Source organism: Falco cherrug, chromosome Z, assembly GCF_023634085.1.
Source record: "Falco cherrug isolate bFalChe1 chromosome Z, bFalChe1.pri, whole genome shotgun sequence".
Taxonomy (NCBI): domain Eukaryota; kingdom Metazoa; phylum Chordata; class Aves; order Falconiformes; family Falconidae; genus Falco; species Falco cherrug.
Genome location: NC_073720.1, coordinates 41,252,939 through 41,541,296, shown reverse-complemented (window position 1 = coordinate 41,541,296; position 288,358 = coordinate 41,252,939). Strand labels below are relative to the sequence as shown.

The 288,358-nt window shown below is 39.4% G+C and overlaps 3 protein-coding genes across 10 annotated transcripts; 1 reads left to right on the top strand and 2 right to left on the bottom strand.

Moving 5' to 3' along the window:
* Positions 1-50,613: 50,613 nt before the first annotated feature.
* PSAT1 (phosphoserine aminotransferase 1) lies at positions 50,614-66,981 on the bottom strand. The gene is made up of 9 exons (XM_055699107.1): positions 66,869-66,981; positions 64,618-64,678; positions 63,442-63,511; positions 62,158-62,363; positions 60,371-60,543; positions 59,153-59,322; positions 55,522-55,650; positions 52,888-53,025; positions 50,614-52,286 (listed from the first exon to the last, which is right to left on the bottom strand). The coding sequence occupies exons 1-9, from the start codon at positions 66,926-66,928 to the stop codon at positions 52,181-52,183; spliced, it is 1,113 nt and encodes a 370-aa protein (XP_055555082.1). The 5' UTR covers positions 66,929-66,981; the 3' UTR covers positions 50,614-52,180.
* A 7,077-nt stretch (positions 66,982-74,058) lies between these two features.
* On the bottom strand, positions 74,059-104,746 carry CEP78 (centrosomal protein 78). Of its 8 annotated transcripts, none has more exons than XM_055699105.1 (16): positions 104,684-104,746; positions 102,000-102,274; positions 101,677-101,852; positions 101,004-101,076; positions 100,382-100,485; positions 99,440-99,614; positions 97,445-97,558; positions 97,134-97,198; positions 92,734-92,842; positions 91,077-91,212; positions 90,080-90,125; positions 88,763-88,906; positions 79,821-79,898; positions 77,885-78,051; positions 76,131-76,284; positions 74,059-74,650 (listed from the first exon to the last, which is right to left on the bottom strand). In XM_055699105.1, exons 2-16 carry the CDS (start codon positions 102,250-102,252, stop codon positions 74,126-74,128), a joined length of 2,319 nt encoding a protein of 772 aa, XP_055555080.1. In that variant the 5' UTR covers positions 102,253-102,274; positions 104,684-104,746; the 3' UTR covers positions 74,059-74,125. The 8 variants fall into 8 exon arrangements, with proteins under 8 accessions (XP_055555080.1, XP_055555076.1, XP_055555075.1 ...); XM_055699101.1 differs by lacking the exon at positions 104,684-104,746 and adding an exon at positions 104,452-104,671; XM_055699100.1 differs by lacking the exon at positions 104,684-104,746 and adding an exon at positions 104,456-104,668.
* Positions 104,747-134,022: 29,276 nt separating this feature from the next.
* On the top strand, positions 134,023-270,265 carry LOC102046812 (guanine nucleotide-binding protein G(q) subunit alpha). The gene is made up of 7 exons (XM_055699108.1): positions 134,023-134,589; positions 178,290-178,474; positions 228,917-229,071; positions 241,458-241,586; positions 242,554-242,683; positions 260,007-260,160; positions 262,734-270,265. Exons 1-7 carry the CDS (start codon positions 134,454-134,456, stop codon positions 262,922-262,924), a joined length of 1,080 nt encoding a protein of 359 aa, XP_055555083.1. The 5' UTR covers positions 134,023-134,453; the 3' UTR covers positions 262,925-270,265.
* Positions 270,266-288,358: the final 18,093 nt, after the last annotated feature.

Here is a 288,358-nt window from a genome sequence, read left to right as displayed (position 1 = left end):
CAATATCTTTCAAGAAAACTCAATCCTAAACATGCAAAAGTACAAACTTCTTTACATGGGGTGTGAATAGTCCCATGAAGTCAACAGGACCAATAAAAGCATGCAAAGATATACATCATTACATCTCTCACACTAGTGCATTACATAGTATTATTTAGTTTTTACCGTATGCCTTGAGTTTTATGGGCATTAGCCATGTAACTTTTTAAGAAAAACAGGTAGTTCACCACCAAAAGTCATTTCTGGTTACGTACCAAGGCATTTTAGTTGCAGCAATTTTTTATCAGTATTGTACAACTGTCATTATTTGCCACTTTAATAATCTAGTATGTTGTCCATCTGATTGGGAAAATATTCATTAAGAGTGTCTACAGGTATTATATCCAAGTGTGAAAAATAGATCTGAATTTACATTCCCTGTGTGCTGGTTTCTTGCATACCACCTAACAAATAGACCTAGCTCTATTCTCCATTATATTTTATCTTGGTGTAACTCAGCTAATTTAATTAGTTAATGTAATATCTGTTAGCATGTGTATAGCGTTGAATATTAATTTTTCCTCAGAGGTACAGAAAGAGTTTGGACAAGAGAGCAGACTCACTGAAACAGTAAGACCCTGGGGACATATATGATGATACCTGCAAAAAGTTACAGATTTCTAGTTCCTGCTAGATCCCTAAATCCCAATGGTTTCAGTTAAAGTTGGCCATTTAAACACTTTCATGATCTGGGGCCACATCAGCTTCAAGAACATGCAGACTTTCACTACTCAAACAAGAAGTCTTAGCCCACCATCTGTAAAACCTGTCCCAATAGCTGCTTTTAAATATGCATGATGAAATAAACTTTGCGCACATGCATACCTGCATACACACAAAGACTTTTGTGTATATACATGTGTGTGTGTGTGTGTGTACATATATATATAAACACACAGAAATGTCTAAATATGGATTAATGTGCCCGCCTTACACTAATTGCTTTTCATAGTCTTGGCCTATAATATGCAGTATGCATGTGAGACACAGGACTGACATGAACAGATGAAAGTAAGGTTTAATTTTAAAAAAGTTCCACCCGTGATTAATATTGCAGCCAAAATGATAAAAGTCTGCATGGTTCATCTATCTAGTGAAGTTATTGGCAGCACTATTCATAGAGCAGCATATTTTAAGAAAATAATGCAAATAATGCAGTGAACTTGCAGTGAGCTGCCTCAAAACTTGCAGAGAAAGCCCTGTTCCAAGAACTGTGTCATCCTCCCAGCCATATCACCATTTTTCACAGTAAGCCATGAGATCTTGCAGGTGCTTCAAATACATCCTGCATTAACAAAAAAAAAAAGAAAAGGAAAACAGCTGTCATTAACATACGATTGACCATGAATCTGCAGCAAAATGTTGAAACCATAAGGTGATTCTGTATATCTGTAGTATATGGCAGAAGAAGTTTGACAGGCAACCCCTGCAACTGTCAGGCCCCCAAAGCAACGAAGCAGAAAATAAAAGTGCTCCCAAACACGTTTAAAATGATTCATCTCACTGTTTCACTTTGAAACGAGGAACAAAAATGGAAGCATTCCTATTCCCTATTGAAAGTAATCACAGTTTTATATCCCGCAGTATTTACATAGAGAGAGCTGTTTATTTAGAATCCTTGGTGATAAGGACACGGCAAGCTCATAACTTATTATATATTCTCTTTTCATTTTGTCTTTTTTGGGGCGAGAATTATGTATATTTTATGATAACCCAAAATGACTTATACATAAAAAATACAGACTTTAAAGATAAAAAGGATTAGTAGCAGGTAATGCATTTTCCATGAGTGGCTATAGGGCTCTCAGTTCCAGAATGTACAGGCTGCATACAAATGAATTGATAAAAGTCTGAGGCTGCGGATGGGTAGAAAGGCTCATGCTTTGCTGGAGATGATTCTTAAAGTTACAATAAATCAGACAGACAGTGTCGGCCTTTGAGGATAAACCTGTGATGGCTTGTTGTGCTTCTTTGAATCGCCTCAGAGGCCCAGGGACTAAAAAGTGCCTAGATGTCACATTAAATCTGCCGGGAGGATGGAGCACTTCAAAGAGGAACGCAATCAGATCTGATGGAAAATACATTTTCTGAAAGCTACTGACAAAAAAGTAATCTTTGATGTGGATGTTGAATAACAATTGATATTGTCTTTCCTGACATTTTTCATTATTGCTGTCTTATACAGCCTACTTCATGTATTAAAGCAATATTAACTGTTTGACAGGGACAAATCCTCAAACTATCACATAAGCAATTGTTTCTGAATTGTCTTAGCCCACTGCCTGTAAAACCTGTCCCAATAACTGCTTTTAAATATGATGGTATACTCTTTTCCTTGACTAGCTAGACAGTGTCTGAGCCTTGGCATAATACAATAGAGTCTAGGGGATATTAAAAATGGTTAGGTGGTTATGAGGTGTCATTTGATTATAAGCAAGGTGCAGCAGTGTTTTCTGAAGGTGACTTTTAATGAGAGAGATCTATAAAAAGTTAGTCCTTATTATTCCAAATCTACAATACACATTTATAGCAAGTATATCTACCCAGAAATTTCTAATCTCCTGCAATTCTTCCAGGTTAAAAGAAGAAAAAAGAAACATATGGGAGATCTTTGTTATTTATGCAAAGAAATAAAGCAATCTGAAGCTGTATGAAATGCTATAAAATATCCTGTAGATAAATCCCCCAGTTGTTACTGGAGAGAAATTCATGCAGATCTAAAACCTACATGGCATCTCAAAGGACTGGATCCCTCCCGAGGTTTGATGCCTTAACCACCTACTATAACAATGTGCCGCTTTACCAAAGATCTTTGTAAATCCAGAACCCCTGATTCCTAGATGACCTTGAACTACTGAGTGGGTAGGTGGAAAGGCAACTGTATCTTGATTCAGGTTGTTATATAGGGGTTAACTGCACTAGCACCAGGGAAAGGCACATGTACAGAAACCCCAAGCCTGAGTAAATTGCAACAGTGAGATAATCTACTGCTCTCAGGCTGTCACAAGTTACCAGCATTTCTGTTGTACTATAAAACAGTGAAGCTGTGGCTGTCCCTGTTTACTTCCAATTTCCTTGACAGCCTTCAGTTTTTCACACTCCTGGAAGATGGTTTAACCAGCTTTTTCTCCCTTATCATGACTACCACTACCACAGCCACCACCAGAAGCCTTCTGCAATCAGTCATTTGTTTCAGAAAATTGCTTCTTTTTAGGGAAGAGTCCCTCAGTAAGGTTTTCTGTGGAGTACCTCCCCAGGGAAAATGTTTAATGGTCTACAGTTAGCCTGTTGCGCAGCATAAACTGAGAATAGTTCACTTAAGAGGCTCAGAGTAACTGAGAGAGTATCTCTAGCAGGAAAGAGTAAGCAGCATCGCCGTCCGACTGCATAATGAGCAACTGCAATGTAATAGATATTTTTGTTAACAAGCAGAAGAATTTGAAAGAGAGCATTTGACTACACCTCTCTCCACTACACAGAAACACACGTCTGTTGCCCTCCAGCAGGGAGGAAAAGCTGTCCTTTGCCACTGTTCCATACCACCCTTTCCCCCAGCTGTGTGTGCTCTGGATGGCAGCCGTGCCCCAGAGGACGAGGGTAAGTCACACTGCCACTACCACCTCTGCCAGACTCAGCCTCACACCTGCATCTGGTTAGTACCAAGGTGGTTCTCTGCAGGACCTGACATTCAGAGATACTTTGTTTCAGCCAGGAAGTCAGTTGCTGTCTTCTCATGAAGCTGAGCCAATGAAACCACCTTCTCTTGGATGACTTGCAATTGATAATGACTCTATCTGTACCTTAAAAAAAAAAAAAAAAAAAAAAAGACGGCAGCAACATTCTCAGCAGCTTCAAAGGTTATTCCTTCTTATCTCCCAACCCTGACTGTTGCTTTATGATTTCAGATTTAGCTGAGGCCTAATACATCATGTGTATACTTCAGCCTGAAGTTCACACTAGCCCCTTTAGGACTCCAGCTCCTTGACACCTCAAGTCCAGTTCCACCAGGAGAGATTTATTTCCCTTCATGCTCTCCATTGCTCTATCCCTGGTGGGAACTCATCCACTCCCAGGTTTCCCAACACTTCCCTTCTGAGTTATTGAAATAAGGCTGCTTGGCCAGCTGAAACTTCTTTGAAGTCTGGGAATATTTCAGATGTCAAGTCATGAGATTTCCTCTCTCTTTATTTTAGTCTGCTGCCTGTGCTCCTAAAAATCTATGAACTACTAAGCATTAAAACCTCACATACAGTGAACTCCTGGCACTGATTTTGCAATCCTACAGTAAATGGAGGAAAGGAAAACCACAGAAATTACCATAATGCATCCTCTGTGGAATTATTAGAAGGATTATTGTTGTTGAGGGACAGGGAAATAAGGATCCATCAGTAGGCAAAAGATGTGTAAAAAGCTTTTAGTTCTGTTTTTTTGCCACTGAGGTCAAACTAACGATCCTCTCTCTGCAGAGGTCATTGTTTGACAATAGAGGAAGTCTAGCAAGCACTGCATCAGAAACATCTGAGCCCCATGATGCAAAGTAGCCAACTAGTACAAACTCACACCACTGCTTCATGTTTCTCCAAAGTTTTCTGATGGGTTAATATTGTGCATGCAGGTTTTATGACAGATCTGCCGTTGCCTGTCTTCCTACAGCCCGCAAAAATTTCATCCCATGCCTTCTGACTTTGACAGAAGTATTAGCACATGCCCTCACATGGCTTGTGCTGCTGCTCGGTCTGGTGGGGTTCTGACATTAAACACAAAGCAGCTGACACTTCCCTCGCTGGTTTAGGGCTTAATTATATAAAGCACAGAGGTGGAGTATGCAACTCCTAAATTCAAGAAATCGAAGAAAGAAGCCATTAGCAGGCTGGTGCACAAAAGAAAGGCAGTCTTGCATTAATCAGAACAAAGGAATTGTGAGAAAGCTGATTTTCAAGGGGAGCAGCCTGAGTGATTGCCCAGGGCTTCAGGCTCATGGTGACCCTTGCAAGCTGAAGTTTGCCAGCAGTGAAGGATCATAATTTGGTACACAGGAGAAACGAGGAGGAGGAAAAAGGCCAAGCTTTGACTCATTCCCATGGTTCTCACGCGTACAGACTTGCTGCAGAAGCAGCCAGGTCGCACCTACCAGTTAGCCAAGGTCCCATACAACACTAGTACAGCAACTACCATGGCTCAGCCCAACTCCCTCTGAAAGCCACAGCCCTCTACTACAGCTGATCGTTTTCATATGCACAAAGCAAGGGAGGTCCATGACATCTTACAGGCTTTGAATCACTGCTGCCAGAGAGGAGGAGCCCAAATTTAGCACTTAATTTTGCTCATGCCCCTTTGTAGCCTCTGCACACACCTCTGCACATCAAGCTGGTCTTACAGATTCACAGCTTTCCTGAGCAAATCTGTGAAAGGATGCAAATTGCTCCATAATTACTCAGATGCCTTACAGAGACCTGTGCTACTCAATGTCCAATTTATAACTAATCAGCCCTGTACAACAAGCAGCTCCATGTACAATAACAGCTGATTCTGGCTGGCTTTAGGCTCTTAGAAGTTACATCCCTGCAGGATGTAACAAGACAGTTTTATAAAGCTGTGCAGGTAAAAAGAATAATCAAGGTCACCATTTTCAAAAGCACCTAGAGCTGAAATGAAAGACTAAGCAGATGGTGTGTGGCAGAGTCAAACCTTTCCTAACTATAGTCCTTTTTTCCCAGCTTCTCTGACAAAAGCTTGTGTGAGAGTTTTCTACATAATATCAGCTCTGATTTTCAATATTTTATCTTAAGATTATTAAACAGATGTCTATTAGGATTATGATATTTTCAGCGACCATCTTATGAACATAAAATTCTATCTTTGAACACATAAGCGCTTATAGGTATGTAGAATTTGTATGGTAGCAAGTACTCCAAGTCCTAGTATGCAAGATTCTGCATTCCCCATTTATTTTTTTAAATATACTGATTTACAGAGCAGAGCTACTACAAGAACACAGACTACCTTCTTCACACTGCTTACAGCAGGATCTTATGGATTAGTATTCTTGAGCTCTGTTTCCATTTTCATCACTTACTCCTTGTCATCTTTGTTGTTCTGTTTTGTTGGGGTTTATTCATACACTAAACACAAATATTTGTGCTATTAGCAGTTAATTAATTCCAGGGTAATAGATCTATGACATTAATCTGGTGAGATGACTCCAGCCAGCAGCCAAGCACCCCCACAGCCACTCTCTCACTCCCCTCTCCTGTGGGGTGGTGAGAAGGTTTGTGAATGAAGACACAGACAGTTGAACAGGCGAAGCAAAAGCTGCACTTGCAGGCAAAGCAGAGCGAGGAATTCATTCACCACTTCCCAGGGCCAGGCAGATGTCCAGCCGCTCCCTGGAAAGCCTGGCCTCAGCACACCTGACACCGACCTGGGAACCCAAACACCATAACCCCAAATGTCCCCCCTGTCCTGCTCCTGCCCTTGAGCTCTTCTTGCTGTGCATGATGTCATATGTCATGGGACATCTCCTTGCCCAGGTGGGGTCAGCTGTGTCCCCTCCCAGTGTCTGGCCCGCACCCAGCCTGGCCGCTTGCTCGGGCACGGGGGTGTAAGAAACAGAGGAAGCCTTGGCACTGTGCAGGCACCATTCCCCAACAGCCAAAACACGGGCGCGTTACCGGGACCGATTTTGGCACAAATGCCAAACACAGCACTTCGTGGGCTGCTCTGAGGAAAATGGATTCCAACCCAGCCAGAGCCAGTACAATGAAATGGAAATAGAGGTAGAACCTGGGCTTTATACTCCTCAGGCTGAATGGTGCAGTCATGTTCTGGGAGAGACGCACCAGCCCCCAGCTGAAAGTGGAGAACCTGGTGCTGTTATTCTTCTCATTGGCATCCAGAAGTGGCATACTCTTTTTTTAATCCCCCCAGAGACTAAGGCAACCATTTCTCCATTGCTGGTACATCTCAAAGGTTGTTGCCCTCAGCAGATTTTCTTGATGGCATTGTCTTCTCCATATGCCCTTTCTCCTAACTGTTATCTCATCAGGGAGTACTCCTCCTGCCTGAGAAGGGCTCCAGAAAACTCCCATTTTTGGCCTTCAGGGCCAATCCAAATGGGCTACAGAAGGTGCTACCTGGTTGTATAAAAAGCTGTTTCTTTTCCCCTCCAAGGGCAGATAGACTGAGACTTGTGCCCCAACAACATCCTGACATCTGTCAGCTGGGGGAATGTAAGACCCAGCTTTATTTTTTTATTTGCGATTCATGTGAATGGATCTTCTGCCCTGTAATTTATTTGCTTCTAATTACACAATTACTCTCATTTATAGTATCGTTTAAAAATGAATTGATGTTAGCCCAGCCTAATTTGCAAAATAAATTAAGCAAATTGTTACTTGATTTTAACTCAAGTAAATCAGCCCCTCCATTCAGTTTGCCTGCATGGTGGCACAGCCAGCTGTGACACTGCTGGACGTTGCCACTGTTTGTGTGGCCAGTGCAGTTGTCTGAGTTAGTTGCCCTCACTCTAATGAAGCAAGGGGTAGATTAGGGGCTGTCACTGCCTCTGGTTGTGTGGCATTTTGCTTTTCCTGGACGCCTGTTTAAATTGCCCGCTTTGGTCTTGCTCATTATGAAGATTTATACCATCATCTAGTGGAACTCCCCTTAAACTACAACCCATTAACTCCTAGTCTGCACTTTACATGCAGCCTGAGATGGAGACAGTAGGCAATGAGGTTCTCGTATTCAGGTTACTAAATATAGGAGGATTTTTGACATCTTCCAGAGCAGGAAAATTTGCCATAACCACTGTAATTAAAATCTTGCTCAGTATTTGTCTAATGTCGCATTAAATCCATGCAATGTGCTGCTGCTTTTCTCCCCTTTCCCACCCATCCCTCAATGTTATTTTTCAGGATCTAGAGACACGACTGCAGCAGCAGCCACAGCCAAGTTGTATATAACAGAGGGAAAAAAATCTTACTTAGAAAAGCACATTATAGACCAAGAGGATAAACATGCAACCTATGCTTTCCACAAAGGATTATAAAACATGCCTGAATAAAAATGGGTTTTCATATGAATTTCTTATCACAGTGCAATAGACAGCATTTGCTCTTGTCTTGTTACAATCACTCTTGTCTAGTAATACACGTATGTTTTTATCAAGCACAGAGATGAGTTACAGTTCTCACAGTTATTCTCTCCACTCTGACAAACAGCATGAAAGTTCTTTCCTTGCTTAATCCATGAGTCTCTCCAGACATCTTCCAAGCCATTTTTTTCTTCTTAATCTAGAAAAAAATTGGGAAATCACCTGTAGTCCCACACTACATCAGAACATCCAGAGGAGCTGCACAAAACTCTCTGAATCAGCAGAAGGAGCTCACAGTAATTCCATGCCATGCTGCTGATAAAGAAACTAAGTTAGAGGCAGTGTGGGTTTACATGAGCACGTCATCAGTCAGGAAGAGTATTTCCTATTCGGGGCTCGCTGCTCACACACTGGCTCCTGGCTCTGTGCCTGCCTCTGCAGGCACTGATCGAAGGCAGTGGCCACCTCTCACCAAACCTGTGCGAGCTGGGGAAAAAGCCACGCACCCCCCGAGCCTTCTCAGTAAGTGCACAGAGTGACGTGCACACGGTCCCCCACAATACTGCTCATTTCTGATTTAGGCGTGGATGTTGGACCACCAGGGACCCAAGGAGCAATTGCAGTGACTATCCCAGTGCCAGTGGCCTGTGAGGTCAGTGTACTCCCTCGTACCTGGGATCCATACCAGGTGCCCCCCTCCTGGTTCCATTTTGTGACGGTACCCAGTGCACAGCTGACATCAATACTAACAACACTACCCCAGAGCTGGAACAGCACCTTCTGCTTCTCTCCAATACGTACAGTTATTTTCCCACAAATGTTTTTTCTCCCTTCTACCACCATGGCAGTAATCAGCTCATGCTGTGAGGAGCCCTTCTGGGAAAAAGTGCTGACCATGCATTCGCATTGTGGATTAGTTTGCTTTTACTCTGATTTAACACTAACATAATTTTCTGTGACCAAATGGCTGATGCCTCCCTGCCCCCAAGGGCACAATTGTACCCCTTCAAGCCCCAGCATACGAATTTCGCAACAGTCAAAAGACAATGTACAGAATAGTAATCCAGTATAACAACACTTGGTTTATAATAAAGCGTACTACAGAGCTACAGTGCAGCTGTTCCATCCAATCTGAAGCATGTGCAGTCCATATTAATAGTTAATTTAGTCGGCTTTTAAATCACAGCAACCTGAACAACAACAAAAAGGCGTGACCTGTCTTTCCTGGAGGAGCCCAGTCACATTCCTCTCCAACTTCTCCATGTGACAGAGCGGTGCTACAATTAAAGCACAGTAATGTGCTTGTTATTCAAGTCAGGCATTAGTTCTAGTAATGGGGTGCTTGGTGGTGAGATGGATTTCCTTGTTAGGAGCTAAGCACAGGATTAGCTGAATTCTCCATGGAGAAATCTTGATTTGTTCAAGGTCTTTCATGTTTTCTACAGAGAAGGGATTATGTCTACTTAAAGAGGGGGCTTGCTTAAAAAGCTACAAAGTATAAGAAAAGGATTTAGGGCAGTCGGGCCTGTGGTTAAGTAGCTGAGGGGTAGAGGGAGTTTTAGAGCAGAGGATTATTTAAAGCCATAAAGTTCAAAAAATAATTGGTTTAGCACTATTGGGTCAATGCAGAGTAACATGCTGGAAAGGCAGTTAAGCATAAGCTAATATTCATTTTACTTTGGCTAATTATTGCAAGGATTCAGAGTAGAGGGTGAAAGAAGAAATGTTCTAGCTCTTTCCTTTCGGGTCCAACCATACCACACATTTCTTTTCTGTCATTTCTGTGCTCCCTTGCTTACATATATAGATATAGAGATAGAGATAGATAGATAGATAGATAGATAGATAGATATGCTGTGACATATGTCACCAGCCCAGTGCAAGACTTGCAGAGGTCTCTTTTTTAAAGCTCTGACATTGTTCACTTAATGAGGCCATGAAGTAGACCATTAAAAGCCCTTCAGAAGAGTTGTAGAAATCACAGTCCTTCTGCGGAATCCTATCTCACAGGCAGCTTGGCTTAATCTCCCCCTCCTTCTTTCAAGGCACTAACAGTATTATTAGTCCAGTTTGACTCCAAGCAGACTCTCCTCATCATTAGTGCCTGTGACAAACCTAAACAGATACATCCCACCCTCTGGTCCGTGCAGGGGAATCACACAGTGCATAGGGGCCATGCTGAAAGCCTGCTGACTCAGGAAGCATGAGGACAACCACACCTCAGCACCGAACAGCCCTTGGTGTGGAGGAAGGAGGTCCAGACTGCATTTTACCCTGTACTTTCACCGTAGTCACCTGTGAATTAATGGCATACATCTGAGGACATCAGAAGCAAATCACCCCACTGCAGCTGGTAGACCAAGCAGCGGTTTCTCCTAGACAGATTTGGCAAGCCCAATGGATGAAGAGGCTACGGGCGCACAGGCCAGATACTCCCACAGCTGGAAGAGCAGGATCAATCATTACACCCTGGGCACAACATGCACAAACGAAGGAAGTGTCAGGCGGACATTCAGGCTGGACAATAGCTTAGCAATCAGAGTGTGTTTGTTTCTTTAGTAATTCACTGAGAATGGTTCAGTGGGTTTGGTGAACACTAATAAAGAGAAATAATATTGATTAGGGTGGTAGGAGATACACTCTCCAGGCAGAAATGCACAAGTGTGAGAAAGGAGTAAACCTTTGTGTCTGATGTGCACAATATGAGTCAAGGTATATGGGAACCTGGACAGAGTAGGTGAGATACTCTAGTAAAACACATGCAGTGCTTAGTGCTGCAGATTCAACCAAGCACCTGAACCCATTAAGACCTGTATATTCATCCTTGCAGGGTCTCTGGAAGGTAAGAGGATACATTTATTCCCATTCTGTGGGTCTCAAACTGACACAGAGACTAAGAACTCAATCCCCAATGAGATGTGGTATGGCCACACTCAGAGTTACAAACCTGACCTACTTTAAGCTGTGAGCAGAGGAGTATGCTTACCAGTAAAGTTCACACCTGTTTACCTTTATTCTGCTCTCACTGCAGAAACACCTGAAGTCAGCTGGTGGTTTTTCATCCTCTGCCATGGCCAGTAGACTGGGTTCTTCACAGATCTGTCCTCTGCATGATTTAATTTCCCAAATGCAGTAAGCAGGACATCTGTCTTGTGATAATCCAGGCACTATTGCTGACTCTTAACACAGGTTACCTGTGTTGGACTTTGGAAAAACCACTGTTGCTCATTTTTTCCTGACCTACTCCACCTTGAAACTGAAATATCAACATTTGCAAACACCATACTATGAAAGGAAACTAATTTATTCATTTTTTTTGCAAAGTACTTTGGATAAAAGGCACTATAAAATTCAAAATATTGTTTTTGTCTTGCAAGATTCATGCTACTGAATAGGTGAAAAGGTTCCTTTGAATAAAAGCTGATGATTTATCTACCTTTTAGCGGCTTCCTTTGTTCCCTGAAGCTGCATATTTAAACTTTGCTAGGCAGGAATTTATTATAGGTACAGGAGAATGGAGCAGTCTTTTTAAAACTCAGCTGCTCTGCTCAGACCAAAGTTCTGGGATGAAGTAAAATTGAATCCACTGTCATTATAGACGTTAGCTTTTACCATTTCAAGATTTTTTATGGATGTAAAAAAAAAAAAAAAAAGCAAGTGCCAACTACAGTCAAAGTCATTAAGGCTGAGGTAAGAGTATCTAGCTCCCATTTATTACCTTTTCCCAGATTAGAGTAATTTGTAAGTATTTGATGACACTCTAAATTCTGACTTTGCTAGCCTAACACAATAATTTGCCATCACCACCTTCTAGCATCACACATGGCATCTGTTCTGCATGAATACCCAGCAGCCATACCAGAGATGCCAGTGAACTGTCTTTACTGGCAGGACAAAGAAGCATTTGGCTGAGTCATAACTCCCAGTTCACAAACCAGGCACCCATTTTTCACATCCTGATTCCTCTTCAGAAGTGGAAGTGACTGTGTAAGGGACTGCAAACAAGCAAAAGCATCCATACTGGTAATGACTTACAACTACTCTGACAGATGGGTAGTTTTGTGATACATTGAAAATTGTGCGGTGGTGTTGTTTATTAATAACTTCACTTCTTCATTTTTCTAACTTCAAATCAAAATAGGACTGGAAGGAACAAATTGGGTCATATAGTAGATATTTAATGTACAGAATTACCCACTCTGCACAGTGCAAGTCACAAAGCACTTTCAGAATCCTTTAACAAACCAATGCACACTGATACAGGATACAAAGAGCCCCCCCAAAAGAAAGGGTGGTGGCACAGGATGCCAAGGAAATAAAACCAGCCTTGTTTTCATGCACAGTCTTTCCTCAAGGCAGGGGGTGTCTGAACAAGAAAATGCCTGTAACCTCCTTATCAGGTGCCTGGATGTGTTGCTGCCAGCCTGTCTCAGGAGCAGTGTGATGCCCACCCCACAGAAACCACAGCCCTGCAGTTCTTCTCACTGGAAAAACAGCTTAAAGGGACATGCACAACAAATAATGTGTAGCCGTGGTGACTAAATCCAGCTGGTATCTATCAGAGGGTTCATCCCCTTTTCCCTACACATATAAGCACACAGCCCGGGTAATACATTTGACACCCCTTGGTATTCCTGTCCTTATGATTTTATCCTTCCATTTGCCTTGGTCCTCATGTAGGTTTTTGTTACTTAATTAACATCTAGAGTTTCTAGAGGAGTGTCTCCATCATCCCTGGTCCATGGAGAGGGATGGGAAAGGAACAGGACAGTAGAAGGATGTTCAAAGCAGGAAGACAAAATTTAAGTCTAAATGCCATTCAGCCGAGTTAAAGAAATAAAAGCAAACAAAATTCACTCTACTAGAGATCTGTGGTTTCCTATACCTGTGGAGAACAGGTTCCATCTAAATAATAAAAAGAAAATAAGCTTCCTTATTTGAAGGAATTAATTTAATTTTACCATACCATGTAGGTAATGTCTGCGTTTCATAAGATATCCAGTGAGAGATCGATCCCAAATCTCTGTCCCATCATTTCAAATATTCCCATGTTGAAACTGTCTTCATTTTTAAGTAATTTTTTGTGCCAGATTTATATGTTTTAACTGGACTTGAATGGCACAGTAGAGACATCCAGTGGTTTGTTAGACTATTAAACTCATGACTGTCACTGAAGATATAGTACAGAGCTACTTCCATTAGATAATGGTAATTTTAATTTGACCTCATATGCAAATTTAAGATTTGATATGAAGCAACACTAATTCAGGAACCTATAGTAATTTGACATCAGATATTTAATTTAATTTGCCATACATCTAACTACTTTCTTGTGATTTATATGAAACACAGCTCCATTTCAACTGTAGGGTAATTCTTCTGTTGCCATAAGTCAAAGTAACTTTGCTGAAGCCAATGGAGTTTTGTCAAGTTACTGTCAGAGGACATGGCCCTATCTATTCTCAGAATTGGGAAAGTATGTCTATTAGGAGTTTCAGATTCCTCAGCAGAAAATGCTGTTTTGGCTTGTATTTATCATGCTATCCATTTAAGGATGCTGGGAGAGAGAACGAGACTGTCAGTTCACCCATCTTGGGCATCTCATTAAATAGCAGCAAATATATTATGGCACTTGAGGTGAGAAAGAAGATTGCTAGGAGCAAGAAAAGATCTGGCAGTTGAAAGGAACAAGGAGGCAGCCCAAGTGAGAGATAGAGATAGAGCCAGAAATAGAGATAGAGATAGAGATTTAGCAGCTGAGTGATGGGACCAGGGCTCTGGAAACACAGAAATAAGAGAGAAAGGGTGTGGGGGTGAGGGGGTGGTGGTGTGTGAGGGCAGGACTGGGGCTGGGTGGGGAACACACAAGCTAGTATGACAGTGAACCCTGGATCAGAAAAAGACAACATCAGAGAATCAGACTCAGTTCTGACTTACAGTCTGTAAAACTCTATTTACGTTCAGTGGGGCTGTACAGAATATAAGTCAGGGTTGCTTGGGTAGAATAAAATCCTTAAAAAGACAAAGAAAATCCTCAAGCTAGCAGGCCATAGAGAACCACAAAGGTATGCAGCCAGTCAAAGAGGTTGCAAGGCTGTGATTTATTAAAGTGCTGCCTTTGCTAAGAGCTTGATCTAAAACACGTTTAACCCAGCAGGAGTCTTTCCATGGACTTTGACTCAGGCTTTGAAACAGCAATGCTCAACCGACTGATAAAGTGAATAAAAGCACATATCTATTCTATTCACAAAACTGAGGAGGAGATGTTAAATTGCTTTGTTTCAGACAGGCTATTTACAAACAAAAAGGAAAGCTGATGCATGCACAGTGCCTTGTTAGAAGGAGGTTGAGGGGCGTTGACACTAATCAGTGTTAATTAGTAGTTGGCATGAATGCCACAGAAAAGTTTAAATGAAACACTGAATATATTCACTAGTCTCAGTGGGTTTTCACCCTCTTAATAGATACACATGCCTGCGAGGAGAAGTGAATACTGGTTTAAACCAAGGGTCTATCTGGCCTAGTGTCCTGTTTCCAGTGGTGACTGCAAGCATACAGTCAGGGAGTAGTAAGAAAAGGACAACTATGTCCTTACGTCCTGCTCTACCACACATTTGCTGGTCACTACATATCTTCACATGAAACAGTTTCTGAATGTGCTGGCCAAATACAAATGGAAAAAAGCAGCACGGTACAGGAAAGCATAAAGCAGTATACCTCATTATGCCAGGAGCATTTCCAGTCTGACCCTTTTCTGGCATTCTACCTACACGTAGATCACTCAAGACCCTCTTACTCTGCAGATTAAGCAAAATTACAATGCTTTTTCATCTCATGTGCTTTGGAAAGCTATATATTAGGGGGAAGCTGTAAAGCACCCCCACAATGAAAGAAGTCGGCTTCACTCTTGGCTTTGATTTGGTACTGTGCAATCACTTAGAAGTCCTTCATGTCTGCACCACACTGGATTCCTTAACCCCAGTGTTTTTCATTCAGACTTCTTAGCATAAGCCAAGAATTTTTCCACCCCCTAACATAACTGCATTCGTAGTCCCAGTTTTGAGGGCAGGAAAATGGAGGGATACTTCTTCCAATTGAACAAAAGACGTCTGTCTGCAGTAATACTTTTGGAAGTCTTCAGAGTAAGATCCTAGGCTGAACTTCAGTAGCCGACAGAGTGTTCCATTGACAGAGATGACAGAGCAACGATTTCATTTTTTATTGAACTGTGTCTCAAACTTTCAGTAAGGGCACAAATGATAAGCAAACATTCACAGTGAAATAGATCACCAGGTTTCCAGGACAATTAGCACACAACACATTCTTCTCAGGAGACAACTGAAATATTACAAGTGACATTCAGCACTAGTTTTACTTTAGTGTCTAGTGTCTGGTGAAAATTGCTGGCTTGACACAGGTCAAGAGTCTACAGCATTTTTTTTAACCTCTCATCAGACAAGAAACAAAACAAAACAAAAATACAACAGCCTTCCCCCAGCCACCTACTGTCCCTCTGCATCAGCTTGGCAAAGTGAGACCAGCTCTAGGGACAAACTAATATTCACTCTCCATGCTTATTCACACACTGCCTTTCTGTTGATCCCATGATCACGTTGCAAACTATTCTCTTTTCTGACAGTGTCATTTTTGTGCACAACAGAATTGCCTCGTGTCCGCTAGCTCATTTCACATTGACATCAAACAAAATAGTGTTCAAGTAGATACTGCTGAAGAAATCATTTACACCTTTATTAGAAGTTATCAGAACCTGCCAGCACAGGAATGTGAAGCTAGCTTTGTAGATGGTCAGTAAAAACAAGTATTTGGACCCTTCACAGCTCACAGAGTTTCATTACAATATGTATTTGTGTGAAGATGAAAGCTCAGAAATTATTTTTTTTTTTAAGACTACTTCTTCTTGTAGGCTGTTGACCAGAACAGATAAATCAGTTCACTTCACAGGCTGGACCTTTAGTCCACTGTCCTGCTTTTAGCTGGGGCAGAGTTACTTTTCCTCCTAGTTGCTGGTACAGTTCTGCATTCTGGATTTCGTATGTAACATGCTGAAGATTTTAGTTTTTGCTAGGTCATGTTTGTACTAAGTCAAGGACTTTTCAGCTTCTCAAGCCCTGCCAGCCAGAGGGTTGGAGGGGCACAAGAAGCTGAGAGGCTCCAAACTGTCCAAAGGGATATTCTATACCATATAACATTATGCTCAGTATATAAACTGGGGAAAGCTGGCTGGTGGGCACAGATCGCTGCTGGTGGACTGGCTGGGCACTGGTCAGCAGGAAGCAAGCAATTGTGTTGTGCATCACTTGTTTGGGTTTTCTCCTTGAGTTTTATTTCTCTTTCTCTTTTCATTATCCCTTTTTTCATTACAGTTATTACTAGTATAATTATTACTTTTATATTTTACTTTATTTCAATCATTAAACTGTTCTCATCTCAACCCACAGGTTTTAACTTTTTTCCCAATGGGGAGTGTGAGGTGGGGGTGGGGGAGTGGCAAGTGGCTGCATGGTACTTAGTTGCCAGCTAGAGTGAAACCACATCCACACATGGATTTTTTTGGTTTTCATTTCTCTTCTCTTATATTTCCACATATGCCATTCAAAAACTCCTCTGAATTCAATAATAAAAATAGGTATCAAAAGCTGACTTTAATGTGAATATATTCAATTATTCTGATCTCTTGGTAACTGAAAATCTATCACTCATGACATGAATCAGAAGATTTAAGATGTAATTGTATTCCTGATGGGCTTTAACCCACAAAACCAAAGACAGAGAAACAGTGGCTTGACCAGAGACACCTCCACCTCAGGCTGACCTGAGCAGCACTTATTTTAGCCCAGCTTTCACAGCATCTCTTTCATTTAACATTTTTAAGAGATTTCTGTTAGAGCTTCTGAGAAAAAAATATTTTGGACACCTTTTCTTTATTTTGATGGCTGAGCAAAAAGACAAGCTCTATGACTATTGTTATACTACTAGGGTTTATAAAGACTTTATTAACACTAAAGTCCATTTAAAAGTAAAATTTCATGTTACAGAGAATAGAAAATTTGCCATAATCTGTGCATTTCTCATTAAAATCTCAGAAGGGAAATATAATGCATTTGAGTAGATGTCCTTTCGTCATATACCAACTACAGAAGACAGGAACAAAAGGAAAACAACAGTTGAATACATACAAAATACCATTCCCTTCCCACACTCAGACTGCAGGGCAGCCCATGATACGGCCAAGGCAGGAGGAGATTGCAACTGGCCTCTCTTCTGAACTCATGGGTAGCTTTCAAATACCCAGAGCTTTGAACCCAATTGTTCTATCTCTTGAAAGACCACCTTTAACCATGTCCATTCTTCATGACTGTCAGTTGTCACATGCTATGATTCTCCAGATATTTATTTAGATCCTGTAAATTATATGTAGCATGGTAGGTGGTATAGGAAAATTGTATTCTTCGCACATTGGACCCCAAAAGGCACAAAGCAGGTTAAAGATGACCAGCATGTATCTGACTGCCTTTCATCAGCTCAGAAGCTGAACACTCACTGCTATTAGTGGTGCAGGACCCTTAAAGCAAAGAGAAATTATTCTTCTTTTGCAAATGAGGACCCTTGAGCAGAAGGAAGCATAAGTGATTTCCCCAGGTCATGGGGAAGTGTGACACTCTGCCAAGAGGTCTCTGTGGGTCTCCTTAGGTTTCAGTTCAGGGCACTAGGGTCGTCCCAGCTATCCTCTTAATAGCCACCTCTCTGGGACACCTGCAGTCTTTCTGGGTTTTGCTCTATATGTGGCTAGTTAAGGAAAAGGCTAAGGGATTTTTCAGCAAAGTAAATCTGCAACATACCCAGTCCTTTTAAAAAGCCTGCTTTGAGTGGACTGGACAGCTACATTAGAAGAGCTGTGATATGATGAATACAAAAATGCAGGGCTCAAATGAAGCCTTGATTAACTTGTCATCCTAATCGCCTCTGGAAACAGAGGGAAGAGGATATTTTATTTTTAAATTTTCATTGGGTGACATCTAGTGCAGAAGAACATTTGCATTGTTTTCCACTAAACGTGTGAGTGGGAGAATATGAATGTGAGAATTCTTAGTGTTTTCTGTATGACAGGAAAAGACAGAATCGGAAAAGTGGTTTTTGAATCTGTGTGCAGGAGATCAGGCGTTTATCGCAAGACTTATGTTTTGAAATTGATTTAGAAGAACAAGCGCTGACTGGAACCTTTTCCTAAAACCAAACCTAATTTTGAGATTTGGAAGAATCCTGTCTACTTCAGAAAGATAGAGAAGAAACAAGAGGCTTCCCTGTTGCCTTCTGCTCCTGAGTTGGTCTATATTAGCAATTATTTCCATTTTGCCAGCTTGCACAGAAGTTTCAGGCCCATGTTTCATAATCAAGAATTTCACATAGTTATGTGAAACTTAAAATCCAAAGCTTAAAATCCAGATATAGGTGGGGAAACTCAGTAAGTGTTGCAGAGCACTAAATAAATAAGTCTTAAAAGGAAAGTTAAAAAATAATAGTGTTGAATAGGGGAGAGACCTGGAATACTTAAAGATCTTTACCAAAATTATTTATCCCTGCCTTTACCTAAAAATAACCAAGAGCTCAGGCCTACGTTGGCTACATAACTTGCTACTTATTGCACAGTAAAGTAGTGTCAAGTAATACAATTCATTTTGAATTCAAGCTGTATCAAAGCAATAGTACTGACAGAAGAAGCAGTTACACAATAAACACTTCCTTGATGCTGGAATGATGATGATTTTATTGCATAGCTAGATTGCTAAATTTGTACTCTTGCTCAATGATACTGCCTATAAAAAACTGAAAGAAATATGCCTATATCATTAGCAAGTTATACCCAACTTTGCTGCCTCACTGCACCCATTGCATCCTTCTGCCATGGTCTGAGCCCTTTCATGATACCTTTAAGCCAGTTATGCTTCTGTATACATCCACCACCATTTGAGTCTGGTACTTCTCAAAATCCCTGTCTGCAAGATAGAAATCAATTTACACCCATCCCAGGTGCCGAATAGCTATCACTTGAAGGGAGCTTTGTGCCCTGCTTCCCTGCACACCAATGTGAAGACATCTGCCCTCCTCTGTCTGTATTCATTCCCACCAGCTAGCCCCAGCTGCCAGAGAAAACCTGTCCACATTGGGAACAGAAAGGGAAACCATTCTTCAGCCAACCACTCTGCCACTGTGTTAATAACCATGTCTGTCCCCATCTGTCCTCCATATCCATCTGCTGTCTTACACTGGGCTTGGAAGGTCCTTGATGAATGCATAGCCCTTGGTGACTATACTGTTGTACTTCACAGAAACTAATTAGATTAAGAACACTACCCTTGCCTAATAGATAATTTAAGAGGAGGAGAAGGTGAGGTATCATTACACAAAACCACTGGTCACCTGCACACCACAGTACAGTTCGGGAGAGGTCACCACCTGTCTGCTGCTGTTCTGTTTTGAGGAGTGAGCAGGAAATGAAGGATCTCACCCACATTCCTCCAGCTGAGGGCTGGGCTAAAGAACCATAACTCACGTGAGGGCACTAAGTCCAATGGATTTCAGGGGCCCTAAAGCCAGCCAAAGGGTACCGTGAAATGGTAGGGATAGCTGGCCAAACACATGACTGAGAATCAAACACAGAGAGAATCTTTTGACAGAAACCAGCATGGAACCCATAGAGGATTTGCATGTTTTCCCTGAAAAAAAAGAGGTTGTGACTGATAATTTCTAGGAAACAGTGAGTGTGGAAAAAGCAGGAAGTATGTTTTACCTATAGCAAATATCCTTAGTACCAAGTATCAGCGCGCTTAAGTGTTTAGATCCAGGGGTATTCACTGTGCCCACTTCACTAATGGTGTACAAGCCCTGAGGCAAATAACACTTACAACAAACTAGTACCACAGTTTTAACAACACTTTGCATTGCAGCTCTTTCAGCATAGCTATAGGACAGAGTGACTTTTGCATGGCACTGACTGTCAACCACTGGAAATTCTCAGGATGGCACCCTAATTTCCATTACTCCAAATTAATCATTTTTGTCATTCAAAAAATACACACCAGAGAAAGGAAAATACTTTTTTCCTCTCTATGACTATTCTGACAAAGTGGTCAAGTTGTAATGTTCTCTTACTACTTCTGAAACCTGGAAATGCCACAAAATATGCAAAGGCAATCACATGAAATACAAAAGCCACAGGCGTGTATTTGTCTTGCTCTATCCATAGGAATCTGTCACTGAACAAAGGAATTGGGGGGAAAAAAAACCAAAAAAACCACTATTTGGAAGAAAAAATGTTGATGCATACACACAAACCAATAAAAGGAAAGAAGTTCTGAATCCAGATCACTGCAGAGTCCTAAACGCAGGCCTATTGTGTTTTGATGCAGCAGCAGCCCATATGGTCTTCCATTAGAGGGTCTCAAAGCAGTGGGCAATGTTACCATACCATATGTGCTGATTGGAACAACTGTGATGATTTATGTTAGCATGCATAAGGATTTTTTCTCTTCCCTTTTTGTTTCTTATTCTTCTGTTAGTAGAAGCCTTGTTGCTGTGGGTTTCCAGCATTAATACTAAATTAGTCTCTGAAAAAAAAAATGAGTAAAATGATTCTAAGGCTAACAGTGCAGGAATACATGCTTAAAAGTGAAGTGTCTAACCTGGAACTACATGTTTCCACCAAATAAAAGATCCCAGTTCCTACTTTGGCTTCACACCGCTTCTAATCAATTCCCTGCTAGGAAGCAACAAAAAGGCAGTGGCCAAAAATGAACCTGACAGAAATCTACTTCTCAGAAACTGAGCTTCACAAGGCACATTTGTTCCTCAATTTCCCCATTTAAAAGAAAGCAACTGAAAAGAAAATCAAACAGCCATGAAAAACTGTATCTGTGTGTAATTAATCTTGCTTTCTGCAAGCAAGAAACAGTAATGTGGCTAACTAAACAGAAAAAAGGCAGCATCATTTCTCATTTCCTCAGGAGTACAAACCAGAGTTATCCACGACTTTGCTGCCATGGATCAGTCCTGTGTGTAAACATCGCCACACAACAACCAGCAAATGTGCCATTGAGTCCTGCATGCTGTTCTGGTGAGTACTGCACAGTTCAGGGAAACACCATAAAAAAGACAAAACATCCCAGTCACAGAGGAGCAGATTTCTTTTTCCTTCCCATGGTGCTACAGCTCTACTACCCCACCTCACCAAATGTCTTTGTCAAGTGTAAGAACTGCAAGGTGAGGATGCAGGTTGTTATTTACAGACTAAACCAGTTGAATAATTAATTCAGCTGCGAATTCTTAAGTTTCCATATTTATAAAATGTGAAGAAAAAGATTATTTAGAAGGAGATTGCTACAGCACAAAGCCAGGAGGTGCGCAATCCCTTATAGAGTCTTGGGCAGCTGCCAACCAGCAGCAGCAATCACTCTCTTTCAACTCAGTATAATCCTCTAACTCAATTTTCCCTACACTTTTTTCTGAATCTCAGAGGAAAACTAGGCACTCTGATCTCAGATGGTGTTCTAAGCTCTTGACCTAGAACACACACAAAAAAATTTTTTACTGGTAATTTCACAGATTACTTCTTTGTCATCAGCACATTTTGAGATTGCCCATTCCCTGCTGACGGAAACTAAACCAGTAATGCAATAAGCTGTTCAGATCTTTTATGCAACTGGTTAGCTAAAGCAATAGAAGTCCTTGCCTAAAAGCCAACAGCAGACAGGACCCACACAATTAACACAAGGAAAATTGTGGGGGTTTCTGATAGAAGCAGGTGAACTGAAGCTGGGCAAAGCAGAACAGACAGCAATTGAAGAAAGAGGATAAAGTTGGAAAAGAACTGGTTGACCAGGAATGTATGAAGAAGTGCTTGGGGCAAAGCACTGGCTAGAAAGTCAACCTGCTTATCACTAGCAAAGAAACAGACTCACCTCATCCAGCTAAATAATTTCATATGCCCTCCATGTAAATAATGTCACTTCACCACATAACACTGGACCTACCAATACTGATCACAGCAGAAACATTAAGAAGTTGTGTTTTGAAGTTGTTTAAATCTTAACCATACAGTCTTCAAAGTGTCAGACCTCAAGAAGCATGGGGCTCTGTTTTGGGATAGTGGAGGACAGGGCCAAACAAATGCAATGAACACAACAGAAATAGTGGAGCACAGCTCCATGACTCATTGAGCAAGTCTGTGATTTAGCTACCAAATAGGTATGGTGTGGTGGGTTGACCTTGGCTGGGTGCCAGCTGTCCCCCAAGCTGCTCAGCCACTCTCTTCGTCAGCAGGACAGGGCAGGGAGAAAACAAGATGGAAAAAAACCTCATGGGTCAGGATAAAGGCAGTTTAATAAAGCAAAAGTAAAGGCAGCTCACAGTAGCAAAGAAAATCAAATTATTTATTCTCTACTTTCCATCAGCGCAGGTGATGTCCAGACACTTCCTGGGAAGCTGGACTTCAATAGACAGCGGTTACTCCAGAAGACAAACATCATAGTAACAATGCCTCGCTGCCTCCTCCACCTTCCTCTTAGCTTTTATTGCTGAGCAGACATCACATGGTATGGAATATCCCTCTGGTCGCTTTGGGTCAGCTGTCCTGGCTGTCCCCTCCCAAGATCTTGCCCACCCCAGGCTACTGGGTAGAGGGTGACAACATTGGAGAGACAGCCCTGATGCAAGCACTGCACAGCTGTAGCCATAGCACTGGTGTGCTAAAACACCTTTCCAGATACCGACACAAAGCACAGCACTGTGAGGGCTGCTGGGGGGGAAATCATCTCCATCTCAGCCAGACCCAACATATGGGGTCAGCCCCGCCACAAAATACCTGTTTCATCCATTTTCATGTTATGATTGAATGCCTCACAGAGAGGTCTAAATAACTCCATTTTATCACTTCTTAAAATACAGTCATTTGCCATGCAGAAGTTGATGAACTTGGAAAAGAACAGTAGTAATCAACCTGCAAAATATTTTTTTTTAAATCCCTTTTTATTTGATCCTAATCACTCTGTGCTATGGTCGGTCAGTAAACACAGGATTGGAAGATAAATAAATGCACCGTGGCAGTTGCCTCAGCTGCCACTGTGGTTCTTTCTGACACATAATTAGAAAACAAATGGCAGATTAGCTTAATAATATTCATTAGCATCTAATGAAACTGAGAGTGTTTCCTGTTCAAAGCATGTTGGGCTGTTAGCTGAATTTAAGTAAATTCTGTATTTCCACCCTTTAGCTATGAGAAGAAGAATGGGGGATGGGGCAGAGACAGTGTGCAGTTAACCCTTTCGCTGTTGGCCATGTTATGAATTGATGTTTTTTCCCCAAGCCTTTCTCCTAGTCCTCAGGGAAGGAATGGTTAACAGAAAAGCAGGGCCTCCTCTCAGGCGTTGTTGTTCTTCTGTGCCCCCTCCCTTCTTTTCTTTTCTTTTTTTTTTTTTTTCAAATTATCCTAAGTAAGGATTTTAATGATATTCAGAAATCATAGCTGTCTTGCTGAATTGCTGTAGGACTGACCTCCCTTGACAGTTCTTAAATTATTCAGCTATCAAGGGCCTGCTAAACATTAAATTAAGCATCCTCTCTCCCCTGTCCTAAACCATTAAGTTATGCAAATGCACAGATAATGGGGCATATGACAGCTGGAGGCATTAATCAGGCAGCTCTGTCTCTGGGCTGTTGTTATGTAGAAACCGCATCTGCCAACAGACAGAAGAGACACAATTAGATCTCACTTAATGGAATGAGAAGAAACTACCGAGCTCTCTACAATCCTGTTAGGTTGTAGACCTGGGAGGGAATAAGACACTTGGGAAATCTCACTCTCTCTCTCTCTCTGTTTCTCTCACTCTTCTTTTTTTTTTTATACCTGTTCTTCCAATTGAAATGAAAAATTACCTGTAATTGTTATCATTTGCAAACAAAGGCTGTCAGAAGACCCACCCGCTGTTTACAATGGATGTTTTTCTTGTTCCCTCCTAAGGTTCTTTGGGGAATTTTCCTTCATTTGTTTTTTTAACTAATGTTCTGTCTTTGGAGGAGGGGAGGAAACAAACAAATCGATCTCCCTTTACACCATTCAAATTACTGCTTTAAAAATGAACTTGCATGCTCAATAATAGCAAAGAAGCACATTGCTGAGGCATAAGTCGGTTTGCTATTTGTGTATATGTGATGATTTCTTTCCTATTACTTGCTAATTATCAGACAAGTGTTTGCACGCAGACAGTTCTCTCCTGTCACTTATAGCACATTTGTCCCTTCTAGTGGGGGGTGTGGGATATGTGGCCAGAAATCGTGGGGTGTCCTGTGAATTTTCTAAAGAGGTTTAGAAAACAGTCTGAATAATTTAATGTAGGTTACTTCAAGAGTGGCTTTAAAAATCCTTGTGTTCAGAGTTTGGGTGGTGATGGAAGATGGAGAAAAAAGACTAAGCCTTGGGTAAGTATGCAAACATGAGGCATGGAGAGGACCCTTTCTCCTGTACAGACTGATCTCACATCCTCTGCTGAAATTTCTGAAAACCTTCATTAATTACCAAAATACCTGATAGAATTTTCTTATCACAGAGTTCTTCCACCCATGGTAAACATTCCCCTTCTTCCTGAAAGAATACCTACTAAAATGACTTCATCAAACCCTTTAGACAAAAACTTTAATATAGGTGTTTTCCTGTGGCAAGGCTGGGCTTTTAATTCAGATGATGCATTGACTGTTTAATAAAAGCAAAGAAAGTCAATCTCATCTGGTACCAAATTTGATTTTTGGAAAGCAGTGACTTTTTTTCCTGGTCCTTATGCTAAGATGAAAATGTTTGTGAAGTAGTGGAGCAGATTAGTGAGTGTACACCAGTTCGTACACTGCTATTCAAATAAGCCAAATATGTGCTACACACAGTCAGCAGTACAGACCTTTTTTTTGCCCAGCTGCTGTAATCAGAACCTCTGCCAAAGGTTTCACAATCCAAACTGTCATCTAAACATATTGGTTGAACATTTAAAATTGAACTCTACACCAACACACAAAATAGTCACCACTTCTTTCAGCACTGAAAGTCTAAGACCTGATGACCTTAACCACCACTTACAGGTGAGCAAAACTAGAACCCAATGTCTGGGGGGCAGAACAAATCCCAGAGTCCCCAAATAATAGGTCTTCCACAGCCATCCACATTGGAAAAAAGTAAGTACTAGGACAAACATCCTAGAGGCTCACACAGCCGCCAGATTTCCACATTTAGAGGAAGCAGGAATGATAGGAAATACAAGCTGCTTCTATTACTTCTGTGACAGGCAGCTGGAGATCTAAGACTGTAGATCACAAAGAAATATTGAAGTAATGACATAGGTTTTTTAATGACTTTCAGTTCATTTTGCCTTTCTCTGATCATATTACCTCAGGTGTACTGGGAATTTGGCCCAATGGGTGTACTTCATCCCCCTCTCCACCTTTCAGGCAAAGGACAACTTTTTCTATTGGTCCAACAGTCTGTGAGGAAAATTGAAGCCAGGCATAATATACCTCCAAATCTTCTTAATTTCATTTTAATTTTTAACAAGCATGATGTTTCAGATATTACTGCAACTGCATGGATTTGGTAGTGTGTTTATTCCCAGTGATCATATTGACACAGCTATAATTTCTCTTGTTTCCAAGGTGCTCCTAGAGCTCTGGAATATGAAGCTCTTCAAAAACTTCTTGACACCAAACTTCATGGGCAAGATATATACTGCTTTCTTAATTGTGGAGGTATTAGAGTGTTTCTGATTTGGGTTGACAAATCTTCACTGGCATATTTTACTTTAAAAACAATTGATATCTGACTAACATCTTGGCTTTTCTGTGAATCTACAAGTACTGTGGCAAATCAGCAAAATATTCTATACGTATAAATAGCAGAAATTCCTGAAACCTGCACTGGAGAGGATGGAACAGATGCAGATAATCAAACCCACTGTTTGTTCCATATTGTATGCTTTGTGACGCTCGACTGCTTTCTAGTGCCAATACTGAAATTGCGCTGACTTTGAAGCAGCCATCCATTAACAGTAAATGCATTTATTTGTCAAGTTCCTCCATGCCAATGCATACTAGGGTTTTATAAGCCTTCACTGGTTTTTCAGTTGTATTTTTCAGAAAAAGCTATACAGAAGGATCTGGCCAATCTGAGCCCTTGTTCTGAGCTAGAACAAGACAGACCTGGCACTGTAATTAAATATCTCTATGAAAATGCCTAAATAAGGCATGCGTAGAGGGCAATTGCAATGATTCAGAAATTTGTCTACAATAATCTTGGCCTATGGTACTACTCACAGTCTGACATGATATTTAAACCACAAACATATAATAAGGTATTCTTTTCTAGTCACTAATTATATGTTACTTAATATTTTGGCCAATATATGTGGGAATAATTTCCTCAGTGAACTCTGTGTAGAAGATGAACTGCACAAAGATGTATCTATATTGGATCCTATCAGCAAATTATTAAGCAGATCAAGAGATAAAATATTTCATGTAAGTAACTTTTCATGCACACTGGTGCCATATAGAAGCTAGAGATCACAGCATACATCTGTGTTTTAAATACAAAAGTGCATGGACATTATTATTGTTGCTGTTCAAAACGGTAATTATAAATTTTAAACAATATAAAATATTTAAAAGGAGTTAAGGTTGCAGTAGTTGAAGACAGATATTCAAGTAATCATCTTGGTGTTCATTTGTCCCTTACAGATCTGTAACCATGCAGTGCTCTCAGACTGCTTTAAAAGGGAGTGTGATAGTGCTATTTTTAGTCTCTCTTAGGGAAGGGTATGTGTTCACCAAGACTTCCCTAAGTCAGACTAGACAGTGAAGACACTAACACCGAAATTGCTGATTTGTGGAGCAGCTATCTCATTCTTGTTCAAGAAAACTTGTCCTCAAAGATTATTTTAAATCATTTTCTAATAATAAGCACAAGTATAATAAAGTATTCTGCCAACATCCATGAACATTTGGCATTTTTAGTGTTTGATATTCAAAAGAAAGATGTACTGCTGTCTTCATATGTTTTACACTGCATATGTAGGCACATTTATTTCTAGAAGAATTAGAAGTGTAAAATGCTTAAAATGTGCAAGTGCATATAGTTCTACACTGAGTTTCTAAATCTGAATTTGCAAGTGATTTTTCATATATGCTGAGTGGTGATGTATATCAAGCTAGGACTGAATATGTAGATTACTTGTTGAATGTAATTTTATTAGAGAGAAAGGGAGGGAGGGGGAAAGACAGAACACAATTCCTATCATGCAGTACAGATATACTATTTGTGTTTCCCTATTACAGTGTAATGACTGGGATGTTGTTTATATTTGCCTCTCTTTCATATACATTTTCTTGCTTATTTATTGCCTGTGGCAGAGTTCAGGTTGGGGTGGTTCTCTGAGATTTAATGCTTTACAGAAATTCAAACTTATCTCTAAATAACCTTCTCTTGCAGCTTTGCCACTAATTTTCATGACATCAGGACTGGACCCGGTGTAGTAATTTACAACAAAATTGCATTTGTTTAGCCTACTAAGGCAGTAAACAATTTATTTTGCTACCATACGGTAAGAAACAGTCACAAACGTGGAACAATTAAGGTTTTCTTTGTAATTTATGTCATCTGTATCAGCAGAATTACTATTTTGGTCTTCCATGATAACCTTATTTCTGATTCCAGCTGGTTTTTACTCGCTGGCTCCTAAGCATAACCTGATACTGCCTTCTCTGATGCTTTCCTTGATTTCTTTGGCTGATTACCTTCTTCACTGTTCAGTACAACTTTTTTCTCAAAATACAAGAACTGTCTCTGACTCCACTCATTTCATATGCTTTCAGACCTGGAACATGATGCTTGTCAAGCTAAACTCATTTTCTACTGCAGAATTATTTGATAAATGTCAGCATTTCATACAGGTTCCTATCTCTATTAGTAATCACTGGTGTATTTGTTTTTATTGTTCTGCAAGGAAATACATGTTTTTGCCAGTTTTGCTCACATCATCTGTCTGTGGCTATTGTTAGAATTATTTCATGTTTCCAAGATACTGTATTTTCTTTTCAGGTCTGTTTTTAGCTTGGTCTTACAAAAACTCCGTGGTTGAAATCCTGGTCCCTGAACACTTTTGTCTACATTTTGATAAAAGGTTTTCTCACTGTCACTTAACAGTTTCTCTGAATTTACCTTGCCACAGGTCCACTCTGTCCCTCGTTACACCTTCTGTCAAGGAGCATATTTCCAAAGCAGGACGGACTGTTCCTGCTCTGTTCACTCTCCTTTGGGACTCAGCCCTCACCTGAGTACTCATGACCCACCTGCTCCCAAATGCTTCTGAAGACCAAGTAGATCCAGAGTTCATTATCCAACACAAAGCAATACTGGACAGTCCCCAGTTTAGACAGGAAGAACAACAATGTCACTTGTGCCCAGGTCTGTGCACACAGGCAATCATCGCCCACAGATTTGCTTCAAGACTTTCACAGTGTGAGTGCTTCCTGGGTGCCCACTGGCAGAATTACCATCACATCAACAGCCGCATCCTTCTCAAACCTGTGCCATGTTGTTTCTGACCCTTCTGCTTTCCCCATTCATCAGTCAACAGAAATGAATGCCAATCCATTGGTCTTCTGCGTACTGGCAATCATCCATCAGTCATTTAGATCAAACCCAACAGACTGAGCAAGACCAACCATTTTTTTCTACCTCTAATCAGGGAAGAAATTTGGCCATGTAATTAACAAAGCTTCACCATACCTAATTGCTACAGTTACAAGTGAGTTCTTCACATCTTCTGCATAGTATCACTACTTTGTGTCTTTGGTACCATTCCTCATGCTGCACTGCGGCGAGAGCTCATCCCCTGCTCATCCAGGACTGCAGGGGATTTCTAACACAGTCTGTTGGTCTACTCATGTATGTAAGGATAACTTACACAAGTGTCATTTTCTAGGATGTGACCCGCATATCATTTTGCAGTTGGCGTGTGAACTTATTCAGGGTCATTTTCAGGGTCTCCAGGTTTTCTGTGAAACTTTTACAAATTTGTTAAACCATCCAGTGGTTGTTCACTTTCTATCTTCACCTGTGTGATTGATTTTTATAACGCCCCAGGCAACAGAAGATTTCCAGTAAAAGCAGACTGGGTCACATCATTTATTACACTCACTTCCTCAAGACAACTCACTGGATTCCTTCCGCAGATTGTTTTATTTCTGGTCATATTAGAGGTTGGGATTTCCCCCCTCCCCTCTTTTTTTAGCCTGTGTTCTGTAATGACAGAAATCTATGTATCTATATATCTATGCGTTTTATATACAGAGAAAGAGAGAGAATATATTCATATAATAAGACATACAACATATTTGAGACAAAATATATCTTATTTATATTTTGGCATTATGTATCTCAGATATATATATATATACTTACATATATAAGATGCATTTTGTATCTTGACACCCAAAATAATTATAGATATCAGCACTTTTTGCGGAGAGAAGTTGAACTCTAAGCCCTCAGGCCTCCCTAAGTCCTGAGGCATACTGAAAATGATAATAACCCACGGTTTGTTTTGCCATATTACTTAATTAATCCAGCTGCTCTAGAACTGCATTCTCTCTTCTTTCACTGGATATTAAACCAACTTGTCAATCGTAATTGCAGAGCTCTTTTTTCCCTTTTTGTCTTGTTCTGACCAGTTCTACTGAGTCTATCTTTTTTTTGCATTGAATCTCTTTTATTTCAGTCATTTTTAGTCTAAATGAAATGCACAGTATAAAGGGCTGATTAAAAAAAATAGCTAGGAAGTTTATGAAATAAGAATCATAACTCATATAGAAACTTAATATTTTAAAATATTTTAATTATAAATATTGAAGAAGTTATATCTGGCAAAATGCAATAAGTGCTGTCCACTTACACAACAGTGTATAGGCTGCTGCGTTATATGGATAGTTCTAACACATCAGCAATAAATAACTTCAGGTTTTAAATAAATTCCCACTCTGTTGTTTACAGATGTGTCAGTTTGTTAAAATGGGCTCACAGGGCGACTGCCACATGCAGAGGAACAAGAGTACTTCTGAGGAATATCAGGCAATGTTCTGTACTTGCAAAATTGCTTCTTCTTCCGTGCACAAGCACACACAGCTTCTTTTTAAAAAGCAGGTGGATAGCGTTCTTGTCTTTAATTTTGGCATCCCTCTTTCTATGGACAGTGAACAGGAAAATACATGCTGAAGGTGATACAAAGAGAACATGAGCAACGTAATGAAACAAGGCAAATGAGTAACATTTCCCCCTCAGCACTTAAACCACAGGGAGAAGAACTATCTGACTTCTATATTCCTGCCCTTCTGAGAGACACCACCTTTTTGCCACCAGCTCTGTTGTTTTGCCCACCAAATATTCCAGAATCGAGGGCTGTGAGCAGCTCCCTTATAGTCCATAGAAGTTCAGCCTTTATCCTAAATGGGAGTGAAACCAGGCCCAAATGAACAAGCGGACCTATAACCACACCATTTTGCCAGTGAGAGACCCTACATGAGCCACAGCTTTTCCTGTTGTTTTCCCAAAACAGTCCCCATTTTCATTTCTTCTTGAAATATCTGGTTTTCATGTGACTTCTCTCTTCAACTCTCTATATGTCTGAAATTTTACACCAGTACATTTGTGTTCATTTCCTAGGGAGCTGGAACCTCAAAACTACTGAATCAATGTTAACACATGTGACCTGCTCTTCTTTATCTCTCTGCACATTTGTTTTTATTATTTCCTCGGGCATATTTAGTGCTGCAGTCTCTGTGTGAAGTATTATATTTTTAAAATAATGCAATATTGCTGACAGTGTTTGCATGACGGAATCATTGATATTGATGTGACAGCCTTGATGTCTCTCTGCTTATTATTATGAAGTAGTATGTCTGCTGTGATGCAGAAAGCAGTGTTCTTGAGCTCCTCTTCATTCTACGTGATTAGTTGTGCTGCCCTAAAACAAAATCTTAATTCACTCTGAATAGTGACAGTGATCTTGCCAATCATTAACACTCATCCTCAGCATGAAATTAATTCACAGTCTTTTCCCTTCATTCCCATTTTTATGAGGCAATAATCCAGCCCAGGTGGATGCCTCCAGCACTCACTTGCATCATCCCTCACCCAGACAAAGTGCTGGCAGCCAGGGTACCCCACCAGCACAGAGTCAGCATGCCTCCATAAGGCACCAGGGGATGCCAGCAGGGATGAGAAACAGAGGCTTAAGCATCAGAAAAAAAGCATTGTAAACTGAAGTGCTAGCATGATCCAAAGTGATCTTTCTTAACATTTCTCAGGTGCTGTGTCTCAACTACAGCTCAGAGCTTATCACACCTAGTGAGAGAAATTTCCTTCTGTCTGAGGCCAGGTCCTCTGGGAGTAGTACAGCTGTCTTTTTGGAGCAGTTCTGATCTTGACCCCTGTGAAAGAGCCTCCTGCCCAGGAAAGAGCGTGAGAAGGCAGTGGATGCTAACCAGGAGAAAGTGGCAGGTGCTGAACTAATAGTCCAGAGTAAAGGGTTCTGCATCCTCTTACCCATCTTCTGAGCCATCTAGTCCCACCATCTCCTCCAACAGCACCAGTCTTCATTTAATACTTTCATTTCTGCCAACTCAGCCTTTAAGTACTATTGATTTCCTTGGGTGTGGAAATAGGATGAAGTTCTTAAGAGACTTACGCAGTTGGAATCCCCACAACTGTCTTGACAACTGCTTAAAGAACAAACAGAAAGAGTCCAAGGCTGTCCTTGCCAGCTTCCAAAAATTATGAACTATGCCATATGCACAGTTCCTGTGCAAGAAGTTATAATAAATCAGACTAGTAGCCTCATGTCTGAAGAAGCCTTAAAGCACAAATATCATTTTGATGCCAAGTTTTTAAGCTATGTTTCAAAGTTACTGCAGTGAATAAGCTGCTGCACTCCATTCCCAACCTCCCCATTCAAAAAATAAATTATGAATGCATGCACTTAACTGAAGTTTAGAACAAATTAAAACAAGTTTACAGCAGAATTCTCTTTTTGCATCTGAGAGAAGGATCACCTTCCACTCTGCTGACTGCTAAGGCACATCATACACCCAGAACACAGGAACACAGATTCTAAAAATGAACCTCAGCACATTCCTCTTCCACATACTGAGAAGTTCATGCTCCTGAAACAAATTTAGCCTGTTTTGGTAAAACCCTTCTTTTCCGCTTCAGGGTATGGGATTAGTGGTCACAGAAACACAGAGCTAGGAAGGAAGGCCACGTTGTCATAGTTAGAGACTTGCAGTGAAGAGCCTAAGAACAGCTACTAGCTGTGTCTACAATTACGTTTTCTTAAAATTTCCCACTGGTGCAATGGTTGTCTTGTAGTTCTGCCTGCTTGTCAGTGGCTAGGTTTTTTGAGCTGCTCAGAACTACCCAAATGACTAAACTCCAGCCGCTCATGCTGTGCCAATCACTATTACCAGCAAAGACCCATTGCACAGCTGGCATGGCAGTAACATAATTTTAGAAAAGGGACAGTAGCGTGGAGAGCACTGCCTCTGCCACACAACCCAGGTGGCTCTGCCCAGACTGCCCGAGAGCTGGTTTTGGTACCTGTTTTAAAGCTCTGGCTACGCACTGTTCCAGCAACAGCAGTTACCAAATAGCTCAGCAGACCCACCTGGTTTGTGCCTACCCATCTACAGCCAAAATTGTTCTTATTTAAGGAACAATTCCTGATGCTGCTAGATTACAATGAATTTCTCTACACTACAAGAAATTACTTTCAGTTGTTTCGCCAATCTAAAAGTCACGCAGGTGCTGCATCTGTGTATTCTAAACACATACTTCCATTACATCCACTTCGAGGTATCAATCCAGAATTGGATTGGTATCTGAAGTGCAGAGCAGAACTGACCAATTTACTCAACTCATCAGCCCCTGAGCTTAATTGCACTTTGAAGTATTAATTCCTAATCACATAGAATTGCTTTTGCACATTCTTAGTTTACCAAAAACTAAGCATTAATTGGTGGTTTAATTTTAAATTGTTGCAAGCCAGTATAAAACACAAAAGCAATGTTACAATGACAGGTTAGCCAAGTTGGTAAAAACTTCATGGCTAGGTACTCCTACTACACAGTCCATCCATAGTCCAGCTCAGTTCATCCACATTATCACTTTGTTGCCTTATCATATCCAGCTCTTTTCTGCTATCTTTAAGTCAGACGATAGCATACATTTTTAGAAGTTTTAATCTCTTTATGGTTGCCACACGAAGTTGGTCCTATGGCTCTGTGATGGCCAGCGTAAGCAGCCTCAGTTCACCTCTCAGCAAGCAGGAAACCCTATCAGCAATCAGTAAAATGAGCAGATTTTCAACCTCAGCAGACAGACCCCAAGTGTACAAGGAAAATTAATTCTGCAGAGGCTTCTTCAGAGCTATGGCTGACTCACATTGGCAAGGCCAAGCCCATTGTTGTACTTCTGCTGAAGAGGGTTTCAGTCTCCCAGCTATCGACTAGCCAGCAGGATTTCTCCGCTCTGCTTTCACAGTGAACTACAAAAGACTGTAAAGATGGTGCAGTCATGGTTTGATATTTTTTTATGCCAAGAAACTTTGGAAGAAAACAGTTTTAAAAATCAATCTCTAGCACGTCTGTTTGCTAAGAGTTCCCAAATGAGAGAAAGCACTGCAAAACACTATAAGCACATGCCAAATGGTGTTATATTTAAAAAACAAGAGAATTAAGATTAAGTGCATCCAACTCCAAACATCAGTGGTACGATCTGCAGTAAGAGACAATATAACTCTCATAAGATTGAATGTATTATTTCTAACTGCAAAAATACCTCAATGTCAGATACAGGCACAGGCAGCAAGGGAAGACTGTCCATGACACCACTTACAGAAACAGGCTAAGAAATTATCACACTAGCAGTAATTAATAAAGGAAAAAGAAAAAGGAGGAAACTTTTTCCGTAACTTAACTGAGTAATGTTAGGTGGCAAGTTAGAAAGCAATATGGCTTATGATAAAAATATTATTTGTAATCATATGTAATACTTGTAAATCACCAGCTGTATTCATTTTATGCATTTCTTTTCTGAAGCTTAATTTTTAAACAGTTCTCTGCTTCTAACTGTCTTATTAACCAAGTCTTTGTCTCCCTCCTGTGTTCACAGCCTACAGTTAACATGAATTTGAGAAAAACACGAATGATCTCTTTCAAATATTTACAGGCACTGCTTTAAACTCTTTTTTCCAAGTCATATGGAAAGCAACATTAATATTTCTCAGATAAATGCCTCCTAGATAAAGGGTAGTTCACATTTGATAAAAGCAGGTCAGAAAAAATTGCTAACTAGACTGAACAAAATCAGTGCAGTCCCTTGGTGACTCAGGATTGATTTTTTTCCCCTGCTAAAATACTGCATCTAACATTTCTTGGTAACCTGTAATATAGCATTTTACAAAAACTTATCCAAGACCTGTAAACCTTTCTCTTAACTGCTAGACTGCTGAATTTACATGATCTCATAAAGAAGGAATGACTTTCAAAAGCATTAACCTCAGAGAAGGGGGAGAAATTATTAATGCACAGATGAAACAGACCATTAAATCTTAAACTAATCAATTATTAAATTCTGCAATATCTTGGTAAAGTTCCCTGTTTCTATTTCCAAAGGGAATATATGGAGCTAAGGTGGATATATCATACACTTTTGATGCACACACACACATCTACACCTCAACTCATTAAGCAGAGTGAGACTCCTTTACAAAAAAGATATCAGTACATGGGAAAGACCCTTAAACACATCATATAAAATCTACCATTTTATTTTTCATTTATTTTCCTTTTTCTCATATTCACAATGACTAAGACAACTGTCTTTGTGAAACACCTGGTATGTGGTTTGTTGCTATATTTTGAAGTTTTCTAGCACTGAATGTGTTCCCCTTTTTAAAGCAATATGTGGAGCAGAGCCTTTCTCTTTCTCTGCAAGGGGACAAATCTGTTTAAATCAAGTCACATTCCTTGGAAGGCACAGCATCTGACGCATTTGAACTTTCAGGATAGGAGAAAAAGTGTTCCCAAAGAATATGTAACTTTTTGTATGAACTCTTAGAAATTTGTAGAAGAATGTTCCTAATATAAAAAAAAAAAAAAAAAGACGCACACAGGCAGCAACTATGCATTCATTTGGGGGGGGGGGGGGGGCAGTGATGGCCATCATTTTAATCAAATGGAAGTCTAGAATAAACCCACAACCTTTCAGCTGTTAAGTTACTTGTCTCTTACTGTAGGTAGGTAGGTAGGTAAGTCACACACAAGTGACAGCTTGTGATCTTCCATTTCTCTTTGCTGGTAGCTATCTGTACCTTTCCCAAAGGAGACTGAAGACCTTAGGTCAAATCCTTGTCTCATATATGCTTTAGCCACATACACCTGGAAGTCAGGCCTAGTAGATTCCTTTCAATAAACTGAGATAGATGATCCAATCCTAGCAGTATTCAGAGCATAAAAAAGTACCTTTTTTTAATGAAAAGAATGTCTTTTGTAGCCCTTTTGTAGAGCTTGGATATTTTTGCTATCATTTCTTTTCTCATTTCCTGCCTCTCCAAAAGGTCACAAGAATCTTCCAGCTAATTCTTGCTTGGATTTGGTAAAATAAGTAGGAACTGACCAACAAGATCTTTAGGCAATGAATCTATCAATTTAACCAACAGTCTGCAAATTATTTGATATTACATAGCCAATAATTATGTAAAACAATGTACAGACTCTTACTATTATTGTGAGTGACTTGGAGGACATTAAATGATTCTAAATTCTTCTGAGGCTTACAACCCCTTTGAGGATTGTACCCTAAAATGCTGCCTAATGCTTATGTGTTAGACACAATGGAGGGGTCAAAATTTTTCTTATTTTTCTAACTCTCAGTTGCTCTAATAGAAAATACTAGCAGTTATCAAACCCTTCCATGCTTCCAGTTACCGGAATTCCCTCTTACCCAGCAGTTTGTGATCTGATTTTCCATAAACCTCCCTCCACTGACTTCAGCAGGATGGCACACAGCTCTCTGAAGTTGTAACCCATCCCCCTGTTATGTTCTCACTATTCCTATTCAAAGGAGAAATGAAGTAGTGTTGCTAGTTTTATGGCTTTGAAAATCCATCTAGCAGGTGGGGTAGGGAGGACACTGAAGTATTTCTCACAATAACCTTTTCTTACCTAGCTAAAGAGAAAGGCAGTATAGCAGAGCTAGCATGAAGCTCTTCACACAGCTTCTTCAGCAGTAACCCTCTTTGCCATACCCACATTTCAATGTTTTCTGTCTCCCTAACTCTGCTTTCCTGCTTCTCCATCTTCTTTTATTCAGACAGCAACTGCAACCAGCATGAGATGCAAGCAGGATTTGTAAGCCATCCTGAGGGGGCTGACCAACAGGCAGGTCACAGGAAGACAGATAGTGATTGATAGGGAGATTCGTCTGTGGGATGAGGAACTGATCCCACACTTCTGTCACATTTCTAATGCAATGTGATAGAATGATCTTGGGCCAAAATGTAAAGTCAAGCCAAATTCTCTTCAACTTTCAGTGAGGATTTTGCTTAAGTGTTGAAGTACTTAGACCACAACTCAGTAGTCTCCAGTAGGGACATTACTGAAAATGTGTTTTGAAATAGCAGTAATATTGGTGCTTTGTTTGGCATTAGATGCTGCAGGAATTCAGCTGCAGTTAGACAAGCCAAGCTTTCAATTACTGCAGACACTATAGTGGAAACAGGACCAGCATGTGGGCAGTAATTTTCATTGTTTGTTTTACTCCTGTATCCTTTGATAGCCAGCTGGTGATGGATGGGAAGCAGTGGAATGATGCAGCCTCCTTCCTGAAAGCTGTTTTGTACAGCAATCCAGATACTAATAAAACCCTGTGAAATACCACATTTTTACAAACTGCTAAAGTGATATGACTGCTATATACTGATAATGATAAACTGAAGGAGTAATTGGCGATAATTTATTACCCTTTACCTTGAAAGAAAATTACTCATGTGGCTAGATGCTACCAGTATATTACAAAAATGAAGTAATTCTCTTCCCAGGCCATTTTTCTTACACCTAGAAGCCAAGTCTGCTATTTTTGCATCTTTCACTGCAGTCCAGTTCTGAACTCTGCATGAAAAAGACTGTTCTTCCTCTTCTTTTTGTGGCAATACAGAATGCCATGATCCACACAAGGATCACAAGATTTAAATCTTATAATGGAAATAATAGCACCAAAACATTTTTGCAACCTAAGAAGATTGAAAGGAAGCATTACTTTATACAGCACATAATGATTTAGTATAATTGCCTGAACAGATCACTGATCCAAAATTGTAATGCAACAAACATCTTACTGAGAAAAAGAATATTCTAAATTAATTGAAGTGGTAGAAAGAGAGTCATCTGAATAATTAAAAGGTCCTTCTTAATTATCTGAAGCAAGGTTAGCACACAAGAGCAGATTTTTAGCCCTGATCTCTGAAAACACATCAAAGATTACCTGCTTGGGATAAGAAGGAAATTCATTAGATCACTAGTCATCCAGTGGAACCATTCACCCCCAGAAAATCTGGCTTCTGTTAGTCTTGTGATTGCAGGGGTGAAATAAATACACAAATAGCATGGAATATCCTTCAAAGAGCCAAAGGAAAGTCTTTCAGAGCCACATGTCTATTGACAGTGGCATGAATTCCTGAGAATTCTTTTTTATAGGGAATGTTTAATTGTCCTTTATTGAGCAGAACCTTTCCTTCTGCTTGTAAAAGAAATTATTGCTTTCCCCTCTGGTTCAGTCAGAGGAAGTTAATAGTCCCAGTTTCCTCTGGCAGCAGAGACAGTTAATGACTGGGAGGCTATCATAAACCGGGTTTATTGCCCAAATTACAATCCAGTTCTTAACCAGCCTTCTCTGTTCAGATTGCCCTCCTGGCATTTAGGTGATTTTCTGACTTATTTTGTGGCTCACAAAGACAGTTCTCTGATATTTAAAAATTTAATATGCTTTTTTTTATAGTATTCACAGGATATTGCTGCAAATTCTTAAGTGGATTGTGGTATGTGTATTTATTAACTTCATGACACCAAAGTGCTTCTCAGCAAAGGTGATTCTTCAGAGTGCAGCAAAACCTATGTTGTTCACATACACAAAATAAACTAGTTCCTTCTCTGCCCTCATGTTGCTCCTCCTGTAATGTCCAAGGGCTATTATTAAGACATACGTATTAAAAAAAAATTATATACATTCACATACTTGCAGATTTTTTAAGTTAAAATTAATACAGTCCTGTATATGTGATAATCATTTTTACGACACCATAAATGCACATAGAGATTTGCTGTAAAAAGAGTAAGATTCCTACTTCACAGTACTAACAAGTCTAATGTAATGACCAGGTGTAGCTGGTATTACGGTTGGAACACACCATGGAATGAGAGACTTGCAGAAGTTTTAAGACAGATCTTCTCTATTTAGCACTTTAGAAACAAGAGAAGTATTATAGACAAAAGAAAATTAAAATTTGGGGGTTTCTGAAGGGAGATTTCAGGAAGGAAGATTTTGGAACTACATACTTGAGAACTTCTTTGCTATTATGCTTCATAGGTCCCAGATTTTCTAAACAGGTAGATATGAAGCAGACACTAACTCAGAGTGAAATACAGCAGCAAAAAGCATAAAAGCCAAATTCTTACCAGGACAAGGAAGTCAATACAAACACTGTATAAACTCAACCAGTAAGTTATATTGTCATAGATGGTCAACAGTAATGAAATGTGACCAAGTCTTACCATGAATTCAAAATGCCATTATTGCCTTTGTATTCTTCAAATTTTTTCCATCATTTTAAAAATCCAGAATATGCAGAAAATTATCTCAAATTAATTAGAAGTGAGGGAAAACATTTTATTTTTTTTTACATGTAGACCCACTCTCTAAGCCTCTGTAGCAACTAAATACTACCAGATCTGTCAGGCCACCTCCCTGATGCTGTATGCAATAGTTTAGATCTGTGGTCTTTTAAATTTAAGAGTGTTGTACAAGCATGAGTATTGCAATTCTGAAAACATTTACTATTGCTTCATTAAGATTTTTACATTGCATGTTGATATTTTTATACTCTAAATATAAATAGCTTGGGATATATTGTGTCTTTTAATTTCTCCTTGAACATAATTAAGCTTCTAAAAAGCACGCAGATGTTGAAGGAAGAATGAAAACTCTTCGGTGTAGAAATAACCTCTAGTTTGGTTATGGTTAAGGATTCTTACAAGAGTATACATATACAAAATCATCCATGTCTTTATAAGAGGTGTTGCAACAGGCACAATAAAAACATTGTGAACCATCAGGATGATTTATTGGAATGTTTAATTAATATTTATAGAGCATCTCAGTATCATTGGCTACAGCATGCTGCAGGAATGAATTAGAAATTGACAGCAGCAAGTGACAGAGGATTGTATAACCAGGAGATGAAAAACGAGTCTTCCAATGGTTGTTTGCTTTCAGCTATTATGATGAGTAGAGATTTAAAAAATAAATATTTCTAAAAGGCATAGAGTGCTTTGAAGTGCAGAATTTTGCTTATGTCTAGTTTTAGCCTGTGTCAGTATTCTCTTCATCTCAAAAACTCATTTCTTACAGGGTGAGATACAGAATAATAATGTAAAGACTGCAGCTGATGACAAATCCCTTAACATTTTTATTTCATGTTATTACTATGATATACAACAGGTTATTTCCTGAGTCTGGTACCACATTATTTAGGGACCATAGTACATGTACAGATTCTCCAGAAGAGCTGCCCCACTCCCTGATTTCTGCCTGGGAACTGGGAGTTGTTCCACAACTTCAACAACAGCTGCACCCCAAACACTCTACAACAGTTACATCAGTCTGTGAGAGAAAAAGCACTTTAAATTAGCCCTGCTGAGCAGCACCACTTTCAAGGGAGCTCTCCTTCTCATAAAAGCCATCAGACATTAAATGTGTTGCTCTGTGTGTTTAGCAATGAAGTGCCATCATTTCACGTTGACAGCAGGGAAAGGGATTAGTAGCCTCTTTAAAGAAAATCAAACAGACATCCCTTGAACAGTAGGTGAAAGTAAAATTGAGGGCTGGGTTGTTGTCTGCAGTAGCTGCTTATTTCAACAATTCCAGCAATGGGAACAAAAAAAAAAAAAAAGGGAATCTGAGCCCAAACCAGAGCCTTATAACAGCAACAGAACAGCTGCTTCAGTATTCCTACTCCAACATGTCATCTTGAGACCTTCTATCTTTATTTCAACCTGACTAAATCCTGAGTGTCTTCTCCAAGTGACAGGGAGATGATAGGATGACTTGCAAATCAGAGCCTAACATGGCAAGGAGCACAGTACAAAGTGGGCACCAGCAGAGCACCCCTTAGGACAAAAATGCACCCCGATTTTTCAGATCCCACTGTCTGAGTATAACACTAATTCAGACCCATCTTATGCCTCCCCTACTCCTGAAAAAATATACTGGCACTCCATGCACATGCAATGCAAGCGTCTGGTAATTCTGTCAGGGCACAAGCTTGCAAAACAGAAAAAAGATAACCTGAGGTTGCGGGGCTCACCTCTGCTTAAGGGGAAACATCCCCTGGAGCAGCCCACTGCCTTGCTACCTGCTCTGGCACCCAAGTTCCCTGCTCTGGTCTGGGAGCTGACAGACTGGCATTATAGTAAACTCAGTAGCCTATAGTTCTGTTCATAGGTTTTAGAAAGGCAGACTACATGCCAAAAGCCCTACTTACTTGTTAACGGCACCTTTATTTTTTAAGTGAAACAAGTCCAAAACAGATTAATTTGATCCCTCAGCCTCATAGGTACTACGTGTCAGATGAGGAGATAACTGGCTTTGAGTTCCAAGAGCCAGATAAATTCAATTTATTTTTTCTTATTCCCAAACCAAAAGAAGGTGCACACTTTAAAAAATAAGATATTACAAAGTATGCTTTAATGGACTATTAACAGAAACAGTATAACTGTATGGCAGACAGCCTTTACTTTATATCACTAAGCAGTGTATTAATGACCAATTAAATAATCCCCTGAACTAGTTCATTTACTGAGAGAGGTAAACTCTTAAACCATATTTTAGAAAACTAAATTGTTATCTTGCAACATATTGGAGAATGCCATGCAGCAGTAACTATGCCAGCAGTAACAAGAAGACAGTAAAGCCCACAGCCATTCACTTAGTTACACTTCAAGCAGTACTTAACACCACCTCAGGAAAATTGGACCTGGAGATTTAAACACTCCCTTTAAAGCAACTGACCAAAGCTGTGCAGCTGTGGATAACAGGTGCACCACAGAGCAGGCTGCTGGGGGGCACTGCCTGTTACAAGGAAGGAACTGAAATGACATTCAGCAAGTGCGATGAAAGACACTGCCTTTTCCAAGGCCTTGCTTCACTGAAATAATTATGGATATCGTTTACACCGATGCCCATATGCTTAGTCTCAAGAGTTTGTGTGAACCCATGGTACATTGTCAATTATTGCCCAAGTGGAAGGGCACAAGATGGGCATCACAGTTTAGATGTAGGATGTGGAAACGCATTCACCACCTCTCCACAAAACCATTTGGCAGCCTCAGCCATAAAAGGCTCTAATCTGGGAAGCTGAGCTACCTCCCCTTTGGCCAATTTATCTCCAGTTGTCAGAGAATAACAAAGAAAGAGGAAAGCAAAAAGAAAAATGTATTCTTCAGTCCGTTTCTCATTTGCTCCGCACGTCTTGTCAAAAGTCCCACCACTAAGGGTGCAGGGCTACAGACTTCTGCAGACCATGTTTCTTACACAAGGGCCCTTAGCCTACTGCTGTGTGAGCCCTGGCAGGGGTGGTGGGAAGCACTCAGGCTGGAGTTTGTCCTGCTCTCACATAACCTGACTGTTGGGGGACACTTGCTGACTCAGTGCAGCTCTGCAAAGAAAGATACTTCAGTTTTTGTCCTTTTAACACAGAGCATCACCATCTCAGCCAGCTCATCAGCATTCAGCTTGTGAGCACCCAGCCCACCAGACAGCAGCTGTGATGGTATTTGATGACATCAGTGCCCAAGCCCTGACTTCTCACCCACCCCTCGTCCCTCCTCCTTGGCACCCGTTAGTCCTTCTGTTCCCCCACCACAGCCACCTGCCCTTTAATATCCCACATTGTTGTCATCTGTCTCCCTGCGAAGGGCAGGCTCTATGGGAACCTAAGCCACCAAACCCAACTGCCAACTACACATGCGCAGGTGTAATTTCTGGAAGATGTACTGCATGGCCAAATTCATGTAGGGAGCTTGAGCATTTCGTTGCAAGGACTCTTCAAACTTCTGCTCCAGATATGGGAACTGGCCAGTGAAGTAACTGGTCATCTCTTACTCACTGCTGACAGATCTACCTTCTGTCTGTAACTCTGAAACAGCTGAACTATTTCCCTGGATTTTTCTTCCCTGGAAGATCAGCTTGAGGCAGGTATTTAAGAAGAATATCTGCTACAAATTTTAGCAAAAGTACAATGATAGTGAATGTGAGTTCTTAAAAAGTTTCAGGCAAGCTTGGTACCAGCACTGTAACCATTTCAATCGTAATTACCACTTTTTTGTGTGGTGGTGGGAATGACTTCAGAGGAGCTTTAAAAATATGTTTTCCTGTCAATGGCTTTGTTATTTATCAGTGGATACAGACACGGAAAGTAGAACCACCCCGTCCATGGGATGTTTTCTCTACAAGGATCCCTTTCTGAGTAGGTTAGAAAAGCAGACACCTAGTACTGGAATCAGCGGTTTGCTTGTGCTCTTCATAGCAATGGGAGTTTGTGTAGCCATTAACCAACACTGCAAAAGGAGTACCACACCGGCTACATGATGCACAGTGCTCTCCCTGCCAAGGGCCTGAGTGCCTGTGTTTTGCAACATGCCCAACTTCAGCCAACCAAAAGGCAATGACTGAAAAGGCAAACACTTTATTCTTGTGTTCCCCTTGTCTCTGCTACTATTCCCAGCTCCATTACTGACTCCCTGAACTTCGCTTGCCCAGAACATTGTCAGTGTGAATCCAAACTACCTCTACCTTCAGTATCTCTTATTGAATAGTATTTTCATAATAGGATGATAAACTAGTGCACTATATTTTGTTATAAGCAGCACAGCTGGAATTTATCATGTGCTTCACGTTATTTGTCTTTCAACTAATGGAAATGACTTTTCATTCTCCCTTACACTAGAATGGGACACAGGTGATCAGCCAAGATTTGACTGAGTTACCTTCCCTTCATTAATCCTTATGAACCCCACTTGATAGACAAAACAATGCCATCAGTAGTGTTAAGAGCAGGTGCACGGTCTCTGGGAGCATTGTCATCTCTGTGATGAACTGTAGAGTATCCTGCAATATACTTTCAGTTACAGTATATCACCTTCAATCAGCTAACCCAGATGACTGAAGGTTTGGATGGGGAAACAGATTCAAGAAGTGCCATGACTCAGAATATGCCTGGAGTAGCACACAGGAAGGCCCACTGCCAACGAGGTCTCTAGCTTAACTACTGTAACTTTACATCTTGTTGCTATAACTAACATCAGTTCTCCTTAATAGCAGTGTAAAACAGAAGTAATTCCAATCACTTAAATGAGAGTAGTAATGGAATGAGGGTCATAAAACCCCTTTTTAGCCTAGATTTTAAGAGTAATTGTATTCTTTTCAGAGAATAATCACTACTTTCTAGAAGTGAGCTTTTAATACTATTGCAAGATTAGTATTAAAGGTAATCTAGGGACTGGAATTTTTGAGATTTCATTTTAGACTACAGAATACCCCTTGAAGATAAAAAAATAAATCATAAGGTAAGCATCGCTTCAAAAATAAACTTGAAGCAGCCTCCACACCCAGTAGCCTGGGACATTTCAATCCCTAAGCTACCTTAGATCACAGGTTTTTCAGGTGGGCTACGTGATGTTTATAGTCTGTAAAACAGACTGAAGATACATGTCTAACTGACTATGTTCAGAGTAACAGCCTATTCATTGCTCTTTAAGTCCTTCAATTAAATGATTTTCTCTTTCACAGATCCATGCTGCGATATCAGGAACTCATGATTTCTCAGAGATGTACTACACCCTCTCCCCAGCGGCCTGTGGGGACTGGAAACTTCACCATTTGTGAGCCAGAACGGTAAGCTGAGGCAGGAGATTTATGCCTTGCAAGTCACATCAGAGCTGTGGCCATCTCTTATGATGACCTTGTTCAAGTAAACTACTGCTCATCTGGCTTTTCACTCTTGTGCAATTTAACTGTTTGTTTTGCATGCTTAGACCTCATCTCTACATAGAGCTTAACCGTGCTAAGCTCTTATTAGTCCACAGAATAGACTTCTTCCTGATCTGGACTACAATTAGCTCTGTGAAGTGAGTTTGCTAAGCCTTGTAACATGCTAGCATTACTGACCTTTTATGACCTTTGCCTGGAGCTGAACTTTCTAGATTTACTCACACCTAAGTACTGATCATTTGCTTTTACACTGAACAGGGTCCTGTCCTAATGTCTTTTGCACACACAGGCAGAATGCTAGCAAGCATTGTGAGACACTTCAGCACAGTGAGGAGAAGCACAATACTGTGAACTGCTGATCCCCTTCTGCCCTTGTTGATCTTTCCCATCAGTACCTCCTTAGACCAGGGCTCCTCCAACTTTTTAACCAGGGGGCCGGCGCGCAGATGCAGTGGCAGGCAGCCATCTGCGGCTGCTTGGTTTCCCCCCCCAGCCCCCGGCAGGGGGGTCTGTAAATACCAGGGGCCGGATTGAGGACCCTGGGGGGCCGTATCCAGCCCGTAGTTTGAGGACCCCTGCCTTAGACACAGAGAATTTACCAACTTTTCACATTTTCTAAATGGCTACCCTGTTTGCTTGGCTTAATCTGAAATAAGACATCTGATTGAAATACAAGGTTATTCTTTGTGCACAAGAGACATAACAAGGGGCCTTCCATATTATGCGGAGATTAACAGGATAATGGGTATCAGCACTCCAGATTGTTTATGCTCTCTTTGGAGCATCTTCCTCTGTGGATACAGTTTTATTACTCTACAAAGACATATACTTCCCATCTACTTCTGACTCAGCCTTATTCCACAACTAAACCTCTTAACAAGATGCCTTTGTGCAAAAACATCCTCCATTTCACAGAGATGGGGAGCACCACACAAAGCACGCGCTGCTTTGTATTGCATACCCAGACATCTGATCCTTTAAGTAAATTCCTCAATGCCTTTCACTCTGCATGAGCATTCCTAATAGAATAAGCTCCACGTTTTCTACAATCAGGAATGAGAATCTTAATTTAAATAAATTGCCTAAATACACACAACTATGAAAAAACTGGAAGCAAGTATTCTGGGCCCAACAGTCTTCTGATACTTTTCATTTTGCTTCAGTAAGGATTTAGCAATGCTCAGCACCATTTTGGCTCAGTATTTGCAGATGTTTCAGTATTGTAGAGTCAAGGATATTTTGATCTGTGAAGTGCAACGGTTATTCATTAATCCCATTCTCAGCACAGATTGTTAATCATGTTAAGCTTCTACCATTTTGCAATGTGCAGAATTCAATGGTGGTACAAATCTTGAACCAAGATTTACACTAGCCTTACTCCAAAATAATAACTTGTTTCACCATAGAATCAGAGTGGTTTGGGTTGGAAAGGACCTTCAATGATCATCTAGTTCCACCTCCCCTGCCATGGGCAGGGGCGTCTTTCACTAGATCAGGTTGCTCAGATCCCCATCCAACCTGCCCTTCAACATTTCCATGGATGAGGCATCCACAACTTCTCCGGGCAACCTGTTCCCTCAAACTCACAATCCTCAACATAAGTTTCTTCATTACGTGCAGTCTAAACCTACCCTTTTCCATTTAAAACAGTTGCCCCTTGTCCTGTCACTACAGGTCCCCATAAAAAGTGTCTCCACCTTTCTTACGAGGCCCCTTTGTATACTGAAAGGCCACAACAAGGTCTCCCCAGAGCTTTCTTATCTCCAGGCTGATCAACCCCACCTCCCTCAGCCTTTTTTTCATAGGAGGGGTGCTCCAGCCCTCTGATAACTTTTGTGGCCCTCCCCTGAGCTCACTCCAACAGGTCCATGTCTGCCTTGTCCAGAGCAGGGAGGAGTACTCCAGGTAGGGTCTCACTAGGATGTCATTTCATACACCAACGTAGAGGGTTGATGGTGTTTTTTTCTTTGCAGGGAGTGGGATGTGGAGGGTGGGTGTTAATTTGTCAGAGTTTAACATCTTGAAAGCAATATCCGCGGAAGATATCCACTGCAGAATTGTATCCATTAAGTCACATTTCAGCGTATATGTAAAATCATGGGAACTAATATGATCAGAACACATTAAAACTCTATAAAAACAAAAAGGTACCCAGTACTAGTATCTTTTAAATCTTGAAGTATCTGTGGCTAATTTTGGGGGTGCATTCCCTCCTCACATGTGTAGAGAATGGGAAAAAAAACCAAACCAACCCTATCCAGGTGCAATTCAGAGCATTTACCAACCAGTAGATATCAACCTAAACAAAAAACTTGGCAGAAAACCAGTGCCAGAGTCTCAGACATGTGGTTGCCTTCTCCGTGCCAAATTTGGTAGGGATAGTAGTAGTATTCTGGCTTATTGTACACACATAAATTTGTTTTGCATGAAAAATCTAAAGCTTTTCTGGTAATACACTGTTTTACCTTTCACTTACTGAAATGTACACTCAGCTGCCAGTTACAGATTCTGGCTAGTACTGTCAGACAAGCAATTTGCTTTCAAAGTAATGATGTAATTAAAACTAGTGCTAGAGGGCATTTGGAACACAATGGGACTGCTGCTCCAATTATAACAGAGATGTAAAGAAGTAATCAAATGGAGAATTTTGTTACAATATGGATCAAGTAAATTACACATTGGGGGTGCAATGTGTGACCACATGCAAGGTCAGAGTGTAGTTCTACCCTCACATTTAACTGACATGTTAAAGCTTCCCCCTCTAGCCACATTTTTGCTACATCCCTTATGGTGACATTAGTACTCATTGAGCCACAAAATAAAGAGTACCCCTCCCAGGATGAGGAGGGCAGGCAAGCAAGGCAGAGGGCTACCTCTTAGAGTGATCCCAACTTGTATACCAATAGGTAAAATGGCTACTTCAAAATAAAAACTTCATCTTGTATTATGTTCTTAATGGTTTTTCTGCTTCTATTCCTTTCCTTTAGTTTTACACAGCTTAATTCCAAAGCTTTGCAATATATCCTCCTATTCACCAGCTGTCATCCAGCATTTACCTTGCACATACTTCACCACTAATTTGGTCCAGCACTTCCTACAGAAGTCACAGAGTACATAGCTCTGCTGTCAATGTCTATCACCCTTTCTCTTGCCACACCACAGGGTTCCTCACTGTCTTACATCAAACTGCTTCATACCACCAGACAGATTTAGGGACTTTAAGACAAGTTTCCATGCCATACCAAGAAGGAAGAGTTACAGTTTAGGCAGCTGACTAAAATACCTCCACAGCCAAAACCTTTAATTTCAGCCCTGAAAGAGGGACCAGACCTGACATACAATTCAGAACTGGGACATAAGGTGAAGCACAATCACAACTGAAGCAAGCATTAACACTTGCCTAGGGCTAAGGCAGGAGGTCTGTTTTCACAATAAAAATGTGCCCAAAAGCCAGCCTCATTGGGGCTGCCCTAGTAGGGAAGAAAAGCCACAAGCCAGTGTGACCCCGCACTGGCAGGGCAATTCCAACCCCAAATTAAGTCTTCCAGCTTTTACAGGTCTTTAGTTCTGGTTGGCCCCGCTACAAAACCTAGCACCAGAGTTTGAAAGTTTCATCCAGTTTGTTTAAAGTCCAAAAGGTACTACTCATGCTCTGGAGGAATATTCAGTTACACAGCAAGAAGTGTTTGTTACTACCATCCCTAGTTTTAGCAAAACATCTCAAATATCTTCAGTTTATATCATGGAACTGAAAGAATCACACTCAGATTTGTTCATTATGTTATAAAAATCTAAGCAGTTTAACAGTAATTACTCTTATAGTTTAGCAAATTTCAACCTCACATGATTTCTTCATTTTTCTGTAATTAATCCATTTACTAAAATACTCCATTTTTGCTTTTCATGCATAGTGCAAAGGTAGGAGATTGAACTGAATTTTCTGGGATTTCAAAAACTGTATAGCTTTTGTTTTTGTCACATCAAATACACTTTTATTCCTTAACTATTTAATAAATACATCTTCACAAGCTACCAGTTCTTGCATGTATCTCCTTGCATCTCTTTGATCATGCTCCTCCAACCGTTCAGTAATCCGTCAGTAATTACAACTTCTTAGCTTCTTTAGCCTAAAAGGGACCAACTTATCACAGACTGCCATGAATCCTGGTCTTAAATTATCAAGAGCCCAATTATCAACAGGAATGGGGATATCTCTTTCCAATTAAAGTGACTGATTTCATGTAAAACCTTGTAACATCTCACTTTTTAATTAGGTACATCCCTATCAAATACAAAGAGGTTCACCCTCATTTTCTTTTCTACCCCAAGAATGAAATACAGCAAATATTAATCATACACCAATACATTGCAGACCTAGTAACACTTTCAGCATACTTTGACAACTTGTAATCCATCAGTGTATGATGCCTTTCATTCCTGTTCCATTCCAAACATTTACTTGAGAGGCAAGAATAGGCTTAAACTTTTTACATCCAAACATCTCTAGGTACATCTAAAGATATTAAGCCTGTTACAAGTTGAAAAGAAAGGATTAATTTAAATAGGAGAAAAATATGAAAATATGGTGTCAGCTGACACAGGGGCAAGACTGTCCACACTGCTGTCCATATAAATAATTTATCCCCACTAGAATTACTAGTTACATAAGGATGTGGCAATACAGACTTCTAGTTCTTATTTAATTCTTCTGCGCCAGGCTTGGAGACAGTACCACAACTGCCATGGAAAGACCCTATTGTTGACAACTGACAGGAGCCCCCTGGAACAGGGTATCTTCCTGATGTACCTACAGTTCTCACCTGGGCTAAAGCATTCCTCACCACGCAGAGCAGGAACAGAGGGAATGCACAACCTCCTTGGCAGCTTTCTCTTCTTTGGCCAGGCCTGGGAAAGATACAGACAGGGACTTTTCTACTACAAACTAAAGAGCAACTGCTTTTGTCAAGTCAAACACAAAAACTAGGAGATGCAATAGAGACAACTCACTAAAAAATGAACTAGAAGCACTGTTTGTTGAGGAGAGCTCATCTCATCTTACAATTTGCTCTCTACATGTGCAAAGTCAGATGAGACCAGTGTTTTACTCCTGTTTTTTCCTCACCTCTGAATGGCCCAGAAGGAGTCATATTACACCAAAAAAAACCCCTACTTCCAAACACTGCAATTATTGACACAGCTTGGAAATACTGACATAAGGGAAACAGACCAGGAACCAGGACTCTCAGCAACCCTTGCTGAAATTCCTCCTGCTAATCTGATGAGTGGAAGTGGACCAGGGCTCAATACCCTGATTGCATCTTTCAGGGATGCAGCTTGGAAGGGTAGAACTGTTACACAGATTAGTCTGAAACAAATCTCAAGTAACTAATTCATTCAGCATATTCTCCACTCTTCCCAGCATTCATGGATCTTCCTCACATGATATTCAGTCAATCGCTGCTTGCTAATGTAGTCTTCACTCTGCATTTTGCTTTTACACGATTTTTGCCTTTCTGGGTACAACAAAAAAATAAGTCTTTAATTGACAAGAAGTTAGGCACAATTCAGAAACAGGAAAAAAAATGTCCCTGTTGGGCTCATGAATCAGCTGCATATGGCAGTGCCACCTTTTTCGTAGTCACATATAAAAGAATGCCTGCTAAGAGGCATGCAAGGCTATTATAAATAGAAATGTTTACTAGCTTTTAGAAAGAGGTAAGTCACAACTACTGTTGAAAATAAGGACACCAAATTCAGAGGAAGCAGAATTTTAGAAAGGTAGAAAGCTTAATATGGAACCTGAATTAGATCTTCATGACTGACTGGGCAAGAAAGGGTTCTCTAAACATTCTCACAGTAATACTCTTGTTTCCATGCTAGTTGTAGGAACAGCTATTTTCAGAAAGAAAAAAAACATAAATGAGGGAAGCTTGCTTTTTAGGAAAAAGGATGATACTGGAATCTTAAATTCTAACACACGTTATGCATGACTCATCCTTCCAAAGTGACAAAAACAAAAGCTTCAGACACACCAATACTTCACAGCATGCTGTGATAAAGTTTTTTCTTCACCAATTTCTTTAATTAGAGTTACACTGAGCTGACAAAAATTTCAAAACAGTAGTCAAAGTGACAACTTTTCAAATAGGAATGTAACTCAACCCTATCACAACTGCACTGACTTGCTGTGAGGTTCCACCAAGAAACAGACAGTCCATCATTACCATTATTAATCTGTTACCACTGTACTGGAGTTACATAAAAATAATAAAAAAAAAACCCAGTCCCGTACCAGAGCTTACAGCCTGAAACCATCTGCAGTAATGCTAAACACTATGATACTAGCATATAGCTTCTAGGCAAGTTAAAACCAGAGGCTAGTGTCAATATACGGTCATTGGTAGTACATTCCCAAGCTAAGGAAGAAAAATAACTCTAAGGGTACTATAATAAATCTTCTGAAGGTATTTGCATAACCACAGTTCCTTCTCTAGCCCAGAGCATCAAAGGCTGGAATAAGGCAGAAGGATCAATTGAGAAAGTTGTACCAAAAGTGTGATGTCGCGTCAGGAGAAAGCAAGGAAGTCAAGGCTTGTATTCACTGCAGCCAGGCAAAGCCCCACATACAAAAGGCTACAGAACTAAAGCAATGAAAGGGTAGAGAACACACTGGCATAGTTAGAGGGAAAACATTTAAGAAACACCAGACAAAAAGAAAAAAAAAAAGTCTGCTGCACTTTGGTCTAGGAAGTCAGAGCACAGAAAGTCACAGATCCATTCAGTGGCATACAGCCATCCAGTTTGGCACAAGATTAAGAAATTATAAAGAAGATTTTAGCAGAAGCATATACGCACACTCCAGAATAAGAATATAAAATTAACAACCTGAAGAATTTTAATATACAAAAAGCATAGAGAAATAAACAACATCTAAATTGGTGCAATTACAGACTCATTCATCTTAGCTTTGAACCAATAAATGGTTACATGAAAAAAGGCCCAGTCCCACAGACTTGAATGACAATGGGTACTGCTATATGGAACTTACGATAGTACTTCAAGCATGGGAGCAGAAGTCTGAAAGACAAGGTGCTCAGGTTAGGAACACAGATATTAACTCTTAAATACTACTGGTGGGGTATACTGTTGCAATATATCAAATAAACCAACTAGATATCCTCCGAGAACACCTACTATCAGTTCTAGCTTCAGTGTGCAGTCACAGATTTGTAAAGTATTACAGAAAGCTTATGACAAATTTTGTCTCCTGAAGTTTACTAAAAACAATTCATTGGTGATGAAGTCATCTGTGACTAGAAGCAAGAAACAGGCTCAGATCCATAGCATCTTACAGTGCTACTCATGTTTTAACCACACTTTGAAAATACTGTTTTGCAAGTCTCAGAACAAATCTTTATCAGCCTGGGGATCCTGACCTTCAGTGAAGCCAAGGCTGCCAAGTCATTGTAAGATTGGGCCTCAATTCCACGCAGTTAACTAAAACAGCTAGAGAAACTAAAAGAAAATAACTTGTGTGCTACAGCTGTTCAGTACCACAGTAACTTTCAAACCCTTTAGCTTTTATTCCACAGATGTGCAGCATGGCTTTAACCCATGAGCATTTATGATTGATGCATCTGCATGAAGCTTCTCATGAATGTTGCAAGCTTCTGAACATCTTCTACCGTCACTGCATTATATAAAGAGGCACGGATTCCTCCCACAGATCTGAATTGAAGAGAGGGAAGAAAACAAATAGAAAGATTTTGTATATTCTAGAAGAGATACAACATTCACAGATATTCAAACCTACTCCAAAGGGATAACAGTCACATTTCATGTAAACGAGAAGCAACATTTAATTCTTCAAGGCAAGCTTGCCATTAGAGAAACTCTATTAGTTGTTTACAGTTCCAATGCTGTAGCCCTGCAACATAAAAGCTACTTTTAATCCCACAAGCACCAGTGAACGCGGTAAGGAACTCTTGCAACCAGGTCAACAAGCTGTGTAATGAAAGGCTTTATACAATGACAGAACCTGACCTCAAGAGTCATCTTTTGTATTTGCACAGACAGATGTATCAAATTGGAGTAGAAAGCAGACTTAAGCAGAAAGTTCTCTGAACCCCACCACACATAAGCAGTAGTTGAATCACCATCAGTCTCTGATTACAGTCTCTATCTAGACTGCTATTCCCAAGTGATGCCAAACCAATGAGTAGCAGTCCAAGAGTGAAAAAGGCCAAGTCAATGCATAAAGCCCGCTGCCGTACCACTGTAGTAACAGTTCATTCTGCACAGGAAAGGGATTCATCTGACAAGTACTTACCGATGCCCTTTCAGAGATATCATGTTAAGTTCCACAGCTTTCTCAAGAAATTTCTTTTCCAGTGCTTCATCACCCTTGATACTGCCAATACGGAAAGGGACATTCATTCTGCTTCGGTTCTTTTTCTCAACTGGACATCTAGAAAAGTTGTAGAATGTAATGATTAACCCATTTTGTGCTAAATTTACATTTCAACTATATACAACTTCAGAAAGTGAATAATTCCATCTGTTTAGCACCAGTCATTCCTCCATAATTGAAAAGGTCGTTACTTTCTATGAAAGAAACCAACCTTCCTTTTTCAACAGAGTATAAAAACAGAAAAAGTGGAAGGCTTATTGGCTGTTCCTGACATACTTAAAATTGTCCCCAGGGAATGCACAGGAGGCCTGTAGACAGGCCTAATTTAAAATACTTAATGAAAACCACCACCCCACCCACAACAGTCTCAGTTACATTCCCTCGGGTAAGTGAGGTTACAGCAAACTTTGACTAAGTCTTAAGCAGTTTCTTCTCTTTATCTTCAAAGACTGACACACTTATTTTCACTCATCATAAATACTGCCAGAACTGAGCTTGACTCAGCTAAACGGAACTAAAGGAAGTGTAAGAACACAGCATAAGGAAATTTCCCTGGACATTAGTGACTTCTGTCAGTGGTTTCAGTCCACCTTCTACCTTTAGTATTTTTCATGAACATCTTAAGTACAGAAGAGGTATCTAGAACAAGTCTTGCATCACATACATAGCCACAACATACAAGGAACATCACAGCTCCTTAATACTTAAAAATCCCTTTAATCTGAAGTAGAGAATTCAAGACACATTTAAAGCAAAATTTTTCTTCAATTATTTTGTGAGAGTAAGAACATGGGGAACAAAAAAAAGATTTAAGTATTTTTCTTTAGTGATTCTAGCTAAATGAATCATGAAGCCTCCTGATTTTTTCTGTCCTAAGGCTGTGACATGCCTAATGAATCCATGTAAGAATCTATAAGTTTTCTCACATTGCATGTAAGTTTCATACCTATTATTATTCTATTTGACAAAAATTAATAGAATTCTTTATTTCCTCCTTTGTATAGATGTCTTCATTATGAAGAGGAAAAGTCAATCACAACAGCTGTGTATACAAATTTTCTGCTTCAGATGCAACTAGGAAAACACTTCACAAATGCCTATGCATTCCCATGTCAGAACTGTAGCTACACTATAGTGTTAAGAAGATCCAGTTGCTATCAGGCAATCTGAAGTAACTCAGTTTGTGCACAGCCTATGGAAAGCAAATTGCAAAATGGCACAGCACTTTGTGGAAGAAAAATCTCCGTTTCCTAAATGGTTTGTCACAATGCTTACCCAGTGAAGAATGCCACAGATTAGGAGATACCTAAAGCTGCCTTCTCAGCTGTAAAGTAAGTCTCCCTTGTAGTCATTAGGTACAATAAAATCCATTCTTAGCAGTATTGCTTAGTAAGATACATATAGCTCAGTTCATGAAGCTTGCTTTGCCTTCCCAGCTGACTACCTGCCATCCCATCTGCATTGCACTTCCCACCCACAGCCTTAGAGACCAGCCTACCAGAAACAAATTTGTATTTGTCGAAATATTTTTTTCAAGGCTTCATTTGCTTACTGAGGTTTATAAAAAAACCCTCAGGATTTCCGTAGAGTAGGATCACAATCTGATCATGGCAATGATAAAGGCAAAGCTGTTCTCGTTAACTAAATGGATAAGCAGAATGTATTAAATATTATGATGAAACTATATCCCTGCCAATTAAGGTTGTAGCCAGCTTTAATTTAAAATCCAAATTTAATTTGCCCTATCTAAACTCTGACTTGAAAGTTAATTGGCTCCTAAAACTGTTGATTTTATACTGAAGATTAAGGAAAATATTTTGCTGTTTCATAGTCAATTACTAGTTTGAGCTTGGTGAGTATTAGAATTATTCCAAATTACAACATCAGCTTTTAAGTATACATGTTTTGGGTCCTGTGAGCTCAAAACCACCTTGCATTAATATGTAAAAATCAGAGGGTTAGATCTGTTTGGAAAACCAGCAAAAATAACTGAAGAAAATAAACTATATGTAAAGAAAATGTATTAAATTTTGACTACGCTTACGTCTGCTTTTCCTGTTTCAGAACTTAGCACTGTTAGCTAATAAGAACACTATGCTTGACAGAGAGAAAGCAGAATCTTTGACTACTGAAGACAGATGGCAGGAAGAATAAAATGCAAAAGTGGTCTCTAAAATTTCTTACAAGCCACTTTCTCTGTTTTGGCCTGTATTTACCCAAGAGATTCAGTGAGCGTAAAAAAAACGGATATGCAGATCCTGGCTTGTATATGCTTCTCCTAGACTCCTGTATTTTAAGTTTAACATACATGTTATTAATATGTTTCACAACTGATCTATATAAACTTGAGATAATTTCCTACTGAAATAAGACTCAGTCTTGGATAGTTATCAAGTAAATGGTTTGCACAAGTAATTCCTGCAGGATCCCTCACAACTTATATATAAACTGAAAAGGTAACTTTAAAAATATGCTGCAATCAGACTCCTTAAATTACGAACGTTTGGCTCTGCAATAAATATTGAAACCAAGGGCAAGAGCATAGCAACTTACACATAGAATCCATTAGATTTGTCTATAATATCATAAATCATTCGTGACTTGATTAAACTAAGTTTATCCATAGCTGCAGCCCCGCCATTATTCTTTATCCATTCCAGTACCAATCCCATGATATAAATACTGCAAGAGGAAAAAACATGTTTCAGTCAGATTATTTAAAAAAAAAAAAGCAGAAAAATAACAGTCCTATTTAATAGTTAAAATGTTTCAGCAACAAAATGTTCTGTTTGGTTTTATGGTGCCTACAATTAACAACTCAGAATCTAGGCTATTTTAGTAATTATGACAATTCTAAGCAGGCCATGTTTTTTGGACACAGATGAAGTAACCCAAAATTCAAAACCTAAACAAATCTGTCGGACCAAACTTAATCCTTTGTACCACAGGACAAGTCCTGCAGGTTTCCTGCAACCCTGCAGGGCTCCCAAGGACATCCCCAGAACACACTGCATGGACTGCCATTTCATTGACTACACAACTGCCTGCTGAGTCCTAGAAAGAGCCAGAATTAGTGCAAAGTTAGTAGCATCCACCCTATACAGCTGCTCTGGCAAAAATACAGGGGTGCATCTCAAGCGCATGTACATTAATAAAGCCAGAAATCTAATCACATTTTCACAAATGTTAAATAAAAACTATAATCCTATTTCTGTCTAAAAAGACCTTTTGCCCACACGAAAAGTGAAGTCTGGCAAAACAAATAATGATGTATCACACCTAATTATTCATTACCATTCAAGTTCTAAGCAGAGATCTGGAAGCCTGTTGGCATCATGTGGCTTGGGACCAAGTATTTCAATGCTAGTTACTAAGTGCAACATAAAAAAATCCCTGAGGCCTTTTGCCTTTGTGCTTTTGCTACAAAGCTCAGCTTGTTCAAGTTCAGGCACTTCCCACGACTACAACACTTCACATAAAAAATCCAAAACTGTTCACAGGTTTTTATGGCATATTTTCAATAAGTTCACTTTTATTAATCCCTTCATTACAGATTCCAAGGGAGTGCTCAGAGAACATTACCCTATGAGTCTCCCTAACACAAATCTATCAGAAGGCTGTTTTAAACTTTGCTACTTCTAATTTCTCAGGGGATGCCAGCATCAAATCTTTGAACACTGCAGAATGAGGGAGGTTACAGACCATTTTATACAAAGCACCTTATAGCTTTGAGAGCACAATCTTGCTACATTTATGACAGCACACTCAACTACACCAGTGTAAAGAACTTCAGCGAAGGATAGCCTATGCCCTTGCCAAATATACAAGGCCACATTCCCTCTTACCCTCACTCCTTTGAGTGAAACTTCTTGGACAAGTCAAGTCAGCTTCAGAGTCACCCACAAGACCCAGCCAGCTGAAGTCTTTTATCCTTCTTTCATGTCAGTCAAAATAACATTTTTGGAGCAATTTTAAATGCAAAATGCATTCTGGAGCTTGGAAAAGAGATTTTTATAGCAAATTCATTGTTAATTTTAGCAAAGCAGATTACGGTCGAAGAGTCAAACTCTGTAGCACTGAGAGGTTAAAGCCATTAGCATCAACTTAATTTAATATCCTGCTGAAGTAGCTTTTGCAAATTCAGTTAATATTTCCTGCTTGTTTGCCAGCAAACCATTAGCGTGTGCAAGGAAGAGAGCAAAGAAAAAGAACTAAGCAGCTTTGCCAGCTCTTTACAAAAACTGGAATAGGCTTTTAGCACCAAGCCAAAAAGACGTGCACCCTGCCAACATTTCAGTCTGTTACATTCTGGATTCTGGAGTATACTCCAATGCAGGTCTGTAGCATGAAGTGAGATCTGGCACGACAGCGATCAGAAAGGAGAAAAGTCTGCTAGTTCAGCTTTATTTTCAGCCCCTTTAATCTTCCACTACCCTGTTAATGTTATTGACAGATACCGAGTTACAAATAAAGCAGCACTTCCTTTTCAAGCAGCTCTTTGCAGTGGCTAAAATAAAGTTACAGAATTTCATTCATTTTCCTTTTCAAACCAGAGGAGCAACACTGTGTTCAAGTGCTGAGATTAAGTAGAACTTCGGATTTTCAAATGGAAATAGCTTTGTACTTGGAAAACATGAATGGCTGGATTTAAGACCTGGCATATGCAAGTACACAGTGTCCGAAACTGTATGCGTGACTTGGCAGTCAGGAAGACAACTGATCATGAAATAGAGGCTTTATCAATTACTGGGAAAAACACACATACTGCCCATGTTACAAAGCCACATTCAGAAAGATGATAAAAACCTGGAAACATTGTAAGGCTAATTTTTGTTTTAACAGCAGCCCTAAGGATACTGGGTGTATACAGCTAATAGGGCAGACAGGCTGATAGCAAAGACTACGTTGCTGCAGCACTACATACTCTACGGTATGCATACCGCTTGTAAAATCTGGAACATACACCCACAAGATTTACTGCTCTTCTGATAAATTAAGATAACTGCTTCTATGTCATTGCAATAGTACACCCAACAGTGAGAATCAGCAGATTCAGAGTTGCAATTAGTATCAGTTAAAATTCTACTAAATTAAAGTAAGCAATGGTATTAAGGTAGGTTTTATATGTAGGAATCCCTGTACTTCATGGCTATACAGTGCCTTTAATAACTATTGGACATCATTAAGCAACTTAACTTTACAAATTCTGGCATGTACGAAAAAGCTGTAAGAGCTGAGATTAAACATGAATGTAAGATTGCATTATGAAATTATCCAAATGAAAATGAAATCTTATCTTCAAAAGCAGAAACCACTATTAGCAAAATAATTTTTAAAACCTGGTTTGAAGATCTTTTTTAAAATAATCATTTTAGTGGACACTGTTATGAAAATGCTCCAGATGAAGAATGAGTAGATATTACTGGCTCAACACCTAAATATTCAGTAGCAAAGCATCATTTCACTAGTCATCAGAAGCTAGGAAATAGTAATTTCAGAAGAACAAGCTGTAGTCTGTTCTGTTTCTTGCATACATGAAATCATCAGGTACATGCCAGTTTTATGATCTTGGTTGCTAGCAGTAACTATGAAGCCGGATCAATTTTATTTGTGGTTGTCAAGTCAAAGAACTATGCAAAGTTGTAGTAGAGAATAAAGCAAACTAATCACTAAAATGCCTTTAAAAAAATACTAGTTTCATTTCAAAATTGACAGTAGTAAATATGTAGCTAGAATGAGATACTAAAAAATAAAAGAATGTTTTAATTAAAAGTTTTAATAATATAAAACATAACAATAATATTTACTATTTTCCAAAGAAAAATCAATAGGGATCTGGAGGTTCAATTTCTGAGAACAAGCTCAGGAAGAAATTAAATCACATCTGTACTGAGTATTCAAGAAGCAAGACTACCTGACAAGTTACCTACTTGCAACAATAGAAGCATCACCACTGAGTTTGAGTGGTGTTCGTGTAAGTCACAACTGGATCTTGAAACTTCTACAATGGAATTATGACAGACAATATTTACTTCCAAAAAACCCATGTCCTTTATGGCTGAGTCCCACTAGGCAACAGTGACTTGAAGATAAATACTCAACTTCTGAAACTTTTCTCGGTAAAAGCAGCAGATGGCAGCGCAGTAGCTTTCCGAGGGAGAGACTAAATAGCAGGGCAAGTTACCTGTAGCATGGTGGAGTGTTATACAAAGAGCCATTCGTCGCTTGCGTTTTGTAATCCAGTACTACAGGGCATTCTTTCAGAGCAAATCCCAGCAAGTCCTCACGTACTATTACAACAGTAACTCCAGCACAACCAACATTCTTCTGAGCACCAGCAAAAATGACGCCAAACTAATAGGAAGAGGGAGAGAAGGACTTACTACATGCATTTGCTAGTAGATGTTATAATGGACTCATACACCAATATCATTATACAATAGGTATACAACTCAGCTCAATAGCTTGGAGAATGTGTTGAAAATGAGCAAGTTATAGGTCAACGAGTTAAAAGTTCTGAATTCAAACTGCACTTACAGCTATAATTATCCCTTGTATGTCTATAATTAGAACCATGTATCTTCATTCAACTGAGGAATAAAATCACAATAAGTTTCCCAGTAATTTGCTAGATGTTCATTTAGTAGCTACAAAAAATTCTCAAGGTAGCCTGTCCCAATTTTACACTACTCCAAGCAAACCTACTAAGAATAAATTCATACATAGATCACAGTATTTTCAACCAATATGGTATTTCAGAACAGGTATCATATAACCAACCTGTTCAAAGAAGGCAGATTAAGAAAGGCCAAGATGAATGCAGTAACAATTGCCCCTTCTTTTTGCTACACACAGATAAGAAAGATCAAACATGCTACTTCACTAGTCAGTAACACTTCCCACTCCTAACACACTTTACAAATGTAAGTACTATGTTCTACCTCTGTATTACCTAAGAAAGACGCAGTAATTGTGAAGCACAAGAAGCTTTAGCAGCTTGAAAGGGGCTACAGATTTTTCCATGAAAGAAGCAGGATCAAAAATTCTGATTCACTGTACCCTGCTAGAGCCATACACACTATCTACAGAGTAAATATGATTCAGAATATATCTCGCTCAGCTACAGCATCAGATAAGACCACAGAGTCAACAAATAATCTTGGACAGCTATTAACAGGAACAATTTCAACATGGTTCAGTATGTTTTTACTGAAAAAAGGACACCACAAATCTCAAACTTCAAATTTCCATTTGTGTCCATCATCAGCTATCCAAATAACAAAATATTATTTCCTTAATTTCACTGTTCAGCATCTCTGGCCATCCAGACATTTCTAAGTGGCTAATTATATGCATTGAAGTTTGAAAATATTTTGTGCAGCCACTGTGTCCAATACTGTACCTTGGAAACATCCACAGGTCTGGAGAGGAAATTTGATGACATATCACAAACCAAGACTGCTCCTTTGACATCAGGTACAAAGTCAAACTCCACACCATGAACAGTCTCATTAGCACAGTAATAGACATAAGATGCATCAGGATTAAGATTCCAAGTGCTTGGGTCAGGAATGTCTGAGACAAAAAAAATAAAAAACAAAGGTCACTGGAGACAAATAATCTTCCTGGTGTGTAATTTTACTTGAACACAGGACTTAAGTGTAAACCCAGAACGATTTTGCAGTATGAAGTATTAATTATATTGTTAACAGAAAATATTTTATCTGCAAAGGAAATACCAATGCATTCCCAAAATTCTACGGTGAGCCATCAATAAACTTGCAAACATCCTTCTGGTTGTCAGCCCTTATTCCTCAAGGGATTTTCGCCAGGTTTGTAATCCCAAACTACTGCCCCAGGGGTCCAAACCGGCATTTCAGAGGAATTCAGGCACTGGGTCTAAGAATCCTCTTGGTGCTTTTGGAACTACTGTGGCATTCAAATTCTCACTGGCAAAGTTCTCTAAAGCTGTGCTTCTGTGCATTCCCAGAAGTACTTCAGTCTTTCCCAAGGTGAACACAGGGTTACCTCCCTCCCTCCCATTTAGGCTTTGCCACAGACTTACAAAACCAAGATTTCTTCTGCCAACAGGCAATATACAGGCATGCCCTAACAGCACAGAACAGGTTTGCATAGAACCAGCGGTTGCTCTTCCTTTCTTCTCTTCTCCAAAACATGAGGGGGAAAAAGCACTGCTGTTTTCTCCACCATTATTTACTGCCTCTCCCCTTACTACAGCTGCCAAATGCTGAATACACTCCCCTAGACGGGTAGGCTGCAGGTTCAATTCCTTCCTGTGCCTCACAGGTTATGAGCTTATCTTCCAAGTCAGTATACTAACTGATCATTAGGGCACTAACTCATATGGGGATACTCTGTCTTTCCTGTTGCCTCTAAACCCAGTTCAAATACTGTAATTTGAATCAGAGGGAAGGAAAGTAAGCATGACTGGCAGGAGCAGAAACCAAAACTCAGTTGTCCATGGTCCAAGAATCATTTATGTATATCCAGTGACAAAATTATACACTCAAAATATCCTTGAAACAGATTCTTACAAAAAATCCCAATGCCTCAATTACAGTTAAACTTTTTCTTCCTTCTACACTGTGGTTGTTAGATTACGTTATGTCCAGTAAGTAGCTCCAAGAGAAAGAGCTGAAAATGCTTCTTCCATTCCAGAGCCAACTTGCCTGTTACAACACACCTACTTTCAAGGGTTCCCAGATACCTATCTTTGCCACCCGTAACAGAACACAGGTCTCCCGTCTCCTGGAACAAAAAGGTTAAGCTCCCAGACATGCTTCTAAGTGTCAGATCAATCTCATCTTGACAGCACCTGGAACTGAAATATCTCAAAATATCCCTGCATATAGCTTAAGAACTCAGTTCAACAACAACAAAAAAAAGAAAAAAGATAAAAAGAAATGGACAGCCCAGACCATTCCCCTACCATTTTCCGGGATCTGCTTAACCCTAGTTTCAGAATTATTTTCTGGTGGAGACTGTTAAGCCATCTAACAGATCTCCCCATGATGAACATGGAGAGATGTAGCAGGCAATCTTCTGAGTGATGGGCAGTCAGCTCTGTAAGTAGTTAACATTCAGTAATGCAATAGCTGAGTTGGACTGGTTTTCAGAGCCATTCAAAAAGCTAAGCGGTAACATGGATGGATATAATCATCAACTTACTTGTATAGGTTCCTAGTTTTGGATGAACAATATTCACTTTGGCATACTTCTCTGCCTCTTTAGCTGCTTTTGCCGACCAAGCTCCGGTAACCACATAATCCGCATGCCTTCCCTCCTTCAAACCAATAAGATTAAGTGGGACTGCACTAAACTGACCAGATCCACCTCCTTGGAGGAAAATCACTTTGTAGTTTTCTGGTATATTTCTGCATGCAAGAAATAATCATTTATATTATTCCCAGAAGACACAGAATGCATAAAACTTGATACTATGCGTTTAATGGTAACTGAGAAATAACGCTGTCATTTTAGAAGACTCTGCCAAGAGGTTAGACCAAATCCCACTAACTTACCTCAGCACTGGTCCCATGTAAAAACTTAAGAATAATGCTATACATTCTACTAACAATTATTTGCTGAAAACAAATGCCTCCCCTTGGACAGCATTAAACAAATTCACTGAGAAGCTCTACTATCATAGCACACACAAGCCTGAAAGATATTTCTACAGAATTACTGCTCACTTTTAATTTTATTGCTAATTTCACAGCTTTTCCGTCAGACTAAGAACTTCAAACTGAAGTGCTCACAGCAGAATTCAGCTTCGAGACCCTTCAATTTGAAAGTGCAACTGTAAATTGTACATGCAGAGCAAGTGCCTTAAGTTGTTCACACTGTCACAAAAATAACTTGTTCAAATTATTAAGACTCTGTCCATAATTCTGGCTGTGACCGAGAGTCAAGCTTTTATATGACATGACCAACATCTACTACTACGAGAACATTAATTCTAATACACAGTATATTTATTTCAAACTTTAAAATATTAGTCGCACTACAAATAGGAAAAGGGCTCCTGATCAGTGATTCTAAAACACATCCACAGAGCTTATGTTAGTAAAATCAGACTGTTGAGTAATGCATAGATCACCTCTATACCATTAGAGAAATGAGTTGTTGTTTCTACTTATTTCTTGAAGTTGATGCCCTTTGTGAATTCCATGAAAGTGACAAAAATTAAAATTTCAGAAAAGTCAACCAGTCAGTGTTTAGTAGACACATAAAAAACATCTTAACCTAATAAAAACGTAAAAACCCTTTGTTACATTCAAATAAATCAGCATCAGACAAACAGAAAACCAAGGTACTCTCCACTCAGACACAGCACCTTAAAAAAAAAACCCAAACACCAAAACAGGTGCTTTCAATGAAAGGTCCCAATATTAATCATTATTGGTGCAACTAGCACAAGCATGAAATAAAAATGAGGAATAATTCACTTACAGCAATTCTCGCATAAGACTTTCAGCTGTATTTAGAATTTTCATGAAATCTGAAGTTCGATGGCTCATTTCTTTGGTGGATAGGAAAAACGAAATAACAAGAAACAAAATTATAATACATCAATGCAATTTAAAATTGTGTTAAGTTTTAACCATTCTATACCACAGACCCAAAATGCCTGAAGGCTCCCATTCCCAGTCCCAACTCCTATGTATTTTTGCTTAGCCCTCCTAAATATCCACACAAGACTTATACCTCCAGTTCAGGCAAATCCAGTCCATTCACATTCAGCATCCACATGACCTTACCACCCCCAGGAACAACTACATTTGCATGAAAAAAACTCCCTAGAAAGGTGTAAGTTTTTCTCACTCTGAGAACCTTCTCTGCTACTAATGCTGTAGCAAGCATGGAGAAAGGCACAGGGGGTTGTTTTAGTCTCTTACTTTTAAGAAGTAATCCTAATTAAACATTAAGGTCACTTAATTCCTTTTATTAAGCCTCCACACTTTCTTTCATCTGTAAGAGTGTACAATTTAAATGTGAAACCAAATCCTGCAGAGAATTCAGCAACCAAAGCTTCACAGGACTAGTAAAATGCTGACTATCATCTTGCATGAAAATTTTGTGCAACTGGGGCCGAAAAGCCAGTCAGCTACTCACATAGCACAGAAGACACTTTCCTCCTTACGACAGGACAGCATGGCCTTCCTAACAGGAAGGATGCTATATATCCAATACATCTGAAATGTTTTGTCACACAGCATACAAGATATTCTATATGGTATCTATGTACACACATATACACATATAGTGGTGTATACATATATAGTATTTTACAGGCATACATAAAATATTTTTTCCTGTATTGCCTCTATATACATACACACACATACATACACATTCCTGCCCCAAGATTCAAAAGTACTGATGTTTTACATATTAGTTATCTTTTCTGTCCAGTCCTTTGTTTTAGATCACTAAATATCTGGCTACGTATCATTTTACGGTCTCCTGATACATGGTGGAAAACCAGTATGAAAAAGCATTCTCTGGACATACATGTTACCAGAATAAGGTATTAGAAAAGGAGCTGAAATACCAAGATCAAAAACCCTTATTACAATTTGGTTAAACATCTACATTCTGAAAAATACAGAATTTTTGAAGTCTTACCGAGAACACTTATACCAAGCCCTTTGTAGTCCACCAATTCCTTCTGTGCTTCTAATAATACCTAACAAAAGAAAAAATCCAAAAAGAAATTAAGGGAATTTCCCACTATCTGGAGTCACTGATGCATCATGCATATGCCAGCTGCTCTATCGTATTGCAGTAACATGACATTTGTCAAGTGAAATTACCAGAAGTATATTCAGCAATATAATTTCATTGTCTCTAGTAGCTGAGGGCTTTCCACAACATCGCACAATTAAATCATATGCTTGTTGTGAAAACTGTGTTTTAAATTATTATTTCAAGAGTTAGATTTCCACATTTCAGAATGATTTCTAGGAGTTGTATGAACTCCCAACCTTTTACAGAACACAGTATTTGTATATGTACTCTTTCTAATCAAGTATCTTAAATATCCACCTCCAGCCCTCCGCCCTATGTTCTTTTGCTTGACTTGTGCGAATAAGACAACCAAGATACTGAGGAAAACAAAGAAAAGTCATCTTGGGGAATATGATACCTCAAACTGACCCAACAAGACAAGGCCTGGTTTTACAGAATTAAGTCCCACACTTTTTGAAGATGAGCCTAGAGAAGTTATCGAAAGTTAAGAAAGAAATGAAGCAACATTTTGAGATAACCAAAAAATGCAGGTCACTCCTGGGAGCCCTAGCCAGGTAATCTGCTGCTTCAACCTTCCATTTTTCTTTCTTCTCCCATACCTCTCAAATATCAGCGAAGTGGACTTAGATTCTAACCGTTGGATCTGCAGCTTCTGATTTCAGTAAATTCTTGTTTGATACAACATTCTTAATTCTTCCTAAGGGAAGTACAGGAGGGAGCCCCAGCAGAAAAGCCACCAAAACACACACTGCATGCTTGCATCCCAGGGAGATGGCAAGAAACCACACACTCAGGACAGCTACAGGAGCAAGAAGTCTACCTTGCTGACAAGGTATCCACATGGCCTTGTCACCTGTAACAGCAGAAGTCAACCAGAAACAACTGCTGCTTTTGATGTTGAGAGATTTCTAAATTTTAACCACTGTGCTTCACATGCAAATTTATCAATGCCAGAGGAGGGGGCAGAAAGGTCAAGGGGAACACACAGACTATTAAAAAGTGCTTGGTAAAATCCAATTCTGTTAGGAACATTCTTTATCTGACAATCTGCACACGCCTTACAATAGCCATTTATCATATGCCTTGTAATAGCCATGAAGAGCTTTGTCTACCTTCTTGCTTCAATGAGTCTACCGCACTTCATACATGGTATCAGCCCACAAAGTGGAACAATTGAGGTGATACAGTAGTCCATATAGAAGTACTGCATTTTCAAGAGGGGAAAACAGATTAATAATATGGAGTTCAGCTATGCTCGCCTCAAACCCTAACGCCAGTTTTCAGTACTGTCCATTACAGAGTTGGATACTGCAGCAGTTCTATTAAAAGTCCCTGTAAGAACCAAGGGCTCATGACAAAACAACAAATTTCTTTGCATCATAATCTGCACAGGGCATTTCCATTTGGGCCGGGGGGAGGACAAGAAGCTGCTCTACAGCAAATTTGTTTGCCCCAAGAAAACTGTTAAATAAGTAACACATAAAACAATGAAGGAAACTAAGAAAAGAATAAAAAACTTCCACAATAAACAACTCTGAAGATGGAAGTCAGATGCGCGCAATTTGGCAGAAACCGCCCCCTCTCCATATGTAACTGGATAATCACTGGCTGCTGATGCAACTTTCCAAAAGGTTGAGTCTACACTATACTCATTGTAATTTCTTAAATAAAGACTTCTCATGGAATTACCATGTTATTTATCAGCTGACAAACAATACACGCAACACGATTGCCTCTGTGCACCTGAGGAGTTACTTCCCACCTCAAAGCTGATAATACCCCTTGGTGAACGATCGGATTCAGGAAAAAAAACAGGAGAGCCTTCCTAAAGCCACATTACGGCGCGTTTCCAAAACGCTGAACTTAGCAGGGCGTTTACTTGGGTGGCGAGAGGGAGAAGAAACGAGGTCTCGTTGTTAGGCGGCTAAGCCTTTTTATTACTATTCACCAGAGTCTCCGCAGCCCTCGCTCCGCGCCCGCGGAAGCCCCCGGGAAGCGAGGGGCCCCCCCCAGCGTGCGGGCAAAGCCACGGCTGCCCCCTGCAGCGCCGGCAGAGCGCGGACACCCACACCCCAGCCCTCCGCGATGCCCTAGCCCGCGCCGGGAAGGGCCCCCCGCCCCTACTCACGGAGCGCGGCAGCTTCGCCGGCCCGGCCCCGAAGTTCGCCACCTGCCGCCCGCACTCCATGCCCGCTCCGCTCCGCTGCCGCCGCCGCTGCCCCGCTCAGCCGCCAGCCCCCGCCGATATAAACCCGCCGCCGCCGGGCCGCCGATTGGCTCCTGTCACACACACCCAGGAGGCGGGGCGGTAGCCTTTCCGGCCCGCCCATTGGCCCCCCGCGGCAGCGCCCCAGCCGCCTATTGGCAGTGCGGCCACGAGGAAACAGCGTGATCAGGCTGGCGGCGGCGTTGGGCGAGGCACGCGGGGCGCCGCGAGGGGCTCGCCACGCGCGAGGCAGCCCCGCCCCCGCCGCGCTGCCGCCTCCTCAGGGAGCGTCCCCTTGGCGAACGGGGGAGTTCGGCCCCGGCCCCGGGGCGGGCTGGCGGCCTGTGTCACCCGAAGAAACCTAAAGTGGGTTCCGGGGGAGGACCGAAAGGGGTGGCAGGGGCTGAAATGTGCCCTGCCTTTGGAAAGCCTCGGCAAAGCTCGCCTCAGCCGTCACTGCGCGCAGGGCCGCAGGCAGGCGGTAACGCACCCGTGTCCTGCGGCAGCTTCACAATGCTGCTGCAGAGCTGGGACACTGGCTCCAAAAGCGATCTGTATGCATGCGTGAGAAACGAAAAACAGCAATCCACAGTTACAATGCATTTCAGGTGATAGTTCACTTGAAAGAGGTGGTTTCACAGTACCCAAATTCTGTGTGAATTTGTTCCTCGAGGAGCAGGATACCCACCTTCCCTAATCCAAGAAGGACTGCATTGCTGTGCACTGTTTGCCCTAGCAGCCCAGTGCATGCAAATTGTTGTTTGGATTTCACAGAAAGGGAATGAAATCAAAAGAGGTGTGAAACTTAATTTCAGGGAGTGGATAGCAGGGCTGGGACTTGCCTTGAGGCCTGCCAGATCCTGGGCTGATATCCCTGAGTGTTAACCTATTCTTTCCACAGATACCTTGGTGTAAATTCATTGAAAACAGAGTTTGCATTTCAATTTAAGTCTTGTAACTGAAGGAGAGACCTTAGCTCATCCAATTTCTTCTAATTGTTTTAGTGAGAAACATAGTGCTTTACAGCCAGTTTTCAGACATCATTTTGAAAGCAGTAGCAGTACATCAGTTCTGACAAAACAAGCCAGTAGGGTATGATTGAAAACAGATGGGCTTTACTGAGTCCCATGATTTTCTAGTATCTTGCATGAGATTCATGATGCTTATATGGAGCTGCATAAAGCACAGCTCTTGAACACCTTAGCCTGCCCAGTTTTGCCCATAATGCTGGGTCTACTTTAGTCCTGTGCATGTTCACCATGTTAATCATCAAAATTAATTACCTGTATACCAAATTACTTTTTTTTTTTCCCTCCAGAAAAGTAAGCGTTGATACCCATAATTTTGTGAATACTGAGATTTCTGCAAAAGGCCATTTTTCATTACAAATTATTTCACTGCAGACATACTGACTACTTGATAAAATAATAAGAATTTACAGATTACAGCTTGATGTGGTATTTAGCAAACAGTAGTTATTTTGTTTAAAAGATTGTCAACAGAGACAGTGGTTTTAGAGCAAAGATAACCTTCATTTCAATAATAGCTATAGCTTAAGAAAAAACTGTCAAACTCACTTTCAGATACCAGAACCCTCCTCAGTTCTACAGAGATAATAGCAGACCTCACAGACATTACAGGCTGGGTACATCCTCTTCAAAATACCAAGGTATTTCTAAAGTATGTCTCAGGCTGCAACAGCCAGAACAACTACATTACTTCTAAATATTAAAATTAGTTCTAATTAAATAGAAGCCTATGCTGAACTGCTCAGTAACAATGTAGATGCGACTACAATATAATTATGTTTACTAGTGTCTTGAATAGAAACAGGCTTAGCTGATAGGGGCTCCTTGTATGGGCTTTTCCTGATCTTAAACCCAGACTATCTACTTCTGCCTGGAGAGGCAACTTCAAACTCCAGCTTGTTTGGGAAAAGGTATCCTAGGGGAAAAGCAGTCAGAAATAGGTTAGGTGGGCGATTCGGGTCGGGAAGCCTGGCCACTACTACAGGAAGTGCTTCAGCATTTGAGCAGGATCAGTCTTGAATGCTAGCTGCATGGCACAAAGTGCAAGGTAAATTAAAACTTCGGAATTAAAAGTGTAATTCAAACGTCTGGCACAAAGAGCTAGAACACAAAAATAGAAACTCGGCAAGCTGGTGCTGGTATCGGCTCAGAGCACAGGGAGCAAATATCAGCTATTGTAGTTTTTCAGTTCAGGGAAGTCCCATCCTGACTAGAGGGGTCAAAAATAGCAGCTTCCATGAGATCAGAGGACAACTGTACTGTAAGCCTTGCCACCCAGATCTTTAGAAAATTAATTTCATATTGTGCATTGATGGTGAGTAAAAATTGATAGGGATGTATAAACCAGAAAGTTTTCTCAACATGGAATAGTCCATTTCTGCTACACGGAAGGGATAATTATGTTTTTGCAGTTGGAGAGAATGAAGAGGAATAGTAAAGGTCACATCAGAGTTTTGTTTCTATTAAATTGAGATTTCTCCTATTTTAATATTTTGCTACCAGCAATTATGATTTAATATTTTTATTACCTCAAAATCCATACTCAATATGCATAGTCACACAATATAAAAGGGAAGCTTTCAAAACCATGACTTCCAGGAATTCTAGCATTTGACAGAAAATCTGACCCTTCAAGTGCCACAAATCCCTGCAGATGAAGGTGAATTTGCATAATTAACACAAAAGCAGAGAGAGCAGTATTTACTATGAAGCATAACTGGAAAAACAGAACAAAATAAAAAAAAACCAGAAAAAGTGTAATATTTAAATAAAGTTTCAGTTTTCAGTGAACTTTTATTGGGTTCATCGTGATTTCATGCTATGCTGGACAGAAAAACCTTCATCAGCTACTGCTGGAAAAGAATCAGCTCACACAAGGAGAGCACATGCACATGAGTTCTCTCTCTGGTACAACAACAGACAATCTGACATAATTTTTAAAAGACACATAATGCATAGCAACTTGGCAGCTGTTTCAGGAGGCAGCTGGGACGTCTGGTCCACCAAACTAGTGAGACTAGTAAATTTTGATGGGACTTAAAAACCAAGATGCAGGTAGCTCAGACAAGTGTTTGGAGTTATTTTGTTTTCCAGAGATTTGGCTACAAATACTTAATTAGGAAATGTGAAAAGTACACCTTTTGGAAGCCCAGATGAAGAGAAAAAAAATGCTTACATTTTGTAAGTAAACAGTAACATGTTCTCTAGCAAACACCTGGCCTATTGATTTCAGGCTTTTATGTCAAACAAGAACATAGACAAATACGTAAAACATTAACTAATAGCAAGGGGTTGAAACAGTTTCTATCCAAACTCTGGGTAAAATGGTTGCATAATCATTTGAAATGTATATATGTGTATATATACACACAATTTTTTAGAACTTTTTCATTAATATACATTATTCTTACATCTATATGTGCAACATACGTTTTCTTTATATATCGATAATATTTTTTGAAAATTATTTTTAAATCATTAGAAATCTCTTGAAACTTCTAAAATACTCATGAGAGCCTTAAAAATTCTTCTTCCCAGGTAACTCACATCCATTATCTCTATTGACTTCAGATCCATTGTCCAACTATGTATAACATACGTACTCCAGATTCTCACCATGATACACAACAGCACCAGTGATGAGAGGAAGAATCCTTCATGTTTCTGATTTAAAAAAAGAAAAACTTATTAAGTACTAATCCCAATGAAAAAAATATGCCCACCTAAGTTACGTACTGCCTGGTCAATTTTGCTTTAAATGATAATGTTTGACATAATTGATGTTTTTAAAGCAAATACTAATAGTATTTAACACAAAAGGTATTTATGCCACCTCCTTATATGCATACAATACATAAACTGTTTTAGGTTCTTTATGGTATTTTCAGGAAGAAATAACAGATTCATAATCCCTAACATCACAAATCTGAATACTTTTGAATTCATAATTTTATCCACGGTTTCACAGTGATTAGCTTTAGAGTATTAGCTTTAAAAAGGGAACATGAAGCATTTCGACGGTGAAGAAACCGACTGCATGTAATTCTTCAGTCAAACCAAAATCACAAGCAAAGACGCATGATGAAGCAATAGACCTCAAATATTTGGGACAATATCTAAGAAAGTGCACAGATTAATATATTACCTGCTATTATTCTGAAGTGACAAAGTCTGTATAAATAATGTACTTTCATTGTGCAATTACTTGTGCAATATTGCAATAGCTAAGGTAATGTCATCCTGCTTGCTCAGCAGAAAATTCTATTTGAGGATTCATGAGTTTCTTCATAATTGTCAACCAATTGCAGTCAGGAATTTCTATAGATCTTGTCTTCCAGAACTCTCACAATAGATGAAAAAGAAAGCTACACGGTTACACATTATTTTTTCACCCCTAGTTCAGACCAAATCATTTTGCCTAATTCTGTATATGAAAAATATCTTCCATTGCTCCATCACACTCTGTCCCCTTCACTCTGCAAATGAAATACACATTGCCAAAGAAAAAAAAGAGTTAATGTGAAACAGGTTAAAATGTGATGATCATTCAAAATCTCAGCCAACACTGTAAATCACAGAATCGCAGAATGGTCAGGGTTAGAGGGGACCTCTGGAGATCTTCTAGGCCAACCCCTGTTAAAGCAGCTTCACTCAGAGCGGGTTGCACAGAGTTGCCTGCAGGTGGGTTTTGAATGTCTCCAGAGAAGGAGACTGCACAGCCTCTCTGGGCAGCCTGTGCCAGGGCTCTGTCACCCTCGAGGTAAACAAGTTCTTCCTCATATTCAGATGGAACTTCCTAAAAAGGCTGCACCGGCCCATCTCTCTCGGCCTTCCCTCATGAGGGAGATGCTCCAGCCCCCTCACCCCCTTGGCAGCCCCCCGCCGGCCCCTCTCCAGTCGCTCCCTGTCTCTCCTGAACTGGGGAGCCCAGCGCTGGGCACAGCACTCCAGGTGCGGCCTCAGCAGGGCAGAGCAGAGGGGCAGGACACCCCCCGCACCCGCTGGCCACGCTCCTCCTGATGCAGCCCGCGCTGGCAGCGGCCTTCTTGCCCACCAGGGCACACTGCTGGCCCACGGGCCGCTCGGTGTCCTCCAGGCCTCCCAGGCCCTTCCCCGCAGAGCTGCCTGCCAGCAGGTCAGCCCCAGCCCGTGCTGGTGCGTGGGGTCGCTCCCCCCCGGCGCAGGACCCTACCCCTGCCTTTGCTGAGCTTCATGACGCCCCCCCTGCCCCACTGCCCAGCCTGCCCGGGCCCCGCCGAACGGCAGCGCAGCCCCCGGGGTATCAGCCGCCCTCCCAGCGCTGTACCACCAGCAAACTCGCTGCGGGCACGCTCTGCCCCTTCACCCAGGGCGCTGGGGGGTGGGCTGAGCAGGACGGGACCCGGTGCTGAGCCCCGGGGCACAGCGCTGGCTGCGGGCCCCCAGCTGGGCTGCGCCGCTGGTCACAGCCCTCTGGGCTCTGCCATCAGCCAGGTCTCAGCCCACCTCCCTGCCCACGCGCCCAGCCCACCCGGCCTGCGCTCACCTGGGGCGGCTGTGGGAGACAGGGGCAAGAGCCTTGCTGAGGGCAGGGCAGACAACACCCACTGCTCTCCCCTCATCCACCCGGCCAGGCGTTCCAGCACAGAAGGCTATCAGGTTGGTCAGGCGTGATTTCCCCTTGGTCAATCCATGTTGATTACACCCAATTAATCTTTTCCATGCTTTGAGGTGACCTCCAGCATGAGCAGTTCCATCACCTTGCCAGGGATGGAGGAGAGGCTGACTGGCCTGTAGTTTCCCTGAGTCCTCCTTCTTGCCCTTTTCAAAGACTGAAGTGACACTGGCTTTCCTCCAGTCCTCAGGCACCTCTCATAAAAAGTGAAATAAAGGCAAAATACTTAAATTTGATCAGTTTTTTAAAAAGACAGCTTTTCATGACCACTGCACAATGTGCTGACTTTTCAGCATTTGAACTTTCTCATGAAGATGAGCACTGCATGTCAGATTCTACTTATCCAATCTCACAGAGTTCGCATGTGAAAAAGTCATAGAAATAAGTTATTTTAAGGAAATAAAATTGAATGGCTCATTCAAAAGCAAAATTCACTCCCATTGTTGAACCAAATGACCGAGACTTAAACCCTGAACTAAAACAGCCTAGATTGTTTCATTCTTCCAAATGCAAATTTTATGTTGCTTAAAAACACTTTTCCTAAAGCTTGCTTAAATGTTTAGCATCTTCCTCATCTCTGCATCCCTTCCTAGTAACTTATATTCTACAGAACTCCCATTTACATACAAAATAGTAGTTAGTGAAGGAAACAATTATTGTATTAAGCTCTTGACTGATTGCCTTCTCATGGCCCTCAGGCAACTGTACAAATAGATACTACTTTATTTTTCAGGGCCATACTGAAATGTATCTTATTATTCCTGGTGCAAAGCAAAATGATTTTCCATGCCACACGAGCCACACCAAACTCTGTTACTGTGTGCTATAGTTCAGAAGCTGCAAATCAGTTGCCTGTGCAAAACAATTATATTATTTTAGTTTTGTATTCTTACATTTCTCTAGGTCCTGACAGCAATGTACTTAGTTGGACTAGGCATCCTCTAGAGGACCCTTCCAACACAATTCTATGATCTGCAGTCACAGCAATAAGGAAGAATGTCTGCATTTAGATATTTCTTGTAGAGATGTTTCTGGGCTGTTTTGAATCTGTAACTTCCACTACCCTTGGGAATGTCATACCCACATGCTGTTAGGCATGAATTTACGTTTGCTCTAAAACAAATTTTTCCACTTCCATTGCAATCCACTGGAAATAAATACTGGGGAAAAAACTGTGCTCAAATTCATTTTATTAGCTCAAAACTGTTTACACTATAATGAGATCTGTGACACATAATGAAACCCATACACCAGAAACCTTTTGTACGTAGTACAAACTGACGGGTACCATTCTACCAGTGCATCACTTCTCCAAATACAAAAATCTAGTGACAAGCGATGCATAAATGAAAAAGGAATACTGAAGAGCATGCAATAATTACAAAGGTTACAAAGTCTACATTACTTTACAAAAACTTCATAAACTATACTGAGGTATCCAAAATTTATTTTTAATCTGGCAAGTGTAAAGAACAGACCAAACATTGTGGAACCATTTCAAATGCTGGTAACACTTTGGATACTTTCTTGTATTTCAGAGCCAGATCCTACAGTATCAGTTCCAGAGCGGTTTACTGTCTGCTGTCTATTTTGGTCTCCTCTTGCTCCATCATTTGGAATTGCCATTTCATTTGCTCTAGGGATGTACTTCTTTGAGGAACAACTTTTGTCTTTTTCACTAGAAGCACCACTGGATACTCTGCTACCATTACTTCTAATATGTACACTTGAATCAGAAACTGAATGCAGACTGGTAACCAACTGTCTTGCTGAGTGATGCCCTTTTGCTTGTTCATGTTGTTTGACTCTCTTCTCAGAGAATGTAGAAGTACTATTTCGAGGCTTATCTTCTTTATTTTGGGTAAATGTTTGAGCTTCGCTTTCCTTCCATGAGCTTGGCTGGTACTGCTGCCCGGCAGTCTGAAGTTCCTGTATTTCTCTACGACCAGAGAAGGCATTATTCACAACGATCCCGGATTGAAATGTACCAGGAAGAGAACCTTGGATGTCCCCAGCTCTGTTCTGAAATAAGAGATTCCAATGAAGATACCGATGTGACTAGAGAAAAAAAATCCAGTATTGCAACTGCCACATACTAAATCTGAACAGCAAAATAAATACACAACCTTTATTACCTTTCAAAGCAAGCAAGTTTCAGAAGAAGATTGCTACAGTGATAATGACACAGAGTAGGCATATTACAGTTTCACATCTAGCTTGAACTTTATACTACAAAAATATGTCTGTTACACTGAAGCAGCAAGTGTCTAATCATGTCTACCATTCTGAAATACCTGCAATTCATTATGTTTGCTCACAGTTCACAGTGGTCCCAATAGTCTATCCCACAATATCTAACTGCTACAAGAATCTGAACTAACCAATACTAGGAGGTAAGTATGAGAGCAGTGTGTTAGTTGAAGCTTTTTGTAGTCATCTTTTGTCTTGTATACTTAAAACACACTTCAAACTCAGGCTTCTAAATGTAGCTGAATTAGAAAAATAATGACTCACATGACCTGCACGAACAAGTTAACGTCACAGTGCAGAAAATCAGCTGAAAACACTGTGGCAAGCCAAACTACAACAAATGTCAAAGAACCTATGATCAGAATTGCTCTATTACTTCAAATAACTTTTAGCAGATTCAAACTGCAAAACTGGAAATTGCTTTCCACACCATTAAAAAACCCCAACACCTTTTACCATCATGTTTTAGATGGTCATGGTGTTCTTGAGGAATTTGGAATAATTAATGGAGAAGACATTTGGTATAAGAAACCCACTGGAATGCAGAATGGTTCTTACCATGACAGTTTGATCCAATTTGGGCAAAGCTGTAAGCTACCAGAATCTTAATTTTTAATCACTTTAAAAACTTAAGCCTGGTCGTTGTCTTTTTTTTTTTAAGGGAACTTGGTATCTCCCTTGAAAAATCCAGCAGGTTTTCTATTTATGACTTCAGAGTAGAAAGTAAAACATTATATTGTTAATATTGCGAATGTGTAGTTCCCTGAAATTCATGGCATGGTCCACGTAGAATCTAACAGGACTCGAGATATACACTGCAATTACTTAAAAGAAAATTTGTGCTTTTCAACATATTGTACTACCCCCTACTATCAGACTAAGTTTTTAAAACCACTATACATCACCATTAACGTTTCTAACAAACGTAGTCATGGTATTTTCCATTTTCAATGGGTGCATACCACCGCTGGAACTTCATATTTCAGAATAAGAAATGCATAATTACCACCAACACATTCTTTAGTACATTACAAAATACTATGGTTTCTGTTCCAAATGGTATTTACTTTAAAAATTGACATTAATGACTGAATTATTATGATTTGTATAAATACAGCTACAGCAAAAGACTGTAATAACAACCACATGGATCATTTGGTAATCATTACTTTCAGTCAGAGGGCATAACAGCTGAGAAGTACATTAAACAGCATCATGTACATTGCCACTAGCATTCTCTCTATAGACTTACTTTGCTATTCTGGGTATGCTCCTGTCTGTCTTCTTCAAAAGACTTCTCCTTTAGCACGTTAGCAGGCTTACTGAGAGTAGAATTCATTTGTGGGTGCCCCAAAAGACCAAAATCTGACTGGTCTATCCCAGCTAATACTGCAAGTTGTCCAAGTCTGTAGAATAAAGTTTAATAGAAAATGACACACACAAAAATAAATATCTTACCCTGTGAAAAGCCTCAACATTCAAAATCAGAAGCAGAAACAGAATGTAAAGTTTTGAAGATATGTTTTTTTCATCATTTTTTGAGGCATCCAAAATAGCTTAATAAAGATGAAAACAAGTAGCTAAAGTTATTTTCCTATCTTTGCACAAATTAGCCTGCACATTCATAACTGTCAGGCTTCACTCAGTGTTATGAAGCTAAGAATGAAGTTCTCCCAGTTTGCACTGATCTCAGAGCAGGATCCTGGCAAGCAGATTCCCTGTCAAGCAGAACAAAGAGTGAAACTATCATTCAAGCAGAAGATTGGTGCACATCTCCCAAACTAGCATAATCTCTAAGAGCCAAATCCAATTACATGCTTCACAAATACAGTCATGTTATTTCACCTGCCAGCTTACAAGCTGGCCAAACCTACCACTTGGGGTGTTTTAAGCCTTAGTAAGAAGTAGGAAGTTGCAGCCATCAATTGACAGCACAGCATATTACATATAGAAACTTACTGAGAACAGCAGTCTTTGTGATTAGGATTCTGTAACTCTCAGAACAGCTCCCAATTATCACAAATAGACACAGAGCCCATCTGATATATTTTTTTTATTTAATGTAGCAAAAAAGCATTTTTCCCTTCCTCCAAAGTTTGAAATTAATTTTTAAAAGCAATGGCAGCCCTACCAACTGATTGGCACTAAATTAGAAAATAGGCTCAGGCTGAGCTTTACATTAAGTTTACATTACATGTAACTTGTTACATTACATGTAAACATAATAATGTTTACAATGTAGATGTGGATGGAAGCAAGAGGTGGGGAGGGCAAGTAGAATCTTTGGTGGTCTTCTCTGAACAGGCAGGGTAGACTACAATGTATCTATCATATATGATATATGATACAATATATCTTTCCTTTATTCTCCTGGACAAGATTGCCATGTGTGGCTACAAAAACTTTACAAAACAGGTTTGAGGACTGAGGCTGAAATCCTTTAACAAGCAGGAAGGACGAACCATCTTCCGAGAAACTACAGATACAGTGGTAGAGTCTTAAGACAAACATTAATAATACTCTCTCAAATATTTCAAGTAATACTAAATAATCCAGAATTTAAGTACACAGGCCAAATTCATATATCTAGATTTCTGTACTTCAATTAGTAAAAGGGGGCTCAAGGCAACAGGACACTTTCTGAAGCCAGTTCAACTGTATTTCAAGCCTTTCATATCAAGGGAATGCTAAGAGCTAAGATGATCCAAAAAAGACTTAGAAACATGCTTTAATAAAAGCTTTCTTTTTTTTCAGAATGGGCTTCTTGACAGCCCTTCCCAAGGACAGATACATGAATTCAGCTGGACAGTGCTTTGATCATGTTTTTCCCACTGAGAAAACAGTAAAAGAACAGTAGGTACATAGTTAATTTTTCTTCCATTGCTCTTTGCAAGTATAGTCCTAGAGATCTGGAGGGGGAGAAGGTGCAGCATACTTCATTGGGAGGGTAATTCTGGAAAGAAATCTCAGCAGAAACAGTAAGATTTAAGTAAAGTGACAACCTACCCAGCATCTTTAAGGAGGTCTAAAAAAGCATGAAACTTTTGGAAAGAGTTCTCAATGCTGCCTAGAACACCTTCATCTTCCAAAATCATGTTGGTTACCGACTGCGCATGAAGAACCTCAGATAGGGAGGTATTTAGATTCCTTAATCGTGCATTTTCAATTTCCAGCTATGGCAGTGGGGGGAAAAGGAAAAAAAGTAAAGTAATTTCTATCACTGTCATTTAAAAAAAAACAACCACAAAATACCCACCACCATCTTGCAAGCTTATAAAGCAGTATCACAAAGAGAAATACCCAAAGTAACTGATAAAACTGGTAAGAGAGTTTCCTGAAGCCAGAAATATTTAGGGCACTGTTATATCAAGCTCTGTGCAGGTTTGTTTATCCACAGCTACAATTCTATGCTACCATAGTGAAATTGCTGCAGGCACTCAAAACTGCTGGCTCAGCAGTCTTCCGTATGTACAGAATATTGCAGAGGCAAGTACAAGCAAAAAAACCTAGCTTTCATATCATGTTATCTTGCATGCATTATATGACACATTAACACCAAAGAATTTATTTTACTAGTAAAAACTTTAACGAAGGCCAATGGTCTCCTTATATTCACCCCTCTGTATCTAAGAGGTACTACTGTACCTCTCCCCTGCACTGTGCATCCCAAAATTGAAAGTTCAAGATGATCCGATTTTTCTCCAAATTGAACATTAATCAAATCAATGACAAACTGCAAGTTGAATGATAACTGCAGGATATACAGGGGTTTGTGTTTGAGGGAAACGTTAACTCAGACACTCATTTAAGATTACAGCTATGCAATCACTGCTACCACAGGCTTTCCTTTTCATCTTTTATGAGAGAAGGACAAAAAATTATGGATCTGTGTAGCACACTATAGCTGTTAAAGTCACATCAAAATGAACAATTTCAGAGATTACTGCTACTTAGTTTATCCCTTCTCTTGAGACAAGGTGCTAGGTCCAAGTGGTCTAGCATGACAGAGAAACATTTCTTGCAGTGGGTATTTAGCCTTAAAAAGCATTTAACTATTCAAATGACAGATATCCAGCAGAGCACATTGGTGCACTTCACATTATAGCAGGATAGGAATGGCTGCACTGGAGGACTATGGTCAGTCTTGTAGAGTTCAGAGCGCTCTGTGGATATCTGCTGCTTGTACTGTGGGTTGCTCAAATTGCAAAGTGTACCACTACTTTGATTCTGCTTCAGATCACATCTAAGAACCAAACCCATTCATTGACACTATTTTACACTCAAGCCTATTACAAGAAATTCCGCTTCCTGATGCAAAAGGATCTTTTTAAGTCAGCAACACTGGACGGAGGGGAAACAGGCCTCACAATTTTAAGTGTGACAAGTTGTTAGTTTGGTTCTGTCACAATGCAAAACTGTGCCTCAAAACAACTGACAGCTATGGCCAACATGTCATGCAGAAAACTGTCCGATATTTTTATTCCCTCCAGAAACAAAACTTAAAAATCAAAGAGACACATAAGCCAAATTAAACAACATTTACAACAAACAGCTTTTCAGCATAAGGCGTGATACAGAAGGTGGGAAACCTCAAAGAACTAACCATCTGCTGCAAACTGCAAACAGATTTAACCACTTTCTCAAGAAAAACAAACATCAGGATGCCCCAGATCGTAAGTAATACACCTAATGAATGAAACATTGAAAGAGTAGCTTGATCTGGAGTTCAAGGCTCTGGTACAATCAGGAGAACAAACACACATTACTAAACACAGATTTCATCACTGCGCTTAGGCTAGTAAATGATCCATATGACTTTGAACCAAAACTCTGGAAGCTACCATGTTAGAGGTCACTGATAATTACTCCTAATTAAGCAAGCGGATAGTTTGGTTGCTGCCTCCTTTAAAAGTACAGATCATTAACAATTAAATATCGTTACCTCCGTTACCCGTTCCTCAGCCTTTACTCTGGCTCTTTGTTCTTCCGTTAATTTTTCCATGCATTCTTCCAGCTCCAGCTATCATAAAACAGACAAACTCATGAAATTTATCTCAAAATGTCAGATCAACATGCAATATTATACAAAAACTCAACATGTCCAATTAACAACTAGCACACAGCATTCCAAGCAATAACCTATTTTCTACAAATATAGATGACAGAGGTCTACTAGTACACAGCTCTAGTATGCAAAAGCTTAACATAGGAAAGTGGAAATAAGTGTGATTCACTTAACAGATTTGCAGTATAGCAAGAGATAACACAAGATTATAACACAAGTCTCTTGGGCCTATGACATTACCATCAGGAACGTACGTTCTGCTCTACTTTGTCTTCTTCTCCTTCACTTTTTCACACCCAGTTTTTAACTAAATACATCTACCTCATCAAAAGCTCAAACTGGGCTCTAAAAAAAATCCTTAGTAGCCATACCTAGATTTTCAGAATGTGTTCTTCATCCAGGATTTTGTTCCTTATTACAGGACTAGGAATATAAGATTCTGAACTGTAAGAATAGTATTCTTTCCAATTGATTTCACTGAGTTCTTCAACAGAAAATGTTTTTCACAATCCCAAGCTGTTTGGGTGAGTTAAGCAGCTTAGTGCTGAATTAACAAAACCAAACCCAAACAACTAAACATAGGCATGAGATGCCTACACTTGTATTTTAACTTTTAGTTCTAAAGAGTGAATCTCTCCGTTTCAGTGACCAGTAGTCAGGATTTAATGCCACATTTTCTCGTATCAGCAGAGCATTAAAGATAAATATAATCTTTAATTACAGCATCTGAAGTGGAAGAAAATACAGGAATCTTTGTTCCTGCACACCTTAACACAGTCTTCTCATTCCAAAGGTGAAAATTGTTAAAATTATCAAGCTGCTCTACTTTTCAGAGGTAACCTATATGAATTAATAGTATACAAAGCTTAATTTCCCTATACAACTTATACAAGGGCAAATACACATAACAGGACACTGCTTTTTGTATACATCTTATCAGTCAGTTCTACAGAGGAGCAAAGATCCAAACAGTATTAAAATCCATTGTTTACTATTAAAAGCTTATTCAAGACCATACCACTGCACTTTGTGCAAGCTATCAACCAAGACGACTGGTGTGCAACAGAATGCATAGCAAAAACAATCCTACAAACGCAAGGAGGCCCTCACAGGTCTTTTAGGCTGCACGACATTTCTGCATCTGATTCAAAGATGCAGGTTCTGAAACACTGCAGACATAGCCCCCCCAGTGAAGAGCAGGCCTATTGCTAACTGTCCAGTGAAGCACACCGCTTAAAATCCCTAGACTAGCATCAACCAAGCTAACCCTGGAACAAGAAAGCCAGTCATATCTTTATTATCAGAACCATGAGAAAGACTCTCAGAGGTCAGACGGTGTAAGAAAACCATATTTCAAAGACAGTATTTGGGAAGAGATTTAACAGTATCTAACTGACACGATGTAACAAAATTGCCCCCAGGCATGGGGTGAGGGGGAAATATTTAAGAACAACCTTCAACAAATACCACAATCTTACTGCAATCTATCCCAGGACATGTGGAAATATCAGGAGCTAGAAATTCTTTTACAGATACAGAAACACATCACAGAAAACAGCAACCATAATGTTCTACACTCACAGCTTGGTATGTAAGCTGGAATCCTATATCCTAGCTTTGAAGATCAGCCACAGATACTACAGACTTGAAGAATTCTTACAGTTCAATTTATAACGTGCACATACAGGCAGACGTATTCTAAAGTTTCTAGAATGTAGGTTTCTTTGGCAAGCAACTATATTTTAGAAACCTTAGTTCTACAGTATTTTCATTGTGGACACTGACCTTTTCCTTCAAATTGCTGGTTTGTATTTTCAAAGTACAAAGGCTTAGAAAATAGTAGCTATTAAGGTTTTTTAAACAGTAATCTGGAGGTTTTGTAATTTTGTTTAAGCCTGATTTATCACACTGTAGAGTACAAAATATTTGATGGTTATGGGCTGACTTAAAAAAATTGACAAATACTGCAGCTGCACAGAAGGAGGGACATTAAAGACCACGTAGTTCCAACCCCCCTGCCATATGCAGAGACACCTTCCACTAGACCAGGTTGGTCAAAGCTCCATCCAGCCTGGCCTTCAACACTGCCAGGGATGGGGCAGCCACAGCTTCTCTGGACAACCTGTTCCAGTGTCTCACCACCCTCACAGTAAAGAATTTCCTCCTAATATCTAAATCTACCCTCTTTCAGCTTAAAGCCATTACCCCTCACGCTACTATATGCTTTTGTAAAAAGTCCCTCTCCAGCTTTCTGATAGGACCCTTTTTAGGTACTGGAAAGCTGCTATAAGGTCTCCCTGGAGCCTTCTCCTCTCCAGGCTGAAGAACACCAACTCTCTCAGCCCATCTTCATAGGAGAGGTGCTCCAGCCCTCTGATCATCTTTGTGGTCCTCCTCTGGACTTACTCCATCAGGTCCATGTCCTTCTTATGTTGGATGCCCCACAGCTAAACACAGCACTCCAGGTGGGGCCTCACAAGAGCTTAGTAGAAGGGGATAATCACCTCCCTTGACCTGCTGGCCATGCTTCTCTTAATGCAGCCCAGGATACAGCTGGCCTTCTGGGCTGCAAGCGCATTGCCAGGTCACATTGAACTTCTTGTCCACAACACTCCCAAGCCTTGCCTCTGGGCTGCTCTCAATTCATTCTCCACCCAGCCTGTATCTGTGCCTGGGACTGCGCCAACTCACACGCATGACTTTGCACTATGTGTTGGAACTTCATGAGGTTCCCACAGGCCCACCTCTCAACCCTGTCACAGTCCCTCTAGGTGGCATTCCTTCCCTCCAGCCTGTCCATCACACCACACAGCTTGGTGTTGCTGGCAAACTGGCTGCAGGTGCACTGTCCATGTCACTAAACAAAGATAATAAACAGTGCTGGTCCGAATACTGACTCCTGAAGAACACCACTGGCTTTTGGTCTCCACTTGGATGTAAAGCCACTGAACACAACTCTTTCAGTGCAACCATGCAGCCAATTCCTTATCCACCGAGTGCTCCACCTGTCATATCCATGTCTCTCCAATTTAGAGACAAGGATCTCATGCAGGACAGTGCTAAACGCTTTCCGCAAGTCCAGGTAGTTCACACCAGTTGCTATTCCCTCATCCACCAATTCTGCAACCCTGTCGTAGAAGGCCACAAAATTTGTTCAGGCATGATTTGCCTGCCATGTTTAGTGAGGCCATGTTGCCTGTCACCAATCACCTCCTTATTTTCCATGTGCCTTAGCACAGCATAGTTTCTAGGACGATCTGCTCCATGATCTTGCTGGGTGCAGAGGTGAGACTGACCAGCTGGCCTGTAGTTTCCCAGGTTTTCCTTATTTCCTTTTTCAAAAATGGGGGTTATGTTTCCTCTTTTACAGTCAGTGGGAACTTCACCAGACTGTCATGACTTTTCAAATATGATGGATAGTGGCTTAGCCACTTCATCTGCCAGTTCCCTCCAGAGCCACAGATGTATCTCATCAGGTCCCACGGACTCATTCATATTCAGGTTCCTTAGACGTTCCTGAACCTAATCTTTTCCTGCAGTGTGCAGTTCTTCATTCTCACAGTCCCTGCCATTGCCTTCTGTGACTTGGGCACGGTGGCTGGAGCACTTGTTGATGAAGACTCAGGAAAAAAAGTTGTTGGGTACCTCAGCCTTCTCCATATCCCAAGTAACCAGGCCTCCCATTTCTTTCCAAAGAGGGTACACATTTTCCCTAGTCTTCCTTTTATCACCGACATATCTATAGAAAATTTTCTTGTTGTCCTTGGTGTCCCTGGTCAGATTTAATTCTATCAGGGCTTTAGCTTTCCTAACCTGGTCTCTGGCTGCTTGGACAAATTCTCTGTCCTCCCAGGCCGCCTGTCCTTGCTTCTATCCCCCATAGGCCTCCTTTTTCTGTTTTATTTTATCCAGCAGCTCCTTGTTCATCCATGTATGCCTCCTGTATCTTCTCATAAGCAGTATCAGAACCGTACATTTAAAGGAAGATGCCTTGCACCTGTGCAAACATATTTGTCACCATTAAATTACAGTGTATGTACACTTTATTCTTTGATTTGCTTTTCAGAAATTCACTAGCTTACACAATCCTTTAGTCTTTCTGTAGAAAAAAATCTATTAAAATAAATCAGAGCTAAATGTACATCCAAGCTGCAAGACTGAGCCAAACCTTCTAGTAGTGTAGTCCAGAAAACAGCACTGACAGCCTTTAAGATGAAATTGAATAGCAAATATATCTGTAGTCCTCAGAATTACTGTACGTGATAGCACTACTCAACAGTAGACAGAGGTATAAAACTCAAGTTTAAAAACTAAAAATACAAAAATGTGAAAAAACTTCAGTAACTAATTAGCCATGGTCTTCTACTTGATTACATGTGTCCTGAATTTTAAAGAAGAGCTATAGTACAATCTCTACTTCTAAGTAATTCACATAGTATTTAGTGTGTAGAAAGAGTTACTGTGCTAACTATATTAAGGGTGAAATTCAACATTTATATCCTTACTCAAAATTTCAAAATCTAAGGGTTTCCCCAGCTACCTTCATCAGAGGCAATTCTGACATTTCAGATTCCCTCTAGTGAAAGGGAAGAATATTTATCAGTTCTTATTTTTCATTTCAGCAGAAGTTAAGCTTTTTGTTAACCAAGGGATTTTTTTAAAAAATGAAAACACAACTAATATTGTTTCACTAAGTAGTAGACTTAAAGCCCCTTTTTGAGCAGAAGGACGCAGAGAAGTTCTCAAGGACTTACATACTAGAGCAGAAGTCTGGTCTTTTAGTAATATCAAGGGATGCTTGGAGAGTTTTTTTGGCACACTGGCAGTTTAAGAAGTTCCCATCTCTTAAAGTTTATTCCCAGTTCACAATCCCACCATTGTTCTAGCATAACTGGTTCTCCCACTTTACTGAAAAGCTGTACCAAGACTTGCTACAGCGAAATACACTGGATTACTTTTCTTAAAGTCAGCCCCTGTCTCAAGTAGCTCTGCAGTAAGAGCTGTTTAATCACAGAATCATAGCATCATTTAGGTTGGAAAAGACATTTGAGATCATCAAGTCCAACCGTTAACCTGTGGTTACCAAGTCTATCACTAAATCCTGCCCCTACATGCTGCATCTACACAGTTTTTAAATACCTGCAAGAATGGTGATTCAACCACCTACCTGGGCAGCCTGTTCCAATGCTGCCAATGTTCCCTTGCAGTGATGGAAATTTTTCCCAATATCCAGTCTAAACCTCCCTGGTGTAACTTCAGGCCATTTCCTCTTGTCCTGTTGTTATCTGGGAAAAAGAGACTGCCTACAGCCTCCTTTTAGGTAGTTGGAGAGAGCAGTAAGATCCCCTCTGAGTCTCCTCCAGACTGAACAGCCCCCGTTCCCTCAGCCGCTCCCCGTCAGACTTGTGCTCCAGACCCTGCACCAGCCTCGCTGCCCGCTCTGGCCACGCTGCAGCACCTCAGCGTCCCTCTTGCAGCGAGGGGCCCAAACCTGAACACAGCGTTCGAGGTGCGGCCTCACCAGTGCCCAGGACAGGGGGACCATCGCTGCCCTGGTCCTGCTGGCCACACTGTGTCTGGTACCAGCCAGGGTGCTGCTGGCCGCCTTGGCCACCTGGGCACACTGCTGGCTCACGCCCAGCCGGCTGTGGACCAGCACCCCCAGGCCCTTTCCCACCAGGCCCTTTCCAGCCGCTCTGCCCCAGCCTGTAGCGCCGTGTGGGGCTGCTGTGACACAAGGGCAGGACCCGGCACTGAGCCCTGTTGAACCTCAAAGGAATGGCCTCGGCCCATCGCTCCAGCCTGCCCAGGTCCCTCTGCACAGCCTGACTGCCCTCCAGCAGGTCAACGCTCCGCGTCCCTACTTGGTGTCATCTGCAAACTTACTGAGGGTGCACCCAAAGCCCCCGTCCAGATCATCAATAAAGACGTTAAACAGGACTGGCCCCAACCCTGAACTCTGGGGAACCCACTTGTGAATGGCCGCCACCTGGATGTAGCTCCACTCAGCACCACTCTTTGGGCCTGGCCATCCAGCCAGCTTTTTTCACCCAGGGAAGATTATACTTGACAAAGCTCAATAAGCACTTCCTTCAGCTCCCTCAGTAACCTGGGTGGATCTCATCCAGCACAACAGACCTGTGCATGTCTAAGTGGAGCAGCAGGTCACTAACCATTTCCTCCTGGACTGTGGGGACTGCAATCTTCTCCTCATCCCCATCTTCCAGCTCAGGGGGCCGAGTACCCTGAAGGTAACTGGTCTTGCCATTAAAGACTGAGACAAAGAAAGCATTAAGTACCTCAGCCTTTCCTCATCCTTTGCAGCAATGCTCCCTGCCACATTCAATAAGGGATGCAGATTATGCAAAGGACACAATAATGACAGTACCCAAGCCAAATTAACGCAGATAAAAATGGTCCTCCATTTCCTCTCTCACATCATCATCCACAGACTTCTGCCATTTGCCATGCTCCAGTTTTGGAACACACCTAATCACGTATCCCAATGTGAGTCATTAAGATGGCTGAAAACTAACCTGGAGAAATATCACTTAATGGCTGAAGTTATAATGGACCTCTGGAGGTCGTCTGGTACAACCCCCTGCTCAACAAGGGACACCTACCACAAGCTGCTCAGGATCATGTCTAGATGGTTTTTTAGTATCTCTTAAGGAGGGAGATTGCACAACCTCGCTGGGCAACCTGGGCCAGGGCTGAGTCACCCTCACAGTAAAAGGGTTTCCTGATGTTCAGAGGGAACCTCCTGTGTTTCAGTTTGTGCCCATTGCCTCTGGTCCTGTCACTGAGCACCAGTGAAAGGTCCTCTCTGCACCCTCCCTTCAGGTATTTACATACATTAATGTGGTTCCCCCTGAGCCTTCTTTTCTCCAGGCTGATCAGTCACAGCTCTCCACTCCATCAGCCTTTCCTCATAAAAGAGGTGCTCCAGTCCTTTAACCATCCTTGTGGCTCTTCACTGGACTCCCTCCAGTATGCCCATGTCTCTCTTGCACTGAGCCCAGAACTGGACACAATACTCCACTGTGGTCTCACCAGCACTGAATACAGGGGATCACCTCCCTCAGCATTCCGGTAGTGTTCCTCCTAATGTAGTTGAAGATGCCACTCACCTTTGCCGCAAGGGGCACACCACGGCTTGTGTTTAACTTGGTGTCCACCATGACCCCCAGGGCCCTTTCTGCAATGCTGCTTTGCAGCTGCCCTCAGCATGGGGCTGTTCCTCCCCAGGTATACAACTCTGCATTTCTTGTTGAACTACGTGAGTTTTCTTCGCATTCAGCAAGTTGAATCAACTTGTCTTATGATGAGATAAATATGAAAAATACACTGAAGATACAAATGGAAAAGCACTTAAGGGACAGAGGGGAAACAGACCTCACAATTCAGTGGTGACAAGCTGTTGTTTGGTTCTGCCATAATGTGAGGCTTTGCTTTGCATCAGTGTAACAAAAAGGATGGGTGAGGCAAACAAACAGTTAAGACTGCTTAAACAGGGCTGTCAGACCTGCAACCATTGCCTAAAAAAATATTTTAGTTTTCAAATGAAAAAAAAAAAAGAAAAAACAAACAGGAAAATCTGACATGCGCATGACATGGAATTCCATGATTCCAGGCACAATGCTCTTGATGAGACTGTTGTAGCCACCGTACAGCACAATGTCAGCATATTGCACATGACCCGTAATATGAATCACCTACAAAGAAGAAAGCTGCTGTACAACTTTAAGTCCCAGTACCATGTGAAAACCTTGAAAATCTTCCTGAACAGAAGTTCTCAAGCGAATAAGAGAGTAGGCCTAAAGAAGTACACATCAGCTGAAAAAAAAGGCAGGTACATATTTATGCAGTATTTGTACAGTCCATTTGCCTTCCACAGTAACTCTTAAGCCACCCTAACTTTCCTATTGCATATATATCTGCAACAAGTTAAGTTTCAAGTTCACTTCACTTACATAAAGACAGCTATATGGTCATAAGATTTATATACATGAACTGTTAATTCATCCAGCATGGCACTCTCTGACAACTACCACCAAAACCAGACTGACCACAGGTCTCACTTTTAGCAGCATTCACTTGGAGGCAGTGCAAATTCTCCAAACAAAATTCATGCCCTGAGCCTGAGGCCGTTACTTTATAATAGTGCTAGATTACCTCAGAGGCATTACTGAGCCACTGAAACACACCCTTTGTTTTTCCCTGCTTTTGTAAGAACATTCCCTGTCATTTCCAGCAATACTCAGTCTCACTACTGCTAGTTTTTTAAAACTACCAAAGAAGTAGAGGGAATAATAAAAAGCAAATGAAAAAAGTTTGTTACCAAGCTCAATTATGTAACAGAGCTTTAACACACTTTGTTATTTTTTTAACTATTTTTACACAACAAACATTACAATATTTCAACTCTTAGAAATACTATTAAATTACATTTTTAAGGGAAATATTTAGAAGGAAATACTACAGGCAATAACACCAATCAAAAGATTTGTGAACCATGATTCAAGACTCAAACAAAGTCATTATGCATATTGCATCTCTGTATATTAAGTGAAGTTCTTATTATGGCTTTGATTTGACAATATGTTTATAGTGTACATTCAGAGACTAGAAATCCAGTGCATATTTGACACACATCTTTTGAGACAAAAACCTGTGTGACATAATGCAGGATAATTAAGTTATAGAGAAATCCTGCTCCATCACTGGTTATTAGCTTAACCGTAACTTTCTGAATAAAACTTGGTTTAATTGATATAATTCGCCTTTATAGAGTTTAAGGCACGGAACATGCTTCTTACTTGTAATTGCTGACACTTTGTCATGTTGATCTTATCTAATGATTTTGATGAATCAGGATGAAGGACAACATCATTTAAATCTTCTGTGTCTTCAGTTTCAGATGTAGAAGCGCTTTCTACTGTCACTTTCACAGGAATACCTGTCTAATTACATCAGAAAAGAAAAATACATCCATTCACAGCATTATACTGTGCAGTAAAAATCAAAAATTAAATAGTACCAAAAGTTTAATTTAAATGGAATCATTTCCCAGAGTTCCTTACAATGCATATACATGGACCAGCAATGCAATTTTGAAGTTAAATTGCATAAAACAATTATTAGAAAAGAGTGTATGTGTGCATATATGGGGTATATGTGGCAAGGATTTAGTAGCAGGGGCAGCTGCTGTGAGGAGCAGCCGGTGCTGTCCTGCACTGGACACAGCCATTTCCAGCTGGCTCCAACCAGCCCACCACAGGGCACAGCCTGGCCCCTCAGCCAAGAGAGGGGCACCTCAGGGAAAATGTATTTAGGAAAGGGTAAAAAATTCTAGACAAGCAGAAAAGAAGGGAACATAAATAGTGAGAAAGAGCAAAGCATCGGGCTTGGGGAAGGTGCTCCACGGTGGGGCTCACACCCACACGCCAGCCAGGGAAGACCCGATGTCAGAGCAGAGGGATGGGCCAAAGGAGCTGCGGCCTGTGGACAGTCTGTGCTGGACAGGTTTTCCCTAAGCACTGCAGCCATGCGAAGCCTATGCCTGAGCAGGGGATAAGTGTGCTGGCTTCAGCGACCATCAGACCTTCTGTGAGCCAATTTAATTCATTAATACACACTAACACACTTCTCCAGCTTTTCCCTGGTAGTTAGGGCAGGGGGGGAGATGGAAATAAAATGTGAAGAAGAATGAAGAAAGAGGGGATGTTTTGTCCCCTGCTGGTATGTTATGACAGTGGTTCACAGATGGGTGCAAACACAAGTATGCAGTCCAAAAGCAAAACGAGGAAAGAGGAACAGGGGTGCAGAACCTTTCAGAGAAAAATGCTGTTTATTCTCCTTATTGTCTCTGGAAGAACTGTACCCATACTCCAACCCACCTTGTTCATAAGGCTAAGAAACAAAAAGACAGTTTACTTTTATTTCTGTAACACTAAGTATCAAAGAAGTTTCAACCAAATGCAGGCATAAACTATTATTTTGCAATTCTATGAGAGAGAAGCTTTAGAAGTATGTTCCAGTCCTAATTTTCAGACCGTAAGATTCTATTGAGATTACTTTCACTTTCTTTCAGACATTCATTTGCTAAATAAACCATCATATTAGAGACACAGTACCTGAATCTTCACTGGTAATTCTTCAGTATTATCCACTGTCCCTCCTCTAAAGTCAGAAAAAAAACACTTCTGAGTAAAGTAAATTTATGTCATCATTGCTACTTTCATTTCCAAACACAGGATTCTAGGACAGGTGAAGCAGTAAGACTAAAACCAGCATCAGACATTGCACTGTATCCTTTAACACTCACTACATTCTCATTTTGTTCTATTAGTACTCCCACTTAATCATTAATTAGAGCAACATTACTGCATAGTAACGTTAATATCTTTAATAGGCATCTTGCTTAGCTAATTATTATGGACTAAAGTCAACAGGAGGATTTTGGTGTTCAGCATTGTGGAAGACAATTTTTGATAAAAATAGTTATAGAGCACTAAGTAATTTTTTGTTTAAATATTTATATAGCCTCCATTTTGAGAGGTCAAGGTCTAGAAAATCCATTTAAAACAAAAAAACTAACAAAAACTTTCAAAAGGAAGCATGAATAACAGTATTATGGTTTCCACCTATAATAAATTTTTAATTTTACTTCAGAGGACTTAGATGATCACAATAATTACACTGGCATTGGGAAGATGGAGCAGAAAGAAGAGGTGGAAAAAAACCTAGGCACCTCGAACTGGATGCTAGATCAACTATACTACCAGCTTAGGACACTAATTTGCATCTTCAGCTATGATAAGTCTGAGAAATCATTAGTAACAAGAGAACAAGCAAGGACGATGGGTTTGGGTTTTGGTTTTTTTTTTTGCTACACCTGAATACTCCTATGGCCATCAAATTACATCTTTTTGTGTACTTTAAAAACTTACTGGAATAGAATTTATGTAACAGCCTCAACATTTATATAAACAGAACAACATTATGGATACAATATGAAATTTTGTGTGTAACTTCTAAATATGTATTTCAAAAAACTAACACTGCTTTTACTACATGTATCATGCAGGTTTTATGCTTTAGTATTTTCCCTTGTACTATGAAAAACCTCACCTGCATCTCTTTGCCCGTTCTGCAGTCCGCCAAGGAAGGAAGCCTTTTGCACCCGGTGGTAGTGGTTTTGGTGAGTAACTGTCTTTCACAGAGGTATTTTTTCCCCCAGGACTTACAGACTTTTTAGGCTGTAATCCTGTATTGAACAGCAAGAATAGGAGAAAAGAGAATTCATTATACCCAGTTATTTACATATAAATTCACAGCTTACTGTTCATAAGTAAAGACTCCTTTTTAATAAAAGGAACTGTAGGAAATCTTTCAGCCTAATTTTCCTAAAGTGTTCAAAACCTTCTGTTTTGCTCCTCAGAAAGAAAGCTTATCTGCTTGCAATTGTAAGCTGGTATACTTACATCAACCTAACATAGCAGTTAAGTAAGACGCTGTTATTCAAAAAAGGAAGCAAAGTTGTGTAGTTGAAGAGGTTTATTCACATTAATAATTTCAGATATCTAACTCCATTGTCTCAGGTGGGAGCTTTGACAGGCCACAAAGACAATAAGGCTATCTGTTGTGTTTCAGATTGCCCTCTAGTGGCTGTAGTGTGAAGAAGGTTGATTTTGTAACTAGCAAAATGCTTGAAGATATAAAGCTGGTACTCATGTTGATTGCTTCTACAGAACACCAGCAATGACTGCACTGAAGAGGAATAATAACGACAAGTCATGCTCACTAGTCCAGTCTTCTATTGCTGTTGTTTAAAATTATACACTATGAGTCAAAGTAGATTCAGAATAAATATCTCATGTGGATGATCACTCTACCCCAGGCTCTGTCTGAGTCAGAAACTAACAAGCCCAGAAAACCATTCACCTAGTATTTCATATAGTAAAACTAGTGAGAAGTCAGGTTATTGTTTCTCTGAGATAAAACCCCTAATTTTTTAATGATAAAAATAACGATAAAGAAAAATTATAAAGATGCTCATTTTAATGATAAACAACAAAAAAACCCCAACTGTAATTGTCAGGCATTTTCTTCTTCTATCACCCTTATCACCACAGTTCATTTGTACACAGACTTCAACTTGATTTATGCTTACCTCTGCTTCCAAATAACTACAGCAAAGATGATGAAAGACAGGCACATGTATTACAGTGAAATTTATACTCTTACTGAAAACTAGTGTATTGCAGCTATCAGTACTGAATTATATATATTCAAATTACCCATGTTATTTTAAACATACTAGTTTTCATAACTTTACATGAAGTTAAAAAAAAAAATCTTAGAACATTTTGTACATCAGTAAAAAAATGCATGCTTGCTTCTTCAGGCAGAGGATGGTCTCCTACAGCAGGGTTACAACATCAGAAGAACTAGGCAACTTACTACCGCCAAAAAGCTCGTGAAAAGGATGTGCTCAGAATAAATACGTGCAGTGCTTCCACATATTTAAGTTGGCATATCCTACCATTTTTCCAGCCACATATCTAGCAGCACTAGAAACTCGAGCATATTTCCTACAGAAAAACACTGATGGTAGAAAAGACATTATTGAATTAAGAATATATGAATTCTTTTTGAAGACAAGTATTCTGCAAAACACTGACATTTAGATGCATCGTATATTTTATAATTAAAGCTCTTAAACACTAAAAGATTATTTTGTAGACAAAACTTACTCCAGTCAGAGAAAATAAACACAGTATACTACCAATACGAATAGTAGCTTTTCCTTTTCGACCACTTCCTAGGATAATAGTTCTTTTCTTTGGTCTAGTTTTCAAAGCATCCTTGGAAGATGGAGACGTCAGCCACTTATACTGGAAAAAAATTTTTAAAGACAAACTGGTTTAGTAACTGATATTTAAAGAGATGCTCATTTAAGATTCGAGAAGGTTTTGTCAGATACATGGAGAATACTGATAGTTACAGAAAACTTAATAAACTGTAAAATTAAGGAAAAACAAAAATCCCACAAAACCCCAATTCAAACACAGATTCAATGCAACTGAATGCTACATTATCAGAAAGCGTTCCCAACACACCACTATAATATCCCATTGAATATTTTCCTCTCTCTTGTGCAAAACACTTCTTTTATAGCAAAAGAAGGGGCACCAACCCTATAGAAAGGAAACTGACGTTTGAATTTCATTCTCAGAAAGCTGGCTTGTTAGGAATGACTGGCTCAAGCCAAAGTTTTTGAGAGTAATAAGAGCTTCCCTAACATGATTTTGTATTACCAATAAAGTTAGTATTTTAAAAAAATACAAAGTTTAATTTTCACTGCCTGTAATGAAAATTCACCCTCACACAGTGAAAGTCACCAAACTAAAATTAAGACACAGTGACAATCAAAGGCAACTGATGTACTTCATACTTCCTTCCCAGTCAGCAACAGCTCTATTCTTAAAGGTTCCCCTCTACCCAATAAAAGTTTTATTATTCCACATAGATATTCTTAAGTTACACTGTCACTTATTTTTCAGTGTGCATCAAGCTATGTTAATACAAAGTTTCATGCTGAAGCAACCACCAAAGGAAACGCAGCTGATAATAACACACAGCTTCTATCAGCCCTAAATCCCGCATTAGAGTACTAGGAACAGTAGGCCAAAGTTATTCCCACCTAATGCACAGCAAAGACTAAAATGCCATTACCATGCTCTAACTAACCAAGTTTAGTCCAAGTTTATCACTGGCAAGAAAAACTTTCTCTTTTTGTTTTTTTAAACTTTGGACTCAAATATTCCTTATGTAAGTTTTGCTGGGTCTGCAGATGGATGTAGCCCCTGAGACAAGTGAATTGTTCACTTTAAAATAAAAAATAGACAAAAAGAGCAAAATTAAATTGTAACTTCTAAGAGCAAGAGTATCTTAATTTTCTTTTACTACACACATAAAAGTGCACTATACTAGGTTAAATCTAAAGCTCATCTAGCCCAGTAGCCTGTCTCTTGTCTAGATTCCTGCTACTGTTGTACAACACCTAAGCATAAAGACAGTAAATTTATTAAGACAGGGTTGAAAAATGACTAAATCCTGGAGCTGAGACTATGAAAGCAACTTGTTTTATAGACACATTCAGTGGGTTTCTCCTTTAAGTTACTCAGTCTCCCCCAGAATCTGCACAAACTTTCATCACTTACTACATTCAATCATATCTGCCTTTATAATCCACTACACTAGCTACACAGTGCTGCTAGGATAATACAACTTTCTTTTTTAGCTGCCCATCAAATTTAAAGGCATCCATTAGCAGTAGGCCTCTCTTCTTCAAAGCTGAAAACCCAGCCCAAAAGGCAAGCATCTACATGCTACTGAAAAGCAAAGAGAAACAACCAGCTTTTATGCTGAACAGGATGGAAGGGCTGCTGTGACTGGTCTCCAGTAAGCAAGTGGTCACAGTATACTATATAACAGCTCTTTGTGGGAGCCAAGACATGATCTTTTGTAGTTATGATGCCTTACTACTACAAGGCCATTCAAAAGCCCAACAAACTTCTCTTTGTGAAGCAACACAGCAGCACCTCAACATATTTTCTGCATAAGGAAAACCATGGAATTGACACAACAGGTGCCATGGTGAGATGGTACAGAGTGCAGCTCTGCCACTTCTCAATACAAATTCAACACTTCACTGAGTTTTACTCATAAGAAATATGACCATTAGCCTTTGGCATGATAAAAAGCTGAGATTAGAGGTAGATGAAACTGCAGACAGTACTAGGTATGATCATCCATGCAACTCTTTAGTTATCTGTGGGTGAGACATGGTATGAGTTAGGCCACTTGCTGCAAGAGTAAGTGACAGATTAGCTTCACACAGAAAATTACATCTTACACCTTGCGTTCAAGTACACACAGGCTAAACAGTCCAATTGACTCTTCATTTTCTATCAATATGAAATCCAGATCTCTAGCAACTACAACAGGTAAAATAAAACAAAATTCCTATTAAATTAAATAATTCCAAAGATAAATACCCCCGTTCTCTCCACTACAAAAAATACACCAGCACATCTTTCTAAAACCTCACATACTTGGGAGAACACAGATAACAAAAGTATGCCAACTGACTGCATTCTGTTCAACAAGCTTAAGCTACAAGGAACAAACATTGCTTCTTTAAATTTGTAAACTTAGTCTACAACTGATCCCCCACAAACAAAATCATGGAAAATCTGAAAAATAACTGAAATTTTTGATTATGATAAAACTTGTTAAAAACTAGAAAGAACCAGAGTGTTGGTTACATCCAGAATTTAGAACGTTATTAGGATTCTCACAAATACATTCAATTGGTTTTCACTTGTATGCTGTTTTTTTAAAATCATACAGCTGAACTTTGACTACTGACAGAATGAAGAAAGTCCTTGCAGTTCTTTCTGCAACACAGCTTAGTGACCAACTGTCTGTCTTCATTAACACCTCTGACAATTTATTAATTTATTCCCTGCATTTTCACTCCTTAAAAAAAGATAGAAAACCACTAAAAAACAACACACCACCGACAGCTACACACAGGACAAAACCCCACATTGCTGACTTTCAATATAGAGTACATCAAGATACCACCTCAAAGGAACTCAACTGTTTTTCTCTTCGTAATATCCAGGCTTCTGCAACTGAGCTCAAAAACAACTGTAACTCCTAGATAAGGGTAGTAAGTATTTCAGTTTCAAAAGAGTATCAACCTCAACATCAAATGTTTGCACTGATCTTGCTAAGCAGGTGGATTATCCCTTTTTGAGTGCCTGGACTGTTCCCATGATAAACAGCAAATGTTATTTACAACAGCCTAGTCACAGAGCTTAGGAAATAAAGGATCTAGGCTGTTTTTATTTGTGGAACAAGCAAGGTTATTTAGAAAGCTGCTGGTCTGTTGTGTTTTGTTCATATTGTTTGTTAACAAGGTATGAAGAATTACTAGCATCCCTAATAGAACTTAAGATACTGCACTACCTGGATGAATATAAACCAAATGTCTTTCAGTCGAGTGATCTCTTAGTACATGGAAAATTCCCCAGAAAGCTGCTTCTTTTCATGGTTCAGCTTTCCAATCATCTTGAGCATCTCCAGGCAGATGCTATTTTCATGTGATCCCTGCAATACTTTGTAAGCATTGATTGCATCTGCCAAGGAGAAAAAAAGTACTCCTTCACACCCCTCAATTTCTCCAAAGAAAGTCTTTCATTGAAACGGGGAACTGTATTAATCCTCAAGGAATTCTACACACAAACTTCTCATTTTATCATGTACTACCTACAGATCCACAACTCTGACTTTTAAAACTTTTCAAATCCAAAAGAGCAGTAAGTTCCAGAACAAGAACTGGGATTGTTGCAGCTGTGTAAAAACAAGAACAAGAGCGCACTCATTTGTTTGCTGTCTCCTTTGGGAACTGAATCCGATTTCTGTATTATAAACAAAAGATTCAGCACTTAAACAGTGTATCTGATCATAAGTAGTCCAGACATTCAGTTTATGCGTGTTCCTGTAAATTCTCTATGGACTAGTAGATAAAGATGGCAAGAAGCTCTGTACTTTAACTAAACTCTGGTTTCTTAGATGGTTTGCACTCAAAAGGAGTCTTTAGCAAATTTTAAAAAAGTCTTAACTATGTAAATTATTGACAAAAAATAAGTTTCAACATAAATTAAGTATTGAATTTTAAATTGTGATTTCCTTTTCTTTTAAATGAAAAGTGATTATTACTATGTTAACCAGACATATGAAGTAGAAAGCCTTCCAGCAGTCTAGCAGCAGTATTTACTTAACGTTCTGTGGTAAGGCTGAAGCATATGCATACGTTTCCATTTTTATCTTCCTTAAATTGATATCCTGTTTTTTTTACAGGTTACATCTTGAATAACATAAGAAATCATACAAAATGTCCAATACAATATCATGTTGCTGCTAGTGTTTTTAGTTTTTCTCTTCATAGTGGTTTTTGTTTGGTTTTTAAGCTGCTTAAAAGTCAGACTTCTGTTTATTAGCAGAATAACTGTTTTAGATTCATTTTGAACAGTCATCCTTTTAAAAAACTTCAAAAAGCAATGGCAGCTAAGAAGAAAACCCCAAACTCACTCCCAAATGCCTAAGACATACCTCTGAGTTAGCACTATTTCCATTCATAAGAACTCTTTCAATTATGTTTTTCATCATAACGTGATCTAGAACAAATTAAGATACCTTATTAAGAATTTCCTGTATGATAAGTATGCAAACAAACAGATCACTGAATAAGCGGTACACATTACCCACCCTGCTCCCCTCCCCCATTTTAAAAGTTTAGCAATATACTGTTGCAGGTTTTTTCCTTAAAAGTGAGATGTTTTTTTCACCCAGAGTTACTGGGGAAAGCAAACACACACACAAACAAAAACACAAAGCCGACACAGGTAGATGCAGATACATACCAATTAATGGATTTTTTCTTATATCAAGAACAACTAATGATGTATTAGTTTGAAGAGCATCTAATAATGACCTTGCTCCTTCATTGGATATTCCACACTGCTGCAAATCAAGTGCTAAAATGTTTAAGGAGGTAAAAGAAAAAATAAATTTAGTGTCATAACCTGTAGTCAATACCTAATACAGTTAATCCATACCTGCTGAAAACCTCCATTTCACAGAACACGAAGCATGAGAAAAGAGAACAAATAACAGCTATGTGTAACAACAAGGATATTACTTTCAGAGAAGAAAACTAGAAATTTAAATCAGTATTATAGATAAACGTTAAGAAATAACTGCTGAACAACTACAAAGGAAGGAAAATAAAATCACAGTTTAGTCACTGTTCTTGACAATTCCTAGTAGACATAATATTCCCAGCTACCAATTAATTCAACTGCTCAAGGTAACATCCTATGTACAAACACACTACTTGTGCCTAAAAAGTCTGAGTCAATGCTTCTACAAGTTCATTGCTTGCTCACATGAATAAGTTAGGTGGTCACCATGAAATAGTACTATCGTGGCTTTGGCATTGATTCCACAATGCACATGTATAACAGAATGGTTGAGGATGGAAGGGACCTCTGGAGGTCATCTTACTGAACACTGCTCAAGCAGGCTCACTTAAAGCCAGTTGCCCCATATTGTGTCCAGACAGCTCTTAAAGACCTCTAAGGATGAAGACTCTACAACCACTGCAGGCAACCTGTGACAGTATTCGGTCAGTCTCACAGTAATGAAGTGTTTCTTGAGGTTCAGGAGGAAACTCCAGTGTTTCAGTCTGTCCCCACCTCCTCTTGCCCTGTCACCAGTGGAAAGAGCCTGGCTCCACCTTCTTTATACCCTCCCTTCAGATATTTGTATGCCTTAATGAGACCTACCCTGAGCCTTCTCTTCTCCAGCCTGAACTGTCCCAGCTCCTTCAGCCTTTCCTGAAATGACAGTTGCTCTAGTCCCTTCACCATCTTAGTGGCCCTTCACTGGACAATCTAATAGTTCCAACTCTCTCCTGTACAGGGGAGCCCACGTCTGGCCTCACCAGTGCTGAGTAGAGAGGAAGGACCACCTCTCTCAACCTGCTCTCAAGTCTCTGCCTAATGCAGCCCAGGATACCATTAGCCTGCAACAAAGGCACGTGGCTGGCTCATGGTCAGCTTGCTGTCCACCAGCACCTCCAGGACCCTTCCTGCAATGCTGCTTTCCAGCCACACAGCCCCTGTGTGTTCTGGCACATGGGATTATCTTTCCCAGGCACATGACTGCACTTCCTTTTGTTAAACTTCATGAGGTTCCTCCATCAGCCCATTTCTCCAGGCTGTTGAGGTCCCTCTGGATGGCTGCACATCCCCACCTTCCCAGGGATCAATGTAAGGCTGATTGGCCTGTAGCTCCCCCTGGGTCTTTCCTCCCAGCCTTTTTTGAAGATAGGAGTGACATTTGCTATACTCCAATCCTCAGGCACCCCTCCCCATTACCATGATGCCCTCAAAGATTATTGACAGTGGCCTCAAAACAACATCAGCCAGCTCCCTCAGCACCTGTGGATGCATCCCATTAGGGCCTATGGACTTCTGTATGTCCAGTTTGCTTAAGCATTCTCTAATCTGATACTCTTCAATCAGTATGCATGTTACCTGTACACCTGGCGCTCAAACTATAAAACAATTTCAGCATGTAAGTATTTGACTTACACGACCACCATTAGTCATTTTGGACAGATACACTGTAGAATAAATTACTTCTCCAAAACACTGGAGGGCAATACTAGATGACACAATGGTATTCAGATACTCTGACAATTCAAAAAAGGAAGAGAAATTTCAATGAAAAAAAAAGATTACTCTTCCCCAGCCAAACAGCAAGTTACTCTTCTGGCTACATTTGCTATAACTGAGAATTTTAAGTTTTCTGCCTGCCACTCCTATATCTTAAGAGTCAATATTACACAATACCTTTTAGCCAAAGGTCCTCTCCTAGACAGTCTGCAAAGGCACTTGCTCCTCTATCCCCAACAAGCATGTTGCAATTGAAAGTAATCCGCCTCAAGCCAGTCATATAGTCAAGGTCAGGTCTCCTGTAACGTAGGCTTTCAGCCCAAGCTTCACCATGTCTTTTCATTGCCTGGTACTTTGCAGACAAAGAAGGTGTTACCAAGTGCAAGGGCAAAGCCAATATTGATGACAAGATCACAAGTTATCTTTGTTCGTAATTGATGTTTAATGGTTTGAGTGCTGATACAAGAAACAGTTATACCATTTCCGAGTTCAAGAAACACAAGTAACTTTTAAACATTACAGTTAAGTCATGTTTATTCTGACCATCTGATTTGCAATGTTAAATATTAAATATGGCTAAAAACCATCTTACTACCTTATTTTGGCAGACAGACACTTTCAATGCATCTTGAATAGGATATACACACTAGGAGATTATGTGCTTTCACGCAAACTAATGTTAACATTAATCAGAATATTGTACTAGTCACAAGATTAGAAGCGACTAGTTAACTAATTAGTAAACTGTAAACTCAATTATTCTTACCCAGTGTTTAAGAACACTTAAACATTCTTCAAAATTTGTGACAACGAAAGACATACTTCCCAAAATAGGCATCAGACACTTACAACCCTAATCCTCATTTAAAGAAAATAAATCAGTCTGAACTGTTATTTGCTTAACTGATGTTTACTAAGAAATACCACATTTAAATCCCACACCAGTAAATTAAGCTACCTGTGGCAAAGTCACAAATTGCAGGAGGACTATTCACATACTTCAGATATGCTGCTCACAAAGTACTTTGATGGATTTAGAGGTTGAAAGTAGAAGAAAAAATAATCAAATGTGTTCACATTCTTGTGAACATTTGGTTCTAAGAAAGGTGATTAAATTACCTTTAATACATTTGCTATATGTTCTGCCCCTCGCCATGTGAGGCTACATCCTGTGAAGTTTACATATCTGATAGTGGCTGAATTCTTTACACTCTGACAGATTGCTGAAGGAAACAAAAGCATGCATATCATCTACACCACAGCCAGACGATCAGAACACACTTTTTCACTGTTATATTAAGAAGCTGAATCAGCTTCAACAGGCAAAAGGCTCGACAAAGAACTAGTGTTGAATACAAAGCGTATTTCAAATACATTTATGCTCAAAGGTCATATATTTCTAGTACAAGTGTTTAGCAAAGACTGTACAAACAAGCTAAACAAGCTAGAACAACTTCTGTAAACATGAACACATCAAGAAAGAGTTAATCTTAAACAAATATTATGACTGTTGCTTTAAATAAAAGTATAAACATAATTATAAAGTAGTATGGCTATTTACTAGCACCAAGTGAGGAAATTCAAGTCTTTAAATGTTGATAAGTCACATAGAATAAAGATTGTTATTTTAGTCACTATATACAAATTTAAAACAGGAATGAAATTATTGAAAAAACTTACGTATTTAAAGGACTAAAAAAAAGGGGGAAGTATATTTACATGTTTTTGATCCTGAACTTACTTTCTAATCCTCTGTCTCCAATTGGACAGTAGGCTAAAGAGACACTCTCCAGAGATGAAGCTGTGGCCAAACCCTTCAGAATAAAAGCAATGTTTGTTAACTGGCTTGAAAAGCAAAAACACAGAGAAAAGACCAAGTCATCCAAGCTGCTCAGACCTCCCTGCACGCCCTACAAGAAACTCTAGGGGTTTCAGAGGAAGATCAAAACAAGTGAACCCTAAAGCTCTCTTTAAGCCGGGGAGCTGCAGCTTACAGGCAACAAGCAGCAATCTCCTTTCATAGAAGCCACTCATGAGCAAACCAGACAGTGTTGCAATAACACATCTTGAAGACCTGTTTTCATCTCCTTGGTGTCCCTCAATTTGCCTTCTATTATGTACATGCACAGAAGTTTCAGTCACAAGCTTACGTTATATGCCGCAAACACATGGTATAGATGTTGCTATGATCTTTCTAATAAGCCCTGATGAATCAGGGCAAGGGAAGGTTATGTGATTTTGACAGGTTCAGCAAAACTAGGCTATACTAAATGTCGCAGCAGAGTAATTCATATCATGGATAACACAACAGTATCTTAGAAAGAACATCCCTGTCTGTGATTATAATTTCATTGCTACTTCTCTACATTCTAAGCATATTTTCCATTTATTTGTATACTAATATATATTCTCACCTTTGTTAAAAGTATTAGATCTCTCTCCCTCAGAAGCAAACCCTGCAGTTCTAAATTTTTTAGTACATCTGATACACTGAGACAGCTTTTGACAGCTTTGCATAGTTGGCCAGTCAAGTCTTTTGATCGAATTGCTGGAATTCTCCTTCTGAAGTATGTTTTGTATCTTTCAACACCTAGTAAACAACAAAAATTAACCATCAGTAAAATCCAGTCACTTTTGACTTAAAATTCCTTAGGTATTACAATTCCTCCCCCATGTATTCAATCACAAAAAAATGCGTATATCAACATATTTATCTTTTACAGCCATCACTACAAACCTGATTCTTCAAGACCCTGTTGATGATAACTTCTTATTCCAATAGAAGTCAGAGTCTTATTATGCCTGACAGCATTCAGAAGTGGTGCCCAATCAGCAGCTTTGATGCGATCTACAGTTAGGTCAAGAGCACCCTGAGTCAGGTTAGCCTTCACAGCTTTCAGTGGGACAGAGCCTTGAAGAGCACAAAGATGTTCATAGTGCGAGTAGAAATCCTGCATGCACTGTCTTCTTATTTTGACTGACTCAATCATTCCTTTTATGTGACAAACGTCTCTAAAATAAAGGAGGGAAAAAATAAAAAGATATAAACTTTTTCCAATGTATAGTTGATTTCACAACAGTCTCAATTCAACATGCATACCCAAAACATGAGTATGTTCATGTATACCATATAGCATTTACATGTCTTTGATATGGCAGCTAAAACATTGATGCTCACTGTGTAAGTAGAGCTGAATGCATAAGAGGGTGGAAAAAAAAACAACAAACAACCCACATTTTTATTCTCCCACACAAATAGGAATACCCAAAACACAAAAGGCCTAATGTTCAAGCACTAATTGCTGTAAAGTTCTTGTTTTCATCTCAAAATTTAATTCTGTAGGGTCAGCATCTGCACACTCCTGAAAGCCTTGGACACTCCCTGATCCAAGATCAAGGGATACCAATGATGATTCCATACAGAACTAGCAGTGAGCTTCTCTGCTACTTTATTCAAAAGTCTAAATTCTCATAACACAGAATAACATGTGTGTTTTCATAAATAGTTTTGCCATTGCTTACCTTATACACTTATCTCAGTGTAAGGATAAACACTTTTCAGGCTAAGTTTCTGTTAACACATTAGTGCCTGCATAGCAAAACAGTACTAACCCCAAGCAGAATCTACATACTGCTACTGCTATGCCACAGCTATTAAGTAATTCCACAGCCTCAACAGGAATATCTGTCAATATATTCAGAAGACCCATTTATTCATCTATTTATTTATTACTCAAGACAGCATTAACTATGCCATATGGGATATCAAACATTGTTCACACTGCGAACATTTTTTTTTCATATTGTTAAACACTAGAAGTCTTCCCAAACACTCTGCATGTCAACAGCGGACAAGAATTACTGGATACGTACAATCATGTCAGGACAGTCATTTGTAAGAATTTAATTTAGAATTTTAAAAATCACATTATTAGTATTTAGATGATTTAAACTTATTAATTATAGGAATAGAAACTCTAATAATAGTTCCTCTATAGCTTTTTATTTCTTTTTTTTAGCATTAGATAATGATCACACTGTGGCCACAGGAACAGGAATGACTACACTGTAATCCAACACTTCAGCTTCAAGAAGTGACCATCAGTTGTAAAGCACCACTGACTTCAGGTGATGTATTGATGCACAACATTATTAGCCTTTTAAGGTTTATTAGCCTTTTAAGCAACATGCTTTCACCGTGACTTTCATGGCAACACCTGAATAACACACCTCTAACTGAAGTAAAGAAAGGAGCTCTTGGCCCTAGCACCAAAGTTTAACGCACTTGCAGGCAGAAAGGCAAAAGGTCAAACTAAGCAGACCCACAATAACATCCAATTGAGAAAAAACTATGTAAATGAGAACTCTTCTGCATGGAAGTTAGTCCATCTGATGCAATCCTAGAACACCATGACTGGCTCTAACAATATACACAGGGGACTATAGTCTACCATCTCTCTCCATACAGAAGCAAGAAGACATCAGATGATACTAGCTGGTGACAAATCAAAATAAAAATTAAAAAAAGAAACAAAGTACATTGGGAAACTGAGAAATCCAGTCCTATGTTAAGTTTTTAGGAAGCTGTAAGTTTACAGCAATTCAAAAGACAGCTAGGCAAACATCTAAAGGGGAGGGGGGGGAAATTCCATACAAGACCTCCGACCACCAAAACAATGACCATGCCCTACATCCGGAACTGCAGAACACACACAGGAAGCTTAACCACATGCTTATTTCTCTTCTACACTTTATTAAGCATGCCCTGATGGTCTGCTGGGGCTAAACACTTATCTGACCTGCCGGATCACCATTAAGTATATAATACAGCATCCACCTAACATACGCAAATAACTCCGGTTACAACTGGGTAAAATAGTTTTTTTTTCATTTTTCACCCGCCAAATACTGCCACCAAGTCCGAGAACTACCTCAGTGCTCCGCTTCCTCAAAAAAGTACACCGTTACACCAGCACGGACGGCGGACCGCGTTGTTCGCTATCAGCCACAGAGATACGAGAGAGGCGCTTGTGGGGGGCGGGGGAGCAGCGACAGTCGTTCCCCCCCAACCCGCCGGTCCCACCTTCTCGGAAGCGGCCTACAGCCGGCCCCTGCGGATTCCCAGACGGGCCACCAGCCCCCTGCCCCACCCCTCCGTCGTGACACGGACACAATCGCCCAGGAGTTACCCGCCTTCTTCCCTGCCCCGGCCCCGCAGGCCGCGATCCGCCGCTGAAGCGCGCCGCCGGCCTCGGCGGCAGACCCGCACCTCCTCCCGACCCGCCGGCGGCCGCAAACCGTTACAGGAGCCGCCCGCCTCCGCACGGCGCTGGGCCGGTTTCCCTGGGATCCCAACCGCCGCCGGCCCGCCCGCCGCCACGTAGCGCGCGAGGCTGCCGCCCCCCCACCTCCTGCTCTCACATTCAAAATGGCCGCGCCCAACGGCCAGGCCGCGTCGCTCCGCCCCGCCCCGCCCCTCGCCGCTGCAGGTGCGTGGGCGTTCTTTGCCGCCGTAACCGTCGCACGAGGGGCGGGGCATTCCCAGCGCGCGGCCAGCCTCGCTTCGGGACGGGGCGCGCTTATTGGCCACGGCGGAGCTGGGGGGTGGGTGCTGGCGGCGGCGAGTCCAGAGGGTGCTTGGGGCCCCCCTGCCCCGTTCTGGCCGGGCTCTCGTGGCGGGGCTGTGCGCGCCGTTCCCGCGGCCTCCACGTTCCCGCGGGCGCTGGTACCCGAGCGCAGGCCGGTGGCGCGGCGCGCCCGCCGCCGGGAGCTGCGCCCCCTCAGGCCCGGCGACCCCTGGCCCGAGCCCTGCGCCTTGCGGGTGTGTGGCCTGCCGCCCGAGGTGACGGGCACCCGGCGAGGTACAGTCAGCTACTGGAGTCGCTACTGCGGTGTAAATGCTACTGCGTGAGTGAGGGCAGGGACCGTATAGGACATTCCTTCCCCCCTCATCCCCACAGGAGCGTCGTGTGCCTTTAGACCAGAGCTGGGCAGGAGAGATCTAAACCAGGAGAGGCCTAAAAACAGAATTTAGAGAAATTTTACAGCTAAATGTAAACAAGCCTTGCCTGTTCCTTTAAAAAAAAAAAATCCCAAAGCTTTTACATGCAGTGCTAGAAGAAAGCAAACAGTCCTTCAGCATTTTAGACACAGTGCATATCTGTACTGTTAGTGAAGCGTATACATGAGCTCTATAGGTAGGGAAACCTTATGACTTAGAGCAGTAGCTGCAGTCAGCTGGTCTGAGCTGTCTGTGCACAAGCTGCGTTTCTCAATAGTTTGCTAGGTTAGTTTACAAAGGCATGACCAGATCAGAGTTCTCATTCACATTCAGGGCAGAGCATTACTAGCACCATATTGGCCAAAATGACTCGAATGTAGGCCTATGTGCTGATCCTAGAATTTGCAGTTTGTTCATGGATAGGCACACCAACTAATCAAGAAAATTATTACTGTAAATTGATGAGTAAGAGTGATTTGGTTATTTAAAAAGTTACACTTCTCCCCTGCTTGTAGGCAGCAGGATTTAAACTCAAAACTGAGCAAGCTCCAGAGAAATTAAACAGGTTAAGGCCCCGAGAACACTGTGAGCACATGGAATGTTCACACAGATGTAATATTACACAGTGTCTTGAAGCAACTGAAGCAGCCTGAGACCTGTATCAAGTGTGCCAGAACAAGAATTATTTCAGTAAGCCTGAGGTCACCATCCATACAAGTTGTTTCACAGTGACATTTTCTGAATTGAACATAAAGGACAAGGGACACAGAGCTAAGATCAGCCAAATGGCAACAGCAGGTTTTGTGACTCTATGACAGAGTTTTTCTGGTGCTTGTCATATCTCTGGGTGCCACAGACTATAAACACAAGCAACATAAAATTTAAATATTTTCAAGAATCTTTACTTTTAAATATTTGTTGTTTGTGCTACTTAGTTAAATCACTTTTTAACAGGTAGGGAGTTAAGGGGTAGGGACTACTTCACTGCTGGTCCACGTGCATTTGAAATTTTCTCTTTGATTGGTATGTCCATAATCACATCTGTACTTTTTTAAAAATTCCGTTACCCATCTTATTTCTCTATACAGTGTTTTCACTTAGTCTGGATTTTGCTCTTGTATTGGGTGAGCTGTACAAACCGTCTTTCCTCTACAAATTAAAGGTGTAAGATGATAACCACATCTAAAATAATTTAGGGGTAGAATTTTTAGGCATGTCCCTTTTTCTTTGGAAATGTTCTTTGGAAAATTAATCTAATGTGCTTGACATATTTCAGAAGCAGTCACTTGGAATTCTATGCATTTTAGGCTATGAAAAATAGAAAGCAGCTGTGAAGATTCCAGGACAGACAGACCTGATGTTTGCAGACATTACATATTGGATACTCTCCAGTCTTGCATTTTGTCGTCAGTTTCAGTGTCAGTTATGCTGTCAGCTGGGGAGACTGGAACTTAAAATTGAATTTTGAATCACAGCAGCACTGTCACTGCCATGTAAATGAAGCAAGAAGCTTATCTGGATGCAATTGATTAGTCACATGTAGTGCACCAAGGATAAGCCTGAAATAAAAGCAAGACGAAGTGTGACTGTTAATATAGCTTTTGTAATTTTGTGGCTTGTCAAAACTATCATCCATGTTCTTTATTGGCTATAGCCTTGAAACAATCACACTAAATCTCTAAAACTGCAGGCTGCATAGATCATAATTAAGTTATAACTAAAAGGGAATTTGTCTTGTCAGTAAATAAGCATCTCCAAAGCTGAAATTCATAATATTGCAGAGAACTTGCTCCAAGTTGCTGCGTACCAAACTTGGTTTTCTGTGAAAATGTAGTGGGTTTGCATGGCAAGGTTTTGGTAGCAGAGGTGCTACAGGGGTGTCTTCTGTGAGGAGCTGCTAGAAGCTTCCCCTATGTCCAATGGAGCCAGTGCCAGCCAGCTGCAAGACAGATCCGACACTGGACAAGTCTGAGCCCGTCAGCGACACTGGCAGCACCTCTTTGTTAGCATATTAAGAAGGGGAGGGAGGGGAATCTGCACCAACAGAAGAGAGGAGACTATGTGAGAGCAACAACTCTGCAGACACCGAGGTCAGTGCAGAAGGAGGGGCTCCAGGCACCAGAGCAGAGATTCCACTGTGAAGCCCACGGCGAGGCAGGCTGTGCCCCTGCAGCACGTGGAGATTAATGGTGGAGCAGATCCCCACCTGCAGCCCATGGAGGACCCCACGCCAAAGCAGGTGGGGGCCCAAAGGAGGCTCTCACCCATGGGAAGCCCACGCTGAAGCAGGTTTGCTGGCAGTACTTGAGGATCTGTGGAGAGAGGAGCCCAGGCTGGAGCAGGTTTGCTGGCAGGACCCCATGCTGGAGCATGGAAAGAGTGTGAGGAGGAAATAGCAGAAGAAGCAGCAGAAACGTGTGAACTGATTCTAACTCCTGTTCCCGGCTCCCCTGCACCACATGGGGTGAGGAGATAGAGAAATAAAGAATTAAGTTAAGCCTGGGAAGAAGGAGGGGTGAGGGGAAGGTGTTCTTACTGATTTGAATGGTAATAAATTGAACTGAATGCCCCAAGCTGAGTCTGTTTTGCCTGTGGTGGTAATTGCTGAGTGATCTCCCTGTCCTTATCTTGACCCATGAGCCTTTTGTTGTATTTTCTTTCCCCTGTCCAGCTGAGGAAGGGAGTGACAGACAGGCTTTGGTGGGCACCTGGCATTCAGCCAAGGTCAAACCACCACAAAAAAAATAATGCTGAGTGTTCATTTCCTCAGCATTTGAATCACTGATTTTGGTTTGCATTCTGTTTACTCCTCTAAAGTTTAAGGGGTTTGTTTACATCTTTTTTTTAAATTTTTTTTAATCAGATTTTGGTACACATGACACAGCCAAAAGGGCTGGGCACTGATAAGTGTCAGAAATGTTCCGTGTATATGAATCATTGTGTAGGCTCTAAATGCAGGCTTTATGCAGTAGACAGCTGCAATATTTGTAATGATGAATCTACAGTTGATGTCTCATTCTGCATCCTAGTCTTTACTCTGTAGGGTTTTCACAGCCTACAAACTGAAGTAATCCCCTTTATGGCCACTGTGTGCTTTGTTCAGTTGCTAAAAAATGTAGTATAATACTGCCGTTCAAGAATTATTCTAGATTTCCAAGGAAAAAAAAATTACGGCAAGCTATGACCACTTCAACCTGAACCACAGTATTATGTGAATGGGGTACGTACTACACACTCCCTTGTTTTGCAAATGATAAAAAAGCCATATTACCTTCCTGTTGTTCAAAAGTATTCCCATAGTCTTTTGTGGTCACAGACTTCCAGATAGTTACACTAGTCTCTACATTCAAATGTAGAAAGAACAGAAGACAGAAAATAAATTTATTAGAGCATGAAAGTCTGCCACAGTTGACACTTAACAATACTTATTCAGGACACTAGAAAAGAGGCTGATTTACACTAATAATCATTGACAAGATACAAACACTTGACTTTTTGAGGGCTTTTCTTAATTTCTTGCATTTATTCATTGCTGTATATCAAAGCCCAACTTACCAATAATGAGACCTTGAGGTTTTTTGCTTCTTAGTAACTATCCATACAAGTAAAGTAGTATTTAAATATTTTTAAGCATGCAATATATACGACATGCTTGTAATGACATTTATTTTAGAGTACTTAGGTCTTGGAGTAAGCCATTTTGCTGTATTTCCTTTTTATCATGTTCAGTCATTGCCTGCATAGCACTTCTGACAATATTCTGACAAAAATATGAGAGCTATTCAGTTAATTTTGTCTCATTGAAGTATTAAAAAATGATACTTGGAATTTTTACTGTAGTGTTTTATATTTTCTCTTTGGCTAGATTTTTCATTTTTATGTAAAGTGTCCCACATTTCGTGACTATAACCATTACTTGCTTTTTCAGTCAGAGAAAGTTCCCATTACTGTCTTAGAACTTCAAAAATATGCAATGACTTGGTGAGATACCAGATGTCCCTGCTGTAGAGAACAGTCCCAAACCAGACCTAATTCTGTCACTTTGGCAAATGATGTCTTCTTTATCAGTCATCATTTTGCTGAATTTGTTGAGCTAATTCTTTTTCTTGTTCTTACCATTTTGTTCCTGTAGCTTTCTAGGCCATATGCTCTTTGGATTTTGTTTGTTTGTTTGTTTGATGTATACTAATTCTAATTTTTAACCTGATTTAACACTACAAACCTTTGTCAGTCTCACACCACAGTCAGCGTTAGCTTTCTTAGGGGCATCAGGGAGAGAAAGAAAAGGCTGTGCCGTCATCTACTCTGTCAGTGGGTGGGCAGCAGATGTTTTTCTCTTGGCATTATGGAGACATTTGGAAGGTATCCTACTGGAGTGGTGTTTTTACACATTATCCCTTACTGCATAGTATGTGTTAAAGGAACAACTTACCATTTTGCCTGCCTTTTTTTTTTTTTTTTTTTGAACTTCTCTATCTAGCCTTTTAAAGTCTGCTTCCAAGACTAAATAGCTAGCAATTCTCTCTGTTGTGCAGTATGCCAGCTGGGATTGAATGCTAAGTGGCAAAAGGACAAAAAAACAATTTCCAGAACTATTGGAAAAAGTTTTAAGAGCTGCTGCTAGAGCAGTTCTGCACAGCTTCTGTCCAGAAGCCTCAGAGGGTACATTGTTGCTAGGTGGCAATGTTCCTCAAGCAAAGATGGATCAGTAGAGTCTGTACATCTTTTGCTTAAAGCAAGGACAAAATAATTACTTCCTTGTGTCATCATTAGACAGCTTTATCATACTTTTCTTGGAAGCTTATGATTGCATAATGACAAGTGAACAGTGTTATTTGTTATTTGCATTATACTGTAACAGGGCAGGGCACTTCAACACACACAAAACGAGTAAAACAAAATTTGGATGTCTTACTTGGGGCAGTCCAAAGGCATGTCAGGTTAAAAAAGAACGAGTCACGGTTTCTGAATTTTCACAGTAATGCACAGTGAGAGATCCAAAGAGGTGTGAAACTTGGTGTAAAGAAAGAAATTCTTCTGATAATAAGCAATTGCCGAGAATCTCTTGAAACATGGAGTGGGCACTGGAGACTGAAGCAGTGGTAAGGAGATAAACTTTGGACAGCCTGAAAGCAGAAGAGAAAGAGAAGGCTGGTCAAGGTGGAAGTATAAAATACTTAAAGACTAAGGAGACCAAAAAAAAAAAAAGAAAAAAGGAAAAGGGGGGGGCAAAAAAAAAGCAGAGTGCAAGGGTAAGTATTCTTTGTTTTAGAAATCTTGAGTTGGATACAGACCAAATAGATTCACTTCTCTCCACAACAGCCAGCCATGCCATCCATTCCATGTATTAGCATTCATTTTAGGAGACTTGGGAGCTCCAAGTCCACATAATGAAACCTGAATGCAGAGCAGCTGTTTTTCAGTGGAAACAGTATTTTCCCCCTTTGCTCTACCACTGGCTTGCTTTTTGCTCTCAAAAGCCAGGTTCTAGCCTGCAGTTTGGTTTTGTTGTTCCTTTCTGTCACACTGTCAGACAGGTACAGAAAAACTTCTCTTTTTGGTTCACGTTTGTCTCCTTTTCATCATTACTAGTTTAATCACTTCTGATACTTTACTCAATATATAATGAAATCTTATATTCTGTTAATAGCAAGTCCCCGTGTGACATTAAATGAAACTTGCTCAGACTCAGAATTTTCGCATACTTCTGTAGTCCTTGTGCCTTTGAATTTGAGAGATTTTATATCAGGGTAATGCATAGACCATTTTATACTTCTAGATAGAAGTTCCTTTCAAAAAGAGGGAACTAAAAGATCCATAAATGCATTTGGAGCTGGATAAATGTATTCTTGGTTTTGACCTGAAGTAAAGTTTGAATGTTTTACTAAAATATAGAAGGCCATTATATGTATTTTTGCAACACCTTCCCACAAAGTTTTTTTTTAATTAAAAGTTTGTAACAAAAACCATAGAAATTTAGAGCTTCTTTAGAATACATTGCTTAGTTTTCTTAAACTTCATGAAAACAGTTAGTCTTTATTGTTTTGTATTGAGGTAATATTATCTACCTATTTCACTAGATAATTCATATTTTCCCAAGGATGAACTAAAATTTCATCTCAGTAAGGTTTTGTTTATTTTTCCAAATACCCATCTAGATTTGTATTGAAATTTTAAAGTTCAGACAATGTGCAACATTGTTCAGAGAACAATGCAAAAATTGTTGTGCATGAAAAGATTGCAGGCTTTACAGTAAGAACTTTTTTGCAACAAATGTTAAGAACTAAGATAGAACTAAATTTCAATATACTTGAAACCAGTTTAAAAGAATCAGCAACATTACGACTGTCAAGAACAATGTTTTTTGCCAACAAATCATAGCAAGGCTATATAATTTCAAACTAGATTTAGTTTTTCAACAAATTAAGAACTAGGTAAGGTTGGGTAAATAATGGAAGGATAACATTTTAAGAATAAAATTTCAACAGTAATGAAGCACATATAAACCCAAACCTAACTCTATTAATAGTCTACCTGAACTTCTAAAACCTTCATCTGAGTTTTCAGAACTGTCAAGAGATCAAATATTTTTTTGCTTATAAATTTCTGTTTAGGAATTAATAAGAATCAACAAATGTTTATCCCTCAAACAGAGAAGTATGGTGACGCAAGTTGAGGCAGACAGAAAAACACTGTCTACATGGCTGGGTTTGGACAAAATGGCAAAATGGCCTTTATTGTTTATACATATTGCTTATATATCTTAGATAGTACATGTGTCAGACCCTGATAGGCTTTCTGTGTTCTTCTCCTTGCTTGCTATTTGCTGTTGCTGTAGGTGCCCGTATGCTGTGGTTCTAAGTTCCGATTCTTCACACCCTGTTTACATACCTGACAATTTGTGGCTGTCTTAAAGGTACACGGCTAAGTCTTTGAAGTCAACTAAATCATCTGCAGACCCGCTGCAGACCCAACAGAGAAGATGATCAATGTCTTTCTTGCTCAGACCAGTCATCTCTCTTGCCCAATACTCATTCTCCTACAGTTGCTAATAGAAATACTCTATAGGCATAAAAACCTGGCTTTTGTCCAGAGAAGGGCAACGAAGCTGGTGCAGGGTCTGGAGCACAAGTGTTATGAGGACCAGCTGAGGGAACTGGGGCTGTTTAGTCTGGAGAGGAGGAGGCTCAGGGAGGGCCTTGTTGCTCTCTACAACCACTTGAAAGGAGGTTGTAGGGAGGTAGGGTGTAGGTCTCTTCTCCCAGATAACAAGCGACAGGACAAGAGGAAACAAGAGGCAGTCCTGGGTTAACAGTTGGACTTGATGATCTCAAAGGTCTTCTCCAACCTGAATGATTCTATGATTCTGTGACCATTTCATGCCCTTTTCTCCTGCTTGCAGCTCCAATGCCCTATTTCGATTTTCTCTAGAGAAGTCACAAATAAATCATTGTACTGGCAGAGAAAAGAACTGAACAGGAATAGTGCTTCTGTGTGTTTCCCAACATGTGTTAAGTACTGAATATAAATTAATTATATAAAAATATACATTAGTGTCTTTTATGCTACTTTATTAATAGATCACTTTGTTTACCTTATCGAGCACCAACTGGTAGTCTTCAAATTCAGATCCCCTACCCACAAGGAACACTGTAGATACAAACCATACTGACACTGTTTCTGATGCAGTTTGAAGGTATAGTAATAGCGATGAAGGGATTTTTAGCCATTATTTTAATTATTTAGTTGTCACATATAGTGCCGGCTCATTTTACATTATCACCTCAGAAGTCTCATAAAGACATAAGTTTTACTGTGGCATGTGGCCTAATGCACTGCTGTATGTGGTGGGTTGACATTGGCTGGCTCCCAGACATCCATCCAGCTGCTCTTTCACTACTCCTCAACAGGACAAGGGAAAACATAGTAAGATGAGAAAGATCACAAGCTGAGGTAAAGACATTGATTGCTTACCAATTACCATCATGGGCAAAACAGACTTGACTTGGCGATGATTAATTTGCTGACAATGAAAAAATAGAGTATGATGGTGAGACTCAAAGACACTTACCTACCTACCCACTCTCCTTTCTTCCCAGGCTCAAATTCACTCCCAACTCCTCCACCTTCTCCCTGCTGAGCAGCACAGGGGGATGAGGAATGGGGGCTGCAGTCAGTCCATAACTACTCCTCTCTGCCACCCTTTCTTCCTCACACTGCTCCCCTGCTCTGGCATGGGGTCCCTCCTACAGGATACAGTCCTTCACAAACTGCTCCACCATGGCTCCTTCCCACACTGTGCAGTCCTTCAGGAACTGACTGCTGCAATGTGGGCCCCCCACAAACCAGGAGGCTGCTCCTGTGTGGGCTATCCACAGGCTGCCACTTCCTTCAGGGCATGTCCACCTGCTCCGGCATGGGGCCCTCCACAGGCTGCAGGTGGGTATCTGCTCCACCGCGGACCTCCATGGGCTGTAGGGGGACAACCTGCTTCACCATAGTCTTCACCACAGGCTGCAGGGGAATCTCTGCTCCAGCATCTCGAGCACTGTAGAAGAATGGCTGCAGAAGCATGGCCTTAGAATCTCTGAAGATCTGCACAATCCAGGCCTGGTATTAGAATAGGCCTGTAATCAGAATTGCACTGAAGTTGCTGTGCTGAAGATAACAAGAAAGGTAGCCTTGAGCTATTCGTGAATCCTGAGACCAAGTAATTATGTTGTGCCAACAGGCCGTGGCTGTTACAAGCTACAGCTGCTGGGAAAGCAGGTGCAGGGCCAAGAAGGATAGGGACCGGAATGGGAATATAGGGAGTAACAAACTACAAGGCTGAAGCACAGCAACACAACTAGCTACATGGAGAGAATGCTTACTTTAGTCATGATAATTAGGGGTGTGAGAACCACGCGCGCTTAGAGACTACTAACCAATTATATTTCTGCTTTACGAATATGCATGTGTATCGGTTCTATATAAGTAGTGTTAGAAACTAATAAAGTTGAGCAAGATGCATAACTCGTATTGAGCCTCTTCTTGCCTCCGGCGAACCCTTCTTCCAACAGAGCACCTCCTCCCCTCCTTCCCCATTGGCATTAGTGTCTGCAAGGCTGCTTCTCCCATGTTTTTCTCACTCCCTCTCACAGCTGCTGTGCAGTGTTTTTTACCCTTTCCTAAACAGGTTTTCCCCGAGGAGCCCCCTTCTCGGCTGAGGGGCCAGGCTGTGCCCTGCGGTGGGTCAGCTGGAGCTGCCTGGACCTGGCTGTGCCCGATGCAGGGCAGCCCCGGCTGCCAGTGCCCGGGCACGGCACCCCATACACGACACCATAGCCCCTGCCTTGACAACTGTGGCACACAGAAGGGAAAATTTGTACATCCTAATGATTATTAGGATAATGTACAGCACACATGCTTCTCAATCTTGAAAGGTTTTTTAGAGTTTCTGAAAACTAAGCACAAATACAAAAATGTATTTTTTTTTACCGGCCATATATTTTTAAACATAACCGTTATTATCTGAATAAGAGAGGTAAATGGATACCTGCTGGAACAGTGTTCCCAGAGACAATAAACAGCAATTGGTAATGAAATTATTTCTCTCTAAAAGGAACAGGCTAAGTGAGAAAGCAGCTACCGCCCACTGTATTTCTAGCCAGGTCAGAAGAGCAAAGGAAACTTAGAAACACAATGAATGATCAATATACAAAGTAAATAGAAGTAACAGCCTGACTTTTATAAAATGTACTTGAAAAGGTACGTACAATTGCCATCGCAGTTATAGGAGATCATACTGCTGATGATTCAGTGCATACCCTGAGGAGTACAAGATGAGAATATTCTGCACCAAGTACTAAACAGAAGCTAGATGTTTCTCAGGTGATGGTTTGAGAGAGACAGAGAGAAAAAGCAAAGCTGGGAAGCTGCATGTAGAGATAGTGTGCAATCCTGAAAAGAGCGGGAAAGAGTAAGAAGGCAGGAATCAATCAAAGCACCTGAAAAGTGATTCTAGTGAGATTGCTCTTGTCCTGAATATGTAGCTAACATGGACTCTTCCACTGTACCAGCAGAACTTCCTTGTGAAGACAACTTGCAGTGCTGGCTGACACAAAATTGAGAGCTGTAATCTGAAATGTTTCAAAAACTGCTGAGGAAACCCAAGAAAAGACATGTCTATTTGGGGCCGTATTTGCTCAATATAATAATAGTCTTTGATCATATTTCAGTCTTTCTTTACTGTTATATTTTCTTTCTGACCTTAGGTTTTACTAATTAAGTTAACTGAGAAATTAGCATGTAATTTTGTGGAAAATCAACAGCTTTAAGAGGCAGGATGATACTTATTTATCAGGCAGGTGACAGTAACTGTTCAACTTTTTGTTTTTTCCTAAGGTCTGGTAATGAGAGAGAGTCCTTTTTTGACTTCAATTGATCAAAGTTATTATTTGTTTCAGTGCCACTACTATCATTTACTATAAAAAAGAATGCTTTCCTGTACTATCAAAAAAAGAATGCAAGCAGTATTGAAATCAGTGTGTTCACACATTTTCCTGAAGAGCAGAAAGCTGCACTGGGGATTTAGCCAATATTTGGCCAATATTGGACAGCTAATTCTATTGATCCAAATAACTACATTTCAAATGAGAAAATATATTAGAAGAAAATAAACACAAATTAAAAGCTATGAGAAAGTGCCTTAGGAGTGGATTCAAAAGAAGATTGTAGACTGGGATGTAGAACAGAGAGTCCCAGTGAATACCAGTATCCCTGGCGTGGTGAATAAGCAGCCCATAAACACGCACACTTGGGCTGGAACCTCAAAGGAAGCCCCCAGCCATTCAAGCTGCCAGACACTGGAGTCTGCTTCCAGCAGTGGAGGAAAACCAGATTTCTTATGAATTGGAGCTCCGTGTATTTATGAAAGCAGTTATGCTGAATCCCCAACAGCAATAGGAGACTGGATCAATACTGTGATCCAGTGAGTTACAATTGCGTGAAATAGCCCAGCTCCACATCATGTGACGAACATACTGCTCCTGTCTGAACTAACTGAACTTTGATGCAGGCAGATGCTCAGCAAGTAGTCTTCACATACTTGCGTAAGCCCTGTGTGAGGCTATCGGTGAGAACACAGCACCAACCCCCAAAAAAGTTTGGCTGGATACTGGGCTGATAACGAGCTGAGACTAAGCTGATAACCAGCTGAAACTGCATGAACACAGCAGAAAATCTGATGATAAATCAACCACTTTACACTATAAATATCTGCAGCCATCAGGGCCTGTTGAGCTCTCCCTCTGTAGCATCTGGCTGTGCTGCAGTGATCTCCCCTTGAGCAGGGACACCTCCCAAGGTCACCCCTCAAGGCTGAGAGATCCCTTACCTGACACTGGACACTGATGGTTTGATAGGTGACATTTTTTGCATGAATGTAACATTTAAGGTACATATACTAAGTTTATGCGATAATCTTTGTATCCTGTATTAAGTGTCATAAACAGTATTGACTGCTAATCCATCTTATTAAATGTTTGACATACCTAAATTTACTGATCAGAACTCAATAAACTAACTACTACATGCAATCTGTCTGAGTGATCTCTGCCTCTTCTCCTGCGACACACTGCTATCTCTGTTTCTTTATATGCAGAATCATTCTCAGGAAAGAAAGGTATTTTCAGGTGAAGCTTAACTGTCTGCTTTATAAACTATCCAACTGCCATTTTCTGTATGCAGGTTCTTTTTCTTTTTTTCACAGCACAGCTAGCTTAAAGACCAGCCGTCAAGTATTTCAATTCTCCAACATCTAGGCACGAGATACACTGTAAGGAAGACAAGACAAGGCCTCTTCCTTCAGCTTTTGACTTTGCAGCCTGCACTTATATAGCAAAACACTTAAGAAATCAATTTTATTCAGATACGTAAATCTGTTTGAGCCAAGTGGAGTTTACAACTAAGTGCTTTGCAATTTTCACGTCATAGCTGATACTTCTAATTTTTATGAAGAGACATGAAAAATTGAGTGAGATTAAGAATCACAGCTTGTTGCTGTATCATATGCAATAAAATACAATTTTTCAATATTGAACTCCTTATGCATAATTACATATTAGTATTTAAAAATAAGTCTGTATTGCTATTCATTATTTATTGCTACTTCAGGAGTAGATAGGATTTCTAAACAGATATTGATTAGACTAGTGGGAGAAAGAACACATTCACTTTATGGACTGCATTAGTATAGTTTATCAATTAAATGCTGCATTTTTTGGGGTAGAGATCTTGTTATGAACATTTCTTAAACCCTGAAATACCAAACTGTTCATGCTAATACAGATAACAAGATACAAACAAAATAATGGGTTTATTGCAAAGGTAAACCTAGACTCCAAACGTTGCCTCATGAAACAAAGCTTCTGTGTCTCTGTGAGGCTTTAATCAGAAGGTGATTAGGCACACTTGAATGCCTTTGTAATTTTTCTGGATTTTACATCACAATGACTTGTTAAAGTCCATAAAAATTCATCTGGTGGCATGTAGCCACAAAAATCTGTGTGTAAAAGTGAGCTCATCTCTGTGATCTTTATTGTAATTCCTGAATAACAAACCCAAATAAAGTCTCCAGAAAAGTTTTTAAAAACTGGTCATCATGGAGAGTATTCCACAGAATGTGCCTACTGAATATGTTCCTTCAAAGAAGAGAGCTTGTTGTGAGGGTGGTAGGTACTAAAACGAAATCCAGAAATGCTGACCAAGGAAACAATGTCCTGAATAAAACAAGTGATGTTTGCCTAGTAATAAGGGAGCTGCTAACTGACTGGGTGTTTCATTAATAGTGATGCATGTAACTGCTAAATTAGTTACTCTGTACTTACTTGCAGAGTGGCTGAAGTTTTCTTTGAATTCAGTTCTACTTCTATCAAGATGGTATACATGAATACACACAAATACAGACAGCACTTTGCCATGGCAGAGAGAAGGAAATGTACCCGTTGAGAGAACTTTTATTGTTGAAATATCTATTTTTGCACACAGGGCTTCACATATGTACTTCTCTTGCAAGTACTGTCAATTAGGGCTGGAATCCCAATGTTCTATACGCTAAATTGAATTACAGGAAAAAGTTGATTGCTGTCTATCCACACACTTTACAAAGCATATCTGGTACTACTGCATGAAAATATACATGAACCAAGTGGCCAAATGGGGCAATGGAGACAAAAATGGAATGTAACAGAGATTAAGTACACCATAAGAACTGGGGACTATAGTTTATGACACAGGATTCTAGTAACAAACAGTACTCTCGGCTCACTGCTAGAACTAGCTGTTGTGTATTGTGTCAGACGTAAGCCTCAAGGAAGGACTTGATAAAACTTTTGTGAAGACTGTGGAGCTGGTTTTTTTTTTTTCGTTCAGAAAAAAGAGAGGGGTAGCAATCATAAAGGTAAAATAAAAAAATTAATGAGATACTTTAGCAGCAGGAAAACAGAATTAAAACTGTAATTAAATCAGACTTCACATGATACAGGGGACAGAAAAATTGTAAGTTATCTGAGGTTAAAAAAAATGTCTTCATGAATCTTGAGGAGTTATTTCTTTAATGAGACCACAAAGTGGGAGCAAAAATCAACCATTTTGGTTTAGCTGGTTTATTTCTTCATTAACTATCACAAATGCCTGACCAAGCCACACAACTGCTTCAGAAAGAGTGCAAGATACTGTATTGGGAGCCTTACAGAAGACATTAAACTTGAAGAGTTGGTGATCTTGAACAAGCCATGTCTGACCTATTGGAACTTGCATTTGAGAAGCCCACATGTTATTAGTACAATCTGTAAATTATAACATCTATTTGGGAAAGGTAAACTACATATGGATCAAGGCGGGGGAATGTATTGGTCCTCCCCAGGAGGAGAGCACTGCACACTGCAGCGCACCTGGGCAGGTGCTGCATGCCCAGGGTGGCCTTTCAGGCTGTGCCATGGCATGCTGCACAGCTCCCTTGGCCATGGGACAGACTTAGACCACGCATGGTGCTGGAGGAGCCTGGAGGCAGCTCCTGCTCAGCACCGCAATGACACCTCCTGCATGGCCTTGCAGTTATCTAACAATAAGGCAAGGAGTTCTCATGAGAACATTCTGTAGAAGCAGAATTGTTTTCTTGCAAGATAATTATATATTACTTCAAATGACCAAAAGGGAGTTTCTCCCCACGGACAGGATCTGCTCTGCACAGTGCACTGTGGGAAAATCCATCAAGATTCCATCTGATGTTGCATGAACATAAGGGGTGCAGCATCTGAGGGCACACAAGATGTTATTCACTATCTATATTAATCTTCCTAGTCTGTCCTTTTGCAGCAGTTACCTTACCAAGCCATTTGTTGTTTGGCCTTTCTTACTGAGATCCAGAAAGATTCAGAAAGAAGCAGCAGTGCACACCCCAGAGAACAGATGGTATTTGGTGTTTATGAGGCCAAAGAAACGGGGGTTTGCTAAACTATTTTTTGGAAGTCAGAACTATGAAAAAGAAAGGTAATTTCATTTCAAGAATCTTGAACTCCACAGAGAAATTTAAGAGTAAGTACCAATATATATGATAGACTAGAGCATTTTACCTAAATTTTTTTTGTGTACAATGCTGCCACCTGTCATGGTTTAACCCCAGCCAGCAACTAAGTACCATGCAGCCACTCACTTGTTGCCCCCACTCCTCCACTCCAGTGGGAGGGGGAGGAGAACTGGGAAGAAAGGCAAAACTCATTGGCTGAGATAAGAACAAACTGATAATTGAATAACAACAGCAACAATAACTGTAATGAAAAGGAGAGAGGGAGAGGAATAAAATCCAAACGGGGAGAAAAAAACAAGTGGTGCACAATACAGTTGCTCACCACCTGCTGACCGATGCCCAGCCAGTCCCTGAGCAGCTGTCAGCAGGACCCAGACAACTCCCCCCAGTTTATATACTGAGCATGATGTTCTATGGTGTGGAATATCTCTTTGGGTAGTTCAGCTAGCCGGGCCTAAATGGACAGTTTAATTATTTCTTCATCTCCAGAACCCCTGGTACTATTGTCTCAATTGTCTCAATTTAATAATTGTCTCGGTGTCTGAACAGTCTCAACAAGGATTTTCATTTCATTTGATGTTGACCTGTGACAAATTTATCTGCTTAGAGCACAACTTCTGAAAAAATTTTCTATGGAGACTAATATTTCTAGTCACATAGCATTTTTAGCTTAATTTGCATCTAAGGCTATGACATATTCTTAGAAGGTGTTGATGAAACCACTAGTCTTTCAGCAAAAAAACACAAAAGTTTAGTTTAGGTCATGGGAATTATGAATTTTTAATATTTTATATTAAAATATTAAACACTGCTTTTCTTATTAAATGACTATTGAATCTTTATTCAAGCAATTTTGATCCAAAAGACACTGTCTATGCTTATTCAAATGTCAAGACAAATAGGTAAGTACTTTCTGCCACTTGTCTCTATAGCCTTTTCCAATATCCAACATATACACAGAGTGCCACTCATTCATCTCTTTAAATCCTTATTTGTTTTCTTTTGATTTAACTACATTTAGGGTCTAACCATGAAATTGTTTATTTATTTAAAGTTGTTATTTAGGCAAGGGAAGCAAAGTGATATTTTACAAAAAGACTCAGTTGTGTCTAATAGCCTCGTATTAAGTGAAAAAATGAAAAATAAAAAATACAGGTTTTGGCTTTGGGCTTTTTCTTTTTGAAATACACTGAAATAAACATTTTTTCTGAATGCTGTTGATCTGCTAAGCTTTGTACACTGCTTATTTAACACATTGGATGGCAATTTTTATTTATCAAATGAAAAAGAAAACTGGTAACATATTATAAAAGACTTATTTTTATTTCATCTGGTTGTATATTTCATAAATGATTTCTAATGGCAACAGTGATGTTCCAGACTCAAAAAAATGCAATTAACCTTGTAAATTCACTGTACCTTAGAACTGATGGTTTTCTAAAACTGGTGTTGCTGGAAGAAAAGGAACAATGACACAACTTACACATGTTATATTCTCTGTATCTACAGAGAGGCAAAGCCTGTAGGAAGAGATAATGTCTTTCATTAGAACATCTGATATGTGTAGTTGAAAAATGGTAATTCTTGGACTCGGTAAGTTTGACCATGCTGCAAATTATACTGCTTTTTAAAGACAATGTAATTGTTCAAGAAAATGTATTTTGAATTAAGAAATATCAAGGGCTGATACTGCTAAGTGGCAGAACCAGGCATCAGCCCTTGTACAGCCCTAATCCAAGGCTGGTTTAAAACCCAGTCAAGTTAATCAGTAGGAGAATAGAAAAGCAATAGATCATCAATTTGTATACACAGGTGCCCTCAGAAACACAGATGTCTTTAGAAAAGTTAGTATATATGGATAGGAATTCCTTGTTCAAAGAATAAGTGTGCATGAAGGATTGTGTGAGTTAAAGCAAGCGGAAAGAAGATCATGATCCAAAGGGGACCTTGAAACTGAGGCAGAGACTGGAACCAGAATAAATGAATCAACAGGGACAGGGTCAGATGATGGATTCACAGAACTGACAAGACCAAAGGAAACTCCTCAAAGTTTGGACACTGACAAATGATTTAATAAGTGTATATAAGCTAAGCTGCATCTCTTTGTTCTCTGCCACTCACTGAGGTGGTAGCCCAACTCTTGAGTTGTGATTAAAGCACGCCTAGTGGTACGCATGTCTGTGTGAATGTCTCCTTTACTAATACTAATACTGGGTTTAACATATGTCAAATGAAGTTGTCAGTATTTGGTTCAGTAAAGCTAATCCATACCTTGATCTACTTTACAACTTAAAGACCAAAAGAAGCTGACACAAAAAAAGCAACTTCACTACTGCCTGCATTACTTCCTGTCTTTACCTGTAACTTACACACTAAAGTGCTCAATTAATAACAAGATTGACAGTAAAGAAATTAGTAAAACAAAGAAAATTGCATAGAGGAAGTCAGTGTCTTTAGGGAAGAGTGCTATACAGCGCTATATCGGGGGTTTTGCCCTCTTTAAAAATTCTGAATTTAAATTCAACTTGCATGTTATTTTGGTAAGATAATCTGTTTCTGTGTTCATGTTTCTCCATCCATTGATTGGTTACTTCTAACAAAAAAGCCCATGCCAAAACCTAGTCATGATGCATAAAATCTTGAGTTGGTATCATTGGTATGCATGACAGAACATATTTAGGAGAATTTTGACTCATGCTTAGGGCCTTTTTACATGTGCTAGCTCATTTGAGGTCATTAAAAACAGAATAAATATTTGACTCAAAAATATCAGGAAGTGAAGAGGGGGGTAGCCATTTATAATTACCTGAAACAGGATAATAGCGGCACTGTCATTTCTGTGCAAAGAAATAAAGCATGATGTTTCTTACAGACACTGAATTAATTCTTAGAGCATGTCTTAAGCTTTTTCCAAGCAAACTGCAAAACTACAACACAAACGGTGTGCAGTGCACTTTTGAACTAAGCCTTAAAAGGGGAACTCAAAGGCCACTGGTCTGATGCATTTAGATTCCAGGCTCCTAAGGGATATTTTTCCCATGAAAAACACTGCTTCTCAGTACATTGTGCAAAAAACTACATGAGGAGCCAAATTCTGTTTTCAGTAAATCCACAAGGCTTCTCTTTCACCAGTTTTAGCTGATGATTTGTATTCTAAGTTAAAAATGAGCCTGAAGTAAATACTTGCAAAGTTTAGCAGTCACCAAACAGCCAAGAAAAGAAAGTAAGGCTTTGTATGTTAAAAAAAAATGCAGATGCATTCATGCAACATTTTGTGCATTTGCTAAGCAAACAGATGGTCAAACATGACATCTGTTTCAGCTCCCTTCTAGAGCTTTTGGAGGAATAAATTGTATCTTATCCTGAACAGAACCTAAAGGCTCATTCTGGTTGTCTTTTCATGCACAATACATGTAGAAGCAACAGTATCACTGACATAAAGTCATCACCTTTCTTTTGATATCTGTGTGCATGTATTTGTTGCGATTTATACATAGGGGTCCTGAATTTGGAGGGCCTGTCATATGAAGTGGAGTGACAACATTCTAGTGTACCCTTCACCAAGTGCAATTGCCTTACTACCAAATAAAATGCATTTGGGTCTCCACCAGTAAATCACTGGCTAAACTTCTCTTTACTTCAACTTGATGGTTGATTTCTAGTCTAGGTTTCCAGTTATTCTGAAACACAACCGACTTCTGCCTCCACCCATAAAATCTCCTTTGAATGCTGAGACTGTGTATCCAACCCTTACTTTGGTAATAAACTGAAAAAAACAAAAGCCAGGGCGGGGATGGGGGGTGGGGGGCAGGAGGGGCAGCGAGGCAGAGAGAAGGAGAGACAACCAAAAAGCTTTGCCAAATTTACAAAACATAGCTAATAAAACAAAAATTTAAACATTGCCAGAAAACTAAGTTGTCCTGGGAAAATGGCCTACCTAGAACTCTGTCTGAGGCTAACAGCTAATAAGGATTCACATTAAAAAAGGAGTATTTCTGTGAATGCCTGTTAAATGCCAAAGCACAAGCTACTTCTGAAAATATTTATGTAGACAAGCAATTCTAGGAAAATGCAACTCATATCGTTGAGAGTTTCTTCAGAGGAACCCATGGTATCCCTGTAATACAATACTGATGTGACAAGGCTTGTGAGCCCAATTTCACATTGACTGTGCATTTAGACAAAAACATGGGGGTATGAAGGGAGGAGAACAGGAGAGCTGCTTGTTCACAATGTTCAGTGCAACATGTACACTCCCAAGCACACAATTCAGCTTCACCTTTTCATTTCTTATATGTATGTCTTTTTGGCTTTTCCACGTATCTGTGATAAAGGTATCAGTGCTGCATATAGAAAGAGAAACACTGGCTTGCCTGAAGGCAAAGGAAGTATCCATCAGTGTTTATTACTTAAATTTCTTTTTTCCTTCTATAATTTTCCACCTTGATATACCAAAAATACACCCACGTTAATTTCTTGTTGACTATTTAGCTGTGTGACACAGCTAAATATTCCTTTTGGAGGAGTAAACTCTACTTTGTTCTCAGTCAAACCCAGTGGCTCAGTCTAATTGGTTTGATTTCTATTGAAAGCATCTGTAGAGAGAACAGCATTACTGACTTCTATAGTAATCAGCATCATTCAGGCATCCATGTGCACACACATGTTGTCACACTATTATCTCAAACCAGAGATTATCATAAACTTCAGAATTTACAATTATCAACACGTTATTAAATCTTACAGCAAAAAGAAATCATAAGACAGTGCACCATTTTTCATTAGCATACAGCAGTCTCTTCATAGACAGGTAAATGGAACAAGATAAACTGTATGCTTGCACAAAGATTAAATCCTATCTTTGCACAGGACACATGCAAAACATGTCAAAGTATACACGCTCATGCACATCATGCTATAAATGCCAACAAACCTGAGAATACTAAATACTTGGAAAACAAATTAAATACTCTAGTTCTCTCCACTGTTAGCATCACATTAGCAGAAACTGGAAAATGGTACTTCTTTATTGTTAAAATTTTTCTTTTACCTGACTGACATTTTACCCATCAGAACAAAATCCAGGTTTTCCAGTTATTTGTATACAGTGGGACAGCAGGGGGAGCTCAACGCTTTTTTCCTGATAAATCTCACAGAATCATGACTAGTTTCTTAGCATAAGCAGATATTAAATGGCAAAAGTTTCCCCTCATAAGTACAAGAGGTCTGAATATGCAATGAAACCCAAAAGTATAGCTAAATTGTTCTCAGCATCCAACTTAGAATTTAACCACAGATTCTTCTGAAATTTTCCCAGTCTCTTCAAAGTTGTAGATCCATTAAACATTTACTTTGGAGTAAAAAATTAACTTCTTGCAATCTCTTTAAATATATAACCACCAAAACAAAAACAAAATTTCAGAGTATTTTTATTTCGATTCTGTGTAGGGTTGTGCAAAGCCACAATTCAAAATATAACCAGAATAGGAAGCAGACCAATACAAATATAGCACCCTGACAGCTTGCTTCTTTACAATACCCACACGAAGGTAATGCATGTTTTTTATCTGAGCGCATTTAAACCACCTTAGCACTCTATACAACTGTCCATATAGGTCGAAAGCAGCATTTTGTAAGTGTTTCAAAGTCTATTTTGTCTGTCTTTTCAGACAAATGAAACCAGCCATGTTATCCTTTGCCCTACTGATGCATCTCCGTAATTCCCTTAAGTATTACTATAGATTCACCAGTCTTTCTTAAGAGAATACAGCATTATCTAAATTCAGCGTTAAGTGCAGGGGGATTTGACTAATATGCAGCAATCACTGTACTACTACCATTATCTGTGCATCTCAGGCACAATAATTTTTTCCATTTCTGCCAAAGTTCAGGTTCACAAATCATCCCATACTGGCTTAGGCAACGTACTATCTGGCTATCTTACAGTTAAAGTGAGGTTATAGTTTTAACTAACGTTACATAACTAAAGTTACAACTGTATTTATAAACTGAGGCTTACCATACGACCAACATTTTTACTTCAGAATGGAAGCAAGTGCCTCAATTCCTGCAGAAGTGCCAAATGGAAGCCAATTATTTGCTATCATCAAGCTCAGTTTTCTCCACTATGTTAAATACCTTTCCAGGAATCCTACTTTCCTCAAGTATTTGTGATGGTTTTACATAAGACTTAAAGAGGACTATTTTTTCTTAGTGCTACAAGCTTTTCTAATGGACTGTCACATGAAGATAGCAAGATACCTCCATTGTTACTGTACTTTCACTTAAAGGAAGACATTGATTATATGTTGTCTTAAGATCCTTCTCTGCACTCACTTTAAAACAGTAAAGACTGGAAACAGTCTCCTGATGGACTTCTGCTATAATTTTATAAAATCAGATATAGCAATAAAAATCATTTAATTATCCATTCAAAAATGCAATTGACCAGGTCATAATTTTTATCCTTATGTCACTTATCACTCAGATATTTCCTTTTGTTTTTCACAAAGAGATTTGGTAGTAATGTGCAAAAGATATTGATGCCTCTATTAATACAAGACATAAAGCACAGTCCAAGTACAGAACTTACTACTGAAGCTTCCAAATTCTTGCAGTGAATTTGTGTTTGGATTGTATACTGTAAAAGGCAATTTTAGGAAGTACTATTACATGAAACAGAATATTTATTTTCTGTTCATATTCACTGGAAAAATATCACATTGTCTCATGTTTACATACTCTAACACTATATATATGGAAGTTCTGTGGTAAGAGGTATTTGCCGTTTCCTAGCTGTAAATTGTCAGTTTGCATTCACATATAAATTAATTTTTGCACTGAATTTTCTCCATTTATATATTTATTTCTATGTTAGTTACCTTTTAAGATCATCAGGTGAAAATACCTCCATAAACACGAGAGAACTAAAATGCATTGTCCCTTTAAATTTTTTGCCATTGGCAGACTCTCTTTGATTTATGGTGTTTAACAATACCTGAATCAGTAATGACAGTGTGTGGTGTCTACTGGAATTGCACCAAGAGTATCCAATTATTATTTACTCTGCTATAGTATTGTGCAGGCAGAACAATAGAAATATTAGTAGAATAGAACAATAGAAACAATCGTAGAAATATTTCTACTTCTGATGTTGCCATCATGGTTTATCACTTTATATTTACAGTTACATAAACTGCATTCTGTGCTGTAAGTACTCAATCCCAGCTGGAACACTTTGCTTGCACTGAAATACAAAAATATTTCTGAAAAACCTAAATCTTACTGCAGATCCATCTTTAGAGTGGGCATTGCTTAGGTGTTATAACTTAAGAAAATATAATGTAAGATGGTAATTTCTCATTTTAGAAACTAAAATTTCGTGTTAAGGTTATGAAAAGTATTGTAGCATGCTTTGATTTTGGATTTGTTTTCCATTATAAAATTATGGCCAGTGAGATAGTTATCCATAGTTCTTTTATGGATAAATAAATAAATAATTAAATAAAAAGACATACTTTGGCTTACAAAAAAAAAGCTCAGCTAATACACTCTTTGGATGATAGAAGGTATTATGAATAATATTTCTCAATGAAATACAAGAAGAACTACCTCTGTCTGGGTACTGTGTAACTCTTACCTCCCTGTCTTGTGACACAGAAAGAAATAAGGTGGGAATGATGGCCTATGAGTTCTAATAGTTAGACTATTTCTGAGGATATACCATGAAATATCTGCTGAACAAACTGAGGGATTCACACCATTACGTTGTGTATGTTAAAGATCTTAAAGGGAGCTCAGGGTCTGATGCTACCACGTATGATGATGAAAAACAGCATAACTCCATTAAAGATGATGGAGTTACAATACTATGAACCTTGAATGAAATCAGAATTAGGTAGCATATACACAAGAGCAGACTGTAGGAGTAAAGAAAAAAAGGAAAAGATAGGGAAGGAATGCTTGAGGTCTTAGATAAATAATCCAAACATCTAATGTCATTGATATACAACACAGCAAAGCAGGAGATGTCCTACTGACAACAAATGAACTAGACCTTATACGAAGTGTCTACAGGTTAATTAGTATGCATGATGAGATAGCTAAGAGTAACTCATTCTGGAGCTGCACAAAAATGGAAGTCCCATAAAGAAGAAAACCTGCCTTGTAAAAAATAATGCTAATTCAAAAAGGTGAAAGAAAAAATGTGCTTGAATGTGAAGTACATAATAAATAAGCATAAAAGGTATCTCAACAAGAACGATAGTACTCCTGTGCTGCCAAAATACACATTTATAATTCAGGTCACAGAGGCGAAGTACTAGTATCCCACAGACTAGATGCTGGGAGGAACACTTTATCAGACTTTGCTGAAACTTTTGGGAAGAGATTTTAATCTGTGTAGATAACAAATAACAAAAATACAAATACGATAGCCTGGATACATAACTGGCATCCATTTCATGATAAAAACAGTAAATAATAGGACAAAAGTCACGGCAGACACAGCAGGTGCTAATACTGAACACTCAATAGTTTTGAACCTAATGGTGCTAATACTGGATGCTTTTTACTAGGCTGCTGTAGTACTGTGGTATCAGCTCAGACCTACCAAATTGTGTAATTTGTGTGATATGTCTCTATCAAGTGCAGGGGTGTTCAGGGCTGGAATTTACGATCCTGTCCCACCAGACCTGTGCAGACCATGCGTGACCTGCTGTGGCCAGCAGCACCTGATTGTCGCAGAGAACGGGCTCTGGACCACCCTGCGCCTACAGGCCTTGAGCAGGCTCAAAGACTCAGCTGAACCTTTGGGAAGCCACTGCAATTCCTTAAACGAACAGCAAACTAACACTGGAAAACCAGTAACGCTAGAACGGTGCCACGCAGAGCAAAGGAGTGACACTAGCCGGTGACAGCCCGGGCCGCCCGCAGCGGGGACGGAAGGTGAGAGACAGCGCCGCCCAGCGGCGGGCGCTGCAGGGCGCCGGAGGGCAGAAGCGTCCCTGTCTCTTGTCCCACTTCCCTGCACTATAAGCACGAGGGCCTGCTGCCCACGGCGGTCATGTCACCCCGAGGCCTGCTGCCCGCAGCAGCCACCTCACCTCCTGTGCCGCTGACAGCAGCCGTCTCACTCACAGGGCCAAGCAGGGGGCTTCGGTGTCACCCTTGTCCTTGCAGTCGCCATGGCACCTTGCCGCCCGCACCAGCCTCTGCCTGCCCTCTCCAGCCGGAGGAAGGGTAACATCTGGACAAGACTTTATCCGGCCCTGAGCACAACCTACCACTCGTCCCACGAGGTGCTACTTTACGGCGCCCGCGGAGGGCGCTTTCTGGGAGAGGCTGTGAGCACTGGAGCGCGGCACGCCGGCGGCCGGGCAGAGACAGCGCCGCGCTGCGGGGCGGACAGCCCTGGAGGGCCGGACAGCCCCATCACGCAACGGCAGCCGGCTGCGGCCCTCACCGCGCTGCGGACGGGCGCCGACACGCGGCGGCGCTGACATCACCACGGTCCCTGGCCGAGGGACGGAGGGAAAAGTCACCGTTTCCGCCCCGCAGCAGGAAGGCGCAGGAAACCGGCAGCACCAGCCGCCCGCTACCGCCGGCCCTCCGCGGCCCCCGGCCGCGGCTGCGCGGGCTGGCCGCCCTCCCGTAGCGCGTCTTCCGGCCGGCAGGGGGCGCCGCCGCTGCGCCGCGGGCGGGCGGGAGCTCTCTGCCGCTGTGCGAAGCGGCCGTGGGGCGGCGCGGGGGGCTGCCCGGGGCGCGGGGGGCTGCCTGTGGCTGCACGGTCGCCGTGTCCGTGCGTGCAAGCGGGGGACGTTGGGGTGGGGTATAAACGTCTCTCGAGAAGCGCGCCCTGCCGCTAGTTTTACCCCCACGCCTGTACGTCTCTACCCATGCCCCAGCCCTCCTCCCTCGGAACGCTGTGCGAAGCCGCGAAGGTGCGCAGGGCCGCAGCCGTGCTGCAGGGGCCTCGCCGCGCACAGCACGCCCGGGGCCGTGCCGGGCAGGCAGCGCCTTCCCCACCGCTCCGCAACCACCCGCTTTCCTCCGCCGCCAGGCGGGATGTGCTGCTGCGCCGCCGCCGGCTGAGGCTGCGGCAAGGGCTGGAGTGAGGAGTCCCACTGGCATTTTGTAAGCTGTGGCAAACCCCTGGAAGTCATCGTTAATAAGGGTACCTCATAAAGAAAAAGGAGTATCTGGTACTTGAAACCGCGAAGGAAAACATGAAACAATGCTGAGGCTTTTGATCGTGTGCTACATTATGCTGCAATGCCTATGGTGAGTATGGTGCTACACATACCATACTTCTCTACAGAACAACCCTCCACTGATTCTGATCGAAAAAAAATGGTAAGATCAAGAGAGAGCGTGTGAGGAACAAAGAATATCGAACAATTCTTGGACTTCTACAGAAATAAGTCGTCAATAAGATCCTCGACATGCAAATAGGTAAAATGAAATAAACATTAAGATTTTCACATAAATCAAATGAACAAATATTTTTTTAACCCTTCCTTAGTCATTAGTCTGTACCTCAGGACTATGGTGAACAGCTATTACTTTGAAATAAGTAATGCTGGGAAACATTCAGAAGGTGATCTGTCAAGACTCACACTAGAACAAACATCAGCTGAAGGAAATTGCAGATACTGGATGTTGCTCATTTAACAGTAGAGAACCAGCAGATACAATGTTTGTTGTTCTAAAAAAGACCCAAACCCCCAAAAACTACAAACAAAAACCTGATTAGGATGACATACAATTTGTTCTGCTCAGACATACTGATGGCCTCTAAATTAACTAAGTACTCACAAACAAGACTAAGATGTGCTTGTGCTAGCACTGTGAAAACATCTTCCTAATGCACAATGACATTCAAAAAGCACTTGCAAAATATTCCATTGCTTAAGATGAGATGCTAACTACAAAGTTCCTGCAATATTGCTATACATGATCTGCTCTTTCACTGTCATGTGAGCACCAGTTTCATATACTACACAGATCCTGTTCCAAACAGGATCTGTTTGGAATCTGCAAAACATCACAAGAAAACTTATCTCAAGCAGAAGAGACAGGGGAGAGTGACAGTATCTTCAGGCATATGGAAGGAAGAAATTAAAAACTGGGATGTATTAGTGCAAAGAATGATACGGAGATGATGAAAGAGTGGTGGTTTCCCAGCCTCTGCTGGTGCTTCTGAGCAAAGCCACTGAAGATGCGGGGCATTTAATACCATATTTTGCTCCCTCAGTCACTTGTAATTTCCTGTGGCAGTAAGCAACATTAAAAATGTCTCAGAGACAATGCGTTGCTACGAGCCATGCACTAGAGACTACTCGGGTAGAGGAGTATGAGATTATTAATGCTACAGGGGAGGCTTATCAGGAAGTATCTGCCCAGGATTAGGTAACAGTATGGATAGTATCTATGGATAATAATTATCTGTATGGGCAATAATGGTGTCTGTCATTTACTGATAGTTCTTATTAGGATAAAATATTTATAAAGGATGTTTCATGTTTCAAAACAAAAGCCAACCATTATGGAGCTGAGCGCTGGAAAGAAATTTCCTTGTAGATTTATTATCATGTAATTGTCCATAATGGAGTTCTTCTGACTTCCACAAAGTCACAAAGCAAGTGGGTAAAACAGTGTGTAATAGCTATCTGCTGATGCCAGATTCAGGATTAGATGGTTTATCCATTAAAAATCTAGATATTTATTCAGTGGGATTTAAAATCCAATGGTGTCAATGGGAGCAGTACATACAGATTGAATTTATGGTCCCTGGGGTGTCTTTTCTCATAAAAAATGCAAAATTAAATGACAGTTCTGCATTTGAGGTACACACTGTGTGTTCATGCCTTATACAATGATCATATAAAAAAGCTGGTTAAAAAAGCTGAGTCAGACTCAATCTACCAGGGAACGTTACAATATTGTCTGAAGTACTTAGTTTCTAATGGAACCACTGTGCCCTCAGTTTGGAGTGGATTTTGGTACAGTTCACCCAAAAGCTGAAAATTCATCAACCCACTCATGCTGTTTCTTTAGACGTGACGCCAGAACATGGTTACTGTGGACTTGAACTCTATGTACCAGGGTTCTAGGCACAAAACATCCATTGAGTGTCTCTTGTGACCTGTACCATGCACACATCTTCATCTTTTCAGTCTTCAGCTTTTCAAAGAAAACTCTAGTATGTTACCAATTAATTTCATGAAGAAATTCTACCTCCCCACCTTTTGTTACTTACTCACATTTTTACGTACGCTATCTCTGTAATTCAATCGGTAGACGTCTTTATTTGGTTTAATATTAATGCATTAATCTGGGACCACAAGATAAATACGTAGATATACCTACGTACATGTGGGTTTTAAAAACAAGATGCTTTGAATGAAATACAATTTATAACTAGAATTACACAGTATTGACTAAAACTCATGTCTTAATGGAATAAAGAAATGTAAATTATAAAAAAGATTCCAAGTGGTATTAACCATTTCTTATACATTATACATACTAATACAATATAGAGCTATGTGGAAATTGGCCATTTTTTAAAGTAATGAATTTTTTTTTCATGCTCTAAAAATTGATTGACTGTACTATTTTCTTGATTATGTTATTTTCATGTTTTAATTCCCTCCTAGTCTTAGACTTTACAGCAGACTTTATTTAATTCATGTTGTCAGTACATATGAAGAGTTTTAGGAAAGACCACTTGAATTTCAAAACAGATGTCAACAGGTGCTGGAGAGGACATCATACCCTAAGCTAGAAGATGGAGAGTGATGTGCCCATCTACCCACTGTATAGGCTAGTATGAGTTTCCCAGCAGATTTTGCAACATTCCTAGGTACAGAGTTTAATGTGGAGGTGAGCAAAGGAAGGGCAGGTATGGGAGTTTTGCAAGTTTTACAAATCCACGAAAACTAGAAGCTATGTCAACACATCCCACCCCATTGTGTACCATCACCCTGGGGGCTACCGGAGGGCAGCGTGAGGACTGCTTTTTTGGGACTGGGAAGCTCATGGGGAGCAGGGCTGGGGCGAGGGGTGGCAGTTCAAAGTGTTGGCTGAATACAAGTTACAACAGCAAAGCACGAACTGCAGCGTATCGGTGTCTTTCAGTGAGGCAGTCAAGGGTGCCACTGCTCTAGTGGTAAACGTCGTTGCTTTTTGCCACATGTGACTGAACCTCTCCAGCAGCGTGTCAGGGCTGTGGGCTCAAAAATTTGCTTGTGCCTGGTGGTGTGCGTGTGTCCTGCTTTGCGTTCCAACTCCAGCTGAAGGTGAAGGGGGCACTTCTCCCCTCCCTCCTCCCTTCCCGCCTCTCAGTTGCCACATATTGCCCCCGACCCTGCCAGCCCAAGTCATGCGTCCTAGGACGGGCACAAAATAAAGATGTGTCCCCTCGACCCTGCCAGCCCAAATCATGTGTCCTAGGACGGACACGAGATAAAGATGTGTCCCCCCGACTGAAAAAACAAGGAAGCGAAAGCAAACGCAGCGGCGGGCGCGGGCGAAGGCTCTGCCCTGCTGGCCGGACGGGAGCAGGCTGCGTTCCTCGCGGCCATTTGGTGCGAGAAGTCGCCCGCTCTGTCCCCCACCTCCCCTCCCCTGCCCTCCGCCACCGCAGCAAGGCGGGCGGGGGCGGCCTTGGGGCGCCGCGCCCGGCTGGGGGCGGGGGGCGGCATCCCGGGGGGGCCCGGCTCCCCCGGCCGCTGGCCCCCGGCGTGCGGCGGCGCGGGGGGAGAGCGGGAGACGGGCCGCCATATTTCTGCCTCACCACGCCCGCGGAGCCGAGCCATTGAAAAGCCGGGCTCGCCCGGCCCTTGGCTGCCTGCTCGCCTCCTTTTCCTCGGCAGCGGTTCCCCGCCACCCTCCCCCTGTCGTCCTTACTGGTAGGGCAGGGGCGAGCGGCGGCAGGTCCCCGGCAGCGGCTCTCCCCTCCCGAGGGGCGAGCGGCCGCCCCGCCGCCGCGCCGGGAAGGAGGGTCGGCCCTGAGGCAGCTCTCCCCGCCGGGCGCGCCGAGGTCTCCGGGCAGCGGCGGGCTCTCCCACCGCGCCGGAGCTGGGCGTCCGCTCCGCGGCACGGGAAGCGGCGGGGAAATGTGTGTGCGGAGGGGGGGAGGGATTAGCGGGCATTAGCATTTCCACGGGGGGTGGGGTGGTCGCGTCGGAGGGCGGTGGGGGTGTCGTCCGCCGGGGATAGCTGGGGACCGCTTTGGCTGCGGGCGGCGGCGGCGGAAAGGGAGCAGCAGGGCGAGGGTGGCGGCGGCCAGTGGCTCGGCTCGGCTGGGTAGAGCTGCTGCCGCCGTGGTGGATGTTTCCATGCTGTTCGGTGCATGATTTAGAGGAGAGGAGGAGTTGGCAGCGGCGGGTGTCAGCGGCAAGGAGCGCGGACCCGCGCCGCCAGCGGCCCTGCCTCTTTCTCCTCGCCCCTGTGTGGCATCGAGGCAGCTGCCTGCGCTTGCCCTGGGGCGCCCGGCGGGTGCTCTCGGGCAGAGAGCCCCTGTGCCCCCCGGGGCCGGTGCGGCGGCGGCGGGGTGCGTGTGGCTGTGCGTGCGATTTTAGGGGGTGGGGGGGTTGTGTCTGAACCAGTTAGGAAGAATGACTCTGGAGTCCATCATGGCGTGCTGCCTGAGCGAGGAAGCCAAGGAAGCCCGGCGGATCAACGACGAGATCGAGCGGCAGCTGCGCCGGGACAAGCGGGACGCCCGCCGGGAGCTGAAGCTGCTGCTGCTGGGTGAGTGCTGGCTGCCGCCGGCCGCCTCGGCCCGGCCGGCTCGGCTCGGCTCGGCTCGGGCCGCCGCCGGCACGCACGCCCCCGGTACCGCCGGCGCTGCAGCCCCGGCCCCGCCGCCGCCGTCTCGGGCTCTCTCCGGCCGGCGCGTTACATGGCGGGGCCGAGGCAGCCGGCGGCGGGGTCGCTCGGGCTGCCCCTTCGGACGCTCGCCGCCGCCGGCCGTACCCTGGCCGCCTCGGGGCGTGTGTGCCCGGCCGTGGGCATCGCCGGCGGCGGCGGGGCGAGCGGCCGCGGCTCCCGCGGGTGGGCTCGGTGCGGGGGGGAGCGGCTTTCCAAAATGGAGAGGGGAAGGATGGATGGCGGGTGAGCGAGGGGGTGCGGGGTGGGGGGGAACAGGGGCACATGTTGGCGACGGTGTTTGTGGGAGAGCGGTGGAAGGCGGTGGATTAACGGAGGGACGCGCAGGGGGAGTCGTTGTGCAGATCAGTGGTGGCGGGTTTAATGTCTGCATTGTTCTGCGAGCCTCGGGAAGGTGGTTGGCTCAGTGGTTGCGTTTCTTACGGCGATTTTCGATTTAATGAGGTAAACTGGTATAAGCGGCTTATGCTCAGATTGTGGATGGGTTTTTAGAAAGAAAAGGGAACGGCAAAGCCCCAGATGCATACGCGAGGCTGAGGAGTAACCTGAAGTATGCAGGAGGGTGACAGTATCTTTGATAGCTTCGGAGTCCACCCACTGGTCAAGAAATAAAATCTATTGTACCATTTCTCTTTAATTAAAACAGAGGTTGTTATTTCAGAGCCGCAAGTATGCAGAGGCAGTGTTTATCTAACAAAAATTTGGCTTGTGTTAAAATAGGCCTTTTGAATTAAAATACTGCCCTTAATCCAGTGTGCTCTAGCATGTCGTGCAGCTTTCTTGGTAATGGGGCTTCTGCCTGGGACCGGGAGGCCTTGAAATATGTCTGCACCACTGTCTGGTGTGTGGATGAGTGGGGATGTTCCAAGTGGATGCGGGATGTTTATGCAGAAAACTTTTGTCTTGGGTCATGTCTAGGAAAGTAGTGATTTATACTGGGGGAGTAAACTGCCTTTTCAGTGAGGTAAGGAGAGTTTAAAGGAAAAGTCAGAATGCATTTTAGTGCTTCTGTATGAATATGCTATTTTCTGCAGCTTGTCTTCTAGATATGGAGAAAGCAGTTGGGATCCTTAACTGGTGTGGGAAGGGAGTGGTGAAGACAAATGCAGCAGTCCCAGTAGTAATATTCTGTCTCATTTTGGCCTGATTTTGGTTTATGGAGATGCATGTTGTGACTGTTACAAGATTCAGGAAGAAGATGAAATAGGGCATAGCTAGCTTGCCTTTACTTAACTTTACAGATACTTAATTACTTAGTGATACACATTTGCTTCAGGAGAGGCAGTTGGCATATTTGACTTGTTACTTGGATCCAGATTGTTTCTGTATTTTCTGGATTTTCTTCCAGAAGTATTAGAGGCTTCTCCCAAGTTTTCAAAAAAGTATGAAATGTACTGAATGAGACCAACATGTATTACCCAGACAAGGAACTCGGAGGTCCACTTCTGAAGTCAGTGATGCAGAGTTTGTACTGTATCGCAAGGTGCTCCCACTGGTAACATGAAGTGTTGGGGTAGGTGGTGGTAGACTGCGACTTAGTTGTGGCATTGCTTTGGACTGAATGGTGCTGTGACTTGAAGGAGAACACTGGAGAAGCTGACCCACAGAAAGTGTTGGGGACAACTCTCTCGACTGCCTTCATGAAAAGTTTTTGCATTCATCACCATCAGTGCAAACCAAGAGTTCTGACACGCATTTGAAGGCATAAGCATGATGTACTGGAGACCAAGAGGGTGAACGTTCAGCTGCTCATACTTGACAGCATATCTGTATACTTGGGTAATGAAACAATACATAAATTGTTACTGTGCAGACGCTTTTGGTCTTTTGTCTTGTCAGCCTCAGTCATACTTTGACTGAAAGTGTGTGTGCATGTGCAGCTGTTTGGATTAACACTTACTGCATTTTGCAAGATGAGATCATTATAGTGGTGTACCACTGTTAGGAGTTGTGGGATTGGGTAGATATTCATGTTTCAATTTATGAACAAATTTTGAGGAAAACTTTTTTTATTGGTGGGTTTATTTTAGGTATTTAACACCAGTTTCCCCCCCCACCCCGTCCCCCGTCCCCTCAGTCACGCTGCTTCCCTGGCATAGGCAGTTGCTTGGTTATTTGGTTATTGAGTTTATGTGGGTCATTCACATGGTTATGAGACAGACAAAACCATTTCAGAATAGAAAAGTAGTCATTATAAACAGTGAGGCTGTAGCACAAAACCCACTTGAAATTCCATGTTTTTTTTTAATTGAATAGACCTTTACTGTCCCATTACATGTCTTTCCCCTTCAAAACTTAAATTACTACAGTGCTTGATTTTATTTGATGTAAACATAGGCAAATGTGTTTGTTTTCTTTTGTGTTTTCTTTTATTCAGAAGTGCCAACTTTTCAACCTTTTAAAGTATTGTGGGACTTAAAAGCCTAAGTGGGTTAAAAGCTTTTGAATATGGGACTGAGGCATATCCTTTGGGTCATAAAGAAAGTACTAGCACAGTTTAAGCTGAGCCATGTTAATTGACCGTGCATATTCTTCAGACTTTAAGTGCAAAGTCAAAGGTATTAATAACTCAAAAGGTTTTAAGGCACAAATACGCATATCCATGCAAGATTGTTTTCTTGTTTAAAAATTATGTGTACATATATGTAAATGCACATATGTAGCAAATACAGAGAAACTTACTATTTCATGATCAGAAGAGAAGGGGGTTTTGTCCTTAACTTGTGGAAGATACAGTGCTTCCTTGCAGAGTGAGCTAGTTTCCTCTTGTTACTGTGTGACACACACAGGCACCCTGTGCTCAGTATGCATTCATGGTGGTATCTTTTTACTTTTCATGGGATCAGAGAGTTTAAAATGCTCAGTTATTTATGGAAAACTTCTGCTGCATGCTAAGATTATTTTTAAGTATTCGTTTTAAAATAAACCCCATCTGTGATTAAAATACCACTGTTAGGTACATTTTTGTACATCATTGCTTAATTTCTGGAACAGCTTAGAACAGGACAAAGTATTTTTTTACTACTGTAATCCTGAAAAGCCAGAATTCAGAAATATGCACTGGAGCATATTGCATAGTAGTATTTCAGCTAGCACTACTTGGCTGTAAGGTTTTTAAGGCGCTTTGGAATAAATTCAGTATTCTGCTGAATTTGGTTTTAATCTTACGTATTTTCCAAACTCTTCTGGATTTCATTACTGCTGAGCACTTTGTGAAACCCTATGATTGTTCTCCAGAGCTTACAGTTGTTAATCGCCATCCATTGTTTGCTGTTAGCTGTAAAAACACTTATATTTTTTTTATAAGTGGAAAAAAAAAAGAGGTGTTTTAATGTTTTATGTTGTTATATGCCAAACAGAAGTATTCAGCATGCTGGCATTTAAGCATATATATATGTACATATTTATTATTAAGCAGTAAGAGCCATGTGCTCGAGGTCTCACATAATTTTGCTTGTTGTCCATGGAAATTTTGCATGGTCTCAGAAAGCAGCATTTGAGCCTGCAGCGTAGATTGTAGCCATAAACCTTCAATCCTAGTCATTCTCTGCCTGTAAACTGTAGATGTTTATATTATACTCTATTTTCTCAGTGGGAAATACTCACTGTCTTAAGTACGTAAGAAATTAATGTGGCAGTATCATGCTAGCTGGCTAGCTACCCCTACATATCTATAAACCTTGGCAAAATTTAAGTACTGGAGGTGAGTTACAGTGTTTGCTATTTTGTGGCGTATTAGCTGGTGTTGTCATGTACAAAACGTGGGGTTTTTTAAGGGGTAGGTGTTTCATATGTTTGAGATGCTCAACTTGCTTCACTGACACGTTTGCTGATATGAGTGTATTTTTATTCTCTATGCATTACCAAAGAAAACAGGTGGAAGATAAACCATTTGAAGTAGTGTGAGTGGCAAAAAGTCTTAGGTGGAAAGATGCTTTTGAACATAAGCTGAATATCTGGCAAGCATGCAGGATATACATGCATTTATTTTCTTATACCTGTCAGCTGAACTAAAGATTTACGTACAGAACTTGGTGAATTAACAAATACTTATGCTTTCTGTAGGTAAATTGAAGAGGATGTGGGTCCATTAAGCCATCAGTGGAGTACACTGGTTTTATGTAACTTTTTCTTCAGCTAGAGAAATAAGCAAGCTTCCCTATCTTTCCTGTAACTTGTATTTGCATTGGTCTGGCCTACTGAACACTTTTGAATAATTTGAGGTAGTTTAGTTTAGTATGTACTGCAGTATATATTTACAACCGTAAAATGAACAAATAGTTAAAGTTCATCTTGATATGTGTTGAAACTAGATTGGCAAGTATCTACTATTCAGCAGAAGCTGATTCTAAGGAAATAAAATTTCATTCTGGATGCAAAACAACTTGATGTATTCTTATATAGACATATATGTCCATATATAAAAAATATGTCTTTTTTTGGAGGAAAACACAGTTCATCATCTGGATATCAGTGTGATAACTTATGAAGAACATAGATTTAGAACATATTTAAGAACATATTTCTTTATTTTTAGTGCATCATGAAGGGATGTTTTGTTTGCAGCCATTAAAAGAGTTTGTTGTTGTTTTGGTTTTACTACTTTAGAAATGGTCTACATACATTGAAGTTAATAGGAACTAGATGAGGGCCTTAATAGTCAAAAGAATTCTGGCTAATTTAATTTTGTTCATATGTCAAGTGACCCCAAATTCGTATCTTACATTGACGAGCAGTGTTGACTTAGTGCAGGAAGGAAAAGTATATGCTGAGCAGAAGAATCTTTTGAGAATGGACATTTGAGTGTATGTTGCAAAGTTTAAAAAATAATAATTCTGCTCTTTAGCTGCTTCCATTTGTTATTGTTGGTACATAACGACAATTTCATAGGGGAAAGCATTTCTTTTGAAATAATATAACAATCTCTGTAAAATCAATCCCATGAAGGTGTGAGGTAACATTTAGATGGGTGGCTAATGGTGATTAGCTTTGTTGCAGTAGTAGAATGCTATAAACACCAAGGATCTTTTCTTGCCCTGCTGAATGGTATAAGACTCAGGAAAAATTGGTTCTTGCAGTTGAATGCTACTAAGTAAACAGCTGTTAATAATAAAATAATGGAAGTATTTCAGCACTCACCATTTATTTAATTATAAAACCTCTTCCTGGCAAGATCAAAGATCAGAAAAGCAGTACAAAACCAAGGAAGAATCAGAATGTAGGAAATACTAAGAAGCTGTAAAGGCAGTGTACTTAGCATCAGAGACTGAAGCATGCATGCCGCAGGTTTTAAGTATTGTTAACTCTGTGCAAAGAAGTTAGATGCATTAACACTGGAGGGCATGAGTCTAATAGATAGCAGAGTTCCAGAAGTTAAAAGTTTTGAAAGTTACTGGGAGAGTTCCAGGAACAGCACAAATGTTTTTTCAAGCTAAATTGAAGATTAAATCTTAAATGTTCTGAAAGCACATTGTTCCCCCAATAATTAATGTTGATACAGAGACTAAACTGAAGGGTGATCATCTACAGATTTTTGTCCTTTGTGGGTTTTCAAAGGACAAATGGCATGGAATAATCAAACTACTTAATTTGCATACTATGCTTAGCATTTAACCGTACTATAGAGTTTTATCCCAGAATCCCTGAGCAGATGTAGTTGCTAACAGAAAAGCCCTGTTGTTGCTTTTATTCTGCATTTCAGAAGGTAACCTAGCTATTTAAAAAATAAAATAATAATAAAAAATAGCCACCGAACAAGATTCCTCCTTTGTCAGTCCATTCAGGCAGAATCACCCAGCAAACCACTGATATGAATTATACGGTTTAGGCAAGCCCCATTTTGGTGGTTCATCTTGTCTTTCCTTGAAGAGTAGGTGGTGTGCAATATCTGCGTAGCTTGAATAAAGCAACAGAACGTCAGAAGGTTGCTGAAAGTAGAACCCCCTAGTGATACAGTAAATTGAAAAGATAGAGCCTGTATCACTGTTGCCTCAGCAGAGCTGAGCTGCATATCAATACTTTTATCTCAAAGCTATGCTGTTTGTGAGTTAGGCTGACCTGCTCTGCTATGTGGAAGCATCTGTTAGGGATGGAACTAGATAGTTTTGTCTAGTTCCTGGGTCTGGCTCTGGTTTTGTCTCGGAGCAAGTAGGTAGATTAAATGTCTACCCAGGGTCCTGTCCTCATTGTTTATTCATGCCTTTGGCCATCTAGGAGAATGTTATGGTGGTCCTTGTCAAAATGCTTTGGGACTGAGCCCCAGTTATCAAAAGTCTGTTGAAAAAGATTTATTTTTCCCCAAGGCAAATTGTGGAAAGGGCAGTTAATGTTTGAAATGGTGTTATATTCCTTCCCCCGAGTCCCAGCTAAAATCTCTTGTCTGAAGAGATCAATGCGATTAGGTCCTTAACTCTTTTAAAGTTAACTGGAAATACTGCTCTAATCTTGGTTAAGTATCACCAAATGTGGACCAGAAGTTTTTTTCCAGATATTTAGCCACCTTCAAGTAAAATCCAAGTTAAGAGCTCAGGTTTACTATTCTGTAGGAATTTGGTGTAGTTGGATGAGATGGAAACCCAACCTGTTAGAGATTCTTCCAGTAAACAGGAATTGACAATTTAGAAATGGAGTGTGGTTCTATAAACTGAAGTACTATGTAATGAACATATCTTCGGTCCATTTTGAAATTCTCCATTAGGAAAAAATATTTTATATTTCACAGTATTTGCTCTTACGGCACAGGATATACATTACTGCCTGGTCTTGTTAGTATGTCTTATGTACGTGAGCTATACACTGACTGGCTGCTAGCACACTGCGTCTTGGTCCTTGGCTAGTTCATTGCTCTGCCAGCTGCAAACTCAAAGGAAACTAAGATAATGTTTGGCGAGTATCATTGTGCTGAGTGAGAGCACTTCTGTAAGTAAAGGAAAGTTGCTTTTCTGTCTTTATTCTTTAAACCCATCACAGGAGATTTTTAAACTTGTAAGTCTTCAGTGTTTAGTGTTAGTTATCTTGCTCATGTTAGAGAATGTTTTGAAAAGAATGCTGACCGCTACAGCCCCACGTTTCTGGGTGAACAGAGTCAGACAGAAAGTCAAATGGTTTCTGTAGCAGCAATGCTATCTTACAAGGCTAGAAAAACTCAAAATGCATAGAAGTTGGGAAAGATGCCAGAATTCCTTGTGCTTTTAGGAACTGATCCAGCTTGGGAAACAGGATCAAGTATGGAACATTTATTTTGCTCTGACATTGGCTTTACCAAGCACTGTTATGTACCACTCTGTCTCATAGACCAGAGCGGTAAAAGCAATGGAAACTAAATGCTGAAAACTAAAGGCATAATTCATGTATCTTCAACAGGTTCTTACATAGCTGTCCACATACTTGGATGATTTGATGTTTGTCATTTTGAAGAGCGTTGTCTAGGTGACATTGAAATCAACATTTGTATTGACAGTGGAGACCTTTCAAAGCTGGCTTGCAAAAAAGAACAGTTTTGAAAAAAACCCAAACCAAACAACTCCAAAATATTCTTAACTCGCTTGATCTTTTAGGAGAGAAAACAATGAGTCTCACAATACTTCTCACTTCTACTTCTTTTTTCGTTTGTTTTTAAAAAAGAAGTAATAGTAGCCTGGAGACTAAGACACTGTATGGTTCTGCTGGGGGGAAAAAAAGCCCAAAGAATAAAACGCATGGTCTTACACGTATATTTGTATACTTCTCTCATTAAGTTATCTTTTTCATGTTTATGTGATGATGGAACCTGACACTTGGAAGTATTTTCAAAAAGGGTGGAAATCTTCATGTCTATTTAATCTCTCCTGTCCTGAGGCTGCCAGTTTTTATTAGGGATGGTTATGATGTATGTACCTCGTCATCATTAACAATGGTGAGATCAGTAGCTTATCTCAGAGTGCAGCCCAACATGCAGCTGTCTGACTTTTGAACACTGCTGACCTGGCCCATTAGCAAAAGAGACATTTAGAGATCAAAGTCCCTTTATCTCATTACAGTTCCTCTAATCCATCAAGTCTAATTTTAAGTGAATTTTTGTGTGGTGTTTTCATCCGGGAAGTAATAGGTGTTGCATGTCATGCCAAACGGATTTAGTGCAAATCCCCCATCAGAAACACTTCCGTTGTGTGAAACTTTTTCTAATCCAGCAAGATAGGGAAACCTCTTCGGCAACATCAAGCCAAAACTCTGGCTGTAACTAAGCCTTAACCTTAAGATCATGGGATATATCCTTTTAGAAGATACACTGAAACATGTGTAAGACAGGGAGGTGATTAGAGACAGCTGGAGTGACTTCACGAAGGGCAAAATGTGCCTGACTAATCTATTGGCCTTCTGTGATGGGGCGACTGCATCAGGGGAGAGAGGAAGATGTCCTCTTATTTAAGCTTCTGTAAGGCCTTTCATATGGTTCCCCACAATATTGTTACTGCTAAATTGGAGAGATATGGGTTTCATGGATGGTCTGTTAGATGGGTGAGGAATTGGCTTGAATACTGCATCCAAAGAATTACGGTCAATAGCTCAGTGTCCAGCTGGAAGCAGTAATGAGTGATGTCCTGCAAGGGATCATACTGTGTAATAACTTCATTATGACATGGACATTGGGATTGAGTTGCACCCTCAGCAAATTTCCAGTTGATACCAAGCGGAGTGGTGCGTTGGTATGCTTACAGGAAGGGATGCTATCAGAGGGACCCTGACAGGCTTGAGGAGTGGGCGCATGTGAATGTCATCAAGTCCAGCAAGGCCAAGTGCAAGGTGTTGGGTGCATTGCCCCTGGGTTGGGGCAGTCCCCAACATCAGTACAGGCTGGAGGATAAAGGAATTGAAAGCAAGCCTTCAGAGAAGGGCTTGGGGGTAATGGTGGATGAAAATGTAAACCAGACTCAGCAATGTGCACTTGCAGCCCAGAAAGCCAACTCTATCTTGGGATGCAAAGAAAGAAGCGTGGCAGCTGGTCGAGGGAAGTGATTCTGCCCCTTTGCTCTCATCAAGACCCCATCTGGAGTACTGCTGCCAGCTCTGGGCTCCCCAGTACAAGGCAGGCATGGACCTGTTGGAGCAGGTCCTGAGGAGGGCCACAAAAGTGGTCAGTGGGCTGGAACACCTCTCCTATTAAGAAAAGCTGAGAGAGTTGGAGTTGCTCAGCCTGGAGACAAGAAGGCTTCAGGGAAACCTTGTTGCAGCCTTTCCCTCTGCAAAGGGGTGCATAAGAAAGACAGAGAAAGACTTTTTACCTGGGCCTGTAGGGACAGGACAACGGGCAATGGTTTTAAACTGAAAGTGGGTAGATTTAGATTGGACACAGAGAACTTTTTTAAATTAGTGTGATGAGACATTGAAACAGGTTGCCCAGAGAAGCTGTGGGTGTCCTTTCCATGGAAGTGTTGAAGGTCAGGCTGGATGGAGCCTTGAGCAACCTGATCTAGTAAGATATATCCCCTGCCTGTAGTACAGGGGCTGGACTAGATGATCGTGGAAGGTCCCTTCCAACCCAAACTATTCTGTCATTGGAATGCTTTGGTAGTAAGTAGTTCCCTGGAATTAAAGATGTTACACCTCTTCCCAACCTCACTGCTGGATGGAACAGTACTTTATTTATTTATTTTCCTCTGAAAATGCACCTAAACACACTTACAGTTTTTTCAGTGAGAATGTGGAGAAGAAAAATGTGAGATTTTTTTTGTACTGTGTTCAGTTTCCTCATAGTCTCTTGATTATCTCAGCATCAAAATGGTAAAATAAACATTTACTCTGATTCATGAAAAGCTGGATTTCACTTAGATGACTGTTTCTCCTGGTTTAGCAGCTGACTTCATAGGAAGGCAGGACGGACCATTTAAGAGTAGATTTGCTTTCATCAAAATGTAAAATCAAGTATTTTCTACAAACAAAACTAAGATCCATTGGAATTGCTGAATTTGACTTAATTGACTAATAGCATGTTTGATCGAATTCTAGGGTTAGCATCAGTAATATTTTACTTTTAAAGATGGCTTGGCTTGTAATCATTTAAGCTTGGCTTTTAATACCATCTGTGATCATAGCAATCTAGAAACATTCTCTGTCCAGAGCAATTTTTGTTCTCTTGGGGTTTATTTACTTAATTCCATGCATTCTTATGTCTTATCTGCAAGACATGATAATAATGAATTCTGATTCACTGTGGTTTTGTTCTGTGTTTGGCTGTACAACAGAGTAATACACTACTATTAATTATTAAATCTAGTTAGGGTTAAGAACTAGCCTCATGATAATCTCTAAAGATTTTAGCCTTTGAACCAAAACCAGATAAACAACCTGAACAGAATTTGCTAATAGTACTCAATGTACTCCCAATGACAAATGCAAACCTCTGATATTGGACAGTTAAGTTACTGTGTATGTTTTTAAGTAGTTTCCCGTGGAGAAATTCTTGTGTCTTTTCTTTTTGTATGTGTATTTTTTTAGGGTTTTTTTTTTATTATTTATGGCCATCTGAGTTTTATCAGAGCACTTTTCCTTTGGTTATTCTCAGAAAATACTTCGGCTGAATCTTTTAATTTGCAGGCATCTTTGGTGTACAATTTCATGTAGTAAAGTGAGGAGCATAGTATTTAAGTTTTTACATTGAATTTTTTTGTCTGTGGAGTTTTCCCATTAAATAATAGAAAACCAGGAAAGCAGAAGGAGATACATAGCTTTTGTTGTTTAAAGAGGCAAATAAGGTGGTTTTTTGTTGTAATTATGCAAAGTTACTGTATATATGACTTGTCATGCTGTTAGGGCATGTTCTTATGTTAGAATAGCTTTTAAAAAAGGAAGAAAAAACTCCACAACAGTATTTTGTGATGTCTTTACTTTGTGTTTTAGTGGTTTGTGTCTCTAAGGAGTGACAGTTGTTTTCTGGAATAATCCATAGCTGGAGAACCAGGTCATCACCTTCAGCGCATATGTTTTATTTGTCTTGCTTACATGATACCAAGCAATTCTGCACAGTGATGTGCAATTCTCTGAACACTTTCCCATTCCTTTGCAAGTTTTTTTTATGTGCACAGAAAGCCAAAACTCTGGGAAGTGGTCAGAATGGGGCCATAACCAAGGCAAATGCTTAATTTGTTTATTTAGTGTATTTTACTTTCTTTAAAACAATGTTTCAATCGACCTATCTAGATTGTAGTTTAGGTATAGTGATGTTAATTGTATATATTGGTGTGCTCCATAGCTCCCAGGCTTGCTTGTGTGCTTTCTTTGGAGTTTTTTTTGTTGGATGAGGTGGTTTTTGAACCAAAGTACATTGCTATTATACAAAATGCCACCACCCTGTCTGATAACCTGTTCGTTTATTGTGAAATTTATTTTCGGACATTAGGTGAAGCATAAGGAATAAACAGACTACACTATTCATGGTTTAAATTAATCATAATCTTGAAAATTGCATTTATTAACAGCAATTAAGGACAAAAAGAAAAAAATTCCAGTGTCCACTATTTGTGGCTCAGTCTGGATGGTTCAAGTTCAGGACACAGAGAGTCCTAACTCTGTAACTGGAGGGTGGATTTGCTAATCCTGTAATCATTCTTGTGGCTGTCTTCTGACTCCTTTCCAGCTCTTCAACATCATTACTGAGGTACAGGTGATGAGAATTGAACACTGATACGTATATATTTGTTATTACAAGTACAGGAATAAAATTTCTCTTCTGCTAGTTTGGTTACCACTGCTGAGGTGTGTTCGAGGAGTGCAATAGCCTTTTGAGCCATGATGTTTAATTATGTCTGGATGACTATCTGCTGTAACTCAAATACTCCTCTAAATAATGGCTTTTAAGGGTGGGTTCATTCATTGACAAGCTTACGTTTAACAGTATTCAGATGCAGTCTTTGCCTGTTTCTGGTTTACAGGTTATTCAAATCACTTTTCAGCATTGTATCCTCTTCATAATTTTCGGGTCCACAGCTTTTGTGTTACCTACAAGTACTGTCAGTAATAATTTGATGGTTTTATTCTGTTTCTTGGGTGTACATATTTGAGTTTCTTACCCCAATCTTAACGTTGCTGGTATCCTGTTTGGAAGACAGCTGTTTGATGAGGACTTTTGCCTGTGTAATTTAATACTTACTGTTTAAACAACTGTTATATGATGCATGCTGTGTTGGTTTGTTGTATGTTCAGTTGCGTAGCAGATGCCTAGTTCCTCAAAACCACTGACTTTGTACAGCAAACCATCTGAAATGTTGTAACTGCATACACTTGGTATGCATTCTCTTTCCCTCACACCTTTTCCTATCCTTGGGAGTTTTTTGGGTGACACTTTGAGAGTTACAAGGCAGGATAACTTGCTAGCCAGTCATTCTCAAAGTCTTTGCTAAGGGGTGTCTGGACCTGCTGAGTGACAATGTTCTAACTTCAGTAAATCGTTTGTAGTGTTTGTCTTCAGTGGGTGCTACAGTGGAAACTCTTTAATTGTCACTGCAAATGTGGTCTGTGTTTCCCTATAAACAAATCAGAAATACTTGCAAACTGTTTTTAATGTGTTAATTTATTAACACATTACTTGTATGTTTTTAATATGTTAATAAATACAAAGTGTTCTACAGGTTTCAAGTGTTCTGTGATTAACAAAAAAAAAAAAAAGCAAGGTCTCACATGGAGCCCTAGAGTCCTTTATTTGACTTTCTGTTAGCAGTTTGTGAAATTTCCCAAATTTTTGGCTTACCTATTCCAGTTTACCTCTTTTACCTCCACTCCTATCCATGCTGCTTTTATTATTTTGCATTTTTCTTTTTTTTTTTTTTAATTGCGGATGTCTGAGCTATTTCATAACATGTTCTGAAATTACTCCCAATTGTTTCTGTTTTAAATCTAAATCTTATCTACACTTGTAATTCATTCTGCCAGCTTTTGCTAAAGTAGCTCTCATGAAACTCAGCATACCTGTTAACATAGCTCTACTACTGGTGTTGGACTTCTCTTGTTTACACAAGGCAAATGGTATAGAGTTGTAATCACACAGTTACTTTTGACTGTAGCTGTACCACATGTTCTTTTTCTTAAGAAATACTTCTATGTGGGGCTTTTATTATTTAGAAATTACAGTTCATAAACTTGCAGAAATAAAAAGGTGATTTGCTTGAGACCTTCTAACATTAGTTATGTGGACCTGGGAGATTGTATCTCCTTCCCTTTTCATGAAGGTGTTTAAGGAGCCTCACTCAGTTGTCAAATTAGCTGTGACTGAGTCATCTGCCATGGCACCAGCTTTTGTGTCAATTTTTCCTCTATTAAGAGTTTAAACCAAAAATACTAAGGATCACTGGCAGCAAGCCAGTTCTGAAGTATATAAAAAACCTAATCGCTGAACTTGTGTAAATCTGTGCTTCAGTTACACCTCTCTTCAAATCTATGCCTGTGTATTAGCAGTTTTGGGTTTATCATTGGCACCTAGAATGTTTGTACAAGCAGTTAAATTTCTCTGTTTAAATTGATTATTCATTTAATTTTAATCTTGTTTTGATCTTTTTCTGCTAAATAAGTGCATCACACCCTCCCCCTTACTTTCAATAGTGCAACAATATTCTGACCTCTGTGGCCAGCCTGGCTTTCTGAATGTTTTTCCTCCTTTTCTAACAATGGAAACTGTCCAAACTCTGCAACTCCATCTTCCACAAAAATCCAGTGACTAGTCCCCAGGACAAAACTCTTGAATGTCGTCTTTACCTGTCCAGGAGTTTACCTCTAGGTTGTTGTTTACTTCTGGTATGGAACAGAAACATTGTTCAGACTGCATGTCAGGATAGTAAGTGTGATGTGTTTAGGTGTTTATAATTTGCAAGATTCAAAGTAATTTGTCTCATGGAGTGTACTTCAGGCACATGTACAATTTTGCTGTCATTATTTCTGTTAAAGTTGAGCAAGCCCTTTGATCTATTCCAGGGGGCTTGCTTGCATCCAAATGGAGTGCACTCTTAACAGAATAGCTGTCCCAGCTGCCTGTGCGCTTGCCTCAGGGTACCTGCAGGCTTCTCCTATGTACTGCATGCATAGTGGTCATAGTTTATCCACCTTATAAGCACTGCATGACTATATGTCAGTGCTTTTGTCTATGTGTAAATGCTTGGTGAATGCCAGCAGCAGCTGCTTAGCACTTCTGTGAAATATGAAAAAAGCTTCAGTTTGCACCTTGAGAAACACTGGCTTTAGAGGCCTGTTGTAAGGAGTTCCACATCTTCTGCAGAGGGACCGGGTCTATGCTTAAGAGGCGGAGTGCTCCTTGTTATCAAGGAGAAAGTGGATTTCCAGGACTTCACTGCAGTTGGAAGTCTGGGATGCTGACAAGATACCTTCTCCCACTTACTATTTAGTTTTTAGACTTCCATGGGCAGACTCAATCCCACCAAGATGAGGATTTGAGGTCCATGGTACTACTACTTACTTGTGGGATTGTATTATCTTGAGTAATGGTGGAGACGAGCAGGTTTTGGGTAGTTTTCAGACTTGCACTAACACAGCCAAAGTATGGCTGGGACATGACTCTGCACTGCCACAGATACAGCCTGAGCTCCCACATGTCCCAGAAAAAAAGTTTCTTCATCTAGTAGAGCACTTAAAACTCTTCTCATTCAGCTTCGTGGGCAGTGAGTTGGAGGTTGGGCTTCCCAGTACAAGAAAGGGAGGCATGGAGCTTCTGGAAAGACTGTAGCAAAAGGTGCCTAATGTGGTGAAGGGAGTTAAACTTGCCTCCTCTGTGAAGGAAGACTGAGAGAGCTGGGACTGTTCAGCCTGGAGAAGGGTTGGGAAGTGATCTTACCAATTTATACGTACACCTGAAGGAAAGGTACAAAGAGGACAGAGCCGGGTTCTTTTCATTGGTGACCAGTGACAGCAAGAGGCAGTGGGCATAAGCTGAAACACAGGAGGTTACCTCTGAACATCAAGAAAGACTTTTTCGCTGTGAGGATGACTCGGCATTGGCAGAGGTTGCCTAGTGAGGTTGTGGAATCTCCCTCCTTAAGAGATATTAAAAAAACACATTGACACAGTCCTGGACAGCTTGTTGTAGGTGTCCCTGGTTGAGCAGGGGGATTGTACCAGATGACCTCCAGAGGGCCCTTCCAACCTCAACCATTCTGTGATTCTGTGAAATACGGTGATTGTGCTGTAGGATCATCTTGCAGATATAATGTGCTGTGTGTATTGGGTTTGCGGGGCAAGGTTCAGTAGCAGGGGTGCTACAGGGGTGGCTTCTGTGAGAAGCTGCTAGAAGCTTCCCCAGTGTCCAATGGAGCCAATGCCAGCTGGCTCCAAGAAGGACCTGCTGCTGTGATCGTGGTAGCACCTCTGGGATAATGTATTTAAGAAGGGGCAAAAAAACCCCTGCGCAACAAACTGCAGTGGAAAAGAGAAGGGAATACATAAGAGCAACAACCCTGCAGACACCAAAATCAGGGGAGGAGGAGCTCCAGGCACTGGAGCAGAGATTCCCCTGCAGCCCACGGTGAGACTAGGCTGTGCCCCTGCAGTCCATGGAGGTTAATGGTGGAGCAGATCCCCACCTGAAGCCTGTGGAGGACCCCACACCAGAGCAGGTGGATATGCCCGAAGGAGGCTGTAACTCCATGAGAAGCCTGTGCTGGAGCAGGTTCCTGGTAGGACCTGTGGCTGTGTGGAGAGAGGAGTCTGCACTGGAGCAGGTTTACTGGCCGGGCTTGTGACCCCATAGGGGACCCACGCTGGAGCAGTTTGTGAAGAACTGCAGCCTGTGGGAAGGACTCAGGTTGAAGAATTTCATGGAGGACAGTCCCATGGGAGGAGCCCCATGCTGGAGCGGGGGAGGAGTGTGAGCTCAGAGTCCTCTCCCTGAGGAGGAAGAAGTGGCAGAGACAATATGTGATGAACTGACTGCAACCCTCATTCCCCATTCCCCTGTACTTTGTGGGAGGAGGGGTAGAGAATTTGGGAGTGAAATTAAACCCAGAAAGAAGGGAGGAGTATGGCAAAGGTGTCTTTAAGTTTTGGTTTTATTTTTCATTATTCTACTCTGATTTGAATGGTAATAAATTAAACTAATTTCCCCAAGTTAAGTCTGTTTTGCCCGTGACAATAATTGGTGAGTGATCTTTCCCTGTCCTTACCTTGAGCCGTGAGCTTTTCATTATATTTTCTCTCCCCTGTCCAGCTGAGGGGACTGACAGGGGCTTTGGTGGGCACCTGGTGCCTAGCCAAGGTCAACCCACCATGCTGTTACCAGTTTACCCAAGCTGTTAGTGTGGGATTTCACCAAGCTGCCACCCACGTAACAGTTGCTTATGGGTGTACAAAGAATCATTTTGTAGATACTCCTAGGCCACTGTGACCAGGTACTTGAGGAGAAATTGGTGAAAACCTAAGTTCTGCAGTGGCAGCAGGCCAGCGTGCTTCTTTGGGAGCTTTTGATTTGCTGCCTGAGTGTGTCTTGTGGGGGAGACAGCAGCGTATCTTGTTACCCTGGGTTGTGGGCTGTGTTGGGTAGTACAGGGCTGTCTTTCACCTGGTCCCTGAACAGGACTGAGACAGGCCATAGCTTCAAGCAGCCTTATCCAGTGTCAATACCTCCAGCAATGTCAGCATCATTATGCAAAGTAGGGCTGTTGTGGTTTCAGGGGCTTAGCAGATCTATATAAACTGAGCAGCACAGCAAGACTGAAACCCTCCGACCTGGGTATACACACTCTGGCAGTGCTCTAACACCATGTGTAAAGCATGTGCATGTAAGCCCGGGCCGCTGCCGAAATAGCCTGGTATCTGACACTTGAGTGTGATCACAAGCTCGTTTGTTTTGCCCGGTGTCTAGTGCCAGCACGTTCCTTTTGCACAAGACAAATTATTTATAGATAAAAAGAAGGAACAGAAGGAAAAAATGCTCTCTTCTTGTACCTTCTCAACCCTCATAACTAACAGAAGTGTGTCACAAGGTCAGAGGTTATTTGCAACTATGAGTGTTAATCCTTAATTGTGTACATACATGAAAGAGATGTGAAAGACTGATGGCTCTCTATGAAGGTACTGTGCACCAAATACGTGTATTCTAAATAAATAACTTTGAAAAACAGCCAGTCTGCCCATTTGAGGTTACTATCAGGTCAGGTGAAAAGGGTCAGGGGTGAGGAAGAAGTGCGTAGTCTGCTGGTCTGTAGCCCTGCCGTGCTCTGGCCCAGTGCTGGAGCGGCAGAGCAGATGGCTCCTGCCTTTGCTTCTGGGGAGACTGAAGCTGGCAAGCCTTTACTCTGAGGTGGATGCCTGCTAGAGTGTCTGGTGGCTTCTCATAGAAGACTTGTGGGGATGGTGAGGAGGGACACAGGCTCAGGTGCAGACAGGCACCCACTTCCAAAGCAACAGGTACTCCTGCTCCCAGTGCTTTATTGCTTTCTTTAAGAACCCCCACTCCTAGCTAGCATTTGAAGGTAAGCCTATAATGCTATAGCTGACTGGTGTGGTGCATGCTCTGTGTCTCCAGTGTCCCATTTCCAGTACCCTAGATCATCTGCTGCCTTGGTGTCCGCTGATGACCGTGATGTCTGAGCGTGAAGCATGAGGCTGTGACACACATCTTAGCTCTGTGTTTGTTGTGCCACAGGGAAGAATTAAGGTATTGTGGTCTTATAGTAAAACATCTTATGCAGTTGCAGTTCAGTTTGGGAGAGATGGGATGTTTGTCCAGCTGCACAGGAGTGGGAACTGTGGCCCATCAGTAGGTCTGTCTTTTAATTTAAAACTGCGGCTCAGTGGTCCCGTGGTAACTAGGCAGTGAAATCCTTGGAACCTCAGTAAGTGAGAGCCATCAGGTAGTCCTGCTTCTGTAACAGCTCTTTGCTGTTACTTTGTAAAAACGGGTGTGGATTTTTTCCTTTTTTCATAACTATGTGTGGGGTTTTTGACAGGTTTTACTTGGGTTTTTTGTTCTTTTTTGTTTGTTTTAAAGTAGTCTTCTGAGCCCTCAACTTACAGAATTTCTTTGCATCTTGACCTGACAAAGCAAATGTTGGCAAATTCTTTCCCAGGCTTTCCTTAGGTGATTCCAGAAATGGCTATTAGCTGAGTCAGCTGTTTGAGGCTACGCTATTTTCTTTCCTTTCTTTGTGAAAACCAGTAAATGAAAGGAAGGCAAAAGCTATTTGAATGCTGGTTTATCTTTTTTGTCTGTCCTTTCATTGTAGCCTGCTTTAAATATACAAAGACCTTTGCTTCCTACAAAGATTTGTCTTTCAGTCTTATCCCTCCCCCTGCAGAATAAGGTGTGCTTAAAAAAAAACCAAACTAACCAAACCGCAGAAAACAAAACCTCTTCCATGTCATGAAACAGAAGTGTAGAAAACCTTGGAGCTTTTGGTGTGCACTCTTCCTGCAGCCAAGTATAGTGAGCTTGTTAGTTTTCCAGAATATCTTGCTCTGTGATAAAGTAAGTACCTTGGAATAACTCAGGTTTCCTTCACTGAGAAAACTGTAATGAGGAAGTTTAGAAATGAATTTTTATACTTAGGCTTGCAGTTGTAAATTAAGGCTTTACCTTCCTACCGTTCTTCCTTCTGATTCAGTTGCCATACTAATGAACCTCTTTTCACAGAGGGGGAAAATTAGTTTCTCCCCAAGTCTTTTTGAAGTAAAAGACCTCCTTGACCAACTGATAATGCAAATTCCACAGTTTTTTGCTTTCACAGTAATCTTGTTCTGAATTTCAGGCAACCCTTTAAGTCCATCATCAAGCAAGGTAGATTGGTTTTGTGATAAAGTGGATTATTGCAATCCTGTGTAGTGACATTAATGTCACCTAGGAGTATTTCCTCTTTTTCTTAAACTAATTGTATCTGTGTAACAAGAAGTATCATGAACCTCCTTCTCTTCCCAGTAATCTTCTTGTAATTATAATTCTACAAGTTTTATTTCAGAACAATGCTGGAAATTAGACCAGGCTTTATTACTGGATCAATTAAATCCACACTTACCATAATTTCTGAAACAAAATGATGATTTAGGCTGATGCAGGTTTTGGTTGGGGTTTTTTTTTTGGTTTTTGTTTGTTTGTTTGTTCGTCTTGGAGTGCTTTTGATGCTGTAAATTTACCAGGGAATGACTGCGTCTCACCAACTTTGCTATTTTTCTGTGATCCACTTAAAAGAATTGTTAAAGTTTGGATCCCGCTGCATGATTCTGTTTCTAAATGATAAGGACTTTGCCTATAACTGAGGACTTCATGGATCATTATCTTACCTTCACACAATAGCTTTTCTATTTGGCAAAATGTTATAGTGAAACCAAGTTTTCCAGTGGAGGAAGGAGAGAGGCAGGAGATGTTGCTGTCATAGCTGATGACATTGCTGTTCCCCCTCCAGTACATCACCCAGTTATAGACTGAGATGGAAAAGAGACTGAGGTACCAAAGCTACCCAAGAGGCAGGTTTTAGTTTATGCTGGACTGGAAATGCTTACCTAGGACTAGTAAAGTTTTCATGTCTCATCCAATACTCCACGAGATGTCTGAACTAAGTTTCACATTTAAGTATCTTGGGAACATCTTGTTGAAATTCTATAAAAAGTGGCTATTTATAGAAGTTCTTTTTCAATCTTTTCTATTGTGTACAGTCAGGTACTGATATTTTTGGTGATGCCAGTGGTTCATTTGTTCTGAAAAACCTTGTTGTGAGATGTATTTGAATATGCTGTTACATTTGGTCTAAACTATGCAGTCATACTGGTATTTGGAACTAATTTTGACTAATACTTTTTAATGTATTCCTCTAAATGTCTGTTTAAAGGCACAAATCCAATAATTTATTTGTAGTACATCCAGCTTCTTTAATTACTGGCTTCTCACACTGTGGGTCAGTGTGAGAAGGTTTTGCCAGGCTTGCACACCTGACTGCGTAAGTTCTTCCTTATTATGCCACACTGTGTAGGTGAAGAATCTGTTTGGAAAGATTGCAGGATTCCTGGAGAGAACTGGGTCCTCCACCAGCAAGTACGTCTCAGTGCCTATCTTACTTGCCTATTGACGTGATTTAGAAGCCCAGACAGAACAGGTTGAGTGAGTAAGTGTGTGTGTAAATAGGCAGAACTGGCAGGATGGGAAGCTGAGACTACCTTTTGATCAAGGGTGAGAACATGATCCTTTTTGTTCCCTTTATCCAGTGATGCTTCCTGCTTTTCAACCCATGGATGGAAGATACACAGCAGTGTAGACTGACAGTCATTTTTCTTGACAGATTGAAGTTGGGAGTTTGAATTGAATTGGCCAAACAAGAGAAATTAATTAAAGTTTTTCCATGTCCTGCATGACTTAGCTAAATAGTAAGCTCTTTTAAGTAAAAGGAGTTACTTTCTCCCCTGGTTGTATTTTGAAGCATGTCCTCACACTTCATGCCAGGCTTGTTTTGGTAGACTAACTCATCAGATGAGACCCTCTTGGGAGGTGAGGGGATGTTTAGTTTACAGGCTCCATCAGCACTTAGAAACTGTGGCAACCACTCCTTGGTTTTGCCAGCTGCATGGTGCTTTAGAGTTCAGAAACAAAATCTTAAACAGCTTGGGAACTTAAATGTACAAAATTGAGGAAGTACAGATTTTGGTCAGTAGAAACACAGAGCAGTGGAGCACAGGTGTAAAATCTTTGCAGTTGTGGACTTGGGCCTAAATTCCAAGTTGTTCTTTCTTGTCTTGTTGATGTGAAGGGAACGTGTCTCACAGCCATCCATGAAAGCCCCGCTGAGGATGAACAGTGAAATTCCCACAAAGAACACTGGGGTACGTGTTGGTAGCCTGAGTCAAAGCTATGGTTCAGAGCCCTAGTTTCAGGTAGGAAGTATGTTCTCATCGCATACCTAATGGATGAGCCTTTGTAATAATGTATGCATTGCCCTGTCATCTTCTGCTTCAGCTTCAGGAGTCCACAAATTCAATTTCACAGTAGACTATTGCTGTACTGCCAAGCCTGACACGTAAGGAACTCCAGAAGCTTAAATGCAGTGCCAAAAAGATACATTAAAAATAGTAATTTACAACATGGCTGTCTCAAAGGTAAAGATCCATAATCCCTTACATTGTCTTTGGTTCTATTAAGGAAGAATAAATAAGTGGAAGATACAGAAAAACAGTGGCAAGTACTTGTTGCTTGTACTGTGTGTAGGATTCAGTTAATTTTTCATGGGGTTTTTTTGAATCCCGATTGGATCCTGATTAATAAATACTGAATAATCTTTTAAGCCCTAGGAAAGCATTTACTATATAGAAGGACAGAGACTTCTGCTGAACAGAACAGCGTCCTAACTAAAATCAATGCATGTACTTTTGGGTAGCCGTGTCAGATTATTATTAACTTTTATGAAATAAACCTGCTCTGATCCGAGCAGCTTTATCAACTGGAGCAAAGTTTTACTGTAGAGAAACCAAGGATGTTCTGGACTCATTCTTGTTTTCACACTGCTCTCTTTTTGGATTATAACAGTACAGGAGTATTTGTAATAAGAGGGAATAGTTATGTAGCACTGCACATTTGCTGCGCACCCACTAGCTAATCAGTCACTCTGTCATCTGCAGGAGGGAGGAAGTAGTTAATTATTATTATCCCTGTGTTTATAGGTGGGGAGTGGAGACAAAGGCTAAGTTAGAATAGTGTGAATGGGAGAGTGGGTCGATAAGGCAAAACAGTAGGTGCTGAGAATCTGATGTCTGTGTGGTCTGGTTGTGGTTTTTCTTTTTTTTTTTTTTTTTTTTTTTTTTCTTTCTTTAAACGAGGTCTAGTCTGATCCCAGGGACTAAATGCCTGGTTGTGGCTAGAATGCATTAGGTGTGGTCCGTAACTGCCATTTTTACTGTTTTCATTCTAAAGGTATCCAGCTTCTCACTTGGAGACATTTTGATGATCATGAAGCAGAGCACAGTGAGGCAGGGAGGTGACAAAGTTCATTTCAAAAGTGGTCTCCTGAATGTAGCTTAAAGACTAGTGTATGTCTACCTAGAGGCATATTCTGGAGAATGGTTTCAGGTGGGAGTTTTACCATGCCTACAGGTTCGTTGTTTAGTCTGCAGAAAAGGAGGAGGCTGAGGGAAAACCTTACTGCTTTCAACAACTACCTGTAAGGCGGTGGTAGTGAGGTGGGTCTCCCAAGTAACAAGCGATAGGATGAGAGGAAATGGCCTCAAGTTGCACCAGGGGAGGTTTAGATTGGATGTTGGGAAAAATGTCTTCACTGAAAGGGTTGTCAAGCATTGGAACAGGCTGCCTAGGAGAGTGGTTGAGTCACCATCCCTGGAGGTATTTAAAAGACATGTAGATGTGGCACTTAGGGACATGGTTTAGTGGTGGACTTGGCAGGGCTTTCTGTAGCTGCATGACATGTTGTTAGAATGAGAGGTTTGATGCTGGCTTTCCCATGTGTCAGTTCTAGGTCTACCAAAATGACCCTGACTTGATTTTTGTCACACTGAAAGTGAGCCAAATACCTTTAACTTGATGTGCAATTATCTTTTAGACATTTCTCAGAAGTTTTTTGGCCACCAATATAAGTGGAAAAGAAAAAGGTAATTTAATAAAGAGATGGGAAGTTTTTGATTAGGGGGTTGATAAAGTACATTTAAAGTGTTGGAGAAGTAAGTCTCAGAAATTATCCTACACTACCTAGGGAGGAAAAAATGGATCTTTAGTCCATCAGTTCACCGCCATGGATCTTGTATTATTCTTGGTAAGAAGAAAAATCAGTGTTATTAAGTAAGATGAAGACAAGAAAGCAAAACGTAAAAACTCTTGAGATGGGATTGGACTTGGAGCTAGACACTCTGGCAGGTGATTTCACAGGACATGGAAATAGAAAACATTAACTTCATTGTCCAACTGCACAAGGAGGATCACAGGCTGTCTCTCATGGTCTTGCAGAAAATTAATATCTCATAAATTTGATTAGAAAGATGATCAGTTCAAGTAAATAAATCATAGTGTAATTATACAATGCATTAGCTTCTAGTTAAGATTGCCAGTAAAATACAGCTACATAAATAATACATAACACAGTGAATGCATCTGTTCATGCAGCATTGTGTTAGCAGTCCTTCCTTGCAAAAGCCAAGATAACATTTTTGTTTAATAACAGTCTGTTTTGTGACTGTTCAGTCTCAAGTTAAATCGCGCATACAGCACTGCTGGTGGGACGCATGTGAACCAACTGCTCCACACCAGCAGCTGACATAAAGGAATTGCCTCTTTGCCCTAGGAGGTCATGTTGGTGATTTAGTAGCTGTCAGTAATGAACTGCTGTTGCAGTATGAAAACACCCAGTGCTATAGGTGCTTCAGATAGGACCTCTGTGATTTGACATCAAAATGAGCTCATTACAATATATCAGTGTGTTATGTACTTAGGTTTGTTGATACTGAGATTCTAATGAAATTCCAGCTGGGATGGTTAAACCATTTGCTTTTCTGCAGAGTGCTGGGTTGGTAGGTTTTAAAATGCTTTGCACAAGGTTATTTATTGCGTAAAACAGTGCAATAAATAAAGGCGGGAAATGGAAACAAAGATGATATTTGCCAAAACCTATTTACCAAGTCAAAAAAGGTGCCAGAAGTAGAACGTATTACCTGGATCCCAGTGCAGTTCCTTTTCCAGCCTTTCTGGTTCACAAATCAAAGAAAATAATTTATGGGTAGTTAGTGAATTGCAGGCTTGGTGCTTCATCCTAGCTCCAAGTTATACAATCCCTGGCTACAGAAAAACTCCAGGGCATCTCTTTCCCTACATACTTGATCTAGATGGTATTTCCCAGCATGAAAGACACATTACTGTTAGTAGTCCACAAGCAAAAATTTAGGAAGCCACTGTCCCTTCTGCTTGCTTTAACCTGTAGAGCTTCAGTAGCGGTTGGTGTTTGTACTTGCCTGTTATGCTTATTCAGGAAATCAGCACATTTCAGCAGTGGTATGATTCAGCCCAGGATGTCTGTAAAAGCCCCTTGGGTGAAGGCCAGCACCACAAAGAAACCTCCTATTTTCTCACTGGTAATTCATAATAGTTCAGCCTGCAGTAGTCCAAAGCGAACATAGCTTAGGACACTTCAGTGTGTGCTGAACATAATTTTGTCCTTTTCAAAGTGTAGGCACTTCAGCGTGTTAGGGCATATTAATCGGGGCTCTTGCAGAGGCAGCCCAGGACTAATCAGTGGGCCAGTTAATTGCTGTGCAACTGGTTGCAGCCTATGAATGTTCTTACAGAGCCCACTCACACGCTCAGAGTAAAAGCAGCGTACACACATACTGTAGTTATTGTGCACATGCTTAGTTAAGCCAGTCCTTTCAGGGAGTGCCAGGCTTACTGCATTCACGCCAGCAGCGTGGTTGCCTTGTGGCTGTGTAGAAAGCCCAGTGATTTTGTAAATGTGTCAGGCATGTAGGCTGTGTACAGACCCAGTAAATGACAGCCTCTGCAAAGGTCTGCATATTTGCCATAGGTCCTTGCCTGCAGCAGGGAAGCATCATGGCTAGCAACCCTGTACCACCAGATGGTAGGTGGCCTTCCAACGTAAAGTCTTCTGTTTGTCTGCAGAAATAGGGATAGTTGCATTTTAGTCTTGCTAATTCAGGAAAAACCAGTGCAAGAGAAGAGAATAATCTAAGACATTTACCTTAGGCTTTAGACCACGGTATTTAGGGCTATAAAAATGTAAAACTTCTTTCAAATTTAATATACATTCCAAAGTTAATCAAATACTAGATTGCTGGTAGTCATCTATTGTTTGAGAGACAGTATTTGTGTAGTTGAAAGCTGGTACATAGTATGGAGTATACATCACTGCATCTGCACTTACTTTGTCCCAGATTGTTTCACATCATCATCTGTGTTTTACTGAAGACAGCTAATGGACCTTCTAGTGGAGGGTGTATGGTCAAAAGAGAGTGTATATGGTGATGGAGTGCCAATAATCAGAGTTTTGAATGAATCCAAATAGCACTGTGTGGAAATGTAGTTAGAATGGACTTGCTTGTCAATCCAGAGACTATTCTTGATACTGACTTCTGTTTTCAAAAAAATCATAAAGATGCAAAGCAACATGTAAGTAACGTTTTATTAACTGTTATTTAAAATGGATGGTTCATGTAGAAAAATTTTTTGAATTATTATTACTATTTTTAATCTCAGTAAAATCTAGCATGCAACTGAGATTTATAGAAGAAAAACACAAGAAAACCAGCCTTGAAATTGGTTCTAATTGGTACTTACTGGTTAGGTACCAATACCCTTTAAAAGTAAAGCAGGGAAATGTCATTGATACCTCTTCTTTTTGATTGTTTAGAAATAAGTAAATAGTTTTCAGTAATGAAATTAACAACAATAACGTAAACACATTGGTGAGGAACTGTTCCGAGGACTGGTAAATCACATACAACAGGTATAACTGTACTGGGCTCAAATGTGTTCTGGTTTAGGTAACACTGAGAAGGAGTGGGATCATGACCTGTACACCTAGTTCTCTGATGTGACAAAATACCTTGCAAAGAATTGTTTCTCAAATAGAAGTTAAAAAGCATTAGAACAGGTTAATAATAAACTTGTAACAATAAAGCGGCACTGGAGTTAAGTGTAGAGAATTAGCAGCAAATTAAGGGTTCTGCTGCTTGCATTTGATAGTTTAGAAGTATAGTGGTTACTAAAAAACTTTAGAATAAACTCTTTAAATAAATTTGTTTTCATTTGTTAGTATGCTATAACATAGATAAAGTAACTTTTTAGAACAGTGTTTTAATGTGTTTAAGCTTCTGATTAGCTACTAAATCCAGCAGGACTTACTGAGAGAACTAACAAATTAGTTTGATAAAGCTTAACATTTGCACATAAACTGAAGCTACCTGTGTAAAAACTCTGTGGAACAGCTAATTTGTGGTAACTGCTCATACCATGGTAACTGTTATTAGACTCCTCTCTCCCATGTTAAGAACTCTTTAGGTACTTGGGTTACTAAGTGATGGGCAGATAATTTTTGAAAGCAGTTAATGCTCCTTATTCCTTATTTTTTAAGAATGCCTCTAAAATGATTAAAATACACATTGCAGTATACTCTCCTTACAGTCTCAGTTTTTTACCCTCATGCATATTAATAAGGCCATAGTTTGCAGCAATCTGTTGGGACTACTTAAAGAGTAATGATGGCAGAATAAAATCCTTAATAAGAATCACACAAAAAAGGGTTTTAGATTAACCTTTCCAGAGGTCATTATCACTTTCAGGGATGATTCCTTCCCCCCCCCGCCCCGCCCCCAAATATGGCATGAACATATATTGGGCCTGCTTAGCCGCAAAAAGTTTTACAATTTGTTGTAGTTCTGATAGTGGAACTTTAGTATTTTGACCCTAAGATGCATAGTGTAAAAATCCATATTTTTAGGCGAATACTGTGTGAGTTTTCTCTTGTTTTCTCTTGCAGACTCAGATTGCAGAGATAACTTTGCATTTAAGACTCAGGAACTTAACCTCTGAAAAATTGTGCAGAAGCCTTCGAAATATGGTTTTTTTCATTATCTTTAGAAAACAGGTGAAGCTCTGTAGCAGAGAAAGCTGTGAAGATGGCACAGGAAGACTTGATCATCAGATTTGAAAGCTGATTTCAAGATGATGATCAAAAACGATTTATATTCATCTGAATAGACACATTCATTTAAAATTTTGTAACGGGGAATAACATAGGGCATCTGGGATTCACTCATCTGTTACCTTCTTTTAGCACATTTCTAGTTTTATTGTTTGTCTGCCATAGTGAGAAAGTAATGTAATATTTTCATAGTGAGAAAACCTGTATAGTTTGGTCAACTGAGTTGCTTTACCGGAGTTGACAAACCTACTGCTGTTTATGAGGTAACATTTTTCCTGAACAGCTACAAATTGAAGACCTTCCCCAAAACATTTCAGTTGCCTTTTATGAGACTGTTGCCATGTGCCAGGGATTAGAGGACCAGCTTGTGTCCTCTGGCCGTAAATGTCAGAATGCTTCCATGTTTTTGTAGGTCATGTTAAAAGAGAAAATAAACTGCAGCTTCTTCATAGCAAACATTTTTAAGGAGGTAACTGCTAATAGTGTAAGGTGTTGATTATACTGGATGTGCACTCATGATTCAGCAGCTTCTGTGTACTTACCTGGGAGGGTGCGGTGGTTAATTTGTTACTAACGTGCAAAGGCTTCCAGCAGTGTTCAGGTCTATGGGGCTGTGGTGTTGGAGCAGCTGGGCTTTTTCTTCCATTTCTTCAGTATAACAGATGAGACAGCTGAGGTCAGCTAAGTGGAAAGGAAGGAAGCTGGAGGAAAAAGGAGGATAGTTCAGGATTACCTGGCCCTGCCTGTTGCATTGTGTTCCACTTCCCATCTTTCTAGAAAACAAAAATGTTGCACAGCGTGGAATAGGGTTGGCCACTGCTGCTGTTGAGAGTGGCATCCTAATCCTCGTTCAGTCACCTCTCGCTCACCAGTGTGGCAGCAGCCAAACGGCTCTGTGTTCTGCTTATGTGTGTCTATGCTTGAAGGCTTGGGAGAGAGCTTAAAATGCTCCAGAAATAATTTTTGTGCTATGAGCTTTGTAGGGAACTCTCTTCCCTGCTTCTGCTCAGTGGAAGAGGGACTCCTTCCTCATACTCCCTCACTAAGGACCAAGTCATGCCTATGCTGGGGGGAGCTGGCTGGCTGCTCTCCCTGTGGTGTCACAGGCAGAGGTTGTTTCTTCCACATGTAGCTCTCCTCTCCTGGCTTGCACAGTGCAGAGACCTGCAGGGAGAGGTAGAACAGCTGCTGGTGGGTCTGTGAGAACTGTCCGAAGGAAATGCAGTCACTGGCAGCGACATCTCTGTCTTTGGTGGTGATGTGGCAAATTCTGTAGAATGATACTGAAAACAGTATGGAGGGGTCTGCTGGTCAAAAACTGTAAAGTTAGTGGAGAAAACGGTGTTTGTTTCAATACTTTACCCTGTTTTGAAAAACATTAGCATTATCAACATTTGTACCCTCCATAAAATGAACTCCTTATAGAAGATAGAAGGCCTTTAGGGCAACAGTGGTGTTACGCTGGTTTTTTATACATCTAAATGGTCTAGGCTATTTTTCAATCATTGTAAGCTATTATCTGTAACTTCCTCCCTTCCTTCCTCCCTTCCTTCCGCCCTCCCTCCCTTCTTCCTAAAACAAGCCTGACAAAGAAGAAAACATATTTAGTAACTCGCGTTGCATTTCCCTGAGTTTTCCATGGCATAGTTTTAGACAGTCCAATTTATATAAAAGGGAATTAAAGACTACAGTTTATCAAAAAAAGTTTTCTAATTTTTAGCTTGAAAACTGTCAGAATTTCAGATCAGACATTTTCTCCACATCTTCATGCGCAGAGGCTCCTTACAGTTGCAGGTCTAGTGTAACTCTAAATAAGCTAGGGTTTTTTTTTTTGTTACTGTGTTTTTACTGCAAGAGTATAAATAGAGCGATGCAAAAGTAGAAATAAATACGCAGGTGCCAAATATAGTCACCTTTCAGTATCATGCCATTGTGGTTGTTGGAAGTAAATCCTTGTTTAGCTTTGGATGGTTAACTCTGTGGTTTGTGCTGGATGGGTGCTTGGTTGTTCAGTTGTTTTTTTAAGCTGAACTGGAATTATAATACAAAAAAGTTATAAAGAATGTTGACTTTTGTGGATAACATTTTAATAGCCTAAAACATAAACTAAAAATTTGGACCGGAATACTTTTGACTATTGTGCGAAGGAATGATGTGTGAAATAAATGTTTACTTCCCGGAAGTTTCCTCTATAGAGGGAAAAACACAGCTAACAGAAACTAGACATCCTACAGCCCCCCACCCACCCCGACCCTGCCTCACCCCTGTGTGTGAGCTGCAATTGCATTATGGTTCTTTGCCATGACCATTAAATTTGTATATAGTTTGGTGTACAGAATCATAATAGGAACAGATTCTCAGCATAAACATGCTCTTGAGTATCTTGCTCCATAGCACTGAAAATGGCTAGAAATACATTCAGGGTAACATCTGTGAAACTAGATGCAGGTATAACTTATGAGAAGCAGAATTACATTAACTCCTGTAAAACAAAAACCCAGCACCATAGAAAACTTTATTAGCTAGGGAGTTAAGTGAATGTAGAACTTTCTCTCAGATGCAGTGGTGAACCAGGATTTAGAATGCCAATAACTTCTATGCCAGCAGCATTCCAGACTTCCATTAAACAGGAAGCCACGTGTCATTTCAGGAGAGGTCAGAGCTATGAAGAGACACTAACAGAGAAAGGAGGTGGCTTTTTCTAAGGTACATAGCCACATCTCGGTAGTACATGTTATTGGCTAGAGTTGATGATGTTTGAGTAAAACAGTAGCTGTAAGTCAAAACACATCTAGTTCATGCATTTCTTAAGATTGCTTGTAAATACTGTGAAAGTATCCAGCAAACAGATACTTTTTCTGAGAGCCAGAAAGGCACATGGGTTATCGACAATTTCCATTGTGTTTGATAATATCTTATGATTTTTATTACCTATATAATTAGAAAGCAGTTATTTATTAATGTAGCCATTCTTGGTTGCTATTTTATGTGTGTGCGCAAAGTAAATAAACATGCAAAAAAATTCTAAAAACTTTCAGAGGAGGTAATCTGGTATCTACAAAGTTATATAATCACATCTTAATAAATATGTAACTTCAGCCTATAACAAGGTAATCATAAAGAGAATTCGCAGTTTTCCTTGAAGAGAACGCACGAGTCTTCAAGCTGTCAGTTTTGACTTGTCTGAGATGCGGCTGGGAACTGCTTTCCTTTGAGCTGCTGAAGTAGCTCAACTGAGCAGGTCAGTGGCATCGGAACTGGGGTCAAGCTGATCCCCCTGAAGGGGCACGAGCAGTGCGTGCTGTCTGTGCAGCAGCGTGGTGCTCCACTGTGCTGCCTCCTGACTTCTTTGCTGGAGAAGCAGAACATTAACATGTTTCTCTTCAGCCGTCGGAAAGCAATGCTTTAAATGGCCTGGCATGCTAGTCTAGAACACTGCGCTGTGAAAAATGCATATGCAAAATGAGGTGACTGGATGCTTTGACCAGTAAAGTCAGCCCACTTGTCCCTGATATCTTCTCATACCATGTTCTTAGTGACCCAGTAGTAGCTTTCATCCTTCACTTCCCCCAAGCTTAAAATTTTTCAACTTTTTAGTTATTTTCATGAGCAAATGCTGCATCTGAAAAGAACGTTGCGTTTCTGTAATCGTGTACTTAGCATGAAAATACCTCTGTGGTGTAGTGTATAAGGCTAACAAGGATGTCCTCTCAGAACTTAGCTATTCAATTTACTTTCTATTTTTTTCTTAATAAAAACCAGGGATTTTTTTTTCCTGTGGATAATCTAATTATAATTTTTTTAATTATAAAATTGTTCTTTGGTGGTATTACCCTTGACCTGATTTCTAAAATTTGGAGAGTCAGTGGTATATTTGTGTCTTATCGAGTCTTCATCACTCTGTGTGTGTATGTGTATGCACATGAATGTATGCACATAGATATATTTACATTAAAATAAGCAAGGAACATGATTATATCATGAATTTGTTCAGTGTTTCTTTTATTAATTTTATTCAAATCTTGCTAGATTTGAAAGGGTTGAAATCAGACGTGGGCTGTCTTCCCTGAGTTTCAGTAATAACAGCAGTTGTGTCGCTCCTGTGCAGCTAATGAGCTGGCTGGCTCTGGTCCGTGCTCCTTGCAGGGGGAAAATGCGTGCAGAGCAGCTAGCTTCATTTTGGAGGAGCTGCTTAATTAGCGTACAGCTCCTTGCAGTGGCTGAGAAGACGTGAATTGCAAGAGGACGGCAAAAAATAAGTAGCAAGTGATTCTCTCCAGGGAAAGTAGCAGTTAAAAAGTGCTCTCGAGTTAAGGACGATTGACCGTAAGCTGCAGGAAACGTGCCACAATATCTGGCACTGTGCTTCCCTCTTAGTGGATTTGTAACGCTCTTGGCCTTGGAGCCAGCCTGGGTTTCGCTGCTGTGCGCCTGCCGAGAAACAGAGAGGGCTGTGAGGAACACTGCCCACGAGAGAACACGGGGAACGTACATCCAACACCTGAACCTCTCAGATTATTTGAGGGGTGAAAATAAAAGTGGAGTAGTGTGTTCTTACTGTATTGTTGCCGTGCCAGAGCTCCTTACCACGGGCTGTCAGCTCCGCAGGATTCTGCGTGTGTCCTGGGACAGAAGGGATGGGGGGACGCTGCGTGTTGTCAGGGACGGGTCTTTCGGGGACAGAGCATCTCTCAACCTTGCTTAGTATCCTCTGAGAAGCTCCCAGGCTGAAGGCGGCTGCCGGGAGGCGCCACCGGGGGCGGGGGGGCAGCCCGCCCGCCAAGGCGCTTCCCAGGCCGCCTTATGGCTGCGGATCGGAAGGCGCTACCTGCGCTGGCCTTGCTCTCCGGCCCCGCAGCTTGCCTCTTCCCTGCTCCCCCAGCGGCGGTTACGTGCCGGCCCTGTTCAGCTTTCCGGTAGGAGGTTTCTTTGTTCTTGATGTGCGGCCTAGACCCGCCCCCGCGCCCCGGCCTCGAATTGAATGCAGTGACCGGCTGTAGCGACACTGCGGCCGGCCGCAGGTGGAAGGGCCGGGGAGGTGGCGTGTGGGGGTGAGATGGGTGCTCCCTCAGGGAGCGCCTGTGGGTGGGCCTGACGCTGGGTGGGAGTGGGTTTCTGTCCTCGCCACCTCTGTCTCCCTGGGGAAGGAGTGTCGTGGTTTAAGCCCAGCCAGCAGCAGAGTACCCTAACCTTCCCTGTGCGGTGGGGTGGAGAGGAGAATCAGGAAAAGGTCAAACCCCCATGGGTTGAGGTAAGAACAGATTAATGATTGAAATAAAGCAATAATAACAACAACTGCAATGAAGAGGAGAGGGAGAGAGAGGAATACAACATCTTAACAACTAAACCATCAGTGTATTATCAGTATTATTCTCATACTAAGTCCAAAACACGGTGCTGTGCCAGCTGCTAAGTGGAAATTAACTGTGTCCCAGCTGAAACCAGGACAAGTGTGGAGGCACCCCCTTCACACTGGCGTGAGGGAAAAAGTTAAATATGAGGCAAAAATACTTACTGTAAAACTTCACAGTTACCTTACAACATTAAGACAGTATTGCCTTTATGGTGCTCTCAACTTGTGTTTTCTTTGGAAACCAGGGAAGATACACAATGTGTAATACATGTTGTAAGGTATATTATTTTAAAAATCATGCAGATTCCTCACTGCAGTCAGTGCAGGGTTCTGCTTGCAAGACCCTGCATTTGTTTGTGCTTGTTTGTTTGTAGTTGGACTGAAGTAGAATTACTTTATCATTTTAGTGCTAGGGGTGTATTTGAGGCTTGAAAGCATCCTTCTGTGCTGGCTGAGTGAATGGACCAGGGAAACTGTCCGACAGGTATCTGCATACTGACATTTGATATATAGTTCCATTATGTTTCTAATGTAAGTTTGATAATGATACTAGTAAGTTGACTCTTGTCTAATTATGTGTTCAGAAACAGCTGTCACATTATCTTATTAGCACAGATAATGTAGAGTGCTCTGAAGCATGAACAACAAAAATGCAGGAGCAGAAGAGGCTGAGAGGACAGCTTGAGTGTCTTCCTCAGGAGTACGTAACACAGAGAGACCTGAAAGAGTTTCATGGAAAAAAATACTCTTAACTCTTCTTCCCCTTCTAGAAGAACCAGCAAAATCTGCTTTTCTTTTTTATTTTTTAATCATCTAAATCCATATGAAAATATTCTTTCTTTGGCATAAATGAGGAACATAGAAGAAGGCTGAAAACCAAAGATAGGGTTTTTTCATTTATTTGTTTTTTTCCACCCTGGAAGGAATGCTCCATCATATCTAGGCTATAGCCCAGAATCTGGGTGAATACAATTAGTGGAAGCACTGTCTGGCCATTTGTGAGGAAAAAATGTACAAAAATGCCAAGAAGCACTTGCAGTTCCTAGTCTTTAATATAAGGTAGCAATATTTAGTAATATCAGAAGTTTTACTTGACATAAATATTGCATCATAACGAAAGTGCTGCTATTCTTATGACTTTTATTTTCAGTAAGGATACATTTATACTAGTTCTGGTATAGCAAAACAATTAATTTTCAAGTATTTTCACATTCTAAGAAACAAAATGCTTTACTGTATCCTTTCAGCTCCTGGATAGAGCCCTTTTGTATGAGCGGTAGGTCAAAAGTTTATGTCAGGCTCAAAATAGAGCTCACAAACATTAAATAGGCTAAATATTATTTAAAAATAAAACTATGGAAAGGGTTTTCATGCTTTTGACTTGGTTGGTGTGAACATACTGTTAAAAATTTATCAAATAACATACTATTTTTTATCAGCATTTTCAATGGACACAAAAATATACATCAGATATGCTTTCCAGCTGTTACAGTACTTCTTTAAAACATAAATTAGAAAGTAGAACACAAAAATTCGAACTACACCTCATGAAAGCAGAACATGCAAAGTGTAAGGCTTTGTGTGTATGGTAAATACGGCTATTGTTTGTGGAGATGTTCTCGCACGTAATTATGTTTGAGAATAGAAAATGTCAAAGAGGTCCAGATTCTCCTTTCCCATTTATAATAATGGCATTTTCATTTGGGTAGAAGAATGTTAGCCCAGGGCAGGGGGACCAACAAAAAACTCTGTTGCTGTATCTTAGACATGAAGATAATTTTTTCTAAAGATGAAGGTACTACTTTTTTTAAGTAGTAAGGGTATCTACTCCCTCCCATAGTAAAATCAAAGGCACAATGTTACAATTTTGAATGCTAACAGTATTTATCCTTGCTTTTAAATAATCAAAGAAAAATGGTTTATACTGTCCCTGAAATGGTGTCTCTCAGCGTTGCAAGGATTAGAAATTATGTCTGTTAATCCTCCGAGTAACAGAAAATGAAAGAGATTTGAAAGGAATTTGAACAATGAATTACCTTAAATGAAGTACTTGAAGCCTTCTGGAACATCAGCTGGAAGAGCAGATGCTATGATTTCTTTATAAATACGTGTAACAATAGAAAATGCAACGCTAGTAAAATATGTAATTACAGATTTTTATAATACATTGATAATATTGAAATTATTTAACATCAAACCATCTTGATGCTTTTGATAACACTGTTTTGCAATTAAATCCTCCCCCCCCCCCCCCCCAAAAAAAAAATTATCTTAGATTTGAGATATTGAGTATTAAAGAACTGGTAAACTTTTGGTTTTTTAACATGGTTGTATTTTTTCCCAACTTCATTTAAAAAATTTTTATTAGATAGGCTTACTTAATGGCAAGAGTTCTTCCTTCTACATTTTTTATTACTGTCTTCCTTAATATTAGAGCTAACTCAAGCCTTATCCTGCGATGTGGAGAAACTAAGTCTCATACTGAAATACAGCTCCTGGAAACCTGCAGGGCATGTGGAGTTATATGGATCATTGCAAACCCCAGTGTTTTCAGGCCACTTTCTATGCACAGGTGAAGGACCATAGGTAGAATATGAAAGAAAGTTAAGAGATTTAACCCCAATCCCGGTTTTGATCCAAATAGTAGTTTTCACAGGATCTCAGGTGGTGGTCAGCATATTACTGCAATTTTCTATTAATGAATAGCTTACAGAAGATCTATGTGTTGGCTTACAGGTGGCTGTATATGATACTGATCTCTTCAAAGAAGTCATGTATTAAAATAAGAGAAAACAAAAGGTTGGGTGAAGAGGATATTGGTTTATCTACCTGGATTTTTGTATCAGGCTTGTCACTTGGGTGAAAACCACACATCTTTGGGAACAGTGAGCAGCACAAACTTCAACATGTTTATGCCTTGGAGTCTATTTAAGTGAATCTTCTTTCTAATGCTATATTCTGCCCTCATGTGGATATAAAACCCCATTTTTAATTATGCACAAGTTTCTGAAGACAGATTTGGTCTTTCCTTTGTGCAAGGAAGGTAAGAATTTGCATTGTACCATTTTTCACTAATGCTGGTGTTCACTTCTTGTTTTGTTCATACTTTTTCTATGGAAGAGCAGCATGCAGTGGACTGGTTTTCAACAGTTTGCTGTAAGGTAGAGTTGTGAGCAGCATAAAGAAAATACTTTTGTGGGTGAAACATAGTTTGTGGCACTTTTTCTGCACGGGTGAGCTCTTATAGGCAGAATTTGTTGAAGTTGCTCCCAAAGAGTTTCTCTTCAGGGAGTCCCTAGTTTTTCAGTGTAATCCTTTCAAGAGGAGGGAGGAGAAGGTCACGCAGGGTGTGGTCCTGTCCTCCTCTGAACCCATTCACAGGGCTCTGTGAAGTCTTGAGGAGTTACTTTTCCTCTGTAAAGGCAGGGAGTTTATATCTTCTCTGGCTTTCTTGCCTCTAAATTATACCCAAACCATAAGAAGATAGCTCTAGAATTGTGAAAATTATCTGATTATAGCTTAAAAGATAAGGCCATTCTTCTGCTTTGTTGGGTGGGGTATTTTTTGGGGGGGGTTGGTGGCGGTGTTTTGGGTTTTTTTTTGGGGGGGGGGGGCTGTGTGTTTTGTTTTATAGTGGTTTGGCTTTTGGGTTGGTTTTTTTGCGGCGGTTGGGTTTTGGGTTTCTTTTTTTCAGAATTGAAGGTGGAGAGAGGAAGATGCTGACTTTCAGTGATGGAGTTGTGCCTGGCTGCATAGTAATACAGTGTAGTTTTGATCATCTGGCACAAGGCTATGTTTGATTAACTGGATTTCTTGTAAAGGAGTTCGAAAGGTTCTGTTTCAGTAAAAAGCTTGAATTAATACTCATTTAAGAAGCTGCAGAACATCAGCTGAATTTTAGATTTTAATTCTATCTTCCCAATTATTGGCAACTCAGTGTCTTTCTTAGGCTTTTAGTAGTCACTTGAACTGTTTTAATTGTGTCAGTGGTATAGTGAGGATAAGTATTAATTTTATTTCTTTGAGTTTAATGGCTGTACCAGAGCGACAGTTATTATCTGCTCAAACACAACCAGATTAAATTTGTAAGAGGATTTCTTTGCCCTAGGAAGCATTCAGACTAACTGTATACATAATGGAACATTTTCTTTCCCTTTTTTAAGGAAGTGAGAGAATTCAGCTCCCACAATCTGCTGCAGAGAAGTTCATGAGTACAATATGATATTTATACATATCATAGTAAATGAGAGGGGAAAAGTAATTCTTAAAGATGGTTGATACAGTTTTTATAGTCTAGGTAAGGAAAAGATGTGATAGCTGTAGTAATACTTTGTAATGGATAACATGCTTAGTTTTTCATAAACTTTTAGGACATTCAAGACTGTTCTTGAAACAATTCACTCTAGATTGATGTAGATGTTTCATGTAACTTACTTGATGTAATTCTCCACTTACTGAGCTATATTCATAAAATTCTACTTGTCCTTTCTTTGGCTTTCTTTGGAAGGAATCTTTACTTACCTTGCCAGGCTCTTTTTGTTGTTAGACGAGTCATTCATGAACTGTATTTTCTTTCATAGAATATTTATAGTCATCTTAACTAGATGTTTATAAATCACTGAAGTGATACAGAGGAGCTAATTTAGTGAATGGCAAAATTATTATATGCTTCCTTTTTTGAAAGCAAGTGGAATATGCAGATGTGGATTGTGAACAAAATCATTAAGAAGGTGATTATGTAGTGATTTTAAATGAAAAAGATTCTGTCAGTGGAGCAAACACTTGGCAATAGAACAGTATGTACACCTCTCCCACATTTTTTATTATTGGCTCTTAATTTAAACCTGTGCTTTGTTAAATCTCAAAGGCCATCCCTTGAGTTCTCTCCTAACTTGACTTTTTGTAGTTATTCTATTCAGCTTTTAACATAAATTCAAAGTGGTGTGCTGTTGGTGTAGGAACAGATGTCAGGAGACCTTAGCTCCCTTTCTGGCTTGTTACGTTACCTTGCTTGAAAATTCAGATGCTTTCCTGTTCTATAGGCTTTCCCATTGGTCTGACTGAAACACCACCGAAAATGTTTCCTGACATCAAATGACTTGTGATGTGTAATCTATTAACATTAATTAAGGTGTTTGATAATCACAGAAGGAAGATACCATGGTTCTACTGTTCATTTTATGGAAAATATAAATAGGCCTACTATATTAATTATCAGGGCTTATAATGTTTCCTCATAGAAATTCTACTCACAGCTCTGGATGACTCATCATTTAAATTCTGTGGTGTTATACCTCAGTTTTTATGACCAAGATGCTGAACATGGTAAATTCCAAAAGTAGATTTATAATTGTATAAAATGGTTGCAGGTATAGGTTGGTACTTAAGTAACAGATGTGATACAGAGATACAGTATGTCATGGAGGTAATATTTTTTTAGCAATGGAGAAAAAGTTGCATGGAGTACTGGGAGTCCTCAGTTAGAAAGGAGTGCTAGGCAATAGCTGTACCAGCTTGAAGCTGATGGACAACTCTTGAGTTGTGTCCACTGTTGACAGAGGTGATGGTCAAGGCTCTAGAGATTTGTCCTATTTATCTATCTACAGATAGTCCGTTTGTGAGGCATCATGATGAGGAACTTGTCTGTGTAGGTGCTTGATCACATCAGATGGACAGAGCTGTTTGTTTAGGACCCTGCTTGTTTCACTAGCCTCGCTGCCTTCTTTTGATGGAGAAGAAATACTCTAGTTCTGCTCCAGAACTTGCATCCAGAACATGCGGGTGTTATGGGGTGAGCTGGGGATCTTTGCATCCACCTTGAGGAGTTCTCCTGCAGACTCTTACCAGCCTGACATCCCTCCTGACAGTGGCCTTCAGCTGCAAGCCTGAAAACTTCTGTTCCAAGTGGTGGGACAGACTGGCTCCTTTGCTTCAGCTCCCAGGATGATCTCATGCATTCTGTAATATGGTTTGGATATTTTGGCACCGACAAAGCCAGTTCAGTCCAAGGCCTGAATTCGGCTGTTTTCATGTTTTCATATAGGGCCATACTCAGTTTCAGCAGAAATGTGATCCTGCTGCATTCCACCACTGGAACAGCAACAAAAGAAACCGTATTTTGTGTTTTCTCTATAGCTGAATTAGTACTAGCAGAGAGGACATAAAACTTTATTCCAAGTGAAATATAACTTTATAGTTGAAATAAAATATTTTTGATCTGGTGTCACCTATTACTGGTTTAGCTCTTACTCCTCACAGGACTTACTCTGCTACTTGATACCTGATGAGGTTGATTTCTGCACTTCTCTTTAAATCTGTGAAGCACTGCACAGCAGTCTGCTGTTTCTGTGTAAATGCTTGATGAAACAGTGTAGGTATAGTAATAGTCAAAGTAGAAAAATGGTCAGCCCATAGAAGTGTCAGGCTGTGCGCAGGCTGCGCAGCATGTTGACTCCACTCTTTCCATGTACCTCTAGGCTTCTTTCTGCTACCAAGTCCCAACCTACAAGCCTGCCTTCTGCTAATGTACACACTGTTGATTTAACAGTTCTTAGTAAATATACGTGGACAGTGACTAACAGGGTAGTGGATTTTTATGGCTTTTTTTTTTCTCTTACATATTAAGAATGTCATTTTCTATCTAGTTTAAATATGACAATTCAAATAATAAAATAATACCGCTTCGCCCCCCCCACCCCCCACCCCTTTCATAGATCAAACTTAGGAATAAAAACAGAGTCAGGCATAGTTTAGCAGCATTTCTTTTCTTAACAGATGCCAGTGTGGATTTTGCTTAAAGAGCTGCATCTTTAATTTAGTTTTAAAACAAGACTGGTATTTATCACTGAAGATACGATACTTTGGATTTATTTAAATTACAATGCAGAGAAACATGAAAATAAGTACAGGTATGTGTTGCACACTCATGTGAAAGAAAAGTATGTCAGCCAGGGCTTCTAGTCTTGTTTTTGAATTAGTCTCCTATGTCTTCCTTGTCAGCCACACATGAGTTTTGAAGCCACTCTGCTAGTATCTGTATTGTCATCTATTTAAAATTAACCAGGTTTTAAGTTTCACTGTAAGTTTCACAGGACAAAGAATGTGTGTTTCAATATTTTGTAGTTTCAGTTTTGCAGGCTGTGCATCAGGAATAACAGTAATAATACAACAAATTATGCACGGTATGTATGTATGTATGTGTGTGCCAGCATGCAAGTTAAGGGATTACTGCTGCATTTAAGCAACCTGGCTTCCTTCCTGGTTCTGCTTTTGGAGATATTACTGCTAGGGGGACTTCCAGATCTCTGGTTGTAAAATTCTTGATGATGGTATTTGTTGCTATTACCATTTGAAGAAAAAATTTTTGGGAAGGTCTTCAGAGGTTTTCCAGGTAGTAAGATGCTAAGGTTCTAAAAGTTTTGATAATCTTCTGTGCTGCACGTGAATGGGAATTCATTATTATTTGTGAGAGTTCTTTGCTGTTTTTAGAATACAGTTAATTCTTTCATTCATCACTTGGGTTATTTTTAATCTGGAAAGAAATTTGAAAAATGTCAGATAACCAACCATAGTGTGTGCTTGAAACCAGGAAGTTATTTTTTTTCCATTCACACCATTGACTTCTCTGTGAAGTGCCACCCAAGGGTTATATTAGGATCATGAGATCCTTTTTGGAAAGTCACTGTTTTTAAAAGATGAAGAAGGAGGGTGGTGGTATTTTTATTTTTATCATTATCTTGAGATAAGGTATTTTGTGTGGACTTCAGCTGTCTTCTGACAAGCAAGAAGGTATTACTTGTCTGGCTTCAGAGAACTGATAAAAGTCTTGGACTAATTTACATGTGCCAGCAGAAGATTGATTTCACTATAGTTTCATCCCTCTTGGTCCATTGTGCTGATCCACTCTGTTACCATTTCACCTTTGCTTTCTCCTTACGTCAGCTAGAGGTATTCCTGAGATGAGGGTGGTAGAAAGAGTGGTTATCAGAAACTGTAAGGTATTCAGAACCTCTCGGGACATGTAGATTTCTTTTTATCCTCTTCCAGATTTTCTTCTTTTTACCAGGTGAAACAGGCCAACTCAGGAGTCCTGTTCAGCCTGTTACCCAGTGTTCTTTTTGTTTATTATGGTGATAGGGAAAATTTTAGGCATGTATTACCAGGTTGTATTTCTTAACTTGTTCTGTAATGGATGAGGCTGTAGAAAGCACGGTTGGTGTTGTATCAGTCAACATCTTGATCTTGTAATGCCAGTTATGGAATTTTAAAAGCCAAAAAATACATTGAAATAATAAAATCTAGGTTTGACTTAGTGCTGTAACAGTGATAGTTTAAAATCCCATCCCCACCAAGAATAATGCTGTAATGTTGGCAGCTTTGCTTAGCTAAACCCTGGTAATTCATTATGCCAAATTCTCCCCTGTTTCTCTGATAGTAAATAACATTGCTTGTTTTCTTTCCAGTTATTTTAGTTTAGGGAGAAGTATGTGAACAAATCATACCTCTAAGTGGTGTTCTGTCGTTATAACGCAGTTTTCACATAAACAGGATTTTTTTTTCTGAAAGATTTGATGCCACTGTTTAAAAAAAAAAAAAAAAAAGCCATACTTGAAATTTCTTTGTATACTTTCCTTGTCAGCAACAATATAAAAATATTTACTTTCTGCCCTTGATCATAACAATCTAAGAGGAACTATCAATGTGAAGTTTTTGTGAGTTCCTGCATGTTGTGCTGAAAATGAACATTTTCACTTCTTGGTAATTTTTGGGCAGCCCTGTAAATTTTAATATTCTTGTGTCATTCATATTCTTTTATCCTGGTTTTGTGAATTTTGTGCTGTAAATTTTACATTATTTCCTTTTTCAATCCTTTTTCAACAGGATAGTTTTTAGGCTGTGCCCCCTGTGCATGTGACACACCATGCAGTTAAGGAGGACTAGAAATTTCTCACTGTTGCTGTGGGCTTAACCAGAAAATTAGTCTTTGGGCAGGCACGTAGTTTTAAGTGTTGACGTGGGGCAGACTGAAGGAAACTTTGAGATGGCTTTAAAAAAGAGAGAGATGTACCATTTTCATATATGTATGGGTAGTTATACATACTTTATATGTATATACAGTATATATTTTTCATATACATATGTATTGAAAAAATACATTAAATTACAGTGTGTGTATCTATATCTTTAGATCTCCAAGTATAATTTTGTTACTGGTCTTTGGCTGACAGTCTTAGTATGGTAACACCCAATTACAGAACCACAAAGCTGAATAAGATGCAGACTTAAGTTTTAGATTCTCCTTTGGATTTTAATTTTGTTTTCCTACCTACTGCAGTTTTTGTAGACTCACTTTCAAGGTGTAAATAATCTGAAATACTGTCTTCTAACATGATCAGATTGCTTTACACCGTGTTTTCTTGCGTGTGATTATCATGTGTGGTATCAATTGCTACCTACACTCCCAGTAAAGATTTAAAAGAATTATAAGCTTTTGTCTTTAAAACATAGCAGATAATCCAAATGTGTTCTTCCTATCTTGATGCTAAATTTGCATTTGGGGATTTGGAAGGAATCTGGATTCCCTAGTAGGGAAGCGTCAGGACCAAAACTGGAAGTCACTTTGTATTCCACTGATTCAGAGGTGTTTGGTGGAAATGATTGCTTTATGCGTTAAAGCAGTATCTTTAGTAAAAGAGTTAATTGTGTCAAAAAGACGTGTCATATACCATTCTGTGCTTTATAGGTTCATGTTGTTCATATTTTTGTATTAAATGTGTGACATAACTTGCAGAAAAGCTGAACAATATTACAGAGTTGCTAAAAAATGTGTGGTATAGCACTTCATATATAAGGACATGACTGTTTCATAGGTTTCAGAAAAAGAGAAAAACTCTGGTGGTCTTAAAGGTAGCCTGAATTATTTTTGACAGTGTAATAGTTCTGTATTGTCAAGGCTTGTAATTTTCTACAGTCTTAAGGAAAGTTTGGTAGGTTGGCACACTGGTGGATTGCAGAAGTGTAAAGATCTTACCTCTGATTGTGGTGAACTGGAAGAGAGACAGATTTCATTGACCCAGGATGGTCTGTACTGTATCACCCTTTCCACAAAGATCTGTGCCTGGTTAGCATGAATTTGTCATGTTGTGTGTGGCAAGTTGAGCCCGGTGGCTAGGCAGTGCCCTGCAGAGGTGGCTTGTGCACCTAGGGCTGCACCCCTGACCACAGCACAGGCTGAGGATCCCTGTGATGGCAGAGGGTCAAGCAGGCTTGGTCTCACGTTTCAGCATGAGAGCACATTCTTCATTGCAATAATAATCGCTTTCTCCCCAGAGAAAGTAAAATTGATTGGTATGTAACAGTGTGCTTGATTTTCTGGGAATGTGTATGTAAGGAAGGCTTATGTTAGAAGTTTGTTTTATGTGTGCGGGAAATGGGACTGAAGATTTCAAAATGATGCTTGTGGTAAAGACAAAAGCTTTTAGAGGCTTCCAGCTTAGATTTTTGCCGAGTGTGGTATCGCTGAAATGGTTATGGGTCGCTCCTTTCACCTTGCACTGCACTGCTGTGAAGCACACTTCTCTGATAAGATACCTAAAACATTAGGTAAAAGGGCATGAGGCTGCCTTCATCTTGGGACATGAGTATTATGGTATAAGGCATGAAAGCTTTACAGAAATTATTAAAATAAAACCCAGTCTGAAGGGTAGAAAAGCACAGCAAGCACTGAGCAATGCACTCTGGTGCATGCGTTTGTTTCCTGCAGGGCTGAATTGCTGAGTGAATGCAGGGTTTGTGTGGCTGTGCAACTGCTCATTCTAAATTTCAACTCCTCTTAAGCAAGCAAAGGAATAATATAGGTAAGATCTTCTAGTCACAGAGGATGAGCTCACTGAATTGGAGCAAAGGAAAAATCTTGTGAGATGTATCCTGTGTGAAATTTCCAACAAGATCTTAACTTTACATTCACAAATAGTCAGAAATGCTTATTAACAAACTAGTTTTAATACAAAGATGGGAAGAAATTTAAAGGAAGGAAGGAATGACTGCCCATTAATGGATATGAACCAAATTTTAATTAAGGCATATCACGTGATTCTGAGGTTAAGGTTTGCAGGGCTGAAATTGTTACACTACTTGCTTTTAAAAAGAAAACCACTAAAAAACCAGACCAAAACACAAACATATCTATTGGTTGTACACGTCCTATCATAATGTCCTGAAGGTTGGCCAAGGAATTTGAAGTTTTTTCTTTCTTCCTGAATTTTTGTGATAAAACATCTCATAGTGATTACCTGAAGTTAGATGTTTTGGACAGTTACACCTTCAATAATGGAAGTTTTTAAATATGCAGTCATATACGTATATTTTTGAGTTTAGTTTTATTCAGTAATTTAGTTATTAAATCAAAATACAAGTTTTAATTCAGTGGTTCTTCAGTTGCTACTGATGCTGCTGTTAGACACTGAACCGGTCCTTGTAGTTACCTTGCAAACAGCCCTTGGCACTGTTCAACCCTGCACTAAACAAGCTGTCAGCACTGTGCAAAAAAAGTCATGTTTGTATCCATTGGCTAAAGCGTGTCCTTCTTACTTGTCTTGCAGGCACAGGAGAGAGTGGCAAAAGCACGTTTATCAAGCAGATGAGAATCATTCATGGATCAGGTTACTCTGATGAAGACAAAAGGGGCTTTACAAAACTGGTGTACCAGAATATATTTACAGCAATGCAGGCCATGATCAGAGCCATGGATACCCTCAAAATCCCATACAAGTATGAACATAACAAGGTGAGATTTTTGTTTATTTTTGAAGCTGAAGCTTTTCTTCTTTTTATTTTAGGAAACCTACTGAAGGTCTCTAAAAAAATTACATCACACAAATTATACTCAAAGCTTAGAAGAAAAGGGCATCTTCAGTCCTGTCTTTAGCTAGCTCTCTGCCCTTTTTGCTACTTTGACAACACAAAGTTGCTGCTTTTAACAAGAGAGAGCTGCTCTTAACAAGATGCCTGAGGGGTTTTGTCACAGGGCAGAGGTTTAATGGCAGGCTGCTATTTGACTGTGACTTCAGTTACCCCTTGTCTTTTCCTGCCAGGCCATGCTTTGGCCAGAGCACAGTTAAACCATTCATCTGATCTGTGGGAGAACCTTACTGCTTAAGGTTTGCCATTAACATTACGTGTGGAAAAAATTCAAATTATTAGAAAAATAGGTGGGTATACCTGTTTGTGTGTGAACATATTGGGAAATAAAATTCTTGAAGCAAGACCTTAGAACAGTTAGATTCCTCTAAGAATGATGCTGTTATTGAAATTTAAAAGGACAAAATACATTTGAAATGTTTGGAAGGTTCATCTCCGACTAGCCTGACTTCTTTGCAATGTTTTGGGGTTTGTTTTTTTTTTTTTGTATTTACATTTTAAAAGAAAGGTAAGGAAAATAATTTAAACATTCCAAGAAGGAGAGCAAAATGTGTAATATTTACTTGAATACATGGTAAGGCACAGGATTACATAGCTATATCTCCCACTTCTTGTCACAGGAGTGGAACAACTTTGATAACAGTTCCTGAGAACTTGCTGTGATTTTTACTGTTGAGCCAGTATCAGTAACGTTGTCAGATGGGGGGTTTAAGATCTCTCACAAGTGGAGAGCTTACCTTTCTTTCAAGATTGTGGAAGAGTAATGATAATTTAGTAATCCTGGATGAATACAACAATTCAGTAATTCTGGATGGAAATAATACTTTCTCTAATAGATTACTCAAAAGTTCTTTTACTCCAATATTTTTTTTAAATATCAGAAACTATTAAAGAGCAAGGACATCTATGGTAAAGAAGTAAGCTGCCATTAACTGGGGAAGACAGGATGAAATAAACTTGTATTAAGATGAAAATCTTTTGTGTCTACATTTATGAAGTTTAATTATTGGAATTGAACTGCTGTATGTGTTTTAAGATATTTAATTTAGAAGTAGGAAAGATAAAGCTTATTACCAGGTTAAAGAAGAGTTCTTTCCCAATTTGCATCTGCCAGAGTCATTGCAGTTGATCATCCCTTTGTTGGTGATGTAATGTTACAACAGCCAGAGTCTTGTAGGAGCCTGGATTTATGCAGTGGGAAGTCAGGAGGATCCTGTAGGTTAAAATCCATATTGTTAACCTTTTGTATTGGTGGGTGGGGTTTTTTGTGTACATGGAAAAAAATTGAAAAAATTGTCCTAATTGGTAAAAGAGACTGTTGAACTTCCTAGTCTGACTGCATACTGGAGCTGTCTAGTTTCCCCTCATCCCTCATGAATCAAAATAAAATGTGTAATTAGTATTAAAAAGAAAACTGCTTTTCTATGTGTATTTCAGGCTTTTGGCTCCATGTTTTTGCTGTGCTCAAAGCATATAGCATAATGACCTGAAAAGTCAGTTGATGGTGAAGCACAATCATTTTTCTTCAAAATTGGTACTGATTGGCACTTTGCCATAGGATCTGGAAGTCCTAATCATAAACCGGGCATTTTTTTCCTTGTATTATACTATGGAGTGTGTGTTCTATAGTTTTCCATAGTTACTATGAGTGCTGAATTTATATACTGTTTTTATATAGTTGCAGTGTGCAGTGAGTTGGTTAGGTTTTCATACATATGTATACGCATGGCCAGAGCTGTTCACTTTGTCTACATAGAAATCACTTTCCTAAAGGTAGAAGTCTGTCTTTGTGCTCAGCACCTTCACAAGCATTCCCATCAGTTTATAATAGGGCTACAGGCAGAGCAAAATGGAATCACCAGCTGACAGGGTCTCAAGGCAATTCCTGTACAAATTCCTTCTAAAATACATGGGAAACCAAACTTGCTGCAACATCACACCAGAATAGAGAAGATTGTGGCCTGCTACATTTGTGCTTTGTGTACAAGGTCACTTTAAAGCAGTGAACACCAATCAATTGGTTAATGTGCTCCTTTTTTTTAAAGGCAGTTGAAAACAAACTCATTAGCCTAGCAGTCTAGAAAACACAGGAAGGGCACTTCCTATTAATTTGAATCTCCTATCAGGAAGTCCTATCTCTGGAGAGAATATTTCGAAGTTTGAGTAACAGCATATTTTTAGCACAGTAGTTGTTTTTTGCACAATAGTTTAGAAAACTGCAGTTCAGGCTGGTATTGATGTGGCTGGGCCTAAAGAAGAGTGGCTGCTTTAGTCAAATTCTTCATGTTCTGCGATACTCTTAAGGGCTACTGTTGAAATGTTTTTTTTCTTACTGTACCAATTTTCTTGCCTTTAACTAGGAGTTATTAAAATCGGTGTGTTTCAAATCTCTGCTATGGAATTTGAACTGCTGTCATAGAAAAAAAATAGTTAAGTAGGCTAGTTGCAATCTGTGTGGTGTACAATATCACATTTAGTTGGGGTTGTTTTAATATAATCACTGTAGCAAGAGGCAAGTTTGAAGTTTAGCAAGTTCTTGTGGAATATGTTGGCTTCACAGTCACCAACATAAGCAAAGAGGCAAAGACTGAAATGTGTTGTCCTATATTATAATAATCTAGGCTGTTCTGAAAGATTTATTGTCAGTGTAGTGAAAGTCAACTGAGAAGTGTAACTATAGTGTTTAGAATGCAGTATCTCAGAACCGATGATAGAGCATTATAACATGAAAGACATTTCTTTTTTGTGTTAAACTTCAGAATATGAGCTCTACTGAGGTTTAAGATAATGGGTGAGGGTGATCTCTTCTCTTAGGAATTTGTCATAGGAAATGGTGGCTTATGGACTGGGTTTTAGTTTCCTTTCGGGTAAATGTTCTTGTGCTTCCGTTACTTTTTTTTTAACGAGAAGTTGTTAAGTTTTCATGTGGCTCTTGAATTTTAGGGTAAGAAGTATTTTATGAAATACGGGAAAGCCTTAGTTTTTATAAAAATGTTTACAAGCAATTCTCAAATTTGTCTGGTTTTGCAGAATTTTGTGAGTGTACAGTGCTAACTCATGTGCAACCACAGGTAATCCGAATGCACATTTTAAAAAAACCTAAAATACAGGTTTATGTTTTTTATAATTTGTCTTTTTGGAAAGCTGAACTGTGTATCCATGCTTCTGTCATTCCTTTCAAATACTGAAATAAGACTGTTCATTTTAATCTTCTAAATTCTCACATCTTCAGTGTTCTTCAGAATGGCTTAGAAGCCTTTCCTTAAGATAATGTAGTGTCCATTTCTCCTTTTCTATCCTTTTTTTTTTTCCCCATGTCCCATATTGCTGAAGGTGGGGAGTACACATGGGTGGCTTCCCCCTGCCCCCCCCCCCCCCCCTAATCTATTACTATACTAAACAAATAAATTATTACTGTACTAAACACTGACTTCCACTGTTGCCCCAGACTGTTCCCTTTCAGTGTAACTTCCAAAAGACAGTCGCCTCTCTGCTCTAGCGAGCAACAGTATCAGGAAGGTGTCACTCCATGGTGATTACAGGCAGGAAATCTTACTTGAATCCCATGCCCATAATTTCCTGTGAGACTTCTTAAATATTCATAACAAGATAACTGATGTGAGTAACGGTAATAGAAAAGGCTAAAAGAAAGTTTTTAAAGAGGCTGAAAACATAAAAGCTAGTTTTATTGTACAATAGACATCTGCTGTTAAGTTTCTAAGATCGCTTTCTGTGGAACTTGTTTCTGTATTTATGCCTGTTTCCTTTGGGGAATATTTTGCAGTAAAAATAAGCAGATATGGGAAATGCTTTCAGAGTCCAAAATCTTACTGGCATTATCTTCAAGTCCATGTTTACCTTGTTAGCTCGTTTGTAATAAGTCAGACAAATCCACTGGAGCAAATAAATAAAAATACAGACAGAAGCAGGACAACAGGAGCAGGTATGGAGTGAGCCTGTATAAATTTTTATCTTGGAAGAGCAGTTGAGGGTATTAGTGTTCTGGATCCCTTGGGTGAAATTTGATACTGAACAAACCTAGATTGGAAGAAAGAGCCTTCTGCAGATACCTCACCTAATATATGAAGAGTATGAAGGACTGAATCCAGAACAGCAGTGTGCAAACACTGAGAGGGTTATTGAGTGTCAAACGATGCAGAATAAGAGGAATTGCTGGCCTTTTAGCGAGATATGCTTTTAGGTTTTGCTGGTTTGTTTAGGTTTTTTTTAAAGCAAGAATGATGTTCTTGGGATGGTGAAACAAAGTACTAGTTTGGAGCAGGGATAATCAAGCAGCTCTTCAAGCAGATGGAGAAACCTGAATGGTGTCATCTGCATAAGCAGTATTCTGCAGCATCTCAAAACCTGGAACAGGGGGCTTAACGAAGGTTACAAGAAAAAGAGATTAAAGAGTTAAATGCTTCTAATACCAGGAAGTTCCAGATGCATTATTTTGGCAAGAAATAGATCACTGCAGAGCCAGCCAACATGCAAGAGAGTATAGCTAGATTTAAAATACCACTGTCTTCTAACAAGATGTATTGAGATACAGCAACTGAGGATAGCGTGTTCTTTTCAGGAGCCATAATGTGAGGTAAAACCTGTCTCCTTGATAGCCATGTTTCCTCCTGTGAAAACATTGACCAGTGAGCTTTAGGGGCTCCAGTAAAGCCGTGAAAAATTTCCTCCTGAGAACTTCATCAAGAGCCCTTCATGAGCACTTCAACAATCCTAACTAGATCCCAGCTTCTCACCAGCTGTCTGTCTTGTCTTTTTGTCAGTCTCCATCATTTACTCTTCTCATGCCTTGCCTTTCTGTCTGCCACCTCTCCAGTCTTATGTACGTTTGGCCTCAGCAGGTCTCTAATTAACTGTGGCCTTACCATTTTTCCTGCTTTCTGCTGTTTTCTTTCTTCTCCTTTACATTTGCATAAAATCTAAAAAAAAAAAACCCCAAACGCCGTACCTGTAGTGATTTACATCCTGTCCTCTTTCTGCCAGTTCACTTAATTCATTTGTTTGTTCTCTGTTTAGAGCAGAGGTCTCTTGCATTTGTCTGGATTGCTCCTGTGAATTTGCAAGTTGCTTGTTTCCTCTCTTGTATTCTGCTTAACTGCTGTTTCATACTTCACCCCAGCAGAAGTGTGAGTTTTAGAAATTTTTCCAAGTGTGGGGAAAAAACGATTGTGTATCAGAAGTAAGCTAGACAAACACGGTTGAGTATTTCCACAAAGAGCTGAGACTATTGTCATTTAAAATAAACAGATAAATGAACTCTCTTCCTTTCCCCAGTAAAATAATAGGTAGTTTCACCAATATGAAATGAGGAAACTGTCTTAGTTTGCAGTTTAGCATAAATGTGAAAACTAAATTTTAGCTACTCTTTTTGCAGAACAGTAAGATTTCTTCCTTCCTCCTTTTATATTTTATTTTAAATGAAGCTCTTTAATTTTTTTAAATACAACATTTTAAGTGTTTAACTGCTCTTTGTTAATGGGAAGTGGTAAGTCTCATACAAAAACACTCATGTGGGCCATGATCTGTTTTATCTTTCCACCATTTTAATGTTTCTGCTAGTGTGGAGAACAAATGGGTGGTAATAATGCTAGTGGATTCCTGTGGATTTTGTGATCATAAACTGGACAAAGGACCATAAATACAGGAAAACAGGCTTCTAGTATTTTAGGTTTCCTTTTTTTCTGACAGTATTGTTCCACTAGTATTTTAGGTTTCCTTTTTTTCTGACAGTTTTGTTCCAAATGTTTGTTAGTTAGTTTTGCTTGAAGAGCATATTGTGTGTCTGAAAGGAAATGCTCAGGTGAGCATGTCTTGACAATGAAGATGTAAAATACACTCAGCGCAACTTTTGTGTGTAATAGGAGTTTAGTGTATTTTTGGAATGGTTCTGACTTTCTCCATAGTTAATAACAGTTGTGTAAATACAGGTATTTATACAATATAATTTTATACAGAAAATATATAAATATAGACATTTACAAGTATTTCCTAGAAGAAAATATTTAACAGTAATAGCTTCCTTATTATTTCATTCGTTTTTACAGGAGACATGCTAAGGTTATCCAGCATTTATTTCTGAAGTAATTTCAGATTGCAGTATTTTTGTTATATTTTCCTCTGAATCTACGAAAATATTTCCTTCCCACAGCAAACTTTTCTGGGGAACTCAGACCCAGTTATGTTCTAGTTATATTTATGTAGAATGACTAAAAGTTATTGAAATCTCATGTCTTCATTGTTGATTTCTAGTAATATGCAAAAGTTGCTTGAAATAAGGTTTGCTGCAATGGATTAAGAAAACTTCAGCTAAAATGGACCAAAGTTTTCTGCATGTTTTGTCAGTCTGTTCAGTTTGCACTTCCTGTGTGGTAAAAGTTACAGCATCTGAGATGCAATAATTCTTTTTCTTAAAATAAAATTCAGCTTCAGCTTAGAAAATATACTAATTCATGTTAAGCGAAAGTGTTGTTTTAAAAAAACGTAGCACACCCCCCCCTTTTTTTTTCTCAAGTGTAATTTGTTTTGTATTATAAGATGTATTGCCTGGTAGAGGTATTCACATAATTCCTTCCATCACATCCATTCTTTACTTTTTCTGAAAGGTTATTTTGCTCTTTTTCTCTCTCTGATTAAAGTTGGTATAAAGTCTGCACAGGAGGAGTTGATACATATTCAGCCTTCATCAATCCAGTCACATGCCTGCTTGTTTTCAGACTGTGGGCCCATGTCGACATTGTATTCACTTTGGGTGATTGCATACAGGTGAGGCATGAGGCAAGAGTGCAGTGTTTTGCTTCTGGAAGAGGAGGTTGGCAAAGGCAAATCTAAGCATGACATCAGTTGCGTTATGTGTTAATGTTTTTTCTAATACCTTTATAACAATCAGGGCTGTGGTTGCATCTTTTAGCTTTGGCAAAAAAAAGTGTATAGATCTTGACTGTCCTTTTTTTAGTGTTATGGTGGACTTAAGATACTGGGTAGGTAGGAAAATAATTTATTGTGGGCAAGTTATTTCTGTGAACAGTCTCAAGCATGGCAAAAGGGAGCTTAATATTGGGTTGGAGGGGTAGTAACAACCAAGAGTTGCTTTTAATCCTTCCTAACATTTTTCTAACTCTCACATGTCTCTCCATGGCCTTAGTTCCTATCATGTATAAGAGTTTGTGGGTGCTTGGATGAGGCAGGTGATACTGTGGAAGAGTTGTTATGATTAAAGTTTTTCCTTGTTAATTAAGGTTGTTTCATGATGATGACTTTACATTTTTCGTGATGTGATCTATCACCCAGAGTTAAAATTTGGCTTATTTTTTAGTTATTAAACTTCTAAGCCAGTTTGTAGATACATTATAATAGTAGTTTGCATGTGACTTATTTTGCTAGTTTGGAGTAATTTGTGTTTGGAGATGCTCTATTTTTGGCTATTTTTTGTTTGGCAAACTGTGACCGCTGGTTTAAGTTTAAGAACTTAAGCTTTCTGTATGTGTTCTTGTGTGTACAGGAGGTAGATGAGTGCACTTGATGTGTGAAGATGTTCTTTGCATTTGGTCTCCTGTCTTTATCTAGCTATTTTTTTCAGCCGTAAACAAAATGCTGCCAGTTGTACAGGTTGGATGAGAAGGTAATTGCCTATCACTGGAGCATGAAGAAGACTTGGGGATGTGGAGAAACACAGTAGCAGCCATTACTTATTTAAATGCTTCAAGGATCATTTAAAGCAGAAATCTGCTGAGTAGGGAAACAGTCAGTAGTTTTTACACCTACAGGATTCACTAAGTATTCTCTCACACTACACTGACAACTTGTAGTTGTGCAGAAACAGGATTTGTGGCCCAGGTAAGAATGTTAAGAATTTTTCTGATATATAGCACTTTCCTGCATTTTACTAAAATACTGCTTTTGAAGTGAGTATAGATGCAAAGGTAGTATTAATTACCGGTGTACTTTTTCAGTACTGAAAAATAATATATAGTTTGGATTGGCAGATTTTTTTTTTGTTGCTTTTGTTTTTAACTGGGTTTCTTTTGTTAAGGGTATCAGTTCAAGATGATACTCCATGAAAAACCATATTTCTGTGTCTTAAGCCATTACAGCGTATGTACAAATATCATTTGAGAATAAAACTAAAGCCAAAATACTTAGTTGTACCAGCCTCTGAAAGCTAAATGCACTTTCTAAAGGCACCCATCACAATCAAATAGGAAGAATCTTGTGCAACTTTAAGCTCTGAGAGGGTAGGATTTTTTGCCTTCCCCCATGTCAAAAGATAAAACTCTGATTTCTGGGACAGAATGGTTTTGAGAAACTCCTAATGTACATTTTTACAGGATTCCTTTGACCCTATGCATTTTTTTTAAAGCTGCTTTCATTCAAACTCAGTCACAAAAAGACTTCTTGAAAGCTGAAATCTTTTGCAGTAAAGTTTTAATTACTTTTCCTCATAAACCTAGACCTTTATGGGGTTTTTTTAGTTATTTTTTTCCTCCTTTTCTTTCTTTTATTTTCTTTGTTACTAGAACTTTTAAATACTACCTTGACCTTTGAAAAGTTGAAAGAGTAAAAATGAAGGATTGAAAATAAAGCTACTCAAAACAGTGCAAAATCATACCGGATATTATAAGTTCTTCACAGACAGTAGTCAGCAAATAAAAAGAAGAGCACAGGGCATAATGAAATGTGGTGGCATTTTTCAGAAATATTCCAAGGATTTATAATTCAATTTTGCAGTAGCAATTTGGGGAAGAAATTAGCTTAAGTACTTTCTTTTTTGAAGCAGCTGTTGGTATTGGAGTGAGACATTACTAAAAGACATGAAGAATGTTTGAGTAGTGCATGTATGTGCTGTAGTATATGTAGTATAAAATGGATTTGTATTAAAGAAGTTGGAGTTACTTGTCTGATTGAAACTTGCTCATAAGGGAAGCTGTATAAGGATATGTATAAGAAACTGAGTAATGCATGAATGGACAGATCTGAGATGTTTTAGAAGAGCCTGCACAATGAAAATAAGTGAGGTATTTCTGCAAGGAAGAGCATAGACTCTGCAGGTGGTTTCTCAAATATGGTCAGGAAGTTTCTAAGGAGACTTTTGCGATCTAGAGAGAGAGTATGTCTTTGTGTAAGCTTGTTAGTTTTTAGAAGCTTGTTCTTTTAGATTCTGTGTAGTAAGAGCAGTGTTGTGTATAGTTCATTCACTGCTTGCAACCCAAGTCTTCTTGCTCTTCCAGAAGAATGTAAACACCTGTCAGCAGTTCTCTGCTGAGTCTTGGAATTTCTGGAATTTCATCTGTGTGTAGTTCTAGTGCCACTGACCAGAAGAACAAATTATTATTAGACTCATTGTGAAAAGCCTCATTGCAAACAAAAAATTCTTCTGCAGGGCAGTATTTATAAATAAAACCATCCTAATCAGACAGGGGCATGGCAGTACAGCCTTGTAGCACGTGTCTTTGTGATAAACAGTGACTTGCACTGGCTGCCCTTGCCATAGTGAAGTATTCATTCCTGCACTGCAAAATGTTTTAAACACCAACTCCCTCCTGTGAAAAACTATGTAACTTTTCCTCATCTGTGTTGCAGAAAAGAAACCTACATTTTAAAGAAGTAGATCTAGGAGGAGGAGCTAGTAGATCTAGTAGAGGAGCTAATTATTAAGGACTGAATGAAGCTCTCCTTCACTAGCTCTGCTGTTTCCTGATTCCAGTGGGGTGTGTATGCTTTTACTGGTATGTTTCTGCCTATCTGCCCCCTTTTGGACACTCATCATCTTTTGTGGTCTTCCTGTAGAGCTTCCTGTGCACTGCTGTCTGATGATACCATATGAATCAGCAATGTGGGTGGTATTTTGCCCATCTGAAAAATAAGAAAACCGCAACAAATAATGCTTTTAATTTTTCTTTATTGAAGTCAGTACTATTGACAGTTACTTTCTTAATTTGCATTGGGATGCACTTCTATGATCCAGCAGGTCTTTTGCAACTTATCATCTACTGACTAGGATATGCAGTAGAAAATAACCTCTTATGAACACATTCCAAGCAGATGTTATAACCATCTGTGTCTACTGAGACAGACACCATCTACAGAAGCCTTGCCAACATAGAATGCAATCAAATTCTGGCTGTTCAACATTTTAATGCAATTTTTTATTGTGTCCTGCGTTGCTGGTCCAAACTACATGAGAATTAGATTTTACAAATTCTTTCCTGTTGGGAAAACAATGATAATTAGATTTCTCATATGAAGGTACCACAATGAGAGGAAATGTAAATAAATATGCCTTGGAGGGAGGTTGGTAGAAGTGTGTGTTAAGAGAGTGATGCAGTTGGTATGTAGACTGGGTTGTCAAGAACCTACTTTTAAAGTAAGGGTTAGTCCCTGAAGATAGTTTTGTTTACTAATGTTTCTTCAGTGTTCAGATGGTCTCATTAAGTCATTATTCTTTGAACATGACACAGTTATTTCTCAATAGGGTACCAAATAAGCTTTTTCCCTAAACACCTTTTTTTTTTATTCCCCCCCCTCCATTCTAGATTTGGTGATTAGATCTTTTTCTTTCTGTTAAGGTTTGTATTTCTTTTTGTCTTTTTCTTGGGAATTCTCCCAATGAGATCTTAGCGCAGTTCTGTTCTGCTGAAGAGTGTAAGAGGAGGATAACGAGAACTGTTGTGCTGCTGGGTTTTTTACCTGATTCTCATGCTCCTTTTGAACTTTTACACTTCTTGAAATTTAGTAAGTTTCTTAGGAGAGTCTTAGTTTTCTCCAGCATGGAGATCCAATGTGGATCATGGAATTAACCATATGGGATTGTTACTTGACATGGCTACATATGACTGAATAAAATGTGGTTAAGGTGGTTGTGGAGTAGAGACTTCCTGGTTTAGTTACATTTTCCAGCACCCACTTCTAAGAGACAGGGTTATGCCAGCTGCAGAGTTCCAGGGAATTTTATTACAGTGCTTGTTAAAAGTAAGTACTTCCAAGTGGCTGAGGAACCAAACAGAAAGCAATGCCATAATTTTGGGTTTGCAGTTGGCGGCATTGCACAAAATATAAAACATCCCTTCTATAAGCTACATGACAAGAAGGGACAGTAACTATCTCTTCCTTAAAATGAGTAGAAATGTAATGCATACTTTTAATATGAAGTAATTTTGTCTTAGAAACTCGAGTTCATAGATACTTTGGAAGGCTAAAGGAAAATGTGCTTAACCAGAACCCTACCACACCCAAAATTCAGACATCTGTATTTGTCTCAATCTCCTAATTATGCCTCACTCTATCAGCAGATGAATTTAATGAAAGTAACAGGGGAAGATCTTCACTGGTACAACATGTTATGGTTGCCAGCACTGTTACAGTTCAGTAACATTCAGCATTTTTTTGTGCACTTCATATAATTTTTTTTCCTCAGCACAAACAATTACAGAATAAGGGAAAGGCAAGCTCATGGCCCTTAAAGTGTTTTTTTCTGTTTCAAGGGAATCTTGCCATTCTGAGCATTTGTGCTGTCTTTCATCCTCTTACACGATCTTGCTGTGCAGAGACCTGGGCTGTTAAGAGACCAGTGGGTAGGTCTGAAATATTAATAACTGGACCTTAAATTGAAGAACAGTGCTGAAAAAGAGCTCAAAGCTGTTGTTGGGAGGCTGTTATGTTGGACTGTGGCTCCGTTCATTGGCCCAGCTTCTGTACCACTTGCCCCACTCTCATCATGAGCTGTTGCAGGATGGACCTGCGTCCACTGTACAGCATGGAGTCATGAATGGAGAGCACTGGTAGCATGCCCAGGACACGCTGCCATGGATCACCATGAGTTACACAGTCTCTGAGCTAGATTCTCTCTCACCCATGTGCAGTAGGCTGTAGGGATCCTGTCTTCAATCCCTCACTTTTACTGTCTCATGTGGCCATGAGAAAGTCAGTTTTACCGGAGGTGTTGAAAATGCTTGGATCAACCTGGGTAATTTGGTCTAAATACGCTATAGTAGTGCCTTAATTTGGTTTACTGGCTTAATTTACTTAATTTTAATAGCTAGTATAACTACCAATTAGTAAATTGAAGCACCCTATCTAAGAACCCAAGTGTGGATCTTGGACAGGATTCCAAAGCATTTAAGTTAACATTAATGTTATTTACTTAAAGATAGAAAACTTCCAAGCAGATTCATTTGCTTAATGGCAATTGTCTTTTTCTGTCTTTTTGACCTCTATATTAAACAAAACTGTTTCCTCCCTTTATAACATCATTGTACCATATGTTAATCCTGCTAGTTTGGTGTTGCTTCAAAACCTGTATGATTGCAGAAATGAATGCTTAACGCTTTTCTCCTGCACCCCCCCTTCCCTACCCCAGCCCCATGCTGCCTGCCACCCCCAAACCCCACACCACCCTCTCGCTTTATTAAGTGTTTTGAGTTTATATTGCTTAGCTAGCTTTCAGGGTTTGACCTCAGACCTAACATGCGGCAATAAAACATTGTAGAAAATGTCAGTAAGATAGCCTTTTTGGGGGTGATTTTTAATGTACCTTTATTCAGTGCCTTCTCAGATATAGCGGGGAATTAAATACGCCTTCCACTTGTTAAAACAAGAAACAAACTTTTCCCTAAGCTAAGAAAGTGGTCTACCTGAAGCTAAAGTAAGCAACTGAAGTTTTGCTACCAGGTCTCATTTCTTTCATACCTGATTTTTTTGTTGAAGACTTCTTTTCTTTTTAATTTGCAGATGTTGATATTGCTTATTTGTCACCAAAACCAGGGTAGAAAAATCCTTTTTGTTCCTGGTAAAAAATGACAAACATTTTATTCTTTGTTTTGAGATTGAAGGTGTAAACTGTTGCCTGTGCAGAAATTTTCTCTGTTCACTGGTCTGTGGACAGGAATTTCACACATTGTCAGGATGGGGCTTTTTGGTTTTCTGAGATGTGTTTGTTTGTTATTTTTTAATCTTGGCAAAGTTACTTTTAAGAAGTGAAATCCTGTGTTCTGGATATTAAGCAGCAGTGATTTAACTAGAATTCAATTTGTAAGTAAGGCAATTTATAAAGAACTTTGCTTCAAAGATACTTTTATTTTAGTATTGGTTATATAAAAAGCAGGAAAAGAGATGCTAGCTTCAACAAATGCAGTTTTTCTCTGAAAAATCAAAAGACAAGCTGCAGTAAATTTCCTTTAATTGGATGAAATTAATGCTGCCTCTTCTGGCATCAGTTCTTTTAAATATTTAAAAAGAAAATCTCTGCTCTTTGCTGACTTATGTTTGACAGCATTTTAAAGCTTTTTCTAATAGGTTGCTAATTGTACTAGCATTTTGTAGACACAGGTAAGGGCTTTTGATGTCCATGTTTTTATTGCTAAAGCTGGATTCAACAAGAGGACACATAACTGAGCAGCTAATTCCACTTTCACTGACTCTCTCTGTCCTTTTTTCTTCTTTTTTTATTTTATTAATAGGGTTAGCAAATCTGTCTTCTGTGAGAAGTTGTAACAAATGAGTCCTAATTTTGGAAACTGCAGGACTGTGCATAGTCAATTTGTAATGAATAAATGCTAACTCTTTCTGTCATCATCCTTCCCCATCCCCACCCCTGCATTACTACCTCTTCTCCGCTTTTTAATGCACTTACTTGCTTTTTAACATTCCACTATCATTGTTGCAATTACATGAAAACAGGATAGGTTTTTGCAACTGAATAAAATTAAAATATAACAATTAGGAAGGCAAAGCTTATTTGCCTTGTCTTCCAGCTCTTCTAATTGAATGCTGTTAACAGAAGTGGATGCCCCACAGATAGATGGACAGTGAAAGTGTAGTGAGACTTCTGAGAAGATACCTCTTTTTAATTGCACCACCAGCCTCACTTAAAAAAGAATCTGATTCAGCTAACCTGTGTTTTTCTCCATGGTCTTGTGAGTGTTGAAATGCAGTATGTATTGGTAAGGCATTTGACTTCCATACACATAGTACACTGGCACAAACATACATCATCTAGTCTGTAGGTCAGCTAAACTGGATGCACTGATGGAGTGGGGTACACAATGCATGCAGGCTAAGCTGCTTCCAGCAGAAAGAGAGCTTGGCTCAAGAATTTTTCCTTGGTAAATGGTAAAAATGTTTAAAAGCCCCATTTTTTACATCTTTAATCTCTGGTTACTTACTTGTCATTTATGGGTCTTCTTAATGAACACCCCGCTACCACTCCAGACCAGCAGCCTGTGGTTCAGGTGCCATGTGATTTGTGTGCAGTTAGCAGGAATGGGTAGTTCACCCCAGAGCTTTCTCCTGTGGAAACCCCTTTGCCTCTGATTTTCTACAGATTATTTGCTGTAGAAGTTAGTCTTGGCAGTTGAGTAGTATTTAGCCACTCATCCAGGAGCCACAGTACCTGCATTTCAGATTAGACAGAGGTAGTAAAAGAATTTCCCACTGATTTTTCTCAACAAAACAATAAAGATGAAAGATGTAGTTGAAATTGTAACCAAAAATGTAAATGCACTTTCAATTTATTTACTCTGCAGGTACCTTCCTCTTTACATGAAGCATCCTTCCAAGCATGTTTTACAAGTCTAGTGGAAGTCCTAATGTAATAACCTTTTTAAAAAAAGCATAAAACAAGTATTCAAAGAAATCTTTAACCTTTGTAGTATAAACTAGTATAGACTATATATATATAAACTAGTTTATATATATATAAACTATATAGTTATGGGACAAATCTAGTATAGAACTAGATTTGGCCCCTAACTGTTTTTCTTTTTCTTCCCTAAGGGCGTTTATGACTCAGCATTAATTATGGTGGGTCCAGTGGTTGTCCTTTTAATCATGTCTGTGAGCACTTCCTCAAACTAATACCAGATTATTCTTGTAAGAATTCATGAGTATGAATGAAGATTGCATAATTGGGCTCAGTTATTTGAAATGTTTAAAAGACAGGTCTCTAACTGATTGTCTTCCTTGACATATAAATATTTTAATATATTTATATATGACATATAAATATAAATTTTATATTTATAAATATAATTAAATATACTTGAAATAACATATTTGATGCTTTGTTTCCCTAATCATATAAATCCATGTCCTTAAGTTTGTGCTGCTTTACTCCCTCTTTTCCCTTGTTTCTGCTAGCTGTGAAGGGGGAGAGGAGGCGGGGGGAGAATTAACATCTCAAGTCATGTTGCCTGAGCTGATTAATTTTAGTCCTTTTCTAAGGATGTAACTACTGAAAAATTGTTTCCCTTTTAATTAAGTGGTAAAGAAAAAAGTGAATGTTTACTAACAGGATTTTTTTTAATTTAAAAAAGTCTATATAGACAGCAATTCTTTATGGGGATCCTTCCCCAGAAACACATTGCTTCCAGAACAATGCTCCCTTGGGTTTAGGTTTGGCTACTTGATGGCAAGCAAATTAGGGATAACTAATGTTACTTAATACATACTTGGGTTATTCATGAGTCACTGTGTAGTTAATTGTGTTCTTTTTTTTGTCTGTTTTGTTCATTACTTTTCAATCTCCTAACTGTGCAGTGAAAACTTACTGTAGGCATTGATTGAATTAAATCTTGTAACAGTGAGTAAATTATATAATTTCAGTACGTTGCTTCTTTTTTTTTTCTTCTTCTTTTCCTGTTGTTGCTCCTGAGGCTCTAACTAAATGGTGGATCTGTGCAGCCAGTAGCTGAATTAAGTGGGAGGGATTTGCTGGTTACCTGGCAAAGTCATGCACTTTCTGGCAGTTGCAACTTCCGTACCAGTTAGCTTTGACTCTCATCTTTGGAGACTTTTCACACCTATTCCACTTAACAGGGAGACTAAACCTAGTAAGCCAGATTTAAACAAAGTAATAATTTAAAGAGAAAAACAAACAAGCAAGAAACCCAAAATCTACAATGGGCCATACTTTTCTTTTTGAAGTCTTGACAACACCCAGTGAATAGCTTCGGAGAAGGAAAGATGGTATTCTCTTTGTTATATGTGCTAAAGGTGCTAGACTGGAATTTCTGGGACTCCTTTCTGTTAAGCTCCGATTACAAGTTGATGGCCTCTTCAGTTCTGCTCAGTATAGGAAGAGAAGAAGGAGCCTTTATTTCTGAAAGCCTTTGTGCGTATGTGTCTTTTGATGGCTGTCTCAGGCTGTTTTAGGTTTTCCTCTTCCTTAAGAACTCAAGTCTAGAAGAGGAACAGATCTGTATTTCATAACTTCCCTTAAGCATTAGCAGCAGAATACAGTTAGCATACAATGTATGACTGCTGCTGAAAAAAATAATGGTGAGGCTGATTGTAAACTTGTTGGTTCCTTCTGTTAGTGTTTGATAGGGCTGTGAACAGCAGTACAAGCAGCTCGGCGTCTGGGCTGTTAACACAGGAAGACGGCGCTGTTCTAATAGGCATGTGAGTCATGCTTGTTATCTCTGTAAATACAAAAGGAGGAGGCAAGTAATAGTACTTTACTTCGAACAAGTTATTCATGAAACAGCCTTGAAAACTGAACCAAAACAAGCAGCTCCAGGGAGTTATGGAAGTGGTTCATCTGTTATAAACTGTGCAGCCTTTCACCATAATACATGGGCTCTGTTATGTAAATTGTGACCTAACAATCATGGGAGGATTTGGGGGAGGGGGGGCTTTTCACTGTTCCTCTAATTCAGTTGCTTTTACAACAGAACAAGAAGTGCAGTTGCCTCTGCCTAGTATCAATGAAATTCCTTATCTTGACCATTTCATGAGGGTGTGGAGCACAAGCCTTATGAGGACCAGCTGAGGGAGCTGGGGTTGTTTAGTCTGGAGAGGAGGAGCCTCAGGGGAGACCGTGTTGCGCTCTACAGCCATTTGAAACGAGGTTGTAGACAGGTAGGGTGTAGGTCTCTTCTCCCAGATAAGAGGTGACAGGACAAGAAGAAATGGTCTCAAGTTATGCTAGAAGTGATTTAAATTGGATAAATTAAATAGGATAAATGTCTTCACTGCAAGGATGGTGAAGCATTGGAACAGGCTGCCAGGGAGATGCTGGAATCACCATCCCTGCAGCTGTTTAAAAAATGCATAGATGCGGTGCTTAGGGACATGGTTTAGTGATGCACTTGGCAGTCCTGGGTTAACAGTTGGACCTGATGATCACAGAGGTCTTTTCCAACCAATTCTATGATTTGGTGATTTTACACTCTCTGTAAATGCATTAGGTAGAAGATGCTTCATCAAGAAGGATGCTTCATCAGTTACCTCCTTAGTTCACAGACTCCATCAATCTGCCTTTCAATAAGCTCTGCTTGCTCGGTGTTTTAGATTCAAATAAGCCTTTACAGGCCAGGCTCTCATCATTTCAGTGAGAAGCCAGGAGCCCTATAGAATTCAGAAGCAGAGTGTTTGGAATCTGTGCTCTGGTATTTGTGATGCTGATGTGAGAGGCGGTAATGTGGAGAAGGCAGTGTGTGAGCATTAGGTGTGACACGGCACTGAAGGGGTTCACTGCAGAGGTCCATAACTTTTTACTTCTTAAGTTGGCAACAACAAAGTAGTAAATCATTGCAAAGAGTTAGGCAGATGTCAGGAAACTCTCCGTACGGGTGACCAAGCAGTCATTAGGCTGTAACAATATAGCTGTTTTAGTGACTGAGATGAATTATTGTGGTCATCTATTAGGGTAAGGTCTGTCTCAGTGGATCTGGAGGACTATACTGTTCCCTGATCATCCTGTTAAACCTAATGCTGATTAATAGTGGTCTTGGGAAGTTGTATAATGTTTGACTTTATTAGTATAGACATTCATGTACATTTTTAAAAGAAAGTGATACTGCAGTGTTTGCAGTTTCCTAAAAAGTTACAACCTATTTTGAAAAGCTGTTTTGAAAATACATGTCAAGGGTTGTGTATCTTCTGATAAATGCTTTTGTGGGAATATTTTTTTTTTCCACACTGCTTTAAATATTTGTGGTTAAAGTAATTTTGGAACAGACTGGATAACCGTGCCAATCCTAAATTATCTGTGCTAAGATAATTTTATGTTAACTTGTTTCTAAGTGTGTCACTATTATAATAAAAAATCCAGCATCTTGGATGATACTAGTTAAAAACGTAGAGAAGGCCTTCAGCACCATGTGCTGTATGAGAAATGTAATAATGAAAATAAAGTTAGGACAAAACTCCACTTGACATACAGTAAAAAACTGTATGTTGGGCTACACAGGAAGATTGCATACCAAAATCTTAATGTGTTAGAGCATGCATGATTCATAGTAGTGCTTGGGGAATTTATGAGTAATTGTTCAGGAAATAAGAGAAACAATTATTAGTTTATATAAATTAAGACATAGCATACAGGAGAAAATTAGAAAATTTTTTAGCTTTTACTCAATTCAGCAGCCATATGCACTAAACTCACTCCTGTTCAGAGCATCATGAAAATAAGTGTAGTATGTAATTACTGTACATTATGAGGTGCTAACTAAAAAGAGAAAAAAGAAGGTGAAAGGTATAATTAGAAGTCTTACGGGAGTTTGTGGACTTGTACTGTACAGTGCTGTACAGTCATATCACTAGAAGTCATCCCCTGTGTCCTTTCCCGGGGACACACCTTTGGAAGCTGGAATGTTTATAGGTAGTATGGGGACTAACACAAACGGCTGAGCAAGTTTGGGCAGCACCTTGCAGGAACTTGGAAGGCTACAGGGGCAGAGGATGAGAACACAAGAGAAAGTATTGGAGTGGTGGAAAATATGTAAAACAATGGAAAGGAATGGAAAGGAATAGTATAGGGTTGTATGTTTACATAGTACGGTATAGTTGCAGAGGTTCCAAAAATACGAAAATTGCAATTTTTATTGCAGCAGCATGTGATCCAGTATATAATGCTACTTAGTTTTTTCTCTTCCCTGGTTTGAAAAGGCTTTCGTATTAAAAATGTATTGTTGTAAACAGATCTAAAAGGTGATCACACTTATCTATATCAATATTTATGTAGAGTTCATTTATGTCAGTTGTAGAGTTCAATAGCCATTTACTCCTGATAGTGTTCTCAAAAGGATAATAAAAAATAATGGAAATATTATCAGATACATAATACGGTTTTCAGCTTCTCTTCTGGGTTTTTGGTGTGTTTTGGGGATTTTGTTTCGGTTTTTTTTGTTCCAGCATTCAGGGTCTTTTAGTTCTGTAAGACCTTAAATTATCTGTTTTCCACCTATCACAGTGTTGCTATTGCTTGCTTCTTTTTTGTTGACAACAGACTTATTCATGTCTCTCCAGAGACTTTAAAGCAAGAACACTTAGCCTGTACATAGTTTAGCATTCAGGACATTGCGTTCATTTTTCTTGTGCTGCCAGAAGATACCTTTCCATGGTAAGGAAGGATTCGGTTATGCAAATAATTCTGTACCTGCCTCCATAATTAGTTGGTTCCAAACTGGGTTGTTCTAACAGTCTTCTGTCTCATTTCATCTGCTGAATTACCAGAAGTCAGGTAGGAATTGCTTTAGGGTTTGGGTTTGGTTGGTTGGTTTTGGTTTTTTCTTTTTACCCATCAAAACTGTGGATTCAATCTAGCCCTTCTGCTCTTCCATGAGGGATTTCATTCTAATAAGGAATCTATACCTGATCTCATTATCCACGGATGTTTCAGGAAAGAAACCCACAGCATTTCATACAGTTTAGGATTGTAAAACTGTTGCAGTTTTCTATTGTTGCATTCAGAAGTTGCTTACATCATACCTAATATGCTAAATAAGCTTATCTTTGTGCCGTTATGTTTACCTGTGCAGGTTTAATGTCTGCCTTCAGTAGGATTATCAAGTAGCAAAAAACTGGAACTGTAAAAAAATTTCTTCATAGTTGATTTGTCCAGTCTGGAGTTTTGCCTAATATGTACTGTATAGAAAGACGAATGTTTTTGTTACGGACATTAAGCAATTGTGGTAACCACTGAGGTGCATAACATTTTTTTCCTAGTTTCTGAAATTGCAGTACAATGCAACAAACACTGAAGGAGCAATATTCAGTTATGCATCCTCTGTTTTTTCACTTACTTTAAATTTAACTTAAGTTACTTCATCATAATGGCAAGTACAAAACCCTGCAATTTTCATCATGGATCTCAAAATAGGGAAGTATTTTAGTGAAATATTCTGAAGATTATTTAAATTAAACATTGTTTTAAATGTTCACTGCTTGGAGAAGAAAAACATTTTGTCTCTACTGGGGAATCTAAATTCAATAGTAAAGCAGCAACAAGCACTTTCAGTTTCAACAACAGCATATTCAGCCAAGAAATGTAATGCAAGAAACCAAAAGTAGCAATATTTGTGCCAGTGAATCCTGTCCCATTTATGTGACTTTTGTATATACGCACGCACACCCCTTTTTGCTGAGTTTTAGTTAGATTTTAAATACTTAAAGGAAAAGTCGTAACTAGAGAAACAGCACGCCAGTTTTGTTGTTACTTTCTCATTAAACAGGACTATTGAGTAGGCTATTACATGATGGACTTTTTCCCCGTTCCTTCTGAAGAAGTTAACATCACTAACAGAGTTTAAAATTTACACCATTTTTCCTGCAAGTAAGTGAATTCTGTATCAGTACCTGTAGCGGGTACTTACAAAATGGCAACATTGTGCTGAACATGTTTTTATAATCGTTCTGTACACATACTTGAGTCCTATTAGTTCTAGTTAGTTCTATTTTCAAAGATTTGCAGTGAATGAACAATACTTGTGCAGCTTCATAGGTTTGGAGAGATAGGTCTGTTGGTTGTTTTGATAACTGGTGAAAACACTTAGATACCCTTCCTTTTCCAGGTTGGATGGTCCGTTTGGAATGATTTATTGTAGTATCAGATTACTTTTATGTAATGTTACTGTGTTACAGACCATTAACAAACTTAATTTTGCTCAGATCATTTGTCTAATTTCAGAATCTTGATGGAATAAAGATAGCTTTGTTTATGCTGCCTTTACTTGGGGCAGTGGTACCATTGCATCATATTTCATTATCACTCTATTTCTGGACCATATTTTTAATGCATCTTTTAAAAATGTGTGTTTTTAACAAGCAAAAGAATAGATCTGAATTCTCAAGTTCTCTGTTGTTCAGGAAAAATCACTTATATCCTATATATTCCTTCCTTCAAATAATTGGCAGATACTGGAAAAAATCAGAATTTTAAAAGTTCCATGCCTTTGTGTGCTGCAAAGCCTCTCTTAGCTAATTTCTTACAAAATATTTTTGTAACAGCCATCACGGATTATGAGACCAATTTGAGACTGTCATCTGGTAATTCTCAGAACAGCCCTGTTAACCCTCCTGCCTCACATGTCTTCCTGATTGCCTTCCTTCATGAAGGTCTCTAATGCTTCACAGTTATACTTCGCTTTGTTTTCCCTTTCCCTTCTTTTTGTGGCTCACATGTGATTGGAATTTGTTCACCAGAGCCATCCCGCTGGGCCTGGGTCAAATTCAGAAGGTCCTCTGGGGGCCTGTGCAGGCAATATAATGTCAGCCATAGGATTCCTGCCCTGCTGAGAACTCCGTGGGAATCGTAATTTATGCAGAAACTCCTTATTTCAGGAAAAGAGATCTTCTCTTCACAGTCTTACCTAATATGTTTGAATTTTATGCCTGAAAGTTCTTGGGGTGTGCATTCCCTAATGGATTGGCCCAACTCTTTTGGACAAGAGGGGCTGGAGCAGTTGAAATGGATTTATTTTTCTCAGTGAGGAAAAGCAAGAAGACAACCCATGGGAATCCTAGGAAATTTTCATTACTTCTTTTCCTGTTTTTCACAAGAAGTTTTGTATTCTGGTTGAGCACATTTTCAACAAAAGAGAACAAAAGGCAACTCATTAACTGCAAGTTGTATCAACTTTTTTTGAATGCTTACAAGAAACAAAATGTTGATAGAATTAGATCATTTCTTCTGAAACCTTCAGTATCTCCCAAAGAACCATCTGTCAGATTACAACTGAAAAAAAATATTTAAAGGAAATTCTGTGCTACTTTTCATATGTTTTGATTAAGCTAGTGGAAAGTCTGTTTCAGCCTTAATTATAAAGAAATTGCTGTCTTTAGCTCTTTATTTTATTCCCTTATGCACCTTTCCTGATCAATTTGGTTGGGTTTTGTGGTTTGAGTTTTCTTCTGGCTCTTGTCCAGACTAGCAAATTTATTTTGTGTTATTTGCAAGTAAGTTTGGGGGAAGGATGGGGGAAAGCCTTTGTCAATCACAGGTTAATCTAGAAGGAATTCAAATGGAAATGCACCTAATTATATATAATGCTAGCCTGAACTGGCACCATTTTGTGAAATTCTCAAGTAGGTCTTTCCAAGCCATCTCTTTTCTGCCTTTTTTTTCATCCCCCTTGATTTCTCTTTCCTTTAAAACATAAACCTTCTGTCAAACTTGTGTCATCACTTTAAAGTGTTACTATTGTAAAGTCCAGGTTTGCCATGCATGCAAGAACATTCAAACTCAGAAGATGAAATACAATTTGTTCTCTAAAAATTGGTTTTCTTTTCTGATAATCTTGCTGATTATCTAGCTTGGAACCAGAAAATAGTTAATTGGGAACACTTTTCTTACCGAGTTGCAGGAAGTAAGTTTAACTCCTTGAATGGGACTTTAATGGAGCGTCTCCATAATGATGTATATAGTCTAGAATAGTAAAACTGCTTTACTTTGTTTACATTTCTCATTTTAATTGCATCTTCTATGTAAGAGGTTTTTAAAGTGAGTAGATGAGTTATGCTGTAGCACAAATACTCAGAATAACTGAGAAGTATGCAAGGAGTTATGTAAGGAAGTCCAAATGGATGTTATTTCCTTTAGTTTTCCTCTGAGAATGTGTCCTTGCTTACTACATATGAAGGAGTTGTAGCTGTTTGAAAAGTTGAAAAGTTTGTTCCGTAAATTTTTCTCTACCCACTTGCAGTTTTGTCTTCTGAAGTAGTGAGGCACCTTCCCGTTTCTTTCTGCCTATATTCAACATTTCTCCATATGCTTTGGATAAGTAGTATTGTAAAGCCTTGCTATACTAGTGACTGTACAATAATTCCAAGTAATTTATTTTTTTGTTTCCATTAAAACAGAAAATTATGTGTAGCTCTGGGGTTTGTTAGCCTTTGGACATCTGCTTTTTTTTTTGAGGGAAGAAACCTGATTGAAACAAACCAGAATGAAGAAAAATCCTTATGTGTGTTGTTTCTCATTGTTCTTATAGCAGAATAACTTAATACGTAGTAAAAGGAATACATTACTTAATTCATTATTTTAACTTAAATTCAACTATTAATGATTCCAATACCTGAAGCTTAGATACAGTTATCTCAGAGCACTGATTTTAAACTGCATGTGACTAAAGATGTGCGGTTGTAGAAATAATTCATGTCCACAAAAACCTGCAGACAAATAATGTTTAAAAAAATTCAGTATGGGAGACCTTGAAATATAGGGGTGATCAAACATTGGAACAGGCTGCCCAAGGATGTGTTTAAAAAACTTGTAGATATGGTGTTTAGGGACATGGTTTAGTGGTGGCCTTTGCAGTTCTGGGTTAATGGTTGGTCTTGATGATCTCAAAGGTCTTTTCCAGTCTAAATGATTCTATTTTTCTATATGAAAAACTTTCTAGTTCAATATTCTGTTAACATGATGCCATCCATAAAGCTGTATTTTGTTTAGTCGTTTTAGATTCCTACTACTGTATATTGCAGGCCTGCAAAATATAACTGATGTGTAATTTGAATGAATTTACTTTGTTTTGAAATAGTGTTCAGCATTTACAGTTTCCGTAAGCTGGAGGCTAAATTTACATCTGGTCCTCATAGCTGTAATAAGCACATTACATTCAGTATATATGGACATAACATGTTCATTTCCCAGAATTTTTTTCTAACAGTTTTTGTTCTTAGATGCAGATAACATTCATTCTCTGTTGATTTGCTATTTCTGAGCCCAGTGGCTGTTGTCTTTTCAGTTTGTGGATCCAACAGCAGTGATGATTTCTATTGTCAACATTTTTTACTTTGTCTTGTTTTAGATATATGCTGAGAAGCAAAACCTATGTTACAGTGTGCTTGTTCTCTTTTAGCTTTAATAATAAATATAATATTTTATAACAAAGCAGGTATATCTTTATCTGTTTAATATTTAAAATTATACTTAATAATTTTTTTACTCCTTAAGAAGTTAATACAACTTTAACAAGGAATTAGTTTCATATATTTTCATCTTTTATACATATTTAATGTTTTCCCTAGATAAAAAAATCCTTTTTACATCTTTAAAATGTTTTGCCTCTGTGATGCAGTATTCTGCTGAAGTCATGTTGAAAGAATACACCATATTTTCATAGTGTGTGTTTTTCTTAGTATTCCATCCAAGATAAGGCCAAAAATTTGTTTTCCAGTATAACTTTACATCTCACCATGACTTAATTATTTCATGATTTATCCAGAATCCATTTTTGTGGATTACAGTATATACCTTTTGATGAACTAATATGATAATCAAGCATAAATACTGTGTTGAAGACCTACCTCTTAATAGGCATGTACTTCATACCCAGCAGAATTTAGATAGATCAGTAGCAGAGTAGATCCCCTTTAATGGAAAGATTTACTTGGTATATGTTGACTCCTCTAACTTTTAGCTTCAGATATATGGTGTAGATATTTCGTGCCTCCAAAATAACTGGGAACACTTAAAAATCCATTTAATAGAAATGTTTCTGAATTTGTACCATTCATATATCTGCCATTTACTAGCTTGGAGTAATATTCATCAAAAGGTGATGCTTATTTGATGATATAAGTGAAAGTTTTGTGTAAGAGGCTGGTGAAGTTTGGAAAATCCTAACATTTGCAGTGGTTTCAGTGAATCTGTGCTGGTTCGTGTCAGTTGGGCTCTACATGCAACAATTGGATGTTACTAGTCATAAGATAACTTAGCACTTCAGCAAGTTTTGGAAGAAATGTGTTTTTATTTTCTAAAATACCATACTTCAGCACAAGTAAGAATATTATTTAACTTCCCAAAGAAATCTAAATAGAATTCCAATTTCTTAATGACAAAACTTCTAAGTTTAAAAAGTATTTTTCTACTTAGTATTTTACTTTCATTGTCAGAATATATGTTGCGCTAATGATGACTCCTACATAACAGATGGTGTAATGCATATAAACAGTATATTGCTGTTTCTTCCAGACAAACCAGGTAACAGTGACTTAACCTGTAATCAGTAACATGATGAAAGAAATCACTGTTGCCACCAAAGGCTTGCTTTCTAGGAATGTAGTCCCAGATTACATTTTACTTCCATTTTTCAGTTTTATTATGGGGCTAGTGCGCACTGTCTTGAAAATGTTTTTGAAAATACGAAGAAGTCACAAGGTAGGGCTATCTAATAAAGAAAGAAACAGTGTCAGAAAAATGAGATTAGGGTGGAGAGAATCCTCAACTGCTTGAGCAGTGTCTGCATTTTGGATGTGTTTCAACTATCTTTTACCAAGATACACCTGTGGAATTTGGCTAAGGATTGTGCATTTTGAATGTATTTCAGTCTGTACTAAAATACTGTAAAATATTTTACAATGTAAGCAGCCAAGTTACATATCTGGATGAAATCTATGTGTTTTTTCTATTGCCGTTTGAAGGCAGCATTTCTAGTAGGTATCTCATAAGCAAAACCAAATGAAGGGTATGAACACCATGGAAGTTTCTGAGTGTTTGACTCATTAGTATTCCATACAGTAATTTTTGCATCTGTTGTGATTGGGTGGGCAAGGAGATTGCTGCAGTGGAGGTGGCCTCAGGGGCTTGCAGTACACCAAACATTCCTGGTTACTGGCTCCTCCCATAATTTTGCACAGTGAGACAGAGTTTGGGGTACTTTGTGCTGTTGGCCACCTTTAGTTGCAAACCACCTACCTATGGTCTTCTGTCTGGTTGATTTTTCTTGTGGAGGTTCTAACTCAGGACTATAGTCCTGTGAGCGATAAATCTAAATGACCTAATGTAGCTACGAACTCATGAATGTTTATTGTAATGTGCTTCTCTAGAGAAATAAATCTAGCACCTTGAAAATTGCAGTAGTCCACCTTATTCTCAAGAGGCCAGAAATCACCCAGAAGGTTTTTACAGTCTCTCATTCCTGGGCCAAGTAATTGAGAAAATGATAACTAACAATCTCCATTAACACATGACATCTGTGAACATTTCAAATGCCCCACAGCCAAGGTTCAAACTAGGGCAGAGCTCATAGATGAGCTTAGGGGCAGGAGGTCCAGATACAAGCCAAGTCTCCATTCTAATACAGCCTTCTTTTTTTCTTTTTTTCTTTTTTCTTTTTTTTTTTTGGTAACCTTTAAGAGCAGGCCTAGTTTCCAAACTGAATTAGGCTGATCTGAATCAAGACCTATTTACTGAATGAGTTTGTCTACACTGTAGTTAATTTTAGTTGATTCTCCTGAGTGTTCATGTGTTTATGCATGGAGAAGCCATTGCTTTTGGTAGTGGGTAGCACCTAAAATGTGCTGTAATACTGAAAGAGATTTTAAGTGGAAGAAAAATAATGGGAACCACTTAGTTTATTCTTAAAATAGATTTATTAGAAGTCCTTAACTATATTTCTCACTGTTCACAAACGCATGCACAGAAAAAAAATAACAGAAAAATAAAATACGTTCCATAAGCAATAGCCTAAAGTCATATAACAATTAACCAGTGAGTATAACTGCAACAAGCATAACACTTAACTGAAGCTATAGCTTTGGTATAAAACAGACTGTATAATGTATCAGGTAGAAACCCAAAGCAGTTATTTCAAACCCAGTTCCTCAAGAACTGCATGATACATGCACGCAGCTTTGAATCCAGCAAAGCTTGTGAGTCAGTAAAAGCTCTCCTACTGCCAAAGAATGAGCTCAATTTAAATACCCATTTCTTATGCCCAGAAAGTAAAGTGGCTATTCCCATAGAAGTCTCTTTTTTTTTCTCTTTTCTCTTTTTAATGTGATCAACCTACATTCAGGGCCGTAAGAGCTAGCTAGCTTCCAGGCTTTCGGAAAGAACCCAGAACAGTTAAACACCTTGAAAGGAAGTGAAGTCTTAAATGTCTGGCTCTTAAACTGTGTTTCAACAGAAAGTGAAAGAGTGTTAATTTTGCAGTGTGGTCACAAGTGAAGTTTTTTGGTTTGGTTGGTTGGGGTTTTTTTTTCTGGAAGGGTGGCAGATTTAGCAAACTATCCACAAGGCCTTCAGCAAACAAAACAAGTTAAAAATTACAGTGTTAATCCAAGCTGTCCGTATACAATTATTCATGTCTACCTGTGTAAGTTTTAAGGGCTTGATGTGGGATGAAAATGAAGAAGTAATGGCTAGTAGAAGGTTACCCTGAGGACAAAAATAAGAGGAGCATGTTGTGCGTGAAAAATAAGAACAATACTGGTAAGGATTCAGTGGTGAAAGGTACATAAATGATGAGTTCTTTTTTCTTTTTCTCTCCAGCTTTCAGTTTTGGTGGTTTGTCTGTTTTAATAGTTCTGATTTCAGAAGATTTCTGTGTGGCTCCAATGTAGCCAGAAAGCTGTCTTCCTCCAGCAGCCTACCGTTCATTGCACTAACACAATTACATATGTTTTCTTGGTAGTTTTTCATGGCTAAGTCATCTTTTTGCCCGCTGAGTACTATTAGTGATAGCTTAGACATTAATCTCAAGGGTAACAGTGATACACCAAGGTGATCTATTCTGAATGTGTGATCACTAATTTCAGATTTTAATTAAAGACATTTTTTTCCTGATCTGGATCAGAACAGTGAAATCATAGGTTCTAGTTGCAAGATGGAAAATGCCTTCCACCCATTTTATATGATATCATGGAAAGCAATTTTTATGTTGAAGGTTTTTGCTAGGCTCTTTTTTCCTCTTTTTAGTTTCTTTATAATCATCCTCTTTAACCTATAAAGTTGCGTATTTTCTGATAAATAAATGCAGTTCTCTTGAAGGTCCTGCTTCAAGTCACTGGAGCTGGTTTCTCCCTTTTGACCTTCTGGAGATGCTCTAGTGCACATATTGAGATGTGATGTACTTCGTAAGTGTCTTAGATCCTCTTTCACACCATTTCCTCTGTTTGCTGCTTTCTGATGTAGCTCTGTCAGTTTTCATCTGCACTAAGAGTTTTGAAGTATTTTCAGCTACACCATTTTAAAGAACTGAAGCACATACACTGTATCTGGCATTTATGCTCAGTGTTAAGTCTTGCTCTTCTGCTTTTCCTTATGTCCATCCATTCTCCTCTTCTGTGTTCAGTACTACCCAAAGCCTTGTTTTCTTTTCCAGAGTCACTGGTGAAGTACTGACTTTGCTGGTAATATAAATTGTACCAAAAAGACTAGCAAGCCTCATTCAGATAAATGGTGTTTGGAGTAAGTGATTTCCATGACATGCAACTTCTGCAAATGAGAAATTAATATTTGTACAAATGCAGAACGATCATCCAGTTTTAAATTTGGAGAACAGTCCACAATATAGTAGCTTGAACAGAGGGTAAAAACTATTTTATTAACTGTAGTATACCTAACACAATGGCTCATTAGCATTGGTATAGATCCAAATTACCTTTCAGTAAAATATATTCCAATAGTAATTTTATTGTAAGTTTCTGAAGTTACTTTTAGGTCATACTGAGTTACTTGTTCCTCGCTTAGTCATGTTTCTGTGTGTGATGTTAGCATGACGTAACCAAATTGATGATGCTTGTCTTGAGGATCAGCTGATTGGAATATTTATTATCTCTTTGGCAAGCAGCTTTGGGCTTTTATTTAGAACTAAGTAAACCTGTTTATTTAGGATAAAAAGTAAATATTTAATCTGTGCACTGTCATTTTAGAAGTCTTAAGTGACTGTTAAGGTGGGAACTAATGCATGGTCATGTTGCGTTTGCTTTAGGGTTGGTTTCAGCCTTCTTAGAAGAGTAGTCCGAGGGCAGTGAAAGCAGGAATGGGAAAAGAAAAACCCGTTCTCATTCATAAATCATCTTTCCACCTATCAGCCTGCTTCCTGGTTTCTTTTCTGCCGTTGCTTACCTCATTGGGTTCTTCAGTTTCAGCTTTTCTTTTGCAGCCTGACTCGGAGAACATACTTCAGGGATTACCAAATACAGTCCACAGTCACATTCAATCCTCAGTATTCTGCAAAAGCAATTCACAATTTAATTATGGAGGTGTAGAATGTATAGACATGCCCAGCTTCTTCTGTTGTCTAGAAACGGTTAAGCACCTCCTCCATAGTTGTGCAGGTTATGAGGGGCAGCTGTCTCCTGCTTTGTTTGATGCGGTTTATGTGCGTCTCACAATCTCATGGCAAGCTGCCACTATGACACTTGGATGAGTAATTTGGTTTCTCCCAGAGTACTTGTTCTGCTTGTTGCTTGTTCCAAGATCTTTATTTACTCATGTTGGAAGGCAAGACCAGCATTAATCTCGGCAAGGCCTCTTAATGAAGAGAAAAGGACTACTTATGCCATCTGTCTTCAGTCTTTTCAGGGATATGAACCCCTAGCAGTCTTCAAGGGGTTCAGCATTCAAGTTTTTCTGCATTGGCATGGGTACTGTTGGTACATCACTTGAACATTTAAAACTGAACTTACCTGTAATGAGGTGCTGAGAGGGGTGTACATGAAAACAGTCAATATGGTGGTGCCATTACCATGAAAAAGAATAATAAAAATTCTATAACTATGTGGTTATAGCTGTGTTTGTCGATTATTTTTATTAAATAATAAATTCTTCACCTCACCCTCTAAATCTGTGTATAAAAGTCGGGAGACTGGTATAGCAGCAACAATTTAAATACGCTTCTAAAATACTGTTATAGAAATGTGTTTAATACTTCCCTTGGCTTCAGGATATACAGCCGTCCTTATATAATTGTAATCCTAGGACAATAGGACATGGTACTGCCCACAGGATATCATCTTTAAAGATGTTGTTTCCTTCCACATCTCTTCCTTCTTGTCGCAATCACTTATTTTTTGGTGGCACATGCAACAGGAGAAGGAACTCAGCAGCTGTACTTTGTATTAACAAAAGTAGATTTGTTGTAAATTAAGGCCACTGAATTCACAGTAACCCTCACAGAAGGGTTGCAGGGCATCTTTTGACATATGAACCCTGTAATTAGTCAACACAGCCTTTTGGACCACTTACATCATTCATTAAATGTGTGTAGTGGTTAGATTTCCAGTATGGTCTGATACCAGGACAAGGCAAGGTGGACAACACAGCATCCAGATCTTTGCAGGACCCTGATGGAGTTTACCATTTCATTTATCTGGTTTGTATAGGGATAGTGACTTCTGCAGTGCTCATTCAGTACAGACTACAGGAGTTATTCTGCTTTAGATTTCAGTAGAGAGAAGATGAGGCTGCTAAACCATTTAAAAGTTAGAGAATTCTTTTTTGTTGTTTACTCCTTATTCCCCCCCCCCCCCCCCCGCTTTCTCATTTCTATCTTGATGTGGAAGTATCACTGCCAGACTGAAGACGTTGCCATTGATCCTGTCAGTTGTAGAGCTGAGGGAGGTTGGGTATATTTCAAGATTGATAACAATCAACGATTTTTGTTACAAGTTTTTTTTCTTGATCAAAGGCATTGCTTACAATTACAGCAGTAGAGTTGCAGGGAGGTACAGTATGTATGATATCTATCATGATATACAGATAGAATTTGTTGATTCCTATTAAAATAATATGGGAGAAGAACAAACAGTGGTGTCTCCAAAAGCATTGAGACACCAACCGCAAGTGAGTGTTTCTCTTAATTTAGTGATGCTGCTTGTCAAACCTTTGGTCTTAATGGGATCACAATATGATTTCTATTTAAAGTTCTGTTTCCTTCTCAAGAAACTGCATTTTAACAAACTCAATTAACTTTTTTCTTCACTAACATGTTTTCCAAATTGTGTGCACATAGGCTGCCTGTCAGAGCTGAAGCTATATTTGTGACCCTGCCAGCACTGTGCAGTAGCTGTGACGCTGGTGCAGGAGGCTGAGACAGTTTCTGTAGAGCAGCAGCCACAGAAGTGTGCACAGGCAGAGCCTTCTGTTCTTATCCAAACTGTTTTGTTCTTTGTGTAGTTATTTTCCTCCATTATATTTGAGTCACATGATGACTCTCAGGAGGAAACATTGCAAACATTTCTGGCTTTTTTCTGCTTAAATTGAAAAGAGGGTGACCTACAAAGAGCAAAAGACTTGCTGACCTCAAACTGTTATCTTACTTTTTTCCGTTATAGCATGGAATGATTTTACTGCTCTATGATTAGCAGTTTGTGAAAGGTAAATACATGATTGCTGATCCAAATTTGCCTTTAGATAAACACTTCTGGTGGTGAATTACTGGGGCTTCTAGATGTACTCTTAGCTTTCTGTATCATACTGCCCCTAACTAAGGAAGATTTTTCTGTATTGTGAAAAGCTGACTTTTGAAAAATAATGAGGACTATTTGCAATTTATGATCAAAGAAGAAAAGGACTGATTACTGCATGGAAAAATCTCATAGCAGAATTCAATATTCTGTTTTCCAAGTTTTGGTGTTTTGTTGGGGTTTTTTTTAAAGTGAAAGCCATATTCTAAAATGTAAACCAGTTCAGTTTGCAGCAGTTACAGCAACTAGTGTGCTGTAAGAGGAGATTAATGAAAGGAAGATGATGTGGGGGAAACAGCACCGAAATTTTCTGGAAGTCATGAGTTCTGGGATTCCCTTGTCCTGTGCCACAAATAAGAGAAAGTTTAGTATTTGCTTTGAACTATATTGTCAATTTCCTATCTTTACATTAAGTGATTTGTAATATTTTATTATACAGTTAAAAATAATTCACCAGTGTGGCACCAGTGCAGTGAATTATGCCACTACTGTAAATCCATTATAATCCACATCCAGTGGATTTTGGTTAAAAACAATTTGGTAGCATTTCAGAGATGGCAACTGAGAGTAACTCTGTAGAATAAGAAATGATCCAACGTTGTTATGCTGATGTCTGAACCAATATATTGTATTTTGATGGTAAAGTTCAGACTTTATTATAAGGGACAGTCCATGCTATGTCACATAACTACATGGTTAGCATGCATTGATAATGGTCCCCTCTATCTGCTCAGTGTTGACTTTTCTAACTAAATCTGTCATTTAAACCAGACATTTGAAAATACATGTTAGTTATAGTATCAAAATAGTAGCGTGAAGGAAAGTGCACCAGCATACAAAGGAGGTGGCAGAGCCATGCCCTTAGCACTATACTCCAACTTCCCAGCCTTTTAAAATTTTACCCTCTTCTGATAACATTTCCAAGTATGATTTGTGATCATGCAGATCAAGGAAGAGCGTCTCATCCCACACAAGTCTCGTACTGCTTTCTGTGTTAGACTGTAGAGGTGGTTTGAGAACAGCAGTGGATGTGTACATAAATGCACAGACTGCCAGGTCCTGACTGTGGCATGGGCTGTCAGGTCACTAACCGTAGTCACACATTGGAGTGACTGCGGTGCTGCAGTGCTTTTGCAGAAGGTTTAGTGATCAGCACTTCCAAAGAAAGTGTTGGGTGGCTGCAAAACCAGCGTGAAACTTCTAATTTTTCCCCTCCAGCTGTGCTGTCTTTAATTTGATTAATAACGTCCTGGCCTACCTACAGACATGCATAAGTGTTTCTGTAGGTGGGTGATAAGAGAGGCAGGGGGCTACTGGAGAGGGGCCAGCGGGGGGCTGCCAAGGGGATGAGGGGGCTGGAGCATCTCCCTCATGAGGGAAGGCTGAGAGAGATGGGCCGGTGCAGCTGGAGAAGGCTGAGAAGGGATCTTACCAATGTCTATGAATACCTTAAGGGCAAGTGTCAAAAGGATGGGGCCAGGCTCTTTTCAGTGGTGCCTTTTCAGTGACAGGACAAGGGCCAATGGGCAAAAACACAAGGAGTTTCATCTGAATATGAGGAAGAACTTGTTTACCTTGAGGGTGACAGAGCCCTGGGACAGGCTGCCCAGAGAGGCTGTGCAGTCTCCTTCTCTGGAGACATTCAAAAGCCACTGGATATGGCTCAGCAGCCTGCTCCAGGTGAACCTGCTTTAGCAGGGGGTTGGACCAGATGATCTTCAGAGATCCCTTCCAACCCTGACCATTCTGTGAGTCTGTGATTGCATGAAATCAAAGTACTATAATTATCCAGTGAAGCTAAATATTATTCACCTTTAATCCAATTTGTCATTCCTTTTAGGCCAGAAGTCTGAATTAAAATACTTAATCTACTCAGTCCAAAGGAATTAGGGTCATTTTCATATCAAGAGGGAGTTTAAAGCACACTGAAGGAAATTGAAGTCTTGATGATAAATGAGTTGGTAGTTGGTCAGGGCAATAGTGCTTTGCGGGCTTTTTTGACAAAATCCTTTCTTAAGGTGAATTAATGATATCTTCCTTAATTTTAAAGACTAATTACAGACTATTTTTGTTAACCATCTAGTTCAGTCTTCGTACCAGCATTTGCATTAATACTGTAATTCCAATTCAAAATGTTCGTTTATGTGTGTGGTAGCTGCATGCTGATTTCCTAGGTAGTTGCCTGTCTCTGACAGTACTTATGACCAAGGTAGATAAGGCATATTAATAAGCATTTTTTCCGGATAGCAGAATGTAACACAAACAGCCTTTCTTTTCTACACCAACAGCTTTCTTAATCTAACTTGATAGATTTGACTTGAAGATTTTCTGGGAAACTGCCTCAGACATTTCTGGAAAAAAATAGGAGGGTAGATTTGGAAATGTGTGGAGTGGAACCTGTTGACTCCAGGAGGCTTGATGTGATAGGTCAGTATGTAGCTGTTGGCTTTGACCCTAGATCTTCATCTCCTTGCTGTGTCCTGGGGAATCTCCAGAGTATATTGCACAGCAAGAGTAGGTGACTTGAATATGGAAACCTTACTATACTAATAATGAGGCTACACAGTTTTTCTCAATATACAGTTTCTACCTGCCTTACTCAGTTCCCAGAAGCTTCTTCCAGATACACTTCCATCAAAATTAATTCTAAAAAGTCCTCAGTTTTGCTTTCCTTTACATAGATTTAACTCTTATTAAAAACATGGACTTTTATAAACCATTTAGATTACAAAAAACTTAATACAAGCAAACAAACAAAACACTCCAAAAACCTATTTCCCTTCATTTGATGACTAATGATACATTTATAAGGACCATGTCTTATTTTGGCTAATGTCTTGGGAGGATAATACATTTGTGCATTGGCAGATAAATAAGTCTTCCCAAATGGTTGTTAAAAAGCCTGCTGTGACCTCTCCCTGTAAATACTGAATAGTTAGTAAGCAAAATTAATCATTTAAAAATATATATTAATTAGGTTGTCAGACTATGAATCAATTTTACACATGCCAGGCAGCAAAGTAAGAAGCTTTTCAAGCTCTTACTTGTATAAAACTTGAATCTGTGATTTTTGTATAAGGAAGATACTGTGTTTTATTGCTTTTCCTTCCTCCTTCCCAACATAAAAGTTGGCAGCGTGTTTCAGGAGACTGGTATGTTGCCTGAAGCCTTGAAAGAGGAGGCAGCAGTGTTTTGCTGTCCTTTGAATAAGCTCTTTTTGGCATCTGATTGGAGCCAGCAAAAATACGGTGTATTTCTAGGAATTAGAAGATTGTACCTGATTTATAAAGAAGCTATCACTTTTTTAGGTCACACATGGCATAAAACTTTCTTTTCTAATTCTCCCTGAAGGCATGTTTCAAATAGTTACTCATCACCGTGATATAATGTCTGTGGTTTCTCTAGAGAAAATAGTGTTGGGTTGCTATCTTTAACATCTTGGGGCTAAATTCATTCTTGAGTGACCCTGTTCTAAGCAACAGCTTTTCATCTGAGATCACATTTTGCCCCCTTACTTCCATCCTGCCAATTTGTTAGTCTAGACATAAAGGGATTAATAAAAGCACCCAAAAGAAGTAGGTGATAGGATATCGGGTAGCTTTTCATGCCTAGGGTAAGTCTGAAGCTTATTTTCAGAGTTTCCAAGAAATGAGGTAATTGTTTAGAAAGACAATCTTCTTGGTTGAACAACACACAAATGCAACCATTTAAGTTAGCTGCAATTTTTGAGAGGAAAATTCCTGCTGGAATCATTTATTAATTTGAAAGGGACACTCCCAGTACTCTGACATTTCTAGAAATACCAGTTTGAAATAACTGTCTTTGCTGGTATGTGTGAGTCAGCAGAGGGCACTGTCCTCCTTTAACAAAAAGAAAAGATATGCTTTAAAAATACAGAGACAAAATGCTTTTCTTTGCATTGCCTCCTTTTTTTTTTTTTTAAGTCTGAATTATAGTTGTGAAATTTGATACAATAGAATTCTGTACAGGATTATTTTTCATGGAGTGCTTCCTCTTCTGAATTGAAACAGAGGCACGATGACATGATTCCCGTAAAAAGAAGCTGCTGGTGGTTTCCCTCTGCCCATACTGTATTCACCATAGGTTCTTCTCTAGATCATAAATGCAGTGAAACTTCTGCAGGTCCTTTCTGTAGGCAGCTGGATCAGTGGCTGAATTTCTGAACTGCCTGAATCAACTGGCTGTAACCTCTGCTCTGTGAGGAGGCGTACAGTCTTTTCAGTTGTAGCTATTTGAACCCATGAGTCGAAGCAACGCTGTTAGTCCTCTGATGCTTAAAAATGTTTGTAGGGCGAAGCTCATTCAGGCTTTGTACAGGAGTGAGGCTCAGCAGGAGTTTTGTGTATCTGTAGACTTTGTAAGTGAAAATTCACATACTGAGCACTGGGCTTTTGTTGGTTTTGGTGGGTTTTTTTAATGCACTTACTATTGTATTGCAGTAGTTGACTGAGGTAGTGGATTTTTGTGGGATTGTAAGGTACAGCCAGTTACTTTGCTTGATAATGGAATTGAAATTTCAGCATGTCCCTGTTTACATAACATTCTTTGCCATTAATGCAACTGTACAACTATACAAAAGTATTATTATGGAAAAAATTTCCATTATTTGCACTACTGTTATTGAGCACTGTTCTTCAAAAACAGATACTGGGACTAGCCTGCTATAAAGCCCTTAAAAACTATGATGCATGTAAACTGGGAGAAAGACTACTTGAAACTGCGGTGATTTGTTCTAGCTTCTTGGGAAGTCACTGTAGAAAGACTGGCAGTTGAATTTTCTGCCTGCCCCCCCCCCCTTCTGGTTTCCAGATCCGTATTTAAAAAAAAATAAAAAATACTTCTCTGTGGGCAAAGCAGGAGGAAGATGCTTTCCAAGAAAGTGTGAGGGAGAACTTTTGGTTTGTTACCATGTAGTCCAATACTTTGAATACTGTTTCCTGATGACAGGCATGTCAGACGCATGCCATATGCTTGATTAGGAACTGTGGTGCAATGGAAAAATGTGTCCCTGACTCTGGGGCTGGCATTCTTCTCACTGCTGTTGAAAACAGCATTAAGTCTGCCCCAGTTTGTACTAGCTGATATATAGAGAGAGTTGAGTTTACCAGATGCGAATATACCCCCTCCCACCTCTGTATTTACTGCACATAGACTCGATGCAGCAGTTTTAATGACAGTTAACTGGAGTTTCAACTGGAGTAACACTAAGAAGCAGTCCAGTAGTTCACCTTTTTGCTGTGTGTGTATGAACTGCTTTAGCTAGCTCAGGAAAAAATTGTGTATTTTCTTGTGTGTCTGTACAGTAATTATTTGTAGGATTACTGCACAATATTTGTTTGAAGATCTCAGATTAGAAGTGGTCCTCAGAGAAAAGAAAAAAAAAAGAAAGGGCATGGATATTTCTCTGAAAGTGTGATTATGTATGCATACTTGAATGTGGTTTTGAAAACAGTTATTGGTAATACTGTCGTCATATAGATAAAGCAGTATATTTGGATGATTTGTATTAGCTACAAGAACTGTTGTGAGGGGAAATCTTGCTGCTAATTCTTGCTTACGCTGGTTCAAATCTGAAATATTTTTATGATGTTTTGTCATTGCAGATTTGAGTTAAATTTAAAAATAGGTTTTATCACTAGAAAAAGATTTTACTCATTTGGGCTTGTAAGTTATCAATTGTGAGGTCTTCAGGAGGGTGTAAACTGTTGCTAGTAATTGTCAAAAGAGAAGAAGTTTGGATTTAGTTTTATGTTCAGATTAGCAATGCTAGAACTGAAATGCTACTATTAGTTTTGAACTATTTTGGAAATTCAAAACCATTTCAAAACCATCTTCCACTGCTTCCTTGGGAAACATAAGGATTTATATGAACCAAGGTGTGAATCTCAGAATTTTGACACCTACTGAAAGCCTCTGAAAATTTGGCAGTAAAAGTAGTATTTGGAAGACAAGTCAAAACATGATGTTCTGGGACTATTTAATTTTTAAATCTAGTAGTAAGGTAACTTTGGGGTCCACTGCTTTGGATCTCTCTTTACTTATGTGGCCTGTTTTACTTGTTGCTCTGTTTTCTTGAAATCAAAATTAGACACAGCCTGGAAAACAAACTGAACTGGCTGAATTAATGTAATGCAGTCCTTACCAAGCAGTTAAATGTATATAAATGAATTCTGTAAAGAAATGGAAGCTGTTGTTCACAATTAGAATATGATTGCATGTCTATTTAAAAAAAAGTATTTTAGCAGAAGTGAATGTAATCGAGTAGATTTAGGCAGATTATTTTGATCAATTTCAAGGTAGAATATCTAGCAAAAAGAGCATCAGGACAAAAAAAATATTTGGAAGTTAATTGCAACAGCTGTTGGAAAGGACATGGCAGTTGGCTGATCCATAAAGAGGTTTCTGAAAGTCAGCAGTAGAATTTGCCCAACCCTGTAAAACAGAAGTCCTGTCCAGAGAGTAAAGTGGTTTCTGTTTTCATGATCCTGAACAGCAAAAATGACAGATTCTTACAGCACATGTCAGAAAAGTATTCACTAGGTCCACAATTTCAGAACCAGTGTGTAAAAATTTCAGTGGAGTGCTATGTGTGTTACCAGCAAGAGTTGTGGAAGTGTCTAATTTATAGTCTATTGCAAATATTAACAAGCCACACACTTAAGAGTAAATACTAGGTATGGTGTTTTTTGAAACAGTTCTTTGCAACCGGCTTTCAGTTTTTGGACATTAGTATCATCTTCCAGCTCAACTTTCATAGCCATGGCAATATTTAAAGAGTGCAACAGCCTATGCAGTCATTAACAAAACAAGCTGTAAATGCTTAAAATGATCTCACCTCATTAAAATGTTGCCTAAGAAAATAAGTAGCCAAAAGCCCCCTAGAAATCTTGAGGATCTGCCTGAGGAGTTAGGGGTATGAAACTTCTAAAAGAGAGGATAAAAGGGCTTATCAACTTTGTTTAACAGATCTGATACTATATTGAGCATACTTTATTCTATATCTAAAACTGAAGCAACTAGATCTAGTGAAAAAGGGGAGAATTAATAACTGAAATCTGAAATTGGACTTTCTGTTTCTCTATTTCACCTCTGTCATCAGAGAGAACATAGGCCAATTGAGAAGATACTGAGTTATCTCCTATGGAGCTTAGATCTTGTGTAGCCAGGAGAGGGAGTGAGAAGTTCCCCCTGTCCCTTCCAATGACAGATATTATTTCCTCCTTCTCAGGCCAGCAGCACAGAGATTAAAAGATGCTTAGAAATGACTGTGATGTTGGTAATTAAATGTAGTTCAGTAATTTCAAAGATTAGAACACATTCAGTTTCATTTTGCTTTTGAAAAACAAATATATACCTGTAATTTTCATTTAGTCTGAATATCTGAAATTGCATGATATGCGCAGTAAATTGCCTGTTACAGCAGACTGAGGCAAAACATTGGAGATACTTCAGTAATTAAGACCTCCATGGCAGAGAACAAATGTTCCCTCATGCTACAATTTTGTATACCCTTCTGGGCAATCTGGAGCTGTAAGATTTTTGAGCAGTTCCTCAGAAATGCGTGCATTTTCCCATCTTCATGGAAAAGTTTGCCTGCAAAGCTAACTTTTGCTTACTCCATATCTTACTTCTGGGTGACATACTGCTTCTTAACAGATCTGTTGTGAATCATTAAAGGATGGTTTAGTGATAAGAAGTCAGCAAGGGTGGTGTAATATTATAATCATGGTCTGTAACATTGTATGCACTGTTTTCATTTGAGGATTTGTGTTGTGTTGCAAACATTTGATCAGCCTAGTGAAAGCATTACTGAGGTCATTATAGAGTCCACTTCAAGTTACCCCTTTTGGGCAGAAGAGTGCCAGGATTGATGTAACACATTATGTCAGGGTATAGTAAAACTTACTGATAGTATAGTATATTGGCACTATATTGATGATAATACTTAGAATTGTAGAACCATTTAGGTTGGAAAAGACCTTTAAGATCATCAAGTCCAACCCCAGGACTGCCAAGTCCACCACTAAACCATGTCCCTAAGCATGTCATATCATGAACTAGAACTCTCTGTGTGCATGTTTATTTGCAGTGAAATGGCTCTGTGTAAATTAGTCTGAAATTCTACTGGATTTCAGTTCACCCAGCTAGGGTTTCACCCTTTCACTGTAAAAGAATGAAGAAGCTATTACGCACCCTTATTTTCTCCCTTTGTGTCTGCCTAATTGTGTATATCTTCACGTTACAGGTGGAGCTAGGGTGAGGAGGGTGCTGCTCTAACAGGTTTTGTGAGGCACTGGCTGCCTTATGTGTAAATAACTAGAGTACATACTGCCTTACAGCTGCAGCACTCTCACTCTTCAAGTGTTACAACATGCATTTTTAGTTTGTGCATTTAAGTTCAACCTACCAGAAACCACAGGGGTTATTGAAAGTTGCCGTGGCATTGTCTTTCTGTAGTTGAGATTTTGGAAGAGGTAGGTGCAATAAATATGTCTTAGTATGTTTTAACAAGATGTAAAACTTCTAAATTAGAGATGTTTAATGTAAATTGTGGCATGATTTTTAGGCAGGAACATATAAGGCTTGTGTTTATAAACATTTACAGTTGCATCTACATTTTAATATAGTCATATAATTACAACAAAATTTCATGGTAGAATGGGCAGGGAGCCATTTAGCTATCAGTGAAATCATAAACAATTTATCAGGAGGCATTTTAAATCTCTGTTCTGGGATTTTCCGTGGAGTTTTTGATGTTATAATTTTGGATGTTTGCATGTATCATTCTTGGAAATGAACTTACTAAATATGCTGTCCATGTAGGTCCCAGCTTTTTGAAAAAAATTGCCATGGAAAAATTGAACTTGCTTCATGCATGGGATTGAAAATTTAGCTTTCATTCATATTGATTTTGTTATATAGCATGATCCAGAAGCTAAAGATACTGCCTAAAGAAAGTGCTACCAAGTAAATTTATTGTAGCATCTTCACAGTTCTAAGGGTGTTGAAAAGGTTCTCTCTCCTTTTGCCACTTTGTCTTGTGACCTGATATCAAACAAAGCTAGGCAGTGGGTCATTTTAACAATAAAAATAAGTAACAATTTAACAAAACAGTAAGGTAGTTCTTTGCTGTACTTTTGCCTGCCTTGTCCCTTTAGTCCAGTAAAATTAGTTCAGTCTTTCGGGAGTTTTACTAAGGAGCCACCATTGGCAGACATTTGGTAGCAAGCATATGACTTATTTCTTAAAGTTCCTGCTGTTTAATCTGTTTTTTTTTATTATCTGACTGTCAGCCAGGTCTGAAATATTGTTGGAGAGTTTTCCTGTGAGAAATTTCAGACTTGTTAGCAGTTTCTGACCTGTAATTCAGTTCAGTAACAGGACAACAGTAGCCTGTGGCAACATCAGACTTTTTGGGTGTTTATCCCTTCTACTCCATTCCCTAGGTGGTACCGGCTCTTCACAGGAGAGGGACATGTAAATAAATAAGCTAACAAAACAAAGAGAAAAAGTCTGTATCTTTCTCTGCAACATCTGCAAACTGTGTATGCACAGTTTGGAGTGGCTTTCCATGACCCTGCATTGTTTATCACGAATCAGACAATTGAAAAACATGCTGTGCTTTTTGGCTGTTTTGTCTTTCCATTTTCTATGGGGTCATAAATTGTCCAGGAGAAGATGACAGGCCAGTCGTCTGATTTCCAAGATTTTGGTATGCTTTGTGGGCATTCTTGGTCCATACAAAGGCTACAGAAGAGAGAAAGCAGCAATACCATTTTGAGGCTTTTTGGTTGATGAAGCATTTCCTCAGGGATCTGGCTGATGTTTAATTTTGAAGACTGGTGCTGCTTTACAGAAGAAAGATGACTGATTTGGTTGCTCCTATAGCTGGAAAGATTAAATGGATATTTGCTATCACATATTTTTTTTCCTGAGTTTATTCAGCTAACTGCTGTTGTTCCCAGAGTTAAACACTGTGGTAATACAGCAAAAATATTACTTTGAGTGAAATAGTAAAACCCAGCTTATTTTAAGTGTACAAAAATAGCTAAAGAAAGCAAGTACTTTGTAACAGTGTAACATCAACTCATTGATGGAAAGGAAGTCTTGTGTAAATCCTAATCACCATTAATGTAGTCCTACAGTGACAGAGAGCAGTCTTAAAAAATACCAGGAGTTTTTCAGCAGTTATGTTTCCCTTTTGAAGTAGATTGTGTAGGGTTGGGTATTTCCAAGTACCTTTGGGAATCCCATCATTTTCCTGTTACTGCAAAAGCAAATGGAAGAAATAGTTTTGCTTAAGTCTTAAATCCATTCCTTCCTCACCATGGCAATATCAGCATGTGAAAGTCTTGTGGCTTCATTGGATATTCTTGTGTGACCAGTGTAGGTTTTAAAAGTACATGGCAATCCATGTTTGGTGTGTTTATGTGAAATGAACATCATATCTTTACCTTACCTGCTGAAAGATGTATAATTCTACCGTGTTTTGATTAAAGGGAGTGGTAAGAATATGTAATTCTGCTTCAGAATTAACCTCTTTCCCATTCTGGAGACATATTGTTCTAAAACAATGCTTTTAAAATCAAATATAACATTTAAATAGCACATTATATCAAAATTAAAAACTTTCTTGGGGCAGAGAAGAACCAAAACTGAAAAACAAACATTAGGAAAAAATAAATACTATTAGGAAGATAAAAAGCAATGTTCTTGATTCAACAGGGTAGGCTTCCTGGGTCTTGCAACTAAATATTTTTTTTCCTTGAAATCCTTTCAAGGGCAATTTGTACATAAGGAAATCAGGCTGAATACTTTGGCTGCAGAAAGTTGCACTAAATCTGTGAAACCTATTACTTGGGGGAGAGTTTTCTTCGAATAATCACAGAGGCATTTCACTAAATTGAAGTGATAGTTTAGACAAAGTGTATTTTTTTACTTGGGGATGTATAAGAATGTGTGAGTCTGTATATGGGCATCTGAATTGCAGCATGGTATATGCCATTTAACAGTCCTGTGACTTGCAATGTAGACATACCAGGTTTGTACTCTGGTCAGTAACCTTGTTAGAAATCCTTACAGAAGAGTTGTCATTTGAAGGTAACAGTTACTTTCTCCTACAGAACTGAACCTTAGTCTCAAATGTAATGATAATGGAGTGGTAATTGCTGTTAATTTAACACTAATATGATTACACTTTCACCATTGGAAATGATTGACCAGCGTGTCGTGACAATATTATGTAACTGCACTTAGTGATACGTAGGACCATTTTTGCACTGTCTTGAGACCTTTAGGTTAAAATTCTGTGTTATATAATACAAAAATCTAAAAGTCAGTATTTTTTTTCAGAGATATGAATTCAGAAAGATTTTTATCATATTAAATCAATTATTTTACCACAGTTTTCTTGTAAATTACTCTGCTTAGATTTATTACAAGCAAAGTTAGGATGAATGTTCAAAACCTAGCCTTATTCATCGAAGAAGAAATAGTGAAGACTTTAACAGTTGAGATGACCTAAGATCACTGCAAGACTGATTTCGTTTTAGTTTATCTGCCTCTGTCCTTTTGGTAGGGAGGAAATGGCTTGTGGATACTTCATTTCTCTTTTTCTCCATGTTTTGTTGTTTTCTCCTGTGTTTTGAAAACCTTATTTGTTCTATAGAGGTTGATTGCCAGAAGTGCTTGCCAAAGAAGGCGTTTCAGTTGATGGAAGTATTACAATAGGTATAGGGTTTTGAGAGGGAAGGGCTGAATAATGATGAAAGTGGTAATTCAGGCTGTTACATGGATTTGGATATTCTATCGAAGTAACAGTAATGTTAATGTTTATATATTTATGTTGCTTTTATTTGTTAGGCAACAGCTTAACAGTGATAGCCAGGCTACCTAAAGTTTATGTATGGAAAATAGGAAAGCTGGACAGCAAACAGGAAAATGATCATACCCTTTTGTTGCCCCATGTTATGATTTGGCACAGCAGAATGAATCCGTGTTAGCTTTGGGCTCTTTAGATCTATTTACTTCTAAACAGTATCCACACATGTGTTGCTGTAATTGCACTGTCCCATAGCTTTTCTTTCCCTAAATAAACAATGCATTTGTTCCATCTCACAGGAGGGAATCTCGTGTTTCATGAAGGGAAACTGTATTTTTCTATACTTAATTTTCTAAGTCACCTAACTTTCTAAGAGTTACTCACACTGGGTAAATTAGTTATCAGAGAGGAAACTAACTTTTCTGCCTGACATCAGAAAAATCTTAAGTTTGTTCCTATCAGAAGCTTTTGTTTATAAGAAGAGGATCAGAAACTTCAGGATGTAATAGTATTATGAAGATCTGGATTCTGTATTTAAGTTGTATACCTAACTTCTCCTGTATTCTCCATCCGCATGAGTTACGTGTCTCTTAGCACTTGCAACAGAATCTGCTGGGGTGACAAGAAGTTGTTTCATAATGTTTCTCTTGCTGTGTTATTGAAACAGCTTTTTTTATTTTCCCAAGAAGGCTATAGTGATAATATGACCTTTAAAATGTAAGTTTCAGAATCCTTTCATGTATATAGAAATTTTGATATAATCCTCAGTAAAAGCTTGCTTGAATGTTCTGGTTGCAGCCCTATAGTGGTGACTTAGTGTTTGTCTTCCATGTCTGGTGCAGCATAAAAGTAAATCAAGACACCAAGAAAATGGTGTTCTGCAGTGCACAGATAAAGATTCAGCTACTTCCTGAGCTTTCTCTGAGCCCTACTAAAAAAAAAAACCAACCAACAAAAAAACCCCGTAAAGTCATGAGATAACTTGTTTAAATCCTTCTCATTTCGTTGTATTTCCCACAAGCCATGGGTTAGGGTCTGTTATCCTAGGCTTTTACAGACAATGACCAGTAAAGAAAAAAAAATTCTTAACGCAAACTCATTTTTTTTTTAGATTCTATTAGGTGTCTGGAATTCTTTTTCAAAGAGTTTATGCTATTTTTTTCTTTCCAAAGGTTACAATGTGAAACAGGAAAGGGTAACAGATTCTGATTTACATACTTTGATACCCTATTAACCTTTGTCAGCAGCTGAAGGATGATTAGTGTCGCACCAAGCCTTGTTTCAGCAACACTTGAATTGAATAAATTGAAATACAGTCCTCTGGTATAGCACACCATGAAGCCTCCTCCCTGTTTACCCTAGTCCATTCTGTGCTCTGAAGTTGCTCAAGGGAAGCAACATTGTCTTTACTGTCCTCTTAAAACTTAGTTTTTGTGGGCTGCTATGTCAAAACACTGCCCTACCTTGGACCGGTTTATCAGTCAGTAGCTGCTGCTCTCTGTCATGTTAAGGAATACATCCCCCAACTGTCTAGTTTTCAAGACAGTGACATAGACTAGTATTGCTCTCCTTGAATGGCTTCAAATATCTGCAGGTTTGCAGCAGTCTCCAAAGCAGCATATCTTGCTATACAGCCCTGTAAGGCAAGGTATTTGTATGAACTTGTAGATTAGAAGTCACCGGGGTCTGAGTCTAAAAATTACTCCTGTTATTTATAGAATAAATAATAACTTCTAGTTCTAAGCTGCATTATCAAGAATTCCTCCCCTCCCCTGCCACCCCCCAATGCCACCAACCCCCCCCCCCCAAAAAAAAAAAAAAAAAAAAAAAAAGAGAGAGACAAATGCATGATTATGATTATGATGATGTCTTTGTAATGACTTCCATTCAGCTGCTAGACTGCTTGGACCTGATCACATGCCATTGCACTCAATTTTACAATCAATGTAAATTACAGTATCCAGACCTAAATAATATCACTGTGCTTGATCCTTCAGTTACTGGTAGCCAAGCACTACAGCCACAGGCTTTTTCTGATTGGTTTGGGAAATCCTTTTACGGAACAGATGTTCCATCCCATGTAAAAGAATTCTTTAAATAGGCACCTTGAAACCAGCTAGCCCACAGAGACCATTGATACAAAGGAACCTTGCCTGCTGCATCTCAAGCATATTCCTTTCTCCTGTGGATTTAAAATCCCATGGGAATTTCTTTTGAAATAGACTGTGCATTTTTTCCTGATCTCCCTTGTGTTAATTTGGGGAAATTAGAGAGGCTATATCAAAAGGAATATAAAAATAAGAACCTTTTTTCCATGCTTGCTACATTGATTGTAGCCACTGTTGTAAGGCTCCAAATGGTTGATGCACGTACAGAGAGAATATGAGACCAGATCCACTGGCTGGCCTGTCAATCCCTGAGAAGCATCAGAGCTTTGAAAAAATTATGAAGATAGTAAGTAGAAAACTGACATGGTGAAGGCTAGAGATTAAAAAATATACTTATTATTAATAAATTGTGGCCAAAAGAGTATTGGCAGAAAGACCAGCATAAAACTATAATGCTGTTCAAGCACAGAATTAATTTTTAACACTGTCGATAGTTTTCTGAGGGAAATGAAAAAGGAGAAATTACAGCTATTTTGGTATCTCCTTAGGTCAGATTTCCTGGTTTCAGAAGCCAATACTATTCCCAAAACCTCCAGTTTTCTTATTCTGGGATAATTTTTTGAATACTTGTAGAAATCAGTGAAGCAGCTTTTAAATATAGGAGAGATGTGATTTAGTAAAAAGAATTGAATGACTGTTTACAAGATTTCTTGCAAATAATATTGAAATTGTTGCAAGTAGTTTTATATTCCCAAAAGACCATGGAAGATGTTGATTGCTGATGTCAAAAGTATATTGGACTGAAAAATCATCTACACCATCTAGATTTTGTTTGTGGAACATTACAGCTGAACTAGCAGTTACATATTAATGACCAGTTTGAATTTTATGGTACTTAAAAAATGCTTCAGTTTTGTCTGTCATTTTGGGGTTATTCTCCTCCTCTACTCATCAGACCACACCTGGAGTGCTGTGATCAGCTCTGAGGCCCCCAACATAAAAAGGACATGGACCTGTTTGAGTGAGTCCAGAGGAGGGCCATGAAGATGATCAGAGGGATGGAGCACCTCTCCTATGAAAAAAAGTCTGAGAGAGTTGGTGTTGTTCAGCCTGGAGAAGAGAAGGCTCTGGGGAGACCTTAGAGCAGCCCTGCAGTACCCTAAGGGGGCTTATAAGAAAAGAAAGATGGGGACAGACTTGTTAGTAGGGCCTATAATGATAGGACAAGCTGAAAGAAGGTAGATTTAGGTTAGGTGTTGGGAAGAAATTCTTTACTGTGGGGATGGTGAGACACTGGAACAGGTTGCCCAGAGAAGCTGTGGATGCCCCATCCCTGGAAGTGCTTAGGGTCAGGTTGGATGGGGCTTTGAGCAACCTGGTCTAGTGGAAGGTGTCCCTGCCCATGGCAGGGGGTTGGAACTAGGTGATCCTTAAGGTCCCTTCCAACTCAAACCATTCTGTAATTCTACAGTAACAACTACTGATGTCCCAAAAGAGAGAACTCTTAAGAAGGTGCAACTTCCTCAGGGGTAACATGGTTGACTTTTTTCTTTTGTCCCCGCAAATAATGTTGATTTTTGGGTAAAGTGAGAGGCTTAGTAAAGATAAAAAGTGCTTGATACCATTTATAGTTGCATAAACTGGATTAATTATGAGTCCTTTAGATTTATTCATGTTTGAGTGCTAACTTCAAAAGTTATATTCCAAATCTGCTGTTCATATTAGTGGAAGGGAAACTAAGCCAGTAATTAGCAGCAGTGATACCACATGTCGTTCATGATTGATTCTTCTGCTGCATTAAAGTTATGCTTCTCCATCTCACAAGGTTTCTCTAGAATTACTTTTGACTTATACCAGGGCAAATGAGAGAAAAGCCAAATGATGAGATCCTGTATTTTCATCTCTGTCTCCACCATCAGAAATTAGCAGCCGGCAAAAGATGTTGCCTGACAAAGATTCTCAAAGACAGACTGATTGTTGTCTACAGGAAAGTGTAGTACCTCTGGGAACAAGAAGGCATAGCTGAGAATTTATAAAAAATTTGAAATCTATGTGAAGGGGCATTACTTTTTTAAGAGAAGCAGCACTGATGTGAGGTGTGATGAATAGGGTGCAAGCTGTCATGAGTTTGGCCAGGCAAACCCCTGGGAAGCAGGAGCAGTTAATTGAAGAAATGCTGTTTCTGTTTAAAAAGTTGAATCAATTTTTCTATGGATGCAACTTATTGGCATTTATCATAATTTATTTTGTAAGTTTTTTCACACAGTACAAAGTGGTATTAATTATATGTCAGAACATACAGAACTGATAAATAGAACAATGCAAGATCTTGGACAGCTTTGTAATAATAAGTCTAGATAGGTAACTGAAGTAATCCCCTTTTAAGATTTTCTTTTCCACCAATATAGAATACTTGAGCACCTGTTAGGGAATATTTAGGGAAATGTTAGAGAAATACTCAGATATGATGGATTTCAGATGAAAGCTTTTGAATAGTAAATTAGTCTTCAAGCTCTGTTATCATTTTGATATCAGTTGGTATCCTCGTTTCAGCTGGAATACAGTTAACTTTCTTCTTAGTAGCTGGTACAGTGCTGTATTTTGGCTCTGATGTGAGAATGATGTTGATAATGCATTGATATTTTTAGTTGTTGCTGGGTGATGTTTATACTAAATCAAGGACTTTTTGGTTTCTCGGGCCCTGCCAGCCAGAGGGCTGGAGGGGCATGGCACATTGGGAGGGGACACAGCCAGGACAGGTGACCCAAAGTAGCCAAAGAGGTATTCCGTACCATGTGACGTCATGCTGAGTATATAAACTGGGGGAAGAAGAAGGAAGGTGGGGACATTTGGCATTATGGCATTTGTCTTCCCGAGTAACCGTTATGTGTGATGGAGCCTGGGTTTCCTGGAGGTGGCTGAGCACCTGCCTGCCCATGGGAAGTGGTGAATGAATTCCTTGTGTTGCTTGTGTGCATGGCTTTTGGTTTACCTATGAAATTGTCCTTATCTCCACCCTCGAGTTTTGCATTCCTTTCTGATTCTCCTTCTGATCCCTCTGGGTTGGGGGGAGCGAGCAGGTGGCAGCATGGTGCTTGGTTGCCAGCTGGGGTTAAACCATGACAGTTGGCCGTAATTTCAGAGCTCAAGCACAAAAGCAAAATATTAAAATAAATTCTTTTATCAGTTTGTCACAAGCTGTGGGAAAATAGTCAAGACATCATTCTTTTGGAAGTACGCAAGAGCAATAGAATACAGAGCTGAGCTTGATAACATATAAGATAGTTAAAAAAAAATTATCCTGTGGCACAAAGGACTTCGTCCTGTGTTTAGTAGAGTACTATTTCTTGTTATTTGCAGTGAGAAGGTGTAGGGACTCATCATAACTTGTCCAGACATTTTGGAGGTGTGTGGGCATGATCTGGAAGAAAATACCCTTTGTTAGAACTTTGGAGATTTGGGTCCTGGTAACAGAACATATGTTCTTATTATCTCCAAGACACACAGTTTTCACATTGAACTTTGAGGTTTTTATTTCCTCCTGAGTAAACAACAGTCAAAGGTGTGATGTTTTGTTAAGTAATGAAGAGTAGCATCATTCTCCTGGACTGTCTAAAAAGGGGTGTGGGGATTGTATACGTGCAAACAGAGCATAAGTTTATTAAAAATCAACAAGAACACTCAGTATACCTTCACCTAATTTAAAATGGAAAGAGGTTTGTGTCCTCACCTCAAATGCAGACTAGATATGAGAGTTGAATCCCTCCATCTTTTTGCAGGACCAAGTTTTCATCTGTTGCCTTCTCTGTTTGTGTATGTTTGTATGTGTATATATCTCTACACAAATACATACATTCATGTATTTGTACTGAAATGTGTCAATAATACTTCCAGGACAAATTAGAAATCATCCTGCTGCCAATTTTAAACATTACTTTTTGAGAATCTCCATAATTTATAGTACAAACTGAAACTAGAGACGATTTCTAATAATCTTGCCCTTTTTTTACTGGTAACTGCTGTTACATTTGTGGTAACATTAAGCACTTTTTTATCAATCTCTCTGAAAGGCAGATCCCTTCCCTCCTTTCCATTCTCTCAGCTACATCAGAGTCTGGATCTGTCAAGTTGGTTACCTAGTCATCATTTTAAAATCATGTTTTATATACTCTTAAGATTGTACCTGAAAAAATAAAAATGAAAGCTTTCTTTAAACTGAGCTTAATTAGACACAAATTTTAATGTGAATGCCTCATCCGTTTATTCTACATAGTAGTGGATTGGAGTAAACTTAGTCTGAAGTAAGGGCCCCTGTGTATGTTTAATTCACTTTCTGTCATAATCATATTTAGCAGTATTTGTCTTTGAACAGACCGTATCATTACTTATTCATAATTTACTCAGTACTCTTATTTATTCTCATTCATTCACCATTTACTTTAAGGTCTTTCCTGGTAAATCAACATCACTGTTTTCTTCCTACATCATTACTAAGTTCATTCATGTGAATACAGATTTTTGTAAAATATCCATCTTTGAATATTTTGGTGGTTTACTATCTTTTATATTTTGAAGTTGTCCAGGTTTCCCAGGTTCAGTTGCTAATGAGTGATGCAGTTGGTGGGTATTATGCTTAACACTGTCTTTTAGCGTGAAAGGTAAATAATACGCTGATCCATGCTGAAAAATATATACTTTCCATAAAAAAGTGGTATTTTTTTTCTGTTATAAGGAACTTGCTTATGATAGTTGTCTTCTTTTTCCATCTTCACAACCCTTTTAGTGGTACTTGATTTTTCAAATTATGTATATACATCAGTGGTATGGCCAATATGAAAAATTACTCCTGTTAATCATGTTCATTGTATATAAGCTGTCTACAAACACAGAAAATGAAGTAAAATTTACTATTTTGTTTGTTTTGAATTAGGCACATGCACAATTAGTTCGGGAAGTCGATGTAGAGAAGGTGTCAACTTTTGAGAACCCGTATGTAGATGCAATAAGAAGCTTATGGAATGACCCTGGAATTCAGGAGTGTTATGATAGACGACGGGAGTATCAGTTATCAGATTCAACTAAATAGTAAGTACATTGTGGCTACCAACAACCATATATCTTTTTCTGTGAAAGTAATTTTTACTTTCTATCTTCTTATACTGTATGTCTGTGTACATGTTTGTATGCATATGCAGCACAAATGTACCCAAATATACACTTACTAAATTGAATTCAAAGGGTACTTGAAGGAGTGGACTACATCTAGTTTAGGATTAAATCTGTATTTGTTTCACAGCATGACAGTCTGTAATCATTTGAAGTCTTAAATTTAAGATTCTAACTAGGGATTGTTAATCACTGATCTTTTTGTTTTCTTTTGCTATACCTGTAATTCCTTACTCTCCTCTAACATAAACTCACAAATGCAAGCTGGACAAAAATACTTTCATGTAGTATGTACTGGGTAGTACTACTAGTTAGACAAGTAGTAGGTACTGGGAGGTGCAATCAAGGTAGACCTCCATACATTTCATAAAAATTATAATGCCCCAGAACTCCTGTTTTCCCAGGTTTTCCCCTTTTCCCTTACAGATTGCTTTTGCACTCCTGGTGGTGAAGTAAATAGTACCAAGGTAGGATTCTTGTGTTGTATTGAACTGTCTTTTTTTTATGGAAACAAAGCCTAAACTTTAAAGAACGTGGCTGCCAGGAAGGTAACAGGAAAAGCACTGTGAGTTAAACCCTGTTTGTAATAGCTCAACGGTAATAAATGTGTGTGTGACTAAACTATGTCTGAAATGTTATGCCTTTCGTTTCTTGGGGCAGCAATCTGATAAAATAGCACTGTGAAATCTAAAATTGGAGTTGGAGGTCTGCCTGAAGATTGACTCCATGAAATTCAGTTCCTTTTGAGTAATGTAGCATACAGCTTAGGTAAAATTTCTCATCTGTTGTCAAAGAAATGGATGACGGTGGGGGATGATGAACTTCTAATGTTGACCAGCATTAAAAAACACAGCATAGTTAGTTCCTAAAGCTGTGGCAGAAACCTTCATCATCTCCACATGAATTTTAGTATTAGCCAAGAAAGTTACTTTGATGATATGATTCCAGTCTCCATTTGTCAGGTGTACATGAATGGAAGCCTCTTACTGAGGAAAGCATAGAACAGAAAGGCACCATGAAGCTCCCATTAAGCTCACTGGAACAGGGCTATAGACATGAGAGATCTGGGCTGATGTTTAGCTGCACGGTAGTCTGAGGATTCTTACCTAGCACAACACTTCATATGTGATTTAGTCAAGACAAACTTACTAGTATCTTGCTGAAGAGCTACAGATGCATGACATGGATCTCCTCAGATTTGTTCTAATGGTATCACCACACGACCTTTGGCTATATTTACGCCATGCATAGGGTTCCTGTTGTCCTATGCAGTTTTGCTGTCCTCTGGAGCTGGTTACCTTCCCAACCTATCATTTGTGTATGCACATTTTGGTGCAGAGGTGGTGCAAAGCACAGTGGCAACTGTCTTTCATTGTTTGGATTCTTACTGTCCCCAAAGATATCATACTGTGGTTTTGGTTTTAGTGGTAAGAAAAGAGAGTATTACATAAAATGAAGAGTTTTAGGGTGCATAAATGGTAAAAATAAAATTTCAGAGACAAGTTACTGACAGTAACTTGTTACTGACTTCCATCTTGTTTCCATATTGGATTGAGCAGAAAGCATCAGTAGAAGGTGAAGCAGAGCTTGTCTCATACTTCTGATTTCTTGTATTTGTAGGTCCTGTTTGTTTCCACAATAGATACAATACTGTTTATAAGGTTGAAATAAATCTATGTATTTCATGTGCTTTCCTTAGAGGATAAAAATAGAATTACTCTCCAATGTAGGAAATAAACATCTGATGCTACTTCAGATCAGACTGCACTGACAGTAGTTTTAATCCGGTTCTAATGAAAGTGTCACCATAGTAGAACTTTTGAGTAGTATTAAAAATAGCAGGGAGTAGTTAATTAAGTAGTTATAGGAGCAAATTGCTAGTATATTGCCTTGCAGAAGGTAATTGTGCTGGTTGGTTGGTTATTTGTCAAGCTCAACTTGTTTAGCAATTTAACATGGTTTTTTTGCAATTAGGTGACTTTAACAATAATCAATTATAATTCATACTATGTATTTCTGCAAAATCTGTTTTAAATTAGTATTTGGAATCACTATATATGCGTCTTTAGAAGAGCCTCTTGTATATTTATGCTTGCAAGTAGTTTTTTCAGGTATGTAAGTCCAGTAAAAGCAATTAGCAGAAATAAGAGAAAAACTGTTCCAAAAATACAGTATGTATGTTTAGTACTAAAATACCCAAAGAGAATTTCCTTTGAATCCACATCATAAAGCAAGAAAACAAAATGTTTACAAGTTACTACTGGGATTCACAAGGCAGTAAGGCAGAAATAAGCACCCAGTGCCCATTTATTTGGTGAGTCTTAGTAATTTCTTCGGACTTGATATATAAACCAAAATGGTTTGTTGTCAGCCAGATTTCTTGGAAGCGTAGGTGTCAATATTTTTAAGCTTGTGTGTCGGTAATGTTACACGTTCTTTATTCAACCCTTGTGTAAGCCTCTTATCTTCTTAGTGTTTTCCCATGCTTCCAGTCTGTTCCCTGTATTGCCTCTTTCTGCCCATCAGTGTTACTATACATTGCCTTCCTAAATACCTTCCTCTGTACTTTCGTTTCTTTTGTTGTTTCTAAATTCTGTTTCTGTTTTTTAATATCACAGAATCACAGAATGGTCAGGGTTGGAAGGGGCTTCTGGAAAGCAGCTAGGTCAACCCCCTGCTAAAGCAGGTTCACCCACAGCAGGTTGCACAGAGTCACGTCCAGGCAGGTTTTGAATGTCTCCAGAGAAGGAGACTGCACAGCCTCTCTGGGCAGCCTGTCCCAGGGCTCTGTCACCCCCAAGGTAAAGAAGTTCTTCCTCATATTCAGATGGAACTTCTTCTGTTTCAGTTTGTGCCCGTATGTTATAATATATCCTGTGTGTTTCTACACTTACACATTCTGTCATCTTTTGATCTGTTTCGTCATTGTCTGCTACAATTTTGATGTTGTTATACCTGCTGCTAGTACCCTGGAAGCATATGTCAGATGTGTGTTTACCACAAGGGGTGAGGGTAGGGTCTAAGAAGGAAGATTTCCTGCATCATGGGAATTGGTTTGAACCTCTGGATGCTCAGCAGACACATTCCATTCTCTTCCCTTACCATTGGGTGCTCCAAAGGTTGTGTGTTCATTTTGATTTTAAAAGTGATTTCTAGACTTCTCTGAAGTAAAGTCAGGAACACTTCAGGTAAACAGAGATTATTCACTTCCCATATACATTACAGGGTGACTTAGCTGCTTACCACTAAACCACTTCCCTTTAAGATACCGTTCACAGTGTGAGACAGATGTAAACACACACCACACTGTAAGAGAGACAGTGGTCATAAGTGACATTTCACATTTATGTGATAACATACAGAATTAGGGTTGCAACTAGAATTTCTGGAGATTTCATCACCATTTTTCCCCAATATGAACTAAGGGCTTTCCCTTCATGAAGAAAAAGTAGGAGGTGTTTAGAACTGGGAAGTGTCTCAGAGTCTCGCTGGAAAACTTCCATCTTTCTCTGGCCCCAAGAAATGAAAGTCTTACGTCATTGTATACCTCCAACCAGGGACTTTCTAGTTGCCACACAGGCACTGAGGATATCTGTTTAGTTTCCCTTTCATGGCTGTGTTTTCTAACACTTTAGATAATTAAATATAGTTTTTCAACAAGTTCCTACCCCGCTGTGTTAACTGCCCCAGTTGGTATTTAATACCTTGCATTGTTACTATTTAATGCACTGCTTTATTAATTATACATGCCATGGTGTTACCTTACACACATGTAAGCCTTTGGGCTTCTTTTTCTGCATTTGCTGTCACCTTTAACAACTTACAGTTACACAACTATGCATATACGTGTGATCATGTGAACTGAGTTAGTTGGATAGCTAGTGCAGAAATGCAAATTCCATTTTTTTACATGTAATAAGAGCACTATGGTGTGACTTTGAGGACATCTTCAGAATATCACTGATTGATAACAAGGAACAAAGAGATTAATCCTAATGATGTCTTCTTCTTCATATTTCATCTTTTGTGAAACCGTTGCATGAATTGTAGTGCTTTAGTCATCTAGTAATTTTTTCATTATAGTATTCCATCTGAATTTGAAGTTTTTCATAACTTCAGCTGAACAATTAATTCCTTCATACCTGTCTGTTAAAAATAACATTTTGCTTCCATGTTCCACTTCTGAAACAGGTGCATTTCAGTGGAATTACTGTGTGCTAAGTAGGATGTGCCTAGAGGCACACCAGTGGAAAGATCAGTATAAGAATCCTAAGTTTTTACTACAGCAGTTTACTCCATTTGCTGGTATTGCCTCTAGCAATCAACATTCATTCTTTTATTTCATAAAGTTGTAGGGAACTCTTACAGTATCATGGGTCTGTGTGAGCCTTTCAGAAGGACTAATACTGTCCTAAATTGAGACCTGCTATGCAGCTGACACTGGGTATAGCAAATTATGAAAAACTGTCTATGTGATACCACTGTAACAGTCATTTGCTGAGGGTGAGAAAACCATATATTCATAAGATACATAAGTGCATCATTATTTAATAAACATTTTGGTACTACTTATTGATCCTTCTTCCCTACATTTGTAAATATGTTCTTGAAGGTTTTAAGGTTATATTTGGAGACTCTTTGTGTTGCAGAATGGTGGATTCTGCTTTTATGTATTCACATTTCACACAGCCTTATTTGTGTAAGGTTTGTGGTAAGATAAAAACAGCAAATAAAATTAAAAGTCTGAAGATTAAGATCAAGTACTAGCAGCAGAACAGTGCAGACCCTATTTTAGGTCTTAGGTATAGTCCCTGAATATAAAAGGAAGGTCTGAAGAGGGATGGGACATGAAATCTACTGCATACCAAAGCACTGCATCCTATAGAAAAACTGGAGATTATGCAACAGGGCTAGGGAAGTTCAGAAAGGGAAGTGGGGTTATATAAAGCAGTATACAGTATGTATTTCTTTCAAGATCCTTTTTCTCATGCAGTACTGAACACGTTTTTAATATCTGTAATTTTTAAAACATTTGCTATTAAGAAAAGTTTGCACAAGCATTTTTTATTTGATGACTTGCTTTTTTTAGCCATTGCTAAGATTGGCTTTTAGCCATGTAGGAAATTGAAGGAGACAGCTAGGTAGTATTTGGGTGGGATAAGGATAAAAACAGTACAGACTTTTTCCTACCTCGCTGCAAAGACCTGAGGTTTACAGTGTTTAGGTTAAGATTAGGTAGTTCTGGAAACTGGTAAGCGTGCCTCAACTTTCAGCTGGTGGTGTAGTGGTTCAGAAATGCAGACCTCTACAGAAATTCTGAAAAGGCAGCCAGTACTCGTTTACACTTAGCTTTGTTCACGGCTTGTGTTTGTACACTGAAAATTGATTCCATTTACTGTGCTGCTGCATGTTAGCAAAGAGGATGCTTGTGTCAGTTTATTCTGGCAGCTCTGTGAGGTAGGAAAGATCCTGCTACAGGAACTTTAACATTTTGCATATGTGGAGCTGAAAGACAAGCAAGTTGTATGTGTTTTCACAAATGCAGAAAAAGGCTTTTTCCTTTCAAAGATTGTTTTGCAGCACATGGTCAAAATTAGTGCTAGTAGCCCTATCACCCAGTTCAGTTTCTCAAAACAAACAAACAAAAAAACCTCCTACCCCCGCCAAAATGACACCAAACCCTAACAGCAGTATGAAGGTAGTGCCACTCAATTCCAGAATAGCCAGGCTCCAAAGGACAGAAATATATTAAATATATTATTTACATAGTTTGCCTAATTAGCCTTAGTCATACACTTCGGTTAGGGTTTTATTTTCACCTGCGCTGACACTATAGGTGTTGTACAGGGTCATACCTATGAACTACCCGAACTTTGAGGGAAATGCTTCTTTTTGTATGTGTGTGCATTAAACCTGAGCACTTTTAAGGTTGAAAAGATGTAAAAGTTTGTGGTTACTGTCATAACTGGAAAAAGTCAACCATGAGGTATCTGGCTGCTGTGGTTGAACACAGTGGAAATATTTGCATATGAAATGGTACTGGTGAGCCCGGCTTTTGCAGCTGTGGTTACACTGAAATCACCCAGCAAACTTTATCTTAACAAACTTTCTAGATTTTCTTCAGGTCATCCCTTCCCTCTTCCCCTGTACTCTCATTCTCCCCATATATATTTAAGAAATATTCAACATTGTTTGCTGACTGTGTAATTACCTCTTATCTCTGCATGTTTGGGTTTGTTTTAGAGATTTCTCTTGGAGTATTTCTGGTGTGCTGCCAGGCAGATCCCTTCTGATCACACAAAGCAGTGTGTTTCAGAGAGAGTTTGCTCCCCGGGGGCTTCTGTGCTCAAAAGGTCTTGCAGGCAGTCTGCTGCTAAGCACAGGGTTTGTTGGTGTGGTGGTGAATATTGGTTGGATATCTTGCTACATCGGTTTTGCTGCTGAGTTTGGGAAGAGTTACTACGCAGTACTGGTGGATAGGGCAATGTCATTTTTACCCTTGGAAAGGGAAACGAGTTTGTTATAGATGGATGAAAGCTGTAGCTTTTCCACCCTTGTCTGTCTGTGCCTTAATGCCTTCTCTTCATTAATTAGGCTATACACTAAACTTAGTTTAAAGTTACAGAAATGATATTATGGAATTATTCCTGAGAAAATGCTACTTTATCAACTTATTATTTGCAACTAAAGTATGACCTCAAAGATGCTGGAAAATAGTAGGTCATGGCTAGAGGAGGGTGTTTGTTTGAAGTGCCTGCCCCGTGTTTCTTCACGTTGAAGGTACTTTAAGACCTCATTCGCTGAAAGTAAATTGAAGTAAGTTTTGATGGTCTGTCTTCGTTAGGTGATATAGCTGTGGGACTTGAATTAAGGCTGAATGTCGAGCTGCCAGTTCACAGTGACAGGGGTTATATTTAACTGCTTGAAGAAAGTTATTGGTTGAAACAATTCTGGTCTATTTATTAAGGTTGGGAGTCCCACGTCTTTGCGTGATTTCAGTATGAGAAAGGCATGCAGTAAAGCGCAGAGCCGGTCACTCTACTCCCATGATCCCAATCCTGCTGTTTATTTTGAAAAGTACCTTTGAAAGTGCTGTCTTCCTAAGGGCATCATTAGCACCTCCATAGCCTGGCTGCTTCCCTGAAGCTGGCTGCAGGCTTGGACCTTGTCACAGGTGATTAAAAGCATTAAAAATAAGTACCTCTCTCGGCCCTGCCTGGGAAACAGAAGTCTCCCTCTGCTTCTGGTCAGCAGGCTGTGCGGCGGTGGCAGGTTCTCCTGGCGGCAGGGGAGGGCCGCTGCCAGCAGCTCATCACACACTGGTGGCCCAGTAGTGCACCTTTTGCCTGTTGCTATAGCAACCTCCTGGGAAACCTCAGCAGCCACTAAAAATCATCTTTATAAAGCTAATTACCGGCGTAATTAATTTTTTAAACTTCATCTGTATTGTAGATGTACACAGACCTGTGTGGTTTGGTGCTTTTTTAAGAAGTAATTTTATCCAGTTTTCCCTCTTTTGTTCCTTTGTATAATGCCTGTGAGTAGGTGCTGTTTGGGTGAGACGCTGTACAACTGAAGTGTGTCTGTCTCATCAGAGAAAGACATTTCTTAGCAGGTGTAGAAATAAATTCAGAGTGCCATATAGTGTTGAGATCTAAATGGCTAGCTGCTACCCATACAGCTGAATTCCCTGTGGTCATGCTGGTGGTGACCCACTTTTGGACCAGCACTCAGGGCAGTTGCCAGTGTATTTCCAATATCTGTACCATTACGATTTTAAATTTTGAAGTTAATAAACTGAGGAAGTCATCTGTCTTGGGCAGTTGTTGGCAGCAATATTTTTGTGGAAGTTCGTGTTTATGACAAGTCTTGTGGTTTCTTTGCAAGAGTGCACGCATAGCCATTTCTAGTATATGCCAGAGAGTTAATTGCATTGCAAAGGCTGATTGCAGTATTTGTGCATACATTTTGAGCTGGGCACTTACCCTAAAATACCCTGTGCATATCTCCTATGTGCTTAAATTTCTTGTGCACAGGATTTCTTTGCCCAGGTGAGCAATGTATTTACCAGTATTTTGTTTAAGGATGATGCATGAGATAAATGCTTTAAGCCATAGTAAATAGGGTTTTTTAATAAGCAGATATGCAAAAAAGTCAGTAAAAATACTCATTTTCTTGCACTCCTCACCCATTCGAATTCAGGCTCCAGATACTTAACATAGTCCTGGCTTTGTAAGTTGTCTTCTGGTTGCAGATAAGCCATTGGAGGAAGTAACTCCACCCTGCTTTCCTGCTGGAGTTTATGGACTTCCCACACCCTAGGCTGTATCCATCAAATAAACTAGCTTAATTTGAGCAATTTCAGTAGTGTTTCTTCACTATTTCAAATCATTTTGACAGAAACGTGTTATCAGGCCATTGCACAAGTGAAAGAGCTGGCAGCGGGGGATGGGCAGAGATGCAGCTGGACTGGGGCTTGAGCCTGCACAGCTGAAAGTGGAAAGAATGAGCATTAGCTAGTTTGATGGTTTTATTCAAAGTTGCTGCTTGCTAAATTGATTTAAAAATAAATAAATTACTAGTTTAATAAGCTGTAGGGTGCTTAAAGCCTGTGCATGCAGTGCTGCATTCCCCCTGGTGATCAGAGAATTTCTTTAAACCCCAGCTTTCACGTGGGAAAAACAAAAGTTAAATTTCCAACCATTTTGGTATGAGGAAGATTTGAAAATATAAGACTTTATTATGGCAATTAGTTAAACTCTGATAAACCAAATAAATAAAATCTTAAATTGTCAGTGTTTCAGGAACAGCTACAATACTAATGTGTGAAAATTTTGTGTGCTGGTAGTATGCCTTTAAATACCCATATTCCATTTGTCTTTTAATGTAAATAGTCACCTGTATTCATTTACATATTCCCTCCCAGCATTTTGAAATAGTAAGTCAGCCCAGCAAATCACTTATTCACCCACCTCTCCTAATACAGTGCAAAAATCTGTTCTTGTGCTTCAAGAAGAGAAAGTGACTTGGTTTTTGTCTATGTAGTACTATGGATGTAGAAGTATGGCATTATGCAAGTAACACAAAAGTCATGATGATGTATTGAGCATAAGTGTGTGGATTCACTTCCACTGGCATTTTAGGAGGGTTGCATCTGACTGAAGAGAGACAAGACATTTCCACAATATATCAAAAATCTTCAGATGTGCTATAAAACAGTGCGTGCAATGGAAAAGAAATACCCTGGTGTCAATTCCAGTGATGTATGCTCTTACCCAAAGAGAACATTATTTTAATTAATTGTGTTACTTTGATTTAGAGGTTGTATGAATTTTAAGAGAGACTGAAGGAGTTTTTAGTGATTTTAGAGTATCTTGAAGAGAGCTTTGTGTTGCTGCTGCAGGCAAAGCTTTCAGTGTGATTTTCAGAAATTGTTCAAGCCCCTTGAAGCTGATGGCAGAATATGATGTTACGTATCCTTACATGGTAACAGGAGGTAGGTGTAACTGATCTGCAAAACTGTTAGCGTCGGTAGCAGAAAATATCCTGCTCCTTTGCTTCAGAGCAACAGTGCACAAAGTTCATTAAAATTTTCTGCTTAATAATTTAATTGACTATTTGCTGTATTCTCACAGCATGAAAATAGCAATAATAAAAGATCTAAAAGTGAGGTTGTGCAACAAATGGGACATTTTCATTTAAATAAATGGACACAATAATATGTTTGTTTATTAAGTTTTAAGTAAGAACGAAAAGTGGTAGGGGCTGAATGTCATTATTCAAAACCAAAAAATGCAGGATGTATTCTAAATTACTTTTGTTGGACTGTAGGTTCTGGTTATGATTTGTCAGTATCACAAAGATTGTCTTTTAAAAGATTTTTGTGTGTGCCATCTGTTTTCTGTGAGATACTTTTACTGGTTTTGACACCACTTCCTTTATTCTGGGTTTGAATGTATAATTCAGGACACTTCTTGGAGCCCAACATCCTTTGGTCTGTGAAGTGAGGGAAATCCAGGGAAAGAAACAGGAATCCGTAAGGATGCATAAGGACTCTTCTGTGGACTGTGTAGGTTCTGTAAGGTGCTATGGGTGAAAAGAGTGAGAAGCTTGCTCTTCAGTAATTGAGCAGAACTTGAGCAGAAATGAACAAGGATGAGGGAAAGATTACTATTTTTAAGGATAAATTAATGCTTCTGGAACTTAATGACATCAGTGGTTTGTGGTAGGACAAAAAAACCACTCCTTTGCCCTTTTAATGGTTTCCAGTAACACAAGTGAGATTTAACTATTTAATAATGTTCCTTTGCACTATGGCCTTCCAAAAATCAGCCAGATGTGCATTACAGCATGTCTTATTAAGTGTCCACTTACCTGTGGTGCAGAGGTGTGGTAACAGGCTCACGATGACTGCAGGCTGAAGCTTGCTAAAGAAACGCAACAAGATGATTGTGTAATGGGCCATCTAGCAATTCATTCAGTTAAAGTTCTGCTGCTCTTGTGAATACCACTGTAGCATGTAATGACCTGCAATGCTTCTTTGTACCCTTCCAGAATACAGTCACAAACCAAAACCAAAACCAGTTTTCTGGGGAGTGGGAGGGAAAAAGAATCAAGTTCAAGGTCTCTGTCAGTTTCTTGTTGTGGTGGTTATGAATTTCATTCACTTACACTTTTTTTTTCACCAACATATTGATGATGTGCTTCTCCATTCTGCTTTTTGTATGAAGCACATCAGGAAAGATGAAGTGCTGAAACCCACAAGCATTTTTCTTATTGGCAGAAACTAATCAGTGTTCTCAGAAAGTATTTGCAGAGTAGTAGCTCCTGAATTAGCTGAGGTATATGGTTCAATACAACTTTCTGATTGTGTGCAACTTTCTCACATACAATGTTTACTGTTGGATTAATCTTTCATGAATAAAATCATAGTGAGGGAGATTTGATAATGGTTTTGGCTCCCTCCTAGATCTAATAAATACGTCTGTATTTTTACTGTAAGGTGGAAATCAAACTGCTTTGTTTCTGTCATTGATCAGGATAGCTTTTTTCACTAGTTTGTTCAGAAGTCATTCAAAGCATCTGATTTGTTGTGTGGGTTTATTTAAAAAGAGCACCTTCACTAATAACTACAAGGAAAAGAACATGTTCAGAGCTTAGCGATCATTTAATAAATTACAAGGCCATCACTCTCCTCCCCTAGAATGAATGAGGGCATCCATTGGTTAATTTATCTTCTCAGTGACTAACACTAGGTCAGTCTGTGCTGGGAGGTAACCAGACACCCCAGAACTCCATTTTCTGCAGTAGGCTTTCTCCCAGACATCTACCATGGGGAGAACGCAAGCTGCCTGATGCACTGATTTCATGAGATGTCCAGCTTCTGAACCCAAACAGGCTATCTCATACATATGGGTACATGCTTCTCTTTTGAAGCATCTTTTTTATGAGAATTAATTAAAACCTTCGGCACACTGGTGCTTTATGGTTGAAACCCACCATTAAGCAATTGCAGAATGCTTTTGTGTTGTAGTTAATGACCCTTTACAAGCCATTTTATAAGAACTTTGGGTTATTTGTTAACAGACTGGCATGTATTTCATGTACTGCAGGCTTATTAAATTAATCAGATGTTTCAGTGCGAATGCAGGACTTTCAGATGCCAGGCATCCCACTAAATAATCAGTGCTGCCTTCTGATAACAAGATCCGGAAATTTTTTTAATTTGTCAGTGGGTGGGGGTTTCCTTTTTTTTAAAAAAAATATTTAATCTCCAAACAGTACCATTTATCCTGCTATCACTTCCTAATTGATAATGATCTATTCCATAGGAGCTGACTATTGCTTAGGAGTTTCTTGTTTGTCTATCCATGCATTTATGTAGACAGTGCAAAATGAATATAAAGAAATATGTTACATATTCAAATAAACTGTGCAATTTTATATTTCTCACACATTTTATAATACTATTTTTCTCTGAATTGCCTAGAATTATGTCATTGAAAACTTTGAATCTTTGGTGAATTTACATGTGAAAGCCAAGCAAACTTGTATGAAAAAAAAAACCACCAGGATAACAACGCTACCCTTTTGTAGAATTTATTTGAAGCTGTGGAAGTGTACAGGAAGAGAGGAAGGAGCACATTTTTATACTTTGTCCCCTCTTATGCCGATAATGCTCTTTCTTCTGTTGTACTTTTTCCTACCCCACAGTCCATTTCCATTCCCAAGTCTTCCTTTCTCTTTCCCTCAGTGGAATGATGGTGTCACTGTCTTGCATTCCTGTTGTTTCTCCCTGTCTATAGCTATCTTAATGATTTGGACCGCATAGCAGATGCCACCTATCTGCCAACTCAGCAAGATGTGCTCAGAGTTCGAGTCCCAACAACAGGGATCATTGAATATCCATTCGACCTACAAAGCGTCATTTTCAGGTAGAAAAGAAGGTTTTAAGACCCACTTGCTTTGCTTTGTTTCCTTTTACATTAGTAATATATAGGTATATAGGGCATTGGTTAAAACTGCATAAAAAGCAATTGTTCTATGTTTTAAAAAATAAGCTAATATTAAAGATGGGAAAAGGATGAAAGACAATTAGGTTTGTCTTTTTCTGAAGGTAGATAATACTGATAGTAAACCTGCAATTTATCTTTTCAATAATATGTATCAAAGTTTCACTGTGGAGTAATAATCTGAAAATACAACCATGTCCTCCTAATTCATGTAAATTATGGAATACAAAGTTATCACTTGTGTACTGATTTTCAGAGAGAGGTTACTTTCCTTCAGAGAGAAATCACCCTATGTGAGTGCAGTTGCTTAAAAAACTATAGAACTGCAGTTGCAAGTTGAACAGCTGTGTTTAGTTAAGCTTAGATGTGTGATGAAGTGAGAATACGCTGCGAGCAAATCTGAATTTTAATTTTGGCTATTAAAAAGCAAATCTGAATTTTAATTTTGGCTATTAAAAATTCTAATAGATATATATTGTACTCTATTTTTCCTCTTAAAATGGGGCAGCTTTAACAAGTTGGTAATTTCACTTTGATAATTCAGGGGGAAAAAGGCAGACCACCATGTCTATTCTGTTCACATCTGTTTCTGCTGAATACACAGGGCATACATACATTGCCGAACCATGGCTCATGAGATGTTTATATCTCAGAAATCTGAGGGTTTTGAAACCCACAATAATTTAAATACAGGAAACACAGACTTAAAAGCAAATACAATTAACTGTCTAGTTACAACAGGTTCCATTAAATATCAATGAGAGAAATTATTTAGAAAAACAAACCAAACTGTGTTTTCAACTGAATTTTTGAATTTTGTCATTTTGTGTGTGTCTGTGTGTTTATGTGTTAAATTATTATGAAGTTGATGTGGATGTTAATTTTGCAGAATGGTGGATGTAGGAGGCCAACGATCAGAAAGAAGAAAATGGATACATTGCTTTGAAAACGTCACATCTATCATGTTCCTAGTAGCTCTTAGTGAATATGATCAAGTGCTTGTGGAGTCAGACAATGAGGTAAGAAAGCATCAGCAAAAAGCACTAGTTTTAAAGAAAAAGTAGCTTGACTTGTCCAGTCCCAGGTGTTTTTCAAATGCATCTATCAGCAGTCATACACAACTGCGGCCAGTGGAGTGACAAGCACCAGAGGGATCAAGAGGCGAGGAGGGGATCAGTCTTCAAATATGTCAGAGCTGATCTGCTCCGTGGATGATTCAAAGAAACCTATTTATTTTCTGTTGAAAGAGAATACAGTTGAATATACAGAAGTGCTCTTAGTGTAGCTGTTTGTGCAGTCAGTGTTTTTTGGCAGAGCCACAAAAATAGGCAGTGGAAATGAAGACAAAATTTATAGATTCTTTGCTAGAACACACCCTAATGTAGTAAACTTTGTGCCTTTGACTTAAAACATAGGAAGTATAATGTATTTTAAAAAAAAAAATACTAGAAGTAGGAAAGTAAATGAGCTGAGGGGGCAAAGCACACTAGTTCCAGCACTTTTAATGCTGTTTTAGACTGGGGAGATTATTTAATGGTTTTGTCTTTCTTGAGGACTGTTTTAAGTTATTGATGAAACTGTTATGATTTACTGTCACTGTCCTATGCAAGTCTTCTAACACATACTGACAGAAGTTAGGTGAAAAAAGAAAACAACTTCATGGCTGCGTACATGTTGATTTCAGTTTGAGAGAACGTTGGCATAACAAAGTAAAACGGGTGTCCCTGGACATTCATGTTTGTATACTGAACTTCATTCAGGCTTAATTTTTCAATAAATTATGGGAGCTGTGAAAGTCCTTACATTTATTGTCTTTCTGTAAAAGAAGAATATCGTTACATTAGTTATATAATCAGCTATATCATTCAAAGCTGAATTTACAAAAAATTTGATGCTGTGATCTGCACCGACTTCATCTCTTGTAATTTTGGAAGCTGGATATGTAGATAAAAAGAGAACACAGTCAGACTTGGCTCATTTCAAGCAAAGCCAGAAATGTCTGGTTCTGTCTTTCTCTGTTTGCATTATTCTTTTTTAACCACAAAGTCAACACAGAAGTATTAAGCATTTTAATTATACAAGTCAAAACAAAGTATCTTGGAAATCACATAAAGAAAAATCAGTTATGATGATTTTGAAATGTTGTTCTAACTATCCAAATTAAACTTTCAAACTTCTTGATGTTGGATATTTATCACTGTGTTTTCATACTGTGTTTCTCATAGGGAGAAGTTCTTGTAGGAACTGTCTCACAGGGAGAGGTTTACCAGGCTCTGGTTCCCTATTAAGTGTATCCTGTTCTAGCTCAGACCTTTGCTCTGGTATGTCAGCTTGGTTTGGTGTGACTTAGAGCATCCCTGCTGTAGAACATGGAGCGGTATTTTCATAGGCTGATTCAGTGGAATATACAACGCTCTGTGTTCTTGTATGCTGAAAGGGTTCGTGCGTTGGGAACTGAATAGAACATCTGACTGAAAATTTCCTTTATGTTTTGGGCTCTCCAGTGACAAGTGATGCCTAAACTTGTCATAGCTTTTCTGTAGCTACTTTTCAACTATGATGAAGAAGATCACTTGTAAAGCTGTTTTGATTTTTCTGTTTTTCACTTTTGAAACACTTTGTGGAGGCAAAAGCTGTAAAACTCCTTGTTTTGCAGATAGTTCTTCCACCTTGCTGCTAAACTGTTTGTTTCTCGTTAACAACAGTGGAAAACTTGTGAACCTTTTTGCATTTCAGTTTGAAATATGTTCATAACTTTAATTGCAACCAGGTTTTGTTTTAGTCATACGTACATACCCTAGGAGCACTTTCCAGCAGCCTTAGGCCTGTGTTACTCTAGCTCTGGGATGGATCCAGACTGTCTTAGAGCTAAGCACTATCTGGGCAGATTAGTTTTGGCTTTCAGCAAGCTGTAGCCTGACTGTCTAGATTTTGTTGTTATACTAGAGCACTGCTTTCTGCCCTTCCTTTTTCCTCCCCTGCATCCTTAAACATTGCAGTCCCAGAACACATGGGAGAAGAATGCGTTTATTTATTGTGTGTAAAGCAAAGCGTAGTTTGTCTGAATGTGGATGTAGCAGAAATATGGGAAAAGTTTTTAAATGTGTTGACACTCTGAATTAAGAAATTTACCCCCCAAATATATTTTTGTTCTTCACTGGGGTGGGACAAACTCAGTAGGGAAGACAGTAATTTAACTTGAAGACTTTGGTGATCAGCCAAGAGATACTTTTCACACTTACCTTTGAATTGTGAAACAGTATTCAAATTCTAGCACCAAAGTGACAGTGTGTGTAAATGCACTACTTTCTTTGTATGCATGCCATCAGTGTGATGCTGTGATAGAACCTAATCCTTCTTTGATCAGTGCACCTCTCATTGAAAGTAAAAGATCTGAGTCTACAGCTTGTAGTGTTCTGCTAGTCCCTTTGCATTGCTTTCATGGCCTGATTAAATAGTATGATTTTTGTAAGATGGCCTACTTTCCTTTTCTAATTAGTCCACTGCATGTTATTGCCTGAAGTCTGTTTGCTCGTAATATGTTTTTACAAAGAGAACTATACTTTTTAATCATCTGTGGCGTTCTTTTTAGTTAATACATTTTTCATTAATCTCGTTTTCATGAGTAAACATAAATCTGTAAGAATTATTATTTTCCATTTGGTGCATGTGTGTTTATATAACTGTTCATGATAATGAAACTGGTTTAGAGCCCTTAAGTGTCTTGATCTGTGTTTCAAAATGCAGTGCCTGATAGATTCTCAGTTGTAAATCCACTTTTACCTTCGTTTAGCTTATTCAAGAAAAATACATTTGGGTTATAAATCACATGAGGCTATACTAAACTGAGAGGCTTCGCTGGTGTCTTTCAAGGGCTTTTACTCACTGGATATATGTGGGATTGAGCTGGGGACTGTTTCTGTCTTCATGCCCGTGGAGGAGTTAGGTATTAAAAGCTCTCAGAAATACATTTTAACTACTCTAATGGTACATCATACAGAGAAAATAAGACTGAGTGTTGAGACTGCCTGTTAGTCAGAGTCCTGTGTAAGATGACACTTAAATGATAGATCCATGAAATTGCACTCCCATAGCAGAGATCTGCAGCCAAGTGGTTGGGGACTTTCATGAAGAAATGCATGCATAGCTGCCCAACTGTATTTTAACTATGATTCCTCTAACAGGCAATAATCAGAACCAACATTGTCTCTCCTTTCTTAAGTATGTGTCTAGATTGTACATAACTAAGCATCTGATTTCATTGCATAAATACAAAATGAGAAGAATTGGTAAGGACAGTATATTTAAACATATCTTTCAATAATTTCAGATGATGTACAGTTTTGAAATGCCTTTGTCGTCTTAAATACATAAAAAAGGATAGGTAGCTAACTGTTCCAAATTCTGCCCTTAATAAAACAGTAAGTCTGTCTAGATACGTTGGTGGAAATGAGGACAAAATTTGATCCAGAGGACATAATATACTAATTACATTAATAGTACTGTAAATTAAGTAAATCGTTCCTCAGTCTGATATGATGTGATGAAGGAGAACATGTTATAAGTTAAATTATCAGATATTTGACCTTTTCACTTTTTCAGAAAATTCTGACAGAATTAGAGGTGAGATGAAAAAATGAAGGAATCATCTCTCTGGTGAATTAATTTATAGTGTATTATGTCCTCAAGGTCAGGTTTTTGCTCTGAATTATACCAACAGATCTGGGGAAGTTTGCGGTTTTATCAAAAAGTGTTGTTTAGAACTTTTCTATTTTTAGAATCAACTTGTTTTCTTAAATAAAGGTTTTTTTCTAGATAAAGTATATTAGTCCATGTTCCAGGATATACTGCATTTAAATATGTATCACAGGTAGCTCTTCTAAACATATAAAATCTCATGGTCTTAGTGCAATAAATGCAAAAATGAGTTCCAGCTTTATAAGAGAACGAGTAACCACTTGCAGTTACTGAGGGACTAGAGACATCACAGTGTACCTGTAAAATCTGGTTTAATAAAAAAAACGGTTTTCATTATCTTTGCAGGGCTTAATGATTACTTGGAAATGGCAGAATGAAGGATGGTGTTTATTGATGCTTGTACGTGTTTTTTCTTCTACATTACTGCACTAAAAGTCTTAAGGCATATATGATTTCATATAGCTTGTACAGGTCTATGGTGGTTATGAAAATGTGAGCTATTTGTAGGTCAAGATCCTTCTTTTTCTGTGTTCCCGTAGGGAAAACAGAAAAGACAGGATACTATTTCCTCCGTTCAGCTAAATTAATGGATTGACAGGCTAAGTGAAATTTCAAAGTTTTCTAAACTATGAAAAAGCAAATGCTGTCTTTCCTGAAGTGTCGAGGCAGCAAAGCTACTGAGACATTGAACATCTTGAAGTATTCACTGATAAGATACAATTTTTAGAAGTAAATCAGTATGAGTATTCTGAACATCCATTGCACAAAATAAATCAGGGGGAGAATGCCAGTTTAGATTATTTTGGTTAGAGCTGATATGTAGAAGAATGGCTGCAGAAGCGTGGCCTTAGAATCTCTGAAGATCTGCACAATTCTAATTACAGGCCTATTCTAATACCAGGCCTGGATTGTGCAGATCTTCAGAGATTCTAAGGCCACGCTTCTGCAGCCATTCTTCTACACTGATACATTTTGGTTTAAAAAAAAAATAATATATGTGAAGTTTTAACAGGATTGGATATAAATATTGCTAGTATTTACAACTAAAGTTTTGTCTGCTTTGACCTCTGAGTACGGAATTTCACTAGTGCCCAGCATTATAAATACATAATATGTATCCTGTATTACATACAAATGTCTTACATCTCTATGCCTTAGGAAAGCAATGTTTTTTTAATTATTTTACTTGTTAAGCAATTTCTTTCCATTGATGAATGAAACCACGTATAAAAGAATTGTTAAAGTGTCTCTTCCTTTGTTAAAATGGTACCATTAATGTAACTTCAAAAACTTGTATTTCATAGGTGGTTTATTTGCTGGGTTTTCACTGACCTTGGAAAAAAACCAAGCAAATTTTACTGTTAAGTTGTAACTCATTTATATAACCTATCCAGACAGGTAGTTTGCAAGCTTTGTAAGACGTTAATTATTAAGAATCCTTATTGGTTATTTTTTTACCAGAAAAGGAGGAGATTCTTCTTAACTAGAGTACTGATTTTTTTTAAAAAAGCTTTTGTTTCAAAGCTGTTGTTAAGCTTTTGGGGTTTTGTTTTTTAAAGCTTGTACTATGTCTTAATACATTATCTGGTTTAGCTGCAGCTAAAATTGTTAGTTTAAACGTAATAGTGTGTAACTGAATTTCTCTTAACCCAGTATTTCCTTCCTTTCCCTTTAATCATCAGAGTTATTATCTGATTTGCATTATAGTGTGACAGAAAGTACCACCTCCTCATAATTCATGTATTTAAAGGTTTGATCCTAGATTGCAGTTCTTGCTGAAAAATGTTTGTAATGTATGAAGCAGGCTGAAATGACTTAAGAATTCTTGAGTTTTGAAAATAATAGCAAAATTGAATCCTTGGCTTAAGAAATCCTAGACACATGCCTTCAAGCTGTCTCTAGTGTTGCCATTACTTCCTGTGTGTCCTCCTTTCACACATTAAACTATTACATAGGATCTGTCTTCTCTGTGATCTTGACAAATGCCATATGGCTTAGTGCACATCCACAAAAATAATGCCATAGAGATCATTTTCCCAGCTTCTTGCTTTTGCGTTGTGTTCATCTTTCCACTGGCTTTCACTTCCTTACCATGTGGAACCAAATGGTTTGTCAGCTGTAAGGACCTGCATCATCTAACCTGGTATGACAACCAGATTTAATGGTTTTTGTGCCAGTCTTGATAGTAATTTTTGAAACATTCCAACAAATACTTTTGCATGTGTTACCGTTCTCCTTGTTCTGAACAGAAGGAGTTACCTGGAAACTTGTCTAAACCTGCTCCATTGCTGCTGCATAGTGTACAGTGGTGTAGCAGCCAGAGTTGCACACAGACTGCTGCTTGCACTGTTGAGAATTCTGCTGCTAAAACTTGATGCCCTCTTTCTATGTTCAGCATCCCATTGTCTTACAGATTCATCCTGAGTTTATAAAGTTTTAAAGAAGTGGCTGTTACTTAGGAGCAAAGGGCAGCTGTAATTCCCCATCAAGTCTTACAGGTTTCTGAGATACAAAATACGAGGTTCATTTACCAGTAGTAGATGTTCACATGGCACCAGCAGTAGGAAAGCATAATATTTTTGAGATGTGAACAGAACCAGTAGATCTGGAAGTGACTCAAGAAACATTTGCAAAAGGCATTGCATAAACCTTGCAGGGATTTGAAGCAGTATTCAGACAACTGAAACAGGAGAGGTGGAAGGAGGAAGGGACGTTTGACTGGTAGAGTCTCTTTTGTAAGCAGTGTGGAGCTAAATAATCTGGAAAGTTCGTTCTTAAAAATGCTTTGTCCAAAACATTACCACCAGGGGATCATTAAAACTGTCTAGTGGCTTAACAGTCTGTAACTACAGTGACCCATAGTAAAAATGTGTTTAGCTTGGTGTTCAGAGATCACAGGGGCTGAAAGATGATGCCTACATATGAGTGAGCGAAGCAGAATTAGCTGCTTAGAGGGGTGGGATCTCCATCCTGGGGAGAGGTGTTCAAAGCTTGACTGGACACAGCCACGAGCAACCTGATGTAATGATGAAGTTAGTTCTGCTGGGAGCAAGGGGTTGGACCGGATGACTTTCACAGGTCCTTTCCAACATAAATTGTTCTGTGATTCTAAGTAGAAAAAGTCACAGTTAGTTAAGTGAAAGGAGTTTTTTTCATTCGTTTCTTTGGGGAGCATCTTTGTGGTCATGCTATAAGGTTTTGCCGTAGTTTCTTTACAACACTGAAGAACCCTACTTTATTTAGTGGTTATATGAATTAATGTAGTTACCTTCACAGTACTTAATTTACGCTGAAGAACTGTTCTCAATTTTATCAGAAGTAACACTTGTATGAAGGCAAAACAGAATATTTAGAAAATTAGAGATTCAGTAGCTCAACCACAACTGCAAACTGAAACTGAAGGAACTTTGTAGGGTGGTTTTCTGCAGTATTTCTGTGCTTCCAAGTATTGAATAAAGGTACTGTGCAAGGATGTCAGTTCTTTTGATAGATGGAAAATTGTATTATTCTTGGGTTGTCCCAAGTAGAAAGGATCAATATTGCTTGGTTTGTTAAAAGGTATTCCAGTTAAAGTCTAATGTATTAAAATTACATGAAAATAATTACATGAAACCCAGGATAGGTATTTTTAATGTGAACTCATTTTTGTGTCTATACAGATATGTAGATGCAAGCATACATGCTCGTGTTTTGAATCTGGACAAAATACATCTGCAAAATAGAGTGTCCAAAGCCTAGCTGGAACTTCATCACTGGGATCTGTTAACGGGTGACAAGTTGGTGCCATGTTCCAGTTGCACTTTCTTTTGATGTGACAAGAAATAAGAAATGGCATGAAGCCACAGAGTTCAGGATACTTTCACTCTTTATGGAGGCAGTTATCTGAAGCACGTATTTCATTTTTTCATCTGAATTATCTTGCTGTTCACATCTGGGCATGCTTCCCCTTCTCTTCCAGCACTTTGTGTTCCTTATTCACAAACTGATCCTGAATGGCTGAGCATGAAGGCTGGAAGAAAACAATGTTGAGATTAGAGCACTTCTCCTTTTCTGCGTTGTGAATAAACATAATACTTTAGTTGTCTGGTTTTTTGCATCAACATTCAGCAATCCAGTATAATTGAGTGTAGGGCAGAGGGATAACGTGAACTCCCAGACAGATTTAAAATTCTCAGATGGTCTTCATAATTATTTAGCAATGTTGTTTCCATGGGAAATAAAATCTCCAGAACTCATTGGAAACCAGGGAAAATAACACATTAACCACCTGTGCCAAACCGTGTTGCTGTATGTATTGTATCTGCTCTTACCTGTTCACAATTATGCGTATCTATTTTCTTTTTGGTTTGTGGATAAGAAATCCTTTGAACGTAAAGTATCAGTACTGGGTAACATCATTTGCATAAGGAAGAGTTAGAGCCTCTCTTTTTATTGAAATGGGTGGTTCATAATGGAAATGGGAAGTTGAATGATTGTGAACCTAACTTGCAGAGGCTGCCAGAAGTGCAGCTGGTAAATGTTGCTATTGGCAGCACTTGCTGGCAAAGGGAACTGCCACTTACTTTTTTCAATAACCAGTGTCAAAACTGTCCAGAAAAGGGCCTTTTTCAGTAACAATTTAATTTCAAAATATTTTCACCCAATTTTCTCAAAAGTATGTAGGTATTCATGAAAAACTGATTATTCCGGCATTCATGTTACTTCATCAAAATTAATTTAACAGTCTTTTTTTTATTTATTTTGGAAATATCTGACAGCAGTGTTTGGACCATGTTTTTGGACCACTTTTTTTTGTACAGTATTTTTGTGCTTTGGTGTTTATTGAACAGATTGGTTGATGGATTTCAGCTGTCATTTGGTTCATCTGTCCCTCTGCTGGATACATAAAATTGCTGTATATTTTTGCATTCAGTGTTGCAAATTTAAGTTGTTTGAGAGGTGAAAGTCTGCTCCCAGGTGATTTAAAAGTACAGTTCTCACCTACAGAGATGTCTTCCCAGTCCTCTGCCAGAAGATTTTCTCAGGCTAGTTTGCAGAAAGATTCAAGACCAGTGAAGAAAGTATTTACTACTGAGCTCTGTGTTTGAAATTGTCTCTTACTGCATTTGAGTTATTCACCAAAGTATTTGTACAACTGTCACAGGTTTTTTCTTAGACAGCTAGTTATAGCAGTGTAGCTGCGAGATTATACTTCATACGAGTGACAAAAATCTGAGTCGCTTCCGGTTTAGTACTGTATTTACTTTTTTTCTGTAGTGGAGGACTCTGCACTTACCTTCCACTTCCTGATTTCCTGTTATTTCCCAACTTTCATGTAACAGCTTTATTAGATTTCTAGCCAAGGCATACACTGTAGGTCTTTCTGTGCAGCTAGGCATTGATTCTACTTCAGTAATTGTTGGAAGTCTTATTTGGAGGATGGTGACGTTCCTAATTAATAGAGACTTTCCCACCAAATACCATTCATATGCACAAGATTTTGTCAGGTAAAATAATGTAAGTCCATTACTGTGATACTAAACAACTTCTGAAATATTAACCTCGGCTTTTTTTCCTGAAGGTCTATTGTGTCAGTACCTCCTCTTCTACAGTTGTTTCTGAATGCCCTCTCAGTCAAATAAACATTTGTTACCAGCAGAAACATAGTTATGTACACAGTGCCAGTTGTTGACTGAAAAATGCATCGTTTCCCTCCTCACCACCTTCTCTTGCATCACTTCAACAACATTCAGTCCCTTACAATTTGTGAAATCCTGATTTTGTTAACAGACACTATTTAAATTACTAGCAATTTTAAAGACAAAAGTTACTTACTACATTTTTCATTCAATATGTAAGTTACAGTATGCCCACTAGATGCCACTCTAGACAACCATAAAGACAGTAATGCATGAAACTCCACTGCTGCTTCTGTGTTGTTTCATTGTACTTGGTCTTTTCTGTCAAAGCACTATGTTAGCTGAGAGATGCTGCTTTCCCTTCACTGGGTACCAGCTGATACAGCTCTTAAATGCTATTTTAGCGCTCTTCAGGTATTTTTCAGATTTTGACTTCTAGAGTCAAGTGTTTATAAATTACGCCAATTCTATTTATTTCTGCAACTGCAGGAGTAATTGCATAATTTTGCAGAGCAACAGACAGCAAAGGGAATTGCAATACATGAATCCAAACTAGAAATCCATCATTTTAACATGAAAACTGAAAGTATAGGATTTAAAAAAAAAAAAAAAAAAAAGTGGAAGGAAGTACTATTTTAATCTTCCAAAATGAGGAAGAGTAAGAGTTTACACTTAGATAAAAAAGTGGGAAAACAGGGTTTGTATGCTAGTTATATTTGAATTAATGTTTAACCATCTATACAAAAACTTTTCTATAGTAAGAGGTACATAGTACAAAGACATTTTATTTTTATTCTTGTTTCATAAAAACATGTTTTTAGTTATAAAACTGGATAGCCCTATGATTCATTAGTAAGTGCAGTGGTTTTTCTTGGTGTTCAATAAGAAAATGGAATAATCTTATCCAAGATTATATAATCTGTTTATAGTTAACGTATTTCTATGCACTTTTGGATTTTGTGCACTATATTTTTTATTCTGTGTTTCATGATGGTAATTTTACATTTGATTTGCGACTGGGTCGGTTTGTGTGGAGGATGGGAGAATTTTATCCTGGCATCTGTATGTCATAACGAGAAAATTGGTGTAATGGCTGGTGATACCAATGTACGTTTGTGCGTTTCGGGATTGACTGCAGACATAAGCAGAGCAGGGAAGTTGCCGAGGCCAGCAGACCTTGGAGGATGGTGAAAACAGTGATCCTGCTGCTCATTTTCCTTATGCCAGCTGCCTGCAAAGCCAAGGAGGCCACAATGAGCTGTTGCTGCTGTCAGAGCGGGGTTTCTGTGAAGGCTGGCATTACTGCTGCAGATGGCTGTCAGCTGCTGAGAAAACCTTGAGCCAGCTCCAGCTGCATATTTCTATGTATTAGCTATTCACGAGTTTCTTTCTGCAGCCTTTTCCATTGAAGCTGAAATAAGGTTTTTCTGGAAGCAATTTTGTGAGGTAGAGCTGGCTCATAAAATCACATCAAGGGCTTGAATGAACTATTAAATACTGCTTGCTGCCCACTGTTCCTGTCCTGCCACACTGTCTTGCTTGGTTTGGCAAGGCTTCCTTCACACTGCATCTGACAGAAGGTCAGATCTGCAGTGCTGGCCTTTTTGTATACTCCTTGTGATCCTATCCCTGTTTCCAGTGAAAATACTGTTAACGTGAAACGATGTACTTCCATACCTAAAAGTGCATACTGTTAATGACAAGTATTTTTCAGAACAGTGCATAATTCAACAATTTCATCTTGTCAAACATTCTTTAACTAAACTGATTAAAAATATCATGGCAGTAATGTTGCTTGTATGTTTAATAAAGGCAAATGACAAATATCCAATGTTACAAACTATCACTGGCAACAGAAAAGCTGTTTAAGAGCAATTTTAGAGAAGAATAAGCAGTATTGTTGGAAAAATTACTTCTGGAATAAAAACATTTTATCTGCCATGGCATCCATAAAAGCTGATTTGCTCTTAGAAATTGTATAAATGAGAGATGAAAGACCGAAGAAGGTTAAACAGAGATTGATTAGTTAAAAAATTAATTGCGTTATACTTTTCAATTAATCCTTGAATCATTCTACAATAAAATAGTGAAGCCGTGTTAGAATGTTTATTCTGTTACGGTAAACTCAGGACCTATATTGCTTTATCTGCTCAAGCAAATAATACCTGCTTAAGAGTGTTTAGGCCATCTTTGAATTCCTGCAAAACTTCTATAAAGTACACATCTGAGTGACAAAATATCAAAATTTTGGTCTGTTCACCATCCTTAATACAATTCCTTTGCATTTCCCCCTGAAATAATTGCAAAGGGTTTATAAACACAATTCAGTGATCACATAAAGTGTTGGGAAAGGCATGAAGGGCCCAGAGCTGAAGACAGGGTGAGGGACAGCTTGTTCAGTCTAGTGAGGAGGACGCTAATAATTACCATGAGTATTTGAAGAGTTGGAAAAGTGTGTCATGAAGGCAAACTTTTCTAGGTAGACAATACAACAAATTGTGGCCTGGGAAGTTTAGGCTCTGTATGAGGAAACATTTTTCCCTTGGGTGTTAGTTTAGCAGTGCAACAGAGAAACCAGAGAGGTATTGAAATCTCCATCTGTAGAGGCTTTCAGGAATTGCCACAAAGCCATGACTGGCAGGCTTCTGTGGTGTCATTAGTTGTGCTTGAGTGAAAGACTAAAGTAGATGAACTCTAGTGATGCCTTCTAGCCAACATTTCAGAGTCAATACTCTGTTGCCACTTCCGTGGAAGATGTGTGACAGTCACTGTGAACACTTCACAACTGTCTAAACAAATTACAAAGGTAGGGTTGTTACTCCTTTTGTACAGTTCTAAATGGTATCAGCAGTGCAGCAGCAGTCCTGCTGATGTGTGTGTACGTAATTATGCTCTCTATGTTCTCTTAGGTTGTAATAGTAACTGCTGTCATCTAATTGTAGTGTTTTTACCATGGGTAGACCTAGCCCTTATTCAGAAGCCGTAGCCAGACTGAATGTGTATTGGGTAGGAGCAGTATTACTGTTACATGAAAAGTCTGATTTTGGAACTAAACTGTAAACTACTGTTTCTAATTTTCTAATGAGTAGTTTCCAGTGAAATAAAGGCAAAATTCTTCTCCAGATATAAGCATCCCAATGTCTTAGTGCAGAGAATGTAGAAGGTTGCTTCTTGGGAAGAGCTACTTAAAAATGGAAGAACATACGATGGTAATTTCCTACTCCTTTCCTAACAGAGCATCTGACAGCAAGAAGTTGACTTAAACCTAGTGATAAGCAAAGGAGCAGCTTTGCAGGAGTACATGCACATTTATACTTAGAATTGTGCTTAAGTACTTCACTGAATCCAGCTTCTTTACATGTTAATAACATAAGATTAATTCTTCTCTTAATGTTCATCTTCAGAGCTTATGTTGGATATTTATCAGCTGCCCCCACATAAGCTGACTGCACTTGCTCTTCATTGTAACTATGCTGAGAAGTTTAACAAAAACAGTTCTTAAATTTGAAATACAGATCGCAATGTTTTCCTAGGAAGTCCATCACTTTCCATTAGTACTGAAGCTATAACATTTCACCTTTGTGCTTCTTTTGTTGTGTCTTTGCCATCTTCTAAACTTTCTGATGACTCTGTTAAACTGAAAAGCAAATTTTTTGATTCAGTATGTGGGAGAGTTTCAAAAGGAGAAGGCAGAGGCTGATTGTTGTTTGTAATACATATTAATTTCAAGTTTACAGTGCTGGCTTTTGGGACAGTTTTTAAAAAGTGCTGAGAGTTTGGTATGTATTTAACGAGATCCTGTCTACCTTCCTTTTAAGGATAGGGAAAGGGAAGAAGCCAGTGAGATTTCCCATAATTGAGGCAAGTGGTAAGCATTTTTATTTAATTGCTAAATTGGGGCTCAGTTGTGGAAAAACTGAATGTGTAATTATGGGGAGGGAACAGAAGAGAGACCCTTTAAGTTTTATTGTGTTACATCTACACATCAAGAGAAAATACAGGTATTGTCAATATACAGTGAGTCTCTGTCTTCTCTTTAGGGCATGTTAAGTACTTAGTTTTCTTACACTTTGGTAGTATTGTCCATACTGTAAGTGCAGTTTGTGGCACTAAGAAGGCACAGAAAAAAATAGCAAAAAAACCCCAACCTGACTATGAAGTTAGGATGTCCATTTACTAGGTTCCCCCCTCCCCTGCTCCTCTAAGTCCCCTTGAGTTTTCATCTATGATGTTCGTAGTAGTAGTAGTAGGTCTATGCATAACAGACTGAAAAGAAACCAGCAAAGCCCAGAGTTAACAATTACGGATTTTGTATTTCCTTGGTTTGATCATTAGTTGTCAGAACTGTGATGTTAATGTGACTGCAAATAACCACCCTGTAGTTTATGATGCTGTCAGATACATCTGCCATACTTGAAAGGATCCCCAGGGAAAATACAAATGCTAAAATAAGCAAGATTTGTAAGAAGATAGAATAATTTTATTAGACCAGCTGATCCAATCAGAGAAAATGAACAAACCCATGAACAATTCCTTCTTGACACTGTTGCGTCTAAGGTTAAGGTTTTCTTCCAGTGAAATAGCATAGCATTGACCATAGCAATCATTTAGTAATATATACATAATGTTATGTATTTCACACAATGAACTGGAGAGGAGTTTTCTTGATTAATATCTTTATGAGGCTTTGCAAGACACTTGTTAAATATACAAATTATATGAAATTTGCATTGAATACCTGGAACTGACTGATCTCACCTTTTAAATTTCTGACAGTACTGTCTTATTACATATGACTTCTGAGAAGGAGTGGTTGTCTGTGGAGCATTGCAATGTGACATACAGTCAGAGAAGATAATCTGTGATAGCCTTTTTTCTATGCTTCTGTCATAAGGGCAGAACATAGCATTGTATGGTCTTTTCCTTGAGAAGGATCATGGAAATTCATAGACCTGTCAATTATGGATCTTAAGCAGAGTGACCTTTTCCATAACGGATTGGGACAGCTTGTCATCCTTTGCTAACTCCTTAGGAAATGTGTCTGCAGCCTTCCTAATGTCTTGATCCCTGCTGTTTGCTTCATTCTGCAGGTGTGGTAAGGGCCATTCTGTAGTGATAGACACTCTGAAATAATCTATACTAAGATAGTTGCTGTTCCTCAGAGCTACCATTTGGTGTGCAAGACTTTACTGTCTTACCTTCCCAATATCCTCATCTGGTACAACTGTACAGGGCAAGATTATCATACCGTAAGAAATAATGCTACTTCGGTGGGCTCTGGCAGTGTAATGTGCATTTTTTGTAATTTCCCACAATTCTCTGATTTCCAGTTAATTTTGTTTTGGAGTGGATAATTTAATACAAAATTAGCAAGGGCAACAGTCTCCTCTGTTGCCTCTTTAAAGCCTGTTCTCCCAGAATCAGGAATAGTTTTAGACTTAGCCTGGCTCTTCCTGTAAATACAGTTAACTGGATGACTTTTGGAGGCAGGTGGCTTCTGGAGGCAAGTGGCTTCTGCCTGGAATGAAACTTTGACTGTACTGAAGAACACCGTGCAGTGAATGAGGGTGGGATAATCTGGTACTGTTGACTGACTTCAGTTACTGACACCCTGAACTATGTGTTTTTCCTGAAGCAGTTGTGTTAGACTGCACATATTGACCACTTATGTAAATTTCTTAATGCTGTAATTATTTCCTTTGATATGACATCATTGTTCTGAAGGAGCTGTCTTACACCGCTGCCTTAGTAGTATCCTTTTTTGGCACTCCAGATTGGTTTTGAATTAATTGAACTATCTTTGAAATCATGGAAAGCTACTTCATCTCCAATCTGTCTGTTGAGTAGAATCTTTAGCGTGTATCTCATCAAGGAGAGGCTTAAGTCAGATGCCTCAAGTCTTAAAAGACTTGAGAGACATTTATAAATTTATAGTAGGAAAAAAGAGATTGTGGATTGCAATTCGTATTATACAGAATTCATAATTAATGCATAATACATTACATACTCTTTTTACATTGAAGACAGTATTTTGTTCTTTATTGTGTGTGTCTCTTGGTGTTTTTATGATACACAGCACTTACAGGGTTAATTTTTTAGCTGATAGGATGCCAGAAATTGCTTTAGGCATGATGTCAGTGTAGCTTTAGTCTGCATGCCTTTTCTGCTTCATCTTGTTTGGCATCCCTTTCAAACAGAAAATGAAATTCTGCTCTGGGTCTAGTAACAATGTTTGCAAAACAGTTTTCTTGAGCTTTTCTGGAGGAGGGCTCATGAATTTATCTAAATTGATTTATTTATTTTGTCTTTGCAATTCTGTGTTATGTATACGGGGGGAAATCAGTGCTATAGATGAAAATATTGCAGCCCTCTTGAAGGCTTTTTGTGAAAAGCAGGAATACTTAGATAAAGTAATTTCTTTGTGCACTTTTCTTACTGAGAAATTTTCAATACCTTATTATTTTACTGTGAAAAAACACTGCTGATTGATCCATGATGCTGTTTCATCTTCTGAGTGTCATATTAGGAGATACCAAGTGTTAATGAGTTTAGGTAGATGTTTGTAATTTAAACAGTTTGTAAGTTTACATTGCCTTCTCCTTTTCATCAAGCTGTAAAAGTGTTAACTATCTTGTGTAGTTTCTGCTGTCTTTCCGTAAGGTCTTGTAACATGTTGAGAAGAAAATATGGTCTGATTAACAGTTAGTCTAAGGACTTAGGTTTTATGATCAGCCCTGTTGATATTTCAGCTTTTCTGCTTTCTGACTAGAATCCTGGCAGTGTTGAAATCAATATGAGTCGTAAGAGCTGACTGCAAGAAAGCAAAGGTTTTACTCCTCTGCATAAGTTTATTAGTCTATAAATTCAGCTATTTCTTCTCAGCCACCACTCCAACATGCACTGAAGTTTTACAAATTGCTTGAAGATACTGTGATGACATAGGATACCAAACCATCAACTTCTACAAAAGGGAATTTTTTTAGGGTTTTTTTTTTTTTTGGATGGGGTTTTTTTTTGGTTTTCGGATGTTGTTTGTGGTGGGTTTTTTTAATTCCTACTCTTCATGTTTATGTTGGTCTTTAAAAAATGCAAATTAATGCAAGTAAATGTACACCTACTGCAAAACTGTCTGAGTTATCTGACATTGTTATGGCTCAGCAACAGCAGAATCTGCAAGATTCACCTCCTTGCTGTTGTTCTCTGGAGCCCAGCTCAGTGATGAAAATGTTTTTTTGAGGAGGCTGCAGCTTTAAATAATAATGATAAAAAGAGAAAGTTGATTCCTTTGTTTTGAACTCAGTTTGTTCTGACTCTGTATTAACCACATTGTGACAGCCTTACAGTTCTTCAGAACTGTATCAAATCATAACATAATTTTACAATGACGGTAAAGTGTTACAAGTAGAACTGTAGGCTTCACTTCTATTTCAGCTGTAATGCAAAGTGGTTTTCAGCAGCAGTTAAGCCATTATATAAAGGCTAACTGAACAGTGTTAGAAACAAATAGAGTGATGGACAGATTTTTAGATTTTATATCATAAGCCTTTGACGTAGAAGTGTTTTCAGGTGCCGAATTTACTTGCAGTTATTTTAAAGCTGACCTCTTTCTAAGAATTGCCTAACTCAGCATTTGAAGTTTGGTAAAGACCTATAAGTAATGGTCTTAAACATTGAATTGGTTATTATGTCTTCTTGTGCTATACTTGTGCCTACCATGCATCACATGCATTTCAATACCCACCAGGTTGCTGGCTGGCCATAATTGTGCATACGTGTACCTGTTAGAATTTTCGTGTTCATGACCTGTGTTTTAGAGAATACTTACACTTGAGCAATTGAATTTGCAAAAGCAAAATGTCTGCATATTTCTTTAACTGCTTGCTTATTAATTGTAATTTAATTACTAGAACCTTACATACTGGTATGAAGGTGCAAAAGGATCCATTTTCCAAATAAGTGAAATGCATTAATTTATTTTTGTACAATTTTTTTTACCACCAAAATTCCACTCTTTTTTTAATTCCAGAATCGAATGGAAGAAAGCAAAGCACTCTTTAGGACAATTATCACATATCCATGGTTCCAGAACTCTTCAGTCATTCTGTTCTTAAATAAGAAAGATCTCTTAGAGGAGAAAATTATGTACTCCCATCTAGTTGATTATTTTCCAGAATACGATGGTAAGTATAATAACATCAGATCTCATGTTCTGTTTACAGTGCAGTAGCGACAAATTGTAATAGCTGTGTCCAAATGCTAGACAGATAGATCCTTCGTTATATTTTGCTCTTTGAAGGAAAAAGAAAGGTAATTTGCAATTTTTAATCATCTGAATGTTTAAAATACAATTGAACTTGTGGGATTTTTTTAAACTGCTAGGATTTCATTTTCTGCTGTAATTGTGGGTAGGATGGCAGAACTTTTCACAGGAAGTGCTTGACTTTTAAATTAGTGTTGTCATATTAGCAGTGAACTGCATTCTGTCCTTTTTCATAAGTTGGGGTAAGGGTTTAACTGAAGTATAAAAGCTAAAAAATAAAAATAAAAATGCATTCCTCACTTCTGTTGTACTTTCAGAAAGTTCTCCTGAGGTAAAAAGCAAAGTTTTTTCAGGTAACTGATTTGAGGTCTTCGTAATAGAGAAAAATCAAACTCGTATAATAAGAGGTCCAAAGAATTAAATGCTCCTATTTAAAAAAAATGAAATCTGTTTTAGCAGATCTGAAAGCTGAATAAAAAATTTAAACTCCCTTGTTCATATATGGAAACTAATAATAGGAAAAACGTAAATTTTGTTTCCTGTTTAAAGGGAAGGAAACAATAAACAGCCTGCAGGATCAGACTGTATTATTTATGAGTCAGTGTGAGCTTAGTTTCATAGTGCTTTGCAGAGGAGAAGTGGCAGTTGAATAGAAATATGCTTGTTCTTCTGAGTTTAATTTGTATGACAGGTTCCCTAGAGGTCATCATGAAGGTGGAAAGACTGTACGGTCTACTCTGTTATTACCACTTAAGTGACAACAAAGCCTGTGTTAAAACGCTTGTGCAGAAAAAAACAGACAAAACTCAACCACTCAGCTCAGAGAAACCCTGTTTCTCCTGTCCTTTCCTATCGGTGAGGGGAGGAAAAAAAAAAAAAGGTTATGGACTGGTAGGGCTGTTGAAGTCAAGACTTGAAAGTCTTCAAGAGTCTTCATCTCCTAATTCTGCAGGTCTTGCTGGACTTAACTCCATAGACAAAGGTTATTGTTTGATTTGATTTCTTCTGGTGGCAGGATGGGGTCTGTGGCTCTCAGAGGTCACCATGTGGTCCCCTTGTCTGTCTCAGCACGCTGAAGATGTGGGAGGGGGGATGATCTGTGGAAGAGATCAGAATTAGGTATTTTTTAGCTGGATCGCTCTTCCCATTGCTTTTTCTGCACAAGGGAGAAGGTAACATAGGAATAAGAACTGCTAGGCAGGGTGGCAAATTGGACTGATTAAATTAAGCTAAGCAGTTCTGCTGCATGGTGTATTTTAACAGTATGGGGAGGGGGACTGAGGCGACCCCAAGAAGACATCCCTGCATGGCTAGTGCTGGAAGACTGACTAACAGGCTGGAATGCAGAGCTGGGAGAAGGAGAGAGGACAGAGACAAAGATGGGCCTAGCTGGGAGGAAATGAAGAGAAAATATTGGTGTAATACTTCCTGTATAGATTTTGAATGTATCACATAGAGACACTCTTTGAAAACTGCTGATCAGGGAGCAGTGAACAAGAAACCTACTGGTTTATATGGCAGTCCTTTTCCAGGTTTCCATATTGTTTAGATCCCTACCACTCTGCAGTCTAAATTTAACATTGACTCATTAAATTTTTTTTCTAAATTGCTGAGTTCATAAACATCCTTTCAAACCTCAGTTTTCCGTACTTCATCTACACTCAAACAAAAATTTAAATTACATGATAGTCAGTAGACATGTGATTAGGTAAGCAAATCTGGATATAGGCTTTGAATAGTGCATAGATTTTGATAGTGAATATATTTTGAAAGCGCACTGTGTCTAGCTACTATGAATGTCTAGCTACTGCTTAACAAAATACTAGGAAGTTGTTGAAAATAGTAAGTGGTTTAATTTGAAGAAATCATTGTCTTTGAAAGTCTGAAGAGTTTTGCAAATATTGCAAATTTATTCATGGCACTGTGAGACTTAATGCTGCTGCTGTGTATAGAGTATGGGTCGCCAATCCAAATGCTACGACCCTGTTGTGGTTTAGAAGGTGTAGAACTGTTGAACAGTTCTCTATCCTGCTTCAGAGGTCTGTTTAGACCCCTAAATCTCAGGAAATGTGTCATCTGTATGTATGTACATACATATTCCTGTGCATACAGCCATATATTGCAGAATCTTGCCCTGCCTCCACATGGATTTGCAGCACACCAGAAAGTATGTGAATTCTTTTCAGTGCATTCCCTACCTACATTCAATAGACTTATCCAAATGGGGAATGTTAGCAACTGTAAGCTTGAAGTATGAATACTCCACACACCACCTGAGAGACCCACTTCAGGGCAGGTGTGCCCCTCCAAAAATAGGCAGGCAAGTGCTAACCTCCGAAGTACAGATTTCGTAAGTACTGAAGGACAGAGCTGCATGTAACAGCTGAGCACTGGTATTGCCATGTAACAATGAGGAGGATGCAGCAGCACAGAAATTATGTTCAAATACTGAATCCACTTGAAGAAAACTGACTTTCTTTTCTTAATTATCAGGACCACAACGGGATGCACAAGCGGCACGGGAGTTCATCCTGAAGATGTTCGTGGATCTGAATCCAGACAGTGACAAAATTATCTACTCCCACTTCACATGTGCTACAGACACAGAGAATATCCGCTTCGTCTTTGCTGCTGTCAAGGACACGATTCTACAGTTAAACCTGAAGGAGTACAACCTGGTCTAACTGTGCCTAGGAGGCCCTCCAAAACCAACTTTGCGTGATTGAAGATATACAAGAGGGACTGTATTATCTGTGAAAACAATTTGCATAATACTAATTTATTGCCGGCCTGGACTCTGTGAATGTCCACAGAGTTTGTAGTTAATATTATGATTTTATTTAAACTATATGGAGGAAAAACAAAAGATGCTGAAGTACATTCACAGCACATTTCCTCATTTTTTAGGCGAAACCTTGTGACTCAATGTGTTTTAAATTCTCAGTCGTACATTTTCAAAGGATAGCAGTTTTTTGCTATTGAAACAAAATCAAGCTGGTTTCCTCTTTCCCTGACCCTTTCTCTCTCCTCCTCCTCCCCCCCTTATCTTTTACAAGGTACAATGGCCTTTTTTTTCCCGGTTGCATTCCTGGGTGAAATATTTTCTGCTGAGTGGTTTGGTCAGGAAAATACCATCATCAGAATTTAAGTCATCAGTTATTCTAAATTTACAGTATGTACTTTCTCTGAAGGATAAAAAGTATTGATACTGTGATTTTTAAATTCTTTACTTGAGTGTCTTCATTCTGTCTTACTTTTGAGACTAGAGTATTGGGATTGCAAAATAGAGTTACAATTATCTAAGAATATTAAATTTAACCATATTTTCACAGTTTGGAACGATGCACAGAAGACAGTAATGAAATAATTAAGACACAACCTGGGATGTATGTGGAATATGTTCGAATCTCTTTTTAATTGCCATGTGCCATTTTTTTCTTTCTTCCTTTATTCACAAATGCCAAATAGAAATGTCATAGACACTACATTTTCCCCAGTGGCTACAGCCTGCAACAGTGGTGGGGTTTTTTTCAGTTGTGTGGAGGTTTTTTTCTTAAGTTAGAGCTTTTAAAGTGTTCTTTTTCCACAGTAGAAATTTTGTTGTTGTTGTATAAAATAATGTTGCCAAATCTGGCTTTTTATAAAACCAATGCTCTTGAAACATAAGATACTGATTGAAATGCCAAACTGCTGATGGGTTGGGAACTGACCTGTTTGAGTCAACTGCCAAATGATAAACACAGTTTCAGCTCATATGTTCCCTTTTTTAGAAAGTGTTACATTTTCTAATGCCAAAACCAACAGTGTGGATGAATACGCTATGAGGTGCACCATGCACACATATGTGGTCTATTAAAGACAGTTTAGATCTCTCCTTATGTCAGATATGACATGAGATTGTTTTCTGTAATAATATCAAGGCACCTTTAGTTGTGTAACAAGAAATCATTGATGAGAGATCACGTTCAGGAACCTTTCTTGATAAGGTAGCTTGTTAACTAACTGATTCACAGACATCTGATAGGCTAATGAAAAACAGCCTCTCTCAACGTTTTTAGAAAAGATTAATTAATGTAAATGAAACAGTGAGAAAATAATTCTTGAAAATTAAATGTGCAATTTTTTAACAACAAAAATGCAGCACACATTGGTGAGCCTTTATTCTGCAGCTTAGGTTGAAAGGTGTTTTTTGACCAGGTGCATGATTGATAGCAAGCTATAGAAAACATGCAATTGGATTGATTATCTGCAATGCCAAGTAGCGCTAGAGTGCAATTAACACAGAAATTACTGCTGTCTCATAGCAGCAGATGGGAGCTGGAAAAAAGAATGGCTTATTAGCTGATTACCAAAATTAACAATAAATACTAATGAGATGTTTTTCATCCTTAACCCTCCCAACTCCAAAACAACAATAATAAGAACAGTTGCTATGTTTTGCTCCCTCTTAAAACACCTTGTAATTTAAAACTGGTTGTAGGTATAGTGCAATTATGAATGCTATATCATTGTACATACATCTATATATATATATATGGCAGCATCCATATTGGCTTTGTAATCATTAATTTTTGGCAAATTGAATGTGCTGTATTGATATGTATCTATGTAATTGTATTGTATGTCTTATAGCTAATTCACATTTTAAATAATGTTATTTTATTTACTTTTTTAAGAGAGAAGAATGTAAATTTTGTCAGTTTATTTCTGACTAGGGATTTGTTGTTTTTTATTTACAAAACAAACAAAAAAATTACTATAGTACAGAGCGGTACTAGCATCGTGCTCTATAAAATCATGTGCACATTCCTGAACAGAAGTAAATTGGAGGCATCCAGGCAGAGGCCATTCACATTCAAAGTAATGCTAACATCTTGTCAGGGCTTTATGCAGGTGTAGAAACCAGTTGTATTAGAAGAACTTATGCCATTATAAGCCTTTAAATATAAATGTAATTAATAATAATTTATATTTGGCAGATTCATGTTAGGTTACTCTTACTTTTCTAATAAGTTTTATTAGAAAAGTAATTTAGAGATACTTCATTGTACGTAAGTACTAATGAGTATATGCTGTTGCCCTAAAAATACCATAAAAAAATACAGAACATGAGATCAATCTAAGTCTTTCAGAAACTGCAGAAAGCTTATATATAACAATAACAACCAAAAAGTCACTATTGTTAATAAGGAGTTGAAGCATTTTATTTAATAAAGCTAAAGCAGGTAGATCTAGGTTATAAAAAGTGACACTGACATTCTGAATAGGGGATCAGAGCACTGACTTTTACACACACCATAACAAAACTGAATTTTGCTATAAATGCAACACAGCTTTTATTTTCACAGTTCCACTGCTGATAATATACCTTCTCATAACCTGGGAATACAATCCCCATGCTGGATTCAGTGCTATAAATGGAACTGTAGCCAAAAAAAGAAAAGAAACAAAACACACAAAAAACCAACCAAAACCAAAAACACAGACAGTGGTGTCTAACAAAGGTTTGGGTTTCTTTGGTTTTTTTTTAAATTTGTTTTGTTTTCTTATGGGATATTGGGTGGGGGAGAAGGAAATGTTCTGAGTTTTGTATAAAACAAAACAAAATTTTACTCATGCTTTATAGTTATATTGTGATTGCAAAAGTTTTCAAGAGTGTGTGCCACGGGGCTACTTCTGGTATATTTTAGGTAAGTTGAACCTGTGGCAATGTTTAGATCATTTCAGCATGTTCTGAAAAAAAAACAATAAATATTCGGCATGCCAAGGCAAGCTTTACATAAATCACCTAACACAGCATTGCAGTGTGACAGTTTACAAAAACTTTTCCTTTTTAAATGACACAGCTGTTCCCACTTGCAGTATGTTCTGTTGTGGTGGTGGTAGTGGTGGTGTTGCTGTTGTTTTAATTGGTGGTTTCTACTATGCCTTATAGTGCTTGAGTCCAGAAGTTTGTGCCTCTAACATTAAGCTGAAGGCAAAAACATCAAGAGAGAAACCCTTTTAACTTTGCCAAAATTACATTATTTCTTTGAATGTCATAAATGGGGGAAGAAGGAAGGAAAACATCTTGGGAACCTGTGTATTCTAGATGTTCACTAGCACAAGAAAGCTGTAATACATGTTTTACAGAAACCTTAAACTTGCCTTTTTCACAAATTAACTGGCACTGTCCATATATAGGATGATGCAGCTATAAGGGCATTTTACTTTTTATAATTCAGACTCTTTTGATTGTCAAGGTGTATGGACTGCGATTTTTAATCATACTGCCACATGATTGTGAATCACTTTTTAAAGTTTGAAAGTGGAGAAGAGACATTTTATGCTGAGTTTCAGTCAGAATTGACTGCATGATTTGCAAAAACTCTAAATGGGGGGAAAAGGGCTGCATATAAAGACACTGCTAGACTCCCAGCCTTTGATTTTAAGGTGCAGAAGACTTTCAAATTACTCAGCCTCATTACCTTTTCTTTCCTTGTTACACATTCTTCACAAAAGAATGAAATACTGGGAGAAAATAAAAACATGTTAAGCCACCTGAAAAAATAAAATTTAGCCAATTAATTTATTATATGTGCTGCTGTTCTTGGAGCTCTGTGCATGGTTGTCCTGCAGACTATTACGTTAGTGAACTAATGAAGTGTGCACAGCGTATTAACAAGTCCTACAAATTACCTACCTCTAGCTAAGAGACCAGTAAAGTAAATACACTTTGGAGAGACCATCATAAGTTAGGGAATTAAAATGTGCTGGCGCAGGTGATTAACTACGGTATTTTAGAAATTTACATTTTTGTAAATACGGTCCCTCTTTTAACATAAACCACGAATTAGAAAATTTAATACACATTAAACAAATAAAGCCATCTGTCCCTGTCCAGTCTGTTGAGTAGAGATCTTGCAAAACCATATATTTAGTTTGAGTAGAGGAGCTACTGATACTTCCTCTTTTTTGGCTTTTGGTTACCCATAATGTTTTATCAATCAAACCAAAAACGTTTCTACATAGTCAACAACGCATGGAGCGTCACTATTTAGATAGTTAAAGGGATTTTACTTTAAGTTTCACTCAAGGGAAGAAAGGAAAGGAGGGCAGTTTTTGAAGGTAGTATGAAAAATATAAAGTCAGCTGGAATCCATTTTACCATAAATCTGTTGGTTTGGGGTTTTTTCCTCTCAAAATACAGTCTAAGCTGAAGTCTGTCGCTGGATTCCTCATTTACCATGCTGCAGGAAATCCGTGTTTGACCAATTGTTTTTTTTTTGAGGGGCTGTCAGATACATTTTTAAACTTGCAGTATTTAAAAATAAAGATCATATTTGCTGTTCTTAAAGTGTCAATTAAATGCATGTATTGTGTGTTGTTTGAGGGACATAAATAGTTTTTTGGGGAAAAAAACTAATATTGTACAGTTCCTGCCCTTCAAAAATGTTGCTGGTTAAAAATACAATATTTTTGGCCATAACTTTGTACTATAGTATCTTCATTCCTTGAAATTAAGCTTTTCTGAAATACTATTTGGGCTTACTGTTCTCCCCAGATGCTTCTTATTATGATAAATGTTGGGTAGATGTATTATTCCTTTATTACTTTTTAATTAATATGCTCTGTCATCATTGTCTAAATACTAAAATTTCCAGAATTTCTTTATGACAGCCAGAAAGTTCAAAACATTTAAGGTTTGTAACAGTGGAGAAAGTCATATGACAGTGTTATTAAGGGGAGGTGGGATTTGGCATGTGTACAATAGAAACTTAGAAGCATGAGGGAAAATAATAGCCTAATAAGTAATATCTCAGTAGTAGAAAACTTTCAGAGGTTGCAGACAGCAAGGTGAATTTCTTAAGCATTTTGGCTGTTTGCAATGGTACTGCAAAAGCAGACTGTTTCTTCGATCTTTTTGTTCGCCTGTGTGGTGACAGGAGTAACCGAGAGGTGCCTATAGGTTGCTTTTCAGGAGCCTGTCTCCTATGTGATCAACAACCAGTGGATCTCAAGTCTTAATTACTGAAGAGACAGAAATTCAGGCCATTTGCAAAAATTAGTTTATTCTCTATTATGTGATCACAACAGTTTAAGTAAGATTCTTGTCCAAATGGTTTGCCTAAGCAAGGACTTCAGTCAGTGTTTCCTGATTTTTCTTTCCTGTTGCAGAATGTAAGGGAGAGGGATCAGTGGGGAAGGATTTATTTTATCTTTATGTCTCAGTGAAGATAACGTCAACAAAAATACAGTGTTAAGTGGTGATATTTAGATACGTGAAATAGATGTAGAAACTGTATCTGTGTGATAAATTGTGCATAGTTGTGATAAAACCTTGCATCACATACTATGATTGTATCACCCAGTTGCCAACCGCTTCGTAGGATACTGTTCCAAACACTTAGGAGTTCCAGAGTATTTGTAGACTGACACAAAACACACAGTTGCCATCTCCTCAGGAGCACATCTGGTATCAGTATCTGGTGTCAAGGCAGCTGACCCTCTCTCGTAGCTCATTGCTACAAAAGGACCTGCTCTTAAGACCTCCTCAGTTCCAGCTTCGTAGCTGCGTGGGGGTTTCCCATTCCCATATGCCAGCCCTGCCCAACTGGCCAGCCAGTAAACTAGGTGAAAAACCCCACGATATTGCTCTTCTTGCTCAGCTGGTTTAGTAGTCTAGTTTTCATGGGTTTCAGTCAGTTTAGCTAATGAACAGTTTGGCAAGTGCTAAGCTGACTAAGCGGAAGTAGAATTGCGTGGCCAGAAGGCTTAGAAAAGAAAGCACGAACATTCCCCTCCCTTTAAAACCGAGGCCTGAACAGCACGTAGTCTCTAAAGCCTTTGTTTTATGCACTTCATGGGCTGTTAGGTATTCTGGCTTGGAAGATTTGCTCTTTTCAATTTGAAAGGTCTTGATTTCGTTTTTATCCTGGAAAAACATAATGATAGGACAAGGAGAACTTTCCTGCTCCCCATTAAGAGTAAACAATTTGTGTATACATGGACTAGACCCATCTGTAGTCAGACTAAAGCCAACAAGTCACACTTGGTGTTAGGGGTGGAGAAATATAAGAACTGGGCTTTCATTCATTCACAGGAAAAAAAAAAAAAAAAAAGTAGTTCTTGTGCATTTCCAGTAAGATCTTAAAATATTTTCCATCTTGAGGTATTTAAAATGCTGTGTCACTGTGCATGACATTCAAGGTTGACTGTGTCCTTGTCCAAGGCACTTTTCCTTCTCCATTCACACTTGTCTATCACACTGAGTAATTGCTTCCTGCCATTTAAAGAAAATATTTTTACAATACTGCTTTATGAATGTACACTCTGGAATACTTTCTGATCCTTGTGAATTAAATGTAAATTGGTCTGCTAAAACTGAACAATTGATGAAGTGTAATACGTCTGAAGAAGACCGCACTTTTTGCTTAATTTTATTTCATGTTCCTCCTGCCATCTTATTCTGATTATTTTTCTGTACCTTTCCTTTATCCTGTTTGCCATAAAGAGAAGGTTGCTTGATGTATCAGATTCAGTTCTGGTAATCATTACAGAATTGACAATACTGGCTGAATTAAAGACAAATTGCAAATAAGAATAGCTTCAGAAAGTTCCTGTAACTGGGGGCAGATCAAATTAGCCTGTGGACAGGCATTTCAGAAAACAAAACTATATAGTTGTAATACAGTCAGCTGAAGGATATAGGTTAACATGGGCCAAACTGGGCCAAAATACCCATTTAAATATGTTATTTCACATTGTCAATGGAGAACTGTGTTTGCTTTTTTTTCCTACAGTCCTATATGAGGTGGTTAATGCAATGATCAGACTGGCACTCAACTGAAGAGGTGCATTAATTCGACCATAAGTTCAAATGTATTCTTGCAGAGATAAGTTATTGCATAAGATTACTTTATATGATGCTAACAAAAAAAGGCAACTTGCATGCAGTCAGTATTTAATATATTGCACTTTTATACATTTATTATAAAGAGGAATCTCTCTCCCTAAAAATAAAATTCCATTTATCTCAAGATGAAGTATCTGGAGTCTCTTAAAAACTGTCAATTAACTGTGCACACAAGTGTGATTATTGTATAATCAATTCCTTATCACATGCTGTAGAATATTTGGTTTATTATAAATCCTGATTTTGGAAAGGCAGAACAACATTTTGTATCAATATCTTAATTGCTACTTTTCTTAGGATGTCTTAGGAGAGCCTTTACAGTTACTGATAGGGCCTGATTTACTTTAGCCTGAGAAATCGCCATGTAAAATCCATTATTAAGGTTTTTCTTCAAGTACCTTAGAACTTCACTGTTCTGACTTTACCTAAGTTAAGCAACCTAAGTGTAAACGAGAGGCAGAAGGCCAGATATAAGCATAATCAATGTTGATATACTTCCTTTGCATAATAAATCTTTTAACACATAAATCAGTAATACCACTATAATTTAGCTGATGGAGCTGTTCCTCTTGGAACAGGCTATGGTGGTACTAAGACAGAAGAAATCAGTTTTCCTCATCTTATATACGTAATCATATCATTCAGATCCTTTACCAGTTGTCAGAAGTGTTAAAATGATATTTTAACTATTATTTGTAAAAAATGCTTAATTGACTTTTGCCATTATTCAATATGACCTGGAAATTGTCTGCATCTCTTGGGAAAGTACAGAAATGGTGGCATAAATGGAAGATTTCTGTGATTGAACAATTCTCTTTTGATATGTATTCACATGCATATGTGCTGATTTCATTTCTGCTAATATGAAACAAAAGCAACTCCACTGATAGCAAAATGTCATTTTAAATTTAAAACCAGAAGAGCAACATATATATAGCTCTAGAAGGTGAATATAGGACTCATCCTAGATGGTGGTAGAATGTAAGTGAGCCGGGTTTGAATCACTTGGGTGAGCGTTCATTTGTACAAAGTTAGTAGGAAAATAAAAACTGGGTATGAGATACTTTGTTAACTTATCTCTAAGAGGCTTTTTTAAACATTTGTCAGAAAAATTACAAAGTAATGCAGGTTAATAGTTCTTTCTCCCTTACTCGGGTGTTCAATTCAATTATATACGCTATTGCAGAGCATTCAAAATGAAGGACACCTCCAAACTGCAGCACAGGGGACTAGTGCAGTGCTGCACATCGTGCAAGGCTAGCCTCACATCCTCAAGCAAGCAAGTGAAACTGATTTTGCTAGTTGACCTGCAATATATGCATACTTCAGTTATGTCTTACGTATTCGGTTTATCTTAGCATTAGAAAATATTACTGTGATTTCAGTAGCCTAGCAGGTAATCTTTTTAATTCCTCACTCTCCAGTCATTCTAAAGGAAATATGAAAGAAGAATTGTCTTATGCTGGGCTACAAAGACAGAAGGTGAATTCCTTTCTGCAACTCTCCAGCACTGTATGTCCTAATTTATCTTCTAGAGAGCCATGAGTATAACCTTTATGTAGTCTTCCATTCACAGCAAGCAAAAAGACGGGTCTCTACCACCAGAAATTAATGAAATAGCAGACAAGTTTGGCTCCTGCAGTCTTCGCAGTAATTCTGTGCCCAATACATTTTAGTAGAAGGAAAACAGATCCGCTTTTTTGCCTGGAGGTCTTTGAGCAAAAATTTGACTCCCCTCAGATCTATGAAAAAAAAACAACTTCTCAGAGAAGTGTTCTGTTAGAGCTAATCATCTCAAATTCTTCAATATTAAGTTGCTAGTTTAAGTGTTCTGTAAGTAGCGGAGATTGAAGCATTAGTGCAAAGACAGCATGCATCTCCATCACCACCAGCAGTTTATTGAGCAGACTGATTCAGGACAATGTGGCATTATTTAAAATGCACATGGGTAGATGGAAGTGCCCATATGGTACACTGCTGTCACCCTGACCCACTGTGTGCCACCTGTGAACTGAGGGTCCCAAAGGGTGGAAATACTAACAGAAAGTCTTAGTGTCTGATGTTTCTGCATTCAAAGGAAGAGCAGTTCTGCAGTTCCTTTAGTGGAACAGAATTTCTCTGCCACAGAGATACCTTACACACTGTCTGTTTTTTTCCTCTCCTTCTCTCTTGCTTTTATTTTAAATAAATAACTTCCAGGGGAACTGAGAAGGCTAATGACATCCTACACTTCACATTCCAGACAACAGTTTTCGGTAGTGTTGTTTGAGCCCACAGGAATCCTAGAACAGTTTGGGTTGGAAGGGACCTTACAGACCATCTAGTTCCAACCCTCTGCCATGGGCAGGGACACCTTCCACTAGACCAGGTTGCTCAAAGCCCATCCAGCCTGGCCTTGGACACTTCCAGGGGTGGGGCGTCCACAGCTTCTCTGGGAAACCTGTTCCTCCACTCTCTCACCACCTTCACCGTAAAGAATTTCTTCGCAAAATCTACCTTCTTTCAGTTTAAAGCTATTACCCCTTGTTCTATCACTATAGGCCCCACTAAAAAGTCTGTCCCCATCTTTCTTATAAGCCCTTTTTAAGTATTGAAAGGCTGATACAATGTCTCCCCAGAGACTTCTCTCCAGGCTCAGACCAATAATAATAAGAGACCAATAGGTTTATGAATATGATCACTGGCTATCCATTTTGAGCCTGTAATTACAACATCAAGTCTGTAATGTCTGGTGGGATTCAATATGCAGGTACCCCTTGTTGTTTAGAAAGATACCTTTACTGATACTGTAAAAGATGGTTTCAGTTTAGAATTTCTCAAGTGGCCAGAAAAGAATCAATTAGTGATAGATAGCCATCAAGTGATGGTCATCAACAGTAAGAACAAGCAAGATGCTGGGCTCTGAAGTATCCACACACTGAAGTTACAGATGCAGGACGACAGGTCTTTCTTTTTGTGGAAAACTAATTCAGCAACCAACTGTGCTTAGACCAAAAGTATGCTGAGAAAATAGCAATGTGAAAATGATCATACCACTTAATAAAAACTATTTTGAAAACACAAAAAGGTAAAATCTGAGGCATTTTGCCTAGACTTTGAGGTTGTCATTAAAGCAAATGAAGTTCAGAATGTATCTTTACAACCATATACTACCTAGCTATAAATGCAGGAGCTGACACTTAGGAAATGGCATATAAAAACAATGACTTAAAGAATTTAACACAAAGCCAATGCCAGGCCACACAATTTTACATCTTTCATCACAACACAAACACTTTGTCTATATGTACATAGGCATTTCTATTGGCATATCAGATGGTTTACAGTGTCTGAGAGAGCCATAGTCTTATAGAAAATGCTTACCTACTTCAAAAATTTCCAGAAAGGTATTATAAAACTATTGTAATTTCACAGATTTTAATGAAAACTAGAGGCTGTGTTTGGTTTGTTTGTGGTGTTTGGTGGGTTGATTTTTCTTGTTTTGTTTTTTGGGGGCGTTTGGGGTTTTTTTGCTTTATATTTAATGGACATTTATTCTAAAGATGTTTTCTAGTAAGTGCCTGAGTTTCTGGATCTCTTACATCTATGTACAGCAGTGGTTGTTACAGTGGCTGAAAGGTATTATCACAGTGAATGATGATGAGAAAATCCAGGATGCTGAAGTAGTGTGTGCTCAAGAGACCAGAAGTATCTTGTGAATATCTGAAAACAGCAATAGTTGGAACATACATATTTTCCAAATATTTTTGAAATTTTCATCATTTAGATCTCATCATTTGGGATTTTGTAAGTCTCAGATGTCCTTCTCAATGTCTTTGGTGTTAATGCTACATGTATTGGTTTGTGGATTTTAATTTTTTAGAACTATACTGAATGAATTTGGAACTAGTTGAGCAATTATAAGTTAACCCATATTTATTAGCATTTACTACAAAACTGCATTTGCATTCAAAGAAAAATGTTGAATAGAGTGGGAATATTTATCCCCCAAAGAAATAAAAGATGGCTCTTTTTATCGTGCATGTTCTAGCACAGCAACACTGTCACAGTGAATACTACAAAAACAAACAAGCACTTTGTAGATTCTAGAAGTCATGTAATTCCCATGCATGACTTGCCATTGGCAAAGGGTTTGCACCTTTCCCAGACTTTAGTGTTACTGATAAGGTCACAGCACATCTGAATACTAAATTCAGAAAAATAAAACAAAAAATATTCTCTCTTTCTTGATTGAATTTCCATCCTCCCTGGACTAGCATTCAAGCAAACGACTTGCATTTATCATTTGTAGTAGTTAGTGCTGACATTCTGTCACATAGTGCCTTGACACTGACTTCATAAGCCAATCCTCTCTGTTGCTTAACCTCAGGATAAGCACTATTTTTTGCCTGTGGGAGCTAATGGAGAATTATCACAGTTCTAGGATTAGTCATAGCCCTTTGAAGAGCATCTGTCTACATTGGGCCTTTGCTTCCCTCTTTCTTGGGGTAGAAATCTAAACTTCTAGTCCCAAGTCCAGGATCTGAAGTCTGCAATTCACTGTGATTATCCAAAGACGCTAGAGATCAATACTTGCAGATCTGCTACAATCTCATAGTGAGTGAATCAGTATTCAGATAGCTTTACAGAAGTATAGCCCATTTTGTTTACAGACAAAACACATTGTAGAAAAATAAAGCCTACACACCTGCTAATAAGCCATCCACAAAAGCCCCTGACCATTGCTGTACATAATAGGCTCCTCATAAGATTCTTAGCAATTTATATTTACCACATTCCAATATCAAAGGTATTTTCTTATTTCTGCTGAACCTGCACAAACTGCTTCATTGTGGCTGAACATTAGAACCATAGAACCATTTAGGTTCGAAAAGATCTTTAAGATCATGAAGCCCAACTGTTAACCCAGGACTGCCAAGTCCATCACTAAACCATGTCCCTAAGCACCACATTTATGCATTTTTTAAACACCTCCAGGGGTGGTGATTCCACCACCTCCCTGGGCAGCCTATTCCAATGCTTCACAACTCTTTTGGTGAATAAGTTTTCCTAATATCCAATCTAAACCTCCCTGGTATAACTTGAGGCAGTTTCCCTTGTCCTGTCACTTGTCACCTGGGGAAAAAAGACCCACACTCATCTGCCTACAACCTCCTTTCAAGTAGTTGTAGAAAGCAATAAGGTCCCCCGAATCTCCTTCTCTTGCTAAACTGCCCCGTTCCCTCAGCTGCTCCCCGTCAGACTTGTGCTCCAGACCCTGCACCAGCCTCGCTGCCCGCTCTGGCCACGCTGCAGCACCTCAGCGTCCCTCTTGCAGCGAGGGGCCCAAACCTGAACACAGCGTTCGAGGTGCGGCCTCACCAGTGCCCAGGACAGGGGGACCATCGCTGCCCTGGCCCTGCTGGCCACACTGTGTCTGGTACCAGCCAGGGTGCTGCTGGCCGCCTTGGCCACCTGGGCACACTGCTGGCTCACGCTCAGCCGGCTGTGGACCAGCACCCCCAGGCCCTTTCCCACCAGGCCCTTTCCAGCCGCTCTGCCCCAGCCTGTAGCGCTGTGTGGGGCTGCTGTGACCCAAGGGCAGGACCTGGCACTGAGCCCTGTTGAACCTCATACAGTTGGCATTGGGCCATCAGCATTGGGCCCTGTCCCTACTTAGCATCACCTGCAAACTTACTGAGGGTGCACTCAATGCCCTCCTCCAGATTGTTGATAATGTACTAAACGGGACTGGTGCATTCACAGTGAACACCACCTGTGACCGGCCACCAGCTGGATGTAGCTCCACTCACCACCACTCTTTGGGCTTGGCCATCCAGCCAGATTTTAACCAAGCTTAGAGTACACCCATCCAAGCCATGAGCAGCCAGTTTCTCTAGGAGAATGCTGTGGGAGATGGTATCAAAGGCTTTAATAAAGTCTAGGTAGACAACATACACAGAATTTCCCTCATCCACTAGATGGGTCATCTTGTTGTAGGAGATCGGGGTCATCAAGCAGGATCTGCCTTTCATAAACCCATGCTGGCTGGGCATGATCTCCTGATTGTCCTGCACATGCTGTGTGATGGCACTCAAGATGATCTGCTCCAGAACCTTCCCCAGCAGTGAGGTTCAGGCTGATCCTCCTGCCTGCCCTTCTTGCAGATGGGTGTCACGCTGGCGAACTACAGTCTTCTGGGACCTCCTTGGCTAGCTAGGACTGTTGATAAATGATGGAAAGCAGCTTGGTGAGCTCCTCTGCCAGCTCCCTTAGTACCCTCAGGTGGATCTCATCTGGCCCCAAAGACTTGTGCACATCCAAGTACAGCAGCAGGTCACTGACTGTTTCCTTCAGTACTCTGGGGGCTGCATTCTTCTCCTTGTCCCTGTCTTCCAGCTCAGGGGGCTGAGTAGCCTGAGAGTAACTGGTCTTGCTATTAAAGACTGAGACAAAGAAAGCATTCAGTACCTCAGCCTTTTCCTCACCGCTTGTGGCAATGTCCCCTGCTGCATCAATAAGGGATGCAGATTCTTCTCGGCCCTCCTTTTGTTTCTATTTGTAAAAATATTTGTTATCTTCTACAGCAGTGTCCAGCCTGAGTTATACCTGGGCTTTCACCTTTCTAGTCTTCACCCTGCATAATCTCATGACATCCTTGTAGTCCCCCTGAGTTGCTTGCCTCTTCTTCCAAAGGCGATAAACTCTCTTCCCCCTGAGTTCCAGCCTAAGCCCTGTGTTCAGCCAGGTCAGTCTTCTCCCCTGCTGGCTCATCTTTTGGCCCATGGGGATGAACTGCCCCTGCAACTTTAAGACTTTCTTCTTGAAGACTGTCCAGCCTTCCTGGACCTCTTGGACCTTCAGGACTGTCTCCCAAGGGACTCTGTCGACCGATCTCCCAAGCAGGCCAAAGTTGGCCCTCTGGAATTCCAAGGTAGCAATTGTGCTGACCTCGCTCCTTATCTCTCCGAGAATTGAAAACTCTATCATCTCGTGATTGCTGTGTCCAAGACATCCTCTGACCACGACACCACCCACCTTCCCTGTTTGCAAACAGTAGGTCCAGCAGGGCATCTCCCCTGGTTGGTTCCCTCACCAGCTGTGTCAGGAAATAACAGAGGAATAGACTGTTGCCTCTCTGCTGTGTTGTATTTCCTGTGGACATCCAGTAGGACGAAGTCCCCCAAGAGAACAAGAGCTAGTGATTGTGAGACTTCTCGCAGCTACTTGCAGAATGTTTCATCTGCCTCTTCATTGTGGTTGAGTTCTCTGTAATAGAATCCTACCAGGATATCCACCTTGGGGCCTTCCCCTTGATCCTTGCTTATAAACATTTGACTATGTTGATACCATCATCAGGCTCTAGGCAGTTGAAACACTCCCTGGCATACAGAGCTACCCCACCATGTCTTCTTCCTTGCCTATCCCTTCTGAAGAGTTTGTAGCCATCCATTGCAGCACTCCAGTCATGTGAGTCATCTCACCATGTTTCCATGATGGCAGTTATGTCATAGTTTTCCTGCTGCACAACGGCTTCCAGCTCCTCCTGTTTGTCTCCTCCATTTGTTGCCCATGCTTTGGGGATTGATGTAGGTGCACTTCAGTTCTTCTACTGATCTCACCTCCAACACTGACATGCCATCTTGAGGCTTGTCTCTTCAGCTTGGTTTTATTCACTTCCCCATTTTTTATCTAGTTTCAAGCTCACTCAGTAAGCCCTGCTAACTCCTGAGCTAGAATCCTTTTCCTGCTTTGAGACAGGTGAACCCTATCTGTTCCCAGCAATCCTGGTGCCGTGTAAACTGACCCATGATAAAACCCCCCAAAATTTACCCGATGACATCAGGCCCAGAGCCAAGTATTGATCTGTGTGATCTTCCAGTTACATGCACCATCATTCCCTGCAAGTGGCACGATAGAAGAAAACACTGCTTGTGCTCCTGATCCCTCACCCAGTCACTCCAAGGCCCTGAGGTCTCTCTTAATTGCCCTCAGACTTGTCGTTTGCACTTCATCATTGCCCACCTGGAAAACCAGTAATAGGCAGTAATCAGAGGGCTGTACCAGACAAGGGAGTTTTCTAGTGACATCCCTTACCCGTCCCCAGGGAGGCAGGAGGCTTCACTGTGGGTTGGGTCCAGTCGGCATATCAAGCCCTCTGTTCCTCTCAGAGTGGAGTCACCAATGGCAACCACCTTCCTTTTTTCCTTAGCAGAGGTAGTCATGATGTGTGGGGTTGCCCGACTGTCCCTCAGCTACTCCTCCAGCCTTGACGGGCTTTCATTCCTACTTTAAGTATCAAACCAGCTGAACTCCTATGAAAAGCAGATTAAACATACTGTTATGGAGGTTATTTCAGGCCTTGCCCCCACCTCCAGAACTTTTTTCACCCATTTTCCCTGTGCTCAGTGGGCACAAATTAAATGCTGAGTAATTTTATAATTTCACCAGTAGGTTGTAAATGAAGGTATGTCAACCACTTTTCCAGACAAAACTGAAAGTGGTCAGTTACCAGGATGGTGGAACATAAATATGGAGGTATGAAGGAGGTTTTCTTCCTGGCAGAAAAATTAACCATATAAACCACCAAAGATGCTAAAGATGTAGGAGTTGATAAAGCACCTATTTCTCATAAATAGATCGATAGACATTTTTTGGTAAACATGGCAATACGTTTTTTGATCAAATTTGCTATTTAAAAAGAACATACCTATTTTATATGTTATAAGGACAGAATATTAAAAATCTATACATTTTGATAGATCTAGAGCATTATTCATGTCAGAGAACCTGTCCTTCTGTACATGCTTTTTGATATCTGTTCGAGTCTTCTGCAAATGATTGATACATTAAACACTCCCATAGAGACCGACTGTTTAAAATTCACTAATTTAAGAGAATTATCTGTTTCCTCAGTTCCCAAAATATATTACTTCCTTATGTGGTCCTATTTTGAGGCTGCAGAGTGTGGAATATCTTACCTGTACAGTGAGTGTTATGGTGCAGTGTTTCTGTGCAGTCTGCATATGAAAGGATCTAAGTGATTGCCTAACCAACTATCCAGCTACAACTTCCTATCTTCTGAAAGACTTTCTTCACTTCTCAGTAGCACCATCTAATTCCCCACTGAGTTCTGGAGGAGGATAAGTACTGAAGGCAGCTTTAGCTAAAAGGGAACCAATCAAAAAAGCCCTTCTTGATGTCATGGTGCACAACACTTTCTTGTTGGAATTGCCACGCACCATTACCTGTCAAAGCCTGAATCTTTGTTGTCTCAGAGGTACAAAATTCAGCCTGTGTCCCACTATTCTGACACATGGCAAATACAATCTGGTGACTGCCATGCAAACCATTACTTTACCAGCTGCCCCTATGTTAATACTCTTGACGATCCTAAACTGCTGCCATTTTACTCAGAAGGGTTATGCCTTTCAGCATCTGTATCTTGTAGCTTGGTAAGTTACTGTATTTGCTTTGGACAGAAAGGAGTGCCTCAGCTCCCGAAACAGGGTTCTGATAGGCAGACCAACCTGGGCAAGTGGGTTTATTTTTCACCTTAGTATATTTTTTAGCTACCATCCCTTCCAGAGGTGGTCTCAACTATAGTGAACTTAGGGCATTTATTGACCTTGAAAGAGCAATTATCTAACTAAGGCACATCTAGCAGCCAGAAAAGCGGTATTCTAAGTTGCATAATGGTAAGTTTCTTTCCTGAAAAAAGACCCCGTTTCTCAGTGGATTTCTCTTTTTCCTCCCCCTGTAAGCCTTGAACTCCGTGAATAGTCACATGTGGAAAGGATAAAATTACAGTGCATTTTTTTTTTCCTGTCTTGCATATGGTTAAGACCACCACAGAGTTTCTATGGCTGCTCAGGTCAATTTGCTAAACTTTTAAAGACAAAGATATTTCCAAAAGGAGAACATCTAATTTGATGATGATTGGTATCATGATAACCAGTTAGTGTAGTTTTATCACAGTACAGTATACAATCTGCAGAGCTTCAGTAACCTTGCTAAAGACTATCTTGATTTTGAACACTGCTGCATCATCTGCCCTTAACACTGCTCTCAAATATACCAGCTGCTGTAGTTTTCCTGTGATCATGCAGTGATCATCTGTTGCATCTAACTAGTCTAAGGAACACTTAAAACCTGTCTTCAAGATATTATCAACATTAGAGAGGTGATTTCTTGGAGTTTCTCAGTTTGACTGTATGTGTGACTACAAGAAAAACAGTACTTTGCCAATAATCAGAGATATTCAGGTTAGGAAGAACATACATGCATGTTCACCCCTCCATCAATGTATCATGTGTGCCATCCTTTGCATAAACCACATTGCAAATGAGGTGAGGGGGGACGTGTGCATGGCCTGCAGACATTGTTTCAACCAAAATTTCTCTACTCATGTTAATAAGATTGTGGACAACACATCACAAACTATCATTTCATTGCCTCCCGCAGCTTAGGCCACTAAACAAATTTTTTACATTCTGGAAAACTTAGTGTAATAAAACTGTATATGATTCTGTTTTATGCATTCCCATTTCTACTTCAGAGCTTTTAAATGAACGCTGAATGTTTGCAAGCAGAAGGCATAAGGAAAAGCAGAGTCAATTTTTTTGCTCTAAAATCACTATTTGTGTGAATTCCAAGTGAACTCTACCAGTTAATAGGAGAAGGGTTTCTTGTCCATGATAGATCAGGACCTGGAACTCAAACACAAGTCTTTATTTAGTAAAGTACCATCTGTCACAAGTGTATTTAGTTGATCTGCAGTACTTGAAAAAGTCACACTCACAAGGAAATGTGTCAGAGAATGATAAGAGAAAGAGGAATGAGAATATGACTCCCACAGGAAAGTTCATTATATAAAATAATAGTCACAGTGTCAGTAATGTCCTTGTTCTAGCACTGACACACAAAATTGACTTATACCCCAAGCCCTTGTGCAGCTGTAATAAATACTAACATAAAATGCTTTACCACTTCTGACTGTTCACACATTTGTGTCTCATTCTGACCTGTTCCTTCACAACTAATGAGTTCTCTGCCAGACCTGGATATGTCTTCTGATTTTCTGTCCGTCTCAATTCTTCCAACCCTTTGAAAACAAATCTCAAGTTTCTGAATGCCACCATGTCAACATATTTTTCCTACCCAGACTAGTGGAAAACAGTTGTTGCAGAATCTGAGTGAGTGAAGAGCATGGACACAGACCCTGACAGAATGCCATAAACTGCATTTACAGTGGTTTGATTTGTTGACTTTATAGATTCTAAAATTGCTGTTAGACAGAGAGTTAGTGAGAGGCTTACTGGAATGAAAAATTTCCAGAACCTGAAAGCCTACATTTCTGAATAGAAAAAGTGACAGACCTGATTACAGCTCAACTTAATACTTTCCTTCCAAGCAATAGAAAAAAAGCACTTTCAGATACAAGTATATAATTTTTAAAAGTTCTCTTATAAGTAATCACTATAATCACTATAAATAATTTCAGAAAGCAAATTGCATCCTGAGCTGCATCAAAAGAAGTGGGACCAGCAGGCTGAGAAAGGTGGTTCTCCCCTTCTGCTCCACTCTTGTGAGACCCCACCTGGAGCACTGCCTTCAGCTCTGGGGCCCCCAGCATGAGAAGGACATGGACCCCTTGGACTGAGTCTAGAGGAGGGCCATGAAGATGGTCAGGGGGCTGAAGCACCTCTCCTATGAAGACAGGCTGAGAGAGTTGGGGTTGTTCAGCCTGGAGAAAAGAAGGCTCTAGGGAGACCTTATAGCAACCTTAGCAGGCTACCCCTGCCCCTTAGGGGGCCTACAGGAAAGATGGGGAGGGGCTCTATCGGTGACTGTAGTGATAGGATGAGGAGTAACAATTTTAAGCTGAAAAAGGGCAGATTTATATTAGCTATTAAGAAGAAATTCTTTACAGTGAAGGTGGTGAGACAGTGGAACAGGTTGCCCAGAGAAGCTGTGGATGCCCCGTCCCTGGAAATGTTCAAGGCCAGGCTGGATGGGGCTTTGAGCAGCCTGGTCTAGTGGAAGGTGTCCCTGCCCATGGTGGGGGAGATTGGAGTGAGATGATCTTTAATGGTCCCTTCCAACCCAAACCATTCTGTGATTCTATGATAATTGAATAGTAGGAATAGGTGTAACTTCAGAAGTGGTAGGTCAACACCAGAGACACAAAATGGTAGCAGTAATTTTGAAATGGCATGGTTCAAATATTTTACATACACTACTATAGAAGAAAGGCCTCTTTCCTCCATGCTTCTGCATGAAAATTAGTCTTTCCCTTTCAGATTCCTTTTAGTCAATACCAGGATGGAACCAGAATTGCATCAATGATATTCATGGTTGCAGACCTACAAACTGGACTGTGGAGTTCATTAGCAGGAACCTGATGATGATAAAGTTAACTGAGCAGTGGCTTTGATCTCTTAGGTGGAGACAGAAGCAAAATAGGCAGCATGTTCTCATGGCTAGACATGAGACTGTCTTTGTAAGTATGCAGTTTTTTCCTGTAATGACAACATTTTGTAATAAGGAAAATATTTAACTTTGTGTGGATGTACACGCATGCTGAGTGGCACAAAGACATTAAGGAGACACTAGTTTGTCGTAATGTTATTTTGATTATATGATTCTTTAAATGTATTATGTTTTGTTTATATCCTTGCTTTGTATAATTTGATGCACAGAAAGAGTAATTTTCCACTATGCATATAAATACACACACATACATGTATATTTATAAAATTATCAAAAATTCCTGTCTATAATTGGCCTGAGAACCTCAAAGGAGTACTCTGGTAACTGCCAGATCTTCCTTGAGTGTCTTCCCAGATGAAATGGCAATTCTTAACACGGGCTTTTGTGTCATCAGGGTAAAAAAAATGTGAGGGAAGAGCTGAGAGCATTGTGCCTATTATTCTATTATTTTATGAAACATATGCTGGTCACAACTAGATGTAGTTTAAGTCTGATTTACATCTGAGGGAATCATAAATCATAGGAATTCAAAGGTAAGGAGTACAGAAAGTGTCAAATGGAATTTTAAATACCAACCACTCTTAAGGATAAGGTGACACTAAAAAGGCAGGTATTTTAAAATACATTAGAATATATTAGCAATGTTATAGGTCCTACGTGTTTTTACCTGAATGGTAAAATATGAGGATGAAGAACTTATGAAGCAGTAGTGCCAGATGCTGATATCTGGTATATGTCTGAAGAGAACATAGCAAGGTGCTGTTACACAAGCGTGATTAAATACTTTCTAATTCACCAGTAACCAAGGATAATTGTGAATAATACTGAGCAGGAATTAAAACAGGCCCACATAACTTGCAGCCAAAAATTCTGAGGATGTCTTGTTCTGTTTGATGTGAAAATTAATAAATCATGAACTCCTAGAGAAATACCAGAAGACTAGAACAGTGCTGCTGTTGTGCTATCAGCTGTAGTTTAATTAATTAAATGCTGCCATCAGTCAGCAAAAGTAAACACCCTGATAAATTTTCAAAAACATTTGCCAGAATGTTCCTGAATACTTTACGATAAACTGAAGAACAAGACAAGAAGTGATAGAATCAGGCTTCCTGTTCCATTTCTGCCGTAGTCGTGGTGTGATCCAGTGGAACCAGATTCACCACCCTCCGGCCTTTCAGATAGGGGTGGTGGAGCACAGGGGGTAAAAACAGTCCATCCAAACAGGCTTTTATGGGAGGAATATGCATTAATTTTAGTTATGTTTAGGCTACATGATAAAAGAGAATATAAAAATGCAAAACTTTTTTGTATTTGCCAGCAACAGAAACATGTATTTTTTTCCAAAATGTCTTTTAATCCAGTATATTTCTGGGTCCCTCTTTGAGCCTGCAGTTATCTAATGTGTTTAAATCAGCACCTTAAAATACTTGAACTGGACAGAATTTTAAGACTGCTGTTAGGGCCCACCACTATTACAGGAGACAGTGGATTTAATTCCTCCATAGACACTGAAATATTTATGTAACATTGATTCTAATTAGTGTTTTTAATAGTAAAAATATGCGACTTCTTTCCTCTTACAACAGGTTGTGGTCTTGTGGTTTAATGTGCATTAGCTCCTTTATTCCTGCACACCATCAGCCCTTGTAATACTAAACATTAGTAAATCTTAACAACAGAGGCACATGTGGAATTACTCAGGAAAATTATCCTATGTGGTCAAAACTTTATGATTTAAGAGAAGAGTCTTAAGTCTCCACTTACACATACAATAATCTGAAAATTCCTTTGCTTCCTCATTTGCTCACCTTCTTTAAATTTTTTTTTATTTCTCTCATGAGATAAGGAACACCAGCAGTTTTATCTTACTCCCATAATTTTTTGTTTGTTTGCAGTGTTCAGATAGTGGGTAACTTTACACTGCAAAGATGAGGTTAACTCATCATGCAACTGAATTAGCAAATTTTGGCTATGATAAGTCTCAGACATCTGTTAGAAAGAAACCTGAGCTGCTGCTGTCGTTTGTTTTCGAAGTATTCCTACTGCAAGGCCCAGTTTTGCCTTTTGAGAACTAGACTGGTTTGAGATTCTTATCCAATTAACTGTTCACTTTCTAAGTGCTACTTTAATCCAGGCATTTCTGTTGAAGGGTAAGGGTGTATTAAATAATGTGTACTTGGAAGGTGGATGAATCTGGGATATTTTATACTGCACCAGTATTTGGGGTCATTGAACCTGTCACACTCGTTTGGGCCAGTACCAAAGTTTCTCTGAGTCTGTTCCTTTTAAGGAGTGCAAGCTACTGTGATTACTGAGCAATGACACACACAAAGTACACAGAGCAGCAAAGGAAAAAAGTCAGTTGCAGTGAAACTTTATCACTGTGTAAAATAACAAAACAAACAGAAACTAAACCACCCACCTTAAAGAGAAAACCACACATAATTGTTAGTGCAAAACTGAGTTTATTATAATCTCCCAATTTTGAAATATGCATAACATTTGGGGTCTGTTTCTCTGAATCTCTGCATCCTACATAGCTGTTTACTCCTAAAAAATGTGGATATAAACCACTACCAAATAAAAATCCTGTATCCATTTTTCATGGCTTAAATTGACGATGCTCTACAAAGGCCCAGAAAAAAGCAGGTTTCCCAATCTTTCATTATGTCTTGAGTAAATGACAGCAGGATTTCCAACTACCACTGCTCTGGCTCATAGTAGATAATATATTCTTCGCTAGAAAGTTAAGAAAAAGTGTATACATACTGTAGGAGTAAAACTGAAACATTATTGGTATCAAATATTCTGCCTTGAAGTTCTCTCTCCATATCAATACCCCAAAAGCCACTCTGAGCCATCAAAAAAACCCACTTTTAAAACCAGCAAAACTGAAGTTAATTCCCTCATTGAATCTACAGTGATACATTTTTGCTCATGTTTTTTCTAAAGCATGATCTGGCTCACTTCTACTCATTACCTTTTTCTATTCAGCCAACTACTTCCATGTAAAGCACGTAACAAAATACAAGGTTATGAAACACCAAAAAGGTCCTTCTACTGTAGCTGTTCTCCAGGTTCCGACCTCTACCCAGAATCACAATACCCACTCTCCTCCTGGTTGTCACTGAGCACTGTTTCTTGGTCTTTTTAGCTGGTACCCTGCTGATCTGAAGATGATGTGCACTCTTAAGAAAGTATAACAACAACAACTTTGTCAGCAGAACAGAGCAGTGTATGATTTTGACAGTCTTTGCTCTTGAGGAATAACCATGTACAATAGCTGTTTCATGATTTTGTTACAAGATATCACTGAAAATTACTTCTGACCATCCTCCATGAGTTCAAACACAACTGCCACCCAACTTAAAAAAACAGGAGTGATTTGAAACTTTTCCCCACTGCATACAAGCACAGCTTTTTCAGCTACTTTTAGAGCAATATGGGCATGTCAGACAATCAGATGTTTGAGTTCTAAGCATTATTACATCACCAGATTTTTAAAAGTCTCAAACCTACCTTCAGCAAAACATACAATTTGTTTTTTAGCCGAGGGCAGAATTTTCAGCACTGATGTTTATTTATATTGTAACCAGCTCTCAAGAAAAACTGTTCTGACACCAACCTTTTATATACATGTTAGTTTTTGGCAGCCTTCTCGAAGTTATTAGCATGTCTGCATCTGTGGGGGCAGGCCTGTTTAGTTACCGGTGTATCAGCCAAAGGACTGAGTTAAAGGATGTTAATAACTGGTCTAGAAAATACTGCTAAACCTCAGTGTTCTGCACAGACTCTTGGAGTGCAACTTTTAATAAAGCCTAGATGCTGCTATGGACAAAAGTGGCTGTCAGGTACTCTGAGTGGCTGTGTTCCCCCTCAGCTGCACCAAGAGAGATGTAGCAGCACTTTGGGATAAACAAAGCCTTCAGGAACTCAGAAGAAAATTTTGCTAGTCTTGTAATCTGCACAATTCCATAACTTAGCTACATGCTTATGCAAGAAAACAAGTAGGCTGAAAAAAATAGCACCAGTGATTGAAAGAAAGCTTAAGCATATTACATAAATGTTAGTTTCAGGAATAAATTGCCCAAAGGATTTCCTACATTATACTAATTTGTTCTTAGGTGAAGAAATAGGTGAAACAGTGTAATATGTTGGGAAGAGTTCTTCAGCCTGTTAATTAATTTACAGGTAGGGAACTCCATGGTCACTGAGTAATTGTTTAGAACTTGACTGTATTATGGCACAAAACCCCCGTCCTCTAGAAGCCTAACCCTGCTAGACGTAAGAGATGGGAATCTGTGTAGCTTCCCTTTTCCTCTCCCTTCCTTTGGCTGTTGCATCATAATGCTTTTTTGTTGTTGTTGAAGAATCACTGATGAGGGAATTGGGTCTCTACTCCATTGAAAAAGGAATTTTTATTGATGCTGATGTGCTTCTGTGGAACCATGGAGGAAAACCTCATATAATACAATTCTGAAAACTCTTCTGTAGATGCTTATTTTTGCTTTTGAATAATGCTTATAAAGGTAAAAGACATACAGTATTTATACATATATACATATACAAAAGAACAAATTATGGCTTTGAATTTTTTTCCTCGGAAAGCCAACCCTAATGTGGGAACAGAAATATGATGTGAATTTCCAAATTTATTAGCGTAGTGGGAATTTTACTGCTGTGTACACCTTTCTATAGTTCAACAAAAAAACCCTGATTCTAACACTTATCTCAAACTGTATGTACTGGTCGTCAAATACTATCAGACAAGGCAAATATTTACTTGCACTAACAATGAATAACATTATTCAAAGAACAGCCACATTTGTATGGAACTCCAGGATCAGCAGACTCAGAGGATCTGACTTCTTTAAAAACTGTCTGCATTCTATCTTAGGTCAGGAAAGTATTCTAAAAAATTACTATCACTAAAAAGTACAAAAATATTTAGCTTTCAAATGATGAAGCATCTGCTTTATAATCCATTAGTCTTATATATTTAATTGGTAAAGGTGGAGACAACTGTTTTCCACAGATCTAGAAATATTAAACTTTGATTTTAAAAAATATTTTACATTAATAGTATAAATACATGCAACTGCCTACAGGGAAGAAACCAACAAACCGACCAATTAATGTTTGTTTAAACAAATATTTCCTCATCTTCCCATTTTCTAATGGTTTCTCCTATCATCATTTCATAAACTTTGAGACAAAAGCCTGTTGCTTGTTATTAAATGCATTCAAAACTCTGCATATTCAAAAGTTCAAGTACCATTTCAAAGTTTGTTTTCTTTAGAATAGGATGGAGGATGACAAAGTAAAGTATCAAACTCCAAGGAAACTTTGAACACAATCACAGAGAAAGCAAAGCTGAGAAAAAGAATCAATAGTTTAATTTTTAGTGCAACCACAGTGGTACTATAAACCTGAGGATCTATCTCTTCTGCTCCCCATCCCCCCCCCCCCCAAAAAAAAAAAACCCCACAAAAAACCAACAACCAGAAAAAAAGGTTTTGTACACCTGAAGTATCCTTGAAAAGAGATTGTAAAATCAAGTGCTGATTTTGCAGAGACCTTCAGTCGTTAGGAGGTCATAAATACCATATTCTCCACTGTTTGCAAACTTGTAAATGAGTCTCAGACGCTGGGACATGGAGTATGAGCTAGTGTTACATTAGCAGGCGTGTCCTGAAAAAACAGCTATGGAGATGAATCTGCAGAGGGAGAGAGGAAGGGGCTGAACTGGAAA

Coding starts and splice junctions, on each gene's coding strand:
- PSAT1 (XM_055699107.1), bottom strand. CDS start 66,928: ATGGAGTGCGGGCGGCAGGTGGCGAACTTCGGGGCCGGGCCGGCGAAG. Junction 64,679..66,868: donor CGGCGAAGCTGCCGCGCTCC/GTGAGTAGGGGC, acceptor TTCTTTTGTTAG/GTATTATTAGAAGCACAGAA. Junction 60,544..62,157: donor AAAACTAGGAACCTATACAA/GTAAGTTGATGA, acceptor TTTTTGTCTCAG/ACATTCCTGACCCAAGCACT.
- CEP78 (XM_055699105.1), bottom strand. CDS start 102,252: ATGATTGAGTCAGTCAAAATAAGAAGACAGTGCATGCAGGATTTCTAC. Junction 97,199..97,444: donor AAGAAAAAATCCATTAATTG/GTATGTATCTGC, acceptor AATTTGTTCTAG/ATCACGTTATGATGAAAAAC. Junction 88,907..90,079: donor AATTACCAGTGAAGATTCAG/GTACTGTGTCTC, acceptor TGATGTAATTAG/ACAGGTATTCCTGTGAAAGT.
- LOC102046812 (XM_055699108.1), top strand. CDS start 134,454: ATGACTCTGGAGTCCATCATGGCGTGCTGCCTGAGCGAGGAAGCCAAG. Junction 178,475..228,916: donor ACAAGTATGAACATAACAAG/GTGAGATTTTTG, acceptor GTTTTGAATTAG/GCACATGCACAATTAGTTCG. Junction 241,587..242,553: donor CTACAAAGCGTCATTTTCAG/GTAGAAAAGAAG, acceptor TTAATTTTGCAG/AATGGTGGATGTAGGAGGCC.